Below are 283057 nucleotides of genomic sequence, written 5' to 3'. Positions count from 1 at the left end.
CACACAGAGAATGGTGAGGCACTGCAACAGGTTGCCCAAGGAGGTTGTGGATGCCCCATCCCTGGAGGCGTTCAAGGCCAGGCTGGATGTGGCTCTGGGCAGCCTGGTCTGGTGGTTGGCGACCCTGCACACAGCAGGGGGTTGAAACCAGATGATCATTGTGGTCCTTTTCAACCCAGGCCATTCTGTGATTCTATGACTATCTTGGCACAGCAGCAGTAGGTAGAGTATACCTGCTGTGAACCATCTGCACAATCTCTAGGCAGAGTCAGGGTGGGACAATAACCAGGTCAGGTTTTACTTGGCACCAGGTCTGCCTGCTCCCAGTTCCTTTTGGAGTTACTGGTATGCCTTTCATGCTTCTCAGCCCATCTGGGTCCAACAGGACTTACTAGTGAAAGTGTGAAGATAATAAGCTTTCAGGTTTATTGCATGGTTATTTTGAAAGGCTTTCAAAATGTTTGGTATCAAATTTTATTTCCAGCTCCTTCCTACTTCTTTCATTTGGATTATATCTTCATTTGATTCTATCATCTGCCAGGCCAGAATTGCTGTCTCATGTTTGGACTCTGCCTCTCTCACAAAGATGCAGTCCTGCTGCTCTCAGTGGTCTGATTTGTTTTATGGTAAGGCCAAGTGAGCTTTTACTTCAATTCAGGGAAGAAAAAAAAGTCTGGGAAAGAATGTAAAACGTAAACATTGAATTCCTATAATCAGCAACGATGTAAGTGCCAGACTATACTGAGCATACACATGGGTTTAATTTTCATCGTTTCTGTGGCTCTCAGCTTGCAGATGATCATGGAATAACTGGATAGTTTAATTTATTTTTTATTTATTTTTCACATAGGGAAATTTATAGCGGTAGCATTCCAATGGATGTGATCCAAAATATGTTCTGCAGTTATTGTACCCTCTTATTCAGTTCTTTGGCGGTTCTTGCTTCAAAAAAACCAAATGCATTATATGCTTGTGAGTATGCAATGTGTGTAGAGTTCATTTGGTAGAGACATCCCACCGAAATACTCCGAGCCTGGTCTTTGTGGCAGTGGGTTCTCACTGTGTGTCTGCACACTCGAGAGCATCTGAACCCTGAGTACAACGGGCGTTAACCTGCATCGCAGCCTCTAGGTGATGCTGTAACACAAATGCACAAATGCATCTGCGTTTTCAGATGTTGCTTCTAATTTGGGGCCACTAACTTTAGCCAGCCTGGCTCAGTTTTAAAGCCTTTGTAACTTCTGTTAACTTTAATTATGTGTGCTGTACACACGGGCCTGCAAAGTGCCCATGTTGTCAAACTTGCCGCTGGACAACCAAAGCAAAATCAAGTCAAATGAGTAGTTTTGAAGAGGCTTTTAATTAAAACATGAAATGATAGCTGTAGTCTTCAGAGAATAAGGAAGAGAAAGACTTCTATTTCGGTCGCTACCAAACGCACAGGCTACCAATTTGTGCCTTTCCTGTTTGAAGGCTGTGCTGCTCTTCCAGAAAGGTCTCTGGGCTGAAGCTCTGGGCAGGGTTCCTCTGGCTCTCTTCCTATGCCCTCTACCTTTTGTGCAGGGCTGTGGGTCAGGACAGGGTGACCACTCTTTATTCCTTACACCCAGGAGCAGTGCTGCTCCAGGCCCACAGGCTCTGGTGCTGCATGCTCGCCTGCACTTTAGCCCATTGCAGTGCAGCCATGAGCTCATCTGCCTGATCAGATGAGCCTATCCCTCATCCGTGCACTTTGGGAAAGGGAACCCACTACGTGCAGATTACAAGTGCTTTGTCTCTTTATGTGGCTCAGAGTTCAGAATGGCTCAGTAGGTGTTCAGAACTTCATACCGTATGCAAATAATTCTCCTTCTTCCTATAAAAGCCTGATGTCAATCAGTATTTATTTATTTATTTATTTATTTGGGTTTAGAAAAGCCTTTCAGTCCCAAACCTCAGTAGGGGGCACCTGGCTTGTACCAGTTACCTTGACTGCTAACAGCACTGAGGTGTTGCCCACATTGTGACTGCAGTTGAAATATCAGGTCTGAGAACGTGGAGGAGAAGCCATATGCATTACATAGAGCTGAATTGCATTTTCCTGGTGCCATTCCCTAAGCAGCCCAGAATATCTCTCAGACTGAAGTGTTTCACTTGTTGGCTTCAGGTTTAGGCAGCACTTGTCATTCATTCAGGCCCATTGCATTTTGCAGTGATGATAGCATGATTGGCAGTGATGATAGTTCATGCTTTTCTTCTTGCACCACTTCAAAATCAAAGCATTTTCTTTCAAACAGTGCATAGAACGTGGCAATGTTGATGGGGTGGTCAGCAAGTTTGTGCTAGAGATTAGAAATGAGGACAAAGGGTAAGTGCCTTGTCTACATTTCCTCAGGAAGCTGAAGACAAAGACTAGAGTAAGATTCCAGATCCTTGGTTCCCATGCTGTAACCACAAAATTATCATGGGACTTGCTTAAAAAAATGTGTTTCTGTAGTAAATCCAAGAATGTTATCCGCATTTCTTAATCCCTAAAAATGAAAACATGCTGTGCTTTGTAAAAAGGAAACAGAAGTGAGGTGACACTACTCCCACCCTTCTAATATATTCTGGTGTTTGGTTTGTTTTCCTGGGTTACTTCAATTTACCCACCTTTCCCAACAAGATTTCATGACCAATGCCTTGACTGTTGATTTAAAACTCATGTTGACTGAAGGTAGGTAAACATGTGTGGGGCAAAGTAGAGCTTCACATTGCAGTTTTTGTTAAGAGTGCAGTCATTGCTCTCTGGCTGCTCTGTGATTTGTGCTTTTGCTGTGCAAAGGCATGTGGAGCACAGAGCTTCCTACCAACTCTATTTTTCTGTCTGATTCTAGTCGCGTATGTTTGGCTTTCCAAGTGATGAAGCAGGCAAGCAGCTTGTGTTCCTCATTACTCACCAACACAGGTGATGCTGGTTGGATCAGGGCAGAAGAGGCATCGTGCAGAGGCTTGGAGAGAGGTTCTTGTGCTGGTTTTGAGTTGAAGCCCATTTCAGAGGGAAATCTTTGCCTTCTGGAAGACTGAAGCTTATTGTTTGCCCTCGCATATGTGAAGAAAAGGCAGCTGGATCTGTCCTAAAATAAACAATGTACAGACAGCGTGTTGATCTCCTGGGCGCCTCTCTGCTTGTTAGGGCATATGCAGAGGTGTGCTACGTCTGCCCTGAGATGTGAGATTATTTCAGGCCTTTTCCTTCTCTCAGGTGTGTCCGTTTGTCCTGAGCCACTGTCACTTTTGTCTCACAGCTTACTTTCTGCAAAGTTGTACCTGTTTTGGGCCTCTGTTAATGATCATCACTTGCTTCTTGTGTGTCCACTTCCAACAAATCTCCTGAAAAAATTTCCAAGGAAAGCTGCAGCAACTGGTTAATGGCACAATCCTGCCACTCAGCTGCACAGCTTTTAAGTGTTAGTGTTTGTCACTGGAACATGACCTCAGTTATGGAGGTGGCTATGGATGCTCCTTGCATGCCTCTGCTTGTGTATGAGGGCTGAAACTCCATGTCAAATAACCAGAGTATTGCCTAGCTCCTGCTGACTTTAAATACACTGCTATACTTCACCAGGACTACCAGCAATGAACCATCAATTCTCTCACTGGAGGGATTTGATGTCTGCAAAGCCCAGTGCCAGGGTAAGATAGCCCTGGCCACAACATATACTTAAACTTCCATGTAATGAGCAACTCCACAGAGTTACAGAAAAATGTGTTTGCTGTGGGTTTGTGTGCCCAGGCGTGCGTTGCATGCTTACACCTGCATGAGGAGATTGCAGGTTGTATCAATTAATGGTTTGGCACAGTCCTGCCATGAATACCCAGAGTTTAAGGCCCTCAATGTTTTGGTTTTGCATTTATTAAAATTGCTGAGTGGCTGATCACCTTCCCGTCATGCTGTTTTCCTTGTTTGGTTAAAACAAGAGAAACTTGTTTGTTCAGAAGGTGCACTCAGTCCCACTGTTGGTGTCATTGATGGAGGTATTAAAGAGCACCAGTCCCAGTACTGACCCTTGAGGGACACTACTTGTCACCAGTCTCCATCTGGACATTGAGCCATTGACCACCACTCTTTGGTAGGATCTCACAACCAGTTCCTCATCCCGTCAAATCCTTATATTTCCAACTTGGAGAGACGGATGTTGCGGGCGACTGTGTCAAAGACCCTACTGAAGTCCAGATAGCTTCCATTGGTGGCTCTTCCCTTGTCTGCTGACACAGTTACATCATCATAAAAAGAAACAGGTTTGATCAGACAGGACCTGCCCCTGGTGAAGCCATGGTGGTTATCCCACATCACCTCCTTGTTTTCCATGTACCCTAGCATAGCTTCCAGGAGGATCTACTCCATGCTCTTTCCTGGTGCAGAGGTGAAGCTAACAGGTCAGCAGCTCCCTGGGTCATCCTTTCTATCCTTCTCAAAAATAGGTGCTCAGTCACCTTTTTTCCAGTCACCAGGGGCTTCATCTGACCACCATGACTTTTCAAGTATCACTGAGAGTAGCTTGGCAGCTACATCAACCAATTCCCTCAGGACTCTGGCACGCATGTCATTAGGACCCACAGACTTAGGGATGTTCAGGTTCCACAGGCAGTCACAAACCTGATCTTTGCTTACAGCAGGAGGAGCAGTGCTCCCCAAGTTCCCACCTTCAGAACCATCCACTCAAGGGCTGTGTGTAGAGCAGTCACTGGTGAAGACTGAAGCAAAGAAAGTTGTCAAACACCTCAGCCTTCTCCTTGTCCTTTGTTACTAGCTTGTCTCTGTTACCCACTAGGGAGGGCACGCACACCTGGACTTCCCTTTCCCAGTTGATGTACCTGTAAAAGCCTTTATTATCCTTTTTTGTACCCCTTGCAAAGTCCAGTTCCAGTTGGGACTTGGCCTTCCTGACCCTGTCGTCCCCTGCCCAGGACAGGGGGGTTGAAACTAGATGATCATTATGGTCCTTTTCAGCCCAGGCCATTCTATGATTCTATGATTCTACCCCTACGCAGCCCAGCAGCATTCCTATACTCCTCCCAGGTTACCTGTCCCTGCTTACAGTGACGCATTTTCTTCTTGCTCTCATCAAAGGCTCTCATCTTTTCATACTTGACAGGAGGATGCCACCCATTTTGAAGTAAAAAGGTGTAAAAGTTGCTGCTTTTGTTTCTGACCCGAGTTCCTGGCTCATCTCTGTCCCTCCATCTAACATGAAAAACAAGGCTTCATCTTCCAGTGGGTAACAGAAAACAATGGTGTCCCAGTGTGGATCAGTTTCAGCCTCGTCTCCTGTTCCATTCACAAAGGCCTTAAATTGTGCTAGAGGAGGTTCAGGTTGGATATTAAGAAAAATCTCTTCTCAAAAGAGTGGTGATACACTGGCATAGGCTGCCCAGGGAAGTGGTGGAGTCACTGTCCCTGCAGGCGTTCAAGAAACGTGTAGATGTGGCGCTGCTGGTCATTGTGGTGTGCTGCTGTTTTCCAATGCTTTGGAGAGCCCTTGGCATATGTTATCCTTCTTTCTCCTCTGAACTCTCCCTCAGGTGTAATTCAGATTCCCGAAAGCATCCAGCGTTAGGATCTCCCTGCAGCTGTTGGAAGAGGGTTAAAAAGCCTCGCTACGAAGCAGAGAACTTTATTATAGCTAAGTAGGATGAGCACGCACGTAATCCCCTTACAAAGCCACTTGCCTTCCAACTCTGCTGCATAAAAATTAGAAAAGAATTGGATCAATGTTATTTTTCTTGTATCTAATTCGAGAACAATAGAGCATATTAAGTAATTAAAATGTTCACCTGTAAGGTGCTTAAAAGCAAAGCTGCCAGCAGATGTATAATTAGCTGCAGTTAGCTGCTTGCTTATTTACTTCAGTTAATTTATCTAGCGTGGGGTCTTTCGGCTTGGAGCTTTACTTAGAAAATGTTGTATAAGATAATGCAGAGGAATAGGTGGAGATTACAATTAAAAAGATGCAAAAATGATAGTTTATTAGGCCAGCATACATGCTAAGTTAGGGCATTTCAAGTCCTCTTTATAGTGCCATCTACAGGTGTTGGCAATTAATCCCTTGTCAGAGCTATAGTCCTTAATAAGCTGCTTAAGATCACCCCAAATGGTATTATTTTTCTTGTGTTGTTGGTGGGTTGTTTTGTTGTTTTTTTTTGCATAGAGGCTGCAATTATCTCTCTCTCCATGAGCTACCAGCATCACCACTTGTAAGGCCCATTCATTTTGCTTCTTTTTCATCAGGTATCTTCAAAATCCAACCACAATGAGAAAGTGGACCTTGGGGGGAACTGTCTGCAGTTTGTTTATTGTTCTCATGCTGTCTGTGAATGAGGGACTCCACTGAAGAGCCCACAGTGTTTATGGTTTGGATATGGGTGGCTGGGAGATAAAGATTGACACTGGGGCAGAGGGGAAATATCCCTTGTTATTGTACTGGTGTTTTCCAGGTGTTGTAGAGGAAGTGAGACTTTGCAGTGCAAAATGCCTCACCCCTGAAATGATAAGTAATGCCTACAGATATCAGCTGCTGGGATCTGCTGCTCTTGCTGGGCTGCCTTTGAAAGTCTGGGGGCTGCTCTGCTCTGGGTGCCGCAGGGAACCTTCCCAACTTCTCCCATCTTGATAGCTGATCTCAGCTACACCCCGAGGTCTGTAAATGTTTGTATTCCAACAGCGATAAAAAACAGTGTTTTTGCACAGCATAAATGATTGTACTTCCCTGTAGGTCTCCAGTTCAACAGCCACAGGAGACTGAGCCTGTCAGCAAATGAGCTCTGCCTGGCTTTTGCTTTCTTAGCCAGGTGTTGATTCTGTGGCTCCTGACAAGTGCATCTCAATGTAGAAATCATGTGTGTAAGGTGACATTTTTCCTGTCCTATGGAATATTTGTCAGTGCCCATGTTCACTGTGTTTCTCAGAGTCTGAGGAGCAAACCCTGCCATAGCAGCTCCTCTGCTGAACCTGGGACTGCTCCGTCCCTCCCAGAGTACCACACACTTCTAATGATGCTCCAGGGCCTTACCCAGACTGCAACAAAGCATGGGCAGCTGCTGGTCTGCAATAAGGTTTGCAAAGATGGGGGTGGGGGGGGGGGGGGGGGGGGGGGGGGTGGTTTACCAAAGCTGAATCCTTCCAACGGGTGGGATCTGCCCCTCCCACATTGCTGTTCCTGCTGGGCTGCTGCTGCTTTTCCCAGCTGACAAACAGATGAGTACATGGAGCATTCAAACTTGATTTGGTCAGTGCTACAGGGGTGGAAAGAGGACAAATCCCAGGCATATGATGTTCCCCTGCTTTTCTGTCCTCTAATCATTCCTGTTTGCTAACGAGCCCACATCAGCTAATCAGCTCTCACAGGATGCTTTGAGTATCTCCAGCCTCCATCTGGTCCTCACCATGAGGAAGCTGAGGATCTTGCACTTCATCAGACAGACCCCATGCTTCCTAGTATCTTCTCTGAAGGTGACTCCCAGATGTTTCCAAGCCAACTGATGAGCCCTTGGGCACCCCTGCAAGGTTCTGTCATAGAGCTGGGAGACTCCAAAAGACATTTGAGTTGTGCTCCAAGCCTCTCAAGGGCTGCAGGAAAAAAACAGGATCTTGTGTCTGCTAAGCACAGGGCCAGCTCCTCCTAGGTATGAGCAGTGTTACTCTTGAGTATTGTGTAAGCCCAGCTCTGAGCACTCCAAGTCAGCAGCTCCAGAGAAATGCCTATGTGAAAGTTCAGTGTACAACAGGAACTTTAAGCTACATGTCCTGATAAGAAACTAGGAACCTTAAGAAACAGACTAGGAAATGAGACAAAAGGTAGCAATTGTGTTTCTCACTCAAAGGATCTGCCTCGCCCTCTGACTTCACCCTTCCTATAGCAGCTGGGTCACCCTGACCTAGTTTTCAGATGACAGCTCTGGATTTTGTGGAACCATGATGAAGCTCCACTAAGGAAGAGCTTTTTCCAAGTCCTGCTGCTTTTCCTTACAATCCCCCGTTACCAAAACCAGCCACTACGTGTTGTGTGGGCACCACAGCTGGAGAAAGCTATTTCTCCTCGCAGGCAGGGATAAAGGTTAACTCAGCTGTGCAAACTAATTTAAATTCAGCTGCACACGTCCACAGATCACACCTTTTGTTCCTGACAAATATGAACACAATGTTTGCTCTGAAATCTCTCCATTTCTCATGTATGATCTTTCCCCTCGCTGTTCATCTCAGAGACGTGGAGTTTTGCTTGGCAGGAGGACGGAGCAGGAGGGTGGTTGGGGTGGGTGGGAAGCAGCACCACCCGGGATGTGGGATTTCCTCTTTTCTTCTTATATCTTGGTGAGATGCAAGCAAAAAAAAAATCTTCTACCAAGAGCAAAGGGAAGAAGACATGCTCTGGTGAGAGCAGGAACAGGACTGTGGTGGATAAAGCTGGTGAGGCAGCAGCTGGTGACAGAGGGCTTGTTGGAGCCCTTTTCCAGCTTGGAGATTGTACTCAAATAAGGGAGCTGTCAGGGCTCCCAGCTGTTTTCCAAAGGTACAGTTAGTTTTTTAGCTGCCCTCCCTGCCTCACATCTTCACTCTGGTTGTAAAGGCGCGCAGTTTCATAGAATAGAATCATAGAATGGCCTGCGTTGGAAGGGACCACAAACATCATCAAGTTCCAACCCCATTGCCACAGGCAGGGTTGCCAGCTGCTAGATTTCCTGCCTACCTGAAGGAAATATTGGTGATAGGTGGACAGTCACACCTGATGATCTTAGAGGTCTTTTCCAACCTTGGTGATTCCACACTTCTATGACTTCACTCAAGGATGGTTCTCATCAAGGAGCACCCATCGTGAGCAGCATGTCACAGAAACAACCTGTGATGCCCTACAAGGGCTATCAATGCCCTACAAGGGACGCAGGAGCATCTTTGCTCAGGTACTCAGCTGGCTTTACCTCTGAGCAGGTAGAAATTACTCCAAAAGAAGTTATGGAGAAATTTGTGAAGGATTTAAAAGAAAAATTGCTATTTTTTAAATTATCAACTACATTCTGTGGAAACTAAATGACTGCATAATGTGGTCAGGCAGAGCATTACGAGAAATTTCTGCCTGAGCTTGGGAAATAATGGGAACTCTCTCCAGGTGAATGTTTTATGTCGTAATGTCAGAAAATGCACATTTTTATAGTGCAGCAAATGTTTGCAGGTCATTTCTCTAGCTCTGTGAGCCGAGAAAATAGCAAAGAAAATGAATTAGATAACATGATGCTGGTGACCACAGAGCTGTTTCAAAGCCATTCTCCAGCCTGTTTCCCTCTGCACATAAGGGTGACTTCACATTCTGCCTGTTCCAAAACTCGTCGCGTTCAACACAGGACAAAACCACATGCACAGAGCTGAGGAGCACAGGAGAGATGGAAAAACTTTTCCAGAAGTTGGCAGTTGACAGCAGGATCCTGAAAAATGATTTGCTTGTATTCAGTGATACTTCTACTTCGCTCCAGACAGGGCTCTTCTAGGAGACCGTTCACTGTGGTTGAACCAGCTGAAATTCCAGCCAGATAAAGGAATTTAGAAATGGCTTTCAGCAAGTTCTGCTTTCCCGTGTACGGCTGCGTCCTCAGGCAGGCTGGATGAGGCTGCCCATTATAACTCTGTCAATGGTTTACAGGCTGGTTCGGCCCAGTTCTGTGACTGGTGGGGTGGAGGGATTTTGTGAATCCGTGCCTCTGGAAAAGGGAAACTGGGGACCCCTAAATAATTTAAAACAGCGGCAGCAATTTGAGGAGAAGCAAATTTACTAAATATGGTATCAGTATGCAAGATAACACACACTGTAATACAATATAATTAGAATTAAAGCTAATAAATCAAATATAATGAGAGAGTGTCTGAAAGGTGGATAGGCCTCACCATAATGCTGAGGTGAGATGTGCAGTTGGGTTGAGCAGCAGGGAGGAGAGCCTGATGAAGAAAGCACATCAGGTGAGCTTGCCAGTGGTTATATCTCCTCTCTGACCTCAAAGCCCCCTGGGGTTTGTAGTTCTTCTTCTCTTCCAGACCGGTGCCCAGAACTGGAGCATTAACACTTTAAGTCCCAGTGCACTACGTGATGTTATGATGTGGGATACCGATAACAAAAAATCATAAAGCCATGACAAACATCAATCTACTCATGCCCTAAACAGGTGCCTTATGGCCCTATGCTGTGCCTGCTTTTACTTGTTCCTCCAAATGTCATCGTTCCTTAGCAGGGGAATCTTACAGTGACACCAGTGGAATTGCAACTTGTAGCTGAATGAGTCCTGCTTGCAATGAGATGGTCAAGAAATGTTGTACATCCTGTATCAGTATTTAAGACTTCAGCAGTCCAGTCCCTGTGGTTAATTGCAGCAGAGCACGTTCAGGACAAGTGTCAGGGCTTGGGCACAAATCTCAGAAGCATCACAGAAGTGTGGGCCAGAGGTGGAAAGCCAGAGGAGATGTCTAGCCTGAGAGTGGCTCTCTGGGGGTAATTTATCGACCCAGAGAACCTCTCCTGATATTGGTACAGCTCTGCTGGAAAAACTTTGGTGATGTACTAATAGGTTTCCCAAGTGAGCTACACCAGGGAAAAGTTTCTGATGTTCCTTACTTTACCCACTGGATTTCTGCCAGCATAACACTACTGATCTTACACTACTGGGACTGTCAGCAGACCCAACTGATGGTTATGGCTGGCTGATGTCTTTGACCAGGAAGCCAAGGGACCAGGAGTCAGAGGCACTCAAACCTTGGGTTTGAGGATGGGCAGAAAATTGCCTGGGTGAGGAAGCAGTTTCTAATGAGTTCTTAGCTCATTCTGGAGCTAGCTGGCTACAAAACTTATACATAACATCACAGAATGATTTGAGTTGAAAAAAACTTAAGATCACCTACTCCAACCTCTCAGCCATGAGCAGCCACTAGACCAGGGTGCTCAAAACCCCATCAGACCCAGCTTTGAACAGATCCAACGGCGGAACATCCATAACAACGCTGTTCCGGAGGCTTACCATTGCCAGGTTAAACACAGGCCCAGCTCAGGCTGGCACTGATGTCCTGGCCCTGGTGCAGCATGCAACATGGGGCCATCCAGGGCTGGCATGATTGGGGTCCTCGTGCTGCAGAGGCATTTGCATGTGCTGCAAACTCTTCTCTGATGATTAGATAATAGGAATTGCCCATTTACTTTCATTTCGATTGTGCGTGACTGGATCAAAGGATGCATGCTCTCCCTGCATCAGTTACGTATTTTGGTTTAATGTAGTCCAGATGGCTATTTCATCTCAGCTTTTATATTTATTCATGGCCTTTCTATTTAACTTCCCTAAAACAAATACTCACCCGTAGGTGTATATTAATTCAGGGACAAGAACTGCCTCAATCAATATGTTGAGGTTAAGTTCCTATACCACAATAGGTTCTATGTACATAATTTCTATTTTTATTACCCCATTGCAAGCCTCAAACATATATGACCAACATCTTTAAAGAGTTTACTTTGATTTTTTCTCAAATTTAAATAAATTACATCTATCTTGATCATTAGATTTACAGTATGCATATATTCTTTCTTTGACATTTTGGTTAAACCCTTCTGGAAACTTCAGGTGAATGGTAGAAAAACAAGTACCCAAAATGTTTGCCGGTGATACAGTACACTGCCTCTAACTGCTGCTCTGGCATCCAGCAGAGGGTATGATTTGCTGCTGATTTTTTGTACAATTCTGCAACCAGAGTGTGAGCAAGAAGAGGAAGAAAGCTTGAGAGGCCAACAAATTAAATACTGAGACTTTTCAGCTTCCAACCACATCGTTGTCAAAGCTGATGTTTGCAGATGTGTGCTGTGTGCTGGTATGGATGTTTCTGTGGGAACCTGAAGGCAGCACTGAGAACGTGGAGTATGGGACCTGGAGGGAGCTGGGGCTCAAGCTGTAGGATGGCAGAGGGGGAGCGGGGTGTAGAGAGCAGGAAGGAGCAGTTTGATCCTTCTGGTATTTGATTTGGGCTTTTAGTTCTTGTTTGGATAACAGGATTGCAATTCCTCTTGGTACACTTATACTAAGAACATCTGAAACTCAGCCACAGCCAGACAACAGACTTTCATTTCATGTAATCTGATTTTAGCTCCGGTGATTAGCTGCTCTGTTGTCAGCAGCAAAATCTAATTGTCATTGTAGTTTCTCTTTTGGAGCCAATATGTGCAAACATCTTACAAACAGGGTTTCATCTCACTCCTTTTCTTCTCATGTAATGTCTCCCTAGACATTAGCAAATAGGAATGTGCAGGGCAGAGGTAATTTCAGTCTGAGGTGTGAGGAAGCTGGTAGCAATTGCTTGCCAGTTCTTCTGTTGCATTCAGTGGGCATGGGGAGCTTTCTTTTAATATACTGAGCACTAATAATGGCCTGAAAAATTGGTATCTGTATGCATCTTTTAGCATCCCTAATATAAACGCACCCTTCATGATGCACATTGCATTAGGAGTCCCAGAAGAAAATTCTGAAGTGGATTTTAGACCTGAGTGAGAGTGACTCCTTCAAAAATCAGCCAGAAATGGACTGAAATTTTGTTGAAAGTTACCTTTTGTTTGTGAAATTATTTCCTCCAGAGATTGTTTTAGAAAAGGATAAGGGTTTTCAATGGATCTTTCCCTTTCCTGCCAAACTCATTAAATCACAGATCCAGATGGTTGTCTTAAACACAAATCCTAAACCTGGGAGGAAAAGGAGGTGGCAAAGAGTGGTGTGAGGAGAAGCATTCTTGGGACTTGGGATAGCGCTGCTAATGCCACACGTGTGTGAAAGCATTTATGCAACAGCCTTTGGAACCTCTTTCCATGGAGTCCCCTTTCACTCTTCCAGCTTAGCAACAAATTAAAATTCATCCCCAGTTCATGCTTCAAAGAAAACCCTCCAAAAAACCCCACATGTGAGAAAACATGCACTTTCCAGTGAAATAACCTTACACTAACTGGAAAAGCAGGAACAGTACACAGTCATCCTTAATGCAATGGCATAAGAGTTTGACGGCACAAATTAAAGTCCACCTGTTTGTCAATATTTCTGCACTTGTGCCCTCAGGATTTCTAGGGCACACATGTGTTTGTTTATCCCAAGCCCCAGGCCATGCCAGCTGCCTCAGGCAAGCACATGCTGCTTGATGCTGCCAGTAAATGAGGAGGGCAATACTCACAGTGCTGGACACTATCCCCATGAGCCTGATGGAATGTCTAGATGACTAAACCGCTCTTACCCTAGTGATAACATGCCTGAATGAGGCATCATCTTTGCTCATGATCTTGTGAGTAAGCCTGGAGCCTTGGGCACTTGGACTTGACCCAAGTTGGAACCCGCATGGTTGGCCTAGCCAATGTTTTCCTCATCAGCTGGTTGAAAAGTTCTGCATGTGGGTGGGAGTCCATGCATGGCCCACAGCCAAAGGGAGGGCAGGAGATTGTTTCACTCGAAAATCTACATTAATGAAGGACTGAGCAAAGTCTCAGTTGTAACTGCAAGTTATAAGTTGGCTTCAGAGTTATGGTGTGTGCACTCTGAGCAGTACAAATACTGCTGTGGTTATAGGAAAAACCGTTAATTTGTCAATCTTCTGGGTAAACAATAAATACACATGTTAAAATAAAAACCGACCACAAAATTGCTGGTCAGAATTTCTGTCCCTTAAATATAACATTTTTGTGAGCATGTTTTCCAAGTCCCTTCCCAGGCTTGCCCAGTGCCAGCCACCCGATGCTTTAGAGGATGTAGATTCCCCTGTAGTAAGCTGCACAGCCAGCATTTTTGGTTACCCTCATGAGGCCCTGCGTTAAAGGCTGGAACCTTCTGCAATTATTTGGGTTATATCTATCTGACACACACGCACACAGTGATTGCATAGGAATTTAAGAACAGTTGATGGTGCTGAAAAGGGGAGCCAGATTTCTTGCTGCTTGCTCTTATGTGTGTTATCCTGTATTCACTTTCCTTTATTGCTATGATTTTCCTTCCTCTGTTTTACCTCAGCCCCATACGCCATCTTTAGTCAGATTACTGACAACTGATTTAATCGGTCTTATGGGGATGTGCTTTGAGAGGCTCTCATGGAATAACGTGAGATACTTGGTGCTGGCAACCATTCATAACACGCCTCACTTCATTTTCCTCTTCTATTAATTTTTGTAGTGTTGAAGGATGGTGCTCATCTTCTAAGTGGATTGTTTTTGGACAGAAGCAGGATGCTGCACAGTTTGGAGAATGATTTTGCTATTGCTTTTAATAAACGTCACTGTGCTGCTAGATGGGAATTTAACTCATGGTGTGCGGTGCTGGAAATCAAGAAGTCATCAGTCCTACACCTGGCTTGGCTGATCAGACTGTGACTCAATTCTTTAGGGTAGGTTGTTTGAAACACAGGGTACTGGGGAATGGACCCATGGTGGGCAGATTCACCTGGGGTAGGTATGGCTCCTTTGGCAAGCTGCTGGCTAGGGAGAGCTATTTGTGTGGGCTGGTGCACAGTTAGTGGTGTCACCAGCTCTTCTGACATAGAAATGAGTAACTTGGAAGCAATAATTTTAGCAAAAGAGAGTGACCTTGTTGAAGGAGAAGTAGGTGGAGAGCTCTGAGTAAAAGACACATGTCTGCCACGGAGCACGATGGCTTCTAAATTGTGAATTAAATGAAAGTGGTTTGTATATTTTTTTTGGTAGTACTTACAGACAGTAGTTATAGAGCAGCACTTGAGTTTGCTCTCTGGAAATACGTTGTAGACCACAGGAAATAGCTAAGTCTAAATAAACAGGCTTATTAACTAAATAGGGTATCTATCAAGACCAGACTCTCTGTGATCACATTTTCCATTACATTCCAGCAACTATTTGAGAGTTGGGCAAAAATCCCCAAAATCCAAGTAGATGGAACTAAATGAGTTGTCTCTGACTTCAGCACAGCTGCATAAGCACACAAGGTGGATTCTGCAGAGGGTCTATGGCATTGACTCACACAGTATCACTGGTAGATATCTCCCACAAGTTTCACAGCATGGGATCTTGCTGTTTCACTAAATTTTGAATCGCAATTCTCCTACTTTCTTGCCATTTTCTCACTCCCCTTACCTTGTTCCCAACCTTAAATTCACACTATGGAGTTAATTGCTCCCCACGCACTGGGATGTGGCACTCTCAGTGTGCCAGAAACTGCTGTAGCCAAGCATGCTCACTTCTGAGAGCCCACTGAAATTATTTGACTCACCTTGGAAACACTGTAGGTAATGGCAGAATTGTGTTAATGCTGTCGTGAGGGGAAAACAAATCCCACAGAAACAGGCACAAGAGGCTGATAATAGCAACTGCTGCCCACAAGACATTAGCAAAATCTCATGCTGAAAAATTATTGTTTTAAATGGTTTCTTCCTTGGCAATGTAGAAGAAATTGAGAAAAATACGCTAGGAATAGAACAGAACTAAAAAATATTCAAGTTCGGGAATAAGAAGAAATCTTTTGCTGCAGTAGTGTGAGTAAGGATTGACTAAATGCCATCATGAAACGTTGAGAGTGGTACTGCATTTCTGTAGCTCTGCAGAGTTCTCCAGGAATTGACTGGTCGATGCTGCCCATGGTTCTCTGGGAACACAGCTGGTTCTGCACCAATAGGAAAACATGGAGCCAACAGCTTGAGGAGCCTGGGGCACCCAGGTCACTGAGAAGTGGTCCAACAACTCACAGAAGTCATTTACTTAAACGCATCCAACTCCAGCTCAAGACTCTTCAGCTCCTGTTGTCCCCACTGCCATAATTAGGAGCTGCTCCAGAGCCACAGTGTCCTTGGGGGCTGGAAAGGGGCTGCCAGGCATTGCACAGGCCCTGCTCTTCACACACAGAATCACACAGAATCACAAGGTTGGAAACGACCTGCAAGATCATCCAGTCCAACCACCCTCCCATTCCTATCAGTGCCACAAGCACTAAACCATCTCTCGTAGCTCCTCATCCAGGCGCCTCTTGAACACTGCCAGGGACAGGCCCTGCTCTTGTAGGCCTCCATCAGGTCGCATTGTGCACCAAGACCTGCAATGGAATTCCTTCATACCTGTGCGCATGAGGTGTCACCTGCTGCTCTTGCCCTGTGCTTTTTCTAGCCTCAATTCATCTTTTCTGGCTGCTGGCAGCTCAAACAGAACACATACCACTGGATTACCAGTGTCTTGAAAATAGGGTCAACAATTCCCCTTTCCTCTGGAAATGTTTCAGTGTGTTGGTGGTGATTTACAGCCAGCCAGTAACTGAAACACCTGCAGTTTTTCTATCTGCTATTACTTTCAATTCCAGGTTTATGGTAGGAATAGTCATTTCTGATCCCTAAGTGCCTAAATTCCCACTTGTTACATGTGACTTCATAGCCACCCTATTTCCCCCATCGAATATCCCAGTCCAACCTGACAGTGTTCTGAAACTGTTCTAAGCCACTTCTGTGTTTTGTGTCAACACCATTTCTCAGTATACAAAAAAACCCAGCTCCTCAGTATGACCTTTCTAACCGAATTACCCTCTAATCTCTTAATTCCCAATTAATACTTCCTCATTATCTATTTCTTTTTCATTGCCTTTCTCACGAGATCCCCTCTTTCCCATTTCAACAAATCATTTCCGTTTTGTTCTCCCATCAATTTGTTCATTGAAGTCTAGATAGATGAGATCCGTGATCTGTAAAAATTCAATTGTCCACACGATCAGCTCCTTATTAGAGAAAAATCTACAATTTTATCCCATTTTCCCATTAACTCCATGACCGTGATTACTTTTCCCTGCAAAATATGTTTTAAATTGTGTAGGGCCTTCTGGAACCTGACTTTATAGGAGTTACAGAAATAGTCTGGGAATTGCCTAGATTGATTTTCTCTCTGGTCCCTTGTAAGATATTAGGCTTTCATTCTCTTTGTTCTTAAGCCATACAGCACCATTCCTGAGTTGAAAGATTTACTACAACCTGTCATTATCAAGCCTTCACTTTCATAGAGGAGATCTTGGAGGAAAACTTGAGCAGACAGAGCTCTCCATGCATTGCTTCTCCCCTTGACAGGGCAGGATTTGATGATAATGCAGGTGGCCAAATGATGAAAAAGGTGGATTGAATGGGACTGGGACTTGGAGGGGACGTCTATGCCCTGTAGGGATAGAGCAAGGCATAAGAGCCTCGATGAGCAGGAAATGTCACAACTCTGTCAGGTGGCACAGGGTCAGCTGAAGGCTCCGGACTGCCTTTGAGCAGCGACTGCTCTTGCTTGCCTTTTTGGACTCAGCCATGTAGAAAATCAATGCGCTCAGCTCTGCACCATCTTTATTCAGCACCAGGCCACAAAAGGCAGAACCGAACCTCGTGCCACAAGCAGGAGACATCCCCAAGCAGCCAAACAAGAGCAAGGCTGGCTCTGCCAGGAGGAAATGAGTTTAGGCTTTCAAGGCAGCACTGTCAGGTCACTCATCCTCTGTGAAAAGGAGTTTGGATGTGTAGCTCTCTCTCTGTCCGACTAAGAAGCAACGTTAATGAGTGTAGTCTTGCCCACAGGCTCTTGACCATGGCCTAAGCGGCTGCACAGCCCAGAAGCACAGTTCTAGGATGAACCCAGAAGAACTTGATCAGTGTCCGTGTTCAACCCTGCGAACATCTCCAAGTCAGTATCTTCAGCAACTTTTTAAAGAGCCAGTTTTTGACACTGATTTCAGAGGAATTGTGAACCGTTTGTGATTTGGTATTACAGCCACGTTACGCTTGAAGGCAGAAGTGTCCACAAGGCTTTTTCAAAAGCTATTTTTACTTCTGCAAACAAAGAAGCCCTTGATACCAAATGAGTGACTATATCCCCTAAGTATGCCGGCTTGTCTAAATATGGAGATATTAGTAAGCATTTATTTTCATTGTCCGAAAAAGGAGGAATTACTGTTTCCTTTTTTTTTCTTTTTATTTTTTTTAATGTTAATGGAGAGTTTTTTAGCCCTTTGGACAAGGGCACTTCTTTATTTTTCCCAAGAAATAATGCTTTTCTCTCTGTGCACAATATTGGCCTTGGTTCCACAACAAAAATATTCTTTCAGGATATTTTGATTGTGTCCCCTGGGAGGACATCATCATCAGCTGTTGTCCAGATGTTTTCATCTTTCTTAATCATACTTTCTCACTGGCTGTGAGATCTGATTCAAAACCAAAGAATGTCATCCCATCCGGCATAGCTCTTCTGAGTCTCCAGGAAGTGTTTATTTTTGCAGCTTACATACATGAATTTAATTAAAAGATGAAGTGAAATAAATCTATTTAGGGTGTATTTATATATGTGACACTTCACTGGCAGCTTAGGTCTTCTAGCATTACCAGTAGGAGGTAAATGATGAGGAGAATTTATCACGTGTTCTCCTCAGCAGGTTGAACTTTACAGGTCTACCTTGGGGAATGCCAAGTGCCCTTTTTGAAATCTTTGGGGTCACAGAACTTTGCAGAATCATAAGAACAGCATGGTGTAACCATCTCCATCAGTGGTCTGGAGAAAATGAAGAGCGGGACAGGCACACATGGTGCTAACCTTTAGTCCTCTCTCAGCCTCCAGCTGCTTTCAGACAGAAGCCTCTTGAACCAAAAGAAGAAATTCTCCCAGGATTTCCCCCTCACTCCCATACTCAGTCCCCCTGAGTCCTTCCAGCAACTATATGCTTCTCATCCAGGAGGTCCTCGGACACTTCTGCCTCTTTCTGGTCTTAGACATGGCACTGAGGGACATGGTTAGTGGGCACGGTGGTGATGAGCTGATGGTTCGTAGAATCATAGAATCACAAGGTTGGAAACGACCTATAAGATCATCTAGTCCAACCGTCTCCTCATCTCCATTGCCACCATGGTTGGATTAGAAGATCTTAGTGATCTTTTCCAGCCTTAATGATTTTGTGATTCCGTGATTCATCATGATCACCGCATTGTAACAAATATCTGTTAAACCTCCCCAGTGCACGCATCTCCTTTCTACACAGGGAATTGCCCACTTGCTCCCCTGCTCCCTGCTTGGCTGCTGTGCCTCATCTGCCACCGTTTTTACTTGCCTCTACACTAATGCTCCCCTTGGTCATGAGGGGAAAGGGCTGCATCAAGACACAGCATTTGAGCAAACTGTGGAGTTCTGCAGTAGTACTTTCTATTTTGTTCCTAATTCCTTAAAAGAGTTCAAATTTACTTTTTGCACACTAGCAAAAACTGAGCGGAAATTTTCAGAGAACTATTTGTCATCACCACAGAACAGATAGTTCCTCAGCAGTAGGAATAGCTCAGAAACCATGTTTTTTTTTGTGAAATTAAGATTTTTCTTCCTTCTTTCATTGCTGTAAATCTGTCTACCCTGAATTCTACCCACCATTTTATTGACATAGTCATGCAGTCTATTCAGGCTCTTCTGCCATCCTTTGCTGGTTGCCCTTGCTACCTTGGGTGCTTATTGTCATCGGAAAATGTTCTCACTTTGTTGCTTATCTTCTTGTCCAGATTGCTTACAGTATGTCGATCAGCACATCCTAGCACAAATTGCAGTCTGCTTATAAACTTTCTCCTCAGCAATTCATGGAACCCCAGGATGGCCAAGGCTGCCATGGCACTCTGAGATATCTGGCCCACTCCTGTTCCAGCAGGGAGACCCAGAGGAAAGGGCCTAGGCCCACAGCCAGGCAGCCTCTGAACATCCCCAAGGAAGAGACCCCCACAGCCTCTGTGCAGCCTGTGCCAGTGCTCCTGCACCGCACAGCACAGCAGTGCTGCCTGGTGCTCAGAGGGAGCCCCTGTGCCTCAGTTGGTGCCCATGGCCTCTTGTCCTGGCCCTGGGCATGACTGAAAGTTGTATTCTGCTTCCTCTCTTATGACCAACCCTTTGGTTTCCCTAAGATCCTGCAGACTAGTTTCATCAGAAGCATTTGGTCGAGGAGCCCTGGCAGGGCAGTCTTCTGTGGATTCTTTGGATCTGTTGAGAGATTATTCCACTAGATCCATGATGCAAGATTGTGCCTTTACACCAGGCACTTGATTTTATGTTTTTAGGCTGAAATTCTCCATCAAAATGTCTGATTTCCCTGCTGACCCATACTCCAAATTGTTATCTATTTCTGCACGTAATAGAGGTCATCTGCTCCTTAATTAAAATGGTACCTTCTCCTTCCATTTCATAATGCGTAATAATAACCTGTGTATTCCTGCTCTTAAAAGTTAGTTGGCTGTGCATATCTCGGTGGGTTTATGCAGGACCTTGTTAGATGAAAATGGGCTTCCAAAATCCCACTGAAAGCCAGACAGCAGCCATCCTGTGCAAACCAGACCTTGCCTGGAGCACACTTGGAGTATCATGGGATGTGTGATCTAACCAGCAAAACAAAACAAATGAGAATTTTTGAGAAAATAAAGTTCTATTTCTAGAAAAATCACGTCAAACATTTTCTTTTCTTAAAATATAGTTTTTCTGTATTTTATTATAGGAATAACCTAAAGAATTTCTTTTCACTGTCTATACAATAATCCTTTGGGAATCTTTGTCCTAAGACATACTGAGGTCAATGAGTTTCTCTTGTCCTTCATAAAGGCCCAAATGCTGCAAATACCTGAGCACAGCAGAGTTATACAGACAGAGGGCACAAATAATTTTGCAAGCAGTCTGTGTGAGGTTCTTGGATACACACATGATATTTTTTTATTTTTTTCTCTGTAAAGCAGACAGGGTGCACATGATCCTGTTTATGTAGATGATGAAAATAAATATATATTTTTAATGGATGTTGAACTTTAGGCTAGCAACCTTGAGACACTCCTTCTAGAAATGCAGATGAAGGGAAAACTCTGTAAGAAGTTTCTACATATTTTACTCTGGATTTTCTTAGTTATCAGCCCCCTTGGGATTTGCAGTTTTGGGAAGAAGGATGTGGTGTGGCCCTGTGGCTTCAGAGAGCCTGAGACTGTATGAGGTGTCCTCCGGCCAGACTGAAGATAGGACCCATCATCTCCTCTCTGCTCCCCCAGACTTGCTGGTGGGCAGAACACTCACAAGTCAGGCTGGGGTCACAGTGCTGCAGGCATCCTGGGACGAGCTAAGGAAAGTGATGCTCCTAGGCTGTGGAACTGGCTGTGAAACTCAGTCCTGCTGGGCTGCTCACAATGTATATGTTTGCTTAGGTTTCTCTTCTTCCTTCTTTTCCTTAGCCACGTTAGACACAAGTGAATATCTTCCCAAGGATCACTACTAATCTTTTCAGAACACACATTTTCAACATTTCACTCTCCCCAGCCATCCTGTTGTCTCTTCCTCCTGAAATACAGGCTGCCAGCCAGCCGGGACATTGGGCCTTGTTTATGTGTAACCTCAGCATTTACACAGAATCACAGAATCAGGGAATCGTCTAGGTTGGAAAACAACTTCAAGGTCACCAAATCCAAATATCAACCTGATCTACTGAGCCCTTTTATTAAACAGTGTCCCTTAGTGCCACATCCACATATCTCATAAATACCTCCGGGGATGAGGACCCCATCATTTCCTTCAACAGCCCCTTCCATTGTTTGACCACCATGAAAGACATTTTTCCTAATTTGTCCAATGTAAATCTTAGTATAACTTGAGACAGTTTCCTCATGCTTCTTCGCTTCCACATAAAACCTGGGTCTGACCCTACCCACTCATTCTCTCCTTCCCCAGCACAGAACCAGAAAGGAGAAAAGAGCATCAACATCAAAATTCTCAAGAAAACTATGCAGAATATTTATTTTCCTTGTAAGATTTATCATGTCCACCATTCATTTTTGACATTAGTCCATTGCCATTGTGGGACGAGAAGCCTGGGGGTGTAGATGGTATAAGAGAGAGAGGCCTTAGACTGTGCAAACACAACAACAGTTGTGACATGGATTCGCCTCCAGTGGCTGTGGGGTCCTGCAGGGTAGAGCTGGAAGTCTTTCTGACATTGATACCCCGAAGCCATCTGGGCACCTGTTAGTTTACTGCTTACTTCCACAATCCTCAGTTAGAGGAAGATAGAACCACAAACCACAGGAAGAAAACACACACACTGGAGTGCAATAATTGTCCATTTTTTTGCCTTTGCAAAAGGAAGTGGATGCAGGTGAGTGCAGACTGGAAAGCAGTTTCTAATTTGTTGACATTTGGTTGTTCAAGTGCAGAAGAGGTAAGGCAAAAACTTGCTGTACAGTTTAATACCGTTCTCCATTAGGAAGTACAGACTGTTTATTTCAATGCTACCTCTTTCTGATTTATAACTCCCGTGTAAACTCTATGCAGACAGTACAGAATAGAGCAGTGCCAGGTTAAAGGATTAAGATCTTTACCATTCATTTCCATTAATAAAACCTTCATATTTGCCAGAAGCAGCCGCTAGTTTGTTTTCATAAAAAGGAAGCATTGTGAACTTCTCCACAGAGTTTTTTCACTTACAATCTTCCTCATTTTATTTCTCCTTGGTCTTAAAATAGACTGTTTCAGCTAGAAGCTGATGGTTCCACTTTGTACAGGGAAAGCAGAGCAGAACAGTGTGAGATGAAATGTGGGAGCTGGTCCAGAATGATGCAATGAAGAAAGCGTCTTCAGCTGCAAATGTGGAAGTAGCCAAGATGCACAAATCACCTTTCTCCTTCAAGCTGGAATGAAAATGGAACTGAAAACATCGTTTCTAAGAGCCATGAGCAATAGTCTCAGGACCTGTTGTAAAAAAGGAAGTTGTTTAAATATACAAAGTTTGCATTAGGAGCTGTTGGAAGGCAGACGAGCAGAAATTACTTGCTGATCATGTCATGCATTTTTAGAGGTTCTCCTCATTTATCCCTGTTACATATGTGCCCACTGATTCTTTCACTAGGAAGAGCTGTTTAGCCCATAGAGATCCACATTTCACCACGCATGCATTATAAAATCGCTATAGGAAGAGTGCTTAGTGAAGAGTTAATGGCTTCCTTAGAAGGATAATACAGTTTAACAGTGGAGAGGATGTACAGCTAAATATGGCCCTTATAAAACTTAGCAGATTCCATTAAAAAACAGACGTGCAGGAAGTGTCTAGTTCCTATTAGAACTGATTGTACACAGTTGCATGGGAAGAAATAAATTTAGTGTACAGAAATTTACATCACATCCTTTGAAAGCAGTGAAATTCTCTGGGGTCCACAACTCTGTGCATCTGGTCCACATGCACATAACATACACACACAAACAATTAACGGGTGTTCAAGGACTTTAAAGGAAAATACACATCTAAATTCAGCACCATATGCTGAAGTGAATGGCAGTGTTGTGACTGGCTGCAACTAGATTGGGTTGCACCCAAATCCATAAGAGAGATCCTCCTCCTCCTGATACTGCACCCTCCTGGGGGAGCTCCATGTGTATATGAAGGAGGGAGAAACCCATTTGTGCACTTTGTGTGCTAGAAAAGCCATGCTGTTCTTTTCTTTGGCCTAACCCTTATTTTAGAAGTAAGACAGGAGCTAGTTAAAGAATTTCCATTGTTTGGTAGATTATTTATTATGAGCAGAAAATTGGATTTGCTCTTACTCAAGTTAACTGATTTTATGGGATTCTACATGTTTATTTTGGGGATATTTTCAGGAAAAATATCTGGACCCAGAATCATCTAGCATTAAATGGTGGCTGCTCCCAGGAGCCTGAAAACCCTTTCTCAAATGTGTTTGAAATGACTTTTATTCATTTGCGAGGACATCAAAGAATCAGTTTGCCTCTAGCCTCTGTCCTGCCGCCGGCAGGTATTGCCAAGGAAATGACCCAGACAGCATCAAGACAAATCCATGCTGAAGTGCCAGGTAAAAATGCCTACCAGTATAAAGAGCTGGACGCCGAGTATGTTTCTGGACTCAAACCCAAGGCTTTTGTTCTCAGAATACTCACTTCCATCAGTATGTGATGAAACTTCAAGCCTGTACAGTGAGGATGTCCCAGCTGGGCTCAAGGCCTGAGAAGGAGGAAAGCTCCACACCTCTTTCAGATGGGAGATCGGGCTGTTCTGCAGTCCCCACTGGGGACAAGAGTCATGCCTGGCTCCTCACAACGCCCTGTGGCCTCTGAGAACTGAGACAGCAAAAAAAATAATGTTAAAAACCAAATATTGTTGAAAGCTGTTGGGTTGTAGCACCGCAGAAGAATCCCCGAATCCCCATCCTCTGGTGCCCAGTCCATCATAAGGAAAAAGGCTAAAAATGCAGATTGACAGATCAAAGCAGCAGCCACCATACCATGGACAAGTCCCTTGACAGCTGGATAACGAAGTATCTCCTATAGTCACATATTACCTTATGCTAGGAAGCACATTAAACCAAGGTGCCCGGTCCATCTGGATTCGCAGCACCATGAAGAAAGAGCAAAGTGAAGAGAACCACTATGGCAAAGAAGAGGGTATGGAAGATGAAGAGGCCTTTTCCATACAGTCTGGGTTTTATGTTGTGTTTTTCTTGCTACAGATGGCTTTGCGTGGAATATGGCAGCTGTCCTGCTGTGTTGGAAGAATTACATTCAATTTAAATGTCTGGATTTCTAGTCTACAGGTTTTGTAGGAAATAAGTAAGCAATTTAATGGAAGATATAAGCAGAAAACTCTCCACTGTGCACAGTATTTACAAATCATTATTTAGTCATTTGATATTTAATTGAATTTTTATTCTTGCATCAAGAATATTGAGACCAAAAGCAAAATTAAATGACTGATGGTGCTCGGTACGCGCTGCTGGGGCAGAAGGGTTTTTTTTCTCTGATGAAAGGTATCTGTTTCAGCTACTTTGGCAGCTCCAAAGTTCATCTGCCAGAATGCAGGGTTGTTTCCATTGGCATCTGCTGGCTTTGGATAAGGCTTGCACAGCAAAGCCCCCATCCGCAGCAGGGCACGGGCGGGCAGGCCTTTACAATGAGGTTACTTCTCAACTCCAGGAGCATGCTATGTAATGAGAATTCAAAGCAGCAGCAGAGCATTATCAAACAGCACGCCTAACACACTGCTACTACTTACCATCTGGTAAAAATTAAATTTCATTAATAAATATTATTATTTACTGTGGATTTCAGAAGCCTGTGAGAGCCACAGGAAAATCTACCCAAGCAGCAGCAAGTGCTCTGATGTTCTTCATAATGGCTTCTTTACAAAGCCTAAATAATTTGCCTGTTTAGTACCATCCAAGCAACAAAAATGCTCAGAACAGGAATACATATTTCATTTTGTACAGTGTTTCTTAGAGAATTCATCAGCTGAATTTATCTGGTGAGCACAGAACATCATCCTGAGGAGGACCCGCTCCACTATACCATCTAACCCATATTTCTTTGTGTGACATCAGTAGATTAGAAATATTACTTTTATCCACTAACAGCAACATCAAGCTTCTAATAGGCAGGTTTGTTGTTCACAGGCAGCACTGGTAATTCCCTTCTTAAAAGCCCAAAAAAAAAGGAGTGAAATCCCATGGATGTCTTGTCACATCCTTTTTCCAGCTTCCCAAAGTGCTTGGGTTAACAGCCACCTACTTGTGACTCTAGCATAGTTTATCCTGAGCTGGAGGGACACATTTATTTCTGTACATATATATGAATATAGGCATGTTGTAAAGGTGTTGCTTGGAAACTATTCACAGCAACAGGATGGGCATGAATCTGCTTCTGTTGAGTCTGAGTTATAATTACCCAATGGAGTAACGCCAGCTGCTGCTCAACAGGGCAACAAGTGCCTGTGTGGTTCCTGTAGGGGTGTCACCATCCAGCCTTCCTTCCCTAACCAGCAAACCACTAGCACTGCTGTTAGCAAAGAAAAGTATGATCACGTACAAAAAAACCCACCTTGTCATTCACCCTATTTGCCCAAGATGCCAGTGAGGGGTCAGGAGTTTCTTGTCACTTCTGGTGAGAATCATTCTCCTGGTCCAGTGGCAGGGAGCAGCTGCCCAAGTACTTGGCAGTACTGCTGCCCTCTGCAGTCCCTGATTAGACTCGAACCTTGGAGGATTCCCTGTTGTCATCAGGGAGATTGATCATCAGCTCATTTGTGCAATGTCACATTGCATCAGGTTTTCTAACGCAATGAGACCAGTGGTCACAGCTGTCTCTGAAGTCTTCTGAAGAAGAGTGATTGTCTCAGCAATTTCTTCTCCCTCTCAGGGTCTGGAGAAGTTTAGACATAGGATCATAAGGGTTGGAAAAGACCACTAAAGTCACTGAGTCCAACCGTCAACCCATCCTCACTATGCCCACTAACCATGTCCCTCAGTGCCACATCTCCACATTTCTTGAATGCCTGCAGGGATGGTGACTCCATTACTTCCCTGGGCAGTTTATTTCAATGTCTCACCACACTTCTGCAGAATAAATGTTTCCTAATATCCAACCTGAACCTCCTTAAAGCCTCTACTTAAGGCCACTATCTCTCACCCTATTGCTGTTACCTGGGAGAATGGGCTGATCCCATCTCACCACAGCCTCCTTTCAGCAGTTGTAGAGAGCAATAAGGTCACCCCTGAGCCTCCTTTTCTCCAGACTGAACAATCCCAGTTCCTTCAGCCTCTTCCCATAAGATTTGTGCTCCAGACCCTTTACAGCTTCATCGCGCTTCTCTGGATACGCTCCAAAGCCTCTATGTCTTCCTTGTACTGAAATGCATTTACCCAGGCTGACATCCTCATACAGTAGAATGAATTCCTTGGTCATCCTGAGCAGGGTATCCTTTGCCAAAGGTCCTTATTGTCACAGATTAAACCTGGTATAATATCTTCAAGACTCAAGATGCCTAAATAAAGATGATGAGGATCAAAAAAAACAGAGAGGTAGATTTTTATATTTATACTAAACATCAAATAAAGAAATTAGAATTTTCAGAGCTGAAAGTATGTTTTCTTGCAGTCAGTTTTCTGTACTAGAAGTGTGAGGTGTTGAGACTTTGCATGTACACCACCACACTACTGAAATACTACCACTCAAGAGGTGCTATCCCACATCCCTCTTGGCAGCAGTTGGTGGATCAGGGGCAATCTTCCAGGAGATCCCCATGTTACTTGCAGTGAGGCATCCTGGCAACTCACATCATCCCTAAGAGTAAACCCTAAGGCTGCTGGTCTGAATGACCCCTAGGCAAGTTTAGCATGACCCCAGTGATGCGTCCCTCGGAGTGCATCTCCAAGAGAAGAGTTCTCTCAAGGTGTCCACCAAGGTTTTCCTTTGGCCATTCATCTAGACCTGAGGCCACTACCCTCTCTCTTTAGTGTACAATCACTGTTATCGGGCCTCTACAGATCTATTTGCAGAGATGGGCTACACTTATTGAGTTGGCAAAGCTGTGGGACCCGAAAATGCCCGTTGGAGGGCTGTTTTGCTAAGAACTATCTTATTAAAGACAGGCCTTGGCTATGCCTTGGACACCCACACTTGGCCAGAAGGTGCTAGGTGGTGTACTGCCCTGAAAGATCACAGGGAGGGCTCATAAACCGTGCCCATGACCACCCAGGAACTAGCCATAGCAGAGAGGGAAGATACTGACCAAAGCAATTGTTAAGGAGTCAATATAAAGCAAACTGCCCGCCTGAGCACACCTGTGAAATGGGCTGAAGAGGAGAAGGAGGTCCTGCACCCACCACAGCACATCAGGAGGAAGATAGTGGGGAAAAGATGTGGACGTACAGCCAGGCTAATTGCTGGTGGCATCCACCCTTAATGTGAGTCAACCCTAGCCCTGATTTTCTCATAACAGGCTTAATAATGATTAACTTTAGGCTGGATGAGGAGAAAACAAATGTTAACTAACAACCTTAATTTCCTAGTGCACACAACACCAGCTTTTTTATGCTGGCTCCTCTTGCCTTTTTCTATTTTCCTGGAAACACCGACCTCATGCACGCTCCCTTTCTTTGGCTTTATACTGAGGGAATGATGGAAAATCAGGAGTGATGAATCAGTGATGCAAAGCAAAGCCTACGACCCGCGAGCATCTGTGGGTATGCAGCCACACTGATGGAGCAGCAGATCCTTTTCTTCCTCTTACCTTATGAATTAATTTGCCATCATGTCAGCCCAATTGTAACTAAACTGGCTTCTTTTCTTCCGTTTTTTATGATGCACTCTGCAGTGCTACGCTTAGCCTGAAGGTTTCAAATGGCATGTAAATGGATATTGCCCTGCAAGCTGCATTCTGCCACACAATCACAACCGTCTCCTAAGTCTTAAAAGCCAGAGTATGATGTGAATTATAGGCTTTTCTTCTCCATGTGGGGCTCACAGCTTATAGTCCTAAATTACATTTTGTCAGCCTGTTAACAAAGCAAGATAGAAGACCATTAAAAATAAGCTGCCGTTATGTAAGTGTTCACAAGTGTCTAAATATTAACGTCAGGGCTCTGCATTATGGAAGTGCTCTAAATAATCCTTTTTAGCCTTTGTAGTTTAATCTTTATTCATATTTCATCCATTAGTTACCTTTAAATAGCATGGTTCTTTTGATAACTAAGAGGCTGTGCGTAACACTCACTGAAATTACAATATCCCTGTCTTTCAGTGCCGCAGTCAAAAATGACTGTATTGCTGGGGCCGTGTTGTCTTTTGTATTTCAATTTCAAATGAGCCGTGCAACCTGCAGCAGTTTAAACAAAAAAACCTCAAACATCCTGGTGCCCACCTCCTTCCTTCATCCACCATCTGCAACAGTACCAAAATCTCAGCTCACTGTCGTCAGCGTGCCACTATTACACCCCATGTTATTTACTGGTTTCCAAAACTTGCCACCAAAATGCTAGCTTGATGACATCAAGGTGATCAGGTAAAATGATAAAAATGATAAAAAGCAGGAATGAAAAACTTTCACGCTGTTCCTCACTAGCTGCCGCTGTCCACAACCCATCTATTGTGTCAGGGAATTGCAGCAGTTGGCTGGAGGCCACAGCAATGTGCTCTGTGTTTGCTGTGATATCCAGCAGCAGGAGAGGAGACATTCATCTATTTTATTTGCTCTCAATATGGCACGATTGCTGACCTACCAGGACTTTCATCTAGAAAGCACACAAGCAATAGCAGAATGCAAGGAATGCAATATTTGCCTATGAAGAAATAAATGACCCGAGGTGATCATTAGTCATGTCATGGCAAAAGGCAGAAGGATCTTGTGCACAGGTGGCTACAACATTTGCTGGAGCCCAGAAACTGCATCTCCTCCAGTCTTCCTTATTGGTCACCATGCTGGTTCTCATGTGACAGCAACTCTGCCACGACTGGTGGCACCTGCATGCTAAGTGGGGATGGGGGTTCCCCCCCTCCACTAGGACGGACTACTCACCATTTGGGTGAGGCAAGAATGAATTCCACAAATATCCAATTCTTTTGTGCCTCAGCAAATGCAGTGAGAAGACAATTGAGTCAATATTTTGTAGATGAATGCCTGTATCAGATGAATGCCTGGCCACAAAGGTTTGAAATCTGTCTCTAAAATGCTCTATTGTTGATTCTTTAGTTGAGATTGCTCTCACTTAAATAAAAAGAGCCAAGCAAGAGGGATTGGAACACTGTGAGAAGGGGGATTGAAGGGAGAGTTTATTTCACTCCATCAGGTTGCCCAAGGAGCTGTGGGTGCTCCATCCCTGAAGGCATTCAAGGCCAGGTTGGATGGGGCCCTGGGCAGCTTGAGATGGTGGGTGGCAACCAGCTCATAGCAGGGGGTTGGTACCGGGTGGTCTTTCAGGTACGCTCCAAACCAAGCCATTCTATGATTCTGTGATTCTATGATCATCACCGTTTGGAGCCACGGTCACTGTCTTGTCTCCCAATGTCATGGAAATACAACACAGACAGAGGAGGAATCTCCTCGTGAAGGAATTCCTCACCATTAAATTTATGGACAAGGGTATTTTCTACGACAAGGAACAGTCTTGGGATCCCAAGGTGAAAGTTTTGCTGTTACAACTGGGTTTCTAAGGAAGTAGGGATAACATTATGCGCTGATGAGGAAGTCCTCCGCACTGGTGCTAAATGATTCACAGGGTCATGCTGGAGCGGACTGTAGAAATAGCTGCTGGTAAGGGAGAGAATCCCAAACTGTGGCCTACAAAGCAAATCCAACTGCGTGAATCATGTGGGAGTCATTCTCTCCCACTGCTTCCAGCTGCTGAATTGCTCAAAATGTTACTAAAAATATGACTGTTGCTTAATATAATCCTTATATGTAGCATTTCTACAACATAATCTTGCAAGTTGTATGGGGAAATCCTCCCACTCAGGCAACAAAAATATGTGATTACTCTTCAGTATCTGGATTTTTCAGGGGATGCATACATTTTCCCTACTTTAAACAAATCCTTCATCAGTTAGTCAAATGAATGTGGTTCTTAGATGACCAGAGAAATGGAAGGAGACCCAGAGAGGCAGTGCCAACATTACAGGGGAGGGGTCGCTGCCCCCAGCTAAAACACCTCTCGTCGACCTGCCTATTTTGAGAAACACACACGTGGATGGATGCTTTTATTTTTCTTTCAGGGCTTCAGTTGATGGTAATAACTTTAAATGAGAACATAAATTTTCTCTCCTATTAACCAAGCTCTCTAGAGCACCGCATCATCTTGAATTACAGCAGAAATAAGTAATTAGGTTCCATCACAGTGCCTAAATGTTATTTGATTTTGAACACTAACTTCCAGGAAATCAATGACAAATAAAAATTTAGTTCTCTGAATTGTTATGCCTGGGATTACCAGTTATAAACAGATGTACCAAGGATAGCAAGGGAGCATCCAGAGATTTTGAACCATAGCAAGCAGCACTAAACATTTCTTTAAGCTTTGCAGAGGAAAAGAACAGAAACTGTCAGTGTATGCACAAGAGTTGTATTTTCTTTTACATTTGTGTACCCCCCCACACACCCATGCAAACATGCACACACACAGAAGTCTGGATAAATGTAAAAGAAACCTACAGTTTTGATATTTTTAAAGCCCTGTGTTCCATTCACTATAAATGGCAGAATGATATTACTGACATTTTGACAGCAGTTGGACAACTGTTGATGCCTACAAAAATCCAGTCGAAGTTTGATGAACTGTAGAGCAAATGTGTCTTCACTGCAGAAATGCATTGTTTTCTGCACACCATTCTCTTCTCTTCTCTTTAGAATACTTCAGCCATCTAATCCAGGATCAGGAGTGACACCGTGTCACTTAAATTGCCAATCACATAGAACACGTAATGAGCAGTGAGTAGCTGAAACAAAACAGTTGGAGCACAACCGGTAGTCTGAAAATCATCTGTCCAAGCAAGTCAGTGCCTACTTAAAAATAACAAATGCATTTTAAGAAATTGGTGCAGGCTCATGAATTGATTTGCTAACCACAAACGGGGACAGAGTATTCACAGCCCTGAGCAACAGCCATCATTATGGCAGAAGGACAGGCTGTGGCACCTTGGAGATGCTTCTGGGGGAGTCTTCTGCACTCCCCCTGTGCTGTTAAGTCTCTCAGATTGTGCAGCGTTTGTGGTCCTTTCCTGCGATGCTCTGATCCCTTCCTAGCCGTAAGAGCACCTGTCTTGGGGAATAGGGCTGTGGGGAAGACAGTGAACATGGGTTTCAACACAGTTAAAAGCAGAGACAGATGATGCTTCCTCTGTGTTTTGGGATATTTCCAGCTCTGAGCTGGCAAATGATGGCAAAAGGTGCCTGTGACTTTTGCAGGAGGCACGGGGAGGGATGGAGGTATGCAGGGAGGGTTCAGAGGCGCATTTGTGCAAGGCAGAATTATCACCCTAGTGAGGTCTGTGATGCTGTAACAGCAAAACCTCTTTCTTTTTTATTACCATTTCATACACTCATCCTGCAAGAAGAATACATAAAGAAGCATGGAGTAGTCACGTTTTCCATCAGTGTTGTGTGCCATCCATCAGTTGGACTCAACAATCCTTACAGGTCCCTTCCAGCTTGGGATATTCTCTGATTTTGGGATTCTGTGATTCCACGCCAGAAATAGGCTTTAGTTCTTTGTTGGCTTCCAGTCCATGTTAACAAAACACAGCAGAAGCAATTGCTGAGCAAAGATGGAGAAAGCTGTGGAGAGAAGAGAGATTGTGAAAAATGAATGGTACCTCTGAGCTGCTGCACAGCCTGAGCATGGGCTGTGTGGCACATCTGAGACCTTACAAAGCAACACCACTGACCAGGCAGCACATATTTTCCACCTTCCTAACTGAAAGAAAAAAAAAAAAAAGCTATTTTCTCTTTGAAATCCTTGGAAGCTCTGCTAGAATAAACTCTCTAATCCTGTTTGAACAAATGTGATTTTATATTCTCAGTGTTTGCTTTGAGTTGCGTTACAAACCCCCACAGCCACTCACTTGGAAAAATGCTTGTGGCTCAAATACAGTGAACAGCAAAAAAACAAACACTGTTTACTCTTTTGATTGAATTAAAAGCATTTTATTTAAAGCGTTTACAAAATTTTCTACACGTAACAACAATTCACTGCAACATCGGAGCAGCACTTCTAGGGCTTTTTGAAATCGCTGCCCAGTAATCATCATAATTTGATTACGTTACAAAGACTGTTTAAAAAATCAGGAAATTGGGTTTCTCTTTGGTAAAATGAAAACAGGTTGTAGGGAAGGGATGCTCGGGCACTGAGTGCTACAAGAGCAGCTTCTGCAAACAGCCGGATGTTCCCATGAGGTGCACTCAGCGGAGCAAAGGGTTTCAGTGTAGGATGGCAGCGTGCCGTGCAGCCATAACCAGTCCTTGGGCAAGGGGATGGAACTCTGGTGCCCTTTTAGAAGGTGCAGGGCAGTGAGTGCCATCCTCTCTGAGCTCAGTGCGTGGAAGCAGCTCACGCCAATGGCTCAGTGAGCGTGTTTGCAGTTTGTCACTTCAGGATTCATCACTCTGTGCATGTGCCTGGCAATATGCAATCCGCTCGGGAAAAAGGTTCTCCTTGAAAGTTTGGAGTGACTGAATGCACCACCCTGCGCCTCGAATGCATCCTCTGTCTTGCCCTGTCTGAATGCAGGATCCATCTGAAATCAGAACTGCTGTGGAGTAAGTCCCAGGAAGTTTGGCTTTGCGTTGTGCTTTTCATGCTTGAGTTATGTAAAACTGCAGTATTAATTCCTCAGCATGCAACCATCTCAGATAGGTAGTTGGGTGCAGCAGCCATGATGGCTTTGGATGCGTATTGCAGCTCATCGAATGGTCAGAAGGAATTTGGCAACGTTGTCTGGGTTACACATCCACTCCTCTGTTTTCAGGAATGCTGTGGGATTGATCTTTGACCCAAAGGGCGGCAGAGAGGCGGCCTTTGCCTCTGACCTCTCTTCCTCTGAGCTGCCCTGTGATGTCCGTATGACATCCTCCTAGTCTGACAGGAAGGGAGTGGGGATTCATAAAATCATAGAATCATTAAGTTAGAAAAAGACCACTAAGACCATCTAGTCCAACCGTGAACCCATCCCCACCATACCCGCGTCCCTCAGGGCCACATCTCCACGTCTCTCGAACACCTCCAGGGACAGTGACTCCATCACCTCCCTCGGCAGCCTCTTCCAACACCTCACCACTCTTTTTGAGAAGAAATTCTTCCTAACATCCAACCTGATGCTTTTCAGAAGGCATTCAGGGCCTAGTGTCAGTAACGGAGAGGTCAGGAACAGTTTCTCTGAGTAGGAGCACCACTGAAATGCAGACAGAAATAGCCATCCTCCCCTAGGATAGCTGTGGCCAGGGACTGCCTGGCCACTCCTCTGAACCTTCCTTGCTGGTGCCCACTCCCACGGGAAGCCGAACCCAGCTTCCCATCTCCAACACATCTCCAGGTGGGAACATCTGAAGGAAAACCTCTAGGTTTTCTGGCCATTTCTGGCTCCCAGTGATATTGACAACTTTCATTAGTCTCAGTTCCTACCTGTTTGTCCCTCGCTTTCAGGAGGATTACTGTGAAGCTCATACAGATGGGAACCTCCACCTTTCAAAATTCTTCAGAGAGTAGTTCCAGATTTGAAATGTAATTTTTGAAGTTCAGTGGGCAGATACATTACAGAATCACAGAATCACATTCATGTGATTCTTTCAGAGTTTCACCAGAGAGTTGTATCACAGTCAGGTTTTTTTCTTTATTCCTTTTTGATGCTGTTGTGACCATAAGCACAAGTAAATTGAGTTGTGGGAGGTAGGAAGGCAGTGAGGGCACCCCAGAAGGGCTAGATCTGAGCCTCTGCTGCTTTTTCTGTATTGTGCTGGACTATGGCTCCAAAATATGTCTCACCTGGCATGTCACTACACCATCACAGAAGGATGGAGGTGTGTGGGTCTGCTCTCAGATCTCGCTGTGGAGGAGTAAAGCATCATCATGTGGTGCTCACAGCATCATAGATTCCCATGATGGCTGAAGTTGGCAAGGACTTCTAGAGCCACCTATACCAACTCCTTCAGCAGGGACACCCAGAGCAGCGGGTCCAGGCCTACTGACAGGCAGCTTCTGAAGGTCTCCAAAGAGGAGATCCCAAAGCCTCTGGTCAGCCTGTGCCTGTGCTCAGGCACCCACACACTAATTAGGGCTCTGGAGTTCATCCATTCTTCTGCCAATGACAGGTAGAAATTCAGGATTTTGGGGTGTCTTTAGGTAAAAATGACCCATACTAATCTACATGGAGACGGACACCCCACAGGCACTTGCCTGGCCCAAAGTGGTCTTTGCACTGCAAGTCAGATTCTTGAACACATGACAATGCCCATAGAGCTTCTTATTGATGTGGTGCTGGAACACCAAGACAGCAAATTGAATTTAGTCTCTTAATAAAGTTTATTTTAGATTTGCTTTAGTCATAGACCTGAGAGTCTAAGAGACCATAATCCTTTTATACTCTTGAGCTCCTGAAAAGAGAGAGGTGAGTCTCCAAATATCATGGGAAAGAAATGGGACTGTGCCTTGCTCACAAGGAATGCTGGAGATCATGCTCCCTTTGAGGAAGTGAGCAGGGATCTCAGAGGTGCCATCTCTCCAGCCTTTGAGTACTCCTGGGCTAAAGAATGGGGACTGTAAAGATGTGGAATTAACCGTTGAAAACGACACTGTATTTTTGTATATCTGTAACAAGCTCTCTTTTCCAAAAAATTTTATGAGAAGCAAAGGATATTCTGCAAAATCCACGCCGTGACTATCGGGGCTTGAAGACACATTGCTCTAAGCTGCTGAAAAAGGATCAAAGCCCTCAGCAATGGATTTATCAAAATGCTTGAGTGAACTCTTCTGAATGTGAAGCGGAATTGGTATCCTTGATAATAAGGATTCTTACCATGTTAAATAATAATGTAGGATTTTTAAGCAAATAAACTCCTGAGGCCTGCTACTGTCACTGTACTTTTCATCTGAAGAAATTCTGGGGACTAAAACAGTTAAAGGTTCATTTCATTGTGTACTTCCGAAGGAAAAGCCATGTTAGAAAACAAGGACTGGAGCTGTGGCAGATGGTGCTATTCTGGAGAAGAAATTAGTGTTTAATAAAGATTGTAATAGCATGAACCAGATGTTCATCTCACATTTTATCTTTGAAAAGATTTGGGAGAATGCCAGAGAGATACATATGTGCATCACAGATCTTGAAAAAGTACACAACTGGATCCCCTGGGACTCGTTAAGGGAGGAGTCACTTTTTGGGAGCCATCAAACTCAACTGCAGAGAGCAATGAAGCTGTGACTAAACATCTCCTCGGAACTCCCCTTCACTTTTCACATGGCCAGAACACTGCTCCAGCAGAACAAGGATGGCAGTAACCCATATTTCCAATGAAAACGGTGACCCTACTTGGCTCACACCAAGTAGGAATCTTCTGGAAAATAATAGATGACTCAGTATGGAAAGCTTGTAATGAGATGCTGCTCTCATCAGGCTTTGCCTAGCTGCGTGGTGCCATTCCTCAGCCCAGTGTGAGCCCTGCACGCACTCATGAGGTGATGTTTAGGTGTGGCTGCCTGCAGGGGCACAGCTGTGCCAGTACTGCTCAGGTACCAGTCTGGCCTCTGGTCTCCCAGGGCTGGCTGCTCTAAGAGGGACTTCACTGCATGATGGAAAGAGATCACATCACAGTGAACTTCGGCAGGCATAGGATGTGGTCTCTTAATTTTTAGGGGGAGGCTCATTCCCAAAAGATAGTGTGCAGTAAGTACTGATGCTGGCAGCAGTGTTACTGCAATCAGAACAGGTACCTACTGCAGGATTTGTTACCATCTCCTGCATTTTGGTAGAAACCACATATCTATGTATCTACAGAACCTCTGAGCTCCTGATATCCTCCCTTAGTATCCAAAGGCACTCAATACAAAGGATGCTCACACTATGTGAAGAACATTAGAGGAGTGCATATCTAACTATAAGCCCATGGTGAACGTAATTGCCAGGATCTTTCCCTGTGTATGGCACATGTACTTCAGAGTACTGCTAGGAGACTCAGTGCCAGAGCCATTTCTGCTGTCAGAGCTCAAGGTGGGGTATCAGAGAAACCTGCTCTGTATAAACACAAAAATGGCATTAATTAATGGGATTTTAATAAAGAGGACCAGCTAGCTATGCAGACATAAACTGCTTTAGAACTGATTTACATCAATTTACTTGCTATTAGTCAGTTGTAAATCAATTAAATGCATCCACACGGAGGATCTGACTGGTACAAAAGGCAAGGCCGATTTGTAGACTGCCTGTACTCACACTCCAAGGTCTCCTCCTCACAGTGGGGTGAGGCTCTGTCCTGTAAACAGCACTCTTATCTTTTCCACCGTACTGTTTTCTTGAGGCTCAGATGCAAAATTGAACTACTACCATACAGCTGCGTAGTAAGTGCTTTAGCTTTAAAAATCTCCCACCAGATTCATGTTGAACTGCCTTACCTTGCAATTACAGCAGGTGAGGAGCGCACAGAGATGATTACGAACATCTACGGAACTCAGCTGACGTGAGGTTAGATATTTAACTCCATTTTCTACTGGAGCCCTCAAAATAAAATAAAGGTTATTCCACTGACGGCATCTTTTGTGTATGCAAAAGTGCAGGAGAACTCATTAAGGACTTTGTTCTCCTCTGAAATTCTTAGGAGTCACGTCAAAACCTCTGGGCTGCTACAAGCATCCTTCAAGAGCTGGAAGTTAACGATTTTAAAATGTTCATTACAGAAAATAAGAAAGAAGGAAATATTGTAAGTGTCATACTATCACATTGGTGAAGAATTTGGAAGGGAAATAAAGATTTTCTTTTTCAACATGAAGACATTTGTGTGGTTTTCCAGCTTTCCTGTCCTACTATGGAAGCACTGCAGCTTGTACTGTCAAAATAATTGTACTTCTGTAAAGAATTTCTGAAGAATATGAGCAAAACCAGCTGAGATTTCTGACGTGAGGGCCACATCAGCCAGCACCAGCAAGCAGAGCCCTCCAGCACAGCAAACCAGCGCGGGCTCATTGCTGACCAAGACACAGTGAGCTCTGCACCTTGAAGTCAGCAATGTCACCTACCTAAACCCTCTGCATCTGTTCATGGGACAGCTAGGCAGAGAACTTGGTGGGACAGAAGAACAATTTCCCTTGTGCTGTTGTAGCTTTTCAAGCAATGCCTGAGCAGATAATTGCAATAGCAGGGTGTTCATAATTTTCTTGGTCACACAAGACTGCTTCCATTTCCTTTGTCCCGGGTTCTGACCCGACAAGCTCCAATGCTATCCAGGGTCCATTGCACATTAAGAGGCTGGCATGGCCGGATCTTGTAAGCATGCATGGGCAATCGCTCCAGAGCAATCCCAGTGGCACACACATGGAAATGCTTAAGGGAGTTCTGTTTCTCATATGGGTTATCACTTAAAAACAGGGCCTTTATAATAATGTTTATGACTGCGCTTACTGCCCCACATGAAAAAAAGAGGGGAAGGAAGAAAGCACCCACCACCTTGGCCAAAGTGCAGGAGATGATCCTCACTGCAGTGCACATTACTCTTTTTTCTCCCCTCTGCTCGCACCCTTCTCCCTCCCTCCTATCCTCCCATTTCCTTCCGCTGCTACAAAGCCCTTCAAAGATCAAAGTCATCATTGACCATGAGTTTGCACAATGTTTCTGCTTTGACACTGGCTGGGAGCCAGCTGGCATGTGTTAAAAACCATCATCAGAATCTGTTTAATTACTGTTCCCAATGCAGTATTTTAACAAAACACTGGAACGGACACAGTTCCAGCAAGCTGATGCCCAGTGATCGGACACTGCAGAAGTGCAGATATGACTTTGATGTTGGCTGTTAATTCTTTTTTTTATTTCATATTGTTAATCCACTATTTGGCCTGCTTTAAAAGATGCCTTTGAAAATGCAGTAAAAACATGTCTCTGAGATCTTCCCCAGTTTAGTATGAATATTTTAATATGAGAGACCTCATGGAGATTTGTATTGAAGGTACTCTACTCAAAAAGGATGCTCCTTCCGTAGGACTCCCTGCATCCGTGACCTGCTGCTGGAGAGGGGCACTTTCCCAGCCAGCCCTGGAGAAGAGAATTAGCAGAGCTGACGATATAAACCCATTGCTGCTGCCTCTAGGCCTTTCTAAATTTTGATATATCATCTAACTTCTGGTCTTGTCAAAACCTTCGGGTATCTCATACCTCTGGATTATTCTCTAAACCATAACTATGTGTTCATGCTGTCTCTGGAGAGTACACTCAGCACAGACTAGGCCATGTACCCTGGGTATCCAGCAGCCCTCTTCATTGAAGACCTCGTGCCCTGCAGCTTTCTGATGGTACACACTTCCCTGCTACCACCAGTCTTAACCAGTCCTAAAGTTAACTCCACTACTGCAAGACAACAACCAAAGCTCCCTCTAATTGTGTGTGACAGGACAGTTGTGGGTCCACACTTTCTGTCTAAGACTTTGCACTTCCATTGACTGTCCACATGCATCTGTGGTCACATTCACTTGACTGGATAAGGATAGATACAAAAAAATCTATCTGGGTGTATCATCTATATTATTGCCCAGAATTATACCACAGAATTGACAACCACAGCTCTTCAACCACGTGCATTCAAAATGTGAATAGGCGGAGACTACATGGAGCAGGAAAAATTCTGAGGTGCTTCAGTGTGCAATAGAAAGGCAAGAGCCTTGCTGTGCCATTCAAGCCAGATGTGACGTCCATGAGGCCACAGCACCATCCATTGAGAGACATAATCAGGGCACTCTGTGGCCAACGGATGTGTTGTCCTTGTTTTGAGGAGTGAGATGGTGTCATCAGGACCACTTTGACCATGGCCATGCACCTTTAATCTTTATGGCACTTAGGGCTGTGAAGTGCAGGCATACTGGGTGGATGGGGATGACAATGCAAGTCCTGCAGCCCTGCCCATTACTGTCCTGGCAGATGTGTCCTCCTGCAAGTCAGGGATCCACTCCCATCATTCCACAGAGGATGGCCTCTGGTATCTTTAGTAACTGTGAATAATCCATTTGAGCTCCTGCCACCAGTTCCAAATTGTGATCAGCACACAATGATGCCAAGGACATAGCCTGAACCCTCTCCCACTGTGAGTGGCTGGATTTGTCACTGTCAAAACCAGCTACTCAAACAACAGTGACAGGAAAAAGCCAGGATGTAGGGGACACTCGAGAGGACATTCCCCTTCACACAGATCCTGGGACAGGAATGCAGTCTCCCACCAGATCACAGGACAGTGTTGCACATAGGCCATGTGTTAGAAATGTATTCTTCTGGTCAAGGGAAGGGGATATATAACACTGCTTAATGTCAGCTCATATGAAAAACATGTCCTCTTGTCTTGCTTCCCATGCCACACCACACAGCCTGACATAGGCTTCAGTCCCATGATCACCAAGTGTCTTGCCACAAGAGAAAGAAGGGGAGATTTTCTTCAAGGCCTCCATGACACTGGGCTGGATGCTACTCAGCATATAGTGTCCCCAGCAGGACGCAGGACATGCAGTGGCCAGGTCACATGGTGCTGTGTCCAGCGACAAGGTTGTGTTTGCAATCCTTGCTTACAACTCTTCTACTGCTCTGTCTTGTGAGATCTCCAGCATTGCAATGGTGTTTGGAGATAGGAAGTCCTCACATGATGCTGTTGCATTGGTGTTTAACTGTTCTGCTTGCAAGCCTGGTTTGACCTAAGACAAGAGTTGGGAATGGAGTGGAGGAAAGGGAGACAGGCTGGGCAGGAAGCAGAGTCCAGTGAACTTTCACAAACCTTAAACAACTGAGCTTGGCTAGGATTCAGTGCATAAGATGGACCAAGGTTCAGGGTGATTTATTTTATCTGGAATCGTTTCACATCCCTGGATGTAATGTGTGGGGTTGGCTCCCTCCTCTACAGAAAGTAAGCCTTCTGACTCAGGCTTTCAAAGTGATCATTCATTTATCTATAGCGCAGCATTTGCCTTCTCTGCATTCACAAATTTGGAACTAATTCCCTGTACGACATAGCATTTAATGAGTTTGTCTCTTGAGTTCTGCAAAGCATTTAAAATCCTTTTGATGGCATTTTCTCTTTAGTAATTAATGTCTTATCAGTGAATTTTGCAGAGAACAATGGCCTGATTCTCCTCCGATGCCATTTTACATCTCCATAGCTTCACTGACTGCAAATGAATTACCCCTATTTTGCATAGTGTGAGAGGAGAATTAAGACCTTAAGCCTACCACTATTTAATCACATGCTTTGAACTCATTTTCTCTCATTCAGAATTTGTCCTTTGCTTGCAGCACCTCATAATTCCCATTTTACTATCACTAGGAAGCTGGTCATTATTGAGATTGTCTGTGTACTATCCTTTGATTTCTGAAACCCCAACAGAGGAGTGCTCCAGCCTCCCATGGGAGCTGATCAGGGGAGGCCCTCATCCTATGGTCTGATGGTTGTAGGCGGTGGCTCTTCCCCTCACCTGGTGCCTGACTGCTCTATGAGCACTGAAGGACATTTGTGATTATTTCACTTCATCCCTATTAAGTAACCTCTTCTAGATATTTGATGGTTTTCCAGTTACGTGCACACACAAAGAAAAGAAAAACCAGAAACATGGAAAAGAATTTTCACTAACATAAAAAGTCCAGCTGCATTTTCTCTTAGAAACAGCCAGACTCTCCTGGTACTGCAGACTAATTTGTTTTGATGCTCACAGGATGTATATCCTGAGATTGGAACAATCATGCTGAAACAAGCATGACCTGGACACATCTTTATTTTGTTTTTTTGGCTCTCGATTCTGTTTCATCAAGAGAAGTTAAAACAACAGCAACAGACAGAGAAATGCAAAAAAGCCCGCAAAACAGCAAACAGCTGTGATGAAGGTTGACATAGATGCCTGCTTCCAACTGGAATATGTTTATGCTGTACATACATACACACTTATTCATTTATATGTGAACTGTAAAGCAGGTAGCAGAAACCGCATTAAGATTCTTTTCTCAATTACATACAAATCTGGGCTAATTTTAACATGTTCGGTATATGATGTGGGAAGGTCGTGCAGCATCTGTTTACTCACAAAAGTTAGGAGGTAAAAAGTGGTGTTAGTTAATGCCAATGACCTTTACTCATCTAAGTAAGGATTTACAGGGAGAGACAGTAGAAATATGCTATACAAAGTGTGACATGTCACATGTTATATTTTAAGAGAAGCATTAAAAAAACCTTTGCTATAAGAACTACAAAGCAAAGTGCTCAGAATTGAGAAACATCTGAATCAAGGTTGTCCTTGCAGCTAATGCCTTCTGATACCATCTGTAATTACAGTTTTCTTTGTCATAGCTTTCAACTTCTGCATCAAAAAACTGCATGGATCTTCCTGGCAGCATCACCTCTTGCAGCACAGACCATTATTTATGTTCACCAGCCCATGCAGAGTGCTGAGACATCTCCCTGTAGCTATTTGCAGACAGTAGAGTAACGTGGATCCTTACAATCAGTGATGTCATTTTCAGGTCTGAATGAGAACTCAGCTGCCTCACGACAGACAGTTTCTACCTGGTCTTTGGTAGGGTCATCTCCATCCCCCTCTTCTCCTGGGTGCTCCTGGACACTCTGGACACCATCCACATGCTCTGCCTCCTCTGCCTGGCGCCATCCTCTTCCAGCCCAGCCCCTTGGTGCAGGCACCCTCTTGTGCTAACACCTTCCTCTGCTCTCGATCTCCTGTTTCCACCACGCTGCTCCCTTCCCTCCTCAGTCTATCTCTCATAACCACCGTCCCTCTCTGTCTTCCTCTGTGAGTAAACTCAGTTCCCTTTTCATCTCATTGGTGCACAGGCACACACAGCAGACCTTGTCTCTCCTGTGCTGGGAGGAAGTCTACAGCAAGCTCTTTTATTTGGAGACCAACCACAGAGACATTTCTGCGGTTCTCAGCCAGAATGTGGCCAGCAGAGACGGGATTTTTAGACGTCTGAATTCAACAAGTCTCTACCAAGCATGTACAAACTGCAAAGACATTTTCTCTTACACGTGGTCCAGACTGGGGAATAATTTCCCAAATGTGTTGAAAAGCAAATTTCTCTTGTTTGGTTGACTCCTTCTGCCAAAATTTTGCTCTCTGCTTCCGTGAATGGAGGTAAAACGTCTCCTCAAAGACATGCTTGAAAGACTTAGGCTTAACATAGACAAAATAACATACTTTCTCCTAAGCTTGCTCTTGGATACAGATGCACTATTCTAGATAAAACTTTCAAAACAAAAATAAAACAAAACAAAAGAAATCAGCTGGAGGCTGATACCCAGCATAGGAAATTTCAGTTTGATGCATTATACTTTGGCAAATGTATAAGAAACTGACAACAAGATATAATAACGAAAAAGTGTTGGGCAATCTCTGCAGCTATAATTCATAACTCCTACACATTTTAAGATAATGGAAATTACTCATGCTCATCAGGAGTTAAATAGATGCCTCTGTTATTACTTGGATTATTCAGTTAGCAATGGCAGCCAAATGTATGTCTAACTGACTTTCATTAACTTCAGCAATATACCTGGCAGAATTTAAATCTACTCCAATTCAACCCTTCTATATTTTTCTCCTGATGTACCACATACAAACCTTAACCATGATATGATCTTCTGGGATAATAAACTAAATCAACAATGCATTTCATTTGCAGGGATTGTCATGTAGGAGATGCTTCCAAGTATGCAAATTTCTCAAGGAAATATTGAGCCATGGCTCTAAATGGAAGAGAGATAAAGAATTATCTCTTCAATTTTAAAGGTACTTTTTGTGCTAATAAAATAGAAAGCATAATAGCCTTGGCTAGAATGGCAGAATGGCGAATTTTAACCTTTTCAGGAGGCCAGCACAGGCTGACACTGAAGTCTTTACAGCAGTGAACATCCAGACCCAAGGTTAGGAAATTAACATTTTGTGTCAAAGACGCCTACTTTGCGGAGACCCTCACTGTCAGTATTGTACCAGTTGCTTTGCTCTTGTTGTTTGGTAGGCATCCCTCCTCCATAGCAGCCAGTACTTGAGGCACATGTTTTCTGTTTTTAAACAGAAAATTCAGAAAATTCACAGCATCTGTCTGTGAACATCAGGGACTTAGACATATTCCAGGAGTGCGGCCAAATCTAAGTATTAAAACCTGACCAGGTCACCTTTGAATCAGGATGAATGGCTAGTTCGGGTGTCACCCTCTACAGGGGTGTCAGAACATCCTGAATGTAAATCTTCCAGAAAACCCGTTAACATCCTCCCCATCACACAGGAGATAATATCCTGCCTGCCTCACCTGAAGCCTTTGCCTTCCCAGTGCTGGTCTTCCTGCAGCAAAACCCCAATGCCTGTGTTCATCTGTGCATCTCTTTGTACCCACTACCACTAGTTCCAAAACAGTGAATACAAACCAGGCTGCTCTTGGCTTGCTTATACTCTACCCATCATCTCCTACAAGATTGTTGCTTGTGCTCCGATGAGAATGCCAGCATTTTTCTACCTTTTTTTTTTTTATTTTCGTATGGAGGGAAGGAACTCCTGGCCTTCACCATTCTCTTCCATTCTTAACACTCTTGTTTTGCACAAAAAATGAAACAAAAAAGTTAGGCTTGTTGAAAGTTTTTGGTTGCTGCATGGCTCAGTTGCAGGCCATGTTCATACCTTCTACAGTGTTTGTACAAAACGCAGCACGCAGTCCTTGCGCACAGCCCCTGCCCACCCACAGCAGACACAACAAGTGCTGGATACTCAGCAGTGGCCTTAGTTCCTACCATGCTATCAGGGAGGGCCCGGTTCCATGCATACACATTTTGTATTTTGTATCTCACCAAAATAAATAGAATAAGAAATAAATACCCAGCATCTGTCTGCGATTCAGAAGCTGCACAACAGAAAAGCCTTTGAATCAAAGAGAAACAAAGATGTCCCCAGGCAGTTTGAAGATGCTTAGAAGAGGTACCCTTGGAACAAGAGCCTGTTGGAGAAGGTTGCCTGTTTGTACATTTCAGTGTTAAGCGCTGATGCAGAAAAGAACATTCAATGGCATGTTACCAAAACTATTGCCACCTCTCCTGAGATTCAAAAGACTGCTCTTCAAATGGGCCCACAAACAACAGTCCCACTCTACCACATCCCTGAATTCAGGTTATAATATGGAAATCAACATGACTGCACTTGCAAATATTTGGTGAGACATTTTCATAGAAGAGTTGGGCGGTTTTATTGTTGTAAAATTAGAAGCATAAAATTTGGTATTTTGGGGATGTATTAATCTCACACTGGCCTGTCCCACTGATGAATTTCAACAATTTCATTTCAGATTGCTGCGGGCATAGGATCAAACAGGTTCAGCATCACCCGCTCTGTTTTATATGTCTCATTTATTCCTTTTCACAGGTTTGGCTCCCTCTTTGAATAAGTTACTTGGGAACATTTGTCACCTCTTCTGACCTTTGAACATGATGCCAAGACTGTCCCAGCCCAGAAACAAATCATTCATACCACACAGGCTGGCTCCAGCCAATATCACCTCACCCTCTCCTCACCACAGTGCGGGGTTTTCACCTCACTGGGCCAAGCTTTGTTTACTGGGCAAATGTTAACAAGAAACTGCACTATGAGGAGCTCTCCTCCACAGGCAGCTCTCTCACCTTACCTCTAGTGGGGCACATCCTGGAGGACACAGTCATGCAGAAATGGAGGCTCGGGAAGCGCTTGGGAACTTGTTAACCACACTTCTTCCTACCCATGACTCGGTAGCCATAGCTTGAGGTCTTCCCAAGATTTTTCTAGACTGCTTTTTGCACAGCTCCCACCTCTTTCCAGCCACAACTCTTACCTAAAACGCCAGTAAGCCGAGGGTACATCCCACTAAAAGTGTCCTCGGGCCCTGTCGCTGTCAGACGGAGCAGAGCTCAGCGCTGCCCCTCCGCTCCCTGTGAGGAGCTGCAGCCGCCATCGGGCCTCCCCTCAGCTTTGGGCTGCACAAACACAGGGATCTCACTAGCTACCTTCTCACTGTAGTCCTTATTACATCATTCCTTTGGGTTAAAAACATTTTGTTTCAGCTTCATGCTGGGCCTCCCACTTGCCTCTATCTCTACAAACACAGGGTGACAAGAGGAGCAGGTGCCATGGCCCTTGAGCTATATTATCACAGCCATTTTCCATGGGGCTGCAGACTATGGGGAGGCAACAACTGGTCTCAATGCAACTGTTTCTTATTCCTGTGAACTACAGGGGGGTTATCCTTCCATTTTTTCCTTTCTCTTTCCCTGTTTCCCTTCCTTTCTTCCCATGTTCATTTCTATGTGTCCAAACTATCTGTCCAACTTCTGGCCTTCAGCCCTGCTCCTTCTAGTATCGGTACATGGACCCAGCACTGTGCATGGCATCACAGGATATTCCCCTGCACTTGAGGCTGTGTGTGGGTCTTTGCAGGTGTTGCAAGCCTCCTCTCCGAGTCTTTCATTGGCACACCTATGTGGACCCTCGCTGTCCATGCAGAGCCCATTTGGCACTGCTGTCTTTGCCTGAGGAACACCTTCCTTTAGCTGACATGGATTACATTTTGTCTTTGATGTAGTCTACTGAGTACGTAAATCCCTGATAATCACAGATTGTAACAAGGAAAAAAAAAAAAAAAAAAAAAAAAAAGGTGAGCTAGGTTTATTTATTAAAGACATGCCTGCAAGGTCTGAAAGCTAAAAAAAATCTCTTCTGTAGTAAATCACCTACCCCTTGGTGTTTGACAAGCGTTAGGATGCTGCCTTTTATGTTACTTGTTTCAAATGCTCTGGTTTCATGCTATTAAGGAATCTGCCAGCCCAGGGAGTGCTATTTCTGGTTCCTGCTTTGACACTGGGCAAGCTGCGGCTTCTCTACATCTGCCAACCCTGCAGATAGGGTGCCTGTAGGACCCCATGAGGTCCTGCAGGTTTGGACCAACCTGAGTTTTCCTCCCTTTGCCTCCCTGTACTTCAGCTTCTCTCATCAAGTCATGCTGCAACAGTTCCTCAGTTTGTTAGGTTGCAATCCAACCACCCGTCAAAGAAGAGAATACACAGAGCTGGTCCTAAATATTTGCAACGGCTTTTGAAGGAGAAGGAATCTATTAAACAACCTGTTTGTGCATGACGCCTGCCAGGAGCAGACCATTGAAAATCTGCTGAGATTTCAGAGGTGAATGCAGCCTAAAAATCAATGACACGGCATGTCTGGGAGGTGGGTCTGGAAATAGCATGGCCAGTGCTGCTGAGAAGTATCATGTTCTTGGCAGTGGGAACACACAGGGCATGGCCACCTGCCCCATGGGGACACAAGTCCTGCTGCTCCCCAGCACACAGCCGTATCACACAGGCATGTGTGGGGTGCCTTTGTCTGGGAGAGGCTGGGAAGGCAACAGAGACTGCATGTGCTTAATTAACCACATTTGGTTTTGTTCTTCTGTTTTGATAGGAAAGCAACCACAGGGCCTGGAGGCAGATAGGATCTCAGCACCACTCAAAGGCCAATACAGGCAAGGCAATGGGCATGGAGAAACACCTGCACTGGGATCCCCGTGCTTATTGCTTCCTTGGGGTCCTCTGAATGGGATGGGCTTGTCTAAAAGAAGAGCGATCATTACAGTCATGGTGACCACCTCACTCAGGCTACAAACACAAGCTCTGAATTGAATCATGGGTTCATAACCAAGAGGCAATATATTTCACCTTCCTGTGTCCAATGACTGATGTAACATATGGACACACTTGGCAGTGGAAACACGCTGGCATGGGCGCCTGAATCAGAAAGATGCTCCTAAGCTCTGCAATACTATTATTTTCCCCACATAATAAACACCATGGGTCAGTCACAGCAAGACCTCTTGGTTTTGCTTCTGAAGTGCGCATTTTTGGTGCTGTAGATTCCTGCAATATTTGTTTTCTTTTTGGCTCCATGTAATGAGGCACAAATCACAGCCACTCTCCCATTCCTAAAAGTTACCAGTCTCCAGAGAAAAGTCTGAAAAAAAGAGGCAGAAAACAAATCAGGCACCCCAACATGAGCTGCCATTTTGGCACCCGCTCTCCATGAGCCTCATCTTTTTCGTTTCCCAACACCTGATGCTGCATTCTAGGTAGCTGGGGAGGATGTGAGAGGCAGCACGGCACGATCCGGCGGCTGAGAACACGCAGCAGAGGGAAGAATTCCCTTGGAAAAAAAAAAACAAAAACAAAATTAAACAACAACAACAACAAAAAACCAGCAGAGGGAGGCTTTCCAGGTCCCTACTTCTACCCGGGGCCAGCCCCCGCTCGCTGCTTATGTTTTCCACTAGGGAGGAGGACGAGAGAGGGGAGGATAGAGAGGGGCGGAGGTTTTTTTGGGGAGGAGGGAAGGGGGGGTAGGAGGAGGTGGAAAGTTGCTTGAATTTGCGAGGGGCGAGAGCCGGCGGCGGAGACGCGCCGCCTCCTTCCACTGGCTGGGGGAGCTGCCAATCTGTGTTGTAATCCTGCAGGAATTTCTGCGGGGTTTAACTGGGAGCCGCGCCGCCGCTACCGCGCACTCGGGGCGGAGGGCGGGAGGGAAGGAAGGAGAGAAGCGAGCGGCCGAGAAGGAGGCGGCGGTAGCAGCAGCAGCAGCAGCAGCAGCAGCAGCAGCAGTTGTCAGGCAGTCCCAGCGCCGCGCAGCGTGGTGCCGCCGGGCAGCGCGGAGCGGAGCGCCGACAGCAGCGGAGCGGAACGGGCCGGAGGGCGCCCGCGGCCCTGCCCCGCGCCCCCGGGCGCTGCCGAGCGCCGCGGCCCCGCTTTCTTCTTTGTGCCCGGCCACAGGCGGCCGCCGCGCCGGCTCCGCGGGAAGAATGCGGTGCGTGTGGCTCGCGCTCACTCTCAGCTTCGTGGCCTGCGCCTCCGGGCAGCCGGTGAGTGAGCGAGAGAGCGGCGGGGCGGGGGAACGGGACGGAACGGGACGGAACGGGACAGGGGGCGGCCACCTGGGCTCCGTCCGCAGCGCTGCCCCCGAGAATACTCCCCGGCAGGCGCAGCGGGAGCGCCTCTCCAGCCCCAAGTTCACCTCGACGCCCCGGCCCTGCCCGAGGAGGTGTGGGTTCGGGTCCCCCCGGCGGCAGGATAGATCTGCTCCCGTGGAGCGACGGGCTGCTGCGGAGGGCGCCAAATGAGTAACTGGCCGTGGCTAGGCGGCTCGGGACGCCCCCGAGACCTCCGGTTCCCCGCGGGGTGCGCACCCATCCCGGCTGCCATCCCCGCCCGGGCTGACTGCGGGCTGCTGGGGATAATGCCTCTGTTTACGCTTCTCCCAGCCACAAGTGTCTGCGCTGAGCGGGGACCTCTGCTTAATGCAATTAACTCCGTTGCCGGGATTTGTACCTCCCGAAAAGCCGCTCCTCTGCAGCGCTCCCGCCCCGCGGTGCGGACGGCTCGGGAAGGGCTCGGGCTTCGCCGGCGGCGCTTCGGGACGACGCTTCTCGGAGGGCGAGAAAAGAACGCGTTGCTGCGTTTGGGCAAATATTAGGAAGTAATAAATGGAGGTTTCAGTATGAAATTAAAATACCGTGACAACTTAATCCAATTAAAATGAGCTGCTCCACTGAACTAAATAATGTCACCGACTCGGGTTCGCTTTTGAAGTTGCCTGGCTATTGTATAAATAAGCCCCGTCGCAGCCCTCCGTGCGGTGCGCCTCTTCGTTAGTGATTCCGATGGATACAATTGCAAAACGCTTTTCTTAAGGGCTAATTAAGAACGAGTTGTGTCGAGCACAGACTCCCGTTCCCGCTAAGCACGTTCCCCCTTGCTGATGAGGTACGATATGCTTTAGTTTCACATAGGAATGCTTCTGTTATGAAGTTCTCTGATGGCGGAGTAACTGTGCAACTGCCACAGTCATTAGTTAAGTATGAAGTTGGATGGTTTTGCCTTGGGATGAGCAGGCTCCTGCGGCGGGAGCGGGAAGAGCCGTGCTGCCGGCCCTGAGCAGAGCCCTGAGTGCTGCCAGAAAGTTGTGGGCAGATGGGAGAGGTAAAGGGAGGTGGATTTTCTTTTCTCTCTCCCTCCTTTTTTCCTTTCTGGCGGCGGCTACGTGGTCCCTTAAGGAGGAGTTTTGTAAACTGGTCTCTGGGAAAAGACGGGTGCTAAATCTGTTGTCTGTGCAGAATGCAGTCCTGGCCCTAAGTGGGGTTTTATACGGATGCTTACAACAACCCTGCAAGCTTTTGGAGTACTGTCAAATGGTTTTAGCTCCTAAGTTCTTTTCCTTTGCTTGATTCTTGAACAAGTGTGTTCTGTGTTTGCTTTGTGTAACCACCAAACCCTGCTCTTTACTGGGGTGGTCCCTGTCAGTTTGAGTCATGTTAGAGCCATGTTAAAAACGTAATGGAAATGTAGTAGGGAGCTGAATACCTGTGTGCCCTGGTGTTGGCTCTTGTGCTGCAGATGTGCATTGGCGTACAGTGTCAGCTTGGTAGGATGAGCAGACATTAGGAGATGGCATTGGGACGCGGAGGGTGCCAGGCAGCTGTTCCTTTTGTGCCTGGCTGGAGGAGGTGGCAAGCACCCACATCAGAGCTGGCAAATGGCGCTGGGCTCACAGGGCTGTTTGCTGTGCATGGGGATATGTTTGGTATCAGTGGGGTCTGGTAACATCAGCAGACGTGGAGGCACTTTGGGACTCATCCAGGCTTGGGTGAATTGTGGAAAAAGTTCTTTCTTGTGCCCTTGTAGGAGGGGGGAAAAAGAGCGATGTAAAACTGCTGGAAAGAACAGGCCAGCTCTCTAAGTGTGAGTCAGGTGTGTCTTTTATGAGGTTGGGTTCAGTCTTGATGATAGCAGGAGTCAGCGCTTGCTGATTTTAATAGCAACAGAGAGCAGTGCCAAGTATCTCACTGTCCTTGTCAGTTCCCATTCTGCCGAGGCTGATAAACCTTTCTGCTTCTTCCTGCTCCTCATCAGTGGGAGTAATGGTTTTCCAGAGCTTGTGTGATGCTCTGATCCTCTCCGCAAGCCAAGGTGATTGTGGGGAAGCCTTGCTGGCGAGCGGGTTTCTGTGTGCGGCACTGTAATCCTGCTGCACTCACAAATGGGAGAACAGTCGTGGCTCTCCTCTTCTGTAGTGGTGTTTCTGGAGTTAGGGGACTTTGCTTCATGTCAGCTCTGCAGCACTGTGTGTGGGGGTTTTGGTAAAATACAGCGCTGCAGCACCGACATCAACTCTGTGGTCTGTCTGTTCCTTCTGTAAGCATCTCAGCACTGGCTTGTTGACATATACGCTGCTATTGAAGGATTACTTGGGTAATATTTTTGTGTATTTTTCAGAAATATTTAGTATTTTGGAAGCATGGTGCTATAATTATTTCTGCATTTGTTTCTAATCATTACTTTGCTTTTGGAATCTGGAAAATGGATACCATGCTGGAGAGGGTGAATATTTGTTTTGGTTTTGAAACATGCAGCTAGGTTTTGGAGATGGTAATTACAGGAGGAGAGAAAACTGCTGAAGAGATGGGTGGTGTTTCAGATTTACATGCTGTGAGCATCTCTCCTAAGTGCGTTCAAATCTACATTGCCAAGTAAATTCCAAAGAAAGATAGGAAACTTTTCTTTAGTCTTGATTTATTTCCACTGTTCCTTAGCTCATATGGGCTGCTGCTCCCTGCAGAAGCGAGGAAGATATTCCTTGTTTCCTGTGGCTGGCAGCACCTGGAGCCAGCCTGCACTGCTGGCTGCTGCTCCCATTGCCCTGGCTCAGTTTTGGGGGCCTTGCAGCAGCCCCTCTGTGCTGAAAATTTGGGAGGGCTCCGGCTTCTGCCTCTGCCCTCAGGTTTTGCCATTCTCGTGCTGCAGTCAACTTGCTGCTGGAAGCCTCCCTTTATCTGGATGTTCTCAGGAGTACCTTTCTGGGAATAGGTTTCCCTCCCAGGTTAGCTTATCTTTTAAAAATTAAAGAACAGATGATTCTTGACCCGAGATCAAACACTGAGGTAGTTTCTCTTTTTAATATCTTAGCCCCGAGGTCTGCATTGGAATTGACTTAATATTCGGGCCTGAAGTGCAGAGATGTTTTCTCTGCATTTTTTTCTAGATCCATATCAGGGAAGAAGATGAGCGTCTTCAAGGACAAGTCAGGACAAATAGTTCCCAGTTTGAAGTTGAGTGCTGGGGTTGTGGTTCCTAGGCAGGTGATACCTCTGTGGTAGGTTTGTGGCAATTGCTGCAGCTAATGGGGTAGAGATGGTGGGCTGGAGATAACGAGCCACAAACCTGGGGTTTATATGAAGTTTTGATGGATCTGAGTCTATGTGGTCATAATCTGAAGTGCAATCTTAGGATGACCAGATGAAGGCCTGACTGCTTGGCCAGCAGAGGTCCAAGCTGTGTAAAGCCCCACCTCAAATATGCTGTCATGATCTAATCCTTCCAGGGAGGATGGAGGAGAGCTGCCTGCTGTCCTTGCAGGGGACATGGCTGCATTTGGGCCAGGAGCCCCAGGCTTGGCAAAGAGCTCATCCATCACGCAGCAGACGAGCTCCCCGAGGAGCAGCCAGCCGCCTGCAGAGCCCTCTGTTTGCACTGCTCTTCGTGGCCAGTTGTCTTTATAAAATGTCAAGCCGAGGCATATGGATGGCATTTATTAATTGCATTATCTCACCAAATTGACTTTTGCCATTGACCAGTTTAAACATTTTCCTTATGGCAAAGAATTACAGGCTTTAGTGAGGCTTGGAGGCTGAACAAAGGACTCTTGTCTACTTACGGAAAAGTGCTCCTTTGTCATCTGAAGAGATCTGACTGACCAGGATTTTTAACAGAAATGTTGTGTTTGAGAATGGAAAGCTTATTCTAGGCCTCGTGTAAGACCCTGCTTGAATGTAGGGCATAAATATGCCCTCTGTGTTGCTGCATTTGAGAGAGGATGCACAAGTAATGAGCAAGCAATTTGGTCCTCGTTCAAGTTGCTGTACTTTGCACTGCAGCAAGCATGAGAAAATTTACTTTAGGCTGTTCTGTGAAAGGATTGTTGTTTGGTTATCTGCAGTTCATGATGACAGTGAACTGCTATCTGTAATCTCTTCAGGACTAGTAATTTATTCATAGGTTACATGGCACTACTCAGTGATTTGGGAACAAGATTTCTCTTGCTCACATTTGAAATATAATTTGCAATCTCCCGAATAAGAACTGCATTTGTGTTTGACCCTGTAGTAATGACAGTTCTCCGTATGTATGTTGTTTTCTTGATTAGCTCAGCTCTGAGGGATGCTTTCAAAAGCCTACTAGATATCTGGGCAGAAATACAAAATACGTGTATTTCTACGTGCTGGAAAACTGACTGCAGAAGGAGAAGAAATAGTGTGTAACAGCCATTTGCAACAAGTACTCTTATGCTAAACAAATGATTTTTGACGATGTCTCAAGTAGGATGCTCATTTAAAGTGAAATAATGATTAATAGGGCGTTAAGGAGTCTGCAAGACTTGGCCCAGTCTGTAGATAGGCTGTGTATGCTGTGTAAGCTGTGCTCAGCTGAAGTCTGAGCTGGATGCTACATCTAAAATCACTGTGCTTAGTTTACATCTGAACAGCTTCCTCAGAATTCTCCTGTCTAAGCTCAATTGTTTTGTTATAGAAGTGAACAGATTTTTGGGAAAGTTCAAATAAAAATTCTGCAATTGAGTTGTGAGGGTGAAGATAAATACATAGTTTATGTTCTCATTAAATGTAAGATGAAGGGACTACTGAAGGTCAAACAGCCTTTGGTATGTGCAGGAACTGAATCAAAATGTTCAGAAGTACCACCGTGATTAACAACCAGAATGCTGTTGTCTGGATTTAAATATTATGTTGTCGGACGTGTTGCTCCTGCTTGATTAAATGTAATACAGCATAATTTTCTCTGGAGGTGCTTCCACATTGATGGAGGTTGCTTGTCTCCTTTCAAAGCAGTGTGAAGTAGCCCATCCTTATTTTCTGAACAGTATTTCAGAAGTGTGAGTGTGAATGGTCTCGCAGAGCTGCAGGAGGCAGTGCAGTGTGGGAGGTGCAGGGCTCCTTGGAGGGCAGATGGGTGTGGGGCTGGAGTGGCTTCCACACTAAGGATGTCTTGAGAGAAGAGTCATAATGTGCTTGCTGCCAGTGAACTGATAACCTAACTAGGCCTTTCATCTCTCCTGCCTCACCTCACATCCTCTCCAGTACGCCTGTTCATGTCCCGCAGTAACTCAGTAGAAGTAAGCTTTCCTCTTTCTTTAGGCTGAACTGCATTAATCCCAGTTGTGTCCCTGTGGGTGACCCTGGCTGGAACTAACAGCTGGTGGATGCAGCTGTGCCCAGCCAAACATTGTGCTCTGGATCTCTTTCAGCTTTAAAAGCTGAGTTCTGTTTGCTTTTTGTATTGGGGTCTGCAGGAGACGGCTGATAGTGGTTTGGTGTATCTTGTAGGAGAGAGCAGCTGTCCAGAAGACTTCTTAGAATCATGGAGTCACAGGCATGGAAATCATAGAATCACAAGGCTGGAAAGGACCTACAAGATCATCTAGTCCAACCATCCTCCTATTACCAATCACTGCCACTAAGCTACTAAACCATATCTCAGCAGATACTTCTTCGTTTGCTGGGTTAATTATCCTTGCTCACTCTGGATGTGGAGATCCCAAAATCAGTGCGTCACTTAAACTGATTACTAGGTGAAAGCCTCCTCCACAAAGCCTTTCCTTTTTCAAATCACTTTCGAGTGCAGTTCCACATCCAAGTATACAGTCATGGAGGTGTGACATTGATGGTGTTCTTATAACGTAAAATGAAAACCTGCAAGGAAAGCAAACTGGAAGGGTGAAGCTAGTTCCAAGTAATGGAAATGCACCATTGCTGGGACGTGCAAAAAATCAAACTTCCATCGAATTTAAATTTGTGATGTTGCATAAATAAAAATAGGTATGGCTCAGCCCTATAAATAGTAATAGAGTATAATTCCTGCAGCAAAGATTTGCATACGATAATGTTGCTGAGGAACAGGATTCTGAGTTGTCCTGCAATGCAGAACATCCCATTCCTCCCCTGGCTGTGGGGCTATGCCCCCTTACTGCAGGGAGCCCACAGATGCTGGGTACTTGACCAAGCCACTGGTGGCAGTGCAAGTGCATTAATGTGAGGCTTTGTGTGGCAGGGAGAAGGTGTGTCTGTGAACAGAGCATGGGGAATTGGCTGTGTTAGCAACTGGCTTGTGTAAGTCTCATTGTGAGAAGGTGAGAAGCTCTCAAGAACTGCTGGGGCAGCACACAGTGTTAGGAGACTAATACTATGGGATTATTAGTGAGTAAAGCATTTGCAGCATGTGGGACTCATAAATCTCTTCATGGCAGAACAATACTGGAGATATAAATGAAGTTACTAAGGTGCCATTTGTATCTCCTAAGTTCTTCTCATTGATGGGGTTTCTTACAATTTTCCTGTCATGTTCTCTTCAATTATTTTCCATCTCTGAAGAACAACTTTTTGAATGGAACAGCTGTGGTGATACGTGTGTGTGTGTAACTTCTATTATGGAAGGCAGTATGTTTTTCAAGTGTGAGGAAGCAAATGCCCTGCAGAACATAAAGTGTCAAACAAACAACAAAAAACATTGCCCTCAAAATTTTAAGAATTCTTTTGTCCTGGTATGAGGTTGGGAAAGAGCAGTTTCTCTAACCTTATTTATCAGGGGGGGAAAAAAAAAAGCCTTAAACACAAGGTGGTCTTCATGTATTTTATATTTAGTTAGTTAGTTATTTCCCTCTTGTTTCTTAATTTTGTAGTAAGACAAATATTATTCCATAAGTATGACTTGATCCTCCATAGCACTAACAGGTTCTCTTGATTTTATTCTGCAGCAAAACTTTCCCTCTCCCCTCAAAGCCCTGATAAGGGGACAGGAGTAAGTTTGTGAAGCATGAATGAGATGGGGAGGGGAGGGGGGGGAGGAATGTCCTTAAAAGAAAAACAGCAATAATGTTAAGAGAGTGAATACACAGGTGTCCTTTCTAGGAGATGACACCAGGACTGTTGTGGCACCAGTGGTCTCCTGACTCAGCTGAAATTGTCCATCTGTGTTGCAGCTTGGGTTGGCTGAATTTGTCAGGCGAGCATCTTTTCCTAGCTTTTGACCAAAGCTTTGCTGGTTGCATCTATCTGCTGCGTGGAACTATGGCTGAGGTTTCCAGAGTTTGGCAGTGGATGGCAGGCGGCTGAGAAAATCCTGTAGCAAAGCAGGAGATACTGTTCTGGGAGCAGCTGTGGTTATCTCTACAGCACAGTACAGAGCATCCTTAGGGATGCAGGGGGAGTGATGAGACAAGGGTGTATTAAAAAGACATACTGATATAATCTAATAGCCATATCTGTGTTGAATAACACTTGGAAGACCCACTGCAGGTTAATGATTTGAATGCACAGGGCTTGAGGGTGAGGAAGGTAGATCCCACAGGCACCATAGCACTATTTAGTTAAATAGAAATACTTCCTTAGGGTGCCCAGGTGCAGTTGTTACTTGAAGAGATAGACATTAAGGTTGGGGATGACTGACAATGTTTCCACTCCTGCTGCATATTGGAAGTGCTTTACCCTTGCTTTCAGCCCAAGCAGCCATGTGTAGTCAAAGAGTAGGGCTGTGTTTGGCACTGTTAGGGAGGGATCCTTGTGCCTTTGTTGAGGCTCAAGCTCTGTCTTAAATAGTGTTTCTGTGGGGTGAGGAGGCCTGTGACACTGTGCTGAGCCTCACTGAGCAGGGAGAAATTCTGAGCTCCAGCTAACACAAGAGCGTCGGGTACTGTTAATAGTATTGCTGTGCTGGAAATGTCATCCCTTGTCTGCTTTGTTACTGTAGGGCATTAGAAAGGGGAAATGACCTTTTTCCTTTTTGTTCCTGTTCTTACTGTGATTCAAAACCTTGAAAAGCTTATTCTACCCTTGGCTGGTCTGGGATTTTGTGATTTCACTAATGCTGCTTTCCTGAGCGTATCTCTTGCACTTAACAGGGAGTTAGTGACCTGCTATCCTGATAGAGGTCTCTTCTGGCGGATACCTTTAATTGGTCTTCTGCTTGGTGGCATAAAAGCTGTTATAAATGAAAAACCAGTTCAGCTTAATAGCAATGAAGGTTTTCTGAAACTTTTTTGAGAGCCGTGTATCTTGGCTGTAGGTTAGAGAAGTCTTCCGGCCTTGTGAATATTTATTAATACTGCCATGATATTGTATCTATCACGCCTGTCTGTAACACGTAGATAGGACACTCAGTGTTACTTCTTTGCCATATGCTTCTTGCTGTTTTACGTAAAATCTGAGGGTTTATAACTAATTTAAGCATGTAAAGGTATTTCACTTGAAGAACCTCAAAAGACTGAGGAGAAAAATTCTTCTGATAAACGTTTCCAGTTTCAACAAAAGCAGATAGGATCCTTCATGGTGGAGATTGTGGCTGTCTTGTGGTTGGACCTGGTATGATTCCTTTAAAGCAGGGTAGCTCACATGGCATTTACATATTTGTGATCAGAGATGAATGTCTGAGGAGAGGAATAGCAAGAAGATTCCTTTGGATTTCTCTACGACTTTCTGTAGATGCACAGGCAAAGCTAACCTCTCTCTTGTTACTTAGAGCAGCTCACACAACTGGAAGACCTCCTTAGAGGGGTCGAGCAGGCAGCTGTGCCAGCTGTGCAATTAATAGTGACACCTAACGGGGGCGGAGTGGGAAGCAATAGGATGTTTCTGTGTATCTTAACAACCCTCCCAACAGCTGGGCTTGCTAGAGTGAGCTCAGTGAGCTGTGAAATTTAAAAGCAGGAAGAAAAAAAAAAGGAACAGGCTGAGCTTCTAAAGATTTTCTTACCACTGGGTTTGTTACACTGTTAGGCTCCACAGAAGGTGTAGTTGACTCTAAAGTTACTGCTCTGGGTGTATATTTCATGTTTTATTCCTTGAAGCTTTTAGTCTTTGGGCTCGCAGTTAATTTGAGATTAATTTATAATTAAAATTTTACAAGAAATGAACGGGCAACTGAACACGTTCACTACCAGTCCTCAGTGTTGAGCTATAAAGATGAGCAAGGAAGGGTAGTATAATTATATTTATACCTAATTTTTGTGTCCAGGGCAGTTCTTTGGTCTATGCCCTCCCAACATGGCTACTGGAGACTGCTGTAAGTGGGGATAGCCCTGAGCCCCTTAAGAGCAGGAGATGGCACGCAGCTGGGTATGTGGAGATCTAGCTTGGCACTTCCCAGCATCGCTCATTATTGTGACACTAATCACCTACTGTATGTGCAAGTGCAGAGAGTGTTTAATTAAGAGTACGTGTGGGGAAAATCATAATTCCTCAATCTATGTGGAGTTACATGGTTGTCATATTTGAAATGTGTGACCATTGGTTACAAAGGATGTTTTCTGGAAGTGCTGTAGATCTGGTGGCATATGTCAGGGACTGGAAAATGTAGGCTATTTATAATTATCCACAGGTGGAGAGGCAGGCAGCATTGCACAGCGCTAGTAATAATTATCATCAGTGTAGAAGTTCATCTCTTAAGCCGTTGGTTCTAACACACTAAAAAGTATTTGATCTGGAATCTGGCACAGCCTTCAAGTGGAGCTGTTCAAAGGAGTCCTGACCTAATTTTGCTGAGGAAGTGTGCAGGCCTTCCACATTCTGCTAATTTATTGCAAAAGGTTTTAATGATAAAGTCTTTCTACCCTACACGTGCACGTATTTTACTGCACAGCATTTGAATGAAAGCAGCCATTACCAGCCAGGTGGTAAATATAGCATGCAGCTTAGCAGAAATGACCTTCAATTAAACAGAGGCGGTCCCTTCTACCACGCTATGCAGTTGTCATTTAAATTTTTTTTTTTTTTAAGCCTATTTTTGCTGAGCCTTTTTGTGAGTAATTGGAAAGCCTGAAGCACAGTGCTAGGTTCTGTGTGCAAGGGTAGACTTGGTAGTTGTGCTGAACTCCTGTTTCAGTCAGCACTTCAAGTATGGGAAGTGACTTACAAATATATTTGCTCTCCTTCTCAGGGAAATATATCATGAAATTATAAAACTTTGTCCACTGAGCTATGTGATTTTTTTTCTGTTATAGCATATAGCATAAGTGCTTCGACTTTCCTCAGGATAAATCAAAGCAGATGGAATGACATTATGTCTTAATGGGCTTTCATCTTCAAAAGAAAATGAGGAATAAGTAGTCTTGGTTTTTCAACAATGTACAATATTGCAGTGATAGGGAGAGTTCAGGTAGGTGTTCCTCATTACTGTGTAGTTGTAGGCTGTTTTTATCATAAGATAAAACACAAACAAAGCAACCTCAACCGAGGGCTTTTGAATTCCATCTAACGTGTCACTCGTTCATTTTCTCATGCCATTATCTCTGCAGTGTTGTTGTAAGACTACTGGTTTCCTACCAAAAATGCAGCTTTTTGTTCAGTATGATTTTCTCACTTGTGCTAATGGCATTTCTGAGCAATACTGTGCAGCACACAGTAACTGTAATGCACTAAATTGTAATTTGCCTTAAGTTCTTTGCTCTTTTTCTTCAGTCTCTCAAGCTTCCAGTCTCATTGGACTGATTTTTATTTTTTTTATTGTATTTTTTCCCCTTCCCTGCTACTGGAGTGCTGCCAAGCCAGCCAGGTAATGGCTAGTCTTGGCACAGCTCTCTGGTCTCATGTTGCAAGCACGGGATCCAAGAGCTGGAGACGAGGCACATGAAAAGCTGGGTCTGCTCTGGTTGTTTGCCCACCATCAGCAGCCTTTCTGCTGGCTTTGCTGTGAGTGGTGATGGGAAGGGGGAGCAGGCAGGGGATGGGGGTGATAGAGTGGTGCAGAGCAGCTGGAGCATCCCAACCAAGCTGTAAAGGAGATACCAGGGGGTGGGAATCCACCTCTGCTCGCTCAGCCCTGTCTGGCAGCGCAGCACGCATGAGACAAGTGTTTCAGCAGACGTGGATGATTTGAGCAAGATATCCCTCATCTGCTCTGCTTCTTGGAAAGTGAGTGTGTGGAGCCCAACACTGCAACTTGGCACTCATCGCTACCCTTTGGGCTTTCTTGGAAGCCCTGCAGATCTCCTCTCACATGGGCAGGATGGGCCAGCAGGTGCAGCAAGCTGCTGGATCCGCTGCTCTCCTGGGACTGCAACATTGCTGCAGGGCACACTGGTGCACAAGCAGCAGTTGGTTGCTGGAGCAATCTGTAACTGCGTCACCCAAGCAGAAGGGAGCACGCCGGAGCTGGGATTAGTTAGAGATGTGAGATGTGTCCGGTTACAAGGGAACTATAATCAAGGTGACAGCTGCTTTCCCTACGCTATATTGAAACAAAATATCCCAAGCCCTGAGATAAAGACCCTACACTCTTACTCTTTCCACAAGTTGTTGGAATACCTAGCGCTGTTCACTAATTAAACGTCGGAGGGGCAGACTCTTTCCATGGTTACCAAAGGGGAAAACTGAACATCACCACCCCTGGACCGGGAGTGCGGGTAGACGTGTGCCCTATTTACACTTGCCCTTAAGTGTTTATATCAGAACTTCCTGGTCACAGGGCTGTTCTCCCAGCACCAGAAAATATAAATCCTGCCCTGCTTGGCATACCACGGTGTTATATAAAATAAGTATTTATACTAGTCCTTAAATGACTGTTTCTTTGACTACTTAACCTGGCAGACCTCGTCAGAACTTGGAAGTGAAAAGCAGGAGGTGCCACCTGAAATAGCATCAGTGCGCTGCTGGGGAGAAGCGTGTTTGAGGAATGGACCCTAAGAGTTCTTCCTGGGCTCTATTTATATCTTCTGTCTAATAATACCTGCTGAATATTTTTAAACAAAATGTTGCCTGTGGGTGTCTTACCCACAGGAAAATATAAAAATACCTTTCCAGGTTTGGGGATTGTAATAAAAGACAAGTTTGTTTGGGGAAAAACTTTATGTGATAGAGTAAGATAAATAAAGACCACAGGATATTATTGGTTTTGAGCTTTATAGTGGGGTTGTGACCTAAGTTTTAGGAATAATCTTTTGATACAAAGCCTTCTCGTAGATTTCTCTTCAGAGAAAACAAGTCCTAGGCTTTTTTATTTCGGAGGGTGGGGGGAAGGGATGGCCAGTGAAGTGTCCATAAGCTGGGTTTTCTTCAAGGCAAAGGATCTCTTCCCAGGCCTCTGCAGAGGGTCCATCAGAACAGCATCAGAAGATGGGGTTTTTAGCTGGGGTGCCTGGGTCTGTAAAGTCAATGGGATGAGAGATCGAAAAGTCATCGAAGGAAAAGCCAAGGCTCTGAAAAAATCAACTTTGTGAAACTTAACTCCCAAAGGTGCAATAAAATGCATTAGAAGCTCTGCAGGGTGCGTTAAGAGATGTCTGTTCTCAATGGAGGAGGGTGGGTGGTTAGGCTGCGGCCTGCTAGGCTGTGCAGGAGATGGCAGCCCCACCACGAGCTCCCTTACACATCCCCCTGGCTGGAAACCTCGTCTTCCTTGGCACAGAACCTTCTACAGCCAGCGAATGGAAAAGCATGTCTGCATCTCACTTCATCTGTGATCGGTGATGTGAAGTATTTCCAGAGTTGGAAGTACATGCTGAGCACCGCTGATACTCCCATCAGTGCAGAGAAATTGGATGATAGTTAAGGTACAGGTGAAGCACGAGGTTTCCTGGCTGTCAGCTGCTTGGTTTTTTTTTTTTAAAGCTCCTGCTTTATCCTTTTATCTTCTCTCAGTTGCACCCAGCATGGACCAAGGCTGTGCTGTGCAGAGCCTTATGGAAGAGGTGCTTGGTGAAGCAGAGAAACTGCTCAGTAGTTAGGAGGCATGAACATCTACCAAAGGGCTTTTGTACCTAATGATTTTTACTCTTACAAAGCTTGGAGAAGTAGGTACCCTGATTACAAGTATCCCGTGGGCTGTCCTCTTGCTTGAGGAGACAGCTTCTTCGAAGGGAGCAGGAACAAACACTGTGGAAATGAAAGGCAGAGGCGTTTATGTAAGAATCTCTAATTTATTTTTTTTCTCTTTCCATATGTATTTTTAATCCTCTCATGCTGGCAGTTGAAGAGGAGTCTGAAGGCAGTGTGTTCATTAGGTGTGGGACTTGTGAAGCCTGACCAAAATGAATAGGCTCTGCTGGGCAGTCATTGGGTATGTGCTCTGGAAATAACTCCTTCATTTTCTCTTGAGGTTTGGGAGATGAAGGCAACTTTCATTCAGCTTTCCTACTTATTTAAAATAATATGTTGGCATGCCAAGCAGAGCAGGATTTGTTTTTTCTGATGTTGGGATAAGAACCCCATGATTAAGAAACAGGCAGTTTGTGAGTCCTAGTTTGTTTTCTTGTGTATTTGATGCTTGTGTTTGTTGTTCAGCAAGGTATTCGCAAAAGTGAAAGTTTTATTTTAGGAAAGCTTGTGAAATAGGTGATGCTTTCAGAAAGAACAGTGTGACTTTTTTGGCAGCATCATGGCTAAACAAGTAAATATGTATTTTGGTAAGGAGCCTGACCTTGAAAATGTCTATGGACCTGTCCCACTGTACCCTCCTTAGTGTGTCTGTAATTGCAGGCAGTCTCTGAAACACCACAGGTCTTGCATCAGGTATGTTTGTAACTTTTTTTTTCCCCACATTTGATGAATTTAGGAAGACTTTTTAGTTCTGTGACAAAGGCCTGGATGGCTCCACTGTAAATTCTCTGGATTTCCAATATAATTAGCATAAGTGGGAGTAAAGTGGCCTGAAATTCTGGTGGTGGTTTCTTGGCCCTTTCTATGGAAGAAAAGAGAGCTGAGTACTGACTTCCTTGCATTTGTGACTTCTGAACTGAAACTGTTGCTGGCAGAATTTATTTGTGCATTTGTATTTCCAGTGTAGAGGGATCTGTCCTGAACTGCTAAAAAATATTCCTTTGCTGAAAATTTGGTAGAGGAGATGGGATCAGTACCAGCAGAATTACTCCCTGTGGGTATGGAGGGCACCAGGACAGTCAGACTGAGAGATGGGCAAAGAAGAGAACCACGGCTTGACCTAACATGCTGAAAATCACCCAGTGACTGCTCTATGGCTGAGTGATGTCACTCCAAGAAGGGTTTGTGGCCCTGCAGCTGCTTGGCAGTGGACTGCCTTCACGGGAGAAGGTGTGGAAAAGGCACTAACACCACTTCAGGTATCTGAACTGATGTAAAATTACACAGATAAGGCTGTCAATACTTCAGCTCAGCTTAAGAAATTCCTAGGTCTGACTGGCACGTAAGTTACTGCCTTGTTACACTTGTGTATACTTCTAGTAAAGTATCTGTGTTTTATCTTTGGAAATCAGTGATTCAGAGCTTTCAACGAAGCTTAAGGTTGTGCATCATGGTGTATATTGTTATAATGCTCCTACTTACATGATTAAAATTAGGTAATAATGTATAAATGCTGTTAAAACTTGGTTGATGTTCACCTACTAAATATTTACTGGCTGCTAAATATCAGTCATTAATGTCTGATAAGTGAGGGTCTCCAGGAGGCAGCTCCAGTTAGGATGGCATTTCTCCTGTCCCTGCACAGTTTTGCATTCAGCAACATCATTCCCACCTGCTGCTTTTTGCCTGAGGTTGGAATTTCCTCCTTTCACTGCTTGTCACTGTGGCTGGATGGAGATATGGGGATCTTGCACCCTCCCAGTGCTCAGAAAGGGGGTAGTTCTCCAGGACCAATCCTCTTAGAGATGTGAATTCATTTGCTTTGCAGGGAGGGTTGAAGCAGGGCATCTATTCAAGCAGCGCTGTGATTTCTTCGTTGGAATTCAGATAGATATTATGCATGTTACAGAGCTCAGTCTCTGGATACATTTTTACTCTTTAAAGTCTGCTTTTAAATGTCAGTATACTCACCTCTGAAGCTTAAGCATCCAGAATTGACAGATGCATTTTCAGAATTAGAGGGAAGGAGGAAGGCAGTACTAAAATAAAACTCTCTGGGACTGATTCAGCATCAGTATGCAGTGGATAATGAGTCTGGAAGTACCATAGGTACCATTTTCCAGGACAGCATGAGCCATATGAATGTGTGTCGGTTGCTTCTGGAGTGGAATGGGCAGGATTTTGTACAGGGCAGGAAGACAATAATTCAATCACATGCATTATGGTTGCTTGATGGGAAGGGTGAAACTCCCATTTCTGCGTGGGGGAAAAAATGCAGGACAAGGGGGAATTCACAAGAGTTGTTCAGAATGGTGCTGTTTTGTCTGTTAAGAAAGAACTGAGAAGGTAACAAACTATCCTGAGAAGAGATTGCAAAATCTAACTGCTTGTGCCTGATCAAATACATCTAGCAGACTGGCCTTTCACAACAGCTTGGGATGTGCTGCTGTGTCCTTTAAAAAGAAGTGGTGGTTCAGTGGATTTTTCTTGTTGCGTTATGTGGTGGTTTGCTGCAGTTGGAAGTTAGGGACTTCTTCAAAGCTAGAGTTTTCTAGTGCCCAGCTGTATAGGGATTTCCATGCATCAGCTTACTCTGTATAGATCATGGAGCCAGATTTAGTTATTAGCTTTTTGCCATTTAAAAAGCCATTACTTCTTGGCAGTTCTGATACTAGATACTGTATTAATTTCCTTTTCAGTCCTATGTGTGAGGTTTTATTTTTCTTATAGGAAACCACAGCATATGAAACTTTGAGGATTAAAACTAACTCCGAGGAGTGTAATTACCACTCAGCTCTCCACTGCATTACACTTGTTTTGTAAACTGTCACTGTGCAGCTGAACTTACCCTTTGAATAAAGCCTTATGTGCTGTGAGAGTTAATATTTAAACCAAACCACCTGCTTAAAATTGGCTGCCCATTGCCCTGGTTACATTAAATTAGGATCTACAGTAACAAAGTGAAAAGGTTCTTGTTTTATAGCCTGAGCCACTTTCCCACCCTTAGGCATCAAACTTATTTTGAGTCTCTTGCTTGGAAGAAAATAGAGTTCAGTTTTTAAGCTGCACATGACCGTCTCAGCACGGTGAAAATAGAAACTGGTGCTATCCCAGATGCATAATTCATCCCGTAGCTAGCAGGCATTCATGCAACACAGTAAATTGTGAGAGCTGCTTCCAGCACGCAGTGCGTGTGGGTGAAGAGGGCAGTGGGGGATGCTGTGCTCTGCTTGGTGCCTTCCCATCGTGTGCTGGGACTGCTCAGCCACTTCCTTCTGCACTGGTGGGAAAGGTGCCTGGAGGACAGAGACTGGGCACAGGGACCTTGGTTTTGGCAAAGTAAACGTTGACCTCGAGTCCATTTAACTTATGGAGAAACTTAACCGAATGTTCTCCTGATGGAATGCAAAAAGCTATTTGTATATGAACAGGCTGCAGCTTTGCTGGTATCCACTGGATGAAAATAAATAGCTTCAAGCTTTTGCGAAAAATGACTGTTTTGAATTTGCATCAGAAAAAGAACAGTTTTGTAGCCTGTATCACTGTTGTGTGATGTGTTTCTCCTTCCCTCTTTCCCCACAAACAGTACTATTTGCTTTTCCACTATTGCATCATTGTTACTAGTTACTGCCGCCAGAACTGGAACGCTGGAATCAAGACTGTCTGCTACTGAGTATTCCAGAAGCATTACAGAAATTCGGTCATGTTAGTAGCAAACTCTTCCTTGCCTGCTTCAAGAGGAAGAGAATTTCTTGATTTCCGTTGGGGGGAAGGGGAGGAGAAGGAAAAAAAAAAACAAGATGCTTCTGCTCTTGATTGATTTTTGAGCAAACACATGGTAACAGGACAAGGGATGATGACTTTGGACTAGAAGAGGATGGATTTGAAGAGGACATTGGGAAGAATAAGGGTAGTGAGGCACAGGCACTTGCCTCAAGTTCTGACTGCCATGTTCCTGAAAGTGTTCAAGACCAGGTTGGATGGGGATTTGAGCAACTTGATCTGGTGGAGTGTGTCTCTATCCTGCCAACTTAAACCATTCTATGATTCTATGAAATGCCATTGACTTGAGTCAAGGTTGTGTTGCAGTCATCAGAGACCTTATAAATGCTGTTGCTTTGGAGATGCATCTTGGTTATAAGGGGGAACACAGAAGTTTGTCTTAAAGAGCGAAAACACAACAAAGATAACTAACTTGTTAGTTGTTTTGATAACAGGTAATATTCATCTGTTTCTCTACTACTTTTATTTTTAGAGGAATGAACACTGAACTATGAAAATAAATGTGGTAAGGGCATGGTAGAAGTCACAGAATCGCAAGGTTGGAAATGACCTGCAAGATCATCTAGTCCAACCACCCTCCCATTCCTATCAGTGCCACAAGCACTAAACCACATCTCGTAGCTCCTCATCCAGGCGCCTCTTGATCACTGCCAGGGACGGCGACTCCACCACCTCCCTGGGCAGCCATTCCAGTGCCTGACCACCCTCTGAGAGAAGAAGTTTCTCCTAATATCCAACCTAAACCTCCTCTGGTAGAACTTCTTGCCATTTCCTCGGGTCCTACTATTTGCCTGGGAGAAGAGGCCAGACCCTTTTGCACCACAGCCTCCCTTCAGGAAGTTGTACAGTGCAGTGAGGTCTCCCCTGAGCCTCCTCTTCTCCAGACTGAACAATCCCGGCTCCCTCAGCCGCTCCTCATAAGGCTTGTGCTCCGGACTAGGAGCACAAGTCTAGGTGTCTTGTCTGTGAAGAGAGGAAATACTTAAGTCAGTCCTGTACAGGTGCTGAGCATCAAGGAAATAAAACTCTTCATTCATTAGGATGCATTTCAAAATAAAAAATTGATAATGTTCACCAAAGTGATTCCTAACCCTCCCCAATTAAAAGTTCCTTACTTGCTCACAGCTCTGTCTACACCCTTCTTCCAAGCAATTTCTGTTGTTGTACCACTGTGCATGTAGAATGCAGATGTAGCAAGACTTCCTTTTCACAGTAAAGGAACGTTCTTTGGGAGTGCTTTGTTCCATCAGAGATTTCTGATGGGTGTAGGAGTGTTGACTGCTTCACAGCTATAATGTAAGGAAATGAATTCCAAGTAAGGTAGACACTTAAGCCAGCAAGATGTGGCTACTCAGTGAAGCATTACCATCTCAATTTTATGAGTGTGTCCCTAACAACAGTAGTGAGGTGGGCAACCAGCTCCAGCCCTACCACGAGTTGCCCATGGGGATGATGCCCTGGTGTATGCTTACTGCTGTGTGGTCTTAGGACAATGACATTTACGTCACTGTGGTACGTGCTGCTGAAGAAGGTGTTTTGGTTGCATAAAACTAAATAGCTTTGATTTGTCCACCTTACTTGGCTCTTTTTAGATTCTTGCAGTGGCTGACCTTTAAATAAAAGTTGGTGGGACTACGATACAATTTGTGTTGAGACAGATACGAGCTGGGTCTCAAGTGTTAGACATATGCAATAGCCTCCCCACACCACACCTTATGGTGATGTTCTGATTAAATGGATTCCATTTTATGTTTGCACCTAGTTCATTTTGCAGAACCTCTTACTTGTGGTAATTGGATGCCAAGTAGATTAGAGGTTTAAAGCATAAGCGCATATGTGTACAGTGTATTACAGCATTTTGGGGTTGCTAATGAGTAAGGGGGAGGAAGTAAACAGACCAAGTAATGAAGAGAATTTGTATTTTAAAAGCAAGCCTTTGCAATATAAATTAAAAAATAAGCAGCCAAAACCATAACAGACCCGATGCAATCCATGACTTAAGCACATTCATAGGTTGAGTGTGTTGAGCAAGCAGCAGTGGAGTTCCCGGTGGGATTCTGTGTGGTGTGTGACATGAGGTGTGAATGAAGGCACCTGACAGAGGTCCAAGCTGAGCCATAGGCTGTGGGCAAGTCCTAATTCAGAAGTGCTGCCAGGGCAGTGGGCCAAAGCTGACCCACGGTGTTCCTTGCAGGGTTTGTTGGCTGTGTTAAAATGCTCCACTGAGCGATTGCATGGTTTTGGATGTCCCAAGCATGCTCTTGGCTGCCGGCTACTTACTTATTTCTTATTGCTCTAGAGAGAGAACAGAATGTACAAAATTCTGTGTAAGCAGCGAATGACACAAACACTCTGGTAGTAGTGCTGCTTTGTTCAGAACTGTATTTCAGTGAGAAAGCTGTGATGGAAGCAAAACTTGACATGCCCTGGGCTGGGAAGAGCAGTGTGCTAGGCTCAGCTGGGCAGGGGACCTGATAAACAGGGAAGAGGCAGCTGGCTGCCTTGTAAGTTTGTTCTAAGAACTGCTGCTCTTTTTTTTTTTTTTTTAATTAAAAAAAAAAGTGAAAACTGAATCAGATTCTATAAACCAAAGGTAATTTATGTGCTGTGTTTGTCAGTTAGTTATGAATGCAGTTCCCAGGAGAGAAGCAGATCACTGGAAACAAATGCAGTGCCATTTCAGTGGAACAGATGAGCAGCTCTACAGGAGGCTTCTTTAACAAGCTTGTTTTGGTCAACAGCCCTTCAGAGCAAGAATTCATGTGGCCAAACTTTGTAAGTCTTGACAAATTCTCACCATGCTAACTGGAAGAAATAGTGTTTCTTCTGTGCCCCATGTGAAGGTTTACTGGAACTGAATTATAGCACCTGGGAATGTGCCTTCGTAGGTATAGATATGGTCTAGTTGTGTAGCAGTTGTGCACACAGACTCCAGTGTTGTTGCAGGGTTGGGTGCTCCAAAGTTGATGTCAATTGTGATGCATGACCTGTGGCGTCTGCCTTAATTCTGCTCTTATAAACTCGCCATCCCTGGAAGTCTCATAGTTCTGATTCTGTTCTGTTTTCTGACAGATCTGTCCCATACTGATCAGGCACACGTGATGTTTGGATTATTGGGCTATGTTGTATTCAGCTTAGAATTCCTGGATTGTAGTTTAGCTCTGGATAAACAGCTTGATAAAATTTATTAAACAGACTGCCTCAACTGCTTTGGGGATGGAGGGCAACCCAACCTGGATTCCTGGAGCTATAACCACCGTGTTTGGGTCATCCCCTTCCCTGTGACACCTTTTTTCTTTGATTGTCAGCTGAAGTGAAAAGCCTGCAGTTATCGTGCCTGTTGAGCTGTGCTGGGTGCTGTGTTGATAGTTATCCTACAGCAGCAGGTGGTTTTGCAGCCTGGGTGACCATGGTGTGTGCTTCCCATGTGCTATGAGGTTTGGACATGGCTATTCACACACTTCTCTTCAAAGCTGCTTGCTTGAGCCCTGGACTGGGATACCAGCATGATTTTGGGCTGTGTACCCCTGTGAGTGCGTAGTAAGGCTGTGTCTCCAAAGCTCATGGTGAGTTCTGCTCTGTTCCAGAGGGTTTGCAGAACCACCCTGGGCTTTGCCAAATTCTTCCCTCTCTGCTCTTAAGGCTGGCAGACGAGTGATTAAAAATAGAGCTGGCTGCTAACAGTTTGAATCCCCAGGTGGCTGAATTTCCATGTAATGGATCTCTCACCATAATTCGTCTGGTTGGGGTTTATCAGTGATGAAAAGCTGCCTTTGTGCAATCACAGTTTTATTCATCATGTTTTCTTTCTGCAGTTGCTCAGCTTTTATGGCACTCATCTCTGCTAGTAGGTGGTTTTCGCTACCGTGAAAAGTGAGGAACTCTCCTGAAGAGAAGCTATACGCCTTTTTTGCATCTGCCCTTTTGCTTGCCTTGTTTTCACACCCTTTAGTACTGCTGCAGCCTTTTTAGGAAGCAGATATGTAACTTGTATTGGAACGAGCAGTTGATATGACCTATATTTGTCCCTCAAGGTGTGTGACATCTGCCTATGTAAAGTTTGTAAAGACAAGGTGGCGGGGGGACTTTTTCCTCTCTCCTTTTCCAAGCAAAGTTTCAGACCTTTTTCGTCTCAGGTACACCAAGGCACTGCAGTTCTAAAAAGGTGTTTAGTGAGTTTGAAAACACAGTATCATTGGCATGTAGTTTTCTGCTAGCGTGCCATCTCAGCCTGCCTCGCCACCCTTTTGAAGAACATGGCAAGGAAAGTATAAAACAGTTTATGAAATATTCATAGATGGAAACTACAAGTATTTTTACCCTACGTCCATATTTTTTACTTTCTTCCTGTAACTTAGCCTAGACTGGTCACTTCTAGAAAGAGAATGCATTATAAAGCTACATTCTTCCTTTTATATCTTTTTAATATCCTTTAAATATATTCTGTATGAAGTCTTTATGCAAATGTACTTTTTTGACAGTTAACTTCCTGTGTAATGTTTTTTTTGGAGCTGTGAGATACTGAATGAACATTCCTCCTGTTTCATGAAGCATCTTGCCTTTGTTAGCATATAATGTTTCTGCAATTCATTAAGCTTCATAAGAGTTTCTTCACAGTGAATGAAAAGAATTGCAGGTATTTCAGGAATCTGTGAATAGCTATTTCATAAAAAAGGGTTAATAAAGAGAAGCATTTTGTCCTTGTAATCTGAGTTTCCAGAAATGGAACTACTAAGAGTTCAGTGTTACATTCTACTTGCTAAAGCCTGGTAGCTCTCTTTTATCCAGCTGAACTGTAATCTTCAATGAGATTGTGAAGAGAGAAAAATACAACTCTATGCAGTGTCAGAATATTTCTTGCCACAGCAGTGAGTAAGCATTGATTTTTTTTTTATTTTTTTTTTTGTCTGATACAGAAGTGACAGCAGTATTAACTTCAGTGTAGCCAAGAGCTAGAGTAGAGGGAGGGTGGCTGGATAACAAGTATTATTTGAGTGCCTGTAAAAAGACAGTAAGTAAATTACTTGCAAATCCTATAGTGTGCTACAAGTCCTTCCCTGGTAAGGAGCATTAAATAATTCTGCTTTGGAAAGACATCCCAGAATGCTCATTTTACCTCTTAGGAAAGTAATTCTGCTAGATTTGCTTTCCTCTGTGTAGTGCATTGCGGGAGCTGCTGTGAGAGCCCTTCAACCTTAATGCCTTCCTTTTAGGAAGTGGTATTGCTAATGGGAAGTTGTACAGATTAGGTTATATCAGTGCCTGGTTTCTATCAAATGGCTTGGCAGGAATTGCTGCATGCTCTGCTGATAGATTAGGTCCTCTAATGGAGTATCTTTACAAACGCAATCTCAAGTGAGATGGTGTAGGATGACTTCTATTTCATGACAGTACTTAAGAGGATTGCCTTTACATCACGGAGGCTTATTGTGCTTCAGTTTACTTATGTTTAATTTTTAAGTAAGTATTCCCTTGAGCCATGTACTCAGTTTTACTTAAGCCACATAATAAGGTAAGTATCAGATGAGGATGATTGTTTTACAGGCATGGATTTTCACAGTGTAATTAAAGTTAATGTTTTTCTAAACTTGTTTGGTTTTGTATCTTTTACAATTAGTGTCCAATATAAAAGATAGGTTTTTAGGCTATTGCTGTACTCATTTTCCCCTCCCCCTAATGGGATTTAATTATTTGGGGGGCAGGAAGCTCTCTGGTCTGGCTTCAATATTTCACCAACCTATAAATTTATAGAAGTATGCCAAAGCCTGAATTTGGCTAAACTTTTTTATTATTTTTTTTTTTTTTCCCTCTCTTATCAACAGTGATCAGGAGAGCAGTTTTTCATGGCACAAGGCTGATTCTTACACAGGCAGTCCTGTGCTCTGATGCACTATGGCTTTTGTTAGAGATACCAGAGAGAACAGTTCTCAGGCAGTACTGCCAATGAAACAAAGCTCTTTTCTCCTCAGCAGCCTTATGCTTTTGCTGCTGGGGGAAGTTATCACAAAATAAGAGTAAATTTACAGTCAGTGCAAATTCTGTATCAGTTTTGAAAATAACATTAACACCTGTCCAAAATAAGAGAGATGTGCTGTAGTGGTACTGGTTTGAGTTATATTGTCTCTTCAGCAGGACTCAGGCACATCCTGCCCACGTACCTGAAAGGAGCAGAAACATTCAGGTGATGTCTCAGTTCACATAGGTGAAATTTTAGGCCTTGAAAATAGAGTTCGTTCAGCAAGTTTAAACCGAGAGCATTTTATCTGGTTTAAAGTGGCAGAACATGAATCAAGTATGCACCTCGCTAGTGACTTCTGGTTATCTGTTACTGCTGTAGTGACAACATGCTTCATGTGAAAATCAAGGAGATTTGGAAGTATATGGAAGTTTTCTATACGAGAGAAAGATACTAAAAAACCTATGTCCCCTATAGCCTGTGTTCTGATGGCATCAAGCTGTTGTGAAGAGTTCATATATTGTTTGGTACTGTTTTCTGTTCCTTACAAGAGGTTACTTGTATTAAAAAGAAATTAAAAGCCCCACTGGGAATGCCTATTCTGAAAGGTGTCAAAGCTCTCCAGCTGTATGTGCAAGAAATCTTACATGTTGCTTGCATAAAAGTTAGTTGCTCCTATGTTTAATTTTATCAAAGACCACAAGAATAAAAAGGAATTAAATTCTGGTACTTGTCCTTTCTTGGACGTTGTTTGGGGATTTTTTGGTGTATAGAGCTCTGAAATTGTCCCTTTATCCTCTTCAGAATCATTGCTACAAAGCAAAATGCCTATTTTTAATACAAATGGGTGCAGTATGAAATACAGTCATGCATCCTTTTTTACTGCCTGTGCAAATTACATTCTACATTTTGTGCTGCAGTTTGTTCATAGGCAATCTGATTTACATTTGAAGAGAAATACTCTTATGAATGTTTTTGAGAACCTGGGAAGGCAGGAAACAGGTAGTCTTATTTGTTAGCTTTCAGTGGAGTGCTCTGAAATGCTTGGTCTTCAGTCAGCAGAACAAAAGCTTCCTTGTTGGTTTGAGTTGAGGGTGTGTCTATACACCAAAAATGTATGAATAGCATTTATCTTGGAAGCATTATTTGGAGCTTTCATCAACACCTTGCCAAGGAGGGGAGAGCTATCATCAGCCCCTGTCTGGCCAAAGTGTGCTTTAATCCAGCCAAGAGGGAAACCTCAGCAATAACAGATCAGCCTCCTCAAATCCCGCCTGGACTTGTCTTTCAGGCCTTGAAGAAACAGTCAGCATTTCACCAAGATTTTCCATTAATCTCTGAAAATATATTGCTAGTTTTCTTCACAACGAGAAGCTCTGGAAGCAGGAGATCTTACAGGTGTTTTTATATGCCAGCAGCCAGCTGGTAACAATTCACTTGTCTTCAACTGCCCATTAAGGGCAGGATCACAGAATCACAAGGTTGGAAACGACCTGCAAAATCATCCAGTCCAACCACCCTCCCATTCCTATCAGTGCCACAAGCTACTAAACCATCTCTCATAGCTCCTCATCCAGGCGCCTCTTGAACACTGCCAGGGATGGCAACTCCACCACCTCCCTGGGCAGCCATTCCAGTGCCTGACCACCCTTTGAGAGAAAAAGTTTCTCCTAATATCCAACCTAAACCTTCTCTGGTATAACTTCTGGATCCAGCTCATGACTGTGGCTGACTGCTTAGAAGGATTGTCTAATAGATTTGTGTGGCAAAGACTTTCCTGTTCTTTTCACTTTTATAAGCAACAGTTATTTAGATTAGCCTTGGAAACTTTCTATGCTTGGCATTCTTAATTAAAAAGGCAATCTGAGAGAAGAAAAATCTCAATCATATTTTTTGTTGTGATATAATCCTATTGCACGCGTGGGATACAGGAGTTTTGGTTGTCTGCTGTTGTGAGGAATGCCAGGTTTGGCCTCGACTTTGTGCCAGTCAAGGGAGGAGCTTCTGAGTGGCTGAAGCAGACTCTGGAAGACCAGTGGGGTGACATCATGGAGTGCTCTCCAAAACTTGCCTGTCTGTGCAGGAGCTGCTATCGCTAGCGGCTGATAAACTGGGCTTTGCTCATGTCATGTTTAGTATCTGTGTTTAGGGAGTACATGCTGAGGTTACAAAGCTGAGTGCTTGTAGTGTGTTGACCTTGATGCTACTCCACTGATGAGATTTGGGCTTTTGAATGTGGAGCTTGGAATTTATTTGCCTCCAGTGCTTAAACAAGAGTGGGTGCTGCTGTTAGCATAGACTAAACAACTTAAAGCACTTCTGAGAAAGCTAACCCTGAGCTTGTCCTTTGGTAAATAGGAGGTGGATTCAGCTGTACTTGTGAGTCCCTTCCAATGTAAGACATTCTCTAATTCTGTATAAACTTTTTATTTTACCATGAAGTTGAAATTGGCTTTGCTGTTGAAGTCCACCCGCTGAGGGTTTTTACTCTTTAAAGTTAAGATGCCTGCGTTTAGGCATGTATACGCGGGCCACACGCCTTCACTATCAGCTTGGAGATGCCCATGTGTGGGCCTCACATTTCAGCTCCCATTTCAGCCAGCCAGGCCACTGCTTCTGCAGTGGTTCACTTGCCCAGGCTTAACTTCTTGTGCCTTTTGGGATGTCAGCAGGCACTGAGAAGGTCTGCATGGCCCTTGGGGTGTGATGAAGCCTTCAGGAGGTGTGTGTCCTTCTGGAGCAGATGCTGGAGATGAGACAAAGAAATGGGACATCCTGAGCAGGGCCACGTACCTATGGTTAGGAAGCTGAGCAGGATCTGGGATCTACTGGCTGCACCGACCAGATTTCCAACAATCCAAAACCATTCTAGACACTGAGCTCAAGGCAAACGCCTGCTTAAAGTGGGTGCCTTTGCCTGTAGGATAATCCCCTATTCTGTTTCTGTCCCCTTGGCCTGTAGGGCCCCCCCAAGAGGAGGTTTTGGATTCTCTGTATTTGTACGAGGCTTTTTTTGTTGTTGGGTTTTTGTTTTTGTTTTTAATTTTTTTTATTCTTATTTTTATTTTCCTCTTCCTCTGTTGCTGAAGAACAGTGATGGTACTTCAGCTTGGGGCCAGGAAGCACGCCGGTATCCTGTAATTGCCTCTCAGACATTAGCTGGGAAGTGGCTTTTGTATAATTGCCTTGTTTTGTTCTCTCCTTGTTTGTTCCCACAGCCTCTTATTACATTAGGACAATATGTCCCTCTCGGAAGGTTTTCTAAGCCGCTGTAAAGTAATTTCATCTTGCTGACCAGGACACCGTTGTTTTTAAGTGCATTATTTGCAGGTATCCTAAGAGGGCTTACATACTGTGTGGGCATTTATCAGCAGCCTGACTGGAAAGAGAAGTAGATGGCACAGGAACAGGAGCTGGAGTGCTGTCTTATGCTGAAGGAATAGGTGCTTGTGTGTAGGCAGAATGGGTGTATGATTACCAGAAACTGTGAACACTTGTTAACAAAGGCACACCTCATGTTTTCAAAGGTTGCCCTTAGGTCAATTTTTCTGCTCTTCTGTAATTGATAGGTACCCTATGCTCTTACTGAAGAGCATTACATATATTTATGGTCCATGAAGGATTTAGTAGGTAAAATGTCACTAAAATTTTAATCAGCATGTTTAACTGCAGTAGTTTCCTGCCGTGCAATTCTGGTTTGGTTCTTTTCACCACAAGCAAACTCCATTAGTTTCTCATTTCACACCTGGGAGGTTTCTGATGCTAAATGCATTGCAGAATTTCAGGAGGCTGTCTCACTTGCATTTGGATGTCAGCCTTACTGCCTCTTGTTGATTTTCAGATTGAAGCTAAATGCGTATGGGAAAGAACTGCGAATTTTGAACGTCTGACTGGTTTTGATCTCTTTGCATGATAGGTGGGGGGTGTTTTAATTCTTAATAGATTACACTTCATTCTCATTCTGCATGTGAGAGCAAAATATATTTATGCAAGCTCCACATTTTATATAGCATTACATCATTCCAAAATAATGCAAGTCTAAATAATCATTGACCGTGTGGATTTTGATTACTATAATTCACTACAGTTACTCCTTTGATTCTTATTTTCGAAGTGGTGCTCAGAGAATTTTATTTGAAATCAATGTGTTCAGCACGCTCACCCCTATACACAGTGGGTAGGATTGAGAAAAAATCTGATGTATGTTGCCATTCCTGTAGCGGCTATGCAGGGTAGAAGCTACTGATGGAAGGGTTGCAATGCTCCAAGTGTGAAACAATGTAACTTCCATAGCAGTCATAGTCTGTAAGCAGCATTAGAAGAGGTAAATGTTTACGTTTTTTTGTCACATAGTGCTGTGTTAATTAGCTATCAAAGCTCTGCACATTTACTTGCAGCAATTTCTGCTCGTGTAGCGTAGGGCTGCAATAGCTGTTGTTATACATGACCAGAGGAATACAGCCTTTTCTTACTGAAAGAAGTCTGCAGTCAGGAATTGTGCTGTGCTTGCTCTTTTTTCCTTCCTTATAAAGCAACCAGGGAAATGAGTACCCGCTGTGTGAGTCCAGGGACAAGTCACCTAGCTGGTTGAGTTATACCGTGTTATTACCAATAAACAGAGATCTCTTCTTGGAACCATCAGCTGAGAAAGTATGGGTCTGTACTCTGAAGTCACAGGGTTTGGGTTTTTTTTCCGTGCAGCTTATGACAGCACTGAGTTGCTGAGGTTTCTTTCTGAGCCTTTTAAATACCCTGTTGTCACAGTAATTGCTCCTTTGGAAAATACAGATTTGCTGGCTTTGCAGAGTGCCTCTCTGCTGTGTTATTTCAAAACTCATTCAGATCTACTAGAACCTGACTTCATAGGTGCCAATTCAGTCAGAGATTGACACCCATATTTAACTTGTGTCAGACAGACTGGTCAGCTGTTAAGTGTTGATTTGCATCTTGTATGCAACAGGAGTTTTGCTGGCTGTGTCCTGTGGCTTCAGAGGATTATCCTTTTTCTTTTTTTCCTCCTGAAGTTCCAATTAAGTATTTCTGGAGGATGCTAAAAGCTGTAAAAAGCACACATCTGCCCCTGGATGTTTTCATTCATAATTTGGTTCTGGTTGGAGGAGGGGTGTCTGAGTTCAGACATCTAAAAGCAGGACTGAGAGCAGTTGTGATCTGTAGAAGGAGCATCTGGAAGTTGGATGCATGGAATGCACCTTGATTTCGTCGCCTTGTGTCCTTAGTCTCACCTGAGAGCGCTGCTATATCCAACCCCTGAAATGGATAATCCAACCTGAGTCCATTGGCTAAAAAATGAGAGGCAACCTGCGTCTGTAGTGATCATGCCAATTGTATAGCAACGTTGAGAGGGAGGGAGATGGGCACACGTTTTGGTTTTGTGTTGCCATCTGATGAGCAGTGCCTTCTGGGCCCTCCTAGCAGCCCTGCAGTCTCAGCAGCTCACTCCACATCTCTCATCTCGCCTTCCAGACTGCAGTGCCGAAGCACCAGCTGTGCTCATGTGAATAGACATGAGTTTTCAGTGAAGCCGTGATTTGGATGATGGACATATGGTAATGATTTTGTGAAATGCTTTCGCTTACAAAATTCAGTTGTTCGTGTCCATTGGCAGCACGTGTTTGCCGTGGCACACCGCAGGACATGTGACAGTTCAAGCCACTTTGATCCTTCAACTCCCTATGCTAAGCAGAGAGTGGCACAGGGGGAAGGAACAGATGTGGATCAGGCCTGGAGAACTCCCTAGATTTCATCCAGTGCTGTGTTTTAGGCCAAGGCACTTTCAACCAGCTCAGCTGAAAGCCCCATTTCATTTCAGAGCCAAGAGCCAGCTCGGGTGGCTGCTGAGCAGCAGGTGTGCTGGAAGCGGTGCCCTTGTTCTGGGTTCCCCATCTGGAGCAACTGTGATGCCAGGCACCACTGGTGAATAAATCTGCGGGACAGGAGCCGCCTCTAAGGTGTGTGAAACCAACACTGATATTCCACTTATAAAGACCTGGTCTCACCTTTGCCTCATCTCAGTTAAGTGGCATTTGTTGGACAATCTGTCTGCCCCAGCCAAAGGAAGCAAGAGCCTCTGGGGCATGAAATCCTTGCTGTTGGCAGGGGATGATTGGATGGACAGGTGACAGATGCTAGTCAGGTGCTTTACACACCGTGCGGCAACCTCCACACAGCAGAATAAAGGAATATAAAAAGACTTGGCTTTAATCCACTCTGGAAGGAGTGCAAGGCTTGGTCCCGTGTCACCGCGCAGCACAGAAGTAGGGTAATCCAGGCATGACCTGCCACAAGGTGCTGTGAGCCCTGGGGCTGCCTGCCACCAGCTCAGTCCCAGTCCCATGGCTTGGCTGGAGGGCCCATTTCTCCTTCTCTGCCTTCACGCACTGAAAGGGAAGCTGCTCTTGTTCCCTTCGGCACAGATGTCAGCCGAGTGCCTGCGTAGCTGTTACTAGCAGGGTCTGCGTAGCTCCATGAGTGAGGGATGCTTACATCTTAACAAAAAAGTGTCAGCATGGATTAGGTTGTTAAAAGGAATGAAGTAAGCCTTTGAATCCCCAACATGACAGTCTTAATCCCAGAGTCATTACAGCATCAAGCAACAAGTCTGAAAAAGTCGTGGAGTTGGAGGCTGCTGCCCAGGATGGCTGCAACCGGAGCAGCCTGGCTCCATGGCTCCCTCCCGCAGGGCTGGCATTTAGGAGGAGGGAGGATGAGGATGTGCTGCTCTCCTTTGGCAAAGCCACCCTGTGTTTATTTCCACTGTGCATGCAGAAGGGAAATAATGTGGCAAATAGTTACCATAACGAGTGGGTTTATGGCATCTGCTATGCTTTGCTTTGAAAATACAAGCTAAGACTTGACGTGTGTGCTGGGATCACTGTGAATGCAGAGCGAATCTGTGATTAATTCATCTTTAGTGTTGAGGTATAAAAACAGAGTGTGTGCCCTGGATATTTTTCCAGCTGCTTACAGAAAAGCAATAATGAAAGTTCAACATTGATACTGATTGATTACTCACAGATTATAGAGCAGTAATTGCAGACAGTTTTACTGTTAAACACTGCTTGGTATTAAACCACTTTTTATAGCGGACTAGGAAGGCAGATGTCCATTTAATCTGCTTGGCTCCTTCAGCGCTGCATAATGTCATGGATGACAACCTTCTCCAGCAAATGGAAACCTCAGTCTGTGTGTTCCAGGGGAGCTGGCCTGGAAGAGAAGGAGCAGCTTGTTCCGCCAAGTGAGTCATGGGTGGACACGAGCTGAGTTTTGGGACGATCAGGCTATGAAGCAACAACAGGATGTTAAGTTGATTTCATAAGGTAGTACGAGGTGGAGAGCTGGTGTGAGGCATCCTTAATTATCCCTCTGTTTGCTTGAACCTTCTGTATTTGTTTGGAAAAAAAACAAAAAAGCAGTGCAGACTGTGCTGATGTGATGTGGTCAAATTTATGAGTGACACTTTTACACCCTGCAAACACTGAAGGAACACATCATTTTTTGTTACCTTTGGATTGCAACTGTAGTGGGTAAAACCAATGGGACAGCAGAACTACCTTCAACTCCACAAAATAGGATTTCTGAAAATCAGATCCCATACTTGCTGGACTTGCTGCAGAGCCAGCTGTGATGGGGCGAGCAGAAATATACTTCCCATGGGTTGTGCCCAGCAATGGTGTGCTTGAAATGTCTTGGTAGCTTCCTAATGCCGATCTAGGTGTGCAAATTGTATGCAATTTCAGGCTGGCTCCAGTGGGGAAGCAATGAGGAAGAAGTATTACTTGTCCATGCTGCGATGGGTTCTCCCAAAGGACCGTGTTGGACTCCCAGGGCTGTTTGCTACCTGCCTGATGCTGTTGACTGCTGACCCACCATGTGACAAGTGGCAGTGTCCCTGCAGTCACACTGCTAGTGGCCCAGTGGCTCTGGAACAGCTGGCTGCAGGGCGGGTTGGATTTACCTCTCCTGCTTACAGCAGGTTGGGTGTACCAGTCCTTCTCCTTTGTGTTCCATGCTTTGTGTTGGAAGCTGGAGGAACATCCATAAGCAGATCTCAAGCCTAGGAAGAGTGTTAGGCTTGCAAAACATTGCCTATTCCTTCTTTTTAAAATTGCAAACAGCCTAATAAAGAAGGTGGTGTTTAGGTAAAAAATAGAGTGAGTCTTGCTTAACAGCAGGCCAAGGAGCATCTGAGCAGATGCAGCCATTGACAGCACCTTGTTGCTCTTGCCTCGCTCTGGTAATTGAAAACTGAAGCATTATACTGCAGCTTGTTTTCTCCTGCCTGCACTATTTTTTGGATTTATGTCACTGTTTGGTGTTCTTCTTCATAGCTGTTCATTTTTTCCCCCTTCCAACTAATTTTAAAAGAGGAACAGAGGCTTGTTAAGCCTTTCGGTTGCATAACCTGCTGTATTTGAGCTGTAAGCCAGTAATCTGCTCTTTGAAACCATCACACGTTTCTCTTGGGGACTGCAGCATGAGTTGATGTGTGCGCACACGTAATTAATGGAGGAAGAAAATCACTGCCAGGAGCTGACCGCGGGCCTTCATTCTCCAGAAGGAATCGTGCTCTGTCAGTCTGGTAAATGAACACTTTCAGCGCAGCAAACTCTTGGGGTGTCAGTGTAGCTTGATAAGCTAATTTTCCCCTTAGTGAAGTGTGGCTGTGTATTTCACTGGACGAGCATTATTCATTGTTTGTGGAATGAGCTGATGACTGCTTTATCAGAACACCAGGGGCTCTTCCATTCTTCTGCCTAATGATCACTGTCGATTGTGTCATTATGAAGTCAAATGAACTTCTGAGTGACTGAAGGAAAGACATCAGTGACAGACACGAAGGAAGTTTTCAGCAGAAGTGCTCTCGACCTTTTTGCTTCTCAGCTGTTTCCCTGTCATCATGTAAAGCAGCCTTTCTTTATGTTATTTGCAGAATTGTATTTTCGACAAGCTCTTCATCTAATTTGCTGATATCTGTTTCTCAGAAAAGCTGATTTACCCACCATGCTCTGCCCTGTGAGAGGTTTACTCTTGATCCCAGTCCAACAGTCTAATCTGAAATGAAAGAAATCATTACTGTGAGAGAAAACTCGACACTTTCCAACAAAACCATGTTACAGATGCATGTCTCTGTACAGATGTGTATGTTAAAAACGTAGCTTTGTGTTACTCTGCTCGTGTTGAAAGCAGACCTTGGCTATTCTGTTTTCTTAGATATAAGTATGCAAATGCACTCGTAGTGTGGCAGCACAGAACTTGTGGCCTCGATGTGGCAGATGTGCAGACTGTGCCGTATGGTCTCCTTAAGCACAGTCTTTACTCTTCCCCCGTGTGTCCTCAGATTTGTTTTTAAGCTGACAACTCAGGGGAGTGAACAGGTTTGTGTGAGGTCAGGTCTATAAAGTAGCTGACATCCTTAATGCGTAGGCTGACGAACCCCCTTTTGTTTGTCCCATTTTGACATGCTGAGTGACCCTTTTTATTGAAGCAAACAAAAACAGCAACAAAGAAGCTCTCTAATGCTGGCCATGTAGCAACCTTTTTTTATTGTTTGCAGAGGAAAAGCAGCGTATTTAATTAAACTTCTGTTATTAATCTAGGGATGACCTTGTAAAGTCCAATTACTTTGGAAGTATCAACAATGAATCCATAAGAGAACATACTCAAGTGACTGACATCTATCTGGAGCAGATTGTGTGCTGTATTTCTGAAGCAGAACTCATGGGATGAAAAGAAGGTGCAGATAATAGGAATACATTTGTGCTGTATATAAAATATCCCAAGGTTAGCAGATTACTTAGCATTATGTTTGCTGTTTTTATAAAGGAAAATGAAGATGCCAGTGCTGAATTGGTTGCTTCCATAAAAGATGAGTTGAAAAGTGTTCTGCTGTTTGCAGATTTACCTGGACTGATGATAACTTAGGAAACGTTTCTTCTTTCCATTCACTCAGCAAGGTAGAGATTTAATATGGGAATAGCAGTTCTGCTGACACCAAGTGTCACTGGCCACACTGGCTTTCAAGATATGAAACTTAGAAATGAAATGATGGGCTTCTGTAGGTAGCACACGGACTCATAGGTGAATTAAGTCATGGCAGCTAGAACTGCCTTGTTGTAACCATTTCCCTGCTTTTGTGTTTGCTGTCAAAGAGCAGAAAATGCTCCTCAGTTGTCACAATTTTTGTGATTATTCCACTGTGAAGTGCTGTTGATGTGGAACCCAGGAGCACTGCTGATACAGCAATGCTTAAAGTGCAGCTGCAGGGCAGCGGGCACATGTTTGGTTCAGAGCTCACTGCTATGGGATGTGACCTTGGTGGGCAGAGCATGGGAAGAGCATTCATTTGACTTTGAGCCTAGAGATGCTTTCCCAGGCAGGCTCACTGTGTTAGTACTTCTGATTAGTAGGAAGGTAGAGGAAGCGTGGATATGCCTTGGTAATTTGGGAAGGAGAGAAGGAAGAGGGAAGCTGTCCAAGTGCCTCAGACTAGGAGAACAGGCTGCTCACCTGTGTCTGTTTAGAAGTTACAATTCAAGGAACACTAATGTGCTGGCTTTGTCTTGTTGATTGATATCTCCATGTATTAAGACTGCAGAAGAGCATGAGATTGCTTTTTGATGTGTGCCGATGCGGGCAGAGTTGAGGTTTGCTTCTTCTGCTGTGCCACAGAAATGTGGTCCTCAAACTGGCAACATTTATCTCATAGGGGATTTAAGAGTAACGCACGGTGTTCGTTTTTTGAGTTGGAAATCTGAGAAGTTCTCTTTCCTCTTTGCTTCCTCACCTCCAGAACCAGGTGATGTTCTTCCTTACTGAGTAGGTAATAAATATATTTGCTTGCTTCTATTTCTCTACAACAGATACTAAAGAAGAAAAAAAAAACACCAAAAAAGCAAAAGAAAGCATGCAAATTAAATTACATGCTCCAGAAAAGATGTGGATTTGGTCTATTTCTTCTACTGTGCATTCATGTTGCCCCCTCACAGGAGGCAGCTCAGGTGGTTAGCAAGACTCCTGGCAGCAGTGCAGTCATCCATAGGGCATTAAATGATATCAAGAAAATGGGAACAATGAAAATAAGAATGGAACTTGTCAGACTTTTTTCTGGTGTGTGTGTAGTACCTCCCCGTTCTATGCTGTATTGTAAGCAGGGCTTTAGCAATAATACAGGCGAAACCTAACAAAGAGACTTGCTTGCTGGCAGAAAGTTGCTTAAAATAACTTACTGAGGATAAAGAGGCTGCCCGGGTCAATAATGCTGTGAAATCCTCAATGTGCAACAGCCCCAGGAGGTTTTGTAGGCATATGGATTTTTAAAAGCGTTAAACTGTTGATCGGGCAATAAAGATCTCAGAGTGCTGCCAGCCTTGTATCTGTGGCACTGGGACATTCTTATGAAGAGTCAGAGCTTGGCCGTAGATATAGTGAAATCCTTGTTCCCTCCAGCAGAACTCTTATTTAAAGCATGAACGCTAGAGGGAAAATAAAGAAGTTGTTTACTTCTTTTGTTAACAGATATTTAATACAATTAAGAATCTTTGTTGTGTTTTACTCTTCAGTCAGCTTTATGACTATCAAAGTGCAGTCAAACAACTTACCTGGTTACTTTCCTTTAAATCAAGGGAAGCAGATTTCCCTTCATTTCTCTTCAAGTTTAGTAAAGTAAGACAGGATCAGAGTACTGAATCTAACAACTTAATCTCACAGACCAGGAAGATGAGTGGGCGTTAGACTGGTTGGCAACTGGAAGCAGCAATAAAGGCATCTTTGTTGTCTTACGTTTGTGGGATCTGGAATACAAAGTGGTATCTCATGAGGATGTCTGGTCTCTTCATGCTTTCAATCTCTGTCCAAGAAGTCCATGCCAGCAGAAAGCAGCAATGACACAGTTTGTCTTTTCGGCTGCTCTTAGCCTCATTAGACCCAGTTACAGATTGATCAGAACTGATCCCCCGGCCCTGAGCTTCCAGTCACCGTTGGACAAGTTAGAAGCAGTCTCCTGAACAACTGCAGCGGTGTTCATTCCCATGGGCTTGGGATAAAAGTCGGTGTACGGAGCGTGTCCTGCAGGGTAACACAAAGTTCACATTAACTGCAGTTCAATTTACATTTTATATCATTAGGCAATACTGTTTTTCAGTGGAAGCTGACTGTGAGTACCCAAAGTAATACAAAAGGTGATGCTTGTTTTCAGTTTATTCATTTTTCAGATATTTGTTTAAAAGAACATGAGAGAAAATAATTATGAGGGCACAATCTGCATATCCTATTAAAGGAAAACCAAGAGCATTTAGGCATGCTTAAAGCTTACTTGAGCTTTGCTCTCCTTGAGTAAGTGCCTAGAGAACGTGGGATGTGAGTGTGTTACCACCAGCATTTCTCTTGGTTACGAGCAGTTTATGACCATCTTCTGAAATGTTTTGTGTGTTTGTTGAGTGGAGGGAAGTTCCCTCAGGTAATTGCTATGACAACACACAATGTTAGAAAGATCTGACAGATTTCAGATTGTCCAGGGCTGTTTTTCACCTTCACACAAACTTTGGTGGGATGTCACCAGACTGCTGACTGCTGGCAATCAGAAATGTCCAATGGGAGATTTGTGGACCCTGTCGTTCAAAGACTGTTGAATAACAGGTTATGCCTGTTCACCATGCTGCATTCAAAGAGTTGGAAACGCTCAGCCTTTAAGACTGAAGACTGACTCCTCATTGACTTTAACCAAGTTAGGTGCTATACATCACCTTTACTAGTAATGTTTAATTGATGTTCAATGTAATTCTAGTAATTGTATGTAATCTCCCCATTCATTCTGTGGGAATTTAATTCACTGAGATAGCTTACTGCAAATTGTTGCTACTAATGGCAAAAACACCTTAATTTAAGTGATTCCTTGTTAGTTGATTGTGGACTTCTCACATGAGGTTATTTTGTTAGAATCCATGTACTGGAAAGAAATCAATATGGGGCTTTTGAAACTGGTGGAGGTTTGCAGCGCTCCCACTACGATTGATTACAGCTGCTTTTGTAGGGCTTTAAAAAGAACAATCTGTATTAAAAACATCATTCTTTGGTATGAGCTTGAACAGTTCCAAATAGGTTTCCATGGGGGCTGCCCTGCAATTTGACCACTTCAAGGGATTGCAGTAATCACCCGTGGGCCAGGGCAGTGAGGCAAAGGAAAGGCTATTAGGTGGGAAGTTATTGGCATGCATGCCAAAGAGGTTGCCCTGGCAGCTTTAATCATTCATCCACGTTCTCAAGAGGAGGGAGGAAAATATAAGTGTTAGTTCTTCTGATTGATTAGGAAAAAGGATCAGTAAAGTATAAAAGCAGGGGGGGGAGGCATGTGTTGAAAAGTCAGTGCACATCAAAAACACTGACTGTGGCCAGGTACGTGTAGTTATGACCTGGACAGCAAAAGTTACCTGCATCTCCCATGATTAGTGTCAGGCTGGTGACAGGTGACAGGGAGACACTAACCTCTTCATTCAGCGGTTTCAAAGGAGCACATTTAGCTTCTCGGTCACGGCTGTGCCTTAAATTTAACCTATCTGCAGACAGGCGGATGTGTCCTTAGGAAACTGCTCAGTGTTTTGAGCCGTGACAATAATTTGCACGGTGTTTTTGATCCTATTTTTTGGTGAAACTGATCAGCGCTTTTTAGAAAACGTGCAGCAAATTGCTATGCTAATTGAGATAAATCAATCCACAATGCCCGTTGCTGGCTTCTGCTGCTGTTTCGCCTGCATGTTGCCTTTTCGTATCTTAGCCTGGAGTAGCACTTTGCAAGCTGATTGAGCTGTAGCCCATCTCGAACAGTTCCCTGCTATACCACGCATATGTCAAAGGCAAGGAATAAACTGCTCTTTGCTTTAATTGATGATTCGGCATGAAAGCTGCAAGACTCTTTTAATTTTGGGATTCCCAGAGAAACCGTGGTGTTAAACTTTTTGCTTTTATGTGGGAAACTAGAATTGCTTTATCTTGAGATTTTTCTAGGTAAAGGAGATAACTGAATTGCGGTGTTTGATTCTGGGTTTCACAGATAGAAAGGCCTGCTGGTGTGAAGTCAGGGAATGTGAAATGAGATCAAATCAGAGGCTTCATGTAAACAGCATGGAGTGCTGTTTCTTTGGCTTTTTGTATCAGATTTCCCTTACTGCTCTATCATTTCTAAGCAACCTCTTCTGGTAGTGTGAATTCATGTGGCCATGGGACCAAGGGACCCTCCGAATCCAAAGCTGTTGTCATTGTGGAGGAGGGCTGACCACACAGTTACTAGTCGTGGGTCTGCAGGGGAGTAACAGGCCTGCTCACTTCAGCAGAGTGGGCTTCTAGCATCAATTGCTGTCAAACAGCAGAGCTCTTATTTCTCTAGAAAGAAAATGAGAAGCTGCAGTTTCATATCCTGTAATCCAGGTACTTTTACATGCTGAGATGCGAGTTGAGGCTGTGGGACAACCTCTGAGAAGACCACTCTGCTCTTCACTGAGGTATAGCCCTGACTGGTCTTCCGTTGTTTCGGAAGATTCTGTATGTCTGAATAAAGAAGTAGGTATCTTCTGCAGGGAAGATGATGAAATTGTATTTTGTAGGGACAGACTCATGTATTGTCTTGCTCAGCTAGAAGTCCTTTAGTACAACCTCCTGTGGGCTAAAGCCTCGCTGGATAGCCTTGAAGGGATGTTGGATAACTGGGATTCTCTCTTATTTATCTCCTAATTATCTGTCATAGCTGGAGAGTGTGGAGTAAGTTGTTTGATAGGTCCTTTGTCCCAGATGTATCAGAGTGGAAAGCTCTGTCTGCTCCTGTTGCAGTGTTTATCGCCACCCTCCAGCACACACAGCCTCCTTGTCCCACCCCAAGCAGTGCAATTTATGGACAAGGGACTGGATTAACAGACCAGAAGTTTGATCTCTGTGTGCACTTAGTAGATAAACAATGTACAGCTGGAAATCAGATGCTGTGAGAGGAAGTGGAAAGAGAGAAGCTTTTTCCATTGGAATTTACCTCAGTCAGGCCAAAACATTAGAGGACATTTATGTTGTCCTCAAGGCAGGAGAAGCCTCAGCTCCAGTGCTGTGAGAAAGCCGAAGGATCTGTGGAGCCTTTATGATGGGAGGAAAACCATTTTTAGTCAAGTTTAAGTAAGTTCCTCTGTTATCATTTTAAGTTCTTTTATCACATGATGTACCATACAGCATGCAATTGCACGATGGGGAATATTTCTAAAGCATGGCTGATGGTTAGAAAACAGGCAGAAAACAGGCACACAAGTTTCTGGGACTCTGTTAGAGCGTGAGCTGTGGTCTGTTGACTGCAGCACAGCCACTGTTTTGGTATATAGCCACCAGTGAGGAGTGGTTGTGGTGGCTGTGGCTTCTTCATGTCTCCTTGCCCTGGGGTGCTCTTTGGCTTTGAGTGTTTCCCTGTGGGCACCGCGGCTGTGAGGTGGTTTGCTTCAGTGTGAGCCATGCGGCTGCCGAAATGCCCGACTTGAGCAAGAGTTGATTAATTCTGTCGCTGTCAAATACGCCTCTGTTATGCCAGACTAATTACCAAAACAGACTGTGTGCATCCTAAAAGCATGCGTATTTTGACTGTTGGCTCCGACGTTAGGCAATCTGTAAATCAGCTCTTTGGTGGACTCCTCTGCTGCTGAATGCTTGTGGTAGCAGAGGCTCTGTTCACTACTCAGGTTTATTTTGGGCTTAGCGCTTTTCCTCAGCAGCCACAAACGGTCAGACCCTTTCTTCCTCCATCGGGAGAAGCTGGAAGCCTCAAGCAATCGTTTTGTGCAGCATCAGGGAGTTCTTGCACACAGGGTGCAGGCAGCGTGAAGAATCTTTCTGGCGTGCGCTGCCGGCGCCGGAGCAGCTCTGCCCACACCAGGCTGCACTGGGCCATGGGCAAACACCCCGTTAGTGTCAGCAGGGATGCTTGCACAAAGCTGACATGCTGTTTCACCCTACCTGAGGAAGGGCAGCGAATGTCCTCTTTACTTTTAAAAATACCTTTGGAAATGAGCCCTACCGAAATGAGTCACTGAAATCCAGCCTGGTTGTTTAATAGGCCAAAAATCAGCGGTGGGGAAGGGCCTAAGAAATGCTGTGCGGGTGGCTCCCACTGCCAGGCTGGTTTTCACATTGCATCTGGGGACAGCGGGAGGACTGGCACTGGGAGGTGGCACTATGGGGAGAGCGTACAGGGTTTCATGCAGATCTGAGGTAATGCTAGGAGATGGCCCTCGTGTCAGAAGCGTTCCGAGGAAATGAGCAAAGCAGATGGTAGCATCCCTTCAAAACATTGGCTCTGAAACAAGCAAAATTCAATCTGGTGCCTGTTGTTATGGGAAGAATATCTTTGCTGTGATTGCAGTTACCCCAACTGTGGTGTGGGGTAGCTTTCCTGTGAACGGCACCCACCCCGCTAACATCGCTGGTGTGTGGGCAGCACAGTTTCTGCAAGGAAGGAAATGGGGGATCTCAGAGTGCTGTACATAAATGACATTACTAACTCTTAGCATCCTTTTTTTGAAAAAAATCCCACAGCAGCTCACCAGCACACCAACCCCCTCCACCCAACACTTCTTCCACCTCAGGAAGTTGGGCTTTGCTGGGAAGAGCTTGGCCTGTGAGTCCCTAAAAATAGCTGCCACGACTTTGAAAGGAAATAATAGGGACTACCTTGAAAGTAGTAGAGACTACTTCTTTCCTTCCCTTTTCTTCTGTGCCCAGCTGCAGGACTGATCATTGAGTAGGGAAAAAAGGCATCAGCAGTAAGACAATTATTGGAAAACAGGCCTGGAAGTTCGCATCCGATAACAAACAGTCCTCTCTCAAAAGCAGGTGTGTGCAGTGGAGTGCAGGCAGGCTGTGCGGAGATGCAGGAGGTGAGTGAATGCTGTCAAGCTGGCAGCAGCTCATCCCTGAGGTTGTGTATGGGAATGGGATGAAAATGGCAAGAGAAGCACGCCAGCTGGATTCTCTGGAAAGAACTAGAGTTTCTTGTTTAAAATAGAAGCGAAGGATCATGGAATGGTTTGGATTGGAAGGCATCTTAAAGACCATTCAGTTCCATTACCCTGCTGTTTGCAGGGCTGCCCCCACCAGCTCAGGCTACCCAGGGCCTCATCCAAACCAGCTTTGAGTGCCTCCAGGGATGGGGCACCCACAACTTCTCTGGGCAATTCTTATTCCTGGAGCAAGTTAACAGACTCTTAAGAGGACAGTCTCATCATTAACTTCCTGGTGAGATGAGGAAAGACAGAGAAATAGCAATCAGGATTAGCAAGATGCCTGCTGCCTTTGTGGCTGTCTGCTAGGTCTGCCTGCTGTCAGGGCACAGTTCACAGTCTCTTCTGCAAGAAGCTTTCAAGGAAATAAAAGTTTCTCCTTCACAACTGCCTTTTCTCCACCCTTCTATGAGATTGTGCAAGGGCCCTTGGGCTATAGATGAATATATTCAGATATGTGGCTTTCCAAAAATGTAGTATTATGGACAATTCATCACTTGGATGAACTCACAATCACCAGCTGAACATGCTTTTTGTACCTGCACTAATTGAACAGCATGATCTCTTAATAGAAGAGGAAAATCTGTTTTCCTTCCTCCTTTTTACATATGAGATCTCAAATTAATCAACAGCTGCAATGCTTGCAAATTTTTTAGAGCCTTCTGGCTTGAAGGTTTGTGATATAACATCACTTTTAAAATATGAGTCTTGTTCTGCGCATACTAAACAGGTTACATCTAAAGGATTTCCATCTGGGGAAAAAGGGAGGCAATGTACCATTAATAACCCTGCTGCAAACCTCAAATTCATTATCCCATAGATATACCAAAAAAGGCAAAGAAATAAATTTGAGTGCATCTGTAAGTAATAAAATGTTTCCTTCCATATGCCAGTTACTCATCGCTGTTCTGATGGAGTTTCAAGCAGCCACAGCATGCGTGGTAGGCATGACTTCCTCCTTTTCCTTCTCCATTGCTCATCACACCGGTTTTGTTGGCTTCATTCACGTGGCATACGTGTCTTTGATGTCTTACCCCCTAAATCATGCTCACATAACAGAAGGACCGAATGTAACAACAGGTCTGCAAAAGGGAATGGCTAGAACAGGGGCCTTAGGGATTTTCATTTTTTAGGTTTTTTCTTTTATTTTTTCTAACAAGTGTGCCATCCACTTCTGGCCCTACGGTTGGAAAGAGGATCATTTTCAACTTTTGTTTGCCATTGTAATTGTGATTAATGATTTATGCCTTTTATGACAGGATAAGTCAGAAAAAAAGGGTTTTTTTTTCTTCTCTCTTTTTTTTTTTTTTTTTGCCAGAATGATTATATTTTATTTATTTATTTTTTTTAAGTGTGCCCTGGATGATACGGATTTTAAGTTAGGAACCATTAAAAATGTAAGCTTCAGTAAACTTTGAGATTTCAAATTCAACGTAGACTGGTATGGGAGTGTCTTTTATCTAGTACTTAATGAGCACTAATCTACACTACATCCATGAGATTTAGATTTATGCCAGTACAGTCAATAACCAGACAGGAAGCAATGATCATTGGCGTGTACTGTGTGAAGTATTCAGGTCACAGGATTTTGCAGCATTTTATTCTTGGAATAAAAATGTAAGTGGGATAACAATGATGGACGCGAATGCGATCTCTGTCAAGAGGTAATGAGCAGTTTTTGTGCTTCAGGGCCAGATTAAAGGACTGATAACGGAGACATCCTTGCCTGGCGTTCCTGCCGTTTTAATAGAACTGAAAATAATGTTGTTACATAAAAGTGACATGGGAGCCATCAATTCATTTGTTAGCCATGGGAAATAGTCTCTTAAATATTTAGCCTTCAGAGTAGCTTAGAAAAGATTTATGGAATTAGAATTTGCAATCTTCCTTCTAAATGTATTGAAGTGCCAGTACAGACCTTTCTCTGTCCAAGCGTACTGACAGCAGACTTGTTTTTCCAACTTACCATTTGTGGACATCCTGGAAGTAGTCCATGAACCCCCATTGATTCCCAGCTGACCAGCAAGAAAACATTTGTCAAGAAAATATTAAATTTGTTTTTTATTTAGCATAAAATTATGAAGTGTAGCTTCAGTCCTTGATGCTCACTAAGCACTGTGAAGTATTCTTACTTCCATTAATTGGCTCTCATTTTTCTGAGTTTAATCGTTCCGGAAATGTTTTTAATGGCTGTGCAAAAATGTTAACTGTTGGACTTTTCTTCTCTCTATTTTTTTCCTTAAGGTAATTTCTATTCCAAATGGACTTGTGTGCTTCTGAACAACTGGGGAAAGAGATGAGATGCAAGCTATGGGCATAGTGGGGATGCTCCCATTCTAGCTCTACTAGCCAGCTTGCAAAGAGGCTGTATGGGTGTGCAGTGCATTTGCCCATGCTCCTGCCTGGGAATTTTTAAGCCAAGGAGCACTTCTTTGTTTCTCTGCTTTGAGAAGAGCCTTGTGTTCCGAGGCTCCTATGGGAAAATGATTCATAATGGAAATGGGCTTCAGCAATGGGCTTTCTGACTAGAGAAGCTGCACAGTCCGTTCTTCAGATGGAGTTTGATGTCTGATCTAAATGTGCTTGAGGTTCACTGTACTTACATTTCTCCATATGGTAAATAGCATACTAAATCTGTAAGAGTCTGTGGGGAATAGTTTTCTCTTTCTGATAGAGTCATGCCATCCACAATGCTAGATATTAAATAACGTTTCGTATTGTGTATCCTTTGCATCCCCAGAATAAAGTACAACAAATGCTAGAATTGCTGCTGAAAGCTACTCAGGCTTTTCTTCCATTTCTGATCCTCTGTTTTCAGCTGCCTTAAAATTGAGGACATCTTAGTGTAGTAGAAATAACAGCTTTTGGCAGACAAGGAGCCATAACTCGTTGAAAAAAAGGGAGTGAATGGTGGGGAGCCTGTCTGGGTAGGCACTCAAAGCTGGGGCTGGGTTGGGTTAGCTGCTCAGTTGTCCTGCAGAAACAGAGACTTTAGGAGAACTTGTCAGGGACGTTTGCAGGCTGTGCTGACTCTTCTGAGGCTGGATAGAGGAACAAAACAGGGTTGTTTGTTTTGCAGGAGGTACATTTGTGTGGGGGAGGGAAGGTTGGTTGGTTGTTGAAATATGCGAAATTTGCTTCTGATACAGAAAGAACTGGGAGATGGCTTGGGAAAATAAAGTGATTGGTAAGCTTGTGTTTTTGTTCAACAGTAAAAATTCCGGGCATGGATTTGGGACGCTTCTGTTGTCATGCAGGCTTATTTTCATTCATTAGCATTTGCAAACTCAAGCTGTTTCTCAGCTGTCCTCAGATTCTATTGGTAATTTCCGTTGTTACAAGATTTCTACAGGTACATTATATATATTTTTTTCCCAGCTTGGAGTTGGTAATGCTTATTCAAAAGGTATAATGGATAATATTATGTGGCTTTAGTGTACTCATAAGCACCTGCTTTTCCTTTTTAAATATGTTTTGTTGCTTTTTCCTGCCTGATATTGAGGTTTGAGCAGTTTTTACCGTGGTTGTGGCTGAAAGTAAAGTGGGGCAAAGTGACTTGTCCCATTGTCACAGCGTGATCAATGGCAGGATATTTGTCCTGCCGTGGGGAGTTGTTTTCCCATACGCAAACAGACTCAGCTGAGTCTTAATTACAATACCACCTTCACACCCACCAGGGCACCGTAAGGCTTCCTTTGGAGACATCTTTTAAAGGAATTAAGTCCATTGATGGTGACCAGACATCATCTTGAATTTCTGCTTTGGACCGCAGCCGGTTTCGGGCAGACCGTGTGAACTGGAAGCAGAGGTGGAGAGGCGGCCTTCTGTAAACCTGGCTTAAAATCTGTTTCCCACAGCAAGCACATCTCCCCCTACTGCACAGGTAAAAGCTGCAGTAGGGAGAGAAGATTTGGACCAAGTAACATGATTTTCTGTTCTCCTTTTTAGAAGGAAAGCCGTATAGGGCTGTTTTGGTTCAGAATTATTAGAGAAGTCTTGGGTACCCCTAGCGCAAAGGTATTTTATTCTGAAATGCTCCATTTTTTAGACCTGTGGGGAAAAAAACTACCTTGGAAACTCACATACGGGTCTTTTCATACAGGAGTTGCCCCTTTCACAGTTTGGTATAGCTACAGCAAATTTTCTGTAAAGCGGACCATCAGTGCCATGCAGTAAAATGTAATCACAAATGGAAAACCTTGGGACCCAGAATGGAACAAAAGTTTTGTGAGACACAGAACAGATGGATTTTGGCACTGTATTGCACTTTGACTTAAACCTCAAAGAATTCCCAAACCCCAGAATGGCTGAAGCTGGCAGGGCCCTCTGTGCCCCTCTGGCCCACTCCTGCTCCAGCAGGGACACCCAGAGCAGGGGGCCCAGGCCCACGGCCAGGTGGCTTCTGAACATCCCCAAGGAGGAGACCCCACAGCCTCTGGGCAACCTGTGCCAGCAACAGCACAGCAGTGCTGCCTGAAAAACCTCTGTTTGCAACTATAATATTTCTCCTTTTATCAACAAGTTGTGGCAAACCCAGTGTTCACAGAAATTATGGTAAAATTAATAGCAATCATATTGTCAGGTATCTTGTTAGTAACAAAAAATAGATGGCACCTGTAGGCTATTTTATGCTCTACTGAGAAAACACACGCTGCTGTGGAAGAAGACAATTTCTAATCTTTCAAAACTTGAATTGTCAATCTACAGCAATTACTGATACCTTGTTCTATTATCAGTTCACGTTATCCGAATTTCTCTTTTGCAGGGAAATAATCTGTAGACATGTGATAGAAGTCAGAAGAATGCAATTTTATAGCTTGCTGAAGCTACAGCTGAATTCTAGGAGAGATGTATTCATTTATAAATGGGGTACTTTGCCTGACCTGAATTTAGTAGACTTGCTGTTGGATCCAGATGGAAATATGTAATAATTTTTAGTTACCGGCACTGTCCTTCAAATGGTTGTATTTTGTCATCCCAGTTATTCACAGTACCTTGTAGAGAGTTTAGTGAAGTTTGGCTCAATGTGTATCAGAGGTGTTTTCTGATATGTGCTCTTACTGCTTTCCAGTTGAGATCAAATGACTGACTTCAGATGGCAGCCCTAGCATTTGTATATTTGAGGTCTTGACAGAAGGTTTCAATCCTGGGATTTGCTTCTTTCTTTTTACAGAAGCTCTTGAGAGTATATTGCAAATCCTGTTTATTCATTCATGCATTTAATGAGATGAAGTGTGAGCTGAAGGAGACTTGCTTCTCACAGATTGAGTGGTTCCTTGGTTTTCATTGGGCAGCCTTGGATATTTTTTATGCTATAATTTTTACAATTTTTTTTTAACATCTTCAACAAACGTGTTGCATAAACTGTTCAGTACACCAACATCAACGTTGGAAATAAGAGAGAAGATTAAGAGCTGGCTGTGTTGAGGAACTGTTATCTTTCTAACCATTCACTCTTATTTGTTTTCCAGAGAGCAGATTTGACCTCTGATAAAGATTTATACCTGGACAACAGCTCTGTGGAAGAGGCATCGGGCGTCTATCCCATCGACGATGATGATTATTCTTCTGGGTCGGGTTCAGGTGAGACAGCATGTCACAATTTGATTTTACAATGTGTAAGAAGCAATACAGCCATTTGTGGAAAGCTGTGCAGTTTTCCTGTGAGTATGATCAGCACTCTATTTACAGAGCACTGAGCAACCCCGAGGCCTGGGTTTTAAATATTAACCTTCTGCTCTTGCTCCTTAGTTGCATCATTTCACTTCTCCCTACTCTGTTTTATTTTTTCTTTGCTCTCCCTCTCTTTTTTTTTTTTAGATCTCTCTGGAGTTTAGAAGTTAGGATTAGAGAAAACTTACTTCTCCCTTGGCATAATGCTAATTTAGCAGTCTGTGTGAAATCATAGCAGGAGCAACCTCATTTTCTCTCATGCTTTCAGGTTCATGTAAACATAGTGTCCGTGTATTTTTTTTTGTTGTTTTTCTTTTAAATTTAGAAGTGTGGAAACTGCCAAATACATGACAGTTTTCTCTGAGGTAATTACATCCACATAGAAGCTAAATAAATTCATAAACATAACATACTGAATTCTCAGACTTAAACACTCATTAGATGCATGTAGCTAGCTCATCATTTTTCAAAGAACTGACAGTGAAACCTCATTAATCATTTCTTTTAGAAAACCCTCATTGTAGAATGTCTTTCAGACTAACTGGGAGACTCCAGGCAGTAAAATGCAGGATTGTGTGCCAGCTCTGAAAGAGGCATTTCCTTACTGCTGTCAGTATTTGCTGAGCTGTTGTGGAAGTCTCCATTATTTACCGAGTGTTACTTGCTTGTTTGTTGCTGCACGTCTTGTAATCTGTCTTGTGATGTTTATAGGTACCTCTGTGAATTTTGAAAGGTTGAGCTCTTCTGTTGTAGCACCTTGTCTTTGTTATGTTGTAACCCACAGCTTTTTCAGGTAGATTTTTGCTTTTCCTTTTCTTTGGAGGTTCGAAGATACATTAAAATGAAGTCATCGGAGGTTTTATTTTTGGTGTCAGACAAATTCAGGCCTATTGGCCACTTGCAACTGAGTGATAATCTGTGGGTTATTTTTTAAGCCTTTTATGGGATGGATTTGGTGTTTCACCATAATCACAGGTATTAAAACAGACCTGTGCAGACTTCTCTGATGAAAAATTTCAGGTTTAATTTGAGGGAAAAAAAAAAGAAAAGAAAGAATTTATTCAATGGTTTCTCACAGTTCCAGGGACCATCTAATGAAATTCTGATCTCTGAGAAAGTTGCACTTTCATTCAACACCTCATTCTGTCATGTCTTCGGGTGCTGGTTATTTTGTAAGCCTCAGAAAAGGAGTTAGGTTGACCATGAACTGTGGTATGGAGAATGGTCTCTTCTTTTGTTTTCATCCCTCTGTGGCTGTTTGAGCTGTTTGTTTGAGCTGTTTCTAACATGGATGATTCAAAATGCAGTCCTTCTTTTGAAGATGTAGGAATTATACAAGAGCACACTTCAGACTTCCTTAACCCATCTCAATGGCAGAAGTGGAGCCCAAAGGACAGAAACACAACGTACCACTAGACCTCACCCACAGCAATACTTTACTTTCTCTTCTGCCTTTTCCTGTGTTCAGCCTTGAGTCATGGATAGAAGATGGAGTGTATAACTCATACCAAGAAATCTGAGTACTTCATGCAGCCTTTGGCAGTCGCTTCCTCTTTCCTAAGAGAAAGTAAATTAAAAAAAGAGTCTCACTGTAGCCTGAGACTGTCTCAGATGCCCCTCCAGAAATTTCACGTGGCAGTACTAAAAGCTGATTATTTTGAACAAAGAAAGAAGTCTTAGGTTCAAACACTTTTCTGAGCAATGCACAACCTAGTTTTATTTACTTATGAAAAAAATAATAATCTCAAAAGCGAAGCAAATCAGCACCCCCCCTTTCCTCTTTCTCATCCTCACAGCCTACATAAGGTACAAAGAGTCCTCTGGTCGTAGCAGTGATGAATTTTCCTCATACTATGTTAAATGTGTCTCTCTCTACTTGATACTCAGTGATGTAATGTTCCTAGCTGCAAGAGACTTCCTACTCAAGTGGTTTTCATTCTATGTAATTCTACTCTAAGCAAACAGATCCAAGATGACAACATGCTGACTCCTTTCTTTGGTATGAAAATTATTAGCTGCCACCAGGCCTATGGAGATAAACAGAAATTGTCAGCACCACTGTTACTGCCCTTGCAGGTTTGCAAGCAGCATTAATGTGGACAAATGTCAGTGTAAGCATGACACATTTCAACTGAAAATTGGCTGAGGGCTTTTTCTAAAGAGACTGAAAAGGGTGATGGTTTTCTGCTTTTTTTTTTTCTTTTTCTTTTTTTCATTTTGGATTTGTTTCGTAGCCTCTTTATTCTTTACATACTTTCATATTAATTTACCCAACTGTTCTGTCGGAATATTTTGGTCAACAGTTTTTGATGGAGCCATGCCTGCATCCTTATGGTCACGTATTGACAGCAGGAAATCTGTGGTGAATTATAGAGTGTATTGTTTCCTTCTTCTAGTCCCTTAATCTGAGAGGACTCTTCTAGAATTCTTTTTATTGTACAGCTTCAGATAAAGCAATTTTTATCCCACAAAACATCCCACGTTGGAAGGGACCCACAGTGATAATCAAGTGCAGTTTCCTGCTCTATGCAAGACCACCCCAAATTCCAACCCCGTGTCTGAGCGCTGCCCAACCGCTCCCTGAACTCCGGCATGGGGCCGTGCCCACTGCCCCGTGCAGCCCGTTCCGTGCCCGCCGCCCTCCGCTGCAGCCCCTGTCCCTGACCGCCACCCGCCCCTCCCCTGACGCAGCTCCATGCCGTTCCCTCGGGCCCTGTCGCTGTCACACGGAGCAGAGCTCAGCGCTGCCCCTCCGCTCCCTGTGAGGAGCTGCAGCCGCCATCAGGCCTCCCCTCAGCTCCTCTGCTCTGCACAAACCCAGGGACCTCAGCTGCTGCTTCATACGTCTTTCTTGCCCTCCTTTGGATGCTCTTTATTAGTTTCAAAGATTTCCTGCTTAGGCACAACTTGAAATGTTAGTAACTACTTCTGTTTTCAGCTCTGGCATGAAGGATCTTAACCAAACCCTGGTCTTGCTGCAAGAGTATCATTATGTGCAGGAAGGGCATGGTCTCTACTAGGTTTATCTACAAGTTCTTTGGAAAAGTATCAATTTGAATCCTGTGTCTTCTTGAAGTTACTCTTGATACACAAGTCTATGCAATCCATGTCAGAATCTGGTGCAGATTTCTGCTTCCCCTTCTTCTCCTCTCCCTGCCTAGTAATTCTCAGTGCCCCTGCCCTGTGTGACAATGCACCCCAGGAGAGTGGCATCCTGTCTCCAGTGTGTTTTTTCTCTCTGGGTGCAAAGAATGCAGCAAGTACTAATTTCCCCACTTCCTGAGTTCCCACTTCATGTGCTTTTTGGGTTGGGTTGGAGCCAGGGCTTCTTCCATCCCCTTGCTACACCAGCCTTGGGCATGCTTCACAACACTGACTGCCTGCTCCTCCAAGACCTTTAGCACAAAAAGCTACTTTGATATGTCTTGTTTACGAGTATGCTTTTATTGTACTAGACACAATCTTTATTCCAGTATAGTTAAGACTCTTCCTTCTATTCTTTCTTCAAGTTTGGCGTTATGATATTTTTCCTTCCTCCTGTGAGAATTAACAGAGACAGGACATTCATGCACAGTCTCCATTTACTTCAGCTGCAGTTCCCTGATAGAGCATTAATATGGTCATGGTGTCATCCCTGATTGTATAACACTGTGTTGAAGAGTTGGGCTAGAAGTTTTTTGTGTAAATAGGAGTGAGATAAAGCAGCTGAAAGTGTTTCAGTCAGGTGTGTGCCACACTGATGATAGAGACGGAAGATGTGAGATAGATGCTGGGTCTGTGTGTACCTGCCTTTTGCCAGGCTTGCTTGTGGTGGCAGTACTTCTAGAGGAAGTTGTGCAACAGCAAACAAACATGATGCCAAAAGATAGTGTGAAATGGCTGTGTTTGGTAGGAAGAGTTAATCACTGGCTACTTGGCAAATTAAGAGTGCTAACTGCCATGGGCTTATACAGTAACTTAAGCTGACACAGGCTTAATTTGCTGGCATGTTTCCTCAAGCAACAGGAGTGTGAAGGAGCATCTATCTGTGCTGCTGTTATTCATGGTGCAGCTAATAGGCACATCGCTATGGACTGTTAGATATTTCCAATACTACAGCACGATCTAGAGCTACTGTGATCACAGTGAAGATGACAGTTGGGAGTCCTGAAGAAATTGCAATGGATAAAAGACATTGTGATGGCAGAGAGATGTCAATTCTTTGCCCTCGATATGGATATGGATTTAATTACTGCGGAGTTCTTGTGGTGCTCTCACTAAGAAGGCTGTATCCACTTGTAGAGTCTTAAAGCAATGAATGCCCAGCACTATCTCTAAGCTGACCAGTTCCAGAAACCTTCTAAAGAGATAGTGATTTTTGAGAGGAAAATGTGAACTCTTACATTTCCTAGTCTTTTTCTTAACAATCTATTTGGAAGCTACATTCCTAACACTGTAAGATTTTTGTTTCCTAGTTGGCTGTGTGGAGGGAGGGTGTTTGTTGTGTTTTTTTGGTGGTTGTTTTTTGTTTTGTTTTTGTTTTTAACATTTAGAGAACATGATGCTGTCTAAAAGTCTGCTCCTGTGTTCTGGAGAATGCTTTTTTGATCTCTCAAGCCTGTTTACAGGAAATTCTAATAATGTTACTGACTGTTTAGGAAGGGAAGTACCTACTCTTGTGTAGGCCTGCTACACGCCAAGCACAGGCCTGTCTGGATAAAACTAATTGCAAGGCATGAGCTGCGGGATGTGTCTGAAACAGTACCTGAGTCAGACTTAGAGGACAGGAGCTTCAGTAGTTTGGGGACTGTCAGGGACTACTCTGAGACCAGACAGAGGAGGTCTGTAGTGCAAGTCTAGAGGCCGGTCCAGAGGTTAGATTAGTCAACCAGCTGTTGAAATACCCAAGACCTGCATCCTCCATAACCAGAGAGGCTCAGACCTGTAAGTTTCACTGTTTTATCAGGCGGGCACTACTATTTCCTGAAGCAAAGGTGGCATTTAAGGATTTGCAGGAACAGTTTGGATTAAATTAGATTTGTCATTTCACAGAAAGAGGAAAAAAAAATGAAGTTCTTATGCTCTCAAAGTCTGCTTTATCAGATCTCTAATCTGATCATCAGGTTTTAATTTCCGTGACTGTGAATGTCTTGTGTAATTTGCAAAAAACTTTGAAAGGTAAAGCAAAGGCAGAAAAATGTTCCTGTTGGATATCTTTCCTCACCTGTGTTTTGCAGCAGGATGGGGTTTTTTTGTTGGTTTTCTTTTTCTTTTTTTTGTTTTTCAATCTTCGAGTCGTATCTTTGGAAAGCGCTTGGTTCTTGTTGTGGCGTCTTTCTTGAGCAGTTGCATTGTGATTTTGGTATCTCTGGATGGTTCTCCAGTATTATTCTATGCTGGCAGTTTTCATATGCTGCTTTTTTAATTATTTCAATTTTTCCTTTCTGTCATACAGGAGTTGTCATAGTTATTGCCTTGTTAATACCCTTTCTTTCAAAGCCAGATGTATGTAATTCTTGATCATGAGTTCAAAGCTTGTTTTTGTGCTTCATCTTTCAGCTTGTTTTCTCTCTCTAGAAAAGTAAGATAAAAGCCAGTTTGGAATGACTGAGTCATATTGTTCTGTTGTAAGATGTATTTCTCTTTGTTAGGAATTACTTCTAAGAACATTTGCTAGACATATTAGCCAGTAGTTATTTGGGCAACTGGTGTCTGTAATGAGCAGAACACATATTGAGATTCTTGAGAAGTGGATTGATCTACTATTTTCATCTCTCAGACCTCGCAATAATTTAGTCTATTGTCTGAGTCTTCTCCCTTCCAGTATCACTAAAGGATATTTATTAGACATATCCATTATCGTATTATAAAGGAGCCTTCGTACTCCAGCAGAGCTTTGAATGTGGAGGAAATGAAATGTAAAGTCTTCTTCAGGGATTTTTTTTTGTCCTCTTAGCCTGCATTTAAAAAGAAAAGGGCTTTTGAATTATGTGAGGTTTAAAGATACGTGAATTCCTAGTGACTGAAATATGAAGTAGCAGTATTGCTGTAGATGGAAGCTGCTTGGTTTTTTATACTCAAGGGTCTAATGGGTTTGCTCTGGAGAAGTGATTTTTGTTGCTGTTATTGAAACAGTTTGTCACAGGGAAAAACTGTGCAGTTTGTGTAGCATAAGTCAGATCAGCACTGAAGAGGTGTACTGCCTGATTTATAGCATGTAATTAACTGGCAATCATTGAACTATAGACTGCGGATTAGTATCAGCCATACGACTGATAAGCACAGTATCAGCCACTTGCAAAGCAGTACTATGCAGCTGCAGATTTCCAACCCGTTCTGCAGCTGATCCCACTGTGTCCCACATGCACATACAGACTTGGGTGCACGCTCACATCTCCCTTGCAGACCCAGAAGTGTGCAACCCCCCTCGTCTGGGCACGCAGGATCCCTACCCATAGACCCTTGCTGTGTCTCCAAGGTGCTGCTCCCCACGGTGGCCATGGGAGAGCTGGAGGTGGCTGCTGGAACACAGGGCCACATCAGGCAGAGTCATAACTGGCTCTGATGGCTCCACTTCCACTCCAGAGTCCATCCCCTGTTACAGGCATTTGTGCTTTTTTCATTCTTCTTTTCAGGCCTGCTCCTTCTGTTTCAAAAATATCTCTGTAATTTCCCAATCACTGTTTAATCCAGCTGATGGATTACCATTCCTCTCTAATGGGATCAGTTGGGATGAACATCCCCCTTGTGATTTAGGGCTCGTGTTTTTGTTTTAACAAGCATTGTTTTCACCATTTGCCAAGGGTGGGCCATACAAGCACCCTAACCTCAGTGTTGTAACAAAAAGTGAAAATTTTCCAGACCTATTGCAAAGCCAGTGAAATGTCATCTGTTTTGTCTGCAGGTGCTGAGGAAGATGAGGATAGCACAGTGACAACAACATCCAGAATAGTTCCAAAGTTACCAACAGCTAGTGATGCATCTAGAGCTGAGACCACCACAGTGAAAATGCAGACCAAGATGCCTGCACAAACAAAGGTGCGTGGGTAGAGAACAACACTGTTCCTAATAGTTCTGCTGTACCCCATTATTGGCTTGCTGTTATATGTGAATTGCAAAAAAAGATCTGTAAATTTTTTATTAAATGTTACTGCAGCTGTTTAAATGGATACAGAGCTGTTCAGTTTCTGTTAGAAAGTCTGTGTAATGACGTCTGGATTTCTGATGAAAGAAGAGAAACATGTAAAACGTATTTTTTTAATACAGAAAACAATTTCTTATAATACGTTTAAATCTGAACCATACCTTTTTTACATCTTTCAAAGAGTTATTCAAAAGTCTTCCTTTCTGAAAGGAAAATCTTGTTTGATTTGACAGTAGTTTGAATACTTCCTAGGTTCCGTTTAGCGTTTCAATGTTTTCTTCTGCCACTACAGGTGATATTTTCTCAGTTATCCTCAGCGGTGTTCTGAATATAGCATATCTTATGTGTTAATTTCAGAATTGATATTTCAGTCAGAGGCTGTAATTCCTATATACACAGGCAGTGTTTACCAGCTAATTGCTAAATATATGTTTTTGGGATCTCTTACAATTTTGGACAGTGATTTTCGTTCCATCATGATGAGGATTAGTTCCATTTTCAGTATCTAGGGCAGCTTTCTGTGGTCAGAAAGCATCCCACGTGTTGTGACTGTCAATCCTGTGGAGCACACCTGTGGGGCTGCCACAGTTCTGTGGCTGCTTGTGGCTGGCAGTGACAATGCAGATCTGTGGTGATCCTGTCTGTGAGGGCTGTTTCTCTTTCTGTGCCACAGTCACCTGAAGAAATCGATAAAGAGGAAAGACCCGAGGTGGATTCCAAGAAAAAGAGCAACGAGCCAGGGGATGACACTGATGTGTTCACTGAAAAGCATTCAGAAAACCTCTTCCAGAGGACAGAAGTTCTGGCAGGTAAGGGTAGTTTGCCAAGGTCCACCACCTCACCAGGAAAAAAAGACAAAAACAAAGAACATAAAAGGCGTTCGTATCAAATAGCATAAACTCAACATCTGTGTTTTCATCAAATGGGTTCCTGACACTTCTGTAGGGAAGTAGACAGTGGTTGATTTGATGAGACTCAGACTGGCATCTTCTTTAATACCAAAAGCTGTTGCTAATTGATTTGACACTCACAAATTGAATACTCCCTACTGAGTGTCTGGAGCTTCCACAGCTCAGAAAAGGGTTGATGCTTGTAGTGCAGAAAAGTATTTCACACCCACTCTCCTAGGAGCACAGCGTGGTCTGGTACAGATAGAGAGGAGCTCACATCAGGGATGGGTGAGCACCATCATTGGGATGTAAGGGGCCCATATCTGTTTATGAGCCAAGGAGGAAAAGGCTGGCTTCCGATTTTTTTCCAGTGGCTTTTCTACATGTGATTCATGTGATTTTTTCTTCTTTCCTTTCTTTTTTAATGGCTTAAGACTTTACAAGTATACCTTTTCCCTCTGTCCCAGGAGGGGTTGTTGGGAGCCATGGGTGGGAGTGTTAAGTCTCACAGTTTTGGACTTCATCTCCCCCAGAGCGCCGAAATGCGGAACACCATTAATGTGCACCTCAGCAGAAACACGCGGTTTGCTCTTCTAGTCCAGCTGGAGTTGTTACTTTCTACACTCTAGCATGTACGTGGTGAATGTAGTGTCTCTGCCACAGCTCCATGAAATGTTCTCTCCTATTACTCATCAGTAGGGAATTCAGTTAGGAGTGACTGAGTGAGCATGTGGAGAAATGGGATAACGCATTTCTTAGCTGGTGCGACAAAGTAGTTCTTTTAAGGCTGAAAACGTCAACTGCTTGAGAATCAGTTTGACAAGCTTTTAAATGTTAGTATTAAAAATGAACACAGCTTTATGTTCTGGCAGTATTAACAGTTTTATTAGTCAAGTTTTGATAATTTATTTAGAACGGGGGGTTGCCGGATCACTTGCTTGCAGGTGAAATGCACTCCTAAGTGATTCCCTTCATTCAAATAAACAGGCTTTCTCAGAATGTATATCAGGCTGCTCATGCTCAAAGGCAGTCGCAGAATGAGAGCCCTTTTACGCAGTTTGAAAGTAATGGCGTGCTCGTTGTGCAAGATGAAAAAGAGAGGTGGTTCCAGACCCATTCTTCCGGCACATTATGAATTTCTTTTTCTTTGCTTACAGCTGTTATTGCTGGCGGAGTTATTGGTTTTCTGTTTGCAATCTTCCTCATCCTGCTGCTGGTATATCGCATGAGAAAGAAGGATGAAGGCAGTTACGACCTTGGTGAACGTAAACCATCTAGTGCTGCCTATCAGAAGGCACCCACTAAGGAGTTTTATGCATAAAATTCCTATTTAGTGTCTCTATTTATGAGATCACTGAACTTTTTTAAATAAAGCTTTTGCATAGAATAATGAAGATCTTTTTTTTTTTTTTTTTTTTTTTTTCATTAAAGAGCCATCACGGCACCTTTATGATAAAATCCCATTGTATTTAAAACTTTTCACGTATTCCTTTAAAAATGTAAAATTAAAACTTAACATTTGCAGTGTTCTGTGAATAACAGTGGCAAAGCATTATTTTATAAAAACCATTGATGTTCACCGAATCATTTTTAAAACTTTATGCATAAATATAAAATAATGAAAATGATTGTTTTATCCTATGAGTCAATGAAAGTTGTTTAATTTTTGTCAGCATGTCTCAGATTGATCTTACGAGTTAGTTTTTATTTCATTAATTTATCTGTTTCAAAAAAAAAAAAAAGCCTTTTTGTAGTTGTCATGGTGCAATTTGTCTTCAGATAATTCAGATAACAGTAACTTTTAGTGTAAATGTAATTTTTCAGCTATGTAAACTCTAACCTCCACTTTGTATAAATTTAAGTGTCGGAATATCAATTTTACACTTTGCATTGTTTCTCAGCGTACCTGTAGCTTCAGTGAGATTTGTAACAGCAAATTAATGTGTAAAATTGGATGATTATTACAAACTGTATAGTCGTATTCTTACTAAAATCTCCTGTAAGGAAGATTTGAAGTAAGCTACTGACAAACCTAAGCAAACCCAAAGACTCTAACAGTATTTTGAGAAGTTGCTGCAGATTTCTATGGCCACTGTATTTGTTAATTGCAATTTGAAGGTACACGTAGGGGTTTAAATTTTTGTTCTTTAAAAATGCATTTAAGTTGTAAACGTCTTTTAAAGCCTTTGAAGTGCCTATGATTATATGTAACTTGTCGCAGACTGGTGTTAATGAGTATATAACAGTAAAAGAAAATGTTGGTATTTTATAAGCACAGACGATTCTAATGGTAACTTTTGTAGTCTTACATGGATAGACGTAATTGTAATTTGGGAACATAAACACTACTGAATAAATCATGTGGCCTAATACTGAAAATTCCATTGTGATATACTTTTGTACGGTTTCCGTTCTGTGTCTGCAGTGGTTATGTTTTAATGTCACCACGTTCGTCGAGTAGGTCTTCAAAATCCACCCGAAACAAAACCAAAAAGGCTGTTGATAAGGCTGATCCTCAGACCAGATTTATTGCTGAAGCGGCAGAGAAAGCCTGGAATGTATAAGCGTTACATCTGGTGCACGAGTTATGAGTCATTTGGCCTTTGTGTTATATTTAATGGCAGTATTGACACAGACCTGTTCTTCCTGCAAATGTTGCTTTCAGTACTGTAAAACTCAAAGGAGCACCCGGTTCCATTTATTGTGTATATCAGTTCTTGATTTGTTGTTTCTTTTTTTCCCTGGCCTTTTGGAGACATTGGTTTTATTCTGCTCGGACTCCAGCAGAAGAGTTGAGACGAGTGGAATATCTTCATAAGAGAAGAAAGAAATATTCCAAGTAGAAGATAAAAGCCTCTGTTGCTTAGATCGCAGATAGGTGTCGGAGAGAGGGACATGTGGAGAAGACGATAGTCTGCCTCCCTATATTACGCTTTGTCACAGACAAATGGCTTCGTCTTCTGCTCTGTTAACCTCCGCCCTTTTGATTTTGAAATTTCCAGTTAGATGTTCAGGATGTCAAGCTGAACTGCTTCTCAGAAATGGCAACGTGTTGTAAATAAGAGCTGCTAGCTCTTCAGATAAGAGTTGCGTCACTTGTATTCGTCGCTGTCCCAAGTTCAGTGGTCATTTAGAAACAAACAAACGCTATCCTGTGCTAAAATATTTAATATATTGCTTTTTAAATTACTTATACTTACTGGCAAGTTTTTCAAAGCCATACAAGTTCAACAAGTAAAAACAGGGTAAGAATTTAACAGGTATATCTTATTGTGCAATATTTAGTGAAATTCAATTAGTAAAATAACTGCTTGAAATAACTGTGCCAAGAAAAGAAAATTTCTGGCAAATGCTGTGCCACTGCTGTAAAATAAAGCATTTGTTAAAGTGCCAAAATAAAGTCTACCATGCCTAAACTAATACTTTATTTGTACAGTCTGACATCCAGTTTTTTGAAGCCCACTTTGCTTAAGGTAGTAGATTTGAATTTCCTTTAAGGCTACAATGAATATTGCTGGAAATATACCCATAAATATTTAACACCAGATAAAATGTCTCCTTTTCTGTAAGCAAATTGATATTAAGAAGCTGTTTTTTCATCTATACATTCCTCTTCTACACCCAACATCCAGGACACTTTAGCCAATGCAGACATCTGTTGTAATTACACAGGCCGTCAAATATTACGTTTGCCTGGTTCCTCCTGCATCTGCTAACAAGCAGAAGGAACGGTAAAGTTTCAGCTCTGTTTCACCACTCATATGTATATATACATTTTTTCTCCTGCACATCCATTATCCTCTCTGTTACATTATAATCTCAGTTATAAACATTGACTCAGTTTTTATCAGTCTAAAAACTCACTGATGTAGACAGCCATCTTCCCGCAATGCTATTCAGAAGAAAGGGGCAGATGAATGTGCCTCTCTTACACCAAGACTTCCTAGCGTTGGTTGGGCTCCAGTTCTGCTTCCCTTTTGTTCTCCCCTTCCTGGATGCATTTCTGGCAATGCTCTGGCTGCGAGAAGGTGTTGCTGGGCAGCTGTGGTCCCATGCCAGGCTGCGGGTGCTGTGCTACATGCACAGCTCTCAGCAGGGGCTGGGGCTCTGGTGTGGCGTTTCCCCAAAGCGCCTTGGCTCTTCTCCATTGGGGCTGCTGTGGCAACTCAGCCCCAATCCTCAGCAGACTGATATGGTTCTTCCTGGGGATTGACAGGCTTTAATGTTTACCAAAATGACATTCTGCTTTGATTTTCTCTGGGCTATAAATGGTTAATTCCTTTTAGCTTCTTCGCTAACAAAGCCCAGTGCCGGTAGCCTAAAGCTCACATTGAAAGGAATCTCTCACCTTTGTTTTATTCATGGAGAAATAAATTCAGAAGTTGACATCCTGGTTCCTTTGCTTTCCAACTTACAAAGTGAATTGTAGCTCATGGTTACAGGCTGTCCAGTCGTTGTTGTTTGTTCCTCTGAGCATTAAAGTTAATTGAAATTGCAGAAATTACAATCAAAATTGCCATCTTGTTAATAACTGATCTGCTAACAAAAGAATTGCATACCCATGACTTTGACTACACGTTATTCTTTTTCCCTTGGAAATGTGCATTGAAATTATTATGGACTGCTGTCTTAAATGGCAGATGCTGTTTTCAAGCAACATATAGAATACAGGAAATGTTTGTAAGGGAAGAATTCTTCAGGTTAATGTTACTATTAAAACTATAGGTGTGAGGAAAGTTATGACAGTACGTTTAACATTGCTCAAGTAAGCAAATAAGGGGAAGGGAAAAGGAATCTGAGGGGGAAGGGAAATTAAGAAAACTCTTGTTCTAACAGAAGAAAAATAGCGGTTGCTTTTAAATTTGCAATCAGTCATGTTTGTTACTTACTTAACACTTAATCAGACTGGCATAATCTCCTTTAAGGAACTTGCAATATTGTTGTCCAGTTTTGTTGAGCTTTGATGTTAATTTTGTTACATTTAAGCTCTTGCCCATGTATCATACAGCTCTAAACCTGGGTGTCAAAATGCAGCGTTGCAAGCCTTCAGAGCACTGCTTTTTCATAACTTCTGGTTCAGTTTTGATACACAGTTTGTTCAAGAAAAGATACAGCAAGTGTCCCTCCTCTTGGCACATCCTCAGGTCCTGGGATCTCTGTGGCTGTAGCAGAACGGCTCTGCTTGGGAGCTGGAAGGGAGAGAGGGACCGCTGACATGTGCATTTCATTTCCTCCTGGTGAGCAGGCACTGGGTTCAGCGGCGTGGGTGGGACGTGGAGGAGCTGTAACCCAACCCTGCCAGCATGAAGGATTCTCTGCAGTGCTTTCTTCTCCTGTGAAGTCAAGTGAGTTGTGTATTTTTTGCTTTAAAAACAAGCAAATGATAAAACTTGGGCTCAGAGTAGCTCGAAATGGAAACATGGTCTCCTGACCTGACCCCTGTGAAGCAGTTTCACATGTGCATCAGATGTGCAGAATGGTCTCCTGTGTGGATGGAAACACTCAGAAACCCTCTGTGTGTCTGCAGCATCTCAGCTTAGTTTCTAGTGAGGGACTGGGGAGGAGGCAGCAGCCACGTGGAGCCAGACATTAATTTGGGGTGAATGGTAAGAAGGCAGGAAGAGAAACCATCCTGACAGCACACGCTTTCCGCTGGATGTTACAAGGCTTTTTGTTTTCTTGAGTTGTCGCCGTCATGCTGAATTTGTTCTCCAGAGAGAATCTGCAGGCAGGAGAGTGGGCAGATGTTGGTGTCATAGCCGGAGAGGCTCTCGTTTGCACACAGCTACCCCAGCCACAGGTCCGTGCTGCCTGCTGCAGGCCCTGCCAGCTTCTGCTGGCTGAAGGCCCTTGGATTCACAGAGGAATGACAGCAGCAAAATGGGTGGAGGATCTGCAGAGGTGACCCCATGCACCTTTTGCTGTCCCCAGGAGGGGCTGCGAGGGCAACGACAGGAAAGGGCGAGAGAGCGAGCTGTGCTTGGGAGGGGCTCTGTCTCCTGTACTGTGTGCAATATTGGTGCCACAGTATAAATAGAATTGTAAACATGAAACTATTAGAGAACTTCTGAAGGAGGGCAACACAGATGGGGAAGGGTCTGAAGGGCAAGGTGTATGAGCAGGAGCTGAAGCTCTTTGCTTTGTGCAGCCCAGAGCAGAGGAGCTGAGAAGAGGACTCATGGCGGCTGCAGCTCCTCACAGGGTGCAGAGGGGCAGCGCTGAGCTCCTCCTCTGTCTTTTTATTATTCCTGGGAGATACGAAGCTTTCACATTTGGTATCAGATGTGTTTATGGCACAGCCTGCAGAACTGTTGAGTTTTTTAATTCATGTTGCAGCTTAAAAACTGCCACAGTTGAGCTGGAGCTGAGGTGCATTCTCATGGCTGGAGGTCAGGGCCAAAGAGCTCCTCCAGCCTGGCAGCTCAGCCCGGCCTGCAGCGAGAGGAAGTAGGAATGCTTATGAAAAACTTCCACAAAAACATTACAAAATCCGTAATAGTGTGTTTAAAATAAACAGACCCAAAGTTCTCTGCAGGGGGTGACTTCAATTCATTTATATTTCTCCTGGGGCATTATGCAATTCTTTTTTCCCATGGATCTTTTGTTGATTTTTTGAATGCAGAGGAAGCTTCGGATATTTTTTTCTTCTTCTTTTAATTCTAAAATGAACCAAGCACCGATGTATAAGAAACAGAAATTCCACCAGGCACGGCAGTTAATCACAGCTTATCTGGTGGTGGGAAATGAAGCCCTGTGGAGGAAAAAGGTTCACGTCCCAGTCAGCCACCCGCCTCGTGCAGCTCTGCGTGGTCCTGCAGTCCAAACGGGTGCCCATTCTCTTGAACTGCTGTGGTGGAACTGGAGCTTTCTGTAAACATTGGAGCTCTCCGGAGGATACCAAAGAGAAACGGGAACCAAGTTACTTTTGATGTTTTTGTGTCATAACCCATAATACTAACGCTCATCTCCCTCCTACACCCCTTTCTAAATATAGCAGCAGGGGAGAAGTCAACAACCATCAGGCTAAATAGTAGTGAAAGAATGTAAAACAGCCTAAAGTTCAGTTTTCATCATTCCTCCCTATAATTTTCATTACCGCAGAACTAACCAAAGGAATCTCTCGTCAAAGAAAGAGAAGTGGAGCATGTGTTCCTCCTAGACCAGCCCACAGTGCCAGCTGAGTTACTGCTGACTGGGGAAAAACATCTTGGGAAGGCACAGCTCTTGGGACTGAGTCTCAGATGACTGATGGCACAGCTTGACTTCTGTTTAGACTGAACATCTCGAATGAAGGGCTCTGCTTCTAGGAAAAGGGGCTGTGGTGTTCATGCTGTTGACGCAAGATGAACAGTACAGCACCCAAAAAACTTCATTGTCTGAGCTGCATGTTGGAGTAAAGTCTTCCCAGAGGATCACAATCAGTTTGAATTGTTGATTACAACTAAAGCAGCAGCAAGAAGCCTTGCTTTAAAACTTTTTGCCTTGTTTTGCACATACTGCTATTTTCCTGAAGAAAATCAGTTGTCATTGGCTTGTAAACAAAAAGACTTACTAACTTGTCACTACGTATAATTTTGCAGTAGATTTTGTCCTTCTTGCTCTTCAGGAGCACACACTATTTACGTATCCATGCTGTTACATAGCTTAACTTACATTCTTACAGTCTGGTTTTTCCTTTCTTTCATGTTAAAAATATTAAATAAATATTTACCAGCTGCCTGAATGCATAGGTGTTATTTCAACCGGCTTTTTGCTGGAAGCTGATATTCATTAAGAACACATATGTGAAACAAATCAGAAAGAAAGTTTAGCAAAAACATTTTGGCTTCCAAGTACCTGTCTTTATCCAAAGCAACTTATTTATTAGATAAAAGCATTTTGCCAAGTGAACTGAACTAATTCCAGTCATGGTGTTTCTTAAGACTTTAAACCAATGGGTCTCACTGCAATCTTTAATTTTTGTTTTCTGTAGGTTGGAAGAGCAAAAAATTTCCTGCTTTTTTAGCTTCTAAGTGGTTTTATTAAAAAAAAAAAAAACACACCTGAAAATGAAAAAAAAAAAGAAAAGAAAAGAGAATTTTATACCTACAGAAAAGCTGTCAGAGAGTCTAAAGTTTTCTTTTATCCTCTCTAAAAGTGGCTACAGATGGTCAGCAATGTGATTTCTCCCACTTCATGGTGTGACTTTTGTAACAGCCCTCACAGTAGAAATCATCATTTTTCTCTGCTTTTTACGACACATTCAACCACTGAGAGCTACGTTGATTTTTATATCAGCCTGTCCTGCTATGATTTTTAAATGCTGATTCTTAAACTCCATCGAACTGTTCTCTTCTGATTCTTCTAGATTCTAAGAAGTACTCTACCCGTTCTTCTGAGCACCCCAGTCTAGTGGTTTGCAACCCTGCCCATGTCAGGGGGGTTAAAACTAGATGATCTTTTAGGTCCTTTTCAACCCAGGCCATTCTATGGTTCTATGATTTAAGAAGTAATACATTGTTTTACACCAGTTCTTAGTATTTTTCAGCATGTATCAAATCCCTCACAATGTGGTCATTCAGACATTTGGAAATTGGCGTAAAAATTTGCTGTCTTCTAAATATTTAGCAAAGGGAATCAGAAGATGGGGACAAACTTTTCCATTATACTATGCAGATAATTGCCATGAATGTAGGGTTGTTTTTTTTTTTTTATAGTAGCACATTGACACCGTTGTAGAATATTTGAATGTGAGTGATTAATTTTGTAGTATCTTTGGTTGGCTTTACTGGCCAGTTCAAAGTCTTGCAGTTGAACTTGGAACAACACGCAGGTAAAGCTGGGTCTCAGTGGCTCCTTGTACAGAATAAGGTGTTTTTCTGTTTGCATTCTAAACCCATCAAAAATAACAAAACCAAAATCCTCATACTTTCAGGCACGTTGAGATGGTAAAACTGATTTTGCCGCTCAGTTTCTGTCCATCTGTCTCCTATCTGCTGCTTCAAGAAAGCTCCATCTCACAATACTATAGCTGATCTAGAGAAGTTGGGTCCAGAGGAGGGCCATGAAGATAATGACAGGAACTCTTCTCTTATCACTGGAACACTTCTCTTATGAAAAAGGTTGAGGGAACTGGGCTTGATTAGCTTGGAAAAGAGAAGGTTCCAGGGAGACCTCATTGCGGTCTTTTAGTACTCGAAGGGAGCGTATAAACAGGAGAGCAAATAACTCTTGAGAGTTGCTGTGAAAGTGCTTATAATTGAATTCTTTCATCATAAGAAAGTTATTTAGAGCAGTATTATTTAATGCATATTTAATGCAAATATGTGATAATTGATGTTAGGTATCTATATGCCTTTTCTTTCTTGTAAACACAGGAGTGAAAAGCCTGCTAACACAGGTGAACCAACTGCTACTTGAATCTCTGTTTTTACATCAGGTGCCCTTTCTCTGCTCCCTATCAACAGCAGCACAGGTCACACAGTTTGTGAAGAGATTCAAGTCAGAACACAGTCAGTCAGTGCTTAACAAAAACCTCTCTGTGGTATGTCCAAGGTATCGCCACTCTAATCTTCTGGTAATCTACAGGAAAACTTTCATTGCCAGACCATATCTGACTAGCAAGTTCTGCTGCCAGAACTTTGGCTAGGTCACGAGTTACTGACGTTTTTATGTCCCTGGAGCACGTGTGTTCATCTCTGCTTTTCTGAGGTGCTGCATGCCACCATGGTGAGAGACTGTAAGAGCAAAAGGCTGTTGCACACTGGGTAAGAACCCAGGGCTTGCAGACACCAACACTGCTTCATTCTTGGAACATGTACAAAGTGGCATGCTGCTGTTAGCTATATGTTGGCTTGTGTTATTCAGAGGAGAAATTTCACTTCAGGAAGAGAGACTGAATTTTCTTGGCTTACATCAAATTAGTTTGAAACCACATAGAAACTCAGGGCAACTAATGCAGACTTCTGACAGTAAACCTGTATAGCACTGCACACAAAGCAAGCATGCCCTACCAACCTACTGCTTTCAGGTCTTCTGTTCTCTCCAGATGAACTTTCTTGAGACGTGAAAAAAAACAGTCTCCGACACAGTAGCAGAAATGGTAGCAAAACTGCATAGAAGGATGGATGCCACAAGGTGCTGGCTGCCTTCCTTTCAGTGTCTCTACCTTTTTCTCCAGTATGTGCACTATTAGGATATATTAATTTGCTGCCAGGCTGCATGAATGGAAAGACATACAAGTCAAGGTCAAACCTGAACACTTTTTTTCAGAAAGACCTGAAAAGCAGCACTTCTTGGAAACTTCAGAATATTTCTTTTCAGCTCTTTTAACTGAAAAGAAGAGGAAATAAAAGCTGAAGTCTACATTAATTAGCAGTCCATACTTTCTTGACTATAGCAGAAAGAAAGCTACAAAAGACAGCTGAAATGAACAAAAACTTCCCAGTAGTACTGAAAGAAAGTGCAAACCTAAAGGAGACTCTTGGGAGACAAAGTAAAAAAAAAAAAAAAAGGAAAATAATTCAGTAAAATAAACAAATGTCATAAAATATAAGTTGAGAGCATGCTTCTGAACAAGGGGAGCTGGTATATCAGTAATTCCTTCAGGCTGATAGAGTGCGCTCCCACTTCAAACACCTTTTGTGTCTGTACCTGTGCTGGCAGCCTTTCAAAGAAATCTCACACTTTTTTCCCTCCCCCTCCCGACTTTGCATAATAATTAGTGTGTGAACATGCTTGTGATTTCTTTATTATTTTAATACAGTCGCACTGTAGAGACTTCAGTGAAGTTCCAAATGCCACTGAAGCAGCCCTTGCTCCAGAAAGTGTGTAGCATAAACAGACTGGAAAAACAAAGCACAGAGAAATAGTATCATCTCTATGCCATGCAGGGAAAAGCATGTACCAAGCAGCTGTCATTAGAAGAGATTCAAGATCTTTTCAGCCAGTACCCCGTGTCCAACAGCAGATTGCACCAGTTGCTTCATACACTGTGTAATAGAAGGTGAAAAAATCCTGCAGTAAGAAATGCCATCCATCCTCACATTAGATTTCACCCTCCTTTCGAGGAGTTAGATACAGGCTTATTCCCTGAAGCACAGTTACAATCACATAATTCTGATTATTTTTTACATTCATACAGGTATATATATATATACAAAGGCAATCCCTGTCTCGAATATTAAATGAGTTTTTTACTCTGACACTGTTCCTAGCAGTGTCATCATAGCAGCCCTCTCAAGATACATCCTTACGGGTAACTTCAAGCACCTGAATAATCTTAATAAGTTCACATGCATGCAAGATAGATCTCATGGGTGACTTTGGGGGCAGGGGCTACAGTTTTGCCCAGTGCAGTATACAAAGTCTGGGAAACTGAACACAGGCCTCTTCAGCTCCAGCCTCTCCCTGATTTAAAATTATAATCCCTAGAAGAGAAGAACAATAATCTGAAAGTGCAAAAGCTGCAAAGTAAAGGAAAACAAGATAATGCATTTAGTGAATAATACAAAATACGAGAAAATAATGTAAGAGATGGGCGTGATGGAAATACCTTTCCTGAGGCTAAGTGGGTATTGATGTATTTCAAACCCATAAACAGATTTGTTCATGTTCCTGGCTGAAAAGGAGCAGGGTGGAGTTCTAGGTTGCGTTATTACGTCTCTTTACACATTCTTATTTATTGCTTCACAAGGAAAGACAGCAGCAGATGTGAGCAGTGTGTTCTTCTTTTCCCTCTGATCTGGGATTAGTGACAGACATGTCTAGATTTCTCCATCCTTCTGACTATTTGATGAGAGGGAAACAAGATAGTTCATTATCACTCATCCTTCTAACTCCTTGACTGTGCAAGCATTATTAAGGGGAGCTAATTCAGGAAAAATTAATTGGAAATCAGGTTTGGGAAGTAATTTAATTGAAGGGGGGCGGGGGGGAATGAAATGAACAGAGAAGGAATCAGTCACAAGGAACCAACCTAGATTGTAAATTCAAATGCAACTGTAATTTTACATTAGCTCCTTCTTTCAGGTCTGTCCTCCATTCTCTTTCTCCATGGAAGCAAAAGGGAGATCCATGCATTGGTGGTTAAGTTTCAGAATTTGTGGGGGCAGTAGCCAACCTTTGAGAATGGAATATATTTTTGCAGGATGCCCAACCACTGACATACAACCTCAATCACTGTATATAATTTCTTCATGGAGTCCTTGCCTCTGACACAGCCTATCAGGGAGGATATGTGGAGAAAAGAAGGCTGCAGGGTGACGTCATTGCAGCCTTTCAGGGAGTCTACAAACAGGAGGGGTATCAACTCTTTGATAGGGTTGATAACTGCAGGACAAGGGGAAATGGTTTTAAGTTGAGGGAGGGAAGATTAAGGTTGGATGTCAGGGGGAAATTCTTTACTATGAGAGTGGTGAGGTACTGGAACAGGCTGCCCAGAGAGGTTGTGGATGCCCCATCCCTGGAGGTGTTCAAGGCCAGGTTGGATGGGGCCCTGGGCAGCCTGGTCTAGCATTAAATGGGGAGGTTGGTGGCCCTGCATGTGGCAGGGGGTTGGAGATTCGTGATCCTTGAGATCCCTTCCAACCCTGGCCATTCTGTGATTCTGTGAAGAGACAGAAGGGCAGGCAGATCTCTAACAGCAATTTATTAACAGTTCCATTTAATCAGTTATTTCCCTCAATGGAACGGGGCTCTCGAGGACTACAGCAGTTTGAATGAAACACAACACTGCATCCCACGGAAGTACTCTGTGCAGGAGAGAACACTGCAAGAACGTGCCATCTAGATTGCCCACTGAAAAGCACAGGTGAAACACAAGTGCCTCACCTCAGACCAATAGAAGGGAGATTTGGGCCCCCGGGAATAGCCATTATCTTGCAGTGCCTCTTTCACATCCTTCCCCAAGTTACCGCTCATTAGCACTGCAGTCTTTTCACTCATGGAGAATGTGTATCATGGAGAATGTGAATATTATAACACCGCGTTGAATTTTAGAGGGAAATTCTTCACGGTCTTCCTGATAGAGCAGCTTTTTAGAACTGCACCAAGGGCTTTGATCCTTAAACACTTACCTCCAAGCACTAGAGCAGTCCCATTGTCTTCAATGGAACTAATCAAGCGCTTAAATTCAAGCGTTTGCAGATTAAGACCCGTGTTTGTATTTTCAGATCTTATCTACAGAAGAAATCGCACCCATTTACCCAAGCGCTTTTATAAACACGCCTTTATTGAGATGAACGCGGCGCTCTTCGCGGATGGGCCGCGCTGCGCACAGCGGTGCCCGTGCCCCGTTCCCAGCGGCACGGAGACGAGCGACAGCTCTGAACGCGGTGGATTTACGCCGCCAGTGTTTTAATTACGGCCTCGGGCTGAGGGCAGGCAGCGACCTCGCCTCGCTGGAGCCCGGAACGGCCGCTCGAGCCCCGAGGCGGCTCCGGCCGAACAGCACCGGCGGGCCCGGCCCGTCCCCCTACTCCGCCCCGCGGCTGCTTCCTCTCCTCCTCTTCCCCACCGTCCCCGGCAGGCCCGGCGAAGGCGGGGGCTCTGTTGGCGCCGCTGGGGCTGCTCGGGGAAGGTGCGTGTTTGCTCCCCTCCTTCTCTTCCTCCTCTCCGCGGGAAGCCGAGCGGGGCGGGACGGGAGAACGAGACAGCCGCAGGGAAGCGCGTGCCCGCGCTCCTTGTCCTGCCTGGAGGCAAGGAAGGCCGGCGGCCCGCCATCGCGGGGCCTTGGCCGGGCGCTGCCCTGTCACCTCCTCCTGCCGCCCGCTCGCTCTAGCTGCGGCCACACCGAAATGGCGCCCTGCCTTTCGCCTGCCCTGCCGTGCCTGGGGCCGGCGGGTCAGAGTCCTCGGCCCGGCCCCTCTGCCCTTCCTTCTTTGGAGGACAGATGGCTGTGTGCTGGTGGTTCTGCGGGCCGCCCTGCGCAGTCAGAAGTAGTACGTTCCTTCGTCTCTTGGAGGAAATTAAAAAGTGTGTCGATTGGCCATAGCCATGTGCTTCAGGGATGTATGGTCAGTGCTAGGTGAGGCATGGCTGCTCAGGGCTCTCCTGGAAACAGCTGGGCTGAAGAGAACGTTGCTCTGAAAAATGTCACCAGACACAAAACTCGCAGGTATCAGATGAATCGCATAGTTAGGCTTTATGGCACATCGTGGCAAGGAAATCCAAGCATGGAAAATGATATAGTGCTTCTGAGTAGGAAGTACCAGAAACTAGTACCATTTAGGTTTGTTTTGGCAGGGCTTCATTGTTCAAAGACTGCTTTTTCCAAGTTGATGTGAAAGAGGAAAGTATGTAAGAGAGAGAGTTTTATATTCATGTATGAAATTATATACGTATTTCGTAGAACTACTAAGAATATGAAAGAAAAATGAATTTAAAAAAAAAAAAACAAGAATGAATTTTGCAAGCTGAAATTGATTTTTTAAAAGAAAGTATTTGGTATGGAGGAGCTTTTCAATCTGGTGGCTGTATCTGGCAAGTTGCAAGTCAACTCTTGTGAACTACTGAAGAGAAGGTTCAAAATTCACATGTTGGATTTATGTTTAATTGATGGCAGCTTGCCTCTGCCTTCAAGCTGCAGCACCTTGGGACCTGACTTTTCCAGGTGCTGGAAGAGTACCCAAAAGGCTGCTCAGGAAGGGCCATGCACGTTCACCAGCTGGAATCCTGATTTTGTGGGTTTGAGTTTAAAAAAAAAAATTGTCTGTCTGGTTTTCATTCAGTTCAAAATTAGATTAATTTTTACTGTTTCTGGAAACTGTTCCACATCTGGTTGCCTTTTTGTATTGAAGCACGGTAAGAGTGTATTAATCTGTTGATGAGAGGGGAGTGCGTGGGTGTTTTCTCTTAGAGAGCAATCTTTGCTATGACTGGAGAACAGATTCCCTGTGTGGGAATGAAAGGACTGTTTACATCCATGTCTTTGTTTAAAATGTACCTTTTTTTTTTTTTTTTGCTTGAGACAGTAGGGTTTAAGCCAGGATGACAAGGGTTAGCCTTGTTTTTTCTTTGCTTACTTTTATGCAAGGACGAAGGCTTTTGTTAAAAGCCATTCTCATGCTTATCTTCTGTCCCTCCTTGGAACACCTTCCAGTCTTGTCTGATGTTCCTTCTGTTAGATTATTATTTTGAATAAGTTCCACAATGCATCTTTCCCCAAAGAAACCTTGCAAAGCCTACCGTATCTGTGAGAGGTCATAAGCCTTGTTTCCTTGTAAACTTTGACTCATTTCTTCAGACGCATCTGCTCTATCTTAAATAGCATGTATGAGTTGTGCTTTACAATCAGTGTTGCTTTGCTCAGCTTCAGACTTTTAGATGAAGTCTGTACAGATGAACTTGGATCAGAGCCGCTGCAGCTTTACAGTTTCATACTAAGCCTTTGTCTTAGTCGATCTTGTTTCTTGGTGTTTAAGATACATATAATTCTTTTGAACAGCAGAACAATAAGATACTAAATCAGATAAGAACAGATTGCAAAGGAAGAACAACCTGGCATTGACCTCTTTTGGGAGACATCTGTCAGTAAAAGCTCATATAAATTCTTTTTTGTTTTATAACGTGGTTTTGCAAATGCCTGCATGTCTTTAACACCGACTCAGCAAAGGAAGCGACTTACGCAGCCTTTTATTGTTGATACAATTGCAGAAACTCATAATGCTCTTGGGATTCATTTATCTATTCCTGCTATAGCATATAAACTTTCTTGTTTCAAGATTGAAAACTTTGTCTTGTCATTTCTTCCTTCTTTCCCAGTTGTGGGAGGATGAAAATGAAGGATGGCAGTACATCTAAGAGATAGCAGCTGCAGGGGTGAAATATTTTGCTTAAAAAAGTACTTTGAGCGTAGAAATGTACAAAACGATTACAATCTTGAAGTTCTGCAGTTCTTTCTATTCTGTCTGGACAGAAAATATTATCTGTCAAAAACTGCATTGCAGTAATCTTTCATGTTTTTGTTACCAAATGTCTACAATAATCTCGAGGTACTAAAATAAATGTAAGTTCTTTCTTCATTTGACCCCTCAGTCACTTACATTTTTCACTCTGATAGCAGTAGTGAATTTTTGGCTCTGATTTGTAATCTTCTAAATGCCAATTACTTGGTTAAGTCAAAAGTTCTGACAGAATCTGCAGAAAACGCTCTACTCTTTTTTGTTTCAGTTTTACAATACAAGACAAAACTGTATGTCAGCTTGAGAAAAATGTTAGCCTTATTATCCCGTAGTTTTAGAAATGATATTTGGGCATTGTGATCCTGCAAGAGGCATGGTTTGGGATTTTTTTTCTCTTTTTTTTTTGGGGGGGGGGGTGGACCAAGAGAATGTACTGCAACTGTTTGTTTTGTTCTGTTCGAAACGGAGAGCATTGAGACACTCAGCTCATTTGGATTCCGTATTTCTGTCCAGGTATGAAGAATGGTAATATGATCTTAGAGTCTTTTAAATCTAGTTAACATAGGTCTGTTTGAAGAATTTTCTCCACGGTGAGTATGAGAGAGAAAAGTGAAAATTCCTTTGGTTTTGTTGCTGCCAAGTTGGGATTCAGTTGAAATATTCAGTGAACAGGTATTTGGATCAAAAAGTATCTCTTAGAAGCTGTTTCTCTGTGGTACCCATTGCAATGAGAGCTGTGGAAAAAGATGTGCAATCTTTGAAACCGGGCTGTAAAAGAAAATAAAAATTCTGGTCAGATTTATCTTAATTCATAACCTGCCAAGATGAATTCTAAATCAAGCTGCTGTATGTTGTAGAGAGAGGAGGCTGATCTCATTTAATGTGCCGTAGACACTTCTTACATGGAAGGAAATACGAACGACGAAGCAGGATTATATTAAACTTGCTCAGCTGACCATCCTGCCTTCAGCAGAACAGTGGCATTTGCCCAAATTTGTTTGTTTGATCCCACTTGATTTAGCTTTTATGTGACTGGCAGTTGTCACTCTTCTGAAGCCCATTTTAACATCAGTGCGAGAAAACATTTCTGGTTTTTAGTCTATTTGATTTTTCTTTTTATTTCTTCTTTTTTCAGTTGCTGGTTATGGTGTCTGCTCTTTTAATCGAATGTAGCAGTAGTACATTTCCTGCTGGAACACTATGTATGAAAGGGTTTGAGGTCATTCCTCCCCCAGTTTTTCTAGCTTTCATCTGTTACATGTATATTGATATCCTGTGTCTTTAATTTCTGTATTACTTTTTTTTTCGGAGGAGACACTTGACTAAATTTACATAAGACAAGTGAGTTGAAAGTAATGTGGTGTTTCAAGTAGCCCCACAAAAGGCACTTACATAATATTGTGAGCGTGCCAATAGACATTTGAGAAAAGACTGTGCTTTTTTGAGGCTTTAAAGTGAGATCTGAGGCTGTAGACTCAGTTGGAGAGTTTGTGCTTTTTTTTTTTATCCATTGCTGTTGAAAACTAAAGCATAAATTTGATTAATCTGAAATGATTAATCTACTTTCCACAGGTTTCGAGGTTAGCGTTTCTGATCTTGTTCTGAATCATAGGGCTCACCTTCTAGGACTCTCTCCAGTTGTGCTCTCCCATATGAAACATGATTGTCCTTCCGTGGCAGCCTGCAAAAACACTTGCAAAAACACTTCTTGGAATTCTGGTCTGTTGAAATTCTTCATTGCTTTGAAAGCAAACAAAAATTAAGTAATTAATTTTTTTCCAGGTTGATCATATAGTGTAGTGGGCTGTTAATATTTTCTGTTATGGCAACCAGCTAAGTTGTCATAATACCAGAAAAGTATAACACTAACCACAGGTAATGTATTCAGCAGTGCCGAGAGTTATAGAGAACAGACAATTTCTACCTTCTTGATGCATTGTGAGATACCCTCCAAGCAGAAGTCAACTTGATTTTAATTACTAGTTGAGTTTGGTTGTCTTTAAGTAGTTGTTAGGTAAAGAGTTATAGGGAGGTTATGTAGTTCAGAAGTAAAAAAAAAGAGAAAAAAGTCTCTAGAACAGTCTGGAAAAGTTCTGTGCATCAGCTCTCAGTTACTGCCCTGTCAAATCCGACTGCGGTTGCTGCAGAGGTTTCCACCTCAGCCAGCCATCTGTCCCTTTGCCCAAGGCTCTCCAGTAGCAGAGATGAGGGAAGGAACAGTTTTCAGGATGCTTTTCAGGATGTCTGCACTGCCACAGTCCAACTGACCTTGCTTTGAGTAGGACACCCTCATTTTCTCCTTGACAATAACCTTTGCTACTAATGCTTGTGATGAATTTCTGGAAACAAGAATGAATGTATTTTTCGCTGGATTGGTTCCCAGAACCAACTTGCTGCCTGACCACATGGGAAATGTTCTGGGGTGAGTGGAAGGCAGTTTGGAGGGCAGAGCCACTGTAGCTGTGACCTATATGGACTTAAGCCATGACTGGTCCAGACTTTTGTTGTGTAGTCCATCAGCTGTTAACATACACCTGTGCTGATTTGAATACTCATTACTACCAATCCAAGATCTCTGATTCGTGTTTTGTTTTGGGCTTACCTATTATGACCAAAGAGAAGCCTGTCTGAAGGGCAGTAATGAAAAGAAATCACTCTGTGGCTGCTCTTGAAGGAATAATCGAATGAGGACAGATGTGCTTGTTTTCAGGGCAGCATATCGTGCTGCCTGAACCAGCAAATATGTCTTGCATTGCAGCATTATCTGGGGTACAGTACAGCCATAACTATTGTAAAGACCTGACATAGCCAAACCCAAAATTTCTGGCATGAGTGGATCTTATGGAGTTGTTGGTTACTTGCCTCACTTTGGACTGCTGTAGAACCACAGAGCACCTCTGAATTCCTCTCACAAATGCTGTGTCTGATCTAGAAGAAATGTGGATGGAGCAGCTTACTGTGATAGTCAGAACATCTCTTTACACTTTGCTGTGCTTATTGCAGGTAGCGGCTGCTTTCAGCCTCCCTTCTTAATTTTGGCTGAGGCAACAAATTTTTTGTTTTGTTGGAAACAGATATAATTAAGAATAAAATGATTATCTTTCTGTGTTTACATATGGCTGTGAACTGTAAACTCATTAGCAAGTATTTATTCCTAGAGTAGAAAGTATTTTCAGTGTTTCTTTTTTTTCTTATAGTTGGCAGTTTTCTCATTGCTCATAGGTTTTTGGCTCAGAATATTGCTTTTGAGTGAAGATAATCCTATTGACACAACAGCAGTAAGTTCATAAGTGAGCAAGACTTCATGCTTTCTGTAGAATGGGAATTTTGGCACAGCTGGTGTATTTTTTTTCTTCCACATCATGCTCTCCTGTCTAATGTTATTTGTACTTTAACAGTCTGTGAAAATTGCATTATGGTTTAAGCTTTTAAGCTTTTAAGGTTTAAGCTGAAAAAAGTTAATGTGTGCTTTAAGCTTTATTTGAAGAGATATCTGTTACCAATGGTGATATATCCCATGTTCCTTTGATCCAAATCATACGGCAAATTTTATTTAAAGTAGGAGGGTAAAAAACAAACATACAAAGTGAGGCCTGTTTTGGCGACCCTGATGTTAAGTCAGAAGATGAACCCAACAGCTATTTGGGCTGTATGTATGTGTCTGTGAAGCATATCTGGATTCTATATGCTTGTTTGTTTTTCTGAAACCAGAGCCATTTTCTGCGGTTATGGTGCAGCCCTCACAGCAGTCCTAGCACTGAGTTACATTCTGCGCTCTTGTCAGACCCACCACCATGCTTTTGCAGGTCTCAAGTGTTTACCAAAGTCAGAGCAGTTATTCTGGGGGGAGAAATAATAAATAGGCATTTCTTTTTCTAACTTCTTCCTTTCACCTGCTGCTTTATCTCCTTTGGTGTTTCCTCGTTATGATTGTGCTTGAAGATGTGGCACTTCTCTATTGCTTTTCTCAACAGCGTCTTGGTTTTAGCATTAAATGTACTTAGATGTCTGTTTACTGAAAATCTAGAACATGCAGCCTGGTTAGCAGCATGAAAACAGAAGCGGGAGCATGGGAAAGTTCCTTTGAAGAACATTACATAAAAATAACTATTGTGAGCTTATCACTATGTGAACTCTACTTTAAAAAATAATAATAATAAAAAAATAATAACTAGAGTAGGGATCTTGTACAACCTTCCAAAATTAACTAAATAAAGCATGCTGTCTCATGTCTCCTGTCCCAGCAGAGAAGTGGCATAAAAAGGATGAAAGTCAGCTAATGCTGGCCTTTTTCTTGGAAAATATTGTCAGCTGTGGTGAGAGAACAGCTGGCAGAGAGCATTGCTGCAATGGTGAGTGGAGGTCTGTGCAAGCTCAGCTGCTCTGAAAGCAGGAGGTAACTTTACTGTAGAAAGAGCTTTAATCTATGAATGAAATGGGAAAGCTGTTTAAGAAATGCAGGCTTTTTGCTGACTTTCCCGCTCTCCAGGTGGTCTTAAGTATTCCGTGTTCAGCAAGTAAAGCTGTGGTAAGCGTGAAGTTAGAGCTGTAGGGTCAGAGCTGATCTGCACCCATGGATAACTGGGATGTTGTCAGGGAGCAGGTCTGCTTCATTGACTAGCGAGCAGGATTGATCTCTACATCGTTGACCAAAGCTCTGCAGAGGCCCCGGCCTGGCTTCCAGCTGGTTTAAAAGAACATTCTAAGGAGTGACCCTCATAGGAAGTCATGAAATTGTGGGCAGATGTGGTGAGACGGTCCTCCTCAATAGGATGCTACTTTAGCTGAAAAGAAAAAAAGGTGGTTTTTGTTTTTGTTTTTGCCACCTCTTGAATGATCAGTTGTAATTTTATGCAGACTCCACCTAGTAATTGTCCCTGCTCGCAAGCTGATATATGTGATAAAATCTAAACCACAATATATGTAACTGATTCTTAAGTGATCATTTATGTATCCTCCAATATCAGTTTCATTTTAATTGGCACTTAGAAGGGACTGATGCTTGCATCATCTGGATTTGCTGAAGGACCACCAATGCTAGTCTCCTTATTCGTGTTGTTGTAGATCCCCGGAATTTTATGCAGTATGTGACAAGGCAGGTGGGTGGTTTTGAAGATCACCAGTCTCTTAAAATGCATAATATTATAGAATCGTAATCATAGAACATCCTGAGATGAAAGAATCATTGAGTCCAGCTCCCAGCTCCACAGAGGGCCACCCCAAATTCCAACCCCGTGTCTGAGCGCTGCCCAACTGCTCCCTGAAGTCCGGCATGGGGCCGTGCCCACTGCCCCGTGCAGCCCGTTCCGTGCCCGCCGCCCTCCGCTGCAGCCCCTGTCCCTGACCGCCACCCGCCCCTCCCCTGACGCAGCTCCATGCCGTTCCCTCGGGCCCTGTCGCTGTCACACGGAGCAGAACTCAGCGCTGCCCCTCCGCTCCCTGTGAGGAGCTGCAGCCGCCATCAGGCCTCCCCTCAGCTCCTCTGCTCTAGGCTGCACAAACACAGCGGCCTCAGCCACTCCTCGTATGTCTTCCAATTGGAGTGCTCTGAATGGGTTAATTGTACAAACTTTTGTCTCCTTAGTGGTTAGTCTTGTGACTAGAAACACAGAGATGGCATTCCCAAAGCAGTATTTGCAGGGCTACTTACCAGGTGGGGTAAAAGCTAGAGGTGCCCCAGTACAAGGGTGCCCTCCCCACTTTGCCAACATGGTAATTAAATGCCTTCACCCTTTGTTGGTGTCACCCTCTGTTGTGTTCCTGGTCGCTTCACGTTGCTGTGAGAAGATCTTGACTGTAGGCAAACCTACTACAGCATACCCAGGAGTTTTGGCTGTGACATGCAAGAGTGGGAGGGACAGAGTGAGCAACTTGGGGTCTGGCAACGGAGCTGCAGCTCTCCAGGCAGTGGTGCAGCAGGGTTTAAGGCCTAGGAGAAAAGCTTAAGCTGTTTTGTTTCCTGCTGTACTTTTTTTTTTTTTTTTTTTTTTTGGCATTATTTAATGTCTAAGTATTATTGGACAGGTGCAGTATTAAAGTCATGTCAGTACAAAGACAGATATCTTCACATAGTATTTGCAGCAAGAGTGTTGATCACATTCTGCCTTGAATAGTATTGCAGATGCTACAAAGTGTGTGCCAGATGCTGTAAAACGTGTGCCAGAAAATGTCATATACGTATATCTAGTCAGCTCCAGTTTGCCAAAATCAGTATTCTCCATTGACATGATGCTGAAATGCAGTATCAACTTTTGTATAGTCACGTTCAAGACTATGTCAAATATCTGAGTCAAACAAAGAGTACCACAAAATTTTGACTGCTAGGACAAAGCACCTCTGAGTGTTTTAGAGAATGGATCTCCATTTCTTTTTTTTAATACCACAAGATTCAAACAACTGTGTTGAGAAATGGCAGTTTCATGGTTCAGTAAACCACTTTTCATCTCACAAATATTTCTTGCTGTTTTGGAAAGCTATTTCCAGTGTAGCTCATAAATAATTTTTGGCATTGGTGCTCTTGTCATTTATTCTGAAACTGCTGTTAGTATTTGTGTGTATATGTTCTGTGGTACCTCTGCATATGCATCTGTGCAAGACTGAGACATTATTTTTGCTTGAAGAGTTACTCACATTAACAACATTGTCTAAAATATATTACAATATCGTAATTATGTCATTTTGGGGCTTTTTCTAAGAACTTTTAATGAAAAATTGAGAAGAAAACAAACAAACAAACAAATATTTCCTAAAACTGATGGCTTGAAGTCTCTTTGAAAATGTTGTTCAAGGGCAGTGGCTAACGATCCTGAATCTGAAAACTGTGCGTAATCTACATTTAACTTTAGGGATAATTCATCATGTAAGTATCTTAATAAAAAGCAGATGTAGTTTATAGTAAGTGAAACTGTTAGTCTGATGCTACTATACTCAAATATTTTAATTTGAGCACATGAATGGTACTTCTGTGTACTGAGAAATAAACACAGCCCTCCAAAAGATGCTTTACACAATCTTAACTCCAATTTGAACATCTGCTCAGATTTATGCTGTTACTTTTGGCTGCTTTATATAGAAATTTCTTCTGTTTTGAATCTTCTGCTTAGAATGTTAATTCATCAATAGGTATTGAGGTGTTAAGAAACTGGTGTTCATTCAGATGTCAGTTGTTGTTTGCCTCTCAGCCCTATGCTCCTCTCTTTCCCCTTAAAAAAACAAACAAACAAAAAAAAAAAACAAAAAAAAAAAACAGAGGACCAATGACATACTGTAGATAGAAGTTAGAAGATGTTTGTTTGAGAACTAATTATTCAATTAACTTCTTAATTTTGCATTGATGTACTTTCATGTGAAAATGTTATGCATCTAGCCTTTCCAGTATGTGTTTTCCCATCTTAAAATTTTGACTACAAGAAAACTTGGGATAGTTAAGTAACATTTTCTAACTTGCAGCAGCTCTGTAGCTGTTTCCTCACATCACCTGCATGAGGAATCCTTGCAGTCACTGCATAAGAATTCTGGATGGAAGCATGCCAGCTGTGTTAGTGTGAACAAAGTAAATGGAGAACACACTTTGTGAAATACTTATTACCAGCAGACTGGATACTTTAATGGTTTACTTTTAAAAAGTTTTCATTATGCTCAATCAAAAGTCATAAACACATCTGGAAAAAAATCAGTTTGGGAAGTAGAAGGGCTTGACCCAGAAAAACAGGAATTGCCACAACGAGACTCACTTAAAGTGTTTGTCACTGTTCTCTCTCTGTATAACTGGTGTGTGTACTCCGTTATATATTCTTTTTTCCTTGTTTTGACTTTGATTTCCAATTGACTCTGTAATACGACCATATGCCTCACTGCAGAAAGCTTTTGATGGCTGCTCTTGGAGGTGTCAGCAGAGAGAGATTGAATGGCCTTGCTAATTGAAATGTATTTTGTGGTGTTATTGAGTTGGGGATGTCACTTTTGGGTTCCTCCTCTTTCAATTACTTATCCATTTTGTTTGTTTGTAGTTGTCAGTTTTTAATGGCAAGCTTACCTCAGAGTATCTGCAGGGCTGGCACTGTGGACCTAATCCAAACTTGGCTGGCTGACTGCCTCTTAAAAAAAAACAGCAATCAACAAAACCATTTATAGCAGTAGATTTCTCCTACAGTAACTGATTTTTATTTTTTTTCCTGCAGCAAAATTATTGAATAACTTTTTGCCTCTTAAGTAGCAGTGAAAAATAATTAGAAGTTAAAATCTGTAATCAGAGCCTCCTTTTGCCTAGTAACTGTACTGATCAAAGTAGGCAAATGTGTGCTGTGCTGAGTAGTTTTGGCTAGGAAATGTTAGTGGTGTTTTCCTGAGGTCCAGCTTTGCAAATCTGTTTCTCAAAATTGGCTGAAAACCAGCTCACACTCTTTGAGTAAAGTGTGTTTGTCTTGTTTATGGTCTCTTTACGATTCTTTCATTTGAGCATTTTAACCTTTTTTTTTCTTTCTAGTTTGCATTGCAGTCTGCTTTGGAATGGTGACCTCAGCTTACTTTGCCACTGAGCAGTAGCAGTTTATTTCCGATGCTGATATGTTGAAATACAATATGATGTTTGAGTGCTAATATTATGTCCTAGTGAACATGGCAAAATCATAAACAACATACTTCATAGCATGTCTCATTGAAATTAAGATCTTTTTCCCATTCTGAATAAATCAATGTATGTTATAAAGTGTATAAAGTTCATTTTTCTGTCAATTGTAGGGAGCAATACTTGGTGCTGTGGCCTTTCATATACTTGCATTTACAAATTTGCACTTGTTACTCTGGGAAGAGAAATCTTGTTGGACATATCTTACAGTTAAGGAGGCAGAGGACTAGAATATCAGCTTTTTAGCAAATCTAGCAGTGTGTTCATCATATTTGTATGTTTCACAGTCCCCTTGAATGCTGATGCTCTAAGAGTATGATGAACACAGCTTTTCTTGTGCCTACAGAGGGACTGTAAAAAGTAAAAAGATATTGGGAAGAATTAGAGCTATTTGAATAAGGAAAAATTATCAATATTAAATATTTCATCATAGCAGTGCTGAGCAATAATATATTTTCACTTAATTGGGAATTTTACATATATCTATAAAATAGGATTGGGGGTGGATGGAGTAAAGCAGCTAAAGTGGTTGAATGCTTTTCAAAATGTATTTCTTATATTCTTTTTTAAATCATTTAATAACATGTATTACTTACTGACTTAAAATGAAAAGTTTTATTCAGATGCTCACTGGTGACAGGTGACAGGACAAGGGGAAACGGCTTCATGTTGTGCCAGGGGAGGTTTAAGTTGAATATTGGGAAACACTTCTTTACAGAAAGAGTGCTGGAATAGGCTCCCCAGAGAGGTGGTTGAGTCACCATCCCTGGATGTGTTTAAAAACTGTTTGGATGTGGTGCTCAGGGACATGATTTAGCAGAGGGCTGTTAGAGGTAGGGTAGCATGGTCAGGTTGTGGTTGGACTTGATGATCTTTAAGGTCTTTTCCAGCCTGAGCAGTTCTATGATTCTGTGATTCTGTGATTTGTAGGTGTGTACTCATAGAGAAATATTACATAGAAAATCAATAGAAAAGCTAAGAATTTTACGAGTATGCTTACCAAACCAGATATGTCACTTCTTCTGAAAACTTGATCTATCACACGCTGTCACATAATTACCTAGTTTAGTGCTTCATTTTGGCAAAAATAAAGCAACCAACCCAGCCCATCAACATCTGTATTATGTAGTCAGCTTTAAAACTCTGATTTAATTGTTGTCAGGAGGCACTGAAGTGTTTGTATTTTCTGGTGGAGCAGCACGAAGCACACACGTGTTCTGTGGGACTGGCTTCTGTGGTGCTCGACTGCTGCTGGGAGCAGAGCCACGTGCCCAGCTGTGCCAGCTGTGTGGCATTTCGATGGCTTTGGGCTTCCTCGGGGATCGGGGACCAGATTGCAACAGAGACTGACAGACCTGCTCTGGCTGCTGATAAAGAAGGTCACTTTGCTCCTGTTACAGCTTCCATCCATCAACTTTAGCAGGTAATGCTGTCCAGTGATATGGATGAGTCATACCTTCTGTTCTAGGCTTTGTCCTGGTATAGGATTATTTGTCCTGGTATATGTTACATCTTTTGGCCGGATGCAATCGACTTGTCTTTAATAAAAATGCAGAAGGAAAGTATTCAGCATTAGAATTGTAGGAATAGAATAATTTAAGTGTAAATAAAGGACGTAAGATGTCTTGCTGAAGGCAAGAATCACAGAATGGCCAGGGTTGAAAGGGACCTCAAGGATCATCTGAACATGTCTGTTTGTTCAAAGGGCATTCACAATCAAGAAGGGTTTCCTAAATTAATAAGAGGCCACTATGTTTTTGTCTTGGAAGGAATGTGCATGAGTATATATATATTTTTTCCATCCTTCTGTATCTGAATTTCTTTACTGTTGCTTTCTAGCTCTCTTTCTTTATTTGAATGTTTCTGTTCTGTTACTCTTGTCTAAAAATCCCACTGAATCCTCATCTTTTGCCTCTGAAAAGATAATGTACTCTTTTTTGAGGACTGTTTGTATTTTGAATGCATGTTAAGCATCAGCTGCTGCATGACCAAGGTGTTGTTCTGTGCTGATATCTTAAAAAAATAATAAAAAAATGGTCTTGGCTGCCGCAGCTTAGAATCACAGAATCACAAGGTTGGAAACGACCTGTAAGATCATCCAGTCCAACCATCTCCTCATCACCATTGCCACCACAAGCACTAAACCACATCTCGCAGCTCCTCATCCAGGCACCTCTTGAACACTGCCAGGGACGGCGACTCCACCACCTCTCTGGTTAGGCCATTCCAGTGCCTGACCACTGTCTGAGAGAAAAAGTTCTTCCTTATGTCTAAAAGCTTCATAGGAAGTTGCAGAATGGATTCTGTAGATTCAGTGATAGGGAGCTGCATGTGGGTGATGGTGTGGTTCTTCAAGATTACTACCTTCCTCTTTAACAGCGTCTGCTGAGTAAGCTTATAGCAAGGTACCTGTTGCTATTCTGAGGCTTGGAAGTGTGGGAAGAGTTAAGTGCAGTTCCTTTTACTGCTTCCCTCCTGTGTTAAGCTGTAGTACTTCCCGCACAGGGTGTGAATAGTGTATAAGTGTTTTCTTTTGCCAGATGGGGAGCTACATTTGTGGTGTCTCTAAGTATTTTTGGGCTTCTTCTGTTTTGATCCTTTGCTCTCTTCTAAACTTCCCATTGCGACGTGAAATCAGTATCACTACCTGGCTGGACATGCTTATAAATTGTGAGGCTGTAGTTACCTTTTCAGGGATTTCATGATGTATCTTAAGTAGCAGTAAATGACAGTAGTTCTTCTAAAGCCAGTAAAGGTAGAACAGCTCAGGGTTTGATGTTTACTCTGGAGTTTTAGAGTTTGTGGTCAAATATAAGATTCAGTATTGTATTCAAAGTCTTGTATCCATGTTGTGTTACACTCTTCCTTTCCTTAGCTTTAGACCTAAAAAGGTAATTTTAAAGACTTTGTAACACAAATGATAATTTTGACTGTGTGTGTTCCCAAAGCCAGGATTTTTAAACTGATTTGGAACGAAATGTTCTCTCAGATGAGGATTCTTAACAACTCTGGAAGAGCAATCTGAGAAATGTCTGCTTTCCGACTTTACTCTTCAAGATTATAAAGTGGTTTTGTTTTCTTTTTCCCTTATCTTTCTAAGTGATGGAAGAGCTCTGTGACTTTATTTTTAGGCAGAAATCTCCTCCTCACTTTGCAAGTCCACCTACCCTTCCAGCCGTTCTACTCCACAGCTGTCACAACAAACTTTCTTTCAGATGCTGTTAACTGTATCAGACATCACTGTGCAGCATGTGAGTTTGTTACCCTGGGGCTTTTCAGTCTATTCTAATGTTATCAAAATCATGGTGTGATTTCAAAGTTTCCTACATTCCTTGGGGGAAAATCAAATGGTACGTGGTTAGGAAACCAATAGGTACTTTACAGATTTAGGAGACAGTTAGAAATTACGTGGTTAATACCCTTAATTTACTGTTTTTCCTTTCCCACGTTTCCCATAACTGGGACTCTTGTGAACTCTTTGCATCCATTTGTCTGTATTTTCAACTGGGATTTTGGGAAAACTTTGCCACACTGAAGCAGAAGCATTGCTTTCCTTCTTGTTTCTCTTATTTCCGTTCCCTCTGCCCCTCTTTCAGTTATCTGATTGCTAGAGATAGAATTCTCAGCAGATAACTTTCTTTTTTTCTATTATCTTTTCTGCTGCAATTTTCCATCTGCTACATTTAAGTAATTTGTATTATAATGATTGTAATGGTTGTAACAAAGGTTAGCTGTTTACAGATCAGGTGGGCTAAGGCTGTTATATATAATGGTGCCAGAAAAGATGAAGATCCCAATGATCTTGCCCTTTAACATCAAAGAGAATAGTTAACTGTGGACAAATGGATCAGACAATAGGTTCAAGCATCTTTAAAGTAGCTGCTTAGCTACTATTAAATGCATTTATTACGCTGTCTGCACAATGAAGGTAACATGCTGTACATTTTATTCCCTTATAGTACTCACGGGAGCTGGAAAATACTTTTTCTTGCCTTTTATTTCTCTTTTACATCTCTAACTTTTTCTCCCCTGATTTTTTTTCCAGTACTTTCAGCTTGTGTTTATGGGTCCATTTCATACTCGGAATAATGGACCTAAACCAGAGGAGATGCATCTTCAGCTCTTGTAGTCCAGACTCACCTGCTACAGAGTATCAGCTGCAGCATGTTGCCCAGGCCATCTGTGCTCAGTGAGATTATGAATATCTCCACATCCAGAGACATCACAGTCCTCTGGACAACCTGTTCCTGCTCCTGACCGTCCTTACTGTATAGAAGCATTTTTTTGTGTTTAGATGGAATTTCATGCTTTTCAATTTGTATCTCTTCTCTTGGCTCTGTGTACCACTGAAAAGAGCCTGGCTCCATCCTCCTTGCACCCTCCGTTCAGGCATTTGCAGGGTTTACCTTCATAAAGGTCCTGTCTGCCCATTTCTCTCCTCAATTTGAGCAGCAGTACAACTGTCTCTTACATCAGCCACACTTCCCAAATTTGTATAACCTTAAAGCTACAAAGGCAGCACTCTGTCCTAGCTTCCAGATCATTAATGAAAGTGTTGAAGAGAATTGGACCAAATATTGGCTCCTAAGGGACGCCATTAGTTACTGGCCATTAAGTAGACTTTGTCCCAGTAATTATAGGCCTCTGAGCTTGTCCTGTCCATTTTCAACCACTACAGTGCCTGCTCATCCAGCCCATACTTCGTCAGTTCCATAAACAGATCCTCCTCCACTGAGGGCAGTTCTTCCTTGCTCCAGACTTTCTCAATGAAATTTGTCTCAGATTTTCTATATTGTCTAAAAGGTAGGAACCTGTATAACCTCCTGGGCTGGAGCCTTAAGCCCTGCTGAAGTCTTGAGAGACAAAGTTCATCTGCCATAAACATGCAGTCTCCAATACGTGAGTGGCTATTGGTTCTGCTCAAAATGTCAGGAGGAGCAGTGGTGCTTCCCACTTTTTACTTAATGTGCCAGCATTTAGAAGTTCCATTTTGAGAAGTGAAAGGTGGGAGTTAGAGGTTTTACATGTTCTTGAAAGCTTCACTTTTTAGAATACCCTAAACATGAGGCTGTAGGACTGGCTGGAATGTGACCCTTCTGTGTCCTTTCTGTGCATGTAAGATGTACATATATGGAGAAATAAACTAGAGGAAGCTTAACTGTAATGCTCTCTCGAGCATCCTTGCCTGCTGAAAGAGCAAGGGGGATCCCAGGTTCTTACCCCTAGAAAATGCTTATTTTGTACTAAGGACCAACAGAATTAGTTGCATTAATAGGACTTGGAGAAAGCATGGTGCTTCCTGAAAGCATGTTTTCTTTCTATCTGATTTTGCTCTGAAGTTTTACTGAAGACATTCAATGAATAATTAAATGCATTGAAGATTTGTGCATATCCTATTATTATTATTTTTTAATTTGGCAGGCATAGTGATGCTTACTTGCTGAATCCAGCTAATGAAATGTGCAAGAACCAGTACTTTCTGATTCACTGGGGTGACAAACTTGATGTTGCAGACTGTGTCAACAGATGTGCTCTTTTCTCTGAATTAGCAGTAGAGTGATTCCTGTACTGCAGTCTAAGAGGGTATGGCATTACTTTACCCAGCAAGAAATTATTTCTGAATGCTTCTAGTTACTGACTGGATTATGCTGGACTATTCAAGGAAGGTGAGATGCATTATGGTTCCATCCTTGTGCCTTTGCTCAGGATTTGAAATCAGTTATGTGCTCTACCAGCGGGCAGTGACAGGTAGTGAAACATTGCTGGCTGCGTCCTCAAAAGCTGTGGAAACATCTGTTTTCAGTGTTCAGTGGGAAATTCAGGGAAGGAGCGTGGCCCTGAAATTCAGATCCTCTCCAGCAGTCATTGGAGCAAGGGTGCTGCTGGTTTTGGATGAGGCTAGAAAGAGCAAAGGAAACATTTCTTAGTTAAGGAGAATGTGATAACTGGTTTCATTTCTCCACTGAAAAAAATGCATGAATTTGGTAGCTGGGGGCTCCTTGAGGTCTTAAATAGTAATTAAAAATTCTTCCTGTGTTTTCCTTTCAACAACTTAAGTATATCAGCCATTGTCTAGTAGATTTTCAAGCCCTTAATCAAACAAAAGCCCCCCAAAATTTTAAGTTTTTTGAAGTAACTCCACAGAATTGTCTTACTCCACTTGGCAAGAATTTGTTTTCTGTCAAAAATCAGATTATCTTCCCTGCTCCCTTGTGAATGATGAGCCTGGCAAAAAACAAGGGACGAGCATGCTTGCCCTGAGAAAATAGCTGATGTGTGTAGCAGAGGATGTCTGTGAGCTTGTAATTAACTGGTCCAAAGGGAAGAAGTATGGGGAAAGTACAGAGCTTAGCAGTAAAAATACACCAATGCTCTCTGTGTACTATAACCGCAAATAAACAGTAGCTCAGACTCTAACAGGCTTTTTACAGTTCTCTGTCAGTGTCCTGAGATAACCCCAGTCTTCAGCTCCAGCTTTTGCCAGACCTTTGCCTCGTGTCTTACAGCAGGAGAGGAGATCTTTGTGGTGGATTTATTGTACGTAGACGAAGTCACAGGTGATTTCTGTTGTTCTTTTGGGAAAGCAGCACATCACTCTCAGGAATATTTTACTGCTGTGGTCTCAAGTTTAGGAGACATTTGTATAGTTAAAGAGAACAGTTTAATATTCATGTATTGCTCAAGCTACTGTTGAACTTGCTGTTTATGAAAGGCCCACAAAGGCCTATGATAGGTAAGCTGGTGGTTTGCGCTGATTAGCCTATAAGCTGGGCTTTGTGACTCCAAGGAATTTTTCTTTTTTTTTTTCCCCCCTCTGGTGATTTGTGAATTCTGGCAATGTGATTTAATCCTTTCCTTCTTTCTGTGTTTTCATTCTACAAAACCGTCTTATTGTACCAGCTGGCATTTAAGATGGTGTCTTATGAATGCGTCCCTGCTGGGTCTCCCAGCCTTCTTGGGAGCTGGTCAGCTTACAGCTCTCAGAAAGGTGCTGCCTCTTCCATTGGCAATCTGTGCTTCTGAGTGCCTGTATGCTAATACATGCAGTGTGGGGAATAAACTCAAGGAATTAGAGAACTCTGAGCAGTTGTGGGGCTGCGGTCTTGTTGAGATCGTGCAGAGACTGGAGTGCTGCAATGGCTGGATATAAACTCTTCAGGTTTTTTGGACCAGATGGACCTCCAGAGATCCCTTCCAACCTCACTGTTCTGTGATATGCATGTTCCTGACTTCCCAGAGGTTATGCTTCAAAGTTACAAGTGCTTTATTACAGTAGCATATAGAGAGAATAAGCATTTAGCTTTCACTCACACAGCTAGACTCTTTAGTGCAGTTGATAATGCTCTCCTCCTAGGATGCTGTGTCATGGTAAAGCTTCTTCGAAAGAGTATGGTGAAAAAAAGACCAAACAAACCAAGAAGTGGCAACTGTACAAACTACCAAACCTAGATCTGGATTTCTGAGATTCTTGTTTTCCTTAACGTGTTTCTTGAATGAGGGGAAGTGAAAGGAATAGTTCCTGAAGATTGCACTGAGCCAAAGATTTCTAGGTGGAAATATAAATCCACTGAAGCTAATAGAGGACAAGAGAGGAAATGAGACGAGACATGTTAGATGTGATGGCAGAATTCATTGTATGTTGAGGTGTCTTCATTGTTTCAAAGGCTTTCTTTATTTATTTTTTAGCAAACGCTGGAAAATAATCCAGAGTGAACATGGTGAGAAAATGAGTTCAGCTATTTGTGCTTCACTGTAACAAGCGTAGATGGGAATGTAATTTCTTAGTTTAGCTCATTCAGAGTGGTGGAAGGCTTCAGTACAGTTGTCATGCACTTCCAGGGGTACACAACTGGTGTAACCTCACTTCTGCTCCCTCAAGAGTTGCTCAGCTGATGGTTTGCTCTGTGGCTTTTGGTAGTAGGAGTGAATTCAGGCATGTTCTGCAATCGTTCTCTGGTGGTCAAATTAGACAAATATTCTGGTTCCTTCTGACAGTTTGATTTATAAAGTTATTGGCTTTTGTGAAACTTGCCTACTCCACAAAATGACTGAGAATTTATACTCTAAGTTAAAGGTCCTGTTCTGTGCAATACTTTAAAAAGTAACTTTTTTTTTTTTGTATATGATGCCTGTTATATGTGTGTATACTTCTGCATTCACAGCCTCCCACCTACTTTTGTATTGGCTTTCTGTATGCCTATAACATTATGAATCAAAACCACTAAGTGAGTGTACTACCATAATTCCTAAGGTCAGTGATTATAAAATGAAGGGTATAACTCGTAAGAAGTACTAAATAAATACAAGTAGGGATAACCTGGAAGTCTAATGATAAAAGCTTTTGGTTATACTTACGGTGTACAGATCTGCTTTACCTGTATTTTATCCATGTTATCCAACTTAATAGTCATTTGTTGTTTGTAGAGAAATTGTTTCCGAGTAAAACGTCTTTTCTAGAATAGAGGTTAATGTTAGGCTTTAGTTTTACTGTATTTTGGGGCAAATCTCATTTGTTTTGAAAAAATGTGTCTTTGAAAGTCCATGAGAATGGCAGGAATGATGGATCAAAATCTTTGTCATGTCACTATTTTTCAAGTCTCTTCATATCTGCAGGGATAGGGCTGACTTAAGAGCCTTATTTTTTAGTGCTCGTTTGTGGGTGTTTAGTGCTGAAGAGCAATATTTAATCAGATTTCAGCCAAATTTAATTTCAAAGGAAAATGAAGCGATTATATTACCTTATGCATATATCAATGAAGACCTTTCTATTTTTCATTTGGATACTCATGCTTTCTGTTCTGTAAAAGAGCTTTGCAACTACTCCAGCTGATTTCAGAGGCTTCTTTGTCAGTTCAGTTAATAGCACTTAGACAACCCATCTGTTTTACAGGAACGACCGGTCTTAAAAATAAGAACTTTTAAAGATCAGTGAGTTATCCTATGAAGTTAAAGAAGCTTACTGTAGTACTCAACCCAGAGTCAGCACCTCTGGCACCGCACCTCTCTGCAGTGCTGCTTTAGGAAGTCACTCCTTAACTGATGAACATGTTAATAAAACATTTGATTTCTCTGGTAATCACGTGTTTGTGCTGTGAAGAAGTTAATAATTTCTCTGTAGGCTCATTGGACTTAAATTTCTGTGATGTATTTCTAGCATGAGGGAAAGTGCTTTCCTGGTTACAAAGATAGAGATTAAGAAGCAGTTTTATTCATGAATGGTTTAAGAAATATTTTTGTCCAGATGTTTTGTGTGAAGACATTGAATTCAGCACTTCTGACAAACGCTGCTTCTCCAGAAGGGAGCTATGGAGCTCCTATTGGATGGGAGCAGCTCAGGGTTTTTATTCAGTGAAGGATGTGATTGTTTAAAGAGATGCTGCATTCCACAAGCATTTCTGAAGACCACAACAAAGGCTGTGTCCAGTGGTCTAAGTATCTTTTTCATTTGTTTTCAATAATTGTGTCCTCAAGTTGATTTTGCTTTCCTGGCAGTTCTGATCAAAGCGTTTTCGTGATAAACTGACTACTTTACATTTTGGCTTGTCTGCCAATCCAAATAACAAGAGAGACTATTGCTGATAACTCTGTAATTTTTTTGTTTTAATATTCTTCTTCTCTCTTCCAACAGGCCATCTGTAGAGAAGAGGAAAAAATGAAATACCTATTCTTAATATTTTTCATGAACTTATTGCCACAATATGCTGGCAAGTCTTTGAGCAGAGGTGGCAACTACCCAAAAACATTTGAAGACATTAGAAGTGAAATAGCTGGCTATTACGATATTGCTAAAGCTATAATTGACCTTGCTGTTTACGGAAAAGCTCAGAACAGATCTTATGAAAGATTGGCTGTTTTTGTTGATACCATAGGACCTAGACTAAGTGGTTCAAAAAATCTAGATGCAGCCATCAAGTATATGTACAGTGCCCTGCAGAAAGACGGGCTGGAGAATGTGCACCTGGAGCCTGTGAAAGTACCTCACTGGGAAAGAGGAGAAGAGTTTGCCATGATGCTGGAACCAAGGAATCACAGCATTGCTATTTTGGGACTTGGGAGCAGTGTTGCAACTCCTCCGGAAGGTAATACTTATGTTTTAATGCCAAACTGTATCATACCTCTAACAGTATTTTCTCTCAGTGGACAAACTAAAGTTTAATTCCTGCTAGCATGGTTCTGCAGGACATGGTGCTAATTTACCAGTACTTCTATGCCTGACGTGGTTGTGGTGCAGTCTGATGGTTCAGTTTGTTTGAATGGAGCTGTAAAATTCCAGTTGATTCCTGACCCTCCTTTAAATCTGTGCTTTGACTTGAAAACTCGTTTGCAAACATTCTGCTCCTCTGCTCAGGATAGTGGGCAATTTGGTCCTGTGATATGGGCTTATCTGGCCGTTCCTTTTTTACTGGGCGAGGAGACTTGGGGGGATTGAAGGGGGGGGGGGCAGAGAAAACCCTTCTAGGTGGGGTGCTGAGCTGACATGTGATTTCTGCTCTTCTTGCCATGCTCTGCCCTGCCAAGCTCAGTACTCCACTCTGGGAAAAAAAATAAATAAATAAATGTCAAAAAGAAGAGTAGAATCTTGTGCAGAGCCTGCAAAGTGCCAGCCCCTTGCTAAGCATGGCAATTGGTGTCTGTTTGTCCTTCCTTCTCCCCGCTTCCTTCTCCTCCTTTCTACTTGCTGTCTCAGGCTTGCATGGATAAGTTTTTGGCACCTGCTGCTGAAAAGTGTGCTGCTTTTGAGTACAGCAGTACACTTTGAGTACATACATGATGTGCTACTTCAGGAACAAGAATGATCTTTAGAGCTCAGCAAAAACCAGTCTTTTTCAGCTCCCAGAAATCATCTTGCTTGCTAATGAACTAGTTTGTAAGACTGTCTTTTTGTACATGTAAGTGTGGCGCTTGCTGTGTAGAACCTTCTTCTGTCTGGTATAAATAATAGTAGACTTACTCCTAGACAGCTTCAAATGCTATCAGGTTCCTTTATAAGGAAAGAAATTTAGGATGTAAAAGACAACATTCTATCATACTTCTCTTACAAATTGTACATTTTTTCTGACAGTGAGCTTTTTGATTGAAATGAAGCAAATTCTAGGCTTTTTTTGTTTAGAAAAAATGCATAGTCCTACAAAATATGACAAAATAAAATGGTGACACATAAGATATGTTTGGAATAAATCTTAATTGCTCTGAGAAACTGCTGCTGTAAGTTTTGTTGGTGGTATTTCTGCCTTACTCAAGTAAATTGCCTAGAATGCAATACAACTGAAACCATTAATAATATCTGTTTGAAGCTTAGTGCTTCGGTAGAATATTTACAGCAAAGGTTAAACCTGCAACTTACTTTATATCCACTGCACTCCTATTCCGGGCTTCCTAAAACACAAGCTAAAATTAAAGTGGTGCTTTGGTGTTAGGCAAGTGTTACTGAACCTGTAAAGAGAACTGGCAGTTTAATCTTGGTGGACATTTTCACATTCTGGGAAGTCTCCTTGCTGCTGCCTTTCCTCAGTTGTGCACTCACTTGCACTCACCTGGGTTTGCCTTTTGTTTATTTATTTTTTTAAATCAATGCTCACAGTGGCTAACTGGATCCTTCTTTCTTTGTCTTTAAGCATCTTATTGTACTGATGATTGAAGATTGTTTTCAGTGCTGGTTTCTACTGTCAGATGCTAGAAATGCAGCATCATCTTTCTTCCTTGCCTTTTTTCTTTCCTTCAAGATTGGCCGTGTTTCTGAAGAGGTGTACATATTGGTGTGAGAAAGCTGGATGGTAATCAGCTCTCTTCTGAAGAGCAGACAGCTTCTTACACGTGGTGGAATCCTCCTGAGGAAATTACTTTGTTTTCACTTAAAACCTACCCTATTGTTTGTGGCAAAACCTATCCTATTGTTCGTGGCTCTTTAGATTTCTTCTACCCTCATCTCGCTGTGTGGGAGCTGTGGCAGGTTGCCATGCCCACAGCTCACCAGCCCCCTGTAAGCCCTTGGCTCCTGCTATGAGGGCTGAGTGGCCGCAAACTGAACTGACAAGGAAGCCAAGGGAAGCCCCCAGTCTCTGGGAGCTGGGAGGTGTGCTGCTCAGTAGGCCCTAAAGCGCACCTCATCTTGAACATGGCATGAAAATCATATGTTTAAGCTTTTTAAAGCCACTGCTTCATTGCTTCTGAGGAATTTATTCCCAGATTCTTCTGCTTTAACCAGCGATTGTCACTCTACCCTTTTCTTGAGAAACAGGGATAGAAGGCTGACATACAGTGCATTTAAAATATTTGAACCATTTCCCTCAGTCAGGGAATATCTGATTTCTCTTGTTTTAGCCAAGAAGCTGTGGGAACGTGAGTCATCTTGTAATCAAAATAATGCAACTTGATACAAGATGTTTAATGCTGATTCTGCTGGCATAGCATTGCTGTTGCTGCACAGTGAGGTCGTGCAAATCAGCCATGCTTGGTTGTGCCAGGAGACTGAGCATTAGCTGTTAGATGGCTGCTTTTTGGTCTCATCATTACTGAGTCAGTGTGACGGCAAGAGGGGGTGACCCCACCTGTTCAAAGGTAGGCACAAGAGGCTGTTTCTTTTGCATTCTCTCTGCCATTTTCTGTATTCCTCTGTTCCTTTATGTGCCACCAGTCATGAGAGCTGATGAGCTAAGAAAGTAGGAAGCACTGGCAGAAGATTTAAAAGCTGATTCTCTTCATGTGTGTTGAGTGTTTCATACTGGACTCTCCGCATTCCATGTGTGCCCATGAAGTTCTTCCTGGAGCTCTGCTTCCAGAGCTAACTGTCTGAAGGGCTCTTTATTGAGATGGCAGTACTGTAACAGTGGTTAGAAACCTGGCTTCGGATGTTGGAAAGAGAGGGTTCGTTTTCCCTTCTGTGTATGGAAATTCAAACCTGTCTTTCCTAAGAGTGACCAAATAGGCAGAACACGTGCTAAGTTTGCTCACTTTCCATTTCAGCGTATGCTGCAAATGCGTGGAAAAAAATCCACAACACTTGGAGAAAGAATCAGGAAGCCCTCAGTAGTAGTAGTATTTTTGCCTTGGACATTGAGCCAGTGTTGACTCCTGGTTAAAAGGGGTGTTTCACTTCCTGCTGGTGTTCTACCTAACTCATGCCTTTGGGACTGAAAACCATATGGGACATGGACAGAACTTTGTCCATGTCTTGGATTTGCCTGGATTTACCCACTTTGGCCCAGATATGAGTTTGGCTCAGAGCTGCTTGTCTCACTGGAGGCTGAGACAGTTCTGATGTGCAGGATGCTTCTTAGGACCTTGCGATCTCATGGATAAAGTCCATGTTTCTGTATCTTCTTTTTCAGGACTAGGCAATGTGCCAAGATGTCAAATTCCGAGATTCAGTCTGATTTGCACAACAAAAAGGGCACGGTGGGAAAGATTATAATTTTTATCTAAGAGAAAAAAAAAGCTCTGTTCACTTTTAATGTATCCCAGGATTTGAAGGTGTTGGGTCAAAGAGAAAGTTTTTTTCTTCCTTTGGTCTTGTTACAGTGAGGAAGGAACTTTCATGCTTGTAGTGTTGGGGAGAAGAGAAACATGAAATGCAGAGTGACCTGGATTTCTAGAAGTCAGCAGAGACTGAAAATGGTTACCACCTCAAAGAAATGTATTCCCAAGTTACAAACAGAATTAAATGTTAGAAAGTGCTCAGTTTAGGGGGCTGAGAAACCAGAGGTTTACTGTACTTAGTCAATGTCCTTGTCTTGTTTCCAGTGTTTCAGCACTGGCAAAACATACAGATATATATAGAGAGGTTGTGTTGTTTTCTGGTAGTGCTGATTATATCCCCCAAAATCTGAGCACAACAAATATAATTGTTGCTTTGAGTATCCTATAATTGAGGAAAAATAGTAGTTTAGCAGATGTTTGACCATAAAGTATCAAAGAAATCTTTTTTTTTTCTTCAAGTTTTTCAAAATGCACTTTGTTTTTCCTGATAGTTGTCTGACCCTGACATTTCATTTTAAAGAACTACCGACAAGGAGAATGAACTCCAGAATGCATCCTGTCCTAAATGCCTCTCCTAGAAAGGAACATCCTCTGGTTTCTCTGTACTGTTTGTAGCAGTGAGACTGAAATTAGGTGAATGTAAAAATGATACATTGGCAGACTTTTTTCCTAGTTTGTTTGTTAGAGTTGTGGGATTTTTGACTATCAACAACATTTGGTCCAGTCTTGCTCTTACAGAAGGTAGTGGGAGTTTTGCCACTTATATAATAAGAATTTAATTCCAGACTGTTACTTATAAAATAGGAATGATAATGTGTCATGAAGCTGTTGAAAGAGTGGATCATTGCTGTAGGCTCAGTCTTTTTAAGCCAGGGATGCTGCTGAAAGTAGTGATCTGGCCTCGGTTTTGTCTGATGTATCTTCCCCCAGTGCTGACCTTCTTGTTTCAGTTCTCAGCAGTGAAATGAATTAGGAAATTCAACTGGATTAACAGAAGGCCAGCAAAAAAGGCAATTCTGATATGTAACAGAGGAATTACCCCTGAGTTGCCAGAATCTTAGGTGACCACTGATCTCCAAGGAGGAGGAAGGGACTCGGGTACCTGTCATGATCAAGGGTTCACTGATGTGGATGGAGAAAATCTGAAGCATGAGAGAAAAGTGCAAGACAAAGCACTGCTTCCACCTTCAGTGGATCCCCGTTTTTCAGTGCATATGGTGCAGTTGATTCATATTTTAAGATCATGAGACTAAGTCTTGAATGCCTGGATTGCTTTTTTTATTACTTAGAACAACACTGTGATAATAAAATAATAAAAACTGCTGTTTTTCTTGGAATGTGGAAACTCCTATTCCTTAAGGACTTTCGGTGCTGTGGTGTTCAGCAGTCTGGCATCTGGAACAGAAGTTAGGCTGGTGGCATTTTGAGGATATAGAGAGTGGGAGTAGCACTGTGGTTTGGGGTGAGCATGCTGTCTGGGAAGGACGTGGGTTCCAGTCTCTGTGTTAATGGATATGCATGTGAACTGTACAAACTAGTAGCAGCAGAAAAATTAATCTTCAGATTAATTCACCTCTTTATGGTGTCACTGAACTTAAGGTGCTTTCCTGGCAGCTGGGAAGGCCAGGCTGAGGCTCCTGCCTCACACTAGTGGTGCGTAGTTTTCTGAATGTATGGGAAATGTGTGTATGGTGCTGCCACTCCCAGGGAACAGCCTGCAATGATTGGCATCTATTTCTCTTATAAGGGAAGGGTTTCTCTCAGTGCTTCTTCCTGACTTGGACATGGACATGGTCAGCAGCTGGTTTTTCTGGGTCCTGCATGACTCTATGCAGGCTGTACAGCAAGCCCACATCCTTTTCAGGGCTGTCCTGAGAGCATCAGCTGCTGCAGTGCTGCTGTAACAGAACTTTGTGCATCTGCTGCCCCGCTCCACTGTTTCCCATGCTGGGTGTCAAATACGGCCTTCTTGCTGCAGGGTTTACTGCTGCACAGTAAGCTATATGTTACTGAAACCAAGCTGCTGTGGTAAGATCCAGTACTTGCTGGAAATTGTAAGTCATATTTGTTGAAAATGTAACTATTATATACTGTTTATTTTTCTCTCTGTCTTCTTAAAGGACTGAGTAATATATTTAGTCTCTGTGCTGTGCAACAGAACTGAAAAGCCTCATCCTTTTGGATAACTCTCCTATGTAATTTTAGTTTTGTGAAGTAGTTCTATTTTCTGTTCCACAGAGTAGGTGAGATCACATTTTCCAAAAGTATATTCACATTTTACAAAAGAATACTTCCTGATAATAGCCCTCCTCTTCATTTCACAGTTTGCCTTAAAATATTTGCTCTTTTCTTCATATTACAGTTGTTTTCAACACATTGATGTGCATTGATGGAGCAAAGATGTTGCTTGGTGTTAAGACTATTTTAAGTTTTCAGTTGGTGCTAATAGCTTTTGAGGGAGGAAAAAATGTGATGATGTGAATCTTTCATTTGCTTTAGTCAGACACCAAACCTTAGTTTGATGAGTGGACCCAGAATTTGGGTTTGTTTTTCTGAAAATCTTGTTGAATTCTATGGAACCTTTGGGGCAAGCTGAACTACTTCCTGGAGAAAGCTCAAAAGCAACATGCTTATAAAAATATGTAAAAATGTGATGGATGCTAGCTCTTATTCATGACTTGCAATTATGGAATTGCATATACTAGTTAATTCTTCATTGAAAGCTGTTCCCTTGGGAAGCATTTGGCACAGGCCCCCTTGCTAAGTGATAACTTTGTGTAATCCTTTGCTTTTCTCAGAATCCAAGAAAGTCTTCTCCTGGACATTTAATATGATGATGTTAAGTACACCATACATGGAGTGCCACTGCAGAATAGTTTTACTTTTGTTTACTTCAGAAAATGCACCAAAGCAGAGGTTTTAGCTTTGCTCCTTCTGTGCTCTGGCAGATGCACACAAAAGAGTCAGTTCTTTCTTTTAGTAAAGCACAAAGCAGAACAGTCAGGAGCAGGGTCCTGTTGTGGTTGGTGTGGCATAAACAGGAAGAAAAAAGTCCTCAGACCTTAAGATAAAGGTCAAACATTGAAGAGGTAAGACATAGTTGAGGGAAAAAATGTTTTCTGGGCTGATTTTAGAGGTTGCTAAGCCTTGATAGTATGTCTTGGCAAGTCCCTTACCCAATTTATTTTTCAACACTAAATTTTCCTTTTCACTCTCCTACTAAAAAAATTTCTTCTATCCCAAAGATTTCCCCTCCAACTCCAAAAGAATAACTCGATCAGCCAGTCACAACACCTTGAGATTTCCAGTAGCTAAAATCAGCCTGGATTTCAACACCTTGAGATACCTTCAATACCTTGATGATCAGATTTCTGTTTCCTTCACCAGCTTTGTGAGTGGGATGAGGTGCAAATGGGGAAATCTGAGGGAAAGTAGCAGTGGACAAGAAATAAAGGCATCAGCAGTGTGGTGTCACTGCTGTGTGGAGTAGGGCCACTGTCTTCAGGGAGGATTCACACGCTGTTCTCGTGATGTGCTGCTGCTCCTGTTCTTTCTTTGTTGTTTTCCTACCATGAAGAAGCATCCTGATTTCCTGATCCTGGTATCCTGATGGTTCTGGTGACAGTGAAGGCAGCCCTTTGTCCCTCCTTCTGCCATGGCTTCAGGGGCTGGGACGTGTTTCAGATGTGTTCTTCCCCAGGTTAAACCTCTCGACCATTATCAGAGTAACTGGAATTGTTTTGTGTTTTTATGTAAAGCAGTACTTGTTTACTTATTTTCAATGCATAACACACAGGGACGTTTAGTGGAGATTTGATTGGTGTCTTATCCAAATTTGTTGTGTCTAGACCTGGAAATAATGTATTTTAATTGTTTTAAGCAAAAATTGCCCTGTCCATCAGGGTATTTACGTGGCAGTGGCAGTGCTAGTAATATAAATTAGCAACATCACGGTTCCACTGTGTGATGTGTAAAAGAATTTGGAATTCTTATTCACATGCAGTGTGAATTAATGAAGTATGGAAGTAAGTATGGATCACTGGTTCACTTGCTGTTAATAAAAAATATGTTGAATGATGACTACATTTGTATTTGTAACTAGATTCCCGAAGGACTGTTAGTGTTCACCTGGATGACAAAAAGGAGACTGCAGGGGAAAAAACCCCAAAACCAGCAATATAGGCCTTAATTGAGTAATCAGCAATTTACTATTCAGTAAGATTAAACAGTATGCAAATGATAATTCTTTCTGACTTCTCTAAATTCTTTTTTTAATTTGGCATCTGATAGTAACTAACTGGATCAAATTTGTATGCATTGAAGAATCGTAGGATGGTAATAAAAACTGAGACTGGATTCCCGAATCTCAGATATTCATGATGCTCAACGCATTAAAATCTTGCCGTGTCTTGCCCTGGTGTGGCCAAGAATGTCAACAATATTCTGTATGAAGTTTCACTGAGTTGTTCCAATAGGAATTCATCAATTCCTAAAACGTGATTATAGGGTGGCTTTTACCTTTTTTCTTGCTCTTCTTTGAAATCTGTTACTAATATAGACAAATGCATAATTCCAGGTACTGAAGTTTCTTAACTGTTTGGTGCATTTAATCTTGAAGAGAGTAAGTTGCCTCTTGGGGGAATTCCCTTTTGAACTAATCTAATTCTAGCATCTTTGCTGGCAGGTAAGCAGGTGCTGGGAGATGGCTGTCCTGATAGAACTGCTCATGCCAAGAAATCAGGCTTCTGATGTATGGCAGCAGTACAGACAGCTGATTTATGGGTGCTTTTTTAAAATACATATTATTGGACTTTCTGTAGCTAATCAAGAGTGACTGTAATCCATCTCACCTTCCTCCTGCCTGCGAAGAATTTCAGACCTTGCTAATGCATGCAGTGCCATTTATTTCGATTGGCAGTGTGACCAACGCTGTGGCTTAGCCAAGTGTTCAGATAGAAACATACACCTCTGTGTACAGAAGACTGTAGTACTTCAGTTCATTGCTAGTTCCCGTCATTAACATTTTTCCTGTACCTCAGTTCTCAGAAATGGCATGGTGCAGTTTACTGGTTAATACGAGAAATGAAAGGAAAACCGTAGCACTATGCAGATTCTTCTGCTCACTGGCCAAGCCAACAAGTATGATCTTTCACACTGCGAGAACTACGTAGGCCTCAGCTTTGTGCTGTCAGCCAAATTTGTTGTGTTCAGAGTTCTGTCTTCTAGGCTTCATGCAGTTTACTTAATTATTCCCAAATGTCTTTCATCTCTTGGACTGTGCAGGTTATAATCTCTGTATTTTGCCTAAGTAAGCAGGCAGTTCTGCTCCCTCTTGAAATAGGTTTTCTGAACGCTTCTGTTCAATAACACACAGCCAAGCTCTGGATCAGGTAATGGCAGTAGTAAGGATAGAAGAGCATTAGAGATGTGGAGTAGAGCTGTGGGGCACTGGAGTGGTGGGAGATGCAAGGAGAGTTTGGTTGGTTTGGTTAAAGGCTCGGAGAGGTGAGACACTTCTCTTTATTAAAAGGAGCAATTCATTATCCTTTAGAGAAACTGTTGGGCTTTTTGTTTCATTTCTGCCTTTGCACTGGAAGTCTTAGGGGCTTTTACATCTGTGTTCACATACTAATTTAAACTAAATATTGTTCTTGTCGCTTTAATAGATGAGACTGAAATGGAATCAAGTGGGGCTAAAATGCAAATGAGACATTGGATTAGTCACAAGTTACACCAGTAAACTTTGTTTTGTTATGGAAAGTGCTGTAATTGCTGCTTTACATATAACATGCTGTCATTTAAGTTAAACTTGCAGAGAGAACCTTTGTTTTATTTTGTCGAAGGACAGCTTTATTTAGCTGCTTTGGGAACACTGAGAAGCAGGAGAACCTGGGCTGGAGGTCTCAGCTCTCATCCTTGACTTTAACTGCCAAAAAGCACCCTGCATGAACTCCTGATGCCTGCCTGCAGGGCAGGGCAGTAAATGTGTTGGTCCTTGACACTTCTTAGGTATTATGGATAGTTTCTAGCTGCCTGTGGCATTCTTTAAAAACCATCCAGGGTGGGTGTTTGTTCATTAATGCAGTAAAGCAGTTCCAACACCACTTACACTTCTTGCTTCCCTTGCTGAACAGGCTGCAGTGCAATGTCTGTCCTCCCAGTGCAGAGCTACATGGCCCAAGTGGAGCACTGGGACTGGAGCATTGCAACTCAGCTGCAGTGGGAGCAAGTATAAGATACAAATTGCAGCGTCAACCTACTGAGACCTTGCATTTTCTTGTGGAAAATGAGATTTTGCAGATAGCTGGCTTTATTTCCAGTGGCATGGTTCCATCTGCAGAACAATTCTGTCAGAGAGTTGCTCCTTAGTAGGTGTTGGGACCTCCAGTTCAGTAGACACAGCTGGTCTCTGTGAGCACTCTCGCCTACCTGCCAACAACAGTGAAGTAGAATTTGAAGGTGATTCTCTGCTTTGGCTCTTGGTGCCTCTTTTTGTAAAGCTAAGAATCTGAGTAGTTATTTGGTTAAAATTTTTACACCTTTCACATTAGGTAAGTCATGTAGCTAAAATCCACTGGCCTTTCCTGCAGCAGTTGATGTCTGCTGCCCTCTTAAGTGGTGCTTGCTTAGGAAACCAGACTTTTTGTATGAAACAGTTTCTGTAAGGTTCTGTACTGTAATTTGAAAGAAGCCATGAGCCTGGATATAGATGCTAGGAAAGGTGATCTTCCTGTATTTTTGTCAGTCCTTTTCATGTATTACAGCTCTAAATACAAAGCTAAAAGCTCTAAAACTTATTGGGGGGGAGGGGGGGGGGGGGGGAAGACTTTCAAGGAGGAACATTTCCTTTTTCAAATCTGATAGTTTGACTTCTTCAGCAAATCCTTACTCCTTACCAGGCCCTTGTTTTTATTTTAAATTTTCAGTGATGGCTTTTAGGTGAAATGTGCAACATGAAAACTTCAGGCCTCCATTCTGTATTTGGAAGAAAATTCCTAGCTCACACATTGTTCAGGAATTTCTACTTATCTCTGTAATCAATCAACAAAGTCAGATTTTAAACACAGTGGTAATTTGAATGAATTACTTTTTAAATGGCGTGAAATATAGCTCCCTAATTAATGTTCTGACAAGACAGAAGCATTCTCTGGCTTTGGAAAAAGCTGTTTATATATAAATTCCTTTTATTTTTTTTCTTTCTTTTTCTTTTTTTTTTTTTCTTTTTTTTTCCTTGAGCAAGATAATACAGCTATTTAAGATTATCCCAAGTGTTAAAAACAAACAGCTGGGTGGGATGTAATTTGGCCTGTGTGAATAGTTTTCCAGAAGTACCTGCCTGTGTTCTTGTATCAAAGCTGAGAAACATGGGCACCAAAGGAGAGTTCAGTAGAACTGTGGTGTTCTTCTGAATTAAATATGAAGGTGTTTTGTTGTTTGTTTTTTTTTTTCTTCTTTTTAATTTATAGACATGCTTCAACATTTTTTAAAGCCATCAAGCTTTAATTTCTTTTCACTTATGGATTTAATAATTTTGTGTTTTAGTCTATAAATATATGCTTTTATGTGTCTGATGTTAAGCTAAGTTGGTTAGCAACATATCAAAACAATTCCATCTTTCTTATTAATCCCATAGGCAGCTTTTGCAAATGTTTTTATGCTGTTAATGATTGCAGTGAGGCATTAAAGCACAGAATTCCTTCCATGTCTCCCTCATGCCCTTCAAGTGTGGTACTGCGTGTAGTTGGTTTGGGGCGCTATTACAGCTGTTTAGTACCGGTCCCCAGTGATGCTTTTTACACGGTCTTCCTTTGCCAGTAAGAAATTGGGTTTGCTTTCTTGTGTTCTGTGCAACCCATGTTTTCCTGTCTGTTAAAACTGGCTTTTGGAGAGTTACAAGAAATCTGTAAAACCACTGTAATGTTTTCTTTCAGGAATTACAGCGGAAGTCCTAGTGGTAGCCTCTTTTGATGAACTGCACAGAAGAGCTCAAGAGGCCAAGGGGAAGATCGTTGTCTACAACCAACCTTTCATCAGTTATGGTGAAACTGTGCGGTACAGATCACTGGGAGCAGTGGAAGCTGCTAAGGTTGGAGCAGTGGCATCCCTCATTAGATCCATTGCTTCTTTTTCTATTGATAGGTAAGCATTTTCTTTCTTTTCTCCTCACGTCTCACATTTCAGCCTTTACTTCACATGTCATTTTTGGGTGGGCATTTTTGTTTTTCCCAACTTAAACGTTGCCAGTTATGAGTGGGTGTTCGGTTTTGAAACTATTGGCTGCACGATAGTTCTTTTCCCTTGTGCTTTGTCATTCTTTCAAAATGTTTTCATTTTTTGTTACTGATCCAAATTGTGATTTTTTTTATTTTATTTTATTTTATTTTATTTTTAAAGAACTTCCTGTATTCTCAAGGCTAGTATGAATATTCTGAAGTAACCAAAATCACGTCTGTGGTGACAGCATGTATCAGACTATGTGTGATAACTCTCTGTATTTGACTGGACTGTACGTGCATAGTTTTTACTGTATTGGTAACTTCCTAAGCACCAGGCTGGCTTGTACTAGATGAAACAGTAGTCTGCTTCAGACACCACTAATTCAGAGCACTTTAGAAATAAGGTTGGTATTTCTCACTCTGTTCTTTAAATAAGATAGGCTGAAACCATGTTTTCTTGTATTTTAGATGTCTTAGTACATTGGCTACTTACCATATATAGTTGGTAAAAGAATTTTTTTTTTTTAATCTGAAGTTTTTTTCTGACTCTGAAATATTGTTCATAAAATGCTCATCTGTGTTGAAGAAAACAAGTTGAGGCACAGAGAGAAAATGGAGAGGAGTCTGGCCATTGGGTACACACTGTTATTTATATAGCATTTTTAAAATATGACACAGTTGTTGGTGAGTCTAATGCCTGCAGTGGGCTTTGTCCAACAGCCTGCTGGCTGAGATGAGAGATCATACAGGCTCAGAGCTGGACTGAGGACTGTGGATGAACCAGAAACATCCCCAGTCCTTCCCTCTGGAACTTGAGCTGTGTGATGAACAGGAGCCTGTGTGGTTGGAGACAGGAGTAGCTGGGTGTTTAAGCCATTTTGGAGGCTTAACTGCCTGGCAACTAAACCCCTTACACAAGGGGGTACTGAAGAGATGCATGGGTACTGATGAATGGGAAGCTGGACATGAAAAAGCAATGTGCCACAGCCCAGAAAGCCAACTGTATTCTGGGCCACATCAAAAGAAGCGTGGCCAGCAGGTTGAGACAGGTGATCCTGCCCCTCTGCTCTGTGCTAGTGAGACCTCACCTGGGGTACTGCATCCAGATGTGGAGTCCTCAGTACAGTATGAGACTTGGGCCTGTTGGAGCACATCAAGAGGAGGGACACAGAAATGATCTAAGGAATGGAACACCTTCCTTATGAGGACAGCTTGGGAGAGCTGGGGCTGTTCAGCCTGGAGAAGAGAAGGCTCTGGGGAGACCTAATAGTGGTCTTTCAGTACCTGAAGGGGGGCTGTAAGAAAGAAGGGGACAGACTGTTCAGCAGAGTATGCTGGGATAGGACAAGGGGAAATGGTTTCAAAGTAAAAGGGAAAGGATTTAAACTGGATATATGGAAAAAGTTTTTTTACAGTAAAGATGGTGAAACACTGGAACAGTTGCCTAGAGATGAGGTGGATGCCCCATCCCCAGAGACATTCAAGCTCAGGCTGGCAGGGCTCTGAGCTACCTGTTCTATCTGTAGGTGTCCTTGTTTATTGCAGGGGAGTTGGACTAGATGACATTTAAGGGTCCCTTCCAACTCAAACAAGTCTATGACTCTGTGGACTTTATAAAAGTAAGTGGTGCTGCATTTTGTAATACTATTCTGTTTGGCTTTTGTGTGTTCCAAGTAGTGCATGTTATTTGTTGCTACCCCCAGCTGCCCGTTAGGTCTTTACCCGAAGAGTCATCGTTGTCTGTGGCTAACCTGACCCTGAGTGTGTGCCACACTGGAGACATGTCCTGTTAGGGTAATGGCATGGTTTCTTTTTAATCTGTGGTCCTTGGTTTTGTTACTATAGAAGTGAAGGCTAGGAAGCAGGAAGAAGTAGTATAGCATTGGGTCTTTCTTGTGGCTGACAATGGGAAGTGGCTGGGGCTGGCATTTGGAAGCACTCTTGAGTCCACTATTGGGGTCAGAATCTATGTGGTCACATCTAAGCAGTGTTAGAATTGTGCAAACTTCATCATTTGTGATGCTTCAGAAAGTGTGAGAAGTGAAGTAATGTTGACTAACTGACTTGGATCATGTGCTATGCTGTTGGTGTTGTGCTTGATAACATTTTTATGTGTTTCATATGTTCCCCTAAAGAAGCTGACATTATGTGCTTAAATTGCTTTCTTGAAAATAAAGTATTTTGAATTCAGATACTGTCCAAACCATAGTAGTGCTCCACAAATGTATCACTTTATAATACATTTTCTAGTACTAATAATGTTCTAGTAAATTTAACACTGTTGAACAGAAAGTGGAATATGTTTCAAAAATAGTTTTATGGGGAAAAAAAAAAAAGGTATCTTTTGCAAATAGCCTTATTTGTTATCATTAGAGAACATTGTAATCTATGACCTGTTGATTGTCTGAAAACCAGATGATCTGAGAGCTGATCTTTCCACTCCTTATTTCCGGCACCCTGCAGAGGCATTCATTTAAAAGCTGCTCTTTGCATCTTCTGTTTTCCAACCTGTTTCTGGAAGTGTTTTTTACATGTAATGTAAATTATAGAGATGTGGAACAGAGGTAGAGGCTCAAGGTAGTAAGGCCTGTTTACGAGATCTGAATACTGTGTTACAGTTATATCAGAATTCAATGAAAAGAGAGGAAACACAGCTGCCAAATGCATGTTTGTTTAGAAGCATTGAATCCTTAATCTATGCTGTGAGCTGAGGTGTCAAAAGCAATTTCAAATTTAGATGCTGCCAAGAAGCACTTTTTTCATGGGGTGTACTTTCTGTCCCTTCCACACTTAGCTTCACTTAGGAGTTTCTTTTAGGGAAGGAGGAGGAATTTGTTAATCTATTTTTCCCTGCAATAAGAGAAGTATTCAGGCTCAGTCACTTCTGCCCCTCCGTGGTGCACAGATCTGTGTTGTGTTTCTGTCAGGAAATAAGCATTGCTGCAGACAGAATGGATTCTCCTGTATCTGTGCCTCCTCCTGTGTTTTCTTCTGTTCCCTGTTTGTGTCCCCTTGTCAGTCTATAGCTGTGCTGTGCTGTGCTGGGCATTCTGCTGGGATGCAGTGCCTCTCTTCAGCCAGCATCTGGGGCTCCTCTTGCCTAAGCTGCTTCTTAGCGTGATTAATAGCAAATGCTGCATTGCTGGAGGGAACAAGTTAGCAAGTTAGAAGGGTGAGAGATGAAAGGTAATGTGCTGTTGAAAGGCTTCTTAGTATTGTGAAAGAAACTCCTGCATTCTTCCAGTTTGTACACTACTACTTTGTTGACCAGAACCTTCACTTTGGAGAGCCCCCAGTCCACCTATGCACCTATATATGAGTAAGTGATAGTGGTATTAGGGCAGTTTTCCAAAGCAAACATATTAGAAGAAAGTATCCCCCTAATACTTACTGTCCCACTTCCCTCAGGTCACCGAAGTGCAGAACTTCACTGTTTTCCCTCAGTTATATCAGTGTGTTTTTTAGTGTGGGGGGTTTTTTGTTTGTTTGTTTGTTTTTAAGATTGCAACCTATATTGAACAGGGCCTGTTGCTACTCTGTTTGCAACAGGTTAAGCTGGCTAAAACAATGAAAACCTCTTCACGGTGTAATTTCTAGGTGATCTTGCAATGTGAACAATATTGGTAGGTTAAAAAGAAGTGCAGTCTAGTCAATCAGCATCTTAGGCTTATTGAGGCAGGTTATTAAAGTTTACTGACAGGATGGAATTGGTAAGATCCCAGAGTGAATGAAATCAGTGTTCTCTTACTGGCAGCCTGCTGACTGTTCCTTGGTCCAGAATTGGCAAGCAGCTACCATGCCATCAAGGGCAAAAACTGTGGATCCTGAAGGGAACCTTTGAGCAGAGGTAGTGTGGGCAGCATATTTTTCATTAAGGTATGGTAATAGAGCTGTAGAGAGCATAAAACTGCTTAGGGTCTCAGGCACCCCAAGTCTGAACGAGGGCAAGAAGGAATGAACTTAAATATTGCTTTATTGTTCAGAGGGACCTCGACAGGCTGGAGGGCTAGGCTCGGGTGAACCTAATGAGGTTCAACACGGCAAAGTGCAGGGTTTTGCATTTGGGCCGGAAGAACCCCAGGCACCTGTACAGGCTGGGAGGAGTGATCCTTGAGAGCAGCTCGGCAGAGAAGGACCTGGGGGTCCTGATGGACGAGAGACTGAACATGAGCCAGCAGTGCGCTCTGGCAGCTCGAAAGGCAAATGGGATCCTGGGCTCCATCAGGAGAGGGGTGGTCAGCAGGGACAGGGAGGTGATTGTCCCTCTCTACTCGGCTCTTGTGAGGCCCCATCTGGAGTACTGTGTCCAGGTGTGGAGCCCTCGGTACAAGAAAGACATTGAGATTTTGGAAAGGGTCCAGAGGAGGGCAACTAAGATGATCAGGGGGCTGGAGCACCTCCCCTATGAGGACAGGCTGAGGGAGTTGGGCTTGTTCAGCCTGGAGAAGAGAAGGCTGCGGGGTGACCTCATTGCAGCCTATCAATACCTGAAGGGAACCTACACCCAGGAGGGGAGTAAACTCTTCAAAAGGGCTGACAACAGCAGGACTAGGGGAAATGGTTTTAAGTTGAAGGAGGGAAGATTTAGGTTGGATGTTAGGGGGAAGTTCTTTACTAGGAGAGTGGTTAGGCCCTGGAACGGGCTGCCCAGGGAGGTTGTGGATGCCCCGTCCTTGGACGTGTTTAAGGCCAGGTTGGACGGGGTCCTGGGCAACCTGATCTGAATATGTATGTTTGGTGGCCCTGCTAGGCAGGGGGGTTGGAACTACATGATCCTTGGGGTCCCTTCCAACCTGGGTGATTCTGTGATTCTGTGTGATTCTGTGATTCTGTGTTATTAGAGCTGGTGCCAACTCATCAGTGATAGTGAAGAGCTTTGTTTTGTTGAGTTTCAAGGGCAGAGTTTGTTTAGGGTTAGGACAAAATGGTAATTGATTTAGAAATAAAATTGCCTACACGGTCTCTCTTGGCTTGTTCAAAGATGGCAGTACTTCCATGGCGTTTGTTACCATGTAGTCCAGCTCTTCTGTCATGTTAGGAGAGATCTTGAAATTGTCAGTGTTTCGTGTCAATGTTTTGTGTCAGAGTCAAATGATTCTGCTACTTCATAGGTGTCACCTTTCCAGTGAGTTTTGTTACTCAAGAGAAAGTCGCAGTAACAAGTTTGCCTTGTCCTCCTTGCAAATGTTATGACTACCTGTCTTCCAGTAACAAATTCCAAGGTGTTGGCAATTTGGTGGTGAAGATGCTGAAAATCTGTATATTAGGAATCAAGAGTAACAGAACTACTCTCAAGGAACCTTCTGAAATAACGTGTATTATTGTAACTAATCAACAGTATTCATAGTATTTGTTTTTTTGCAGAAGCCAGGATGTTGACTTTTTTTTTGCCTTAGTAGCTTGACTGTACTGTGATTACTGGTCTTGTACAAATTGAAACATGTTGTAGGTGTATCTGCTGTTGTGTGCAATGAACTGATGAGTGTTTCTCAGTTTGTGGTGGATATTATGGCAAAAATACTCAGTTTACAAAGCAGAGTTAGAAAATGTGGTTGTGATAAAGTAGCCACAAGTCTACTCTTTTACTTCCTAGCTGTAAGTTTTTAGAACGCACTATAGGCAGGCCAGAGATATCCATTCACTGTTAAAATGGTCCATGGCATTTGTCTTGTGTGAATATGCTCTTATCAGTGTGAGACTGTGAGGACATCTTTCTATTCCTTGAGAACCACAGATTAGATAATGCTGTAACACTGCATCTTTCTCTTCTTTTTATCCCTTTTTATTTATTTATTTATTTATTTTTTACCCCCAGTTGGTTTATCTGCTTTTGCCACATAAGGTAACAGATACCATTGGTGTATATACATTGTACCCTCAAAAATGTATCTGGCATTTTCTTTTCCTTTCCTGCCTTTCTTTTCGTTCTTCACTGCTTTGTGAACAATTCATTCCTTTCTTGATCGCTCTGGCAACATGAGTGTCATTTCTTGGCTCTCGTGTGCTGGCACAGTGACTTTTAACACATCACCTCTTCCTAATGCTAATGTTTGGTCTGCTGCCCTTTGTTCCAGATGTGAAGCTTCCTCCTTTCATGGATATTCTGGCTTAAGGAAAGTAGTGGCTTCATGGGGATGTTCAACTTCTGCTCTTTCTGTCAAGTTTTCTGAAGTCTGGAATGGCACAGGAGTTTTGATAGCATTTCTTTTGCTTGTATTTGAGGGTGGTTTGTTTATTTGTTACTTTTTTAACAAAGAGATGCATTTGACCTTTAAAACTGGTGTGTTTTCATTGAAATGCTATACACTCTGGTTATGATAGCTGACCCGGAGGCTCCTTTCCCTCCTGTTCTGCCCCTCCTTTTACCATGCATGCCAGTATACTTAATTTTGCTGCCATCTTAGTGGTCTTTCTTAACTGCTGTGTTTAAATGGAATTGAATTTCAGCTGGTAAGCGCTCCAGAGAAGCACAAGGCTGCAACCTGTATAGTAGCAGTTCTTTATTAATAAGAGAGTCAGCATGACCTGAGTCCATCCTACTCATGAGAGCTGTAGGGGAGTCCCTCAGCAACCCTCCAGCACTGTGTGTGAATCAGGCTGAGCAGACGTGTATTCTCTTCCCTGTATCAGTGCCTGTGAGTCAAGCAGATAAGATATGTCACTGTGCCCTAGAGGGCTGCCTCTCTTCTGTGTTTAATGGCCTGGGTCACCAGCTATTAGTATGTTTCTAAATGATGAGCTGTGTCATAAAATGATTTCTGGAGCTCTGCAGCTAACTACTTCTTGCTTGCTATCTTATTTTATTTTATTTTAAGCATTTAATAAACCAATTTCTATGAACAGGTAAACCAGTAGTTGCACTAAATAGGAGTCAGGTTATTCTTATAGTCACTTATTCTTCAGTAACATCATCTGTTGAAGCATGAGACTGGCCATCCATATGGTTCTTTAATTAAAAAAAATAATAAAATCTTGGGCACTTGAGCTTAACTAATTTTTTTTATTGCATCTGATACCCATTGAAAGGAAAATAGCAGAATTGTTTTATGTATACAAAACTAAATAGGAATTTTGTATTATTAGTTCTTGTAAGTTTTTGGGTTTTTTTTTCCACTTCCCTCTGTACGCTGTTCTTTTACCCTGGGATAGTGACCTGGTAACTGCAGGATCTGGGCTGTGGAAGCCATGCAGCCTCAGTGTATGGATATATTTTAATTCATCTGTAAACTTGCTTTCCTTTATTTTTTTTTTTTCTTTTTTTTTTTTCTTTGCAGTGGAATACTTTGTATCTGGTTCACTTGGAATTAGGGAAAGTATTTTATTGGTTGTTTGAACTTCCTCCCCTTCTGATTGCTACAAATCATTATTTTAAAACATTTTTTTCCCCACCTGATTAGTTAATAATAATTAAAAAACAAAACAAAACCCTTTTTTTTAAAAAAGCTACAATTAAAGCTTTATGGTTAACAGAGACTGAGCATATGTTAGCAGTTGGGCCATGCTGTGTACATGATGGAGTGCATCTTCTGGCTTAGTTTCACTAGAATGGAATCCAAAACTTGCACTCCAGGTGGATCACTTCAAAAGCTCAGTCTCTCTTCACACTGAAAGGCTGAAGAGACATACCTTGTGAGACCTCCAGAACAGTTACGTAATCTGCATGAGACTTCAAATTGTTTGTGAAGTAGCTGTCAGATGTGTCCTCTGTGATATAAGAATCACTGTGCAGATGCAAGTTGTTGCTTGTGATTGCCAAATGGTGGTTCCAAGAGGGGGCGTGAACAGAGCCAATGCTTTCTGTATGTCAGGGAAGATGAAGTTAGGGATCATTGGAAAAGATGGGGAGGGACTTTCTGTAAGGGTAGCAACAGGAACAGGGAAAATGATTTCAAGTTGGAAGAGGGTAGATTTAGACTCTCTACTGGGCATAAATTCTTCACTGTGAGGGTGGTGAGACACTGGAACAGGGATGTCCCTGGAAGCACTCAAGGCCAGGCTGGATGGGGCTTTGAGGTGTCCCTGCCTATGGCAGAGGGTTGGAACCAGATGATATTAAAGGTCCCTTCCAACCCAAACCATTTTCTGATTCCATGATCATCACTGCGTTTCAGCTGAGTGTGGCTCCTCAATGCTGATGAGTATGTACAATCAGACATTATTAGTGAAAACTGTTTGATAGAATGGTGGAACTAGATTTCCTTTTTATCAACGAAGAACATGGAGAAAGGTCTCTTTTAAAGGGAGAAACTCACTGACTTAACTTTCCAGAAGTAATGTTTTCCAAAGGATGTCTGGGACACGAGACATTTCTTTGAGTGTAAAAACAAACTATTTCTGTAATCCTTGAGTGAAAAAAAAAATACACTAAATTTACCTTTTTTCCATTTCATTTATGGTGCTCAGTTGGTATCTGGGATTTTTCTTGACCACTTGCAATGCTCTGTAATTCGGATACTGGTGTTCCAGTTGTACTTCCAGGGAGCTAACAGTTGTCGGAAAGGCTGAAAATAAAGACTTTGTGTGTTACTTGTGGATCTGTTGCCTTCATTTATTTTACTCTGTAAACTTTCTTTGCTTGTTGCCATATCACAGTGACAGAGAACCTGTTGTTACTATTGCCTCGTTCTGGTTTTCAGGTGGCTTTTTTCCTCTCTGTCAGGTGCATTTTATACTTACAGGGTGAAGTGATGGTTGTGGACTATAAAAATCTTTTGAGTTGAAGGTGACTCTTAAAGGTCATCTGGTCCAAGCCCCTGCAACGGACAGGAACAGCTACAGCTAGACCCTTCTAGCCTGACACTGAGTGTCTCCAAGGACGGGGCAGCCACCATCTTTCTTGGCAACCTGTTCTAGTGCTTCACTATCCTTGTTGTGAAAACTTTTTTCATTATATTCAATTTAAATAATCACTGTTTTAGTTTGAGACCTTTCCCTCTTGTCCCATCACACTAGATCCTACTACAGAGGAAGTGGTTTCAAACTAAAGGACTTATTTTCTTTCAGCAGGGGAGAAAACGCACTCTTGGTCAAGGTAGTTTAGAATTGATCTCTGAGGGAGCTGGAAAACCGGTCAGCCTGATGTTCAGAGTCCTCTGTCTTGATGCTGCAGAACTTCTATAAAGTCTTCTTGTGAGTAGGCAGCACCTTCTGGCCATTTTGTGTAGGCTTGAGGAGTGCACAGACATGCACACAGCAGGAAGCTGAGTGATAGCCGTGGAGATGTAGCAGTAATTCTGCATTGTGAAAAGGAGCAGCAGGAAAGACTGCTGTCTATGAGCACTTATCACTTAAGGATAGTACAGTCACAAAAATTGTTCATAGGAAACCTTGCAGAGAGAGATTGTCCTGGGGCAATATCCTATGGTAACAGGATACAGTAATATTTTCTTCTATTCTCCTCAGTGACCAGAAAACAAAGATAAAACTCTCATTTGCAGTGCAGTAAGGGGAAATAAGAACATACCATGTTTTGTAAGTCTCTGGTGGGCTTGTGAAAGATTCTGGTGATGTTCATAGCACTGCGTTGTCTTGTTCCCCTAAGAGGTATGAATTGGCGGAGTGCTATGGGATTTATTTTCTTGTCCTGCACTTAAGGGCTTTCCCTGCAAGATGTCTCAGTATATTGTTGACTGACAATTCATTAATTTTTACTTTGCTTCTTGTGTTCCCTGAAGGCCAAAATGCCAGACTGCATCTCGCAGTGCAGTCTTTCTGCTTGTTTTTGGGCAAACCCTAGCTGACAGCCAGATAACTTGCATGTCTTAAAGAGAAATGGAGCCTTTTGCTAATATTCCACAGTCAATAAGATAAAAAAAGAACAGTTTTATTCTGCCTTTGCATTCATTGCTGGTTCACATATATAAAGATGTTGACCTTATAAAACTGCCACGTCTTGAGTTTCTTGCACTGAGCTGTAAGGAGTTACAGCTGTGCTTGCTGAGCTCGAGTACTGGGAATTTTAGCACTTTTATGTGATTTCCTGTTAATTTAACCCTAATCAGTTCTGGCACTCTTCAGTAGTGTTGGCCTCTTCTGAGTCTCTGAATATCAGTGCCTATGAAAATAATGTTAACAAGTTCAGAACCACCTAGCATCATCACAATGTCTTGCTCCATCAGTTGCAGGTCCTGTTTTGGTGCTCTTGTGTTATTCAATTTTCTTGATTAAATTGACAAGCGTCTTACCAGTATGTGGAGTCCATAAATACAGAGGATAAAGGGAAAACCTGACAACAAAACTGCAGACAAAGATTTCTGAAAAGGATCTGAGTAATACAGTGCCAGCAAATTATTTTTACAAGAGGTGTGTCTATTTCTCATCTGCTGATAAGATGTGAGAAAGATGTAGAATGTCGTTTCATTTTACTGTAATTCTCCATGCTTTTTCCATGAAGTGTAGCACTGAGGGCTTTACCTGGAGAGATTATGAGCTGATGAGCACATGACTCTGGACAACTGCTAGAGATTCAGCAATACCAGAATGTATCAGAATCATACTTTAGTTGATGTTTGGGGAACCAGAAGACAGGAGTTGGTCCCAACTTGTGATATTCTATAATTCCACAATTCTAATACTCGCCATTGAAAAACAAACAAACAAAAAAGGGTACTGAGAGTAGGGACTGTGCTCCTTGATGTATAATGGAATTACTCTAGTAATTTCAAGATATACTGCAAACTCTTGGGTTTTTTTTTGGTTTTTTTTTTTTTTAAATCTTGAGCTGAAACAGTTTGTATTGTGGTCTACTGTATAAATTTCCCCACGTATTCAGTTTTATTATTTTCATATTTTGGTTTTTTAGTCTGTACTTTCCAGTAAGTACTGTTTCCATTTCCTATACTGCTCATTCTTTCTCAAGATCTTTTTGGTATTGTTCTTGACATATGGATATTATTTAAAAAAAAAATTACCTTCAAGTTACTGAACAGTTTTATTATGTGTGCACTAATGTTTTATTTATGAAACGTGCTGAATGTACTGTAGGACATCTGAAGTATTCTTGTCAAGGTTTACTGCCTATTTCCAAAAGCGAGCACAAGTTTGTGTAGGGACTGACTGGCTTTATTTGCTCTAAAACCTATTTGATGTGTACAACAGTATGTTTTATTCCAATATGTAACTTCTTACTTATGACCTGTAACACAAACAAGCAAACAAACCTAGGTGCCACTTGGTGAATACACCTAGTGTGGTATTCAGCTGTTAATATCCATAATCTCTGTGCTTTATGCACCAGGCATGCAAAGGATTTGGAAGAACTAATTTCTCATTTTGTATTGCCTTGTTTTCTCAAATGTGGGCAAATATATTGTTTGTTCCAACATACTATGATTTCTCTTTACAAGAATGGTTGTATTATTTTCCAGCTGTAGGAGGCCTCTGGTTTTGCTAGTTCTTCTACTTCCTACGGTTGTGCTTGTAGCTTGTCAATGTGGTAGGATGTTTCTATGTTATTTCATTAAATGCTGTCTTCACATAGGATGGTCTCACCTGGTTGCATTAGCTCTACGATGATGTGTGTTCAGGCATTTAAGTATCATCACAGAATCATAGAATGGCCTGGGTTGAAAAGGACCACAAAGATCATCCAGTTTCAACCCCCTGCTATGTGCAGGGTCACCAACCACCAGACCAGGCTGCCCAGAGCCACATCCAGCCTGGCCTTGAATGCCTCCAGGGATGGGGCATCCACAACCTCTCTGGGCAGCCTGTTCCAGTGTGTCACCACCCTCTGTGTGAAAAACTTCCTCCTAAAGTATGTCTGAAGCCTCTCCTGTCTCAGTTTAAAACCATTCCCCCTTGTCCTATCACTATCAACCCTCGTAAACAGCCATTCCTCTTCCTGTTTATATGCTCCCTTCAAGAATTGGAAGGATCAGGTAGGATCAGCTAGACCTGTTTGTATAATGGAGCTAGAGATTTTTGGCACAGAAATTTTGACTAGTGAACCTAGGAAGGTTCAATACTGTCATGGTTATTGTTTAGAATTCTTTTCTAAATAGATCCTGATGTTGATAGCCAACAGTACCACCGGACTCTTCCCTGTAAACGTAATGTTTTTTGCTTCCTAAGTGTAGCCATTAGAGTTACTCTAATCCTTTTCTCTAGCTTTGGTTCCCCCTTCAAATCCAATCAGTCACCTGAGCCTCCCTCATTGTGTCCATCTTCTTGCATCAAATACTAATTCTTTGATCTTCCTGCAGGGTAAGGATAAATGGTGAAGATCCTTCTCCATCTGGTTTAATAAATGAGCAGTGCCAACTCCTGTCTCTGCTCTGCCAGTAATGCCAGCTTTGATTACTTGCCTCTTGCCTTCTCCTTCAGGCACCTTATACTTTATCTCTCATGCTGTTTCTGTACTTGGGAGGATGGTGCAAATTGAAAGCTGTGTCTTTACTGTCTTTCAGCTTTCCTTTTTAAATTGACCTTTGGCTTGGGATTACAGATTGTACCCACATATCATTGCCTGGGTAGGTGAACAGGGTCTTTGACTTCTATACTGTTTCACCAATACCCTGTTGTTCTAGTCAATCTCAGCAGTAGTTCTGCATTGGCTGTCTAATGTAAATACTGCAAATACTCTGTGAAGTGTAGAGTTCCTGTTTTTTTTATCCACTCTGATTTACTATTTTTGTATCAACTTCATTACATTACTGCAGTAACGACTGCAAAGTCAAATTTCATCTCAAGAAAAAATGTTGAAACCATTGTACCATTTATCTTTGGAAAATCCAGACTGATTCTAGACATTTGTGCACAGGACAACAGAAGATACTCGTGATGAGGGAGAATAATCACAGGAATTGATTAAAAACAGGGATTGTGAAGTTCCATTCATCACTCTGCCCTTGTGTTCCCCAGGGATCCTGAGCAGCTCACTGCTATTTCTCTCTTCCCTTGTTTAAAAACAGAAGTAGTATTTTTGGAACACCAATGTAGTATACCATTTGTGCAGTCTGCTGGGAAGAGACATCATTAGAAGTTGATTCTTCTAAAACTGTGATCATGTTGACAATAATAGATTATGCTGTAATTTGCCTGTACCAAAACCAGTAGTAGTTGCATTGGGTGGCTACATCTGATGAATAATCTACTAAATAACCATTGCATTTTGTTTTTCAATACAGGTGTGTGATTGTTAACATCTGCTGGATTGAGAATCCAGGTTGTCTTAATACAGATCTGCTGAAAAGATCTGGCAGTTGAATGACAGAGAATGGAGTTCATTATTTTGAAATATCGTATTTTTTAGTGTAAATATTTATAACCTATTGGTTGATTGCAGCTCAGAGGATTTGGATTTTGAGTTTAATTCAATAGCAACTCACTGTGAGATTCTTGAAGCTTCTGGAAACAGCGTGAAGGAGCTGGAGTTTTGTAAAAGTAGTTTCTTTGTAACAGATCTTTATCATCAGGGAGAACATTAAGGCTAGAAATTAGGTCTTGGGTTTGAAATGTGATTGTGGCAGAGGTCTGAGGTTTGGAAGAAGGATGCTCACAGGAGGAATGTAAGGAAGGCTTTAATAGTTGTTCTATAACCTGTGTAATGCTCGTTCTTTTTCAGGGTGTAGAGCATGGTATTTCTTTGAGGAGGGTCTGTGTCACTCTCTTCCTGCAGTCTCCAAAGAAGAAGAAAACAACTTTCAGAGCTCCCAGTTTCAGGCTATGAGAAGGCTGTAGCTGATCCTGGGGAGGCATGGGAGAGCTAGAAAGAGTTTCAAGGGACCAGACAGCTTGAGTATACACTTCATATCTCCAGAGAGGGTGTTAGAGTGGACTGTTTGTGCTTGAGCAAGGAATCAGCACCGTCCAGATGCTGCCAGCACCTGGAATCTAATATCCTGGTCTGCTGAGTTCAGCTCAGAGATCATTGGACACTGGATGCAACTCCACAAAACTATTTGTTTCTCTTTTTTTTTTTTTTTTTCTTAATTTATAATGCTGAAAATTGAGGAAAACAGAAGTTGTATGCTGCAGTACCAGAGAGAATTCTGATATTTCAGTGTTGCCAGAAACGTGATGTGAATAGGCATACCCATGAGAAAACTAAGCAGAGCTACTTAGAATAATAAGTGCAGCTGCAATTTATGGTTTTAGAAACATAAATGTTTTTCAGTACCTAAAATTAGGCTTCAATCATATAAAACTTTGTATGGTACTTCTCAGCAACACTCAGTGATGGATTCTTAACCCTTTCCCATGTAGAGCTTTCCCTGTCTTATTTCCCCATTTTAGCCTTTCCCATTTTATTCCTCTGATATTTGGGTGTTACTTACTGTTAGACTTGAGAGTTAGGGAAAATGTGGCAGAATCCAGGCAAGTGGGAAAAGTTGACAAGTAACTGAAGAACACCATTGCAAAGCATCAGAAGTGTTCAGGTAGTGTTTGTCCTTAAGATTTTCTAGTGAAAGGAAAGGAGACTGCCATTCATTCCTCTGAGAGTCTTCCCCGTAAGGTGTCTAAGTTGAAGTACCTAATTAGTCATGTGTCTATTAATACAGTTATTTTTTTGGAGAGCAGTTTGAAATGCTTAGATCAGTATCAGCTCATTGTGGATGTCCTTGGCTGTGTATCTATTTTAGCAGAAGATACGATGTAGAAGGAGAAATGCTGTTGCTTTTAGGTCTAGGTGAGTCAAGAAAACATAACAGTATTTCAGATAACTCAGCTCAGTTTGGTATACTTCGGTATACTTTGGAAATTGTGGGATATTAGGAAGAGCATCTGTGAGATTTGAAGGGATTTTTAGTCCAAGTATGTTTTTAGCTGAGAAGTTCTGACTACAAACATGCTGTTTTCCACCTCTACAGTCAGAAAGACCGTAGGGGTTAGCAAGGAGTGCAGCTCAGGCTCTGACTTTGTGGCTCAGCCTGGCCACCAGTATTTCAGAAGGATGCTGTCAGAAGGGTCTGTCTCCCATTAAGGGTTTTGGTGTTGACAGGCCAGGGATTTCCAAGGAGGATGATTTTTTTTTTATCAGCATCTTTGCAACCAGGCCACTCAGTAGGTTTAGAGCTCTGGTTTTGAGGCAGTAGGAAGTGGTACTGTGTGCAGTTAGCATAGGTCATGTCTGCTATCAGCTGACATTGCAGGTAAAATAGTTCAGTGTCTAAGCTGTGGGTAAAGCACTATGCTCTTAAACCAGGAGTTTTGTTAATACTGATATTAATCAATGGACCCTTTATGTTCATGCAGATGAAACGACTAAAAACCCACGCTGGTGGCTGAATACAAAGGCTTTGCAAGCTGCAAGTCATCTTTGGGCTGCACTTCAGAGAACAGCTGCTTTATGCTACACGATGAATAGTTGTGAATGCATACATTCAGCGTTGTTCTGTACAGTCCTGTGTTTGTTTATAGACAAGAAAGATTCAAAACAAATACCATCTCCAGTGAACAGCTTCAGTAATTGTGCTTACACCTAAGTACAGCACGGAGTATTTTACTGTTGTTTTACAGAAACAACTTTTTGTTTGACAACTGAAACTATATTCAGCCTACGTGCATTAACTTGTGAGACTAACACACTTCTGAAATCATGCTACAATTCTGAGTAGATATGTTTTTAAACAGTTATTCTATTTATGAAGTTTGCGGTCTTGGTGTTAATCATTAAAGGTCAAAGACATAGTTTTCCTGCATGGTGTTCTTTAGGCACCAAAAGTCATTCTTACCTGGCCTTTCAACACTAGGAAGAAAACTTCCAGTTTTTATTATGTTGTTGTTCTGCACTGCTAAAGAAGGTGGGCTTCAGTCTTTTCATATATGGAGCTTTGAGGCCATACTTGGTGTGCAGTCCATGCCTGTGTGTGAATGCAGCTGACCTGCTGCTTGCCCTTCCTCTTGGAGGCTGCTTGAGCAGGAGAGTAGCACCAAGAGCAGGTGAGTGAGGAGGAAGCCTCCTGCACAGCCCTCTTCTCCTGGAGCTGTTACAGGGAGAGCTGTAGCGGTCTCTTTTCATTTGGTCTGAAATCTTGTGATGTTCCTAAATCCAATTCACTTTCTCCACCACTCTTTTGATGTGTGTGCTTCTATCTCTTCAGTAAGGTCCGAAAATGTGTGTGTATTTAAATTTACTTAGGGTCTGTGAAATTCATGGTTATTGTTGTACCTCCCTACCAAAGCTTCCAGCCTGCTACCTTTTATCAAAAAAACGTTTTCCTCAGCAACATGGATAAACTATAAATTGGAAAGAAAATTGCATCATTTCAGGCAGTCTTTTTTCCACCAGAGACTCTAGTATGTACTTTTAATTGGATTCTAAAACAAGCCTTAAAATGTAAGAGCAGGATGGAGGGCAATCTTTTCTCTCTCTTTCAGTAGATGATGAAGGAATCCCTACGATAAAATGGAAAGAGAACAAATCTTCAAGCAGTAAGCAAAATAGTGCAAATAAGTAGGATGTATTGCAGAGCACAATAAACTTGGTGTGTAAAACAAAACAGGAAGAAAGGAAGTATTGCCACTTGATAGCCATTTCTTTTTTCTTTTTGAGGAAGGAAAATGACTTGAGTTCTTAAGATTTAACCATCTTATTGGGAAACCCCTACATTCATTTCCTTGTGGATGCCACTCTCAGCACGGAAGTGAGTCAGGCATTCTCCCCAGTATGGTTTGCACTGGAAAGATTTTGTTCAGCCCCGTACTCTTCATTTACCAGGCATAGGACTAATTGCAGGGAGAGGAGCTGTTCAGAGGAAACACAGACCTGCTGGGGGATTTTCTATTTTATCTGATTTAGATTACGAAGCTCATGGGAGAATGTGCCACAGTCAGCAAATACAGCCAGGGAAAGAGTGCTAGTGCTTGGCATGACGTTTTGCCATGCTGCTCAGTATTTAGTCCTAATTTTGAGGAGTGATTGTAACATTGTAATAAGCTTTAAAAATATGTTCTGTTGCTAAAAGGAACTTTTCTGCTTACAGTGAATGACAAATTTGAGACTGAAAAATTCAGAAATATATCTAACTCTGAGGTGACAGGCAGAAATGTCTGTGTTTTGAAAATAAAAACATACTGTTTTATTGGAGAATGATTTTGTCAAGTTAGTGACAGATAATGTACCCTGAATGCTCAAAAATTTCATTTTAGATTTCATGAATATCTTTGTATGATGTGTGAACTGCATGGGCATCAGGTACTTTCATGTGGAGCTACTGAAATCTCTTACTAGAGGGGAAAAATAGGTGGTATCCCTTCTCTCTCTATATATATTTTTTTGCTAGAATAATTTTTATTCTTTTACCCTCATCTGTCTTTTTTTCACTCAAACATAGTATGTATTGGATTTTATTCCTTGTTAAATAGAACATCTAAAAGGAGTTCATTACTCTATAGAAATGAAATCTATGGGAGCAGGAAAAGCATTTGTGTAGTGAAAATGTTTCCAAGATTCAGTTTTCTTCAGAAAATGAAGAGGCTCAACGAGTGTCTTATAGTAGCTCTTGGTTTCTTTTGGTTTGCTAACTGCTTGATGCTTCATCCAGTCAGGTCCTTTGCTCTTTCTTTGCATATCCTTTATACCCCCTAAATTAGTCAGTTTTTATAGCTTGTTTTTTTTTTTTTTTTTTTTTTTTCCTAATTAATGGCCATGGAAGCTCTACTGATATTTTGTGAAAACCCATAAACAGAAAAATCACTAAATTTTTCTATTTCCTCTCTTCTGTTTCACTCCTGGCATTTTATTTTGTGTTATTTATGATGAAGGTATTCAAGTTATCGTGTCTAGTTTTTTACTGTTCTCTCCTTTTGTCCATCTAAATGGTTGCCCTTGGTGCTCAGATGCTCTTCTTTCTCCTACTGTTTCCAGGGTCACGTTAGCCCTCTGTCATTCACATTCATATCTGGTGTTTTTTTCTGGACTTTCCTTGCATCCCTGCTGACCCTTAAGCCTTACTTCTTAAAATGTAAATCTGTATCTGCATGAGGCCTTGTGTTGCAGCACCAGCAGCAGAGAGAGGCAGTTCCTAACTATTTTTCCATTTAAGATGGGCTTGAATTTTAGTCTTCTTAGGGAGGACAGTGCCCAGAGAATGTGCTGCTCAGGAGGATGTGAGGTGTAGAGAAGGAAGGAAGGAAAGCTCCATCCACCCTCTCATTTTTGGACTTGAAACTTTTCCCTTACTCCTCTCCATGTTCCTCCGCAGTTACCTGTTAGAAAGGAAGAATTTTCATGGTGAGTGAGACCAAGATTGGTATCTTCCTTTCCTATCCTTTTTGCTCAGCTCACTGAAAGCTGTTTCCTGTGTGCTACCCTTTACCACGATCAGCTCTCTGAAGGGTGAGGAGCCTGCCCTTCCCATGCCCTGATGCTTTGCATTCCATGCTGGAGGAAGGTAAAGCTCCAGTGTCACTTTGTGTATATGCCTGAGAACAGGACTCTGTTACTCTCTGTCTGACGAGGCAGAGACTGGGACACACTGATGTGGTAATTGGTCCTTTCCTGAGAGCTGTGATGCCACTTCACACTTGTTTGTGGATGATCATTTTAACATGAGTATTCCTTACTGATAATAATGAATGTCACTAAGTGGAGAAGGTGTGAGGGCCAGAAAAGTATTCTGGACAGCTGGCCGGCTACAGTTTGCTTATGTATTGCTGGCCCTGTGACTCCTCTTACATTCTCTGCTTTCCAAATAAAGAAAATGTGTTTTCTTTTGTGTTTGGATTTATTTACATCCTTCCTGTAGGTATAAAATACAACATCTGTTAGCAGAAAGTTTTTTTTTTTAATCTGTCCTGTGTACTCACTAGATTCTGGTGATTGTGAGGTCACTGAAGATATAAATACAGATTCTGCTCAAGGCTGAGAAGCCAGGAGTTCAACAAAAAAAGAAAAAGGAATCCCTGAAGCCAGAAGTCTTGCAGCTGCTGGTAATTAGCATTGTCACTGGTGTTCCCTCCAGGAGCCCTCTGCTAGCATACCTATGGTAATGTGCAGCATGCAGCTGTGGTCCCACTAGGCAGGGATGTTAACGCAGCAGGAAGGAGGTTGGTTGTTCTTGTTGAACACAAGAAGGCCAAACAGGTGTGTGGCTTAAATGGTTCCCTCAAGGTATTGCCAGCTGCTGGAGAATCTGCCTAATGCCTGCAGGATGCAGAAAGTGTCTTACAGAACAAGAGCAGCTGATGCAAGTCTCCACTTCATACTCAAGTTTGGGAAGGCTAGTACAGGCTGTTCCTCTTTCCCAGCAGTCATACAGTCCTGGGATGAAACTCACTGGATTTTTCCACTTGATCATTTTATCATTAACAGTTGCTTTCTGCTGGTTGTTTGACAAAGCATATCTAATCTGTGCTGTTTTTTAAAAACTTCTGTGGTTGTCATGGCATTCTCTTGGTGCATGTGATACTGAATGTTATAATGAAATACATGTTATTTATGTACAGTAGCCTAGCAGATATCTAATTATGTCAAAGCTATTATGCTTATTTGGTAAAGCCTAATTTTAATGAATGCCTAGCACTGATGAGATGTAGTTTTCCAAATGTTGATTTAAATGGAGCCCGTATGGTTACAGTGTGATGCAGTAGTCTTTTGCAAAAGGAGTTTTCTTTGGTAAGACCAAAAGTCTCTGGAGTCTCTTGTACACTTTGTTAGACTTTCAGCAGATGCTACACCAATTAAAGGTTGGTACATGTAATCTGGAAGAGACTGCATAACTCGTTTGCCTGACAGCAGGCAGCTATATTATCTTCTATAATTGTACAAGGTTATGCTTTTGCTTCATAGTTTCTCAGAATTTTCTTTGTATATTCATGTTTTGTTTTCAGTTTAACTGCCTTGCAATTATTTCAACTTGCTGTAAATCAACAAATGAAAATCCTAAAAGGCAACATAAAAAGCAAATAAAGCGAGAGAATCTTGGGACAAATGATGACAGAAACAAAAAATTAGGCTGAATTTATTTCCTTTATATTTTGCCAAGTGACTGTAAGTGGGTAATAGTCTCAATTTTATTTCTGAAGACCTAATTCTTCTGAGAAGATTATCAGTACTTTTCACATTTTGGCTTATTCTGTTATGGGTGAGGACATCTTGGCCTCTCTATCCAGATAATGATGGGAATCTTGAACAGATGTACACAGTGTATGAGTGTGCCCAAGAACAAGATCTGTGTAGGTCTCCTGTGGTGCAAGAAAAGGGAATGTACTCAAGTGGAGTTTAGCCTTTGGCATGTTGCTGCTGATGAATAGAAGGATACTGTGGTGAGGCAGTCATGATTAGCTGTTCTCCACAGGTAAGCAGGAGACTGAGGTGTAAAGGCTTCCCTTTTGTTTTGATACAGAATCACAATAGCATCTTCTGTAACATCACTCCTTTAAAATGTAAAGCTTTGTTTGTGAGGGCGAGCAGAAGTATGAGAAGAATGCAATCCTGTTACTCTTCAACAGTATTGCTCTTCAGCATCTTTATCAATGATACAAACAGTGGGATTGAGTGTACCCTCAGCAGGTTTGGAGATTACACTAAGCTGAGAGGTGCACTTGGTACAACAGAAGAGTTGTGTGCCATCCAGAGGGACCTGGACAAACTTGAAAAGTGGGCCCACACGAATCTAATGAGATTCTACTCTGCCCTTGTCAGGCCTCACCTGGAGTACTGTATCTAGTTCTGGGCTCTCTGGTACAAAAAAGGCAGGGATCTCCTGGAGAGAGTCCAGCAGAGGGCCACAAAGATGATAAAGGGCCTGGAACATCTCCTCTATGAGCAAAGGCTGAGTAACCTGGGTCTAATGATTGGGTGAGGGGAAATGGTTTCAAACTAAAAGAGTGGAAATCTAGGTTAGATACTGGGAAGAAGTTCTTTACTCAGAGAATGCTGAGGCACTGGAACAGGCTGCCCAGAGAGGTTGTGGATGTCCCATCCCTGAGGAGTTAATGGGCAAGTTGCATGGGACCGTGGGCAGTCTGATCTGGTAGTTGGCAGGGCGACTGGAACTAGGTGATCTTTAACCCTTTCAACCCAAGCCATTCTATGATTCTTTGATTTTATTACTGAGTTAAGGCTGCGATCTCCCTGTGGATAAGCTAGAGATTAATACAGTTGTAGTGTAAGTCAGGAAAGCATTTTAATGAAAGCATGGTAAAGGGATAAACTGAGGTTACTCAGGCAACCTGGATTTTGTATTTCCTAACCCGGGTGAAGAATTGTGCACAGGGGTGTATATACATGGCGGCTGAAGTAGATCTCTGTATGCTTTTACACTAAGAGATTTATTTTTTTTTTTTAAAGAATCATGTTAGGGTTCTCGTAATACCATGCTCACTTGTACCTTTAGAATACTGTTAAATTTGCCTGAGGCTTCAACCTGAGATGCATTTTCTATTAGAGAATTCGGTTTAGCTTGGAGCACTGTTTCATATTTGTCCTTGGGCATTTTAGTTTACCTTGGAGATAAGGGCTGGTAGTAAAGAAATGAAGTAATGAACCATGCAAGGTCAGCTAACACAGTAAAACTAGTCAGAATACATCTGACACCAGCAGCGTATCCCTTCATCAACAGCTTTTAGTGGGTCCAAATTTGTTTACTTTTCTTGGAAGACAGACTAATTATCTAACAGCTTCTTGACTGTTTTTACTGTTTCTTTGCACTTTTCTGTAAGATGCAAACCACATTTTTTTCATACTCTTTATTTCACACGCACTTTTAAGAGAGAATATTTTATTTGTCGGAGCTTCTACTGTTGTTTTTCGTACCGTGATACTTCTTAAATTCCATTAAATTCACGTTCCAAGATGTGAAATCTAAGTGCTTATCAGAAGCAAAACCCAACAGCCTTATTTATCTGAATCTTGTCAAGAGTTGAATAGGAATGTCAAGACTAGATGATGATGAGGTTTTAACATTAACAGATTTGTAAAGAATGAACCTACCCCAATGTGTTTTTAAGTAGTTTTAAAAAATTGTTTAAATATGGATGTGAGGTAATGCTGTAGAACTAAAATCTAAAGAACAGGTGCTTGTGTTAGAAAATAATAGACTCGAACCCCTCTCCATTACTGAACACCAAACTGTGGTATCGGAATGCAGGTATGTCAAATATGACATGGTGTAATTACCCTTAAAGTTTTGCTGGATGACATCATTTTCAAGACTGTGTTGTTCTGAAGCACCAGAAGCTGACATCACCCCCAAGTGAGAACAGAAAGCACTGAAGAATGAATGCTGGTTCATTGCCTCCAAGAGGAAGCCTGACCAGCAGGTCAAGGGAGATGACTGTGCCTGTACTCTGCTCTCACGATACCTCACCTGGAAAACTGCATCCAGTTCTTGGGCCCTCAACATGAGAGGGATGTGGAGCTGTTGAAGCAGATCCAGAGGAGGGCCACAAAGGTAAACAGGGCTGGAGCACCTCCCCTACAAGGACAGGCTGAGAGGGTTGAGGCTGTTCAGCCTGGAGAAGAGAAGGCTGTGGGGGTACCTTATAATGGCCTTCCAGAAGCTGTGAAGGACTTTTGCGAGGGCATGTAGTGACAGGATGAAGAGAAATAGCTTTAAACTGAAAGAGGGTAAATTTAGTCTGGGTATTAGAAAGAAATTCTTTACTGTGAAAGTGATGAGACACGGGAACAGACTGCCCAGTGAGACTGTGAATGCCCCCTCCCTGGAGGCATTGAAAGCCAGGCTGGATGGGGCTGTGAGCAACCTGTCTAGACAAAGCTGTCCCTGCCTATAGCAGTGGTCTTGGAGCCAGGTGATCTTAAAGTTCCTTTCCAACCCAAGTCATTCTATGATTCTATGAAGAGCAAGTGTTGGGAAAACCAATCAGGTTGGCTTTTGAGCTGATTCTCTATAATACTTCCTTTTGTTTTTGAGGGGCAAAGAATGAAAGGTAGCAAGTCTGGTTATTCAGTAAAATTCTTTTTCTTTGGAAAGAATGTCCACAAAGTCATTTTTGTTCAGGCACAGTGAAAGAAATCTTCCCTGTCCATTGCTACAAAACTTCCCTCTCCTGAACCACTTTTTCTTTGCTCTCTTCTGAGCCAAACTCAGGAGTGCTTCGGTCTGTCTTCATCTTTTACACATAGCCTTATTTCTCTGATTTGTTTAGCTAGTTCTTGCTTAGGTCTTGCCATATGGTCAGCAGCTGCTAGAGTTTTTGATTATCTCTGCATAAAAGGGGCTTAATTTACACAGCTTAGCACTTAAGTATCCTCTTTGACACTTTATTACACAATTTTTTATGTAGATATACTGAACACATTGTGTGTCTTGCATACATGTAAACTTTAATCAGGTATATCCCAATATTCTCAGTGTCTTCCAGGGATATTTCCTATTATCAGTCTGTGAGTTGGCCTTGTAGCTCTAGGAATGCACAGTATGGTGCACTGAGGCACTGAGCCTCATCGTGGTAACTCTTGGAATTCTTCTTCCTTTTTGCCTATCAAGTCTCTTGGGCATTCACTCATTTCCTTGGAATCCCAATATCCGCTCAACAGTGGCTGACTGTCTGCCTGTGGCAAAAAGTCATGATTGGGTATTTGAGTTTAGCGTAGTAATCCTGGTAAAGAAGTAACTCAGGCATAAAGAAGACAAGACTAGCAGGTGTCTTCTGGGTTTAATTTGGTGCTGGCTAGATAAGCACAGTACGTGTAGATGGTTGTTCGTTTCAGATGTATTAATGTGCGTGCATCTCACTGCATTGTCAGGAGCCTTATTCACAGTTACCGTGGAGTGCTGTGAGTCAGCATCCGAAAGAAATGTGATTGCTGCTTACACGGGAGGAACAAATATGATTTTAGGGATTTCTTTTGTTGAGCATCTGGGAAGTAATAAGAGGAATAGAATCAATACAGGTGGTGATAAAACCTGAATTATCACTGCTCAGCAGTTCCACGGCATGTTAGTACTAGCCATAATCTTGCCAGAAGATGCAGGTGAATGGGCTCATTTAACTGTTTCTGCACAGCTGTTGAAATTTAAAGTTTTTTGGACCATTAATACATGAAATGATCATACTGTTGGTTGTTGGCTTTTTTTTTCAGTGTATTGTTTGTTTTGGTTTTTTTGGAAGGTCTCCTGGTTAGCATTCTGACTATATCGCCAAACTCTCAAATGAATACTGAATATGTGCAGCAAATTCTTGTAGTAGTTTAAAAATTGGGGTGAGGGACTGTTGCAGGGGAAAAAGGAAAGAAAAAATCCGTAAGATCTCAACTTGTAAGCCTACATGAGTGCATTCACATCAGCTAGGAAATGCCTGCTTGGAATTTCTCTGAAGTTTGGGGATTCAAGGGGAGCTACTGGGCATCCCACTTGCACGGCCTTCCTGGCAAGGAGCAATGACTTCTGAAACTATTGCCACCTCATGAACGGATCAATCCACGCTCTGAAGCAGCCCCATGGAAACTCTGTGGATGATTTTTAGTATTTATTTTCAGATAAATGCTTTCATATATCTTGTCTGCTAGTTGTGTTATGGACTATGTATGATACATGTTACTGTTGTTGAGATGAGAGGGATTTACTCTGAAGAACTACAACTGAATAATCTCTCCTGTTTTATCTAATCTGTATCTCTAGAAAGTGGATCTCTCCACACATATTCAGGAATATTTCAAATGTATTTTTCCAAATTAAAAGACACGGATTTATTGTTTAAATATGTATAAATATGTGTCTATTGCTGTAAGTAGCATATGGGTGAAGATTTCACGTATAGGATGTAGCCGTGGGCAAGCAGCTATGGGTGTCTCTGCTGGAGAGAATGTGGACCAGATGGTTTCAGAGGTATCTGCCAACCTCAGCCATTCTGTGATTAAAACATATGAATAATTTAATAGCTAGTGTGAGAAATGTCTGTAATCTGGCCTCAAAGCTTCAACTTCAGCCCTTTGTAGGGCAACAAGTAGGTAAGAAAATAGTTTAGTTTTAGAGATTTCTGCTGGAAACTTCATTCACAGGCATTTCACTAATAAAGTCATTATTTAGTAATAGAGATAAATAGTATATTCATGAGTATTGAGGAAGCTTTTACATGACTGAGAATTTTATGTATATTGGAAATGCCTCTCTTGGGCAGCATCTGAAACACAAGAATTATGAAGTAAACCTGAAATGAAGGGAGAAAAATCTGGTGAGAGATGTATCAATATTATTTCAGCATAAAATCTCAGTGCAGAGGATGGCCAGTATTGAAGAACAGCTCATGCAGCGTTTTGCCCTAATATTTCAGTGTGCAGTTCTAAGCTTACTTTGGGATTTAGGACATGCAGTTGTATTAACGGTCAATTTCCTGTCATTACTGTGAAATCAGAATGGTTCTGAGGTGTGCGTTGAGTCTGTCCTCATCATAGTCTCTGAAGCAAGGAGTGATGTTGTTCCCACTTAATGAATGGGAAACAAAGAAAATGACTGTTTTAGTATCAGGAGTATTTTCAGATTTGGGCATACGTCTAGTTCCCACTTTCTCTTTTTTTTTTTTCTGCATTAGTTTTTCTGCAGATCTGATCCAAAGATCTCAACCATGGCACCAGAAAATGAGATCAATAATGGCCTAATTGGGAAAAAACGTTGAAGGAACTTGTTAAAGAACTTGTCCATTAACTTTTAGCAGTCTGTGATGCCAGACATGGAGTCACCTCAGGTAGAACAGAAGGAGCTTCTGGAAGGGGAATATATGCTGTACGTAGTCATGAAACATCTGCAGCTTTCTTGGAGAAAACAGAGTTATATTGGAAGAAATATGGCTACCTAGTGCTATCTTAGTGAAAGAAAATGTGTAACTGTAAGATTAACACTTTTTTTGTGATTTTTGTGTGATTTCTTTTTAATTTTATCTCCACATTTCCTTAGATGAATGGAAGTATTTAATGGTGTATATTTTTTCTTCATTTTTGCATCATTTGCTTAAAGTTTACTGTTTTTTAAAAATACCTTACTTCATCAGCAGGTGGTGGCTGAAGTCTCAAGTGCACTGAGAATGAGTAAATGTGTACTTTATGGTTTCATTGTCTATCTGAAATCTCTCATATCAGTGTTCTTCAAAGTAGATATCATTTTGACAGCCGCTCTGATGCTGAAATAGGTGAAGTAGGGAATATTATTTTGGCTATTTGTCACAGAAAAAAAAATGCACTTACCGACTTTTTATTGTTTTTCTTCCTGATGAAGCAGCAAAATGTGGTATCAGAGGATTTACTACTGTAATGTCAAAGCACCTAAATTGTGCTGACACAGAATAACTTCCCAGGAATGATGACAGTCAGATATAGTGATTAGTATAAAACTGCTTGAGGTATTTTTTAGAAAGATTTATTCCAACATAACTAATATATTCCTTTTGACAGTGTGCTGGGGATGGCAGTGGAAGTGTTCTTTTTGATAATTCTATAATGGTGATAATAACTTACAAGCTAAGTTGTTAACACTGTTTTATTTTTCCTTTCCTGTAGCCCACATACTGGCTGGCAGAACTACCAGTCTGGTATACCTCAGATTCCCACTGCTTGCATCTCTGTGGAAGATGCTGAAATGATGTCACGGATGTCTTTCCGAGGCACTAAGATCGTTGTGTACCTGAAGATGGGAGCCAGGACCTACCCAGACTCTGCTTCTTTTAACACGGTGGCAGAAATAGTTGGAAGCAAGTACCCAGAGCAGGTGAGTGAGAATATACAATAGTAAACTCATTTTGCCCTTAAAAATGTGAAGAAAACCCCAAAGAACATCTATTCATAAAATACCCTTCAAATAAGTATCTCTTGATCACCTGTTCTTCCTCATTTTGGACTTCTTGGCATTTAGTTGTTTTCCAGGTAGCAGGATTGAAACCACTTGGCTCATTTGTAATCATAGAATCATAGAATGGTCTGGGCTGAGAAGGACCATGCTGATCATCTAGTTTCAACCCCACCTGCTATTGACAGGACTGCCAACCACTAGGCCAAGCTGCCCAGAGCCACATCCAGCCTGGCTTTGAATATACTCAGATGTGCTGTTTTACAAGACTATAAGCATTGCTCTGTTCTAAGAACATGAAATTCAACTAACTCGTGCACAATTTAACATCTTACTTCATTTCCAGACTTAAAGCTTGCATTAAGAAGTACTATCTGCACAGATATTGCAGAGCACCTATGCAAGCAAAGGTGAAATCCTAGCACTGCAATAATACAATTATTTTTTTAAATAATTAGTTAAAGTTATGGTTACCAGAAGGATTTGTACTTGAAATTTGCTTATTTTTCTATTAGTAATCTACAAGTGGTTTCATCATCAGCTAAAGAAAGCTCGTTCCGCTGTCTGGAAATAAAATTGTTTTCTTGAGATTTCCTTAACTTTGAAAATGAATATAGGATGTCAGTTTTTTTTTTTTAATTTTAATTTTATTTTATTTTACTTTCTACATTTGGCTGAAATTGTGTGTGTCTCAGATAGGAGGAACCGTCTACACTAAGAAGTATCTGCAATCTGTTTGAACACTGGTTGCTGATTTCAGTTTCAAGACATTCTTGTTGCTTTCCTTTTTCTTCCAAGTTCTTAGCCAAAAACCATACAAAGTACATTTGTAGAGCTGGAGGACTTATCCCTGGTATGAGATCTTCTGTGTCAGATTAAAACACAGAATGAATTTTCTGGCAGTATGTTTTTTCATGAAAATGTTGGTGCAACCTCACTTGTAGCAGCAGTAGGAGTTGCTGCTGTGAAGTACATGTGCTGAGCCATGATGGCTTTTTAAACACTGTAGTCTTCCAACTTCAGTGGGTAAACTGGCCATAGTTGTTACAATGTTGTATCTGTTCCAAGATAGAAGTTCCATAGTGTGTGGGAACTGTTGAGTCGCAGCCTGAACCACTGATTGATCACCTGAGGTAAGCACTGCGTCAGCCATAGGAGCACAGGTGAACTAATTCAGCTGTGTGACCAGTGGGGTGGAGCCTGGCTGCACCTCTCCTAGACCCATTTAAGGGCCGACTGCCACTGAGGAAGGCTCCCTTTCTGGAGATCTCTCCTATTGGAGGTTTTTACTGTGAGCTTGGGACACAAGTGAGCGTTTCGTTTTTGACTGTTTCTTTTCTCCATGATAATCTTTCTAACTATAATCCTGTAAAATACCATCCTGGCCATGCCACTCTTCTAACCGTGCATTTGTTAATTATACACATAGCTTTGGCTTTTGATGTCTTAAAATTCTCAGTATTAACACAAGTATGCAATTTCAGAAGCTTGATCACTGGACAAAGAGGTAAGTAGTGACCATTGTGGTTGATTTGTTTCCTACCATTGGCTGTGAGTTTAGGTTCCTAGAATGTGTACTGAGTTAAAGACAGTGCCCAAATCTATAAAATAATTTAAGTACGTGCCATCTGAAGAGGTTGTAATGTGCTAATTAGCTAATATGCTACCTTTCCTGAGTTAGGTTTGGTGGATTTCAATAGTATGGCATTTCAACCTGGATTATAAAATGTCCAAATATAACCTTCAAGTGTGCTTTCAAATGTTCTTTGCTATCCTGCTCTGTGTCTTTAAGTAACGAAATAGATTGTGATCTCTTCTTACCCCAAAAAGCTCAGGTTTTTGAAATGTTGGATAAAGGCTTATTTACAAACCCCCTGCTGATGTTAATGGGAGTGGTAGCGTACACACTTTGAAAAAGTAACCAAGGAACAGAAAAATAAAACAAGTGAATGTTTAGGTTTTATAGTGCTCAATTCTTGGAAGCTTAATAGATGCTTCGCTATGCTAATTCAACTTTGTTATCCAGAAAAATCTAACTATTCAGGCAAAAAAATACATTGCAGACCCAAATTCTTGCAATGCCTTTTATGCCGAAGTGTTTAGAAATGCGTTACAAGTCCAGTGGAAGAGAAAGGTGCTGTTTCCTGTGGGCCAAAATTTCAATTTGAGGTTTGAAATGAAACGAAGGCAAATTTGTATCTCTGAACTCTGGGTGAGAAATCAGCAGCGGGTGGCATAGCTGTGACAAAGGTCTAGAGCCATGCAGTTCAAATTAGTCTGGAGCCTGTGAAACATTACTGATCACAGATATTGCAGTTAATTATAAGTTAAAAGCTGGAACAGAATTGAAAACGAGGGTCACTGTGGAATACAGATGAAGTCTGGTGAGAGGTGACACAGTTCTAGATGTAACTATGTTAGGAATGCCTGTGATTGTCTATGTATTTACTAGAATTTAATATACTGCCTGGTTTATAAATCATTCATTCCTTCTGAGACGTTAGCATGTTTGTTAAAAGTAATTACCAAGACGTAATTGTTTAAAGTCATTTTTAAGTCATTTTTCCACGTGACTTTTTTTTTTTTGGTGGATTCAGGCATGTAGCATGAGGAGGAAAAAAATAAAATAAAAAATAAAGTAGTTGAAATACTGCTGGCCTGTTTTCCTACAAGTGCTTTGTTTTGTTTTTTTGCAAGGAGTGTTTGATGTCATGACAACTGATAGAATTGTTGAACTTGCAAAACTTTAGTTAGGCTCCCATGCTTAACTTTAATACATTTACATTTCTGAATAAATTAAAGCAATACAAGAAATATAATTACTGCTTTGTGAAGATGAAGCTCATGCACGAATCTTCAAAAGCAAGTGATGTGACTTGGGTGTACATCTCCATGCACCCAGTAATGGTTGTTTGAACAGGTAACCCGGTGATATTTCTTCTGTTTGGATCTGTCCTTTTGGTTTGGCCAGGCAGTAGCAGTAAACAAATGCTTTGATGTCAGTTGCTCCAAGTAAGATAAGTGTACTTTGAAACCTACCTGAAGTTGCAGCTTTGCACCACTAAGTTTTTAATTGGGGTGGAAAAAATCTGAACTGTAAAGGTAAATGTGCCTTATCCCAGTGTCAGTACAATCTGGTGTGTCCCTGTTCTGCTTTCTCTTGTGTTACTCTTCCTAAGCTAGGGAGGCGCAGCTCTCCCATACAGCATCCTTGCTGATGTCGCGGTTGACATGACTGCATGTTTTGAGCACACGCACCCAGAGACGTCCAGCATCATCACTGTTGCTCCTCAGGTGCTTGCTTAGTTCCTGCTGAAGCCCAGATCCTTTTAAGTGCCCAAAGGAGGTGAGGCTGTGCCCACAAGATAATGAATTCAAGATCAAGCTTTTCTGCATGTAAGTCGGTAGGAAGTAGTGGGACCAAACATGCTATGACTTGATGCCCTGGCAACATTCCTGAGCTTGGAATCACATTCCCACGGTGCTTAGGACAGCAGGGGAGTGGAAAACCTGTGGGCTGTGGGGCTTAATGTATTTCAGCCCATATGACTCCTGACAGTTGAGCCAAAGACTTTGTTAAATGAAAAAAATATGGCATCAGAACCTGCTGGGTTCCAGGCTATTGCAGTCTGCTCCTGACTTTTGTTTTGGGGAAGGGGTTTTTGAAGCATGTTGTTGAACCTGGGACAGTACTGTTAGCATCCTTTTGTACTGCATTGTGTACTGGTGAGTTGTTTTATATAGGCTGTGTAAACTGACACTGGAGACTGACTGACTGAGAAATTCACGAGTTAACTAATGTGGTTTTCATTTGAAATTCAGGCAGAGCTGGCAGTAAAACATGTTTGTCTTTTCATTTTAATGCAGATGTAGCATGACTGGTCTTAAAGTGCAGAAGCAACCATTCCCATCACTGGGGAAATGATACATAGTGTGGCTGTTTCTTGCTAGTCTGGCTTCAATGTACCTAATGTGCCAAACATGGAACTGCAAAATATTTGATTAACTGCAAAGGTATCAAAGTGGATAAAGATGTAATTCTTCTGTAAGCCTGACTTTCAGTATCTTTCTGTACTGCGTATTTCTTGGTGTACAGTGCTGTTTTACTTACTTTACACTTAATAAGTGATGGGAAAACAGTTTCTTAAGTGCCTTACAAAGTACATACATTTAATGATTGCTCATTATCCTATGATCTGGCATAAATACCGTAGAGCACAAAGAGAGAGGCTTATAAGTGGCTTTTGTAGAATCCTGAGTAGCTGTTCCAGGAATTCACTCTACACTGCTTTTTTGCCTCCTGTTTTTTATGGAGTGCCATATCTACAAAAAGTACCATTTGAAAAGTGACTGTTTGGAACACCACAGGCTTAAAAGGCCATTAAAGAATGTGCTGTAGCTCTGGGCCAAGTTTGGATGGCATTTTGAAAGTAGCAGTCCTAGGAGTGACCTGCGAAACAGAGATGCTAAGGTAATAGATTATGAAGTTCTTTTCCAATCTGTGATTGATGTAACAGAATCTGTTCTACAAGGGAAAAGGAAGTTTATTTGCTTTTACATTCTTTTTCCTTTCCCTATTTCAAAAATCAGCCCCTTCTTGGAATTTGTGATATTGGGCAAAACTCCAGGGAACAAGAGAACATAAAAATGTCCAGGCTTCTGAGTCTGTTAGGCATTCATGAACATAAGGAAAGAAATAATTTGTAGACCCCCTCCTCCTCCAGAAAAAAAAGTATCAGGAAAAAAAAGGGCTTCTCTGAAGATGTGTAATACTCAGTACAATGTTGTTTTATGGCCTGGCATCAGTTCTACATATGTTAACAAAATGTCTATCCATTAGCCCTTTGATGTGGCTTCCAGATATCTTTATGTTCAAACTAATCCATGCATACAATGGAGTTTTGAGCAGAGATGTTTTAAGAGCCTGGTGCCATCACATTATGGCTCCATTAGCACATTTACTCCATGTGGGTTGTTTTGCTATTCATTTCAAAATGTTGGAGGGTTTGTAAGTGCCTTTTGTGAGGTTGTCTTGTGTGACTGTAAGCTGATGCTTGTCACAGCTACTCTCAGAATTGAGGAGATGATTATGGAGATTAGGTTTTCCAAAGTGCCAGCCCATTACTTCATAGTCACAGACTGATGGGAAAGAAGGAGAAAGGGTACTATTTCTTGCAGCAAAAATGGACCCGAAAATTTCAAAGAACATAAAGCATTTCCTAACAATTCTTTCTTTACTCTTTCTCTGGTTTCTTTCTCACTAAGTGTACGTGTGTGTGTGCTTTATTAGTATTAGGACTTTGCGTTAGTACTGGGAGGATTGTTTTTATGATGTGCCTTGTGGGAGTTAGGGTGCCTCCATAGTTTGTCCTTAAATAGAGGTCTTGTCATGGTAAAAAGTCAAATTAATATGAAATTTCCGATATGGAGGAAAACTTTTTTCTTTTAACTTGACAATTTTGTTGTTTTTCTTATTTACTTTTTTTTTAGTCTGCAAATGGAATTTTCAGTCCAAAGTGCACAATTCTGTGGTGTGTAGAGCTTGGCAATTCTTCTAAAACCTGAACTGCTCATTAAAAACCCAAGAGCTGACTGAAAGCATTTAATTCTTCTGGGGGAGAACTTGGCAGTAGTTTTCCTTAAGATTCTGAATGACCAGTGAGTTCTCAAGTAGGCTCTTTTTTTTTTTAAATATAAATCTTGATATCTGGGTATGCAACAAATACATCTTACAGGTGACTTATATGTTTGCAGGGGGCAACAGTCAAAAATCACTGTACTGCTTTGATGGAGTCAGAAATATCAGTGGAATGAGTGTATACTAATGGAAGATTCAGAACAGCTTTAAAAAAAAAAAGATACTTCTGATAGTTTTGCTGGAAGGTATTGGTTTAGGTGCACTAGTGTAACATGATGTTTGTAATATTCAGATGATATCAAAATGACAAGACCGTATCTACAAACAGGCAGCTAAGAACAGGCACAGGGCTTGCTCAGCCATTTCTGTTGATCATTGAGAGGTCTCCAGGTCCTGTGTCTCTCAGCTTGATGATCGTAGAATCATAGAACCATAGAATGGCCTGGGTTGAAAAGGGCCACAATGATCATCTAGTTTCAACCCCCTGCTATGTGCAGGGTCGCCAACCACCAGACCAGGCTGCCCAGAGCCTTGAATGCCTCCAGGGATGGGGCATCCACAACCTCCTTGGGCAACCTGTTGCAGTGCCTCACCACCCTCTGTATGAAAAATTTCCTGGGAAATAAAAAAACAAACATATTCTGAAGACTTATCTCCAAAATATTCTTATGCAGCTGTCCTTTATCTCATGCCGTACTTTGTAAAGGTAGCTGTTGACAGGTGAAACAGTTGTGAAAATGGACAGATTTTTATCCTGATAGCAGAGATTGCATAAACAGAAGTCAAGCATTTACAATATTCCAGATCACATAAAATTAATACTTGGCACAGAGCATTTTAGAGTAGACACTATTGAAAATAAATTATGATGCGAGAACAGAAGCAAGGGGTGAGCTCCATGGGGTGCAAGCAAGGCATCAGATCTTTACAAGGATTGTCCTCTTGCCAACTGAAGCACAGGAGCTGTCAGTGTGTGAGCCACAGCAGTGTGAATTAAAAGTGTCAGCTTTATCTGCCTTCCCTGCTTGCTGTCCAATGGGAGCTGCACCTCTTTCAAGTGGGATGATTCAACCTGCTGGCAAGCAACTGATTGTGTTTTAGTTGCTGAAGTGCCAGGCTAACAGTGACCAGAGATGAGGACTGTGATCTGAATGTTGAGTTTTAGCTACTTTTCTTGCTAAACTGCCACTGGTATTTGTGATGGTAGAAATGACATTGGAACAGTTAGTTTGCTGGTGAACGTATCTAAGCACACAGTTTTGTAGTCCTTTTGATGATACCAATGTAAGCAGATCCACTGTAATATTTTTTTCTTCCCACTCATTCCTTTGTCTCTGCTCCCACAGAGTAGTTTGAAGAATTACTGTGGGATTTTATTTCAGTAATAATTTACAAATACACATAGGGTTTACAGAATGATTGTGGAAGCATTTTTTTTTTCCCACGTTGAAAAAGATATCTTCTAAAATTACAGCAGATCCTTCTTGCATTCTAATACACAAGAGTATCTAAAGGGTAGTTCTTGGTTTGGCAGATGTAGTAGTTGCCTGAAGCATGAAGTAAGAAACCACAATGTTGAGGAAGAAGGAGGGAAGAAACTATATTCTATTTTTCATTCTGAATAAGTAAGTGCCAAAAATGCTTCTGCCAGATATCAAGGATTAGTGTAAAATCATCTGTACACTGCTAGAAGTCAAATAGCTGTAGTAACATGCTTCTATTTGTTAGGGGCACACTATATGTTAGACCTTCTATGACAGCAGAACTAGCAAAAGAGTTTGTGAGTTTGTAGTCCAGGCGATGAATGCAGTGTTAAAGTAATACATATTTTCATGGAAATGTAATGGAAAATGGTATGTCTGAGAACATGTGGGTTGGATGTAAAGATCTGTTTGGTACAGATTCAGAGCTTCGAACAAATAGGACCAATGTGGAGAAAGATTTGATCGGTGGCGTAGGAAGGAAATCTAAAACATGAAGGCTGGAGCTGAGGTGAAAGAGGGAAAGAACTTGGCTTGGTCAATCGCACTGAAACATTGACAGAAACAATTCAACTGTGTGGGAACAAAACAGTAGAGATGTTATGGCAAGAAACTTGTGGTTGTAGTAACTGAGAGAAACAGTTTCTCAAATATATAGCAGTTAGAATTTTTAATGGTCGGAGAGATGGTATTCTTGAAAGATGCTGAACCAGCAGCAAAAATGTGGGTAGACTTCACATACTGTGAATTCACTTGTTACAATTTCATGCTTTACACTTCTGCTTGGAGAACAAGGTGCAGAGAGACTTGGTAAAAATGATGTGCCTGACCACAGTTGCTGTGGTTTTTAAGACAGGCTCTGTTCCTTGGTTTGCCTCATTAGTATATTCTTCAAAACTTTGATATCATTATATTATTCATCCTTGTTGCTTTATACAATTGTTACACAGTTTTTATACATTTTCATCAGCCTAAAAAAAAGTCCCTTAGGCTTCTGAGACCTTAAAGGCCTTGCTGTTTTTCATTGAAACTTCGTTGTAAATTGTAATCACGATGATTCAAAGGTGTTTATTATGATTTGGCAAAGCAAAATAAATTGTAAAGCACACGCTACCAGGAAGGTTTGTTTAAAATGATTGTTAATAAAATGTTATTCCTGATGGGATGCACCTATGAGTGCTGAGAGAACTGGCAGTTGTCGTTGCAAGGTCACTCTCAATAATCCTTAATTGGTCATGGTAGCTGAGGGAAGTGCCTGAAGACTGGAGGAAAGCCAGTGTCACTTGTATATTCAAGAAAGATGACCCAGGGAGCTACAGGCTGGTCAGCCTCACCTTGATCCCTAGGAATGTGGTAGATAGAACAGCTCAGCATGGGAAACAATTCCAATCATGTGAAGGGCGAAGAAATGATTCTGTATTCAGCATGAGTTCATCAAGGGAAACTCATACTTGGACCAATCTGATAAGTTCCTGCTATTAGATGACCAACCTGATGGATGAGAGGAGAGCAGTGAATGCTCATTACGGCCTTTGGCACTGTACTTACGTGATCTATAACTAGTGTAGCACTTCAGGTCTCAATACTGGGTCCAGTCCTATTTAATACCTTCATTGAAGTTCTGGACAGTGGGGCAGAATGCTCCTTCAGCATGTTTTCCTGATGATACAGAACTGGGTGAAGTAACAAATGTGCCAGAGGGCTGTGCTGCCATCCAGAAGGACCTTGACAGGCTGGGGAAATGGGCTGACAGAAGTTCAACAAGGAGAAGTGAAAAGCCCTGCAGCTGGGGAGAAGCAGTTCTAGGCATCAGCACCTGCTGAGGGCAGCCAGATGGGAGCAGTTCTGCAGCAAAGGGCCTGGGGGCCCTGGTGGACATTAAGTTGAACATGAGCCAGCAATGATGCCGGAGCACTGGGGATCCCCAACATTCTTGGGGATGTTCAGAAGCTGCCTGGGCCCCCTGTTGTGGATGTCCCTACTGGAGCAGGGGTGGGCCAGACGGCCAGAAGGTCCTGCCAGCTTCAGTCATTCCGGTCAGAAAAGTTAAACTACTTTATGTGTTTAGGAATGGGATCCTACACTCGCAGTGCATAAACTAGAAACTTTATATGTAAGCATATAAAGTAATGATAAGACACCTAAGACAATGCAGCACTGTTTTGACTTCTTAAATAGAAACTAAATCTTTTTTTATTGTATCATTATCTTTACATCCATATTTTTTCTTTTTGTGGAAATACTGATATTTAGAAATTTATCTGTAGTGCACAAGTTCTGCAAATTCCAATTCTTTATGTTACAATTTTAGTTGAATTTGAAAAGGAAAAAAACAAAGGGTCTATTAAAGGACCTTTAACAGAAAATTTACTTTGCACTACAGGTTCTGTATGTATTCTTCTTTATATACACTGAAAAATATATTTCTCACAATCCATGTTTGCTTTCCCCATTGGTTTTTTTTATTCTGTCATTTATTCCATAGACTTGGTTTACAGATTTGAACAAAAGAAAAACTGAAATGGTTATTCTTCTGGTAGTTGCAAAGTCCCTCGACATCTGATTTCCATTTCAGTGTTGGAATTTACAACCACATTTGTGAAATACTAGTCTCAAGAACAGTGTATAATGGCCTGATATACACTGCTTAACTTCCACCCCCTAGCCCATATCTCATTTCATCTAATCATACATAAATTGTCATATACGGGGTGGAGAATGGAATAATACCATGATGTAAGATGAAACAATATTCTCTGTACTGCTGTACTGTACTGCTTTAGAAATTGCACCAAATCAGTGTTTTTTCAACTGCTGATAAGTGGAAGTAGGATTTTCCTTAGCTCAGCAGGGAGGATGTTAATGCTGTCTCAGTACTTCTGTATTATTGAAAATTCTGGGCTTTATTTTTTAACTGTTTGCTTGGTTTAATGGTGACTGTGCTTAGTTCGTATATGTACTGATGTCAATGGGACAAGGATTTCTCTCATCCTTTACGTGTGCCAAGTTTAATGTATTGCTTGTGGGAGAAGTTGTTTCGTGAAATAATATTCCTTCATTCTAATGGAATTTGTTGCTGTAAGCTATAAATATGAGCTACAGTTACAGAGCACCTTCTTCTGTGATGTGCTGCTCAGCAGAGCAGAGCATGTTCTACCATTCCAAATGGGAAACGTCTGTCACCCAGCTTCTTGCCAGCAGTTATTATTGAGCTCTAAAATGTGATGTCCTCACTCCTTTTTCCCCTTCCAAATCATACGGAGGACTTCAGATAACGTTACTCTTTGTGAAGGAAAGGAAAAACACTATCTTGAACTGTTGACAAGTATGTTCCTCTCCTCCTTATCTCGCAAGAAAATAGTACAGCTTGTGGTCCGTTTGCTTGTATAATTTTGTTTCTTGGCATTGCAAACCTGAAGTCAGATTTAAATATCTTGTATCTGTGTTCGTTGCTTTTGCCTGACATCCACGGACTTCAGTTTCTATGCTCAAGTGCTGCAGGAATATGCTCACTTTAACTGGAATTAATGCTCAGCTGATAGTACATTTGACTGTCTCTTAACACATTCTGCAAGTTGTTCAGCAAGTCTTTCTGGAAGTCTGCAGCTGTTACACCGTGCATATAAATAGTCTATAGTTAATAAGCCTATTTATAGCAAGCACAAGTCTGAAGGTTATTTTTTTCTCATTCATTAGAGTTTCCAAGCTTCAAATAAGTTAGACAAGATGATTGGATTGTACACTTACCACCAAGTATGGTGCATTGACTTTTTCATTGATTAATTTGTCATTTAGTTTAAAATTGCCTACACAAATTTAAATGCTGAATTTCAGGGAAGAGATACAACTAAGTATACAGCAAAGAAATATAAATAAGTTGGCCGTTGATAGAATGTCTAAATTTCAGTAAATTTGGTGTTGATAAATTTCTACATTGTATTAAAATGTATAATGCTTTATGTCCCTTATATTTGGACATTATAAAACGCTCAATTTGCAGTTAGAGAGCAGCATAATTGCCCTCTTCATTTCTGTATAATAACCAGCAAGCCTTTCAGAATGGCTGAGATTATTTGGTGCAGAAAGTCAGCAGTGGCTAACAGGTGTTTCTATTTACCTGTGTCAGATTTTTGTGTACCCCTGGTAGGTGGCTCATATGGGATTCTTGCCCTGTTTGCTGAGCGCAGTTGTGATGTATTTAGGATTGAGTAGATGTGGTAAAACTTGTGGCATGAAAGTAAAGAGGCGACATCCAGCTTTTCCCTGGAAATGGGTATCCTACCATGTAAACAAACTTCACATCCACAAATTAGGGACTGAAGGATGGCACTTGGAGAAGGTGTTTGAACAGAAGCAATTAAAGACATTCAGCAGTCTTTCATGAGTGCCAAAGGCTCAGGCTATGGAGAGAGTATCTGGTTATTTGGCATGCTGTAATTGCTGCAGAAGCTTTGTTTATCTTATTGTCTATGCAGCACATTTAAAGCTGTTTTAGTGACCTGTAAGGATAGGATTTTGCAATGTCGTAAACCACGAACGTTAGCTATAAGATCCAGCCAATAATCCAGACAGTAATATACAGATGGAAAAATATGTAACTTGCATGTTAATTTGCTGCTATACTTGATTTTGTTCAAGAAATCTGAGTTCCTATTGAAAGCACTAATACCATTTTGTTTCCCAATTAGGAAAAATTATATTTAAGGGAAAAACAACAAGAAATACCAACAAAACCATTCTCTGCTTAACAGAGAATCACTTACTGCGTTTAATTAAGATGATCTTCCAAAGCCACCAAGAAGTTAAAGAAGGAACAGTTAATTGCAGTAATTTTAGCTGCTTAAACCCACAGTGCCATTGAAATAATTTTAAGTGTTGTAAATGGGTGTGGGTTTTTGTGTGTTTTTAAAGAATCATTTTTTGCCTGAAATTATGTTTTCGTTTAAATGTCTTTGAAATAAATAAGAGTTTCTTCTCTGAGGGTGGTACAAAAAGATGCTAGTGTATTTTCAGTAAGTTCATTTTTCTTCTTTGAGCACTTTAAAATCTCTTGATGAATCTTTAAAGCAGGAAACTGATCTTTTTTTTTCTTTTCATTTATCTGAAACCACTTATTTAATTGTAACATGGATCATAATTGCTAATAGCAATTTACAGCTGGGATATTGAGCCAAATAGAACCAGAAATTAGCTGTAGTGCCGTGAGCAAAGGAAACTTGTTGCTGCTTGGGTGCAACATTGACCTGGGATATGAATGTAGCATCAGTAGGTAAAGTGTTCTCTTTCCTCTCATGTAACTCAAATTATACATCTCCTGTGGTGTAGAATAAGAGTTGTCTTTGTTCCTCTCTTCTTTGGTGAACCAACTGCAGTTTTACACTCACTCAGATAATGTTCTACAAAAAATGTAGCTCTCTAGGCAGAGCTACGTGAAGAAATTCTGTTTTCAGAGCTTTATTCATTATCTCTCCAGAGCTTCAGAATTAATCAAAACTTGTGCCTTTAGAAGAAAATAAAATAATTTTCTGCTGCAGTTTTAGCAAACGTGCATCTTTAAACGTTTTGTTCTGCAAGTAAGATTGGAGATGATTGGATGTGTGTATCCATGTGGGTTCAATACAAAAAAGAAAAAGGTAAATCTGAATTGTTTATTACATAAAAAATAAAACCTTTGAAAAAGGATCTGGAAGTTAGTAGCCTTTTTAAAGATCTGTTTTAATGCTTTATGGAAAGAATGAAAATGAAGGAAAAATGATAGCACAAAATATAAAATTGACTCAGATCATGAGTGAAAGAAGGAGATAGTTCTGTGTCACCTTTTCATGTTCATAAGGGCACAAAAATATTTAATTATGATGAATAAAAGAACTCTCTATGTAACCTACCTATTACAAATCTACAAAAGCAAAGCAAATGTGAATTGAGGATACCACAATGTGGCCTACTGTTTCAGTCTTTGACCTGATACAACCTTCACCGTTGGAACAATACACCCACAACAGATAATGAACTGCAGTGGGAAGCCTGCAGTGGTGGAGACGCCAAATTTCTAGCTCCCATCCCCTTTCATCGTACTATAGTAAATCAACAGCCTTTCCCCAGACTTGATAGCGGCCAGCTGAATTACTGTAGTTCCCTTTTGAAGTGGGGTAGATAGTCTTCCCTTTTTTCTCATACTTGTTTGAAACTGTGTGCAGGGATCATTTTTTTTTAGCTGTGTGCTGCACCAAGACGCTTGCACCGTGGCGTGTGATTAAAACCTTTTTGGTGGTGGATGAAATGAGGTGCCCCATAGTAAAGTGCTGTTGAGAGATATGAGGGAGGAGGTGACGTGGGCCTGAAGACTGACCTGCAGCTCTGTGGTTCAGCCATGAATAGGCTGTCATTTTCTATGCCAGCAGGGGCATGTTTTTGAGTGAATATACAGCATGAGGGAGTTGTGTTTAAATACTCATTCTGTGTTTGCTGTCAACGCTATGTGCTGTTGTGAAGCTGTAACTGTAGGCCTGCTCTGTCCTGCTGAATGCCCACAAGTCCTGAATGCAGCTCCCCCAGCGCTGCTGCTTTGTGCTGGGAATTCCGACTCCGCAAGGACAAATCTGAGGGAAAACTGAAGGCGGTTGGAGGTCAGAGTTTTGCGATTGTTTGTTTCTAAAGAGATTTCTCCTCTTCAGTGTACCACTTGATGTGGCAGTGCTGGTCATGTGAGGATCGTTTGTTTCGGTTACAAATGCAGAGTAATTGCTCTGAGATTTTGAAGTGACCTACAGGGTGGCCTCTCCTACCCAGCACTGTTACCTCAATTCTGATTTGTGTTGAAAGGAAATAGGAAAGAGAAGCATTCAGAAAATAGTTTCTTGCTCACTTGTTTAACCATTAAAATAAACCCAAAGAAAGCGAATACTTCCTGCTGAACTTCTCATCCTAAAGCGTTGTTGCAGGCACACTGTACAAATGATCCTGCAAGTTCACACTATCAAATTTAATGTTCTAGAAGTGGCATTGTCTTGTTCAGGGCAGAAGATGAGCCACTTGTGTTGCTTTTGTTCATGGCTAAAGGAGAGACGATACTTGTCTTCAGGAGTTCTCTGCTAAAATACTTCGGGTCGTTCCTGAAGCACCCTCATAAGTAGTGATCAAACTCTCAAATCTTTCTTTTCACTTTTAAACAGCCTCAAAGTTGTGAGGTGAATTTTTAAGATAATATGGACTCAAGTGGGGATTACACAAAGTCTTTTTATTCTTTTTCTCACCACACTTTTATGTGGCTATAGGACCTTAGGATCCTATAGTTGTTACGCTTAGAACAGATATGTTTATGAAAGAAGATCAGGTAGAGGAAGGCGAACTTGATAGTTCTGGTGCAGAATTCTGCACATCTGGCGATTTTAGTCTTCTACTGAAGATATGTACCTTATATTTATGAAATTAGTCCAAGCTATTGATCCTTCTCTACTGCTGTTCCTTATGGGCTGTGGTGTCTGAAAGTACACAAGAAAGACTGTAAACTATTTAGATAGGCTTCTCTGATATTATGGATCATACTCTAATGAAGCCAGTGTTTCTCAAAGTACCAAGGCTTATTAAATTATCTAGAGGATAAGGACATTCACTGGCCTTATGTTCCAGAGAAAGGCAACTTCCTTTTGATCTCACCTTCTTTGCTGTGGAAATACTGTAACATGTATATCAGTAAGCACTGTTCCTCCAGCAAAGAAGTAAGCGGAGGTTTCTAGAAGAAGACATTCCAATACACGTTTCTGTCTCCTTGTAACAAACTACAGGACAAACAGTTTGTGATAGTCATCCTGCAGGATGGTACACTGCCAGTTTGACATGCACTCACTATTATAGTTAATACATGGCCAGGATGTACTGTGAAAAGGTATAAATAAAGATATATATTTTTTTAATTTAACACTTTAACATGTTTTGTTTAACGTGTGTTCTTTCTTCCTCATCCTTATCTCTAAATTGGAGAGAGAGAGATCTGAAGGGTGGGCTGTTCAGTGGATAAGGAACTGGTTGGATCATCCCAGCCAGAGGATTGTGGTAAATGGCTCTGTGTCCAGGTGGAGACCTTTGAGCAGAGTCTTCAAGGGGTCTGTCTTGGGACCAGTACTCTTAAACATCTTTATCAGTGACATAGATGATGGGATTGATTGCACCCTCAACAGTTTTGCTGATGACACCAAGCTGATGGTGGTGTAGTTGATATAGCAGAAGGAAGGGACCTTGATAAACTCAAAAGGTGGGCCTATGTGAACATAATGAGGTTCAGCAGAGTTAAGTGCAACGTTTTGCACTTAAAATAATCCTAGATATGTATACAGGCTGGCAGAACTCCTTGAGAGTAACACCGCCAAGAAGGACTTAAGGGTCCTGGTAGGAGAATAACTGAACATGAGCCAGCAGTGTGCTCTTGCAGCCTGGAAGGCCAACAGTAAGCTGGGCTGCATCAGAAGAGGGATGGCCAGCAAGGAGAGAGAGGGGATTGTTCCCCTCCACTCTGCCCTTGTGGGGCTCCAGCTGGAATACTGTGTCCAGGTCTGGTGCCCCCAAATACAGGAAAGATGTGGAAGTTCTGGAGAGGGTCTAGAGTAGGCTCATGAAGCTGGGCTGAGGGCTGGAGCACCTCTCCTATGAAGATGGATTGAAGGAACTGGGCTTGTTCAGCCTGGAAAAGAGAAGGTTGTGGGGAAACCTCATTGTGGCCTTTCAATATTTAAATGGAGTTTAACAGGAGGAAAATTTTTTACAAGGGTAGGCAGTGATAGGACAAGGGAATAGGTTTTAAACTAAAGGAGAGAAGGTTTAGATTAGATGTCAGAGGGAAGTTTTTCACTGTGAGGGTAGTGAGGTGCTGGCACAGGTTGTCCAGAGAGGCTGTGGATGCGCCATGGTCTGAAGGTGTGTAAGGCCAGGTTGGCTGGGGCCCTGGGCAATCTGATATAGTACTTGATCTAGCAGTTGACAACCCTGCTTGTGTCAGAGGGGCTGGAACTTGATGATCCTTGAGGTCCTTTCCAAACCTTCATTGATTTTATGAATTTTTGACTGGTTGAGCACTTGGAAATGAATCTAACTGGGAAGTAGCTTGGCACGTGCATTCTCTTCTGCAGAGAAATGCTCCTCCATGGTGGTCTACACCTCAGAGCCACTATTCCTGCAATGATTCACATGCATGACCCAGTCCAAACACGTGAGTTCTGCTCTGGGATTATCTTGGATTTTCTAGTCCTCCTGTATGCCCAAATATTCATGACACTAGTAAACTGGCTTAGTCTTAGTTTGTCAAAAGATGCGATAGGCCAAATCTATGACTCATAATGATCTCTTTAAAAAGCAAACAAACAAAAAGAATAACCTGGAGATTAAGTGGCTCTCAAAAGACTCAGCAAACACCAAATTGCACTAATCTTTGAGCTGAGCTCCCTTTGCAGTCTTCTGCTAACTGCAGTAGTTCCCTGCTGAATATAGAATCAAGATCTAATGCTAGTACCTTAATTTTCATGCCTTATGTGCCTCCACCATACATTTTTAAATACGTTCTTCAAAACCTTTGCAATTAGATTATCAGCCATTGGAGAGGTAGGAGACAACTGCCATGGGAACAGAAGCTAGACGAAGCAAATTCTTCCAGGAATCAGGTTTCTTATCCATTTATTAGGATTGCAACTTTCCCTTTCTGCTTGCATTCTTCTTATCCCAACTAAGCAAGTCTCTGTGCAGATAGGGTTATTTCTTTACTTACGGTATTAAGAAGAGGGATAGGAGGAAGAGATTTCTATTTTTGCATTCATGAGAATGTGTAGGTACTGTGATGAAGGGGACCTTAAGTAGCAATGAAGAAGTATTCTAAGTTTATTTTCATTTAAAAATAAATAAATAAATACATGCCATACGTGCTGAATCCTCTTTTTGGTTGCTGAAAGTTTTGTGTTTGACAGCCTGGCATGTACAGTTTTTAGAAAAATCTTTGACTGGCTGGTTGTGCACGTTGAGCACTGAAATAGCAATATTTTAGTTCAGTTATTCCAAGAAGAGCTGGAAAATTTTGTGGGAAACTTTTGCTGTGCAAGATGCTTTGTTTCTGGGTGTGACGGTGCACAAATGATGTATTTGTAATATACTTGGGTTTGGAGTTACATTGTTCTTGGCTATCTAATCAGGAAGATATTCAGTGAATGTCAGAGCTTAGAGTGGACTAGAGCATAGTTTTGAAACAATAACTAAGAGCAACCAACTTCTTGAAATTCTAACCCAGCTGCATTTTTGTAATTGAGAGTTTTTTAAAATGATATCTACTAACCAAAATTATGTCTGCAAAGTACACTTTGGTTAAGGCTTGTAAGGAGGGGAGGGTGAAGGACAGTGTTCTGTGACTTAATCAGATTCTGTTTGTTGGGGCATTATTTCTCCCCTACCTCTACTACTGGTATTGCATTCAGTGTATTTTCTTCCATAAACTGAACATACAATTTTCAGTTTTTAACTGTGTACAGACATTTTTTTGAAGCCTGTGGCACTGTTTTTGACTTTTTACATCATCTTTTGTGAACAAAAATCACAGCAACTGAAAGTAGATTTGTTACTTTTGATTTACTGTCTTACTCGAAAGTATATGTGACATTGCACTCGGGAACTATAGCTCTTGTAAAGATAAAAGGAATTGCTATAATCCTTTCACTGGCTAATTTCTGCATGCTGTAAATGGATTGCTGTGTATCCAGGTATCAAGGGAAAAAAAGAGTTTGTGACTTTTATTTAGTGCGTCTTATGCAGCAGTTAGCAGGCTAGACAGAATGATTAATAAGTTATAGGTTTAGTAGCTTGGAGGGAATCACTTTTACTGTAACTGTATTACTAAGAAAAAAACTATAGCAGCAAAGGTTTTTTACAATGAAGTTAAATACTTGAAGTACTTTAAGTACTTTCCGTACTTGACAAGCTAATGGACTTCTTTTTTATGGAAGAAATTATTTTACTGTGTGTTAGGAGAGGAAGTCTCAGCATGTCATACGGAATTGAAACATTAGTGCACCAGATTTATTATGATGCCAGAAATGATTCAGCTGAAGAAGGACATGCCCTTCTTTTTCAATGTAATTGTAGCACTGAAATTGCCTTAGGATGCTCTCACACACTGCACCGTACTCTGACAGTGAGCCAGCAGGATCAGCTTGGTGAATTTGAACCTGAATTCTCTCAACAGAGAGAAGTGGAGGTTCCCCAAGCCCCAGCTGCAGGACTTGTGCTCTAGAGGTAGTTGTGAGCAACCCATGGCTCCAGCACCAGCTCCATGAATTGGCAGGGTTCAGGTAGGAGCTGAGGGAGCAGCAGGATGAGAACCTCATGGGACAGGTGTTCTTCCATTGGCAGTGCTTTTAAGAGCGTTTTTGGTCCGTACTTATTCCCCTGCCACAAATAAGGTGTTAAGTTTCTCAGATTAGCATTTATGTCAAGCATTAGGGGGCTCCCAGTAAGTGCCTAATTCAGAATTGTTCTCCTATACTCTGAGCTTAACGATCAGAGGCATTCTGCATTTTAATTTCCTGACTTGGTTTGTGTTGTTTGTTTTGATCACGTTTCCCCCGAAGCTTTTAGCAATCCCAGCTAAAGCTCCTTTGTACGCACAGAATGCTTAACATTTGTCACACAGAGCTTTTTTGTGTACACGCTTGTTGTGTGGGGTTTTTTTGAGGGATGGCGTGTTTTTGTCAGCAGAAAGTGGACTTCATCATGAACTGTGCTTTTTTGTGATATTTTGAGCAAGCGAACACAGTTCATACAGTTTCCTTCTGTGTTCAGCAGCTCCGGAAGAGAAACCAAACAGCCGTATCTGTTTAGACTGCCTCCATTCTGCAGGGCCTTTGTAGCCCTGCCAAAGCTCTCCACATCACTGAGCGTCTCAGCTAAAAACAGAGCCCACTTCACTTTGTTCCTGGGGCTGAAAGCCGCTCACAGTATGGGATTTGGGAACTGAAATTCTTTCAAGAATGAATTACACTCTACCAGCTAGAGTAGGCAGAGGAGTAAATCAAAGGGATTATTTGTTTTGACTGGGGCCTGGTTTGTTTTTGCCATTATTATGCTCAGTCAGAAAATTAAAAAAAGCTCCTTAATTAAGTGGGATATTTCCATAGGCAAAAAACAGGCAGAAGAGCCTGGTTTAGCTTTCACTTTGTCCTGTGTGCTGGAACTTTATCATCTGACCCACGCGGGGTGCCTTCCGTTACGTGTTCCAATGGACAACAATCATGTTTGAAAAATGGAGTGAGAGGATTATGGTTTGTATAATATAGTGATTAAGCAGGGGACAAAAGATTGTCCCTATATCTAACAATCCCATCATGGGAATTGCTCCGCTTCTATAAATTGTTTATAAAGAATTAAAAACAGCATGATAGAAATGCGGACGGCTGTGATAAGAAGTGGGCAAAGCCAAATGATTTTAGGGAAAAGAAAACCAATGATCTTGTTCTTCAGTTTTCTGAACATTTGAAAGGAGCTGTGATATGGTGTAACTTCAGATTTTTTTTAGAATTATTGTCAAATAATTACAAATGATTGTTGGGGAAACAACTGCTAATCCCAGAACTGTTCCCAGCATGTTGTGCTTGTGAAACTGTTCAGGAGACTTAAAGAGAATAGGAATGAACTGTTGCTTCATTAAAGTATGTCAAAAATTTTGCTGAAATAGTCAATAAGTTGTTATCTCTGTTATTATCTCTGTTATTATCCGTTGTTACTGCTGATTCTTTGATTATGAACTTAAGAGAAGCTTAATAGAACTGTCTAAACAGGCTACATAATAGAAAGTGAAGTTAATGCCATTGCACAGCCTCTGGTAAAGAGATTTCAGGGGATGAAACAGGAAGGTGCCTTTAGCATTTTGTCGTAGCAACAGGGCGTTGTATTGCACGTACAATGAACTTGTAAGGAAACATATCTCATCAGTGTTAATGAATTAAATTGTCACGCTACTCACTTAAATTGCAGTGTTAATAGTTGGAACATACTGATACCTTAAATCCCATAGGATTCAAAATAGTTTTAGATACTAAATCTTTTGAGATATTTTTTGAGAACATGTACATTTGAAAATCAGGTATTTACCCAACAGCAGTGCTGAAGGAACGATGCTGACAGATGGGACCAATCTGCAACTTTAAAGATGTGCTGGATGCCACTTGTAAATCTAGGCACAAGAGGTGGCAGTATCTTTGTGAAGTTATCTTTTCTATCCATTCAAAGTTCTGTCTTTTGGAAATTGATTTGGCGATTAATAATTCATAGCTGGTGCACATTTGTATTGAAACAGAACATGTTTTGAACAGCGCTAGTAGGTGAGGTTTAGACCTGCATTATTCACTGATTTGGCATCGTAAATGTACGTTGTCTGTTAATTAGAGTAGTTAATTAACTACGTAGAACTTTGTACCCACTGCTACTTTGAAATCAAGTGTAGGGAATAAAGCCTCTGGGTCAGGCACTTAAACTCTCCCTGGGAGAAGGTTGGTTTTTGTTTTGTTTTGTTTTGTTTTTCCTGAAAGTGATCCTCTTAACTCAGGCAACTCTCTGCCTCATTAAATCAGATATAAATTAGCTGTATTTTAACAAGTGTCATTAAATGTTCCACCCACTGAGCACTGGGGGTGGAAGCACTTGCACACCTCTACTGCTCTGTTGTTTCTTCTGGCACACCAACTGCAGCTGTATCAGAGCACTGACTGCTGGTTTCGTGTCATCTTTGCAGTTGTTAAAATTCAGGTCACTGAACATCTGAAAATAAAGACTGATATTTTGAAGCTGAATGGGTGTTTTAGAGGAATGAGTGAAAAGGGTTAACTGCTTTCACCATAGTCTGTGTTGCTGAAAAGGTACCACCCTCACTTGTAGAACGGTGGGTTTTCACAGACACTAGAAACTGGGTTCAGGTATCCAAATCTTGCCACCTCGATGCAGTTACCCACCTCCTGTCACCCTCTGTGGGAATATCTACTACCTGCTAAGCATGGGGTCCAGTAATATAAAAAGGAGACTGAGCAGTGTTTTCATCTAGATCAAGTAATTTGATTGCACTCTCAATTTGGCAACATTGAGATGACTGTGGTTGTGTTCATAGTTCCCCAAGTTTTCAGAACATTTAAGCAGAATAGCAGGCAGTTACTCTCCCAAAGATTTTACACTCAAAGCTAGGGATGAGAAAAGTGGATGACACATAGGGAGCAACTAAAATACTATTCTTTAGGAAGTTTAGCAGTACAGATTTCGAAATAAAAGTTCCAAAAGTTCAGTGCAACTACAGAAAGCTATTTAACGGAAGTGGGAGAAGCAGAGGGATTAAATTCACTAAGAGGATTTTGAGGCATGGGGAGTGACATGGTTGGGCAGTAGAAAGAGAAATTCTTTTACTCAATCATGTTTAACTGAAGAATTAGGAATGCCAGAAAAAAAGTAAAGAAAGAGGATGGATAAAGGTGAATCACAGTATGTGCACAAGGAAATAAAGTAAAATTACTTCAGAAGACATTGAGAGGAGACCCAAGTATTTGAAGTTCTGGCACAGAAAGAAAAACAAAAGATAGCAGATAAGAAATTTGAGAGTCTTTTTAATTACTCAGCTCCACTGAAACCAAAATCTGTTCTCGTATGAGCCTACGAGAAATGCTGGCTATAGGTCCCAGAGCAGTCTGCCAGTTGACCTTCTCCGGTTCTCACAAGCTCTTATTTCAGCTATTTTATTCTTGTTGGTCATACATAGATTTAAATTCCCTGTATGTAATATTTTTGAACCTTTTGTATGACTAATATTTTCAAGAATGCCTAGCTAATTTCCTTTTAATCACTTTTTCCCTGCTTAAAGTAGAGTGGCTGCAAAGAACTGAAGCTGCCACACACTAATCATAGAATTGTTTGAATTGGAAGGGACCCTTAAAGGTTATCTGGTCCAACTTCCCTACGATGAACAGGGACACCTAAAGCTAGAGCAGCTGCTCAGAGCTTCTCCAGCCTGACCTTGTGTGTCTCCAGGGATGAGGCACTGACCACCTCTCTGGCAACCTGTGCCAGTGCCTCATCACCCTTATCATAAAAAACATTTTCCTTATATCCAACCTAAATCTCCCTTCCTTTAGTTTAAAACCATTTCCCCTTGTCCTATCACAGCAGACCCTACTAAAGTCTGTCCCATTCCTTCTTACAGCTCCCATTTAGATACTGAAAGGCTGCCCTCAGGTCTACCCGAAGCTTTCTCTTCTCCAGGCTGAACAGCCCCAGCTCTCTCCGCCTGTTCTCACAGGAGAGGTGTTCCGTCCACTGGATCATTTTTGTCGGCCCTTCTCTAGACACGCTCTAACATCTCTCATGTACAGAAGGCTCCACATCTGGATGCACTACTCCAAGTGAGGTCTCACCAATGCGGAGCAGAGGGGCATAATCACCTCCCTCAACTTGCTGACTATGCTTCTTGATGCAGCCCAGGATATCAGGATATGCAGCCCAGGATTTCCATCAGAAGAGGGGTGGCCAGCAGGGACAGTGAGGTGATTCTCAGTACTTCCAACTCGTTTTTGACAGGGCTGTACTCCATCCTTACATTCCTCAGCTTGAACTGATAGCAGGAGTTGCCATAACCTACATGCAAGACATTGTGCTTGAATTTGTTGAACCTCATGAGGTTCACCTGGGCCCACCACTCGAGCTTGTCTAGGTCTCTCTGGATGGCATCCTGTCCCTCATGTATGTCAACCATACCACATATCTTGGCATCATCTGCAAACTTGCTGAGGGTACACTCGATCCCTTTGAGTACTGCAGTTTGAGAGATTCCTTGTATTTTAGGTATGTTAGGTGTGATTTCATCTGTAAGTCTATCTTTTAACATTCAGTTTTCAATCCTGCAAAGGAATAATGTCACTTTCAAGGAATTCTATGGAAAATATGCAAAAGGTAGGCACAGGATGGGGAATGGTAGAGGTGAATAGTTGTAGAAATGAGTGGTTTGGTTGGGGAGGAGGACAAAATTTCTGCACATAGCATGAATAATTGCTTGAGAGAATCTGAGCGGGGAAAATATAGATGAAATATTACAAAAACCTTCCTGAGAGAGTAGTTCAGGTGTCTATAAAATGGCCAATGGGCTGTATCCCAGTTTCACTGGTTTATGTTTTAAATGTTTTGAATATTGCAAAATACGGAGAAGACAAGTTTGCTGTCACATTATGCCTCTTCTGTCTCTAATGTTAATATGTTTTCATTAGTTTCACTGTTTTTAAGTCCTACTTAAAAAAGCAAAACAAATCCTCTGTATGAATAAATAACTGGTTGAGCTGACCCAAGTTTTGCCCAGCTGTCTTCTTACTGGAGAGTTCTTCAGTTATCCCAGATCCAAAGAGGATTAAGGGCTACTGGACCACCGACTATTGTACCAAAACCTCCAGGCTTGGATTTGTGAATTGAGTTCAAAGCTGAATTTACTTTTTTCCTTACCTCTAACGATTTTGGCTTGTGTTCAGTCGGTGAACATGGCAGAAGCATGTGAGTTAGAAGTGGTGAGGTAGCTTTTATTTAATGCGGGATTTCTGCGACCTGAAACATTTGGGAGAAAGCTGCAAAGGAAAAACAAAGGGGCTTTAAAGCATCTGTCTATTCAGCTTGCAGAAGACTGATGATCTTCATTTGATAATTCCCCTGCCATGTAGTAGATAGTCAAAGGTAGTAGTGACAGAAATTACACAGCTGTTTGGAGAACACTGTTGCAGTCTTAATAGCACACTTCTAGAATTGGCTGAACTTCTGCTGGCCTTGCACTTGCAGCCTTGTGCATCTTTGATGCTGCTTTGGTATTCACAATATGTAGTTAGGATGTTTTCCTCTTGCTCATCCAGTCCTTTGATCTCTTTTCTTTTGATGGAAATTGAAGCTAGCCTGGACTCTTTCAGCACCTTTCTGAATATAATGTCATCCACCTTCTGAGATAATCCATCTTTTCCCAGTATGCATTTTGGTGACCTGTTTTTAAGACCCTTTCAGATACTTCATGTGTAGTAAAATGTGACTCTGAAGACAAGGAATTTTGCATTTTATGTCTGAGTTAACAGTGACTTGTCCAAACTGGATCAATTTTGCTGAGCTATGTGAAAGTAGCTCCAACTGAATTGTTTTGAAGAGAATTTGTCCAAGTTGGGGATAAACCAGGATCTAGCCGTATTTACATCTAAGCATCTCGTGGGAAAGAGAGATGAATTGACTGTCTGCAGTTGACTGTTAAGAAGTATTGCTCCAGAAGGACAGATAATTTGCTGGATATTGGTCCTAATTGCTGGCTATTTACATGGAACATTAATGCATGGGGCTTCTCATATAAACAGAGAGAAATAATAAATACTGTAAACATGGCTTGGTTCAGATGTATGCAGCAGGACTAATCAAAAATATATTTAAACTGTGTCAGTTGCAAGTGTTTAGACAAGATTCAACAAATTGTTTTTTGGCTGGCGTAGATAAGGCTTATGTTCAGCTTCAAAGGCTTTCAAACAGGGTCAGAGTTTCCTTATGTTTCCCTTCCATAAAGTCATGAGAAAAAATCCATGCCCTTCTCTGCTTTCCTGTTCTGTTATTATGAGTGCTCATACTTGCACTGATGTCCTTAATGAATTATTCAGTAGTTGTCTTATGCATCCTTTCATAAAAAAAATAAGTGGCTCTCATCCTCTGCTTGTCCAGAGAAAAACGTTCTGTGTTGTTGTACTTCTTGTACTAGAACTTCAGCTCGGTAATCTGATAGCTCTGTTCTCTTCTTCTGTCATGTTTTTGTTTGTTGGGTTCTTTTTTTTAATCTGTCAAAATTTACATTTTTTGGTGTACGTGTAGGAGATGTTATTTAGCATGGCATTTATTAAACAATTCAGGTATGTGGCAAGTGTTGAATTGCTCCAAATACTGTACAAGGGTAGTTCTTCCAGCAAGGACTGAGAGGAGAAACAACCCAACCACCACGCATGCACAGTTGCTTCTTTGTGCATGTGGTTAACATGTTCCAACTAATAAACCTAGCTAGCACTTCCACTTACAAAGGGCGCTCTGCCAAAGCCCTCGATGCTGAAAACAGTAATTTTATTCAGTAAATGTATACAAACATTTCAAAAAATAACAATGTAATTAGTGAAGTGTGACCCTTGCAGATAAAAGCATCAGACTATGTGTTCCTTGTTTACTAACCTGCTTCCCATACAGTATTGCTTTAATTTTTCAAAGTGTCAGTTACCCTCTGTAGAGACTCAGAAGTTTCTTTGGCAAAAGCTTGCTGTGGTAGATCTTCATATGAAAAGACGTGAGCATATTGTCTGTATATGGAGGGAACAGCTTTGCTGGGAATCAGTCAGACTGCAAACTGCACCAAATCCAATAACCATCCCTTGCAGATATAAAATACACATCTCTTACATTGCTTCGAATCAGAGCATGACCGATGCAAACAGGGCATTTTCATCAACAAAAGATTTCCCATTGTGATGGAGAGAGGGGAAGAATATGCATGGATACTGGACACGTCGCTAAACAGCATGGAAGTTATTCACATGTTGTGATGGGTTCTGGGAGACTGTGAGATGAAAGAGTACTTCTAGGTTGTAACTTCAATTGGAAGGAAATACAAAAAGTAAAAAAATACATGAGCTCTGAATAGAGTCCAGATTCTGCAGATCGTTTGGAGGGAAGAATTGAGAATGAAGTATTTTTAGGCCACTTATTAATTTCTTAGAATGTCTCTGACATCACGTATTGTCTGGATTAAAAGCATTTGTGTTCAAGAGGTCCTTCGTCTCTCAATGTGTCATCAGAATGCAGGTTATACGCTCACTGGAATTTCAGCCACTGCTCATATGTTCATATTTCTAACATACTATCACAATATACTCAGCAGTAATTTCCTTTCTATTGAGAATCCTGGCAACACAATTTTCATTTCTCTGGCTGGCCAGCATGAGGAAAATGCCTTTACAAATATTTAATAGTAGACTGGAGACAAGAAATATGATTTAATACCCAGTAAGTTGTGAGTTTATGAACAAATGTGTGTAAAGCCCTGGATTTGGAGGAAACCAAACACTTTGTGATAAAAGAATGCAGTCACGTTGAAGGCAGATTCTTTGTTTTACTTTAACACACTGTTACTGCTGGGCTAGATAATCTAACCATCACTATTTCCACTCAAGAGTAAGAAAATATCCTTCTCTGGTTGTGGTATAATTCTGGGTTCCACAGTATTACATCAGAAAAGGAATCCACTACAAATGTCGTGCTAAGTGAACTTTAATCTTGTAACACTCCATTGTATTTTGTGTGTTCATGCGTTTTCTCATATTGAAAAACATGTGCATCTCATTTTACATATAAACTGTTGTTGATTTAAGTCTTTGATGATCTGGGATTAGATCCTGAAAACTAAAAATGTAATAACTTGTGGGACGTTTAGGAGTACTTGAAAATGTTATGTGTTCTGGTTAGAGTGCATACACACATCATATCTGAAGATATATGGTCCTTTATGAAGTACTGAAGATACGGGATGCTTTATGAAGTGTTTTCTGGTTTTCTTCAGTTTCCTTCATGGTGGTCCAAGTGTCAATAAATACGCTTTCGTGGCTGAATTAATTGAGAGGAAATTAGGGTTGACTATTGGAGAGGCGACAGAAAAGAATGACATTGGATGATAAAGTAGCTTTCCAGGACTGTGATATCTAATTTTCACCACCTCTGGTTAGTGAATGGAGGCTAGCCTCTCGTCTTTGTCCTTACTATCAGTGCTTTCAGATAAGGTTGCTCTGATTCAGACCAAGACTGAATCTTGGTCTGTTGGAGAGGAGAGGAAAGGTGAGGTGAGGAGAGAAATGCTCTCACTTCATGGTTGGTAGCCACAGCAACACTGAAGCTGGCTGACCTCTTACATCTGTAGGAGAAATTCTGTCAGGATGGGGAAGCAAGGAGGGAGCTGTTACTTGCAATCTGATAATTAAGGTTGTTTTTCTCATGAACATGTGGATGTAATTGCTAATCAGGATAGTCTGGAGAGCGGGTGAACGAAAGACTCCAGCTGCTGTTACATAGTGAAGTGCTGTGGGGGAATGCCAAAACAGCCTTGGGATGGAAAATCATTGGCACAACTTTTGTTATTATCTGAAATGCTTTTCTAACACCCATCCTTTGCCAGTGCTGCTGTTGCTTAATCATAGAATCGTTTGAGTTGGAAGGGACTCTTAAATGTCATCTGGTCCAACTCCCTGCAACGAGCAGAGACACCTACAACGACATCAAGTGCTCAGAGCCTCTTCCAGCCTCACCTTGAATGTCTCCAGGGCCAGGGCACCAACCACCTCTCTGGGCAACTTGTACCAGTGCTTCACCACACTTAATGTAAAAAAAAAACAACCAAAAAAAACCAACCTTCTTCATTATATCTAATCTAAATCTTTTAGTTTGAAACCATTTCCCTTTGTCATATTACAGCAGACCCTACTAAAGAGTCTATCCCCTTCCTTCTACAGCCCCCCTTTAGATACTGAAAGGCTGCTATCAGGTCTTCCAGAGCTTTCTCTTCTCCAGGCTGAACAGCCTCTCTCAGCCTGTCCTCATAGGAGAGGTGTTCCATCCCTTGGATCATTTTTGTGGCCCTTCTCTGGATGCTCTCCAACAGGTCCACATCTCTCATGTACAGAGGGCTCCACAACTGGATGCAGTGCTCCAAGTGAGGTCTCACCAATGCTGTGTAGAGGGGCAGAATCACCTCCCTCAACCTGCTGGACACGCATTTTGGAGCATTAATGTATCTTGAGCTTTTATTGTACTTTATCCTTATTCCCAGTGGAAATTTAGGTCTCTTACAAGTATTTAGCAGCTTTTCCTGAAATACATTTACAGCTTGGTTTTCAGTCCTGTTCCTGTTTCTTAGGGATAATTTTAGAGATTTCCTGAGTACAAGAGTCTTCTATAACTAAATAGACATGGATCACTGTTGAGGCAATCTAGCATGCTTTTCACATGTGTTTGTTTTCTGAACTTCTGTTATTCAGTTGTGTCTCCACTGGTGACGTTCTCAGAGCAAATGATGTGTTACAACAGAGCCAGCTAAAACATTAGTTGCCAAGATCTGTTCCTAAGCAGTAATTTACGTGAATTTCCCCCCCTCAAGCTTATGTTGATTTGATGATACTGGCACAAGTCATAGGCAATTCTAGTGACATATACTCAGATTTGAGTCTATACTTTCTGCAAAATTGCAGAAACATTTTGATTTGTATCTTTCTTGTTTTCTCATTCGACTTCACTGCTTCTTCTAAGTTTTTGCTATTGTCCTTTTAAAGAAAAAAAAAAGCTAGATTTTATTTACTGGAGAATGTAGATTAGCACTGCATCAATTGTGGAATAGAATGTAAGAGTAAAGTTGCCTGTCAGATTGCAAAGCTGGTAGGCAAAGCCCTAGAAATATTTCAGTCTCTGACACAATTATAATGGTGTAATTATGGTAGCATCGTTAGTATTAGATATCTTACATCTGGGAAAGAAGGAAAGAAGTTATTTACCAAAGTGAAATATACAGTGGGTTATGCTTATGTAGGTGGTTTCAGAAACTGAGTGTGCAAATCTATGCTTTGGAGATATCTTCATCCAAGTGAGTATCGTTGACACCTGTTGTTCAAGTCAATTATTCTGCTGAGCTTAGGTGTCAGTGTGACAGGAATTGCTGACTTCTAGCAGCGTAGTTTTTGATCTTAGTAATAGAACAAGTTAATTTACTTATTGTTTTGTTTCATTTGTAACATGCAAATTCCAAGTAAACATCTTTTCTTGCTAGAAGGCCAGTCTAATAAACTATTAAGTTTCCTGTTTCTCCTGATTCTATTTTATGGTCAGCATTTGTCAAAGCTGGAACTAAACTGTCTCCACAGGTTAACACCTTTGGACCAACCTGTAGCTCACATTCCCTTTTGTCTGTCCCTGCCAGACACATTCCCACAAAAAGGGAACTCCTATGCAAAAAAGGTTTCAGTCTCTTGAGAAAGTGGAGGAGATAAGAAAGGCTGCCCAGCCTTTGAGCATCTTTTCTTCTTTCGACAGGAATGAAGCATCCGAGAATGGCTTGGGAAGTCAGTAGTAAATTTTATATCTGTAGGAGGAGAAGAGTTTAAAGAGAACTTAAAGATTTCTATCAGTTGTTCTGAAATTGTTAAGTTCACTAAAGTGGGAATAAAAATTTCTGAATGCAATCTAATGATAAACATATGAACTATATCTTCTAAAGCAGCTACTTTTGATAGTGAAGGCTGGAGTCAGTGCATTAAGAAAATCTTGTTCTTCCTGCCCCTAATCCTTTGTGTGCGAGCTCACCAAAGGTTTATTTAAAGGCTAGCGTTAGTTTCTTTGAACATTCAACCATTACAATATTTAAACAGCTACAATCCTGATAGAATCTTAACTAAACATGCCTTTCAGACCTATTAATCTGGAATATAAAATCAGTTTTGTGTACTACTGTGATAATCATTGTGTTTAATTTTGAAAATTAAAGGTATAAAATCTAATAAAATTAGAATAGGAGCCTCTGAGAACAGGGCCTGAAGGAGCAATTAATTTCCACACAAACAGATATGAAATGAAGTTCAAATAGAATAGCAATAATAATTTTAGTGTGACACAAGATTTCATGAAAAAAATCATCTTTACTGCACTTCAGTGTGAGGGGAAGGCTGAATGTATGAGGGGTCTTTTTATCTACATTTTGGAGATGATTGAATTCTGTAACCTAGTAGTACTCAGTAGTGCTTCTCAGCTGGTTTAGCCAGTGCCATAAAGATGTCAGAACTTCTATGTGTTTACATTCCTCTATCATGTGTGGAACTGGGGGCTGTGGGGACAATTAAGTAAATAAATTCAACTTGCAGCCATAGGTAGAGAAACCAGGGGGAGATGGCACTGGCAATGCGACACAGGACCTTTCAGATGAAGGTCAGGGATTCATGTGTAAGGTGAAGTGACAGGGAGTATTAGTTAGCACTGACAGATTTTGAATGGCCTAGGGACATGAATGTGGTGTTAAGTCCAAGTAGACAGAAATCCATGTCACACGGACTCATGTCTGCATAACTTGGACATACCTGGTGTTTCTGGTCTTTTTCATTCTAATTTCCTTTTTGCAGCTGGATATGGGGGAAAAAATCATGCTGTGAACACTTTTACAAACTCAAGAACTCTCTCACGCTGTGCTGAACATGCAGAAATTTATGCTTCTGAAAAATATCAACAGTGATACCAACCTGCATCCATTCCTAAATTACTTGACAGGGGGAGGTGAAGGCCCCTATCCAAAGTACAGTTCAGTTTAGTTCCAGTGTGTGACCATGAGGATTCCTCTCCCATCTTTAGGATGAGTCCCTCCCAGTGGATACTCAAATGTTTCTTACAAACTGGACCAGTTCCATACGAGATAACTTCTGTTTTCTGATATCGCAGCCTGTGGTATTTACATCATAGTTTTGGAATGAGGTGGGACAAAAGGCTTGCATACCTCCTCCCTTTCTGATACTGCAGTTGACTTGCTTTTCACCTTTCTCCAGGGTTCATTCAGAACTCAGAGCCAAGAGTTATCTATCTCCTGTGTTTTCTGTGCATGGGAAGCACAGTTCTGTGTCTTCTATGCGCATAAGTTAAAACATGGCAACTGGCAATACCTACACAGTCCCCAGATTACTTGCATTTGAACTATTTTCCAGCCTTGTCCTATTGAAGTGTATGTTATCACTGTTTTCTCCTTTTTTTTTTTTTTTTTTAATTGCAGCTGTACTTTGCCTGAAGTTTTCCGAAGTCCCCTGCACTCCAGATGAATTCCAGAGCCATTGCATTATTGGTTCTAGTAATAAAGTGAATGTCTTTTGATTTTTCAGTGGAAAATCCACCTTGGAAATCATCCTGACAACTGTTGTCTGATTTGGTCTTTTACAGAAACTGTTTCAGTTTGATAGATCAACAAATTCTCCAACTAGGTGAAAACTTGTGTCAAACATGCTTAAGTTTCATGATAATATATAAACCATGAAACTGGGGACAAATAAACATGAAGGGCAAGCTATCACTTCGTATTAAAACTCAGGGTTTTTGGAATACACTGATGGGAATTGAGCAGGGAGGTGAGTCAGTGCTAGTTGCAAGTACTTGTCTGTGTGTATCTCTGTGAATATGAATTGTTTTTTTTGGAGTTGTAGGTAGGTATTGGAAGATGTGGACTGAATTTTAATTTGTGTAAGTAGACACAGCTCTGTTAATTTCAGTATAACACAGGGATTTTTTAGTACTTTCACACATACACACAGAATGATTGATGTTGGAAGGTACCTCTGGAGATCATTTAGTCCAACTTGTCCACTTAAGCAGAACTGATCAAAGCATATTGTAGAGGATTGTGTCTGGGTGGTTTCTGAATATCTGCAGAGCAGATTCCACAACCTCTCTGGGCAGCTTATTCCAATGCTCTGTCACCTTCAAAGGAGAAAAGTTTTTCCTCGTGTATGTTCCAATTTGTGCCCATTGCCTTTTGTCCTGGCACTGGGCACTACTGAAAAGAGTCTGGCCTATCCTCTTGTTGCCCTCTAAAAAGTTATCTTAGTTATCTGTTCTCCTAGCTGAAGTCTTCTTTTCTGCAGGTGTCTCAGACTTTCCTCATAAGAGAGATGCTGCAGGCCCCTAATCATCTTTGTAGTCCTCTGCTGGGCTCTCCAGTCTCAGTTTTACTTGCCTATGTCTCTCTTGTTCTGAGGATCCCTGAACTATAAGCAGTACTACAGATGTAGCCTCAGTAGGACTGAATAGAAAGGGAGGATAACATCCCTTAACCTGCTGTCAGTATTCTTCTTAATGTACCCCAGGATACTATTGATTTTCTTGCCCACCTGGGCAACTTGCTGCCTCATGGTTAGCTTGTTATCTACCAGGAGTCCCAGAGTTGCTTTCCAGCGATTCAACTTCCAATACTGGTGCCTGAGATTATTTGTTCCTGCTCTTGCCTTTGTTGAACTTTGTGAGGTCCCTCTCTTCCCCTCTCTCCAGCCTGTCCATATCTCTCAGAATGGCAACATAGCCTTCTGCTGTACCGGCTATAGTATCATCATCAAGTTTGCTGAAGATGCAGTCTGTCCTTTCATCCAGGCATGCTTTGATAAAGAAGCTGAACAAGGCTAACGTCAGTGCTGACCTCTGACACTTATAGCAGGCCTCAAACTAGATTGCACTGCTGGTTACGCCCCTCTGAGCTCCACCATTAAGCCAGCTACCTCTCAATCCACCTCACTGTTCACTTATTTAATGCTTCGTGAGCTTATCTATGAGGTTGTCACGGGGCAGCGTCAAAAGCCTTGCCGAAGTCAAGGCAGACAATATCTGCTGCTCTCCCCTTATCTACCCAGCACTGTAGAAGGCTCTCATATTGATTAAGGCATAATTTCCCATTGGCAAATCCATACTGACTATTCCTCATCACCTTTTCTTGCATGTGCTTAGAGATGACATCCAGGATGAGCTGTTTCCTTCTTTCTAGAGATGATATTGAGGCTGACTGGCTTGTACTTTCCTGAGTCTTCCAATCCTCAGGCAGCTCTCCTGTTCTCCATGATTTTTCAAAGATGACAGAGTGGCCTTGCAGTAGCATCCCTCAGCTCCGTAAGCATTCAAGAGTACATTCCATTGGGGCCCTTGAATTTTGGGTGTCAAATTTGCCTGAATGATCTCTTGCTCAATACTCCCTGACCTCCTCTCTCATAGAAAGAGCAGCTCCACCACCTTGCCATCTTGGCTAGTCTTTCCTAAAAATCAGACAGCTGTCTGTGCTGGCATTGCAGTCATGCAAGCTATCCCAGTACATCTCTGTCACTGCAATGAGACTGTGGCCCTGCCATCATACACAAGTCTTGAATTCTTCCTGTTTATTCCCCTTGCATGAGTACTTTCATAAAAATGAGAGTAAATGCTCATCTTCTCCTATATCCCTACATAATAAACAGTTGTTTCATCCCTTTTTTCTGATTAAAAAAAAAGATCAGTACAATATAATTAACTAATTTAAATTTATAAATGAGAAAATAATGATTTTCTAAGTCCGCATTCTACCTCAGAAGAACTGTTTTAATTGTTGGAAAATGAAAGAAGCTAAAGGGGCTGTAGATGGTGAAAGAAGCATTGTAATCTGAAAATGTTTTTGAGACTTTGAAGACATGTCTCATTCAATATGTAAAGCGGGTCTTCCAGGGTCAGTGTAAGATAAAGACTTGTTTTGATGTTGCAAACCAAATAATATCCTGTCTCTGTGGGTTCCTGCATCAGTTAATATTAGGCAAAAATTGCAAATGATTCCCCGAAATTCATTTCATACCAATTTTATTTTTTTTTCTGAAATTCTGGCTGCTGTTAGTAGAAGAAAGGTATTTTTTTCTTGTGTCAGTAAAAAACTGTGTTGAGGATTGCAGTTGTACTTCATCTGTTTGAAGGATGTGCCTGGGTTTGGTAGAATTGATTTCTAAGTTGTGTTCGACTTTTTGGTTTCTTTAATGAAATCTTCAGAGACAAAAGAAATGTAAATTATTTATGGAGCCACAAGAAAATGTGAATTAGTAGTTCTGGAATCAATGTTTAATTACAAAAAAAAAAAAAGGGGAGATCTCTGGAGGTCATTTAGATTTAAATCTTCGGTGAGCTGACCCCATGCTCAAAGCCAAGTCAGTTACAGCAGCTTTCTTAGGGCTTGTGTTTTTCATCTCTCCAAGGGTAGAGATTCCTTCGCGCTCTCAGTAATGGTTCCAGTGTTTAAAACCGTTATAGTAAAAAGATTTTTTCTTATTTTTTGACGGAATTTATTCTATTTCAGTTTGTGCTGTTGCCTCTTGTTCTATCAGTGTGCGTTACGCATGAGTGTATAATCACACCTGCTGAGTGGATGGGAAGAATCACCTCCCTTGACCTGCTGATTGGTACAATTATACACAGCGAGGTCGTGCTGCTGGCTCACGCTCATCTTGGGGTTCTCAAGACTGATTATGCGATCAGCACTTCTTTAAGTATGCATATTGGTGAAGGACAATAGTGTGGGCAACGGCAAGATTTTCATTTTAATTGTGTTCAGCTGGTTGCGCCAAATTAAGTAAAAGCTCCCAGAGATGTAAAATTATGAGGTGGACTTGTGAGCTGAAACATTCAAATTTCAGTTTGGCTTTTGAATGCCACAGTGAGGGCCCAGTATGGGACATTGAGGGGAAAAAAAAAAAAAAAAAAAAAAAAAAAAAGTCATGTTGTAATAGGCTTAGGAAAAATATTTTACTAACTAACAGCAAACATTGAAATAGTTTGTGCAGAGTTGTGGAATCTCCATCTTTGGAGGTTTTCACAGTTTGACTGGACAATGTGATTGGGTCTAAGTTGAGCAGGATGTGGTAGTAGAAGAGCACCCAGAGATCCCTTCCAAGTATTCTCTAAGTGTCTGACCCTGGGACGTAAACATTATGTTTTAAAGCTTCCTGTTTTGTGGTCCTTTGACGTTATTACCACCACGTAAGTATTTGTTTGACTTGCTTCCAATGGCACAGAAATTCACAAAATGAAGTGCACTTTCTACAAGGTAATTAAAAGATGGCTGCTTAGGATAGCTTTCAGTACGTTTTGTGTCATTAGAATGCTCAAAGGCAGTGCTGGTGGGGCATGCAGTTCTCTAATGTTCTGAAAAATGAAAACGAAAAAACTTTGATGTTTTGCAGAAAAGTCTGCAATTTCTACAATTTTGGAAAGTGATGCTTGCCAAAAGTGCATAGCATCACAATGTTCAGATAGAGCATTTTGGGTTCATGCTTCAGTGGGAGTAATAGCATGAGGTTCTTGTGTTTTATTTTAGCTGAAATTAATTGAAATATCTATAAAGGAAATTTGAAAGCTATAACATTTTTGTGTGTTGCTTGACTTTTAGTAACTTGGTGAAATCATATATTACCCTAAAGTGAAAAATATATAAAATTCGTAGAATCACAGAATGGCCCAGATTGAAAAGGACCACAAAGATCATCCAGTTTCAACCCCCTGCTATGTGCAGGGTCGCCAACCAGCAGACCAGGCTGCCCAGAGCCACATCCAGCCTGGCCTTGAATGCCTCCAGGGATGGGGCATCCACAGCCTCCTTGGGCAACCTGTTCCAGTGTGTCACCACCCTCTGTGTGAAAAACTTCCTCCTAATATCTAACCTAAACCTTCTCGGTCTCAATTTAAAATCATTCCCTCTAGTCCTATCACTATCAACCCTCGTAAACAGCCGTTCCCCCTCCTGTTCATATGCTCCCTTCAAGTACTGGAAGGCCACAATAAGGTCTCCCTGGAGCCTTCTCTTCCGTAAGCTGAACAAGCTCAGTTCTCTCCTTTCTTCATAGAAGAGATCCTCCAGCCCTCTGATTGTCTTAGTGGCAAATTCTTCACTAATTTTTTATCTGTAAACATGACTTCTACATCATCATCTTTATGTAACTTTAAGTGATATTTCAGTGATAACTGTTTTTATTTAGATGCAGTTCTTGTCATGATTATTTCTCTTAAAACCTCTAGGGGGTCGGCTGAAATGTGTAAATTAAAATCCTTGTTTTTCATACAGTACTTTGAAGAATGATGTTATTTCTGAAGTGTTACAGCTTGGAGAACAGGAAATAAAATATTCTGAGAACTTAAATATGGAAATGCTAAGCCTTAAATTCCAGCATTTAATATGAAAATGGTAATCATTTCAATACTTGGTTATCTTCTAAATACTTACATAGTTTCTGTGTCTCTTTACCTTTACTACAATTCTCTTATCAGTAATAACTTATTTTCAGACTAATTTTCTCCTTCACCATCCTATATTTCATAAATGCCATCAGCCTACGCTATTTAAGTACTTCAAACAGGGAGGCTGATTGGCTTCAAACAGGGAGGTTTTCTTGCAATAATTTCTGAGAACACTTTACTTTGGACCACTTTTGCAAAGTATGGATCTGGCTTTAAAGGGTTTACTGTATATTGTGACATACAGATCCTTTGAAAGTTAATCAGCTTTTTAGCAATAATAGGGTTTGATTCTTGTGTGACTAAGTGAGTCACTTCTGTTTCATGTGCAGATCTATCATTTAATCAGAAGGCTGGAAGTTAAGACTTACTCCATTGCATGTTAAGTAGAAAAGACAGTTTTTGTTTTAATCACTTTTTTTTCTGTCTGAACATCACTGTGTCTTTAGGACTGTAAATTAGTTCAGACAGCAAGACTGATTATTTTAAAACCATTGCTAATGTGCATGAAATCTAGTAAAAGGTGCTGTACAGTGGCATCATATTATTTGGACACAATAGCTAGTAACTAATATGAAGAAATGTTCTTACATACACAAAATAACATCCCCTACATGTGACAATGTTTCTGATTTACATATAGAGCATGATTTAGTCCAACTGCAGTTTAGCTAAAGACAGAGTTTTCTTAAAAGTCAAGTACAGAAACTCAGAAATCTTTGTTTCACATATTTGTAGCCTTAAATAATTATTTAGGAAATGGTTGGGATACACTTTCACAAATAACTTTTGCCAAGTAACTGGATTTTTGCAACTGAATGTCTCTGATACAGCAACATACTTGAATTTAGCTCTCAAATTGATGGAATTGCACATAAAAGTGTAGACTTCTGTTAAACTGAATATTTCTGGTATTAATGATCTACACTTTTTTAAATAAAGAAGTGTTTATATTTGAAAATATTCACGTGTTTCTAAATTTAACCTCACATGCATTCCTAATTATAATCCCTCAATGTACAGCACTTTGTTTCTTCTGAGCATTCAGTTTTTGCAATTTTGTTTTCCCTAAAGCTTGATATGCTGAGTTTGAAATAATGGCAGTGTTGATACCAAATGCAGTGTAAGAAAATTAAATGTGTAGACTAATTAAACGGTTATTTTTATTATGCAGGGAATAAACATTTTTATTGTGAAGGGATCTTGATGAGTTCCCTTCTAGTTGGCTGTATTATCTCTGTTTTGGAAGAGCTGAGTTGGATTCCAGTCTGACAAATTTGCTGCAGTCTTTTAGTCTTAAAAGTGCTGATTTGTTTAGATTTAGGAAGGCCTTTGATGGGATAGACAACAGACTGATTTATGGAATGTTACTGGATGATACAAATAAATATCTATCATAAATATTTTAAAACTTCAGGAATGTTGGCTTGTGTAAAGGAATGTGATTTTGCCTGGTCATGAACTATCAAATAGAAATGGCAGATAGCTCTTTAATTTGTCTTTTGTTTTTCTGTGTTTGTTGAAGAGGTGAACTGAGGTTTAGAATGGAGTGGGGAGGAGAATGGGTCAGGCTAAAAGACTTGAGTACCAATATTTTACTCCATGAAGATGACAGAATGTTGGGTTTTTGGTTTTCTTTTTCCCCTAAATATGCAAATGAGAACACAGTTTGCCAACTACAAATTACTTCAAAAGAAGAATGTGACCTTGGACAGCAGTGCCAGCTTTATTGTGTGGGTAAGCAGTGGAAAAGCATACTGCGAGGTGCTGCCATTTTCTAGAAAGTAGTTGCCAGCACTACTGCAGGTGACGCTAATAAATTTTAGAGAGCCATGCCAGATACAGTATGTTCATTTGCAAATTGTTCTTCGTCAGACTTTGTTTAATCATAGTTTTGAAGATGAGTTAACCATGATGGGCTTACATTTAGTCCAGCCAATTGATTTGTCTGCTAGTTAGGTACGTGAAATGCTGTCTTCCTCTTTTCCCTTGCTTTTACGCTGTTAACACAGTGAAATGAAGAAAATCTTCAGATTCTTATAAACTGAAGCCATCTGGCAGTTCATAGTTGTTATGCTGTCCAATTGGGTAGACTACTCAAAATGTACTCCCTATGCTTATGAGTAAGAGATTGTATTATATAGTGGGTTCCTCTGTTTGAGAAGTTAGGATTAAGAGTTTTTAAGTGGTGATTTACTTAGTGTCTGAAATTTTGTTTTGGTCTGGGGAAAATAAAAAATGATGAAGTGAGAGAGTATGTGTGTATAAAGAGTAATGAATGTCTGGTGTAGGAGAGAATTTATAGGTAATTTCTGGATTGGATTGCATTGGATTTGGGACCCTAATTATTATCTAATTTCTGTCTTCTAATTTTGGTCCAAACACAGATCTACTGTGTGTGGTGTTTGTACGTATATATTGTGTATTGTACAATTACCTCATGCACTGAAAAGAGAAGATTCTTGAAGACAGCATATCTAGTCAAATACCTATTATGGTACCGTGAGCTAAAGATAGACTTACTGGGAATCAAACTGACGAAGAAAGAACCACAAAAATTTCAATAGAAATACTTTCCACAAATTCCCAGGTAATTCATCATCTGGGCTGGAACACCATAGGTCTGTGTTGCCTGAGCAAATGACTGAATGGTGGCTGTATTTGGTTGAAAATATAGACAAGCAGTTGAAAAGAGTTTGAGTCTGGAGCTCTTCACTGTTTTAGCTTGAAGTTTAGGCATACCTGAAATCTTCTTCACCCACAAATGGCAAAGATGAATGATGAGTTTTTTACTCTCCCGTTTCCATCTACCACAGTGGCATGAAATAACATTGCATGCTAGTTTTCACAGCTTGGTGCAAATATTTTTCTAGATTGGATTCTGGGAATGAAACTGTTTCCTAACATTTATCATTTATCATCTCTAATGTTGCATTGAAAGAAGCCTTTACTTCAAACCTGTAGAGGTACAAGTGACATTACAGAGACTAACTGTAAGCGTAATAGACTTCTTCTAAAGCTCTCTCCAACCAAGCAGAAGGTAGTTCACCTACATTTGATGGAGTTATTATGTGACAGATTGAGTAAGCGTGTGTGAATACCAATGGAATATGTGGTTATTTTTAGTGGCAAAAAAGTCACGCTTAGAAAAAGATAACTCTGTGGCTTATGTAAAAGTATGGGTGGTTCCTCTTCCTGGTCTTGTTTTTAAAAGTGTAAAGTATAAAAATACAGAGTTATGTAAATATTTAAGATATACTATAACATTCAGAATATTTCAGTATGCTTGATTGAAGTGCTGGGTTTGATTTATAAACATCCAACAGTCATAATGTTGTTGCATAAGGAAATAGGGTAAGGAAGACTTCTGTTTGAAACACTACCTGAAGTGTCGTTTCTCTTGTGTTGTATTGGGACTGTGGCTGGGACAGTATTTTCTTAGCTGTGTCACTGCCAAATCTGAAGTTGTCATGTGACATGCAAGCTATCTTATCCTAAATGGGGATTTAGTTGATTTGGCAAATACATATTGCTGTATTTAGGCTGTCTTATACAAACGCTTGTGGTTTCTCTGTGTATTTAAAGCAAATACTTACATATACTTACATTGTTTTGCAGCGATTACATTCTTTTGGCATGTGCTTACATTTCTACATGGATGTTTTGTGCAAATGTAAGTCATTAGCCTGTGTGTAATTTTGGAGGAGAGAGCCACATAACATATTTGAAAGCAATGTGAAAAATACAGTAATCATACCTCCTTTTTAGCTTTAAATGTATTTTTAATTAGCCCACTTGTATGTAGAATTAGAATAGAATATAATTATAATATTATTTTAAATAATATAATGGTTTAGAGTGAATTTCAATCATTGCTCCAGACACGTGTTGAGAGACACAGTGTTGGTGTTCTTGCTGTTTTCTGACTCTGTCTTACTTTGAGACACAGATATCAGTGGGATCACTGAAACTCCTTTGAGCAGATGCTGTAGAAACATAACAGTGTTTAAAAAAACAACAGCTCTGCAAAAACTTTCACATAGAAATACACTGGTTGCATTTATGTAATTGCCTTTGGCATCCACTGAAGTAAGTTTAAGTAGAAGTTCATCCATAAAATTATCTGCGTTTCTCAGTCTTCTTGAACCTTGATCTGTTTTGGTATAATGTTCTGCAGTTGGTAAAGATGCTTTGTGATTGGAGTCTAATCCCAAGTGGGATTACACCACCTTCTGATTCAGAATTTCCTGCTGTTGCAATGCATGTTGTTTTACAGAAATGAGAAGCAACTCCCTGTCAGACACTCATATTGAGGTTGTTGCCAGGGAACAGCGTTAGTGCCGTCTTCTTTCCCAGCTGAAGTCAAGGCATTGTTTCTTTTGTAAACTTGTTTCTCAATGAGTTTGTGTACTTGATTTAAATAGTTCAGTTTGAAGTTGCATTTCCCAGGAGAGTAAGCAGTTATCTTTCTTAAAACCAATTTTTGCTCAAAATAAATAAACCATATTGCAACGACATTCAAGTTGGGAGTAGACATCCTTTATACGGCAGTTGTTCTCACTCAAAGTCTTTTCCATACCTTCCCCCCCACACACTTTTTTTTTTTAATTTATTTATGGTGTTCTTTGAGAGCTGTCCTCCATGCATACACAGCAGAAGGGCTGCCCATGCATAACAAGCTCACAAGCTCTCAAAGCATGGTTTATCCCAGTGCAAATGCATGCATGTGGGTATGTGTGTGCTCAATCCTAACAAGAAAATGAGTGATGCAGTGATCACATCTGTTTTGCTTTCATTTCAGAAAGATTTCTTCCTCATGGCTTTTCTTAGATTATCTGGTTTCTGGCTACATTGCTGTTGTAGCAGAGATCAGCTACAGAGCGATAACTTCTGTGGAGAAGCGTCCCTGGGAGCAGTGCTGTTTACCAGCTTTCACAAAGAGCCTGGGAGGACCACAATGCTACATTGCAGGAATACATCCTGAGTAAATCTGAGGCTTCTGCAGAGGATCCTGCAGTCAAAATTCATCTTTGAAGGAGAGGAGGTTCTGGAATAAAGGCTGCAGCCTGTCTACTACCGCTCTGGGTTGCAAAGCAAACACATGTTCAGGCTTTATAAGCATAAAAAAGAGCTGAAACATCTGAGAAGGAAAGAGTAAGCTGCTCTTCAGATTTTGATTGCAAGATTTTCTAGTTTCTAAAACATAACTTTTTTTTTTAACGTTATATATGTTTACGTTATATGTTTATAAACATATGATGCATTTTCTGAATGCAGTGAATTTTGGTGCACTCTGATTGGACCCATATAAATGCAGTAAATGTGACTAGTAATTTATCACAGCTTTTGCTAAACGCAGAGGGGCTTTTTTAGCTGTGTTATCTGACTTTCTGTCTGGTTGGATGAAAAAATGCATTGATTTGATGAACGTGTGATGCTTTTGTCTTGTAGTGCAATATTTGCTGTGCATTATTCTTAGTAACCAGTGAATGCTTCTTGAGATTTTCCTCTTGTGAGGAGGAGAGTAGTTAGTTCCTTGCAAGGTTAGCTGCACACCGGCACCATAGGCTGTCACCTTCCAGGAAGGATAATAGCTCATTTTCTGAGCTAAAGTGTTTGTCCTGTGATGAACGAAAACTGAGGTGAAATACCAGGAGATCCTTACCCCATTACTCCTTAGGAGTAGAAGGTGGCAGGAGGGGCAAGTGTTGTTCACCATCTTCAAGATACCCGAACTCTGAGATCTGATTGACATCAGCAGACCAAGCAGTTGAAAGCGTCCCTTCACATGTGGCCAGTTCTGGGTAGGACACAGCTGGGTGCTTCAGGGTCTCCTTCAGTTTTTCCTCTGTGCTCGTTTTTGTCCCACAGCATCATTTTACCTCATTTCATGTGCCGTCTGCTCAGATCAAGCAGGTCTCCCTCCTTGACCTCCCCTCTGCAATCACAATCCATCACCCTGGAATTCCAGGCCCCGCTAGGGAGCTGTCTCATTTCCGGTATTGATGCGATGCTGTTTATCAATGTTTCAGAGAGCTCAGGTCTAAAAGGGAGTGTTTCTGGAGAAATGTGTAATGCTATCATCTACTGTAGCCACAAAGCTCTCTTTGCAGAAAAACCATCTGGGACTTGCTGCCATGTAGTTTTTAATTTAAAATAACCTTATGACTAACAAAACTATAAAATACCTTGTCATTGTTGCAGCACGTAAGGGACTCAGTAATAAATTAGAAGTCCCCTGTGGTAGGAGCCATAGATAATAGCAATAAAACAACAACCTCTGTCTGGAAATACTTCAGTCCAAGTTCATATTTCTTACTTATGCAGCCAAAAATTGGGCTAATCGAATTTCATACCTAAGGGCTTAAGCAGTTCACAACTGGAATATGAAAGAATTTTTCCCCATTCTGGAATGTGGTAGCCTTGTATCTCTGGGAAGCATGCACTTAATGTTCAAGACAAAACCTTTCATTTAAACTTTCCTTCCTGTGTATCTGTTTGATTTAGCAGTGGTTTGTGAAGCATGAGATGCATTTGGCCATCCCAGATTTATGCCCAGTGAAAGAGGACAATAGTTTTGTTTTATATGAAATGTTTTTCTCCTCCTGTTTTGAACTAAGAAGTCAACTTTATGACAAAATCATTAAAAAGCTTAAATGCTGAACTGACTTTTCTCATTTGCCATTTTCATATGGATATATCTTTTCATAATTGCTCTTCCAGATTGTGTTGGTCAGTGGACATCTGGACAGCTGGGATGTTGGGCAGGGAGCTATGGATGACGGTGGCGGAGCATTTATATCATGGGAAGCATTATCACTCATTAAGGATCTGGGTAAATATTTAATTTAAAATATTATTAATGCATGACATAGCCAGAATGTTTTCTATGTTGTATAAACTGGATTTTCTATTTTATCCATTTCTCTGAGCACAAATTCATACTTAGTCTAAATATTTTGCAAGTTTGTCTGTTAAATCTATTTCATCATAGGGGTCATCAAAAAGCTGCACACAAGTCAGGGATCTAGAAAGTGCTTTAGCCTTCATATCAGAGAGTGAAAGCCCAGTGTAAGATACATTAATCTTCCCTATTAAAGAAGATGAAGCTTCATGAAGTCACATGAAAATCAGCTTTCTGATATTTTTCTTCGCCATCAGCGTTGATGTTGAGCACGTTCTTAAGTCTTTCACTGCTTTTCCAGTGTCTCAGTTAATTTAATTTCCACACTCATACCTCTGTCTTCATAGATTCTCAAGACAATATAATCTATGTCTCTCTCAAGAACATGCAACAATGGCTGGATCCAGGCCATGATTCTACTTCTGGTCTTTTTCTTTCCACCTGCATGTAAAGACAGTCATCGAAACTGATCTTGAACTTCACAGAGATTTATATTTCAGGGTTCGTTTTCCTTGATTGTTGTTCCTAAATAAATTTGAATCCTGCTTAGTCTTGTTACACCAAATACCTTTAAATACAAGTGTATCATCAAGATGGTGGGCTCTAAGATTTGCACTTCAGGGCTGCTTTCCTGATCATCTGTGCTGCTTTTATGTTGCCGTGCGCTTGGGCTTTGTTTTGGGCTGTGACAACTTTCTTCCTTAGCAGAAAGTGAAACCATATCAGAGGAACATACACTTGAGTTTCATCAGTGCAAGGATATGGTTCTGTCAAATTGTGCTTCACATAGTGTCCTGTCATATGAGTCCACAGTGGGCTCATATATCTCATCATGTAATGTAACATAGAGATCCTGCACACCATATTCTCGTGCTGCAGTAGGTTTGTGTTATGCAGAGCAATGTTCTCCTTCCAGGGATCAGGGATTCTTTGAACCTGTCTTGATCATGAGCAGGGTGACAAGTTGACCAAGTTGTGGAATTCAGTCTGTAGATGCTGGACACTTCTGAAGCTGAAATTCCAGCACAAATACTGTCAACCAGGGACTTGCTGGTGTCCCTCCTCCAAAATTTCTGTTCAACAGAAATGTGAGGTGAAGTAAATAGCTATGCTGTCAGTCTCTTCCAGTAGTGCTACGGGTAAAATACCAGCATGGAATTGCTCAGCCTACTGCCTCCTGGTTTGCATATCCTCCTTTGTACGATCTGAAGGACTGAGTTCTTTTAGTCATGAGTTTCTTCTGACCTGTGGGTAGAAGCAGGCTGCAGACAGAATGTTGTTGTAGAAGGGCATGACCTATGTGTGCCTGTGTGGGGTGTGTTTTACAGGAGATAGTCCGCAAGGTAAAATGAGTAAGGGTGAGTGTATGAGCAAGAAATAGTTGTGCTGGTTGCACTGAGACAACTATATGTAATTCCTCACAGACTGGAGGATGAGTGTGGCACAGACACTGTAAAAGAGCTCTGAGGGCAGATCTGGGACTTCAGCTCATGGTTACCATCTCCCAGACTGGGATCTACAGTCAGGTACTGATACCTGAAATGATCTGGACATTAACCTAATTGGCAGGAGTGAAACATCCGGATTCATCTGTCTGTGTTCTCCTTACACATAGCCTCTCAAAGTTTAGTCTGGTATCCTGCTGTTCTTAGTCTGTTGCAGGATTTCTGATCTCCAAAGTACAAATTCCAATCTTTTGCTTGATCTGTAGATTTTTGCTTTTTTTTTTACTTCCATATGGGCTTTTGTCCCTACGCCCTGCTAAACTAGTTCAAAGCAGACTTCTTAGGTTGTTCAGTTGATATCCAGGGATGCTTTTCTCCCTTTTCATCAGACAAAATCGCTTTTTCCTCATAATTCCTTTTTTTCCAGAACTGTAACCTGCGGTCAGTAGGAATGTTCTAAGTGTTCATTAAAAAACAAAGTCGGCTGCTCTTGGCTCTGGCAGAGTTTACATAAGAACCTAGCCTTTCCTGCTTCTAATCAGAAGAATTCATGCACTTAAACAATCTCAGTGTTTCTTGAAGAGCTCTTTGTAGACAAGCTCTGTTATGTGATTAGCCACTCTCACGCCATAATGATGAACATAAGACATCCCTGGGAATCGCTATTTATTTTGCATTATTTGAACTCCTTATCTCTCCTTTTTCACAGCCTCAGAATGACTGGAACATCAGTCTGTGACTAAAAACAAAATGCATGTGTTTGAATTTTTTTTCCTTTTAAAAGTGAACTAAAAGGGATTCTTCTACAGGAAAATCTAGACCTACTCTTTCATTTTGTAATTTTTTTTTTAAGATTCTTGGAAAATTGTCTATGGTTCCTCCCCCTCCAGGGGGAAAAAAAATAAATAAATATTGTTCTTGTATTTTCTGATGCTATTCTATTCAGAACAAACTGTTTTGTGTCCCTTAAGGGCAACTTCATGGTGGCGTTGTATAATTCTTATTCACTGTGCTTCCTCTCAGGCATGAATGAAATGCATCACTCGCTGCTTGTTCAAATATTTGATTTACTCTAGTAGTAGCCTGTGTTTTTGCTGTACAGCTTGTGGGGAAATGCTGTTTTCTCAGCAGAGAAATGTCTGAGCCTGTGCTGATGCCCTCTGTTCTGGTTAGCTGTTGCATTGAGCTCTTCCTGTTAGAGCAGTGTTCTGCAGGAGTATACGAGAAAACATCTGGGTCATCCAATCTAACCTGTAGGCTGTAACGTGGGATAGAACCTTTCATCTTCCATAGGAGATGTTGTTCAGTACAGATTTTACATCTCATAATGCACATAAAATCTGACCAAGAAAAAGGACAGCAAACTGACAGATATGCAGGCTGTTTGAGAAATGCATTAGTGAGTTTTATCTAAAACCAACTGCGTAAATTGCCTTTTTTTGTGTGCATTAGTTTCCAGCATTATACCTTGAACTGTGGAGGTTTGGTTTCATATCCTTTTGGACTCTGATAAATTTCATTTCAGTCATATCAAATACATTTGGCATGGGAATAAACCAACAAAACTGTCTTGTCAGTATGTGCATTGAGGTTTTTTTACTGTTTACTGGAAGTCTTAAAGGCACAGTGCACTGGGTAGCCGTGAAAACAATGTCTGCATATTGCATAACAGGTCTTACAGGTATTTGATCTGAAAGCTGAAGTGAACTTGTATTATGTGCAGTGGGGATTACTGCTGCTGTGTCTGCTATAGTCCATTTCTTTCCAGAGAAGTGAGATACTGATACACTATTAAAGCAAGTTTTTTAGTGGTGATCTAAAGCATTCCATCATAATATCAGGGTTACCCTTGGAATGGCCAGTAGTTACAAGTGAGGCTTGTTAATTAGGACTTTGTTAATTCTATGCATCACTTGAAGAATGACTGTAATTTAAATGCTATTCTGTACTTTCAAGCTAACCCCTCCCCAAACCTTTCAGTAGCTTTTGGCGTTGGACCATAAAAATTAGATTAATTGAAAAATCATTAAAACTGCAGTATAAATGGTTACATTTTAAGTAGTGCCATTTTCATGCTCTGGTTAGAAGTATCTAATTCTTTTATTTCTAAATGTATCATCTGCTTAATGTGTTAGGCTTTATGTTTTCTGACTCTTCGTTATTGGCTTTTGTGTTTGTTTTTTTATTTCAGCTGCAGTTTCTCTGCTATATTCATATCTGTTTTTTAGTTCCTGCTGTTTCTGTAGATTCCCAGGCACTGTAACAGTCAGCTCCAAGTTTGCTGTAAGAACATATAACAATAACATAGTCTCAAGCAAATTCACACAGAGACCTCAACACTGACTATTTTGAGGGGAAAAAATGGAACTTATTCTTTCTGGTAGGATTTTTTTTTTCCATTTCACTTTTTAACTTCATATGGATTCTGTTTCATTTGGGACAAAGGGAGGCAGCCTGGAGGCAGAGGACAAAGCATCTGGAGGTGAATTCTGTGTCTTTCATACCCTGGTGATGAGAATGAGCACCACTGGTAGTTGCTTCTATCTCTTCTCCTTCTCCAGAGAAAAATCATAGACAGCAAATTCATAGTAAATGCCTTCTTTTGGATGGATTACAATTCACTGAGGTGAATCTTTCTCCATGTGGCTATTCCATAGTTGCTTGGTACAGAAACTGAACCCCACATTTTCTGTTCTGTGTGTTTACAGCTTTACTCTGGGGGGAGGGGAAAAAAAAAAAAAAAAAAAAAAAGCTTTTCACAGTGTATTGATAAATGTCCTCTCTGCTCTGTGCATTTGTTGGTATGGCCCTTTCCACTGTCTGTCTGTCTGAACTCACAAACTTCCACCAAAAAGTGGCCATTCTGTCCAATGTTATCTGGTCTTTTTCTCTCAGTTAATGCACAAGTTTAACAAAGCACAAAGGAAAGAAAAATGCTACTTTTTTCATAGAATCATAGAATCACAAGGCTGGAAAGGGCCTAGAAGACCATCTGGTCCAACCATCCTTCCATCACCATTGCTGTACATGCACTAAACCATATCTCACAGCTCCTCATCCAGGCGCCTCTTGAACACTGCCAGGGACGGCGACTCCACCGCCTCCCTGTGCAGCCATTCCAGTGCCTGACCACTCTTTGAGAAAAGAAGTTTTTCCTTATGCCTAATCTGAATCTCCCCTGGTGCAACTTGCAGCCATTTCCCCAGGTCCTGTTTGTTGCCTGGGAGAAGAGGCCAAACCCCTCCTCATCACAACCTCCCTTCAGGAAGTTGTAGAGGGCAGTGAGGTCTCCCCTGAGCCTCCTCTTCTCCAGACCAGCACATCTGAAGCTTGTATGTGCCACTGATCAGCAAGATCCCTGGCAGGCTACTTTGTGGTTTATTTGTCTGAAAATCCAAGAACTGGAGGCATTTCCACAAAAGTTGTTAATGTGAAGAAGGATGAAAGTATCAGCCAGTTGATACTCTTTTTTCATAGAAAAGGGAACAAAGAGACCTTTAGAGGCACTGAGGCACCTTTCCTGGTTTGAACTGGTAAAGTCCCGTTATTTCGGTGGGGCTGTGACTGTTATGATTATCTGAGGACTTCTGATGCTTAAGAAAATGCTCTTCAGTACTGTAGGCAGGGTTTGTGAGGCAGTAAGCTTGTGCAAATGTGCAGTTTGCCTGCAAACTGTGTCAGCTGCCACCTTCCCCAGCCCTCTTTAGTCTTTAACTTTTTGATCAATTCTAACTAAATTTGATAGAGGCATAGAAATATTTACAATATGGAGTTCTGAAGCGTTCTTTGCAAATGCATGAATGAGGAAAAATGGATGAGTGCCTTTATGTCTCAACAGAGGGAAAAGCAGGAAGAAGCTCTGCTTTTATCCTTTCTGAGTGATGATAGGTGCATGTTTAATCAGCACACATGTAACTGGGGAGTAAGCGCCAGGGATATTTTCTTTTGGCTGTGTCTACAAGGCTTGTGGAGTAGTGGCAAATACTGCTATGGCAGTAGTGAGAATATTGTTTGGGGTAATTTATAGATAAATTTAGATAAATTTATAGATAAATTTATGGATAAATAAGGCACTGGGGTATTTTTGGGAGGAGTGCCTGAAGGATTCCTGTCTTTGAGTAGAGGCAATCCATGGGATATTACACAAGCCGTGATGCAGTGGAGGGTACTTGGAGTTGTAGAGGAGACAGCACACAAGCAAATGTTTTCTAGAAGCCTCAAACTCAACCTGTTTTCAGATTGGACTTATGACTCTCCCATTTGATTTTTTAGTTTATGTTGAAAAGGTGTCTTGGGAGATAATGAGTGCCATTTACCTCAGCACTTTGATGTTACAGCCATTACTGCTCTGGGGTTGCCTAAATCATGTTTTCTTGTTTCTATGTCACATGAGGTTTACAAAAGAATTTGCCTTTCCAGGTGAGATGCAAGACTGATTAAACAGCTCTTCATAAAAAGTCTCCATAAAATTGTCCTTAACATTATCTTGTTGCCCTACTTTACTTTTAGTTAGCCCTGCAGGTTGGACTGGCAGTCTGTGGGACTCAGTGCAGGACTCAGTGTAGGACTCACTAAATGATGGCTGCCTGTTTCTTTTTTGTGCTCCATTCCCACCTTTTCAAGCCTACTACTGCCATGGTGGTCTTTCTTGGGATTAATACTTGCTGGCAGTGTTTTTGAGCAAGAAACAGGTAGTACACATCCAGTGATCTTGGAGCTGTAGCACTGCTTTCTCTTTGCTTCTAATCCAGCTGCATTCCTGCATCTCATGGCCTTGGTGGGTTCTTTCAGAGGCCATGGGTGCCCTCCCAGAGGAACACATGGGTGAAGCTCTGGCAAAGCCACCTTCTCCTCCAGCTCTAGAAACACAGGACTTTCATCCTTAAAGGGAGCTTAGGGAACTGAATAATGAGAATAACAGTGAAAAGCCTTTAGGAGGTGATCATATGGCAGTGTCAGCTTTCCAAGCATAACATTTTATGCCTTTTAACTGCAGTAGAGAGCAGTAACTGGAGTTAGTGCTACGTTCAGTTTTGATTGATGAATTTCACTGCTTTCTTCTGAAAATATTCAGACATTGAAACTGGTGTCTCTCTTTTTAATTGAAAAAGCTGGAGCCAAATTTCAGAGTTTTTTTTTCCACTGAGAAGAGAAGCTGTTGGGGTCTGTTGCTACTTGACATTGCAGTCTGGGTTATTTCCAGAGTCTCACCTCTGCTAACATAAGAATGAAATAGTTGACAGTCTTTTGTTCACATCTCAGGTTTCTTTCAGGAACTTTTATGCAGAACCTCTCCTTTCTCAGAGATGTGCTTTCTACCTCTGCATGGCTACCTTTGGGTCTAACTTGTTTGTCAATTTATGATATTCTTCCAAGCCCACAGGGGGACATGTCCACCCACTGCTGCCCAGCCTGGGATTTTCATGAGTCTACTTTCCTATGTACAGGGATCTGGTACGACCAGATTTCTGTTTCTTAGCGTAAAAACACATAAAACTAAAGAAGTGACATTAAACTTATGCACATAAGAATTTCAAGGTGCAACCTGTATTACGTTTTATGTAGCTCATAAGGAGTTGATTAGGCAATTTTTCCACTTTAAAACTTATTTTAAATTGAATATGTAATTCTCCTCTGAATTATATCCATTACTAATGTGACTCAGAAACCGTAAGACAGATTACTATTCAGTTCACAGTAGTCTTTGCATGAAGTTACATTTCTCAGTCCCAAATTCACTGGCTAATATATGAGAACTAAAGAAATATTTTATTAAAAAAGTATTTATTGGAGTCATTCTTTTTCTGCTAGTTTAATTGAAGTCATATAACTACAATTTTAACCTACTTTATAAAAATGTTGTTAAACGAGTTTCTGCATTTTCTGTAGCTGCAGAGATGTAGCTGTTACTGTCTCAGATGTGTTGTGGAACATCACTAAATGATTGCTTTTGTAGTAGACTTGTTTTTATTAAATATCCATGATAATAACTCCTTGTTCTTACATTCCTTCCACTTCCCCAAAGCTTCAAATTTTATTCTGACCTTCATATTTTGCGAAGCTGCTACATCTACTTAATATGAAATATATGTGTGTGCTGTTACACCACAACTACATTTAAACCTTCATTTCAACATGCAACTGAATGCGTATTTGGCAAATACTGAACTTTTCAGCTTCCATACTGAGCTGGCATAGCAGGGAGGTGACTGCAGACCTACAAAGTTGTTAATTGAGCAGTAGATTTAGGCTTACTGCCCTCCTTAGCTGTGCTGCCCTATGTCCTGCTGACTGCTGCTATGCTGCAAGCTTTAACTTAGTGAGGAAATTCAAGTTAAAAAGCGTGTGCTTTATTTATGAAAATATTAAAAACCTGGTGACAGAAGCTATTATGATCTTTTTGGTGTTTTTTTCCCCCCACCAAATTTACAGCCCAGCCAGCACGGTGAATACTGGAATCCTTCCTGGATGAAGTCAGAGGCATCTTGTCCTCTCTGTGAAGATTTTTAAGCTGTATGTTTTCCATATGGCGAAATGAGTTGTGGCTGGTGCATGTTCTGAGCTATCGGCTCTGAGGACAGTGTGGATGTCATAACAGATCTGAGGTGTTGTCAGTGCAAACAGAGGGACAGCAGAAGCAGAAGGTAGAGCCACAGCATGGAAAAGGTCAAACCGCATTTAATGCTTGTAGTGTCAGAGGGAGTGAGGGAAAGGGGCCTGCGTTGCCTTTTCTGCTCAGCGAGAATTTTATGAGATCTTTGAGTACCTGAAGGAAAATAAGGTGGACTTTCAGTGTGGACTTTGTGACACCAACACTGCAAAATTGCAAGCACAGAAGAGTGTTTTCCAGGGCTCCTGCTGGCACTGCCCCTGAGCCATGTGGGCCAGTGGCTCTGAAGCAGCATCTCAGCAGCACCTACTGCAGCCCAAAGCTCGGGGCCCTGCGCCCTGCTTCCCTCTTCTCTTCACCTCCCCGGTTAAAAGGCTTAATATGTGTTAGGTTTAGTTCCTACACTTGCAAATCATTCACAGCTTTCCCCTCTAGTCTTGTATGTACAACTGCTTCCTTGACATTTCCTTTTGGATATTCCGTCACTTTCTAAAAATAAATCTACCTCAAACTTCTCATGTTCCTCATTTCCAGTCTTCTGTAAAACTTCCCTCCCTAGTCTGTCATAAGTTCATCAGCCTGCTCTCCTCTAAAAAGAAAAATTCCCTTGGGTTAATCTCAGCTTTAGTCAGTGCTGCACGCCTGCTCCTCCAGCTATCGAACCCCCTTCAGGACAGAACTCAGCCCTTCCTAAATCTCGAGTCTTGCCTCGTACCCCGCTTACCTCAGCCCTTGCTATTTCCATGCCCCTTTTTTTCAGACGCCTGTCCAAAAATGTCCCATTCTATGACTGAGGCTGGTGTGTCCTCTTCCCACCCAAAACACTCCACAGGAGGAAGCCCTTCTCTGGCATCAGCCATGGTGGCAATGCAGACCCTCACCAGCTGGCACTACCCACCACTTGGCTTGGCTCAGTTTTTCTTTCTTACTTTCCAGCATCTGTCCTGCCCATTTTCTGTCTTTTTCTTCTTGCAGTTCCATGTCTTTTCTCCACTTTACCTTGTTAGACAGCCTAGCTTTCTCTGAGGCCAAGAGAGATATTTTTTTTTTTATTATAAACAATTATGACTGCCTGATTTCTTCACTTCCAAGTATCCTACACAGCCAACCCTTTGTCTTCAGTACTACAAGCAAAACCTATATAATGGAACAAAGACAAATCAAGTGGATTACATTATATAAGAAAACAAAGGCAGTTTCTCAGTCAAAAACCTGCTACTCTACTTTTCTTTTAGGTTCTCCAGAGAATTACAACTATATCATAGTCATGGTTTAAGTAATACTGACATTTTTTGAGGTGTGCTTTGTCTTCTCAAAGCTTTTAACTTTGCTAGATCATTGTTCTTCACTCAGTTTTGAAGCAATAAACATTTCTTAACGCAAGGTCTTAGGAGATAGGCTTTTCAGCACAAATAGTAAGATTAGGTTTGTCTGAATCATAGGGGATTTTCTTTCCACTAGCAGAACAAAAGCAAAAATCCTGCAGTTTTACAGTGAAGAAAATTTAGAATTTACATTGCTGACTCTCATTTTGATTAAAAAAATAAAAAAATAAAAAATAAATTCAATTTCTCCCTCCTTTTTTTTTTTTTTTTTTTACATAATCTGTGACATATTATTATAATTTATACCAGCTGTATGTTTCATTTTTGCTGTATGGGAATCTCTCAATTCTGTCAAGCATGAGCAAGATGCGTAGGACATAAAATGCAGATTTTGCATAGTGCCCTGTTAATTTGCCCTGTCACATACAGGTCATCCACAGCTGTGGGAACCTATGTGGATTTAATAAACATTGTAATGTCTGGAAAATATCCATTTTCTATTTCAAATTGATGTAAAATGTATATATATGCATGTGTACATATGTGTACTTTCCCATGTTATTTGCTGGCACTCACGCTTTATGTAAATTACAAAAAAAGGGCTTTTGGCAAAATACTTCATTGCAGTTGATGGTTGAAATCAGGATGAATAGTTAATACCTTTAGTACAATTATAGATCTTCTTTGTCATAAGCATTTGATATTTTGGCTAACCTAGGCTTGCTGCTGACTTCTGCAAGTCTTGAACACATTAGGGTCATTTTAAAGATAGAGAACACGAAATCATTAATAGCTACATCAAAGTATGACTGTACTGGTCAGGGCAATCCAGAAGTACAGCACTGGAGAAAGCAAAAGGGCTGTCAGCAACTCCAGCACTGAGGAAGTACAATACAGACATGTCCTGGTGTACTTACTACACATATCCTCAGTCACTGATGGACTATGGGAATCTTTTTGTTTCATGTTTTAACTTATGAGACAAGATGCCCTACAGTATTTATTTTACTTGGGATAAACTGTAAGTATATAGGAACTGATCACCCAAATGCACCTTTGTGCTAAATTATGACTATGTTTCCCTGTAAAGAGTAAGGTAAAAAAAAAAAGATACTTCATTTTTTTTAATACTGAAAGTGTGAAGGTTCATAAATTAATCCATATCTGAGTGAATATCTATATATGTTTTGGCTTTAGTTTAAGATATGTGAGTTCAAAAAGAACATTTTGTTTGTGTACCTGCTGTCATGTTTTGAATGTTGTCCTGTAAAGCTTCTGCTATTCTTTTTACTGGAATACTGCAGTAGGATGGAGGCAGTGGGATTATGGTGGTTTTGAGTAGGTGCTGAGTTCTGCAACTTCCACTTAGTCAATTTCAGTTCTGGGTGACCCAAAAGGCCACAAGAGGGTCCTTGCAGTGATGCAGGATATAGTTATAACCTCCTGCATTTTCTAAAATTATCCATATACTTTAATATTCCAGAAACTTGAAAAAAAACTTCTGATGTCCTTTGTTTTAGACTGTCATATTTCAAAAAGGAGAGAGACACTGTTTTATATACGAAACAGTTTTCCTTCACTTTAAAATTTTCTTCATGCCTCTCTACTTGATACACTCAGCACAGAAAATAGTTTTGTGGTCCAAGTGGTATTTTATCAGTCTTTTCAGTATGCATTTGTGCTGTGATCTGCAAGACTTCTTATTTTTTGATGGTGTTTTCTTGCTTAGGAACTGGTAGTTTTTAAGAAGCAAACCAAAATAGCTAGACTTTATTAAGAAGAAAAAAAAAAAAAGATTGTAATTTAAGTATAATACCTCATACTTTCAATAAAGGCACGCATTCAGAATATTCTTTGTAATTTTACTTGTGAATATTGGATTTATTTTTGATGTACTTTGGTCAGAATACCTGTGTTGTTAATAACAAGTAGATAAATACATTATCACTTTCAGATAATGAGGAAATGAAATTTTCTTCTATATACTTTGTATTTGAAATGAACGCACCCAGAGGTTATGGTCTGGGGTTTTTTTTTATTTTATTTTTTAAGCTTGCCCGTTTTGCTTCAGTAAAGCACACAGTGAATCTCCTCACAGAGATCTCTGAGCTCTGGGGTTGGAAGAGCTGCTACACTGCCTCCAGCAGTAGAAAGAGCAAAGCTCAGCAGGACATCTTCCCCCTCTACTTCAGTGGAGAGATGCAATGGCAGGCTAAGGGGGCTGTGAGCAGAGATCTGCTCAAGGTTTAGCAAGCACAAGCAGCCAGAGTTACAGCAGCAGTGGCAGACGTCTTGAGCATCTCCTGCCCTGCTGCTTTCGCAGCTGTAGTGTGGTGGGCTGGATATGAGACTTCAGTAGTTGCAGTTTGTGATATGACACACGTAACCGTTCATGGAACCTCTGTTGGGTGCATAAGCTGTGAATGAATTACTACTTTTTGTAACCAAGCCACTGACACATTTGGGGTTGTTTTGTGTCTGAAAACTTTCTAACGTCAGCACAATTACTATTTTAGCATCTTAATTTTCCCTTATTGGCCATCTGGCTGATTTGAAATGCAAAGGAGGCTAATCCTGTGCAGTAATGATTTAGGAGGAGAGCAGGAAATCTGCTGGGTTTGGGGTGGGGGGGGGAGGGGGGAGGGAGAGTTGCTTTAAAATAATGAGGGCCGATGACCTTACTGTTTACAGTCAGCAAATAGGCATTTAGAAAATATAATTTTTAATCCCCTAATTCTGTTCTCCATCTTCCTTTTTTATTGAAATAATGGACAATCCAAGGTGTTTTTTTCAGATTTTGAGTACTTATTTTACACTCTGTCTTCAGTTATTCGAATTTTTAATGGAATTGATAGAGAGAAACTGTCAGCTGATGCCTAATAGAATTGATAGAGAGAAACCTTCAGCTGATTTTCATTGGATTGAGAGAAAAAAAAGGTAATGAAGATCAGATCTATTTGTAAGCATCATCCATTTCAACTAGGAAAACACATTTTCACAGTGATGCTGATATTATTTCTCCTCAACACAAAAGTGTGGGAAGTCATTTATGCATTATTGTTTATTATATTCTCCTATATAGCTTCTCTTTGGTTGTGTGTTTTATGTGTGTATTTTTTTAACATTTTTGAGGGGGTTATTTTTGCTGAAATAAAATCAGCAGAGAGCACTATTTGTTCTTGGTCTTCTTGCTCTTCTGTGCTCTCTGACTTGATGTCTTGAATGTATTCATTTATGAGTACAATTAATCAAATAAATAGTGTCTATCTGTTCAATTCTGCCATGGCAGAAACAGCTTCAAAATATATCTGAAAACTGAACTATCACAGCAAAATACTAAATGGCCCTGTGTTTGCCTTGCTTTGCATACATTCAGTAGCCAAATGTATTTTACGTTCCAGAGTACAAATTGCTTGTCATTTGTCTGATAAAAAGCAAAATAATGTTGTAATGTCTCTCAGTTTTAGAGAAGGGGAAATATCCAATAGCTTGTATCCAATTAATTAACCTTGATGAAAAATGGCAGCCCTCATGAAAATTTGATTTGAATCTGCTGAAAGCATACATACATTATTTACTGCAGACCACCAGAAAGACAGAATATATGTCAGAAATTTGTCAGTTATTTCATGTTATTTTTGTGTTATGTTTTGTAGATACCTGCAGCGTTTTCCACAAATGTACTTCTCCCGTGCTACTGCAGGAGAGGCAACTGGTAGCAGCATCACAACAATCTGCTCCTTTCTCTCCAGTCATTCCTACAGACAAGCAAAGAGTAGTCTGGAAAACAAAACCCACACTAGAAGTCTCACAGAATGGCTTGGGTTGGAAGAGATCTCTAGGATCATTAAGCTCCAACCACCCCCCCCAGCACAGGCAGGGCCACCAACCTTCCCATTTAATACTAGACCAGGCTGCCCAGGGCCCCATCCAACCTGGCCTTGAACACCTCCAGGGATGGGGCATCCACAACCTCTCTGGGCAGCCTGTTCCAGTACCTCACCACTCTCTTTTCTATGAGGGCTATCATAGAAAAGAACGTCCCCCCTGATATCCAACCTAAATCTTCCCTCCCTCAACTTAAAACTGTTTCCCTTTGTCCTGCCATTATTTACCCGCGTAAAGAGTTGACTTGACTCCTGTTTGTAGATTCCTTTAGGGTACTGAAAGGTTGCAATTAGGTCACACTGCAGCCTTCTCTTCTCCAGTCTGAACAAGCACAGATCCCTCAGCCTGTCTTTTTAGGAGAACTGCTCCAGCTCTGATCATCTTTGTGGCCCTCCTCTGGACCCTCTCTAACAGTTCCCTGTCTTTCTTGTATTGGAGTCCCCAGACCTGGACACAGTACAGTAGTTTGTGGTAGCTTATGTAGTTTGTATTTGGTGAAAGTAGGGGTCATTGAATGGAAACTTCGGTTTTTCTGCCATTGCACAATGGAGACCAATGCAAAACATGTTCAGATAGATGAATATGAAGACGATGAACACTAATACCAAGAGATAACATTTTAACATACATTTTAGGACTTCGTCCAAAAAGAACTGTGCGCTTGGTGCTATGGACAGGAGAAGAACAAGGAGGAATAGGTGCTGAGCAATACTACCAGTTGCATAAGGTAAATAAGGTTTTCAGATTATTTGCTTGACAGCACTTTTCTCATTAGTTTTGTGATATACTCATTATTTTTGTCAGAATGCTCACCTTAATATCTAACTGAAAATAGTGGTTCTAGTTCTACCTGAAAGAATGTTTTGTCTTCTATCCTAAATGTAAACTTCATATTGTTTTTAACAAAGTGATGTGTTTATGTATAGACATGTTCCACTTGGCCTAACATACTCTATCACAAAATTGTTCTGAAGCAGATGTTGCACAAGGATCTGCCATAGCTTCCAAACATGCTGGCTTTCTCAGAATGTATGAGGAATGGTCCACATGTGTTGGTAATATAAACAAATTTTGTTTGGCTTATGTATTTCTGCTTCCTGGCATTTTTCCATAATATCTTACAATGTAAAACAAGAAAAGTCTTAATTTATTTTTAATACTGTCTACTCTAAAATGCTCTGTGCCAATTATTAATATTATGTGATCTGGAATATTGTAAATGCTTGACTTCTGTTTATGCAATCTCTGTTATCAGGATAAAAATACTGTCCATTTTCACAACTGTTTCACCTGTCAACAGCTACCTTTACAAAGTACGGCATGCGACAAAGGACAACTGCATAAGAATATTTTGGAGATAAGTCTTCAGAATATGTTTGGTTTTTATTTCCCAGGAAATTTTTCATACAGAGGTTGATGAGGAGTTGGAACAGGTTGCCCAAGGAGGTTGTGGATGCCCCATCCCTGGAGGCATTCAAGGCTCTGGTCTGGTGGTTGGCAACCCTGCACATAGCAGGGGGTTGAAACTAGATGATCATTGTGGTCCTTTTCAACCCAGGCCATTCTATGATTCTGTGATTCTATGATAAGGTGCATCAAGAAGAGTGTGGCCAGGAGGTCAAGTGAGATGATCTCCAATCTCCTCTGCCCTGCTAAGGCCACATCTGGAGTACTGCGACCAGTTCTGGTCTCCCCAGTTCAAAAACAACAGGGATGTTTGTCATGGTTTTATGATTTTTGGTTATTGGTATTCCATGTCATAACATCATGTAGTGCACTGGAAATTAAAGTGTTAATGCTCCATTTTTGGGTACCTGTCCCCAAAGAAAAGAACTACATTCCTCAGAAGACTGTTCTCTGTGTTGTTACCATTTCTGCTCAGAGGGATATACGTATAATGCCTTGATAGGTCATCTAACCTCTCCTTCTTCGTCAGGCTCTCCTCCTTGCTGTGCAGTTGGACTGTGCATCTCACCTCAGTGTTTTGGTGAGGCCTGTCCACCTTTCAGATACTCTCTCAGTATATTTGATCTATTAGCTTCGATTCTAATTATATTGCATTATAGTGTGTTATCTTGCATTCCCATACCATATTTAGTAAATTAGTTTGTTTCTCCTCAGATCATTGCCACTGTTTTTAATTATTCTGGGGTCCCGTTTCCCTTTTCCGGATCCCTCCACCCCGCTTGTCACAGAACCGGGCTGAACCAGCCTGTAAACCATTGACAGATGTTCTTGAGAGAGTCCAGTGGAGGGCTTCAAAGATGATTAGGGACAAGGAGTATCTCCCATATGAGGAAAGGCTGAGAGACATGGGACTGTTCAGTCTGGAGAAGAGAGAGCTGAGAGGCAATTCTGTAACTGTTTATTAGTATCAAAAAATGCATGCACTTTTCAGGTTGAATCATGTTGATGGGGGGGTGGACTCTTTTCAGTGGTGTGCAATAACAGAACAAGGGGCAATGGGCAAAAACTGGAAGACAGGAATTTCCATAAAAACACAAGGAAGATCTTCTTTACTGTGAGGGAGGCAAGGGAACAGGCTTCCTGGAGAGGTTATGGAGTTTTCTTCTTTGGAGGTGTTTAATGCACACCTTGTTGCGTTCCTGTGCAACATGCTGTAGGGAAATCTGCTCTAGCAGGGAGTTGTACTGCATGATCTCTAGAGGTCCCATCCAACTTCTACAGTTCTGTGATTCTCTAAAGACAAGAAGAATAAGAGTGTGTTTTGGAAGTCACCTGCTGTACAACAGACAAGAAGGTAATGAATTCCTCGGAGGATGCTTTCAGTGGTAAACAGCCTAATGGAATAAGTACATGGAAACTTCACTTTGAATCAGCCTCATTGTGATGAACAAAAATCGATTTGCATAGGAACAGAGCGGTCAGAGATAACACTGTGATGCTACCACTAACTTGTTTAACATTACTAAGTGTCTTAACTATCCATACATAATGTAGTCATCCTTATTCCTCTATATTATAGGGGAAGCCCAGCTCTCTAGTTCGGAAGACGAATTTAAGAGCTTGCTTTCTTCCACTCAGAGAGGTGGCAGATTGCAGTTTAGTGTGCATTAAGGACTCTGGATTTACTCACAGATGCCCTGATGTTTAGCAGGATTAAACTGGCGTGAAATATTCTGGAATACATCCCAAGGGAAAGAGCTGTTTCTCATTTACAGAAGTGCATTTTAGAAGAGCTGGAAGGGACAGAGCAAACATTTTGTGCCTGATGCATGCTGCTTGTGGGAAGTTTATCACCTCTGAGGATTTTGGAAAGAGCACCCATTCCCGTCTTGGAAAATCAGCTTTATTCTGTGGTTTTAGAACTGTCAGAACACATCAAATTGTCCTATACACTTCTCATCTTTTTTCAGATAATCTGTATTTCACTCTAGTCTCTAGGATTTATATTCAGAAGTAATATAAAAAAATGGGTTAAAGGCTCAAATGTGAAAATATAAAGCAGATTTGGGTGTTGTTTGAAAGACACCGGATTACTTTACTTTTAAACTGAAAAAGATGTCTCAAGTTTTGCTGTGCTGACGTGATTCCATCTCGATGTTGTTCTCTGCAAAGAAAGTACAGTCTAAGTTAGCATGGATTTGTAATTTACATGGAGAATTTAAGCAGAAATGACATCCGTCTGTTGTTTGTTGTTCTTGTTTCCCCCCTGCCATGTGATCTGGCAGAATTATAAATTGATACAACAACAGGACATCACATTACTCATAATAACAAACTAAAGCAGATTAATACTGTACATTATATTTAGCATGAAAAATATCTTAACCTTTTAATGATTCACTAGTGCAGATTTCTGGCAATTAGAGTAGTATGGCGCAAAACATAGATTCTTGATATTAATGAGTACAACTGAAGTAAGAGTGTTATTTAAAGATGCCTTGTTAAATGAGAGATGGTCCATATGACTCATCTGCATAGCTGGGCTTATTATGAGTTCAGTTCACTACAAACAAGTAGAAATATGAATGCTGTAATTCAGCACAGACAGACATGGATTTCCTCGACACTCTAAATTACACTCTCGTGTCAGTGGAAATGTGGCAGGGGAGAAGAAATGAAGACGATATAGGACTGGAAGAGTACAGATACTCTTCTTTTTGTAGCCTATTTATTTTTTTCTTTCAATTTAATTTCTGTTCTTTTTTCATCATCTGTCATTGTAGGTTGCCACTGCTGTATAGGGAATAAGTTACTGCAGAAATAAGAGATAGCAGCCACAAAGTGATTTTAGTATGATGCGGGATAATTAACTCATTTCCCCAGATAGTGGCATTATTTGCATCACACTCAGTTATTTCTGCAGAGCCTGGTGTTGTAGTGTCTGTTTGCTAAGACTAGTCATAGGGTGTACTGACTGTTCAGATCTTTATCAGAAAGCAAGAGCTGCCATATTGGGCTGACCAAAGCTCAGTCTAACCCTGTCTCCTGTTCCTGACAGCACTCAGTAAATAAGATGCCAATGCAGCTAGAGTAAGATCAGTCACACAGATTACTAATGCAACTATTTTCTCATTTTATGAAACATTTTTTCTGGAGAGAATCTCACAGTCCTCATTCCTTTGTATGATTTTTCCAAGATGTTTTCAAGAGCAGAGAGCCAAGTTCTGTCCAACAGTTTCAGTGCCTCCATTAGTACAGGGGTACCTGGTGCCCACCATTGCATCTCAGAGAGCAGTTCTTAATTTGGGGTAGAAGCCCTCGAGGGGAATCACCAGCATCTTTACTCCCAAAGAAAATACCCATCAAAGTGTTTGCTGCTTTTAATTGGTAGCTGGTACTTACATTTACTCCTAGACTGGAAAAAGGCCGGGTTTGCCTTCACAATACAGACTCCTTACTTTGATGAAGAGGAATTAAATAAAATTATCTAAGTATAAATCAGGCTCCAAATCCTGGTATTCAGTGCTAAATGTGAAGTGCTTAGTTTTGTGATCTGGTTGTTGAGGATGGCTCTTATCTACAAACCATATAAATAGCTTAGAAAATTTGAAACATTACAGCTGCTGTTTTCCTATCCAAGTTGCATAAAGGAAGCAGGAGAAACATGGCTTAGTAGTTCTGGAGGAGCTCATTGCATCTGTTCTGTACAGATTCTTATATTCCCTTCAACAACAGTACCTGATTGCCTTCCACAAGGCTTGAAGTATTTAATATGCCTACTCTTATGATGTCTTACTGAGGGGACAAATGAGCATATGTAATTGTCTTGCCTTGGTATAGACTTCTGGAGTTTTCAATTTTGGTTTGCAGAGGGGAAAGTTCAAAGATGGGTACCTCACACTGCACACAGATTGCTGAAGTTGGTGTTGGTCTTTTGTTCTACTTTCATTTAATTGCTTTGGACTTTCTCTGCTAAAGATCTGTGTGCCATGAAGACAAGGTTACAGTTATTTACCCATTTGAATTAAGGGACTGTGAGTGGCAGATAATTATTTTGCAATATAAGTATTACATACCATCTCCCAGGAATGCAAAAATATTTTGTAATTAGAAAGCGAAGAGATACTGGGCCAAATTGAAACTTTCTTAAATAATTCTATTGGGATCATTGGAGGCATTAATGCGTTAAGAATTTGTTTCAAGCTGTACTAGAGAAAGCATTGCTAACGTATTTCTGCATATGTTTTTGTTGCTATCTTAATGATGTTTAGAATGCTTACTTAAATATCTGGCACGTGTGCCATACACTGCTTGAACATTTTAAGAAAGATTTGATTTTCTGAAAAACATTAATCATCAGTGTTTTCCATGGCTTCCTTTTTGTTTGTTACCTAGAAGATCTGATATTTTCCCCAAACTGAATTTGCATTTGCATTTGCAGAAACAGGACTTTCTGACATGTTGGTATCTCATCGTTGCTAATTTAAGTACTCTGTATGTATGTATATACGCCTCGCGTGAGGCGTCTGCTGTAATTTACTAATGGGTTACTTTCTCCAAAGAAGCAAATACCCCAAAAATTTCTCGTTGCTTTCAGGTGAAATGATGTCCCAGGGTGTCAAGTACTCTGGTGAAATGTGAGACATGGATTTATGTGTGATTTGAACCAAATACATCCAGGACTTGAATGCGGGCTCTTCTGTCCAAACGAAAGACATTGACCATTTGGCTATTGCCTATTTTCTGGAAATATTCTCTGTAATTAAAACTACTGCTTTTTGTCTTGACCACTGCTGTCTTCTTGTTCCCTTGTTCTCTCTCCTTGACTTTCGTCTCTTGTCTAGCCTTAAAAAGGTGTGAGGCTTTTTGGTGTAGGACTAGCATTTTATGTTGTATTCATGCAGGAAACAGCACAATGGCTTCTTGAACGTAAAGCCTCCTGTAGACATTTCACCACGTAATAAACTTAATCACTAACACCATCTGATCTTTGTGCGAAAGTCTCACGCCATTCTTTTTTATTTGGGTTGAAATGGGACAAAAAGAAAACAAACCCAACGACATGAAGCATTTCTGAATTTCCTGTCCAGCTTCACTGCGATCTTCTCTCTAGATATTTCCTTTTATGCTGAATGTGGGATGAGTTCAGCAAATTAACAATAAGCATGATGGTTCTTTCTGTGTTCTATTAGTTCAGATTTGTGCAATACAGAAAGTAAAAGGCAAGAAGAATTTGAAGAACAAAAAGAAGAAACTGAGCAGAAAAGAATTTGTTTTAGTTATGGATATATAGGTTTATTTCAGCAAAGGGTAAAATACAGCTGCACAGGATGCAGAAAGATAAAAAACATGAAGAGGTAGTCTCTAAATCCCTTGGTCACAAACCCTGCTTGCTTTCTGAGTGCTTATTTTGGCAATGCCTTGACCTCCATGTCATTTTGTTGTCAACTTTAACTAAAGCAAATAAATTTATGTGGTAATTTCTATTTAGGAGGTCAGGTTGGTGGCACTATTTTAAAATTCTGCTGTGAATCATTAAGTTGAGAAACAGAAGAAATTAATAAAAAAGGTCCGAAACTACCAAAATAAAGTAATCACACTGCCTTATTGCACTGCCTTTGCCAGAATTACATTTAACAACCAGTAGCATACTTGATTATATTCTCCACAGGAAAGCTCATATAATTGATCAATTATAGTTTATATATATAGTTCTTGGTCAGCAGGATTTCATAATTCTTGATATAGAATTATCATGCTCCTAGTGGAATCTGCAATGAAAATCAGGTTTTTCTGCAACACAAAGAGTTGATTCCCTTCCCTGCTAGAAGCAGGATGGACACAGAATCAGTCATGGCAGTATGTCTCTTGGATGTGTGATCTTGGTACCATTTGGGCAGATTTCATATGTGATGAACTCTTCTGTCTTTTTTTCCTTTATCATGTTTTGTTCCCTCAAATGAGTAGCAGAGCTGTCATCTGAAACTTATAAACCGGTGGAATATCTGCCTGTGCTGTCCAGGAAGGGCAGGAAGGAAACATCAGGTTCCCCACGTTACTTCAGGTACACAACATGAACAGCAGGCCAACAGATGAAGCCCTACATTCTTAATGTTTATTTATTTCCACTAGTGTTGGTTCTTCCTAAAAAATGATGTTGCTTATCACAGGATAGTTTAAACCTCATGAGAACAATAGCTCAGTAACACAGTGTGTACAGCAACTATTTTGAAGTGTTCATGCATAGAAACAAGCACATATATGCATGCATATGTATGTATATACATTCATATATGAATATTAAGTTTCTATTTATCTATAAGCTCCAGCTACAAAGGTAGCCCAGGTATGTAAGGGAATGGCCTCTAAGTACGTACTGGAGGTATCCTTTCTCCTCCTTGAAGTCAACGTTTTCTAATATGTTCAGTCCTTGGAAGAACCAGTTCCAGCAGTTCTGTGACTGTGCAGGACAAACTGGAGTTACTAAAGGAGATATCTTCTGAGGGTGGCTGTTCCTCTGCTTTCATGTTTTCTGCTGACTGCAGCTCCTCAGTTCTTTGGGATGTTGTACTGTAAGAAAGCTGGGACACATCTATCCCAGTTCCTTACAGTTCCTTACAGAGGACACAGAAAGCCATCACCTCTTGCTGACACACTGTGATGAAGTTTCTCCTCCAGAACCTCTTCTCATTCTAAAATTGCACTTTTCATCCTGATCAGAACTTAAAAACATGCTGTGTGAAATCAATAGGGATGTGTGTGCTGTGCCAGCTTCCAAAGAGTGGCTGATGTATTTTCATCAATCTATTGCTGAAAGTTACAAAAGTCATTTTTCTGCTGAAAGTTGTAAAAGTTGTCTTTGATTTAAATTACTACTTTAAAGTAGAACATATTACCTATTTTCAGATGAATACTTAAGATGATTAGAGGGTTGGAGGTTGAAGGAATTGGGCTTAGAGAAGAGAAGGCTCTGGGGAGACTTCATTGTGTCCTTCCAGTACTTGAAGGGAGCATGTAAACATGAGGGGGAATGGCTTTTTGCAACAGTGGATAGTGATAGGACAAGGGGGAATGGTTTTAAACTGAGACAGGGGAGATTTAGGTTAGATATTAGGAGGAAGTTTTTCACACAGAGGGTGGTGACACACTGGAACAGGTTGCCCAAGGAGGTTGTGGATGCCCCATCCCTGGAGGCATTCAAGGCCAGGCTGGATGTGGCTCTGGGCAGCCTGGTCTGGTGGTTTTCTGGTCCTTGCCTGTGGGAGGTGAAGACTAGATGATCGTTGTGGTCCTTTGCAATCCAGGCCATTCTCTGATTTTATGATTTTGATTCAATGATTCTAAAACTTCTCATAAAGGGACAGTCATTCAGAGTCTCAGAGAGCGTTTGATACTTCTGTATGTGAACACAGAAGGCTTTAAGTTATGCTATTTTCTAGGAAGAGCGCTTCTCTTTGACATGCCTCTTTGTCAAAGAAAAAATGTGCAAAGTCAGTGCTACAGGTAATCTGATGCATGCATAGAGAGTAGTGCTGTCTGCAGGGCTGCCTGCATCTTCTTGTCTGTGATCCCTGGAAACTCATAGTACTGAATGTGATCTCTGTGACTGCTGGCAAATGGCTGCAGAGCAAACAGCAATACTGTGCAGGGCAAGACGTGCCAGTGGCATGTTTGCACAGAGGGAAATGCTCGTAAATACATGACCAACTACCGTGCTAACCTGCTGGAAGTTACTGAGAGCTCTGTTGTTGGCTTATCAGATAGCAATACCCCGATAAGAAGAAACCATGGAGAGCTTTCCTACACGGTATGGCAGGAAAATATCTTTTAACAGAAGCATAAGTCTCACTCTTACCTTATCACCAGAAGTAGTGATAATCTTCAGCTGTACAGCAAGTTCCTCCTATATAATGATGGTAACTTTCAAAGATTTCCAAATCTCTGTGTTCCTGATTTTCCCTGTACTCATTCAGAAAGGGTCTGAGCTGTACGACTGTGCTCATGGCTGTGGTTACCTCATATTGATGCTGGCACATCTTTCTTCCCTAGCAGCTGTTCTACTTTTTTTCTCTAGTTTCTATTTGTGCTGTTGGCTTCATTAAATAATTTTGATCCTAACTATCAGTTCAAAATTACATTACACCATGTTTATATATTGCTAGAGGATGTCTTCTGTTTTTTTCATCTTTCCCAGCTGTCACATCCATGTAGGTGTTGTATTTCCCTTGTTTTCTCTTGACTTTTCCTATAGCATTAGTTGTCAGCTAACAAACTTGGGTGTTAATTTAAACACACTTTTGGTAATGCAAGTGGGATGGCTGTCATTTCACCCGAGGTTCCGTGACATGGTTGTTGACTTGCTATACTTGGATCCAAACTGCTCTGAGTCAAATACCAGAATACCAGTGTTGGTATTTCTTAAAGTGTAAATCAATACCAGAAAGCTGAAAATGCACTGACAGTTTAACCGATGTCCCCTATTACTGGAACAAATTAACCATTAGTCAAGGGCAGTGTTTTGCCATTAAGGACTTCAGTATTTTCCCTGTAAAGTGGTGGGTTTTTTCAGTGGAATTAAAAAGAAAACCAGTGAATGAGGCTCTGGAGAACTAATAACTCTTAATTTTAATAGCCTCAAATTACGGAAGGCTTTCAGGGCAACTGTTCTGTCCTTTGGCCTTTCAGGTGTGTCACTGCTTTAGCTGGGGAAGAGGAATTGCCATTAGTGATTCAGTAGATTAGTCATGAGATACTGGAGTCCAGCTTAACATTTGGTAAGAATTGTGGGGATTTGGGTTGAATAATCAGCTGCATGAATAATTGGGATTGCCAGCATCAGCTGCTGCTGTTCTGTGTTTCTTACCCCTAGAGGTACCTGCAATTGTTTGCTACCTGTGTATAGCAAGGTGGTTTTATCGTAATCAAAAGAATTTTAGTGTAATTTCAAGTATTCAAGTGCTTGCCTTAGAGATGAGAAACACTTATATTTTGGTTCTGCTTAGCAGATAAAAACGATTCTCTTGTAGCTTAAATAGAAATTAAATAAATTAAAATACAGGAGTTAAAAATAGGGTAAGCATTGGCAGTCATGCCTATTTGTATCTTCAGTGAAAATAGTAAGCTGTAAAAAGCCAATTTGCCCTTGCAGTATTTATTATGAAGTTTCAGTTAAATGTTTAGCCTAAGAGATAAACATTGATCATGTAAATCATGGATCATGTAAATCATGATCATGTAAATCATGGGATGGATCCAGTTTGTGATAGGAAGATAAAGGATATAAGTCTGTATGGAAATTCAGAAAATTAGGCAGCAAGTTACACCACCAAGATTTTGTTCTCCATTATGTGCTAAGAGAAGTGGCAAGTATCAGGATGCAGCAAATGGAATTAATCTCTGAAAAAAAGTGTGCACTGCATTTAAAATGCTTGTTTAAATGATGCATTGAGTATGGGGAATAAAGAAAGAAACAGCTGAGCCTACAGTTATTTTATTTTATAAAATCTCCCTGTTTTGTTCTCCTGTTCCTGGAATTAGCCAAGGGAGACTGAACAGACTCAGCCTGCTTTGATAAGTGCTAGTTATCCCTGCACCATAAAATGCAAATGACAAAGGATGCATATTCCGCACAGCGTATTTCTCAGTGCGTATTTCTTTGCGTGTAAGTAGCAACACTAATGTACATAAGCAAAAGCAGGGCATAGTGAAAGCAACCCAAACTACTTTATTTCCTTATTTATTTTTTAAAGATTGCGATACCCTAAATTGAAACTTGACAGTGGATAGATATAAAATTAATCCTATCTTTCAGTGAGGAAAAAAAAAAATAGAGCAAAAACTTTCTTAAGGACACATGGTACATAAGTAGCTGTGACTTGTTATTTTTTGTCCCCAGTGAGTCTAGTTTCTCTCCCCAGAGCATTTTGTCTTCGTGTTAGTCCTGCACATTCTAAGAACTGAACTGCCTTTTTCCTGGGCAAGAATACATTGTAATGTATTGTGGGTGGTTTGTTTTCTCAGTTTCATATTAAAAACACGTGTGGACATTTAAATGAGAAAGAAAACAATTGAAGACCACAGTAATACTACTGGCAGTTTATGAAGTTTGCTGTTCAGGCTTGGTATACAATGATGGTTTACATTCAGAAATGCTCCTTATCGACGTTCATAAGTATCTAAAGGGTGGGAGTCAAGTGGATGAGGCTGGGCTCTTTTTGGTGGTGGCCAGTGACAAGACAAGGGGCAATGGGCACAAACTGGAATGCAGGAAGCTCCATCAGAAGATAAGAAAGAACTTACTTACTGTGAAGGTGACAGAGCCCTGGAATGGGCTGCACACAGAGGCTGTGGTGCCTCCTTCTCCTCTGGAGATTTCCAAGACACACCTGGATGCTTTCCTGCAACCTGCTGTGGGGAGCTGCTGTAGCCAGGGGTTGGACTTGGTGACCTCCAGAGGTCTCTTCCGAGCCCTATGAGTCTGAGATTCCATGACGCTTAACTAAAAAGAGAAGAGTCTGGAGAAGATAGAGTATAAAACACAATTCTTGGCAGATTCTTAGAAAGAACTTTTGAAAGCTTACAGGGCCAACATTTGATATTTGCAAAATCATATTCACAGCCACTTTGCATTTGGTTTTATATCCAAAAAATGGTGATGGAATTTTGTAGTGACTCACAGGCTTGTATAACCTGCTAATGACATGAATCTGTTACTCATGAATGTCACCTTTCTCTTGTAATGATTTTCTTAAATAACTCATGACAACCATAAAAGTCTAGAATCATATCTGAGCACAGGAGTGAAACCTGCAGTCCTGTACTTGTATGAGTAAGTTCTCCCAGTCACATTCAAGACAGTCTGAAGCACAGCTTTCTTCAGTCTGACCTGGCCTCTTTCACTTTGCAGAAAATGTTCTGTAGCTCTCAAAGAGAGGTAACATTTCCTTTGTGTAAAGTCTGTAAGTACTTCATTCCAATTAGACTTTTGTGACAGAGTGCTCTGAGTGTATAAGAGGCAAATAAATGGCTCTTGGGTGCTAAGTTTTATTCTTTCAGCTAGAAAGAATTTTCCATGTATAGAAAAAGCGAACATTGTTATGCCGTTTATGCCTGAAATCGTAACATTTTATGTTTCCTGTAAGAACTTACCTTGCAAAACACTGACTTCACTTAAAACAGACATTATTCCTTTGGGTCAGGCAGAACCTTGGCATTTCAATCCTCTAGCTGAAGTCAGAGTTGACAACATGCTGTATTGAAAATAATACGATTCTGAAGAGGCAACAGCTGTTTTTGTCAAGTGGGCTGTCTTTCACAGTCTGAACAAGCTTTGCAGGCATCTAATTTTAAAGCTGACCGGTCTGCATACCCTCCCCTGTGCACCAGAATTTCTGGAGCTGCAGAGCTGAGTAGGAAGTGATTGCTGCAAGTGAAAACCGAAATAAGGTGGGAACAGCTTATCTAGATGGTATTTCATAAATCTGAAACAAATCTGAAGTTATGCTGTCACAGTTACTTGTAGAACCCAATATAAGCTGCCACTTATAATGGAAATCATAAACCAGTATGTTCTTTCCTTTCACATTTAGGAAAACATCTCTAACTTTGATATCGTCATGGAGTCTGATGAGGGCACCTTCAAGCCATCTGGGCTGGCTTTTACTGGTAATGCCAAAGCTCGTGACATCGTGAAAGAGATCATGGCTCTGCTACTGCCTATCAACGTTACAGAAGTTTATGACACTGCAGATGGAACAGACATCAATTTCTGGATGAGGGACGGAGTGCCCGGTGAGAGTACTTTGCAAAGAAAATTCCTTCTGTAATACAGTGGCACGTCAGGGGAGCGTTCCTGCAGGCTCTGGCAGCCTGATGTTTTTAAGATTGTAAGGAAGACTTCCCCTTGAGGAATAGTATTTACCACGGATAAGATGCAGAAATGTTAAAAGGTAGCCAACAAAAATAGGGCATAATTTGTATTTGAGCTTCAGTTTAATAATGGTATAGATTATGCATAGCATAAACATGCCTAAAATCTTCTTTTAGGCTTAGGGATTTACAATAATTAATCCCAGACTGGTGGTTTATAAATAGTAAACTAAGGCAGAGGGGAATTCTGCAGTGCAGAACAAATAATTTTTTCATTATTAATATTTTGACTTTGAAATATATGGCATCTTTTTACTGTTTCATATTTATACAAAGAAACAATATTTTCAAGAGATGACTCAAAAAGCATGTGGGACATTAAAGAGTGCTGAAGAGGTAAAATTCTGTGAAGTTTGATTTGGCATAGTGATTTATCTGTAATATTATATCTGTGTCCCAGTAAGGAGCAGCTTCTGCTAAAGAGGCTTGCATGCTGGCACAGAGGTATCTCCAGCAGCCCCCCTGGCCAGGACACCCCATGCTGCACAAGGTTTTGCAGGGGACAAGAGTCCCAGTTTTGCAGGAGACAAGAGCAGCCTGGGAAAAGCCTTAGTGAATTTCCGTGATAGTTTCCACGCCAGATTAATAGCATGAAGAACAAAGTTCCATAACAGTGATGCTTAAAAAATTATGGTCAGTTTTAAAATTTTAACATTTTTGCCCCTTAGTTCTTTATGACTGAAGTAGGCTGGTGCATTTCCATGCTCATTTTACCATGTGATTGGACTCTCCTAGTAGTTGATTAACTGCCTTGTGTCTTCCTTGGTCCTGTGCAGTGAGTCATACATTATATTCTTTTTATTTATGGGCAGAACTCTTTGCTTCTGGCCCATATGAGTTGCACCATGATACCATAACGTTGACTACCACGATAAATGTATGAAAATCTAATTTTCAAAGCAGAATATCTATGCTGGACAAGAAGTATGGAGGGGTACATATTGTTAAATAGCCAGAGATCTGTCTTCAGTTGGCATACAGTTTTCCAGGTGAGGTGCAAGTTGTTCAGTGCAATGACATACAACTATGACACTGCTGTGAACTCATGTTCCTAGGCTCTGCTTATGCATCTCACATGAGTATGAGCACTTTGTGATGGGTTTAGAGACTGTAAGCACTGCTGAGAAGCTGTAGCTGTGGTATGCATCATCCTCCATAGCCTGTAAGCATCCGTGTAAGGATGTGTGATCCAAAAAATGCAAGTGTATCAGAACAGGTAAGATACTGGGGACAGCATGCGAGGGATATTACAGACAGTTAACTGGGAACTTCCAGTCAGAGGGTAATAGATCACAGGAAAAGATACTAAATAAAGCAGTTCAGTGGTGTTTGATAAGAGCTCACTCTGAGGAACAGCACTCAGGAGAAGATGGAGCCCAGATCTCTCAGGATGAGGCTTTGTGGTCAGGTAAGTCTCTGGTGTCTTCAGAAGGTATAAGCTGTAAGAAACATCTCAACTTATAAGCTTGCTTTACACCTTAGTGTAAAAAATAAATACACCACTGAGTCCTCTGCATTAAAATCTGATTTTCTTTCCTATTAAAAATTTGGCATGTTAATTCATGTTAGTTTTTTTTATATATATACTGTTTGAAGTTTTGATTCATTTAACTTCCAGTTAAGCAAATAATATGGTGTTCTTACAGCATAAGTCACAGAGATACCTTTCTCCCCATTGATCCCTGATGGGAAGGATTTAACTCCACTAAAAACATTTCTGCTGCTTTGGATTGTATTTTATATTATACCAGGCAGAAGTCTACAGCATCTTGTAATCTTCACGCCTTGTCTGCAGTATTCTCACTGCTTGAATGAGTCCTTATGGTATATTATAACATTGGAACACATTGAACACTCTGTAACAGCTTTTATAATTTTGTCCGATTTAAACATGCAGTCAAGTGTTGTCACTTCATCAATTTCATTTAAATATTTTCTTGAAAGTACAGTTGTTGTCTTTCTTTCTGTAACAGTTCAAGAAAATATGCTCTACTTCTTGAACAATAAGAACAATAAGAACGGTTCTCGAGCATTTTTCTCCTTTTTAAATAGATTCTGAGATTCTCCTTTTTATGTACAATTAGAAATCTGCTCCTTCTGCTCCGTTTGGCCTGAAAGATCCACAGAGCACAAGAGTACGTGTGTTTTTCAGAGCTGTTTGTGATTGCTTCTGGGACACACGCAGTGACTCCAGCTCCTCAAACGCCGCCATTTCCAACGTTTTTATTTTTAAAGGGCATGCAATGAAGTGTCCTTAAATTTCTGTAAGAAAAAGGTGCTGTCTACTCTCAGGGAGTAAGAAAGGCCAAATGAGTTCAGAGTGCTTTGCGAGCTGTGGAATGAAGCTTAACAAATGCCCCTAAAGTACAAGCAAGGTGATCGGTGCTGAACACAGCAGTTTCATGCTTTGTGTCTGCGAGGTATTAGATATATTTCCATCAGCAGCCTTTATGTTTGATTATTTTGAGAACAGCTTAGCCCAGCAATGAGGAATGTCTGGAGCTGTGTTTTTCTAGTGATAGCCAGTTTTTAGCTACTGAAAATATTTGTATTGCATTTGTTTTGCTTTTTCGTGAAGCATAAATCAAATTGAACTTTTGTGTGTGTGTGTGGTATTGTATTTTATGCTATATTTTTACAGTTTGAGGTGGCCATTGATCCTTAGACTGCTTCTTTATTAATTACACAGTTACCTTCCTCACTTTTAAGGGATCAATTATGTATTTTTTTAATTAGACATATATCTAAACTGTTGCACATAAAGCCATTCATTTCCAACACTATGACAGTCAAGTTTGGCCAGAATTTACACACGTAGGTGTGGAGATGGTTTTGTTTTGTTTTGTTTTGTTTGCTCTTTTTTGTTTGTTTGTTTGGCTTCTGTGAATGCTTTTGCACAAATCTTGTTCACTGTCTGAAAGGGATAAAAAATCATTAAGCAAGTCCAGCTGGACCAGCACTCCGGAGGTTCTGTTTAAAAAGCAAGACATGATCATCACAGATCTGCTTCTAAAATGATTTAGACCAGTTCTTAAAGTAATAGCACTGGGGCTGGGTCAACCTTCCCTGCAAGCTTCTGGAAATTGAGAAGGGGAAATGAGGTGACTATTTGTGTTATGGTATCCAGAGAATATGAGTTCAGCTTTAGACACCAGGGGAGAAGAAAACAGGTGCTCTCCCATTTCTGCAAAGGGAATGCTGTTATAACACACAGTTTCCCGGAGAATTGGTTCAAGTTGGCTCCTCTCTGCTGGCCTTGTAGGGGAGGTTATTTGTTGCTACGGGTACTTCTGATGAGAACATTTGTCCATGACAAACTGAGCTGTATTTGAGACCAAGCTGACCCAGGACATCAAACAACCCTCAATGGAACATTTCCATTTAAAATTCAACCAGATACCTAAAGGTGAAACTCCTTTTTACAGTGTCACGCTGAACCTTGCTAGTTGTTCATGTCTCTCTGTCTCCACAGTGACAGGGACTTGCTTTTTTGGTACATTACAGGAGAGGAGAAATTATTCTTCCAGAAATGAATAAACCAGTAGCTCATCTAACTTTAATATTTCTTCAAAAATCAAAAACTCACTGCTAACCCAATCTATTTGTCATTTTCCTAGAGCTGGCAAACAAATACTGTCATATATAATTTCTCTCATTTTTATAGAACTTCTTTATTACCTTCATAAAACTTCAACAGTAAGATATGTTTTTGATCTTGGATGCTGGACTTTTATATGCAATATTTTCTTTCTTGTCACAAAAGAGGTCAAACCCTCGAGTTCCACTCCTTTTCCAGACCATGCTGTCCCTTCATCCCTTGTCCCTTCCATCAGTCAGATCACCAAGCACCATCTAATGCCTGCTTGAATGCGTGAGCTGAGCCCAGCTGTCTGCTTGGTGTCAGCTAAAGGTGTGCTTGAGGAAGCAGTGTAATGGGAAAACTCTCCGACTTGGGCCTGCCAGCTGAGTGTGGAGAGTTAGGTAGGCTCTCTGTTCTCCAGATTATTGGTGGATAGACTCTGCTAACTCTTGGCTGTGTCACTGTTTGAAAGCAATTTTCCGCTGTGATGCTTGATCCCTCAGAATACCTGTTTCATGGACTCATACAAACTTGGGCAATCTTTGGATTCAGTTTCTAAGCTCCTTTTTTTTTTTTTTTTTTTTTAATAGAATAATAAAAACTCTAAGAGAAAAAAATAAAAAAAGAGGAAAACCACACCGCAATAGGCTTAGGACTTCATAGACCTTGTGCTGAAGGGTCTTTGACTTGATTACACAGAGGTAGTGAATTTCTCCATTTGCAAAGATGGTCCTGTAAGATGAGGGAAAGAAAAATAGGTTTCCTTAAAAAATAGAGACACTAGCTATTAGTCCTTTACTTTAGTAGATAGTATTTGTGTGATTTGTGATCTCAGATGGTTAGTGCAATGTCACTTGGAGAGCCCAGTCTTTTCATCAAGTGACTCACAGAAGTGTAATGGCTCCTGCTACTCAATGAGCAAACAGTTAAACAAAACTCTTAAACCCTACTCACAAAACCAACTTTACACACTGTATCCAATAATTTTCATAATTTTAGTTGCTTCAGAGGTGCCTCATTTCTGTGCTTGCAGAGTTTCCAGGTGTTGACACACACCAACAGCACCAGTTGCCAGCCACCAGGTGCCTGGTTTGCTTCTTTGTGGAAATGAGGTGTAAAGGACGTCAGCTGTGCACCCATGGCATCCCCAGATCTTGATCTCATTAAGTATGAGTTAGGTATATCAGTAGTATTATATGATAATTAGCAAAATCATATTGCTTTTTCTAGGTCATTTGTTTCCTTTTAAATATTCTATCATTTTAAGGGAAATATGGTGAATGAATATGTTCCTCTGCAGAAGTCAAAGTTTCTGCAACTTGGGAGGTATTAAATTAAACCAGTATGCTAAGAGAACAATTTTAATTGCTTAGCACTTAAAGAACCTACTATACAGGCTGCAGCTACTAGAGCCATTTAAAATCTTGATTGAAGTTTGAACTGTGTGTATTAATCTGTACAATAATTCATCTATTCGCAAATTTATCATTGTTCCATAAAAATAGGCTTTTGAAATTAGAAATAGCTCTAGAGTAATTAAAGGAATTTAATATGCTGTAAATTTTTATGAAGGTGAATACCTTAAAATGCTCGTAGTTTAGCATAATATCTCAGTTACATTAGCCTCTCATATGACCTTGTCTGCTTTTAGTAACATTAATAAAGTCTTTAAGGCTAATAATTTAATGAAAGGACTAGTCTGTAGATTATGGTATGTTTTCTTATTAGTTGTGCTATTTGACTACCAGACAGGCTCAATCGTACTTTGCATACATTTCTTTTCACCTTTGTTCTTCTTGGACATGTCTTGTTTTGGCATATTGCAGTATTGAACTACTTCTAGTAATTAGCCAAAAGCATCAGAATTATAATTTTTTTTGTTTGGTGTAGAATAGACCAAAGACGTGCAAATGTTCAGCAGGAACATTTGGCTGGTGGCTGGTGACAGGACAAAGAACTGTCCCTGAATGCAAATTTTAATAGTAGTTTTAACAGGGCTCCTATAATATGCTTCTCATTAGAGCATGTACATTTCTAATATGAGAGCACAGAATGATTCTGTCAGATAAAAAATAATGTGTCATTTTTGGGGCAAAATATTTCATGATTGCAGCAAATACATGAAAACTGCTCATTCACATTCATTTTGCCACAAATGAAGGCTACTTCTAAATTAACTTTCTGAAGTCTACTTTAACTGTGAGTTCCTACAGTTCAGCTAATAAGTTTTTGAGTCAGAAAATGCAGCTGGGAGAGCAGTGTCCCTTCTCCTACCCAAAGATCAGGTTCGTGACTACCTGAGGAATCTGAACTTCCACAAGTCTGTGGGTTTCAATGACATGCATTCCCAGATTCCCTAGGGAATTGGCTAACATAGTTGCTAAGCCACTCTCAAGATATTTGAAAAGTCGTGGAGGTCAGGTGAAGTTCCTGCATACTGGAAAAATGACACATGGAACTACCGACTTCTCAGCCTCACCTCAGTGTGGAGGAGGATAATGGAGCAGGTCCTCATGGAAGCAATGCTCAGACGTATGGAAGAGAGGGATGTGTTATGGGATAACCAGCATGGCTTCACCAATGGCAGGACTTTCCTGGCCAACATCGTAGCTTTCTGTAATGGTGTAACTGCATCAATGGAAAAAGGAAGAGCTACTGATGTAGTCTAACTGGACTTTGACACGGTCCCTCACAACATCCTTCTCTCCACATTGGAAAGATATGGATTTGATGAGTGGACTGTTCAGTGGACAAGGAAATGGTTTGAGATCATACCCAGAGAGTGGTAGTCAATGGCTCAGTGTCCAGATGGAGATTGGTGACAGGTGGTGTCCCTCAGAGATCAGTATTCTTTAATATCTTCACCAATTATATAAACACTGGGATTGAGTGCACCCACTGCAAGTTTGTGTGTGACACCAAATTGTGCGTTTCGTTTGATGCCATCCAGAAAGACCTAGGCATACTTGAGCAGTGAGCCTATGTGAACTTCATGAGGTTCAACAAATACAAGTGCAACGTGAGACACGTGGGTGGTGGCAACCCCTGCTATCGGAACAGGCTGGGGGATGTAAGGATGGAGCACAGCCCTGCCAAAAAGGACCCGTGGGTATTCATGGATGGCAAGCTGTCTGTGAGGCAGCTTGCAGCCCAAAAAGCTAGCCATATCCTGGGCTGCATCAAAAGAAGCTTGGTGGGCAGGATGACGGAGGTGATCCTCTATGCTGCTGGGACCTCACCTGGAGTACTGCATCCAGATACGGAGTCTTCAGTATAGGAGAGATGTGGATCTCTTGGAGCACATCCAGAGGAGGGCCACAAAAATGATTCAAGGGTGGAACACCTCTCCTATGAGGACAGGCTGAGAGAGCTGGGGCTGTTCAGCGTGGAGAAGAGAAGGCTCTGGGTAGATCCGAGAGTGGGCTTTCAGTATCTGAGGGGAGGCTATAAGAAAGATGGGGCCATACTCTTTAGCAGGACAAGGAGAAATGGTTTCAAACTAAAACATTTAGATTTAAATCGGGCATAAGAAGACTATTATACGTTAAGGGCAGTGAGGCACTGGAACAGGTTGCCCAGAGGGGTGGTGGATGCTCCATCCTGGGAGGCGTTCAAGGTCAGGGTGGATGGCACTCTGAGCAACCTGATCTAGCAGTTGTCCCTGTTCATTGCAGGGGAGTTGGACCAGATGACCTTTAAAGCTCCCTTCCAACTCAAAGGATTCCATGATTCTATGATTCTAAAAGTAATTTATTTGAGACTGATAGGAATATTCTGAAATGTCAGGACCAGCAAGGGTGATTGCAGCTATTACTAGCAGACAGTAGTGGTTTACTGTGTGCAATATTAGTGACATTTTGGTCAGAGCAAGATCACAAAGGAACTGCAGGAAGATCTGAAAGTCTGGAAACTGTACCTTACATTGTGAAGCTGGAGATGTTAGAATCTTTTTCAGTTAATGGAAAGGTATGGTTTTCAGTTTATGTAAAGGGATGACTCAAGCACAGCATATAAATTAGGCTGGAAAGAGATTTTTCATTAGAAAAAATGTATGTTTTTGCCTTGTTTTATAAAATAGTTCATTAGTGATTCAGTCTGTGAGACCCCCAGGTAATTCCAAGTAGATGAAAGCAAGCACCTTCTTGCAGTAAGTTTAGTTAGCTACAAAAGCAACTTGCATTCTTGCTGAATTCTACATCGTTTTGAATGTGTAAAACAAGACTTGAACGTCCTTCAAAAAGTAAAGGGTAATTCAAGCAGGAGGAATGGGTCTGATGCAGTAGTTACAAGGTGAGGTTCTGTGCCATGTGTTATTCAGAAGATCTGATTAGATGGTAACGGGTCTCGCTGGCCTTAAAAAATCTATGAATCTGCCAGTAAATTTTAGAAGCATTTTTCATCAGCTAATGCCTCCTTCCCATTTAATTCTCATCTACTTCAAGCAGAGTAGATTTTTCAGTATCACAAGTTCTTGTCTTTAGTTTGAACAGCATTTAGGTAGTTTTAACTACGATTAAAAATACAGAATTATTGTTAACTTGCCAATCTCAGAGGAAATTTGAACTCCGAAATCAAAAGTATTTGCTAAGCTTTACCCTACAAAGCTTAAAAGCTTGATTTTTTTTTCTTTTCTATTTCTAGTTATTATCTTTTTTCAGCGCCTGTGATGCATTTTATTTGAGAATGTTTTCTTGGTTGTCATAAGCTATAAATTGCTGCATTCTGGCTTGGCAGCTGATAATACTGTATTTATCATTCAAAAAATTGAGACAAGGCAACTTTGAAATTATGTTATATGAATGTTACAGTACATCAGTTTGAAGCTCTGACATTTTGCTTGGCTTTTATAAATCTATAAGAAGTAAATTTTTCCTCTGCATTCAACACTTTTCAAATACTAAGAAATGTCATTAATGAAAAGCAAAAATAAAGTGTTTCAAACAAAAGCATAAATTGTAATGATTCCTGCACTTTTTGGCTCATGGGCTTCTTAAGGATATTTTATCACTGTTGAGTCTGTAAATATCAGAGTGACTGATTTTAGTTCCTAGTTTTAGATGTATGCTCTTTCGAAAAGTTACAAGAAAGAGGTTGAGGTAAATGACCCCATTATTATCTGTGCTCCTTATCAAAGCACACACAGTTCCAAAATGTTTCAGAAACCATCAATGAGTTTGTGCCTGGCACCCACCTTTTTTAGTAGGAGAAGATGCTTTTTCTCAGAAAAGAAATGCTGCAAAGATCTGACTGAGAATCTCATTTGGATCTGGGGTGTGGTTGGTTTTTTTCTGGCTGTGCCTCTGAGAGGCATTTTAATCCTCTATTGTTTACTGCTTAGGAAAGCTGAATTCTATTTCTGTGGGTGGGAATATTCTTTTCATATGGAAGCGTTTGCCATTTGTTGATCCTAAAAAATCAAGTGTCCTACATTAGTGCACAGAGCTCAGTGTTAACATGTTAAATATGCAGCTTGGAAGTACAAGTTACTTTAAGCCTTATTCCTAGAACTGTTCTCGATTTCACTGAAGCTCAAGGAAATAATGAAGTAAATAGGAAAAAAAAAAAAGACTTTAATTTGTATTCTGTAAGGAAGTTGGAGATGGAAATATGTTTGCCAGTGGAAAAGTGTGGAAGTTAACTATGATTCTGCCCAATTTTTTTCCTTTCTGGAATTTGATGATGAAGAATTAGATAGGCTCACGAGCTGGAAATGTGGGGAGATTTCTAACCAAATGTGCAACAATTCAGAATGGCTCAGCGGCAGTTCATTTAATTCCTGGAAAACAAACTGTAATGGCATCAGCATTAAAAACTGGATAAAAATAAACTGTTCAGTAGCTGAGCTCTCCAGCAAGACCATTTGTAAGCTACTCCTGATGGGAAGGGCACAGGTTAAAAGGATTAAGATTTGCCTTACAGCTTTCAAGTTGTTTCCTACATGAAGTCATGTGATGTTTGCAATATGATTCTTTAGGGATTAGTACATCCTCAGCTACTCAGTTTTCATTGATGGTTTGGAATCAAGTTTAAAATCACAACTTATTTGAAAAACGTACAAAACAGAGCTGATGTAAACACTGTTGGGATGATGAGAACAAGCTGATCATCTGGACATGGCTTTCTTTTTAGAAGCCCTTTTTTTTTTAATTTCTTTTTTTCACTTTGTAAAATGAGCTCAACCTAATCCAAGGTGACCTTATTTGATGTCTGCTATAAGAAAGAGAGGAATTTCCTTCTGCATGTGCCTCCTTTTTCATTGCTCATGGAGGTATCCCAGAGGACTAGCTTAGAGTAGGTAAAAGATGTACAGGCCATTGAAGACAGATGAGAAGAACCTCAGCCAAAGAGAATTTTCATAGTTCTTTTGGTTGAGTTGGACTTCTGGAAGTTACCTTCTTCCCCAAGCAGGAATATTTTCAAGGCTAGATAATGTTGCTCAGGGCCTTGTCCAGAGCTTCTTTTTGTCTGTAAGCAGCAATAAAGAGCAAGGAATCCACATTACCTTCCTTAATACTTTAGCTAGTGTATCTTCTGCTGGAATCATCATCTTCTGTAATTAATTCGGCCCAAAAATAGTTTTACCTGGTCAAATGTATTGGGAGCTTCCTAGAGATGTATTTTAGGGACACAGAAACAAATCTGTTAGCAAGGAAAAAGTGTGCACCTAAATATGAGCAGCAAATATGCAAATTCTCCCCGCAAAGAGCCAGAAAACCTAATTAAGAGCTATTATCCATCAGGACCACTCTGTCCAAGGCTCTTGGCTATTTGCAGCGCCAGTGACAGAGCACATTCTCAATCACCATGTAGCACTTGGAAGTCCACCAAAGGAAATCGGCATTTTTCCTGTTGCTTAGCTGGCTAAACTGGATTTTAAAACAGTTCAGTTCTACTGACTGTGTTAAATGTGAGCAATGACCTTCTGGGACAGCAGAACTTTTGTAGTGGTGGCTGGTGTTATTTAAGAAAGCTAAAGTAAAGAAATAGCTGAAAGCAAGGAGTCTCAAACTCTGGACTCCAGACTCCTGAGGGATTGTGGATTGCTCCTGAAACTTCAACTGCAACAGGGAGGAGAACAAGTTTATTGTCAAGGGGCTTGATTATCCATCTGTTGTTGGTAGGGATCATCCGTGTGTTAGAAAATGTGTATGGATATTAAAATTGTAAGCAGTTGAAAGCCATTGATGTGGCATTGTGGAGAGGAACAAAAGTTTAGTAGCTTGGTTTCCCAAAGGCTAGATTCTCCATCTCTACAAGCAGAGACACAAAGGTTTGAAGCACTGGCCTTCTGAGATATCTTGGATTCCCTCAGGGTGTGTAATGTGCAAATACATCGTTGGCTGGAAGCTGCTGGGTGTAACATACAAAAGTAAATAGCTACAACACTGAAAAACTGAAACAGTGTTTGTTTGTTTGTTTGTTTGTTTTGGGGAAATAATTTACTGTGAAGAAATTGGCTGGACCCATGCTGGAGTTCAAACTGGTGATCTCTTTCTCTGACTGTATCTTTTTCTCCGTCTTCCCTTCCTCCATCTCTCTCTTTTGTTTCTTTTTCCTTTGTAAAGGTATTTTGTTATTTGTAAAGGTACTTTGTTAAGTAATGCAAAGTTTCAGTTTCTTAGAAAGTCATATAATTTAGCTGCACATCCTAAATAGATATAGTTGTAAGAGTGCCGATACTTTAAAAATAATTGCAGTACAGTTCTCATTCAAATTGATGGTTGTGTCTGGACCTTGAGTGCCAGTTTCATGTTAATCTAACCAGGGGGATTTTGCAAATCTGGTCACCCATCTCTCCCTTCACAGGCAGAATGTGACAACCACCAAACTGGTTCCAGGCTTTCTGCAACTGGCCTGATGAGTCTTAAGGCAAACATAAATAAATAAAAGAATGTGAGAGATGTATATGAACAGCACAGGGAAGGTGAATATTCATCCTCTGTAATATTGTTTTATAGATGATGCTTCATTATATTACAAAGAGCAACTATTCACCTTTTCTTATGCAGTTGAAGGATCAGGATGTCAGCACCAACTAGAGGGCAGACACCAGACAAGATAACTTCTCTAGGCAGTGCATATTTGAAAGGAGGAGATCAGCACCAGAAGATGTTTGGGAAACCAGAATTAAACATAAATTTAAAAAGGATGGATTACTGAAAGGGAGAAAGTCCCAGCAAGGGCTGTTGAACACAGTGATAGGAATGCAACCTCTCTTTCAAAAAAGCCCTTAAGCTGCAGATGGCTGGGCAGCTAGGCTGAAGGTTCTGGTTCTCCTCTTCCTTCTCACAGCATTGGCTGCTGCCAGAGGCAGGGTAGCAGGCTAGTTGAAACTTTGCTCTTTTTTTCCCAGTTGACTCTTCTTGTGTTCTAAGTAATGCTAGCCTGCATGTAGGTGAAATAGTGCTAAGTAGTCTGGCTAATCATGCACAGCACTCTGTATAGTCTCAGGCCTTTTAGATCCAGGTCTGTGCTGGATGTTATTTAGGGTGTTAGCATATAATTGTGCTGCAGCCTTTCCTCTGAGCCTTGTCTCCATACAGTATGAACCTGAGACTCCCCTTCCACAACCAGGTGTCTTCAGGCTCAAGGTGCAGGAGCTGGCCCAAGCTGAGGGGCAGGTAGAGGCAGATGAGAAGAAGAAAGGGGAGAGGGATGATGATGTAGCTGGGGCAGTGCTGTATGGATTATTAGGCCTGCGGCTTTGCAGTCTGACTGCTTTCAAATGAAAGCATTTTTTTAGTTTGTTCCAGGTTTAAGCCAGAGATAAACAGGAAATTAATGATACCAGTGCCATTATTGACTCCTTCCTTATTATTTCTGTTCTGTGCTTTAAAAATGTTAACCTAACCTGCAAGCAGATGAGACAGTGCACAGCAGACCTTCAGAATTACTGGGACTCTGAAATAAGCTGCATGTGTTTGAAATACTAAAAAAGCTGTTAGTATCTTTCCATTTGTGTTTCAGAGCAGAATTAAGGACCCCTGTACATGATACAGATGTCACCAAAAGAAGGCTGCACGCTGTTGTTTTTCTTGCACTCAGACCCTACCTGGTGCATCCCACAGACTAACTCAGGCCATTTGTCACAGCGATGGACCCCCTGGAGACACCAGGAAGCCCTGCACAAGCTGCAGTTTGTACCTTCCTCGTTTGTACAATTTTCAGATAAGCCACAGTGCATAATCCTTTTGTCATCTGTTCTCAGCCTATACACATGTATGGGGCTGCTGAATCACGGCCTGAACCTCTGATTGATCACTTGAGGCAAGCAGTGAGTCAGCCATGGGAACACAGGAGAAGGCAATTCACCTGTGCTGCAGGAAGGGGTGGAGACTGGCTGCACCTCTCCTAAACCCATGTAAGAGCTGGCTACCAGTGGGGAAGGATCTCTTCTGGAGATCTACTCCACCAGAATTTCCCACATGAGCTCAGGATAGGGTGAGTGTCCTTCTTTTCTGCTCTAATATAATAGCTACATAAGCCAAACTCTTGGATATTCTATATAATCTGTATATTCATTGATTGTACAACATAGCATGCTACAGAAAAATAGCAGTCACAGATCACTAAAATCCCTGAGACTGCCAAAACTGAGGTTAATTCCTGGGGTGTGTTTTTTCCCTATAGAAAAGCTATAGGACGCTCCTAAGCTATGGCTGCTGCCATCCTTGAGATCTAGGTGTGCACCAGCATTGCTCTCCAACTTATAATTGATGGGAGCAGGAAGGAGAGTGGCTTTGACAGGGCTGCTCCAGCTCTCACAGTGCCAGGGCTGTAGAACCACAGGCTGGATATCTCAGGACTTTGAAGGGATCATCACATGTCATGTGTTGCGCAAATGTCTTATGCCTTCTCTTCCATGTAGGTTCTCTTTTGATCAGACAAGTAAGTTCCAGGAAATCCATTAATTGTCATACAACTTTGAGACACATTTTTTGTGAACGTTACCTTGGTGCTTTTAAAAACCACTGTTATTTCTCTCAGTACAATCAACCTAGAGTCAACTTCATGTTACTCTTACTTGCCCCAGAGATGTGACTTCAGGTTTCTGATAGCTGTCAAGTGGGACGGGGCTATGTGTGGGACCTGTGTCTCTGACACTTACGTCCCTCTGTCAGAAATCTTCAAGGCTTATCTAAGAGAAGAAGCTTTTCTGTAATAACCTAATGAGGCTGTGTGTTCCTGTGGAAGCCAGCAGGACCCCAGCTTCACCCTGTGCCTTGGGCTGAGGCTGTTCTCTGGAGCAGCTGTGTCGTGGTTCTGCCTCCCCCAGCTGTGAGCTCCTTCCTGTCTGTAACCCGGACTCCTGCTCATAGCTCCCTTCCCAGGCTCTCTGCATCATCTGCTTTCCTTCTGCTCTTCCTTCTGCATCAGCAAGTCATGCAAAGGAAAACCCACATTACTGTTTTGGTGTTCTGTTTAACTTTGGTTCAGTGGAGAGAAAGTGGAGCATCCTTTGTGCAGAAGAGAAATAGGGCAGCCTTCAATGCGCATCCCCTTCATGGATATTGTCATTCCAGGCGTTTGCTTCTTGTGCTTCTTTTCTCTGGCCTTGATTTGTAGTGCATTTTAAATTTACTGATACATAAAGAAGTGTGATTGTTCTTCCACTGTTCAAGAAAAGGACTTTTGGCTGCTCCATTCACAGATTGCTTCTAAGGCACTCTGGATGCTTCTTTTAATTCCAGTTAAGCCTTGGACTCTTGGTACACAGCACAAGACAGAATCTAATTATTGAAATAATTATTATTGCCTTCTGTGCCTCATTGTGGTTTTTAAAACCCTGAGCCACATTTGGAGTCCCAGCTCTGGTCCCTGCTGACATCAACGGGCAGTGATTGCAGTCTGTCAGCCCAGGAACAACGTGACTGCACTTACCTACAATGAGTTACTCATTTAAAATTGTCCTGGTGTATTTTTGACTCTGAAAAGAATATATGACAGCAGAAAGCTTTCCACTCTTCAATTTGTGCATTGTGATTTCAGTGGCTGCTTCTTTGAGGAGATGGTATGTCTGGCAATTTAAAAGTGAAGATATAGAAGATACTAATAAGAAGATATTAAGTGTCATCTTAAGCATTAAAAGTTTTTCATTCAGACGTTATTTATATGCACCACCTTTAGTTCTAGCCTCACTGAATCCTTATTACCATTCTTTTAGTCTGTGCTGAGAACTATGAGGGCTGCTCTGAAAGTAGTGCCGCCTCCTTCATGATGTTGGCCCATGACATCAGAGGCAGATGTTGGTGGTATGACATAGAGGTTGAACCTTCCCACTAACATTGCATTACGTGGTGTTGCCGTGTGACAGATGGCAGCAGGGGGACAGTCAGCAAAATGGTCTCCGATGTGGAAGGGCGTATGAAGAAAAGATGTGCCACTGAATTCCTCCATGTGGAAAAGATTGCATGCATTGACATTCATCAACACTTTGTGCACTTCATAGAGACCAAACAGTGCATGTGAGCACAGTGAGGCACTGGGTGGTGCATATCAACACTGGTGAAATGAAAAACAAGCCACCTTTCAGATGGCTGTGCATAGCTGTCACACCATAAAATGAAGAGTGTTTCGATCAGTTCTTCAGCACAAATTAGCAGATTACAAGCAATGCTTTCATGCTTTGGAAACAATTATGGCAACACTGGAATATTACAAAGTTTGTTCCCAGTGGGTCCCACGAATGCACACACAGGAATAGAAGAAGCACCGTATGCAAGTCCTGTCAGAATCTATTGAACCAATGTGAGGCTGAAGGTTACAGTTTCCTGGATCACATCATTAATGGTGATGAGATGTGGTGTCGTCTCGACAAGCCAGATTCAAAACAGAAGTCTGCAGAGTGGCAATGTGAGTTCCCTATCAAAGAAAAATTTCAAGATTCAGCCCTCAGCAGGAGCTTGTTTTGTAGCAGTGTTTTGTAGCTGAGAGTTTGCTCTTTCAAATAGCATTATTGTGCTCTATCTGTTGTAATTTCCATGGGAGTAAATAGTTTGGCTCCTGAAAGGTTTTATATTATGTGTGGGTTAGTGTACGTATTTGCTGTGTTTAAAGATGTTTTCAATATATGTATTTGGACAGGAAACAAATTTTCATATCTCCTCTTTTCCAGTGAAACCAGAATGTTTTGAACTTTTCTGCATTCTCAGCCTTTTCTTAGTGGTTAAATTAGAATAGCAAATGTTTTAATTGGTTGTAAAGGTGTATATGAGTAGAATAATCAAAAGGTTGACCAAGAAGGTGAGGCCAGAGATCCAAATCCATCATGTCTGGATTTAACATCCAAGCGTCTGTCAAATTGGAATCTGGTTATGAAAGGTTGAATGTGGGGAGCATGTCTTTCTCCTGTGTAAGGCAAGTATGGCAATGTGGATATTAAGATTTTTTTATTTAGGAACTGTACGATAGCTTTCTCTATTAAACTAATTACAGTCATTTAGAAATCATCTTGCATAGTCCACGTAACTGGTTCTAGGCTGCTACCAACCCTCATTGCTGGCTCTTTTGCCCTGCTGCATCAGGCTATAGATAGTTTTTGAGCACCACACCAATAAAAAGCTTTACAAGAGGGCATTTGCCCTGATTTCTTTGACTTAAACTCAAATCCAAGTTGCTTCTATTTATACAACTGTAAACACTGCTCTGAGTTTTAGGACAGTCACACTATATCAGAAGAGTGGCAGGGAGAGTTTGAACTAATAAACTAAGTTTACTTAGTATTGCACAAAGGCAGCCTTATCAAATTATCCACATTTGTTGCATCATATATAAAAAGTGCCATTTGGAGCTGCTCACGCAATTTCAGCAAAAGCTGCACTGAGCAACATTAGCATATAATTTAAAATGAGGCCTTGGACATTTTTACTCCCTAATGATAAAAAAAAATATGTATTGATTCTTGATTTGTGCAATAATGTGATTGCAATGGAGATAATCGGATCATATCTGGTGGAGGATTTCGAAGGAGCACACACAGCTCAGCATCCGGGGTGGCAGGATACACGAGTGCCATCTTCTGCTTCTGGAAAGTTTCACCCATACAGTTTTCTGTTTTACATGGGGCTTTCCCCATGTAGATTTCATTTGAATAAATAAAGTGAAATGAAATGACAAATTAGTAAGGAAAAAAATGGCATATTCATCATGTGTGGCACAGAGAAAGCAGTACACCTCTCTTTAATGCAGATGATATTTTCATTTACTGATGGGATTGAGGTTCTGTCAATGAAAGGAAGTAACCTTACAACTTAACATTAATTATCAGCATCTCATAGTGATCTTCCTGAGCTTTGTCACTGATCTTTTAATATATCTGCATCGTGACAAGTGACTCAGCTTTTTTGTGCTATAGTAAAACAGCTTTTCACATCAACTCAAATTTACAGGCAGAAAGAATGTTGCTAGAGAGATGGCTTTATTTACTCTGTGTTTTTCTGACAGTGCTGTGTGGATTAGTCAGAGTCCACATCCAGTTATGTGATACACTGCAGAGTCTGAGCAGGTCTTGGTATTTTCTGTCCTTCCCATCTTTAAAGCACAAGCATCCTTCAGTTCCACCTTTTCTGTAGGGAGCCCTGTGTCTCTTCAGATGATATGAAAACAGAGGTTCTGTAATTGCAGCCAACAGTGTCCTAGTGGCTGTCTTGATTGTACCTTAACTCCTTGGGGGTTAAAGTATGTTTGTTCTTTTCAGCTTTGCTGCAAAAAAACCCCAAAAATTATTAAGAACATAGAAATATTGGTTTCAGTCTTTTTCTTTTTTCGTGCTGCTTTTTGTTCACAGCCCATAGAACACCACCATCTGCATATCATAATGGGGAGAATTAGTAGAACTTTGTTTTAGAAAGGGCACGCAACCACAGATCTGAACTACCCTGAACCTTGAGATAAGATCAGAGCTGAACTTTGTTTCAAGTACCTCTCTGTTTTTCTATTAATAATAAACTAGTTACATATACACTGGTTTGTAGATCAGATGAAAGAGATATTTCATCATCAATATCTGGAGCATCTAACATTTATTAGGAAATAGCTTATATTGGTTTAATTCCATAGTATGCATTAATCAGTAACACTAGATATAATTAAGCATGTTTTGTTGTAGTCACAGTATTCTACCAGCTGTGTCTCACTGTTCTGCATCTAAAATCCACATCCCCTTCAAGTGTTTGAAGTTTCAATAGAGTATGGCAGCAACTCTAGGCAGTAAAATACATCGCTTATCCTGCTGCTGTGATTGTATAAATATGCAGTTGTTTTTAACTCGTGGTTTGCTTAAAATGTGTTTTCCTTGCAGCAGGGGTGATCATTTTTCTCCATGACTTCTTCATCACCAGGCTAGTTGCTAAAAGGCTTTGGTCACCATATGGACAGAGGACAGTTCTGCTAAGCCAGGTGCTTTGAATTTTGCATTCCTAAGAGTTAGCAAATTGCTAGAGTCCCTGCAGGAAGTCTGTGACTAAGCATCCAGTTGTGTTTGTGTCCAGCAGAGATTAGAGTCTTCAAGGGAAAGCTGGATGTTTTTTCTGAATCCGGCACCTCCTCTGGGAAAGCAGTCCTAAAGACTTGTATTAAACTGGGCTGCAAATTTGGCTTAGGTAAAACCTGCATTATATGTGAAATACAAGGAAGCTTCTTAAAGTGATTGAAAATATGAATACATATGGTTACTGCAGAAACACATGCTGAAATAAGCCCCGATACATGGCTCATTCCTCTGGTTCCAGCTCACCACATCAGAGTTTTAACATATCCCAGGAAGTGCATGTTTCCTCCGAATGCCTGGGGGTCTTTGGAAGTTCGTAGCGCAGACTTTTCTCTGTGGAAAATATCTGCTGCTCAGCACAGCAAGCTCCTTGGCTAGTGGAGGGTGCTGTAGAAATACATTAACACTTTGAGTTTCTAAGCAAGTCCATAGCATCAACACCGTGGAACAGTTATACAGTGAGTATAGGAATATATAGAAATGCATTGGACTGGGGAAGGTGGTTCACATGGGTCCCAGTCTTACAAAGTACTTCACTTAGCCCTCGTGTGCACTATTTAAAGCCTTATCAGTAAATTACATGCTCAAACTTTAACTGCTTTACTGAGCTGAGGCATAAATAAGTGCATGAAGACAAATTCTAGAGTAGAGAAATTGTCAATTTTGCAATGACTTTCATCCATCTTAAGTAGTGTTTTAAAGAGAATTCAAACATCAGTTCTAAAAATACCAGCTTTAAGTAGTCTCCGTGTAACGTAGATGGTCACATAGCTCATTTTAAACGAAGCACTAATAAAATAAACTGCATTTAAATATACTGATGGTATTTTTACAATTAATACAGGTATATAATATTAAATTGAAAGCCCTGCCTAAGTAAGGATCTGCAAATCATTGAGCCAGGGTGGTAAAAAAAAAAAAGCCAAGAGAAGGGGAGACCTCGTAGCAGCATTCCAGTATCTAAAGGGGCCTACAGTAAAGCTGGAGGGGGACTCTATCAGAGACCGTAGAGGCAGGAAAAGGAGTGATGTCTTTAAAGTATAAGAGGATAGGTTTAGATTAGATACTAGGAAGAAATTCTTCACTATGAGGGCAGCAAGGCCCTGGCACAGGCTGCCAAGAGCACTGTGGATGCCACATCCCTGACCCTGGGCAGATTGATCTGCTGGGGCAGCCCTGCCCATGGCAGGGGGTTGAAATTAAATGGGCTCTAAGGTGCCTTCCAACCCAAACCATTCTATGACTCCATGATTCTATTGGCTGCAAGGACAGAAAATATGAAAGGAGTGGAATAACCAGTGGTGCTTGTGAAGAAATAAGTTATGGCCTTGCTGATAGTTGCTGACCTAGTAATGTTTTGTTTCGTTTTTTGAAGTTTCTAACTATTTCTGTAACTGTATCTCATCAGCAAAGTGTAGTTTAAAAGAGAGAGAATGCTAGTAGGAGATAGAGAACTCTGCAAGAAAGAAATATCTCTATTGTAATACCTGAGTAAAAGAAGGTAGAAATAAATTGCCAGTTTTCCTAATGGAGGAATAACTTTATTAGGCTTCCTAGACACTTTTTTTTTTTTTTTTTTTTTTTTTTAAACTTTGGGCGTCACAAACAGAACGAATAGCAGCTTGGCAAAATTTACTGACAACGAACTGAAAATGTGCCAATAATCTCATAATAGGAAGTGCCTCAGTGATAAAAACAGCCAGTGGCATTTCAGTGCCACTAAATGCAGTCATGCAGTTTGCTGTGCATGTATACAAGTGCTTTGCATACATGACAACAGGATCCAGATTCGTTCTTTCCGGTAAGAAAGATCTGCAAATCATCGGGGACAACTGTCTGAAAGCTCAGTTCTTGGGGACAGTGAAAAGCAGGGAGTTTTGTGCTGTGGGAGGAGAGCCTAACAAAAACGTCATGGGGAAGTTTGTTGGGGGATGCTGCAGTCACGCAGAATCAAAGAATATCCCGAGCTGGAAGGAACCCGCAAAGGCCATCGAATCCAATTCCTGGCTCCACACAGGACCACCCAACATTCAAGCCCACTATCTGAGCGCTGCCCAAACGCTCCCTGAACTCCGGCATGGGGCCGTGCCCACTGCCCCGTGCAGCCCGTTCCGTGCCCGCCGCCCTCCGCTGCAGCCCCTGTCCCTGACCGCCACCCGCCCCTCCCCTGACGCAGCTCCATGCCGTTCCCTCGGGCCCTGTCGCTGTCACACTCCTAGCATGGGAGCTGTGGCATACCCGCATGATGTGATGGAGCACACAGTGCACTGCCAGGGGAAGGAGTGGGGAGCAGAGCTGTAAATAGGTTCCAAGTTTGGATTAGTGAGTCTGTGGAGGATCACTTCAGCAGAGATGGTCAAAACAAAATGGACCGCATGAAGATGTTTGGTGTTGGAACCATCCAGTCCAGTTTTACAGAACACTTCCCAAATCGGTCTTGGTTTAAAACAGGCTCAGTGGGTTGAGGAAGAGCTTCCAACACCTTTTCCTGGTGAATCTTCAGCTGTTTTTTTGTTGTTGTTTTTTTTTTCCCCAGTCAAGAGCAGTTCAGGGCATTGCTTTAGAAACTGATGTTCCTGTGCTCTATGGAGTGGAACTGCTTACTTTCCCAAGACTTGATTTTACAGGGCTCTATTCTGTAAGCATAGGTTGAATCTCCAGCTGCCACTGTTCCTCCACTGCAATGAGTGAAAGGTTCATATGTTGCAAACATAACTGTGATAATCCTCAACTGTAATTTAGTCTGTTTAGTGTATCCAGAGGATTAATTCTTCAATGCATTGGGCAAAACAAGAAATAATACATGCTTCATATTGTCTCCCTTACACTGCAGTTTCATTTAATTAGCTGCTGAAACAACCGACTGAAAGCTTTCTGTCTGCCTTGTTGTTTGAGTCATGAATTTTAAAGACTTTTGAGAGAATGACTCAGGAGGTGAAACAGCGGGATTTCTGATGTTATTTATAAGCTCTGTACTGGAAACTATTTCAGTGTCTCCAGCCATGAAACTTGGGCAACTTAGCCTGTAATTTCATCATTTGAGACTAAATGACAGGAGACAAAATGCTGTCAGTGCCCACTAAACAGCAGTGACATTCTCCATTGTCTCCACATACTTGAAAAATGGGTAATGAAATAATACGCATTATAGCCAGCTATCAACTACAGGTTGTCCCATGAAAGAAGAGGTAAATATGTGCGCTAAAACACATGCAGGAAGTTCCTACAAAAATTGGGTTTTTGTAAGTGAAACTGTTCTGAAGATTGCTCATAACTGAGGGCAGCACAGAGAATCAGGCAGCACAGCCAGAATCAACCAGCACAAGCAGTGAGATGCCCCGTGGGGCTGTGGCACTGGGGATGTAGTTTCCCAGTAAGCCCATGAGAAACAGGAGTATAACTGTAGTAGTTTTAATGCCTGACCATTTAGGATGTGAGATGTTGCTGGGATTTAGACAGACAAAACAAAAAGTGGAATAAGAAATGTTATTCCTGTTCAAATCTTTTATCTGTATTTTTCTTTGATAGCTCTTGGACACATACCCTTTTGAGGAAAAATCATGTGTCTCCTCATCTCTTCCCTGCAGTTTTGACCTTTAAAAATGTTCAGGACAGCAGTGCTCTGCTTATGAAAAGTGAGAGCCTGTTGATTCTGTTATTGCATGGGCATATATGTAACCCCATCCCCCCATTTCACAGGGTATGTGGGAGCACGAAAGCTGAGTTAGCTCTCTGGTGTAAGCAGGAGAATGCTTATTTTATACTTCCCTGGTACATGGAAGTTTCTAGCTACATAGAATACTATGCTGCATCCCTTTGCCTATTTTCTTCTGAGTACTTGGTATAAAGAACATATATGTATGTATTTTATCGAATCTTCCTTTACTGCCGAGGCATTGTGGTTTTTTGTACGCTCCTGAGTTGGTGCCGTTATTGTTAAAAAGACCTGAGATTGGAGTCCATTTGATAGTCAAGGAGTTTTTATGTTTCTGAAGGAAACAAGAAATGAAAAAAGCCATCTGTTTTGTAGTCAGGAAAATTAGTGCAGAAATGAAAATAAAGTTTCAGATCGGATATTTGTATTTGCGTCTCACTATCAGCAGTTCTTTTTGCAGATTTGACATTAAGATGAAGCTAGAAGATGTAGGCACTTGGAAGATGTCGTGTACAGGTGAAAATAATCTTGCAAGGCTTTTCTTTGAGCTACATGTACTTTTGGAAACGCTGAACAAAATATCCTTTCTGGAGGCATTTCTGACTTCGCTGTTAGAAGGTAGTATAGCTTGCTCAACAGGGCACTAGTCTAAGCTCGGATGTTTAGCATTTATTTCTTTCTCAGCAGCTGTGAGAAAATGGATGTGCCATTTCATCTCTGCATGCCTCTCTTACCCTGCAGTCCCTCTGGTCTATTTAGAGTGTATGCTCTTCTGAACTGGAGCCTTTTTTTTTTTTTTGGAGAGGTAAATATACTGTGTGAAACAGTGGAGTGGCAATTCTGTCATCTCCTCTAGGGATTGCTGTGAAATGAGATCTAAAAAAGTTACACATTGCTTATACATTGTGTTATTTATTAGCATATTAACTTCACTATATATGGCAGTGTACATATAGAGATCATGGAGGTCAGTATCCTAAAGATCCAACTCTAGTATTGAAGACTCAACACACTCAGGAGACCTGACACAAACAGTAGTATATGAAAGATTCATTGAATTGCTGTGTTACAGAATTCAGTTGAAAGCAAAAACAGCTGGGAAGCCATTGGTAGGGCAGTACAGCAGACATGCTTACTACATGACTTATATTGGACTTCATTTGGCAATTACATTTATTTGGTGTACAAGACAAAAATGAAAACAAATGTAGGGAGAAATGTAATGCAAAACATTTTGTACTGAAAAATTACCTAGTAGATATTACATGTTTCCCCCCTTGAAGATACCTCAGTTTTTGTGGAAGCTGTCTGTGCTCATAATCAGTAACTAATTTTTGAGTCATTGCACAAATGAGAAATAATTTTAAAGCTTAAATGTCTGTCCATAGAGTCCAGTTCCAGTGATGACTAGTTACAGCAGTGTATATCAAGGCAGTAGTGTGCCTGGCTGATTGACAAAAAGCACTGGTCGTAACTGACACACTCATCATTCATTCTGGGATTCATTCATCCTTTTATCTCAATAGCAGTATCTCATCTAATTAAGTTAGCAAGAAAAAAATGTGGCAGACAGTTTATTAACGTGTGAAAAATTGCTGCTTGATGAAGATATGTTGTAAGACAGGTAAATATTCTGCTCACTAGCCAATTAATATTCACAGTGTGCATTTCATGCTGAGATCAGAGCTAGAAAGAATGGACTGTTTTTCAGAATTCCTCAGTGTGTGTGGGTGGGTTTTCATCAAGATACTCTTGCACAGCTGATTACTGAAAATACATTGTCACTATCAATTACCAAAGCGGCTGCTTTTACCTGCCTTATGCAGTACATCAAACTGCTGTAAAATAGCTGGTCATGCAGAGATTCAAGAAATGAGTTCCAGACATGAAGGAGCAAAATGAGAATTGAAAAAAGTATTTATGGTTTATGTGTTGGAAGAGATGTCTGAATTAGTGAAGGAATTGGCACCGGGGATAGCAGAATCACACAGGGTGGGTGAGGCTGTAAGGGATTTCTTGGGATCATCTATCCAACCTTTGTGGATAACCTGTGCCAGTGTTTGACCCCTTTCACAATGAAAATTTTTAAAAAAGAAAAAGAAAAGAAAAAGAAAAAGTGTTTTCTTGAGTACAGATGTGTTTTAATGTGTGCAAATTACCTTTTCTTCTGTCAGTGGGCAATACAAAGAGTCTGGTTCCCTTCCTTCATGTATACCCACTGTTGAGACCCCCCTGAGCCTTCTCCAGGCTGAGCAGTCACTTCTCTCTCAGCTTCTTCTTGCAGAACAACTGCTCAAGGCACCTTGGCATCTTGATGGCTTCCATTGCACTCTCTCCAGCATAGAGCTCCATATGGATCAATAGATGATGTTCCTGGAGATGAGGCCCCTGGTACAGCAGCACAGAAGGTGGCAAGTGTTATTCCTGCTGCACGTGGTAACAACCATCTGGGAGCAGGGCATAGTCATGACAGTAGCTCAGGCACATCTCAAACAGAACTAATGGAAAGGTGGCAGGGTTTACGATGACAAAAGCAGCAGGTTGTTATGATTGGTTATTGCTTCTGAACAGCGACCATAATTCACATTAATAAAGTAAAAAGAAATTGACTGCTTTGGTGTAGTTTTACACCACTACTCTGTTTTTCTCACAGCTTCATGGTGGTGAATCAATCTGTGAAGAAACACTTGCACTTGATGGCAAAGCTTGGAAGATGAGTGGTCTCAAAGGACAGTGAAGCACTTGTGGAAGGGAGAAGGAGAAAAATGGATTTATGTTTGAAGGACTGGCTGAACAGTGTGTAGCAGGCCTGCAACACCTGGCAATGATATGTTTCCTAGAGGTGGGATCTGATCACAGGACACCTGCCTGCTGTGCAAAGGGATCAATGATTTTGCCAGCTCAGAGGACACCAGCATCACCCCAAGCCCCTCAGTGCATTCTGAGTTTTCAACAGGCATCTGGTCACAGGAGGGCACACGCTGGTTGTATGTTTTTAGAATAATTGCCTTAATGGAGTAAGTTGGACAAGCTGTGCTGCTTTGCTGTGTAACCTGAGGACAAAATCAGTTTCACCAGCAGCTTGCTCAATGCTCACTAATAGGTCACGTATAAGGAAATTATCACAGGAGTAGAGAGCAGAAGAACAAAAAGGCAAAACCCCCACAACAAAGAACTCCTAAAGCCCAGACTGAGAAGTCAGAGGCATTGGCTGAGTGTTTGTGAGCATTTCCCATCGATGGCAGATGAGTGAGGCGGTGCCTCGCTGCCTCAAGGAGATCCCTACTGAGTGTGCTTTAGGCCCCTAAGCAAACACGCGGTCCAACCCAGGAGGGCTGTTGGCCTCAACATTTACCCAGACATGAGATTTTCTTCTGTGGCTCTAAGGGAGTCACAAATGGCCCTAAGTGGCAGCCTTTAGACAGCTGAAATGCATCACTCCGCTGAAGAGGGGTTCCTGCCATCCTGTAATCAATTATCTATGTAGTATCTTACTGAAACTGATTATTTTCAGGTTTTGATTTTCAGTATTTTTGATGCATTTGAATAATGAGTACAGCATTTGGCAGCTGCCTTTAACATTCCCTATTTTCATGCCATAACATTTACTACCTCCAGCTAAAAGCAGTTTCTCACTAAATTCCTTATTGGCCAGCAGTGTTCCTCATGTGATTTGCATCACTGTAAATGTGAACAGACTGAAAAAGGCCAATTAAAGAGGGTTGTTTGGCAAACATTCCCTTTTTCTTTATGGGTGTTCTTGCTCTGCAATCTGGAACAGAAGGAAAGCAGAAAAGAGCATAAAACGTAACAGTGGAGCATGGAGCCCATCACTGGTTTTTCTGTTTGTGAATTGGTTCCACCTGAAATCAGAGTTACATATCTCATGTATACCTGTGTAACACCTCCCATCTGAGGATTTTAAAGTACTTAACTAGACCATTCAGCACACTTGTGAAGCTGTTGCTATCCACTTTGTAGATAGCTAGCATGGAGATGGGTAAATAATTTATTGGCAGATCTATGAGACATGGCTACTCACCTGTTTTTTCTTGACTGCTAGCTTATATAGCTTGCAAAAATAAATTTCCATTTGTTACTATATGTATCTGCTGTTCCTCAGGGAGTTTACACCATCTAAATAATAACAACAACACTCTCCAGTGGGAAAAACAAAACAAAACCAAAAAAAAGCACAAAATAATTGGTAATTAGTGCTTTAAAATTTGTATGTAAGTGAATTTTTCTGATTTCTCAATAACTGTCAAACTTCTGGAAGTGACAAATTTGGCTACTGGGCAGATTTTGCTTGAGAAGAGTTAATAATACAGTGTCTGTGTTGAATCCACTAAGGTCAGCCAGCCAATCTACACTGAAATCTTACTGTCCAAAGCAGTAAGCAGAATTCTCTCCCTTTCACCTAAATTCTGTGGGATAACTGTTATATTTAAAGTATTTTTTTTTTCCTGTTCGTATATCAGAAAAAGGGCTGTGGGATCCCACTGGCTTTATTTAAGTAATCTGACATGACTTCTGTCTGCAGAGCCCCTCAGAATTTCCCTCTTCAAAGTCATTTGCACAGGTTGAACTCAATCTGGGACATGTGCTGGTGAAGGGGCAATATTCAGCATCTTCCCACAGCCTGGCGACCTCAAAGCCATAAATATCTTCTGGCAACTAACATCAATATAGAGCACTCTCATAGTTGGAGAAGGAGATGTGAAAATTGTTTACAGTTATATCTGTGTCCCAGGGTGTTTCATGTCTAGAGGCTTGTGCTGGGTGCTCTACTGTACACTTCTCTTGTACTCAAGGCCAAGAATACAGATTTTCACATTTGTTTCTAATTACATAGGATGAAACTCCTTTCTTTGGGTCTTTTCATTAGTCTCGTAAAATGTTTACAGGTCACTGACTTCAATAATAGCCAAAAACTTTCAAGAGTCAGCATGGCCAGATCAGGAACTCTTCAATATTTTCTCTACTGACGCGCTTTGTAACAAATCCTTCTGCATGAGTTTTTACACAGTAACTGCTTGGCATCAAAGTTACATCATTATCTTATTTTTATATCAATTTAGAGAAACAAATATTTCAACATTTTGCAGAGTTAAACATTACGAAGTAAACATATTTATATTTGTTCCATTCACAGAGAAAAAAAGACACTACCCTCTAAGTTAGTAACTACTATGATTAGTGGAACGTCTACTACCAATTCCAGGCTATTCATTTTTGCTGTGATTCTCATTAAAATGTTAAAAAATTATAATGGACTTGCCTCAGTGACTTAACTTGTAATGCTTCTGTAAGGCAGAATTCCATTAGTTAAAGGATTTATCATAGCTCAATTACTTCATGATTGCCAATATTTAAAATAATTCAGAATAAAATTTAAAAAGTGAATATGAGTTGACATAAATTGAATGTTACAATGATTGGAACATAATTCAGAACCTGTAACAAACCCATAGACTTGGGTAGGACTGCATCGATTCAAGTCAATGGTAAATAAGTTTCTTGAGCAAGAAGAGCCTCTTAAATGAAATCACAAAACCATGTAAGCATATGTTGCAGCCTTTGGTCTTCCTGCATATTGTGTCTTATGAAGGGATCTTCATATCAGATGGAAAAAATCCCTTTTGTTTTCCTTCTCTCTAAAAGAGTAGTGAAACAAGCAGTCTAGATTAGTTCCCATTACAACAGGAGTTACACAGCAAGAGCTGGACTATATCCTGGATGACTATGAGTGATCAAAAGCTATGTACTATAGGAAAGTACAGTTATATTGTAAGAAATTCTTCTTTCATTCTCATCAAAGGCTTCATGCATCTCAGTGAAAAAAACTCATTATAGCAAGTCTTATGAACGCGTGTGAATTTATCAAAGCCCTCATCATCTGATGCTGATTTTCCACTGCTTGTAAGTAAAGATATGAATAATTTATTCATTTCTTATTTATAATCAAACAGTCCTGATTTTTTTTCCATAGTACTTAATATAGTAGGAGTAATTTCAGTCTGTTTCTGACTGTGGCCCATAGCTCTTACTCTTTAACTCATATCAAAACTTGTTTTCTCTGCTCTGTGAACATCCAAGGAAAAGGGGCTTTTGTGCTAGCAACTTCCTACACAGAGAGCTGCACACTTTCTATGCCTCAGCATTTTGCAAGGTAAATGAATCGAGCCCAAGAAATTACAAGCAGGAAATCAATGTGGTGTTGGCAAATACCACATTTACTTATTTTCTGAATTTTAGGTAAAGTTTTCTTATGATGGGAGAGTCGTTTACAGTAATATAAAGCAAGTGGAAGCTGATAAAATGACAAGAAGATGGAAGCTGTGTGTGGTTTTGGACTCCTCAATATGTGAGATATGGACGTACTGGAGAGAGTCCAGCAGGGCCTTGAAGGCGCTGCAAGGCCTGCAGCCCCACTCCTGTGAGAAGAGGAAGAGAGAGCTGGGCCTGCTCAGCATGGAGCAGAGGAGGTTCTGGGGGACCTCATCAGTCTACATAAACACCTGAAGGGAAGATGTTAAGAAGGCAGAGCCAGGCTCTATTCAGTGGTGCCCAGTGCCAGGACAAGAGGCCGTGGGCACAGAGTGGAGCACTGTAGGTCCTTCTGAGCAGCAGGCAGCACTGCCGTGCTGTGCGGTGTCAGCGCTGGCACAGGTTGCCCAGAGGCCCTGAGGTCTCCTCCTCTGGGGACTGAGCCCCGCTCTGGGTGTCTGTGCTGGAGCAGGGGTGAGCCAGATGGCCCAGAGAGTCCTGCCGGCCTCAGCCATCCTGGGGTTCTGGGATAAAAGCAGAAACAAGAGGCAAGGATAGCAAACTCAAAGTGAATTAATAGCAAGGAGAAAGGTTGTCAGGGTGAGGCAGTGGATGCTGGACCACGTGGAGGAGGGCCGGAAAGAGAAGTGACAAACACCTCACCAGTGTCTGTGCTGCAGTGTCTGTTGGACAGCAGCTCCTTCCACTTCTCTTGCTCTCATTCTTCTTTGAGGCCTTAAGTGACTTGATTCCTCACCAGCAGTATTTGTACTCCCTGAGCCCACGCTGCTTGAGGAACCTCAGACCTTTCTGTGTGCCAGAGGGAGCCATTTGTGCCTGACTAGGAAGAGCCGTGGCTTCCATTACCCAACTTGCATCTGCCCCTGGGTGACAGGGACTCTTGACAGCCACTGTGATGTAGCGTGCTGGGTTATCTCAGGTGATCTGGAAAACTGCTCTGAAACAGCACATCATTGTGGTGAACTGAGACTCGTAATCAGAACCAAAAAGCTTTTCTGGCACAGGTCACAGCAAAAAAAGGACTCATAACTAACCAATTACTAATCAACGGAGTAGGCATAAATATTGATACAAGGTCTCATGACTAAAGAATTCTGTGGAATTGAGAACTGAAGGAAGTGCTGCTGTGTGTGAGTTATTGTATGGATTTTCTTGATTGGACTCTGGTAGTCTTAGATGGAAATGGATGCACACTGTTACAGGGGGAATGAATCTCTCTGGGGAAGTGCAGCTTTCTCCCGGTGTGAAGTTATGTTGCTACATGTAGACTCAGGTCAGCTAACATAAACGTACAAACAGCACATGCCATGGCTCTGTGCAGTTATTATATGGAACTTTATACAGTTGTATGTGGATTTAATAATAAGCAGTGCAGAAGTTTTATTGTCTGCTTTAAATATTTGTATTCCTATAATGGAATATTGCCCATTTTTCTCGGTAGGTGCCAGCTTGCGTGATGACCTCAGTAAATACTTCTGGTTTCATCATTCTCAAGGGGACACGATGACAGTTCAGGATCCAAACCAGATGAATCTCTGTGCTGCTGTTTGGGCTGTTGTCTCCTATATAATTGCTGACATGGAAGAGATGCTGCCAAGATAATAAAGAGTCAAGAGAGAAGATTTCTGTTCATCAGTGAAGACTGTGAGTCCCCATGTAGACACGTGGTCTACAGCTGTGGGAAATTCCTTTTTTCACCCTGATTTTGCACATTATTTTGTCTGTTTTCTCCAAAGCGTATACTCTCTTACACACTCCTGGTTCTTTTTGCTGTTTTAACGTTTTCCATTTATGATTATCACAGTTTCCTGAATACTTCTAAAATTTCTGATGAAAGTATGGTATCTCTTTGGTATGATGAAGTAATCATTTGTATGCAAACTGATCATTTGCAGCAGAAAAAATACAACAAAATAAATTTGTCGCATCAGAATAATCATTGTGTTAGTACATATTTATGGTTTTATTTTCTGTCTTTCAGCCTGTGTATTCAAATGATGTGCAATTAATCTTTTCTTCTTTCACTTTTAAGGTAATAATGTGCTTTTTGGTCGCAGAACAAATTTATCTCAGCTGTTTTAATGGTAATGTATGGCAGAATGGTCAAATCGGTAAAATAGCATGGCTTTTAATAGTTCACTCAGTTCCTGCTTTTAAATCTTATTAGAAGTTACTTCATGAAAGACTCAGATAAACCAGGATAGAGGATAGGAAGTCGGTAACAGGATGTCCAGATCTCTAGACAGCAGCAGCTCCCATGTGTCTTTGGTCACCTCCCCATAGAAATCTGTGCCTTGTTCTCTTCTTTCTGATGGAAAACTCCCCACAGTGATACGCAGAGAATTGCATGTGGCAATTTTTCTCTGAAACTGATGATATTCCAGAAAAAGCCATCCAAGTTGTGATTGTGACCTTCACTACCTGCCAGCTGATGTCCAAACGAAGCGTAAAAGTAGATTTTGATTCCTGCTGTTGGAGACATTCTCAGAGCAGCCCTCTTTGCTGGGGTCCCGTGCTGTGCTGGAACAAAGGCAAGAGGACCCTGGTACCTCTTTCAAGGAAGAATTAATGTGAGAATTTAATTCTTGCTTTTGGTTGGTTGTTGTTGTTTTGTTTTCCTGCTGAAAGATTATGCGTATTCAAACTTTGAGAGGTGTCAAGAGATAAGATGTGACTGCTGTTGGGAAATGTTGTGGGGCATTTATTTCTTCTCATTTCTGTGTGACATGGTGATTTCTTCTCCTTTTAAGTTTTGCAACAGGCAGCCTTACTGATGTGACCAAGTGTTGCAGTCTAATCAACGCAAAACAACTAATGTAACAGAGTGTTAAACTGAGTGGCAGCCCATCTCTGGTGCTGTTTATGAGTTCAGTAGTTGAGCAATAGCTTAGTGATGAGCCACTCATTTTTATGGAATTAATAACTGTGATACCTGGTTACCACGATAAACCCCCTAATAGTGGCTTTACATCAACTGAATTAAATATTTCAATTTTCCTTCCAAATCATTTCAGGAACATAAGGGGTGCCTAGAGATATCCTGCTATTTTTTTTTTTTTTTTTTTTTAAGAAATATTATTTAAAGAAAGATAGCAGAAATTTCCTCTGCTTTCAAGGCGTGACAAGTGTTTGTTTTTTCTTACTTACATGACAAAAGTGTAGCTAGTGGTGCGTATCATTGATGGACCCTCAGCTGCCTCTGAATGCAGCCTTTTGACCTTCACAGATATTACTGGATGCCTCTTCATTTTTGTTCTAAATCCTTTTTCCTTGAGGTATGGTGCTCTGCACATCAGAGGTTCAGGAGAGTTTTCAGTGAAATTATATTTGTTGTTACAAGTCTTCACATGTGCTCACCTCAAAACAGGCTTTATTTGTGTGTTTTTTTCCTCTATAGGTGAATTGGACAGTGGGTGGGTTGAGAATTGGCTGACCAGCAGAGCACAGAGGGTCATTGTTGGTGGTGCAGAGTCCGGTTGGAGGCCTGTAACTAGCGGTGTTCCTCAGGGGTCTGTGCTGGGTCCAGTCTTGTTCAACATCTTCATCAATGACCTTGATGAGGGGATAATGGCCACCCTCAGCAAGTTTGCTGATGATACGAAGTTGGGAGGATTGGCTGACATGCCTGAAGGCTGTGCTGCCATTCAGCAAGACCTGGACAGGCTGGAGAGCTGGACAAAAAAAAACTGGATGAGGTTTAACAAAAGCAAGTGTAGAGTCTTGTATCTGGGGAGGAATAATTTCATGCACCAGTACAGGTTGGGGGATGAGCTGCTGGAGGGGAGCTCTGCAGAAAGGGACCTGGGTGTCCTGGTGGACGACAGGTTGGCCATGAGCCAGCAGTGTGCCCTTGTGGCCAAGAGGGCCAATGGCATCCTGGGGTGCATTGAAAAGAGCGTGGCCAGCAGGTCGAGGGAGGTGATCCTCCCCCTCTACTCTGCCCTGGTAAGACCTCATCTGGAGCACTGCGTCCAGTTCTGGGCTCCCCAGTACAAAAAAGACAGGGATCTCTTGGAAAGAGTCCAGTGGAGGGCCACAAAGATGGTGAAGGGCCTGGAGCATCTCTGCTATGGAGAAAGGCTGAGTGAACTGGGTCTGTTCAGCCTTGAGAAAAGAAGACTGAGAGGGGACCTGATCCAGGTCTATAAATATCTAAGGTGTGGGGGGCAGAATGGCGAGGCCGGACTCTTTTCAGTGGTGAGTGGAGACAGGACAAGGGGAAACGGCCAGAAACTGCAGCATAGGAAGTTCTGCACAAACGTGCACAAGAACTTCTTTACAGTGAGGTAACGGAGCACTGGAACAGGCTGCCCAGGGAGGTGGTGGAGTCTCCTTCTCTGGAGATGTTCAAGACCTGCCTGGATGCCTACCTGTGCGACCTACTGTAGGGAACCTGCTTTGGCAGGGGGGTTGGACTCAATGATCTCTGGAGGTCCCTTCCAACCCCTACAATTCTGTGATTAAATTCTTAAATGCCTCAAGTCAGATCTTTTGATGTCTTTGGAGTCAGGAATGCTCTCTGGAGAAGAGAACAATGCTGCCGTATGTGCGTTGACTCCACAGTACATCCCAAGATGAGCTTGTTGGCTCGTCGATTAAATAAGCCTTAAAAACTAGGGTCACCATGCTCCTGATGAAAATTGAACCTTCATAGTAACTTTGGATGCATAGAAGACCTGCAGAGCAGATGTAAATTCAAAATCACAATCTTTTTGTTATGTTAACAGTAAAATTAAAACTTATGTTTCTTCAATTGAAAACCAATCTTTTTTTTTTTCCCTAAAAAGCAGGGTTTTATTAAAATAATAATCGTTTTGATTATGATCTTTTTGATCTTTTTGACTCACCTGTTCTATTTGGTCTGACTTGTAACGGTTCTCAGATCTTAAGTTTCACATGCTCGCATTATTCTCCTGATGTCCTTTCTCGTTGAGATGTACCTCTCAAAAATTTCCATAACGGAGAGATGGTAATGAATTTCTTTCCCTGTGGGCTTTTGTACTCGCTGTGCAACAGCTCATCTTAATCCGCACTCAGTGTAGCAATTATGCTTTTGCAATAGCTGGCAATTAAACATATATAGCATAGTCAATTTTTGGTTCATGAACACTTCTTAAGTGATCCAGGTATAGCAACATAACTTTACTTTCTACTTGTATACCACTACAACACTGTTGTCTTACCTTAGCTGAGGAAGTAGAAGCTGAAGATGTTATTTCTATTACAATTATTGTCAGCATCAGCTGTCATAAATATGTGCTTTCAGTAAGTATTTTGATGACATTCTAAGATACAGAGACCACGTGTATGCTTCCCTCTGATAAAATAAAATACTGTCAGCTTTGGACTAGATTGGTTTTTTGCCTGAAAAGGTCTGTGAGCTTAGAGCTGAAGAAAAGAGCAGTAGTATTTAAATACGTGTCAAAAAATTTCAATTTCAAATAAATATTTTCCTGAAGGTATTACAAATCTCTCACATCCGATGAGAAGGGAGGCCCCTGGGCAGCCTTCCTGTTTGCTACAACACAAAGCTTTCAGACATAGTTACGGAGGGACGAGTCAGATACGTAATTCGTTTAGCCGACTAGATGATAGCACAAGTGCTGATGAAAAATCTCTTTTCAATTCTACACAATGTAACATAGGTAATTTTGCCAGTAATAAAAGGAAAAATACGGGATCAGAAAGCAAGTTGCTGTTTTTGTTCTTCGTATGTCAAAGCATTATTGGAATTTCAATCCCACAAGATTTTTACCTCCTCTAAAATAATTAAAAGCAAAGAGAGCTATTTCTTGGTACAAGGAAACAGCTTCTTCTGCTGTTACGCTGCAAACATTTCTGGCTGTATATTTAGTTAGTATGCTCCCCCCATAACAATTTGAGACTCTTTCATTTGCCATGAGTAAATATCAAACCAATCTTGATATCTATATCTGTCTCATGAAATATACATATCATCTAAATGTGCCCAAATGATTAATTTACTGCTGCGTAATGATTAGCATAAAAATCTCATCATTGCACAGGATAGAAATGTTACCACTAATTGCTGGTTGAAGTGAACAATGTTTTCTGCATAGAAATTAATGATGCGTGCATCACGGCTCACTCTTGAATGGGAAAATTCAAGACTTTCTGGAAGAAAAACTTCTTGATTTTTTTTGTTCTCTTTTCTGCCAAATATGGGAGCCTGATCACGTATTATAGAATCATAGAATTGTTTGAGTTGGAAGAGAGCTTGAAAGGTCATCTGGTCCATATGCCCTGCAGGGATGTCTACAGCTACATCTAGTGCTCAGAGCCCTGTCCAGCCTCACCTTGAATGTCTCTAAGGAAAAGGCATCCACCAAATGTGTTCACCATGTGTGTAATGGAAAAAAGTAATATTTTGTCCATAGTTACTTCTGGAAGCTCCAAACCATTTGCATGAAGATTTGACCAGCTATGGAGCAGTGACTTGTAGTTACAGTTGTTTCATAAATATGTTGTACAAGCACCTGGTGGAAGAGCTCTGATATCTCTCTTCTTATTGATCATCTTGGCACATGGAAGAGGGACCTTCATGACAACTTTATATTCTGCGCTGTCTTTGGCTTGTAGTTTGGTTTCACTTTGAACAGGCCAGCCTTCTTTAGTTTATGTTATATTTTGATTTTTCCAAGTCTTTTTGGTGTTCCATTCTGTCTTCCTCAGTGTCTGTACGGTTATATGGGTATTAGAAAAGATTGCCTGACTTCCAGAGTCTGCATTTTTTGTGCCTTGGGCCTCAGAAACTGCAAAATGCAATTGAGATGACTCTGAAGAGCACAAGGGTAAGAGCTCCATCAGGGCCTCCACTTGCTGATGTCTTTGGCCTGTGTTATTGGCAGGCAGAGCTTTGTGATAAGTGAAGTGAATCTTCATCACCACAGAACATTTTCTAAAGGTGAAAGACAGGGTATGGAATCTAAAGAGGGCAACTCCAGAGGATAGACAGCAAAGAGCAAGGCAACACAGAGGCCAGGACAGTGGCTTCAAGTACTGTCTTTTCAGCAGCTTTGCAGGGTGAGTTGAGGAGCATTACTTGAATCTACCTCAGATTCACTAATAAATAGTGGCAGTGATGTTTATCCTACACTCTCATGCTTGATGTAGCATGATGTAACAACACAGCATTAAAATTCATAATGCATGTAAAATGTAAGTTAATAGCAGAGTTGAGGTCCCATTGGAGGACAAGAACAAGACATTAAAGATGATTAGCCACTTCAGAATTCATCTTAGTTTAGTAGTTACTATTTGCATTTACATTACTTGCATTATTTGCATTTGCATTACTACCTGCATTTGCTATTTATCATGACAAACAATAAGAAACATTTCTCCTCCTGATAATGCTGCTTTGAAGTAGAAATTGGTCATTAGGCATATCTGTTTTAAAGTAATGCTGCTTTGAATCCAAGGAGGATGTGGGGCAGTTGTGCATGGTGCTTTTTATGTATTTAATTTCCCAGCTCTGCCCTGTGACGTCGCAGATACTCTTTCACAAAGTCACCACAGCCTACAGGTGATTTTTCACTATTATTGTGGGAAGTCTTTTCTAATGGGCAGAGAAGGGAAGTCAAGTGGTTTTCCAAAAGCCACACAACCAGACAGTCCTAAATCTAATTTCGGTCACAGAAGTTCCAGTCTTTGCCAGACTGTGCAGCCTATTAATGAGATGTGACTTTCTTTTTATCTTATGATCCTTTTGAAGCTCAAGTGTAATATTTTGCACAAGAGTGACATTTTCGAGTCTGGACTGCAAATTCAAGAGAGAGAAATGAGAAAATTACTGTATTTTTTCCCATCAGCTAACAAAGTTACTGACTAGCTGGCTGAGGTGGTTGCCGAGCCGCTCTCCATCATATTTGAGAAGTCGTGGCTGTCAGGTGAGGTCCCGGACGACTGGAGGAAGGGTCACGTCACTCCCATATACAAGAAGGGGAGCAGGGAGGACCCGGGGAACTACAGGCCGGTGAGTCTCACCTCCGTGCCTGGGAAGATCATGGAACAGATCCTCCTGGACAACATGCTCGGTCACATAAAGAATGAGCATGTGATCCGAGACAGCCAGCACGGCTTCACCAAAGGAAGGTCATGCCTAACTAATCTTGTGGCCTTCTATGAAGGAGTGACGGCATTGGTGGACGAAGGGAAGGTGACTGATGTCATTTACCTGGACCTGAGCAAGGCCTTTGACATGGTCCCCCACCACATCCTCATCTCCAAATTGGAGGGAAGTGGATTTGATGGGTGGACGACCCGATGGATAAGCAATTGGTTGAAAGGCCGCAGACAGAGGGTGGTGGTCAATGGCTCTATGTCCAGGTGGAGGCTGGTAACAAGTGGTGTCCCCCAAGGGTCTGTCTTGGGACCGGTGCTCTTTAACATCTTTATTAATGACATCGATGAGGGAATTGAGTGCACCCTCAGCAAGTTTGCTGACGACACCAAGCTGAGTGGTGCGGTTGATACGGTGGAAGGAAGGGATGCCATTCAGAGGGACCTCGACAGGCTGGAGGGCTGGGCTCGGGTGAACCTGATGAGGTTCAACACGGCAAAGTGCAGGGTTTTGCATTTGGGCCGGAAGAACCCCAGGCACCTGTACAGGCTGGGAGGAGTGGTCCTTGAGAGCAGCTCGGCAGAGAAGGACCTGGGGGTCCTGATGGACGAGAGACTGAATATGAGCCAGCAGTGCGCTCTGGCAGCTCGAAAGGCAAATGGGATCCTGGGCTCCATCAGGAGAGGGGTGGCCAGCAGGGACAGGGAGGTGATTGTCCCTCTCTACACGGCTCTTGTGAGGCCCCATCTGGAGTACTGTGTCCAGGTGTGGAGCCCTCAGTACAAGAAAGACATAGAGATTTTGGAAAGGGTCCAGAGGAGGGCGACTAAGATGATCAGGGGGCTGGAGCACCTCCCCTATGAGGACAGGCTGAGGGAGTTGGGCTTGTTCAGCCTGGAGAAGAGAAGGCTGCGGGGTGACCTCATTGCAGCCTATCAATACCTGAAGGGAACCTACACCCAGGAGGGGAGTAAACTCTTCAAAAGGGCTGACGACAGCAGGACTAGGGGAAATGGTTTTAAGTTGAAGGAGGGAAGATTTAGGTTGGATGTTAGGGGGAAGTTCTTTACTAGGAGAGTGGTTAGGCCCTGGAACGGGCTGCCCAGGGAGGTTGTGGATGCCCCGTCCTTGGACGTGTTTAAGGCCAGGTTGGACGGGGTCCTGGGCAACCTGATCTGAATGTGTATGTTTGGTGGCCCTGCTAGGCAGGGGGGTTGGAACTACATGATCCTTGGGGTCCCTTCCAACCTGGGTGATTCTGTGATTCTGTGTGATTCTGTGACTTCTGGAAAGAAGGCATGGAGATCTAAACTCTTTTTATGAATCTTAAAACATATTCAAAAATACCTACACCAGTTTCCATCTTTATGCATAACACAGAAAAGCTTTCTTATCCTGAAGATTACATCTTCATTTCTACTTGTTTTCAAAGTATGTACTTCACCTGCAGAATTTGCCAAAAAATATCTGGATTTACAGAGTGACAACTTTATTCTTTAGTCTTAGTGGGAACTGAGATAAAAATGCCTGCGTGCATCTTGATCAAATCCTGTGCGTGCACTGAATATCTGAGAGTCTTGGAAACTGTGATTTCTCTGAGGTTCTTTGTGGCTTTCATTATAATTTTTGAAATATTTGCACTTTACTTTTCTGCATTCAATATGTTGCTAACCCTAAATCATCTATACCCCTGCTTTTTCTGGGGATATTGCATCAGTGATACAGCTGCAGAGATTTCATACCTTATTGCCTATACTTAAAAGCAGCTTTCTCAGTTCTTTTACAAGTCATCTTGTTTTTTTTGGTTTTTTTTTTTTTTTGCTTTAAACTTCTATTATGAGGACAGAAAATGATCACAGCTCGTAATATAAGACACAAGATAGAGAAACTAGTGATTGCTCAGAAATAGATAACAAAATATCTACATTTTTAATACAAACTCCATGCTGTTTTTTCTGTACCTGTTATCCAGTTTTAGCTCATCAGTCAATTGAATTTAATGAAAAGAATTACTAGAGAGTGAGTCATGGGACATTTAGGCTTGTGGAGTTTAAAAGGCATAAAATCACTGTGTAGTTTCTGAATGGAAGTAAAATGTTGAGTGCTTTACCCCTCCAAATTGCTTATCACAGGAGCAGAGAAGGCTATAAATATCTGCAGAAAAGTGCACGCTTCTCTTCAGCAGCAATTCTCAGTGCTGAGTTCTGCATAGCATTTATTTTAAGCCTGTACAATGTAGCCTGAACCTTTAACATGAAATGTTGAGAAGGAAATCCACAGTAGTTGTAAATTCCTATATGCCTTTTTGGAATGGTAAACAGGATATTGCTTTGCTGGGAAGTGAGCTTGCATTTAATATTGCTCTCCCTCTAAGCAGGAGTCCTTTTGACTATATGGCAAGCTTATTGGAAGGGTAAGAGTGAGCAGTAGAAGTAATTACTTAAAAAATTTTGACTTGACAGATCTTCATAAAACTGCATTTCTATGTATAAATACCTTTAGCTACTGAATAGGCAAAGTTTGTTTTTGGCGTGTGCAGCTGTTGAAACCCAGCTTTGTTCATCTCGTAAACAGGAGTGTTTCTGGATGTGTAAGATAAAATATTTCAGTAAACTCTTTCAGTACCACGTGCATTAAACAATAAACTATCAGTGTTTTAAAAATGAGTCTGTTTATCGTCTGGAATAGATTTCTAATAGTAAGGAGGATTCACTTGGCAAGTTGATAGAAGGAATCAGACTC

At 41.6% G+C, this 283057-nt stretch overlaps 2 protein-coding genes and 1 long non-coding RNA gene across 5 annotated transcripts; 2 read left to right on the top strand and 1 right to left on the bottom strand.

Annotated features, from left to right (window-relative positions):
- Window positions 1-47161: 47161 nt before the first annotated feature.
- On the bottom strand, window positions 47162-47866 carry LOC125691093 (uncharacterized). Its single transcript, XR_007375906.1, has 3 exons — window positions 47765-47866; window positions 47593-47683; window positions 47162-47494 (listed from the first exon to the last, which is right to left on the bottom strand). It is a non-coding gene; the product is annotated as an uncharacterized LOC125691093 (long non-coding RNA).
- Window positions 47867-48220: 354 nt separating this feature from the next.
- SDC2 (syndecan 2) lies at window positions 48221-105284 on the top strand. The gene is made up of 5 exons (XM_048940036.1): window positions 48221-48392; window positions 93650-93761; window positions 100735-100868; window positions 101648-101783; window positions 103022-105284. Exons 1-5 carry the CDS (start codon window positions 48333-48335, stop codon window positions 103183-103185), a joined length of 606 nt encoding a protein of 201 aa, XP_048795993.1. The 5' UTR covers window positions 48221-48332; the 3' UTR covers window positions 103186-105284.
- Window positions 105285-115260: 9976 nt separating this feature from the next.
- CPQ (carboxypeptidase Q) lies at window positions 115261-282135 on the top strand. 3 transcript variants are annotated; one of them, XM_048940009.1, is made up of 8 exons: window positions 115261-115422; window positions 136000-136450; window positions 147779-147986; window positions 174465-174672; window positions 217435-217546; window positions 231519-231610; window positions 243879-244080; window positions 273674-282135. In XM_048940009.1, the coding sequence occupies exons 2-8, from the start codon at window positions 136024-136026 to the stop codon at window positions 273832-273834; spliced, it is 1410 nt and encodes a 469-aa protein (XP_048795966.1). In that variant the 5' UTR covers window positions 115261-115422; window positions 136000-136023; the 3' UTR covers window positions 273835-282135. The 3 variants fall into 3 exon arrangements, with proteins under 3 accessions (XP_048795966.1, XP_048795965.1, XP_048795964.1); XM_048940008.1 differs by lacking the exon at window positions 115261-115422 and adding an exon at window positions 115711-115959; XM_048940007.1 differs by lacking the exon at window positions 115261-115422 and adding an exon at window positions 127577-127794.
- The last annotated feature ends 922 nt before the right edge of the window (window positions 282136-283057 follow it).

Source organism: Lagopus muta, chromosome 3 (assembly GCF_023343835.1).
Source record: "Lagopus muta isolate bLagMut1 chromosome 3, bLagMut1 primary, whole genome shotgun sequence".
Classification (NCBI taxonomy): domain Eukaryota; kingdom Metazoa; phylum Chordata; class Aves; order Galliformes; family Phasianidae; genus Lagopus; species Lagopus muta.
The sequence above is the reverse complement of the archived record's forward strand: the minus strand, read 5'-3'. Positions and strand labels throughout refer to the sequence as shown.

Bases quoted from the DNA above. Each gene is read 5' to 3' on its own strand.
- SDC2 (XM_048940036.1), top strand. From the start codon at position 48,333: ATGCGGTGCGTGTGGCTCGCGCTCACTCTCAGCTTCGTGGCCTGCGCC. The intron at 48,393-93,649 runs GTGAGTGAGCGA...TTTGTTTTCCAG, and splicing joins CCTGCGCCTCCGGGCAGCCG to AGAGCAGATTTGACCTCTGA. The intron at 101,784-103,021 runs GTAAGGGTAGTT...CTTTGCTTACAG, and splicing joins GAGGACAGAAGTTCTGGCAG to CTGTTATTGCTGGCGGAGTT.
- CPQ (XM_048940009.1), top strand. From the start codon at position 136,024: ATGAAATACCTATTCTTAATATTTTTCATGAACTTATTGCCACAATAT. The intron at 217,547-231,518 runs GTAAATATTTAA...CATACATTTTAG, and splicing joins ATCACTCATTAAGGATCTGG to GACTTCGTCCAAAAAGAACT. The intron at 231,611-243,878 runs GTAAATAAGGTT...TTTCACATTTAG, and splicing joins AATACTACCAGTTGCATAAG to GAAAACATCTCTAACTTTGA.